Source organism: Nelumbo lutea, chromosome 6 (genome assembly GCF_056320005.1).
Source record: "Nelumbo lutea isolate HS-2025 chromosome 6, American lotus-T2T, whole genome shotgun sequence".
Lineage (NCBI taxonomy): Eukaryota > Viridiplantae > Streptophyta > Magnoliopsida > Proteales > Nelumbonaceae > Nelumbo > Nelumbo lutea.
In genome coordinates this window covers 21,579,540-21,827,580 of record NC_142689.1, presented here as the reverse complement: position 1 = coordinate 21,827,580, position 248,041 = coordinate 21,579,540, and the positions used below count along the sequence as shown (strand labels likewise).

The 248,041-nt window shown below is 36.5% G+C and overlaps 11 protein-coding genes, 2 long non-coding RNA genes and 5 pseudogenes across 43 annotated transcripts; 6 read left to right on the top strand and 12 right to left on the bottom strand.

Moving 5' to 3' along the window:
* Positions 1 to 7,833: 7,833 nt before the first annotated feature.
* LOC148847874 (protein MEI2-like 2) lies at positions 7,834 to 25,228 on the top strand. 5 transcript variants are annotated; one of them, XM_088950543.1, is made up of 14 exons: positions 7,834 to 7,965; positions 8,357 to 8,749; positions 10,725 to 10,767; positions 10,937 to 11,080; positions 11,167 to 11,636; positions 17,101 to 17,259; positions 17,355 to 17,471; positions 17,592 to 17,743; positions 21,987 to 22,078; positions 22,241 to 23,192; positions 23,284 to 23,368; positions 23,482 to 23,550; positions 23,829 to 24,005; positions 24,449 to 25,228. In XM_088950543.1, the coding sequence occupies exons 3-14, from the start codon at positions 10,737 to 10,739 to the stop codon at positions 24,575 to 24,577; spliced, it is 2,577 nt and encodes an 858-aa protein (XP_088806669.1). In that variant the 5' UTR covers positions 7,834 to 7,965; positions 8,357 to 8,749; positions 10,725 to 10,736; the 3' UTR covers positions 24,578 to 25,228. The 5 variants fall into 5 exon arrangements, with proteins under 5 accessions (XP_088806669.1, XP_088806672.1, XP_088806670.1 ...); XM_088950544.1 differs by lacking the exons at positions 7,834 to 7,965; positions 8,357 to 8,749 and adding exons at positions 9,152 to 9,489; positions 10,086 to 10,156; XM_088950545.1 differs by lacking the exons at positions 7,834 to 7,965; positions 8,357 to 8,749 and adding exons at positions 9,206 to 9,489; positions 9,640 to 9,707.
* A 12,260-nt stretch (positions 25,229 to 37,488) lies between these two features.
* LOC148847873 (membrane protein PM19L-like) lies at positions 37,489 to 38,820 on the top strand. The gene is made up of 4 exons (XM_088948002.1): positions 37,489 to 37,675; positions 37,874 to 38,093; positions 38,206 to 38,251; positions 38,374 to 38,820. Exons 1-4 carry the CDS (start codon positions 37,549 to 37,551, stop codon positions 38,470 to 38,472), a joined length of 492 nt encoding a protein of 163 aa, XP_088804128.1. The 5' UTR covers positions 37,489 to 37,548; the 3' UTR covers positions 38,473 to 38,820.
* An 11,529-nt stretch (positions 38,821 to 50,349) lies between these two features.
* LOC148847872 (uncharacterized) lies at positions 50,350 to 58,766 on the bottom strand. Of its 4 annotated transcripts, none has more exons than XM_088949904.1 (4): positions 58,403 to 58,766; positions 57,447 to 58,231; positions 57,223 to 57,320; positions 50,350 to 50,786 (listed from the first exon to the last, which is right to left on the bottom strand). In XM_088949904.1, the coding sequence occupies exons 1-3, from the start codon at positions 58,488 to 58,490 to the stop codon at positions 57,225 to 57,227; spliced, it is 969 nt and encodes a 322-aa protein (XP_088806030.1). In that variant the 5' UTR covers positions 58,491 to 58,766; the 3' UTR covers positions 50,350 to 50,786; positions 57,223 to 57,224. The 4 variants fall into 4 exon arrangements, with proteins under 4 accessions (XP_088806030.1, XP_088806026.1, XP_088806027.1 ...); XM_088949900.1 differs by having other exon boundaries at positions 57,219 to 57,323; positions 58,403 to 58,758; XM_088949901.1 differs by having other exon boundaries at positions 57,223 to 57,323; positions 58,403 to 58,758.
* Positions 58,767 to 73,074: 14,308 nt separating this feature from the next.
* LOC148847871 (uncharacterized) lies at positions 73,075 to 75,601 on the bottom strand. Its single transcript, XM_088947953.1, has 3 exons — positions 75,015 to 75,601; positions 73,981 to 74,496; positions 73,075 to 73,634 (listed from the first exon to the last, which is right to left on the bottom strand). The coding sequence occupies exons 1-3, from the start codon at positions 75,534 to 75,536 to the stop codon at positions 73,500 to 73,502; spliced, it is 1,173 nt and encodes a 390-aa protein (XP_088804079.1). The 5' UTR covers positions 75,537 to 75,601; the 3' UTR covers positions 73,075 to 73,499.
* A 5,894-nt stretch (positions 75,602 to 81,495) lies between these two features.
* On the bottom strand, positions 81,496 to 88,347 carry LOC148847870 (ABC transporter B family member 9-like). The gene is made up of 12 exons (XM_088948645.1): positions 87,776 to 88,347; positions 86,612 to 86,666; positions 86,003 to 86,178; positions 85,641 to 85,862; positions 85,296 to 85,534; positions 84,698 to 85,223; positions 84,341 to 84,614; positions 83,591 to 84,239; positions 83,263 to 83,491; positions 82,807 to 83,073; positions 82,468 to 82,731; positions 81,496 to 82,333 (listed from the first exon to the last, which is right to left on the bottom strand). Exons 1-12 carry the CDS (start codon positions 88,028 to 88,030, stop codon positions 81,689 to 81,691), a joined length of 3,801 nt encoding a protein of 1,266 aa, XP_088804771.1. The 5' UTR covers positions 88,031 to 88,347; the 3' UTR covers positions 81,496 to 81,688.
* Positions 88,348 to 92,131: 3,784 nt separating this feature from the next.
* Positions 92,132 to 92,944, top strand: LOC148847869 (uncharacterized). Its single transcript, XR_016100417.1, has 2 exons — positions 92,132 to 92,258; positions 92,473 to 92,944. It is a non-coding gene; the product is annotated as an uncharacterized LOC148847869 (long non-coding RNA).
* A 4,914-nt stretch (positions 92,945 to 97,858) lies between these two features.
* Positions 97,859 to 103,812, bottom strand: LOC148847868 (ABC transporter B family member 9-like). Its single transcript, XM_088948640.1, has 11 exons — positions 103,700 to 103,812; positions 103,087 to 103,262; positions 102,730 to 102,951; positions 102,385 to 102,623; positions 101,787 to 102,312; positions 101,430 to 101,703; positions 100,680 to 101,328; positions 100,352 to 100,580; positions 99,896 to 100,162; positions 99,556 to 99,819; positions 97,859 to 99,419 (listed from the first exon to the last, which is right to left on the bottom strand). The coding sequence occupies exons 1-11, from the start codon at positions 103,794 to 103,796 to the stop codon at positions 98,775 to 98,777; spliced, it is 3,588 nt and encodes a 1,195-aa protein (XP_088804766.1). The 5' UTR covers positions 103,797 to 103,812; the 3' UTR covers positions 97,859 to 98,774.
* Positions 103,813 to 116,657: 12,845 nt separating this feature from the next.
* Positions 116,658 to 120,688, bottom strand: LOC148847867 (KIN17-like protein pseudogene; annotated as a pseudogene). 2 transcript variants are annotated; one of them, XR_016101403.1, is made up of 2 exons: positions 119,593 to 120,688; positions 116,658 to 118,207 (listed from the first exon to the last, which is right to left on the bottom strand). The product of XR_016101403.1 is annotated as a KIN17-like protein pseudogene, transcript variant X1 (transcript). The 2 variants fall into 2 exon arrangements; XR_016101404.1 differs by lacking the exon at positions 119,593 to 120,688 and adding an exon at positions 118,292 to 118,340.
* Positions 120,689 to 139,772: 19,084 nt separating this feature from the next.
* On the top strand, positions 139,773 to 145,107 carry LOC148847866 (uncharacterized). Its single transcript, XR_016100728.1, has 2 exons — positions 139,773 to 140,219; positions 144,784 to 145,107. It is a non-coding gene; the product is annotated as an uncharacterized LOC148847866 (long non-coding RNA).
* An 818-nt stretch (positions 145,108 to 145,925) lies between these two features.
* On the bottom strand, positions 145,926 to 150,009 carry CNX7 (co-factor for nitrate, reductase and xanthine dehydrogenase 7). Of its 3 annotated transcripts, XM_088949582.1 has the most exons (3): positions 149,838 to 150,009; positions 147,254 to 147,647; positions 145,926 to 146,431 (listed from the first exon to the last, which is right to left on the bottom strand). In XM_088949582.1, exon 3 carries the CDS (start codon positions 146,429 to 146,431, stop codon positions 146,090 to 146,092), a length of 342 nt encoding a protein of 113 aa, XP_088805708.1. In that variant the 5' UTR covers positions 147,254 to 147,647; positions 149,838 to 150,009; the 3' UTR covers positions 145,926 to 146,089. The 3 variants fall into 3 exon arrangements, with proteins under 3 accessions (XP_088805708.1, XP_088805707.1, XP_088805709.1); XM_088949581.1 differs by lacking the exon at positions 147,254 to 147,647 and having other exon boundaries at positions 149,838 to 150,007; XM_088949583.1 differs by lacking the exons at positions 147,254 to 147,647; positions 149,838 to 150,009 and adding an exon at positions 149,092 to 149,114.
* Positions 150,010 to 152,175: 2,166 nt separating this feature from the next.
* Positions 152,176 to 158,144, bottom strand: LOC148847864 (protein SRG1-like; annotated as a pseudogene). The gene is made up of 4 exons (XR_016101154.1): positions 157,802 to 158,144; positions 155,172 to 155,419; positions 154,779 to 155,103; positions 152,176 to 152,504 (listed from the first exon to the last, which is right to left on the bottom strand). The product of XR_016101154.1 is annotated as a protein SRG1-like (transcript).
* Positions 158,145 to 162,160: 4,016 nt separating this feature from the next.
* Positions 162,161 to 169,587, bottom strand: LOC148847863 (protein SRG1-like; annotated as a pseudogene).
* Positions 169,588 to 185,128: 15,541 nt separating this feature from the next.
* LOC148847862 (uncharacterized) lies at positions 185,129 to 186,606 on the bottom strand (annotated as a pseudogene).
* A 3,395-nt stretch (positions 186,607 to 190,001) lies between these two features.
* Positions 190,002 to 192,408, bottom strand: LOC148847861 (protein SRG1-like; annotated as a pseudogene). Its single transcript, XR_016101179.1, has 4 exons — positions 192,070 to 192,408; positions 191,476 to 191,723; positions 191,062 to 191,385; positions 190,002 to 190,519 (listed from the first exon to the last, which is right to left on the bottom strand). The product of XR_016101179.1 is annotated as a protein SRG1-like (transcript).
* A 5,826-nt stretch (positions 192,409 to 198,234) lies between these two features.
* LOC148847860 (eukaryotic translation initiation factor 4E-2-like) lies at positions 198,235 to 205,269 on the top strand. Its single transcript, XM_088948391.1, has 6 exons — positions 198,235 to 199,088; positions 200,198 to 200,363; positions 200,448 to 200,573; positions 204,707 to 204,772; positions 204,872 to 204,967; positions 205,085 to 205,269. The coding sequence occupies exons 1-5, from the start codon at positions 198,799 to 198,801 to the stop codon at positions 204,920 to 204,922; spliced, it is 699 nt and encodes a 232-aa protein (XP_088804517.1). The 5' UTR covers positions 198,235 to 198,798; the 3' UTR covers positions 204,923 to 204,967; positions 205,085 to 205,269.
* A 1,110-nt stretch (positions 205,270 to 206,379) lies between these two features.
* LOC148847859 (RING/FYVE/PHD zinc finger superfamily protein) lies at positions 206,380 to 208,087 on the bottom strand. The gene is made up of 2 exons (XM_088948388.1): positions 206,772 to 208,087; positions 206,380 to 206,651 (listed from the first exon to the last, which is right to left on the bottom strand). The coding sequence occupies exons 1-2, from the start codon at positions 207,780 to 207,782 to the stop codon at positions 206,598 to 206,600; spliced, it is 1,065 nt and encodes a 354-aa protein (XP_088804514.1). The 5' UTR covers positions 207,783 to 208,087; the 3' UTR covers positions 206,380 to 206,597.
* A 163-nt stretch (positions 208,088 to 208,250) lies between these two features.
* On the top strand, positions 208,251 to 225,313 carry LOC148847858 (haloacid dehalogenase (HAD) superfamily protein). The gene is made up of 5 exons (XM_088948390.1): positions 208,251 to 209,149; positions 209,254 to 209,331; positions 213,634 to 213,707; positions 213,787 to 213,894; positions 225,016 to 225,313. The coding sequence occupies exons 1-5, from the start codon at positions 208,465 to 208,467 to the stop codon at positions 225,130 to 225,132; spliced, it is 1,062 nt and encodes a 353-aa protein (XP_088804516.1). The 5' UTR covers positions 208,251 to 208,464; the 3' UTR covers positions 225,133 to 225,313.
* A 1,327-nt stretch (positions 225,314 to 226,640) lies between these two features.
* LOC148847857 (protein FLX-like 1) lies at positions 226,641 to 237,571 on the bottom strand. Of its 18 annotated transcripts, none has more exons than XR_016100720.1 (9): positions 237,283 to 237,555; positions 236,378 to 237,024; positions 236,122 to 236,285; positions 234,525 to 234,607; positions 234,225 to 234,379; positions 227,780 to 227,850; positions 227,621 to 227,683; positions 227,202 to 227,526; positions 226,641 to 226,880 (listed from the first exon to the last, which is right to left on the bottom strand). XR_016100720.1 is itself a non-coding variant. In XM_088949576.1 (5 exons), exons 2-5 carry the CDS (start codon positions 236,974 to 236,976, stop codon positions 234,281 to 234,283), a joined length of 945 nt encoding a protein of 314 aa, XP_088805702.1. In that variant the 5' UTR covers positions 236,977 to 237,021; positions 237,283 to 237,571; the 3' UTR covers positions 234,048 to 234,280. The 18 variants fall into 18 exon arrangements, 5 of the variants coding, with proteins under 5 accessions (XP_088805702.1, XP_088805701.1, XP_088805703.1 ...); XR_016100721.1 differs by having other exon boundaries at positions 236,378 to 237,021; positions 237,283 to 237,420; XR_016100716.1 differs by lacking the exon at positions 227,780 to 227,850.
* Between the last annotated feature and the right edge of the window lie 10,470 nt (positions 237,572 to 248,041).

The window sequence follows — 248,041 nt, the reverse complement described above, 5'->3', positions numbered from 1 at the left end:
CACAGTCAAACTTACTGTATTAGGCCCGAGGTCAGGCCCGTAGGCCTAATTACATAACCAAGCCTAACCGGGGTGCAGACCGGGCTAGGCCATTGGGCTACCCGGCCCATGACAATGGAGGATTCCCCTTTTCTTCCAACTATTTATTACATGGGGATGATGAATAAGAAAAAGGCACATACCCGGTAAAGCAATAAACCAGAGTGGCGTGCCATCTCTGCTTTCGTGAATGTTTGCTGCAGGTTTTACCTCTCCTACCAGTTATTTATTAAATGATTAATTAGAAGGTTAAATGAGTTGTAAAGTTTCTGTATGGCTTCAAATTGGGTACCTTGTCTATAAAAGCTAAAAGAAGCACAAAACATTAACAAAAAGAGAACAACTTGCCCAAGCATGTTCATACATACCCAATCCCATTTTAGTTTTGTGTTGCGTTTAACTTATTTAGGGTTTAGGTTAGCAAACATGGGAGCCCTTCGACTTGACACAACCAATCCAATTTAAAATCCCTACTTTATCAAAAGGTGGGTTTTATTAGAGGGAGTTAAATGAGTCAAGAGTTCAAGACTTAGACGGTTTATTGCCATTTTTTATATTTCTATTTTGAAAACAAATAGACCATATGTGTGATATGTGTGAGTAACGAAAGGCGGCCTTTGTGAGCATTGTTTTGAGAATCTCTCTATAAAATTATATATATAAAGGCCCGTAGAATGATGGTGCACTCACTGAAGCCGATCTCCTCTATTTACTTTATATAATGTAAATATAGATGGAAAAATGACTTTTTCTCGAGCAACTAAAATAATATGATCCATTTGTCCAATTCCTACGCACTCTCAACAACCACATATTAGACAGGTGCATCTTTTCGTGGTTTGAATGCATCGTACTGAGGTGATTGATTTTGATGGTCTTAATCAATCAAATCATGGTTTTTATCACCAAAAAAGATAAAAATGATTGCTTCTATTAACCACCATTATGATGCATAATGTCAAATATGGGTTCCGGAAGGACCACAGCGAGTCCTATAACTAGCAAAATATTTTATTCCTAAGGCAATATTGATTCCCCTTGTTTAGGAAAGAGCACATTGACAAAGTATCAGCATAATCAGCTACTCTGAATTTATTTTCACCAAAGTGATTCACACATTGTGTTAAAAGTTTTCAAGTAGCTGTAATAGTCTTCTCCAAATAGAAAAATGATAGTAAAGATTATGCCACTCTTTGCTTTCTCTCTTCCTAGAAACATGGTAGGACCTAGGGGTGTCAATTGGATTGGATTTGGTCAAATCCCGTCCAGTCCAATGTGAATTCATTATAAATAGACCTGGTCCAATTCAGTCCAATGAATATTTTGGATCATTTTGGATTGATCTAGAGACTGTTCAATCTGTTTAAATTCTTGTTAATTTAGACCGGTTTCAACTCAAACCTGGTCCATTAACACTTATGTTCTAACCTTCTATCAATGGACCAAATATTGGCTCAATCCAATATAAATTTATTATAGACGGATCAGGTCCAATCCAATATGTCATATTGGCCCGTCCAATCCGTCCAACTTCAATATGTCTTATTGGTCCGCCCATTCCATTCAAATGAATTTTGATTTTGACGGAGTCCAACCCAAAATCGGTCCATTAACACCCCTAGTAGGACCCATGATGGAATGACATACTATAAGACAATTTGGACATGTTTTTTATAGGTCCACCTTCATTACATCTATAGGCCCACACCCATAAAAAATAAAATAAATAAATAAAAACGAAAACCCCAAGTATTGCATAAGCTTGTTCTTTCCTAGCATTCTTCTAAAAATATGCCAACTTCCCCATTTCTTTTCGACTTGATTTCTTGACGGATTAATCATCAGGGTGGGGCCTATTTTGTTGACTACCGTATATCGTCTATACATGAAGGCATTTGTCATATTATGGCCCCAAACAATGTTCTACAAGTCATGCACCCCTTCATCCATTTTTGCTTGCTTGTCTTTTCATTGTCTTATAAGGTGAATCGCCCAGACAAGATATACAACTCTTGAACGGTACAGGTTTAGTGGGGCCCAGGCATGGATCTCAACCTTGTTTTAGTATGAGACATCCAAGAGTCTCATAAACTCATAATTTACTAGCATTCTTTTGGATTAATTGAGGTTTAGTTACTTGTTTGTACCAAACATTTTTTTTTTCTTTCTCAGTATAGATATGGGCAGTTTACCTCTCAAGGTTAAACTAAAAAGCATTTGCCACGTGGAAAACAAGGAACCCCTTTCTAGTCTATTTCCATTACTTTCCTTTTCTTTGAATATTTAGAACACCCAGTAGCTATTTATGTGTCATGGCTGGCTTGACATAGTCAAGAAATTTGACATTACTTCATGTACACCCAGAAGAACACTAAATTAAACAATGAAATGGCTGCTATGTCTATGGATAAAAATATTTTATGCCTATAACAATATTTTCTTTTTGTTGTTTTGTGCTGTCTTTGGACAATCATGGAATACAGCTTAGGAGGAACAAAAGCTTCAATTCAGAGACATGGTAAGGGATAAACTATACTTCCACTTTTAGAAAGTATATATTTAAAGGTTTTTAACCCGTGGTTCTCGGACGGTCGAACCGTCACTTGGTTGACTTTCCGGGTCCCGTTCTCATAAGTCAGTATTTTCGTAAAAATCGTTGATAAGTTAGTGAACCAGACGACTCAAATGGTTGAACCGGCAACCCAATAAGTGGGGCTGGTTCGACTGTTGACCCCCTTTTCTTTTTACATTTTTTAGGTTTAAAAAATTATAAAATCCCCCAAAACTCCCAATTCGAGCCCCCCTTCTCTTTTACATTTTCTATTACTTTCTCTGTTTTAGATCTAGGGTTTACGCAAGATTTAGAATAGGAGAGGATGAACACATGAAGAGGACGGACGATCAAAGAAGATCGACATAATATGATCTCCAGTCATCGATGACACCTAGCTAAATGCCATTCTCATTCCTCACGTTTGACTGATGCTATTGTCTATTCTTCCCTGTTTGGGCAACACCAGACTGCTGAGTTTGGGGCTTTAGGTGACACTGGTTTGGGCGGCACAACATCATAAGCTTCACATCTTTGTTTCTTGTCAGCAAGAGGTGACTGTATCAACTATCAAACCTCCATAATCAAAGTTCAGAGTGACAACTGTATATCAACTATCACAGGCTAGCCAGCGAACAGTGAGCGACACAACATCACAGGTATATAATATATAATTTTTTAATATTTTAATTATGACATCATCAGACTGAACCGTTCAACCCATCTGATCGAACCAATGACCCACAACCCAGTGGGAAAAACCGGGTTGACCTCCAGGTCAGTTTTAAAAACATTGATATATTTTGCCTTTGGAGAAAGTTTTGATGTGTGCTGTGAAAAGGGGTGAACCAATAGTTCTAGAATGAAGAAATGGTTGGTTGGTTTTCATGTAAGTTGTTGGTTTGTTTCTTATATTTTAAGCATGGGAGATTTACGGTGAAAAGGAAGGAACCTCCACTCCATTTTCTTTTCATCGATCTTAATTTAATTTTTTGGGCATTAACTAGATTTACACCCAAATTCACTTTTGGGTCAATAGTCTTATATACATACCGCCTATTTTGTGGTTTGTGTGAACAAGTTGTTTGAAAAAGTTTGGAATCTTTCATAGGGTGGGTTATAGGGTTCCACGGAACACCATGTCATCCTTTACATGGTCAAAATTATTTTCTTCAGGCCAATAACTCTATGCCACATGGCCAAAATGTATAGCCTTTTCCATTTATAACTTCAATGGCTATTATTCAGAGGAACATGGCATATACCACACACCGACAGAGTAATCTGCTAAAGTGGAGGATGGCAGCTAAGCTGAATCAATTCAAAGGGTCTCTTTATTCCTTAGGCTTCATTTGCTTCATGATACAGAAAAGTTGGTTCCAAATATTTCAGTCATATTTCAGTCATTCTCATGACTAAAACTTAAAGTATTACTTTGGTAAAGGCTCCTTTCCATTTTTTTCTTTTCCTTTCTTTTTCTTTGATAAGAAAGTTAAGGTGTCAATTGCAAATTAGTAGTCTAAAGAGTCAAGACCAGATCCAATTTCAAGTCTCACATCTGAGAACTTTATCAATTGACTGGTAAAATTTTGGGATCCTCATGATTTGGTTTGATCCAATTTTTGGATCCCCTTTGAAAATGCCACGTTACCACGTGAATAGGTGAACGTATCTACTTCAAAAACGCTCCCAACAGCATAGACCGTTGGCCTCCAACGACCAAAATTATCCCTTACATCGGGGTAGGGATCAATTACCAATCAAAACGCTTCCAATATTGTCTCAACAAGCCATTGATGCCGACCAAGGTTTTAAAAACTGGAAATGAAACCACCTACCGGTCTCTGGGTCAGTAGTTCAATCGTTCCGGTCGAACGGTTTGCATATTAGGGCAAATGTTTATATGAGGTTTGCCCTAATATGCAAACCTCAGAAAGAAGATGTCGGCTGAGAAAAGCCAGGTTTGGCTGAGAAAAAAAAAAAGAAAGAAGAAGGAAAGAGAGGAGGGAAGAAGGAAGAGGATGAAGAGGATTCGATGCTCATCGGCGATGGCAATACATGCAGACCTAAGTTCTCAGTGTTAGACGGTGTATACACTTAGCTTCAATCAGTTTGATGTACATTATGACATTTATTGTAAATGAATAAAGTACATATTTGATTCATGTTATATTGGTGTGTTTATGTGTAATACCATTAAATTGGACACTTATAAGACTCGTGTTAGTTTAGAATCTTCACAGCCATTGGATAGATCTGCGGAGATTTATCCTGTCAATGTTGACACTGATGTGCTGCCAAATTGGTTGGGGTGGCTTGTCTGAGCTGCTAGGGTGAGACCTGAGGTACATGCAGTGTGGGTTTGCTTGAAACCCTGAACCAGACCAAATTCCAGTATTGCCCTGGACCTTGGAGATATATGGGCAAAAGTGGAATGTTACACCTGACCCCTAGACTCGATTATTGTACTACACTAGGTGTCGGATTGGGTTGTCTTTGATATACCAATCAATGAAATCCTCAGAGGGAGGTCAAAACCTGGGTATGTTGTGACAGTCCGAGAATTCACCTGAGTGGGTGATCATAGTGACAGGAACATCCCCTTTGTAGAACAAAGTGAATGATCGGGGAATGCACTCTCTCTGATGGAAACCTAAACTACCAATAGTTGATTTCAAAATGTTGAAATTTTTTTTGCAATAGGTTTTAATTCCCGGGATCCATGTGAGTAAAGAGTGTAGCACTGTACCTTGCAGCCAAGGGAGAGATCCTCTCTTGTCGGGCAATGTTTGATCATTAAGGGCTGTGAGGTTAAGTGTAAGACCATTTAGGGATAATAAACATGATGTGTTAATCTCACATTTGCCCACAGTCTTTGGACCTTCATAAGATGGTTGGACCCAATGACCATTTAGTGTAAATGTTGGGCCCGTTAAGAGCCCATACTGATTAACTCAGAGGTTCACTATATTCAGCAATGAATTTGGTTAGGCTGATGTAGAGATCAATGATAGGGTACCACACCATACAAAGAGAGCCAAGCTAGCCAGCATTAAAATGAAGTGAGCCCGAAAGCTTAATGGGCCTAAAGCCCATTTCAATTTGGGTTAATTGGATTAATTAAATAGGGGGAGAATCTGGGTATGGATCAGCAAATAAGGATAAGAGGATAACTCTTATCCACTTAAAGAGTCCAGATCCAAATAGAGATTTGGATCGGGAAACTTTTAATTTGATTAAGAGTAGTTGATCTTGATCTGTAGATAAGATAATGAATTATCCTTATTACTGAAAGAGTTTAAATCCAAATAAAGATTTAGATCAATAAACTCCTAATTAGATTAGGAGATTGACTCTTTAAGGGTTATATATAAAGAGGAGGGCAAACTGAAAAAGAGATACACAATTTGACTGCTTTCTGCTTCCAGTTCTCTCTCTCTCTCTGCTCTTGCCGCCCTACCATGTTCGATCTCCACCTCTTGCAGTGATCAAGATTCGATCTTGATATTGCATATTGGTGGAAGAAACAATTATGAAGCTGTGCTCACTACTCCATTCGATTCTTGCTGAAGAATCTGAGGTTCTTGGTAAAGAACCACTTGTTGATCATGCCTCACCATAAGCTGTGTCATCTTCAGTGGATGGAGGATTTGATATTCTCTTTGGGTGTGAACACCTACGTCGGGAGGAGATTTTTGCATGGATTTCGTATTAGGTATTCCTCTCCCTAATTTTGGTTTCAGATTTGGTCCGATTCGTTTCAATAACGAACATTGAAAAATGCAATTTTTCTAAATTAGGGTATATGATTCCTATATGGGAGAAAGGAATCTTTAGGTGTGAATACCTACGTCGTGCGGATCTCAGGTATGAGTTCTACAACATTATATAATGAACTGCTAGCTGGGTCAAACGAGTCGACGATTTGACCACCTAAGTCAACAGTTTTCTAAAGAAGTCAATGATTTTTGACCCAAGAATGAGTTAGGGGTGAAACGGAACGGGTTGCTTGGACGGTTTTGGGGCCGAATGGTCTGACTGTCCGTATCAACGACAGTTAGAAAACATTGCTGTTGACTATTTGGCAAATTTTGGGAGCATCTAGTTGGTACTTGGCAACAAATATGAACTCACTATATAGAACCCAATACCTACTAGCATAAAACGAGATCGAATTTGCTCCTCACAATTGGTGCCTCACATGCACACCCTACCGTGCATTGGGAACATCTCCCATACTTATAAGTTGTCACTCACGTGAGATGCTCCCAATGCACGATGGATGTACCTAAGGCTGCAACTTGGGCCGAATTGGCCTAAACCCATTTGGGTTGGGTCGAGTTGATGTTTGGGTTAGGGTTAGGGTTAAAATTCATTAACCCGACTTTACTTCGGGTTGGGTTAGGGTTGACCCCTTAGCCAACCCGACCTAACCTGAACCCAACTCTATAGTACATGTCATATATAAATATATGTTATATGTAATATATAACATACATTGATTTGTTTAGATGCATGATATTTGTATACCCCCCACCATATAGTAATCACTTTACTTAATTATAATAAGAAAGACTAAAACCTCAATAACATTATTTTATGTTTTTGAAAATTTTATTCTTTATCTCCTCAATGTTGTTTGCCCCTAAGAAAGATTTACCATAAGTCATAACTCATAATAAACTATAGTCATTTATGCCACTTGTTTTTCTGAATTTTGTACCAAAATAACAAAAAAAAAAAGTCAACAAACAAATATCAATGAAACATAGGACTAATATATATAGCCAGACTTGAGTTAAGATCTAAAATCAAGAAATTATATGAGGTTTTAAGGATTGGATCCCAAATTTACTTCGGGTTGGGTTGGGTTTTAAAACTTAGGATTGAACTAGGGTTGGCCTCAACCCGACTTACAGCCGTAGATGTACATGTGAGGCGCTCATGTGAGGAGTAGATTCCGTTCCACATAAAACGTGGCTTTATTAAAAAGTGTTTGATAAAAGATTGATTCAAGTAGGCCCATCTTGGGTAGCCATTACAAAACCATAAGTTGCCACGTGTGGGGAACCTGCAGTGGTAGCATGATAGTAGCTTGGAATTCGCATCTCCACAGTGCCTCTTCCCACAATCACCCCACACAATGTGCGACTGGCACCTGTTCAGTCGCACGGGGTGGGTATGCCCTCGTGCGGGGCTAACGTGACAGACATTAGCCCCTACCGTTAGCCCTAAAACGATCTCAAAAGGCAAACTGCAGGCTTCTCCCATATTCCCGCCCCCCTTAATCGCAAATCGGAGGCTCTGACCGCCGTTCTAGCCCGAGCTCAGATTTCCGCCCCTTCTCCGGCACTGGCAATTGCTCCGGTCACCAGGTAAGCTATAACTCTCGTTTCATTAAACCCTCCTTGCATCTCTTCCTGAATATTGGAAGCTAGGGGGTCGTCGAAAAGCAAAAAGGAGCCATCCAAGATTGCAAGGAATTGCACCAAATTACAATGAGTTCTCTACAGAAATCCTTGTCCCGGATTCGTTCTGGTGACACCCGGAAACTATCCGACGCTAGAGCATTCCTCAGTGCGTCTCTCACCAACAAAAACACTTGTTTGGAAGGTCTTGATTCTGCGACGGGTCCTCTCAAGTCGGTTATAATCCAGTCCATAGCCAGTGTCTATAGACACATTAGTAATTCATTTTTAATGTTGCCGAAGCAGGAGCTCGGAAAAGTGACGGAAGGTTCTAACCGTCGTCTCATGGGTTTTACAGAGATTCGACGGTGACTATAATCCAAATGACGTGCTTACGGTGGCCAAAGACGGGAGCGGAAACTTCACCACCATCACGGACGCTTCAAAGGAGGATTTAATAAAAACCAAAGCCCCACATAAAAGACGAGAGTTAGAGCTTATCTGGTCACCGGAGCGATCGCCGGTGCCGGAGATGGGTGCAGAGACCTGAGCTCGGGCTAAAACGGGGTCAGAGCTTCCGATTTGAGGTTCGCAGTTTTGAGATCGTTTCGGGACTAACGTCCGTCCCGTTAACCCCGCACGCGGGCAGGCTTCACCGCGTGCGACTGGACAGGTGTCAGTCGCACATTGTGTGGAGCGATTGTAGGGCGAGGCGCGGTGGAGCGGAGATGCGAACGAGCAAAAAAACAGGGTACTAAATTAACTAGACATGAAAATAATCCACTTATCTAATCATCATTTGTTGGCGACTTGGCGTTTATATCCCGTTTCATAATCATCTTTGAGAGCAGTCCGATCTGCTCTACAAGGAGCTCCTCACATCAACCTCACAACGCTTAACAACCGCACATCTAGAACATCTCCCATACTTTATATTATCATCGACAGGGAGATGCTCCAATATACAGAGGGATAGGGTTGTTAGGTGTGTATTGGAAGTAGTGAATGCCGGGGATGTGTCAACGGACGCCAAACTGGATTCAAATCCAGTCGAATCCACACGCACACGCATAGGCCCAGCACACACGGAGAGAGGAGAGAGAAAGGGTAGAGAGAGGAGAGAAAAAAGGTGGAGAGAGAGAGAGCTTGTCTCAATCATTTTCTGCTCTTTCACTCTTTTATTTCCTCCAATCATATTTTTTTCACTCCTTTCGCTCTCTCTCTCTCTTGCCACACTATTTCCGGCGACAGAGAAGGAAGTAGAGAAGTATAAGAAACAAATTCTCTCTCCTTACGTAACTTTCTATTTTTCTCCTCTCTCCTCGATCACGACAAGATTTTCTTCGAGTCTCCCGAAGATCCCACCTGTAATGGCGATCGTCCAACTGTTCCTCCTCCCAATATAGGGTTTCTTAACTGAAAATTTTGGTTATCTGTACTGATTCGTGGGCTTGGATTGAAAATTTGAGTTCTAGGGCAAGTGATCATCGGGTAAGCGATCTTTGCTTTCTTTGTTCTTCGTTCGAGTTTTTACTGGGTTTTGTTTTGTTAATCGAGTTATGTTTCAGAACTCTGTTGTTTTGAATAGTTTCCCGGGGAGGGGAGGGGGATTAAATTTAGTTTGGTTTGTGATTGGTTCAGCTACTTTGCAAAGTAATGTTATCATTTCGAAAGATTTTGGCGTGACGGCGAATGGGTCGACATAAAAGGTCGTCTTTTTAATTATTTCGCGGGAAAAAAAAGGTTTTTTCTTTTGGTTTCTAAATTGAAAGAAGTTCCTTCGAGAGTTCTGTTTATTTGGAGTTTGATGATTATTCCGAAGTTGAGGATTGTTGGGTTTGTTTGATAGATTGCCATAACTATGCCAGGGAGAGACAAGATGGCTTTAGATGAGCCTATTGCTCTTTCTATTTTTTGGTCTTTCATTGTGATTTTGGTTTATGTTTTCTACAATTTGGTCTTCTTGTACTTTCCCTGTTTCTAAGCGGACAACTTATTGGGGATATTCATTTATTTTTATTACTTTATTTAGTTTTCTAGGTTTTATATCTTAAGTATGTCGTCATCAGACCTAATAAATCTTTCAGGGATACGGTCCAAGTTCGAATACCTGAGAAATCATCAATTGCCTGGTCCTATGCCATAATTTTGATTTATTGTGAGTTGTTAAACTTATTTGCAATTTTTAGAAGTAACCATTGTCATAGTTTTTTCTTCACTTCGTCTCTTTAATTGGGGTTAGATATAGGCTGTATCTCATATATATGATTTACTTTGCACAACCTTGTACTGGATTGTGACTTTGAGGAGGATCTTGGATTTCTTAGATTTCGATCATTTGAGAAGTTAGACAACTATCAAATGCTCTTAAAGCTTGTTATATACCTCGAGAGTAGATATTTTTGCAATCTGGTGTCTTAGTGATGTCTTTGTGGAGGCTTCATAATATCTTCACCTACTCTTTGGGTATAAAGTTTCTTTTTATAAACTTAATCAATAAAAAAATTCTCTTCAGAAAATTTCCCAGCTAATGCATATTGTATGGGTTCACAAATAGCGGCAAGTCTAGATGAATTGCAAGTTTGCAACCTTTATATTTTATTTATACTGTTGTAAATATGCTACTTAGGAGCCGTCCTTATCCATGTTATCATTATCTTCTTCTTTGTCATAGAGACTAATAATTGCACGTTTTTCTATTTGTATCTTTCCATTACTATTTGCAGAAAGGCAGTGGGATGGAGCACTCTTCAGATCATCCATTCTCAGGTAGTTCTTAATGTGTTCCATCTACCTACCTACCTTTCCACCAAAAGGTCTTCTGTATTTCTTCAATAGATGCAACATAAATATAGATGTGGATACATGCATTCATGAGGATAACATTCATATCTACATGCTTCTTTGGGGCGTTACTCATTCTTGTTGGCTGTTGCAGGTCCTTCCAAGATATCATCAGTAAATATTCCACAAAAAGTGAGAAATGGTGCATGGGGGATTCCATTTGGATCTGATGCATATCATACCTCAAGTGATGCTAGCCTCTTTTCAAGCTCATTACCTGTTCTTCCGCATGAAAAGTGTATGTTCAACCTCTCCCTTGAAGATGCTATTAGCAAACTATGTGTCATGGAAAAGGTTTTCCAACCTCTTTTTGTCAATGTGCAGTGAATTTTACAGATTCAGAACATGGTGGCCAATCTGTTGAGGATGCGTCATCTATTTTGAATAAACTACACAAAGATGTTGAGGGTAAGGATCCTCTTGAAGATGTTGAGCTGCATGCAATAGGAAGCCTACTTCCTGATGATGAAGATGAGCTCTTAGCTGGTATAATGGATGATTTTGACCTTAGTGGGTTGCCTAGTCAATTGGAGGACCTAGAAGAATGTGATCTTTTTGGAAGTGGAGGTGGTATGGAGATGGATTTTGATCCTCAGGAGAGTCTCAATATGGGTATGTCAAAGGTAACCTTGTCAGATGGCATTGCTAGTAACGGGACCACTCCATATGCTCTTCCAAATGGTGTTGGAACAGTTAATGGGGAGCATCCATATGGGGAACATCCTTCTAGAACACTTTTCGTGCGAAATATCAATAGTAATGTTGAGGACTCAGAACTGAGAGCTCTCTTTGAGGTTAGTAAGATATCACTTCAGCTTGGTTCTAGCTATTTCTTCTTTTCCTCTTTATGTTCTTTATTTTTAATGGTTAATGAGCAGAACTTTTATTTCCATACACTACTTTTATTGATCACACCTTTTTAGTGTTTTTTTTTTTTTTGTAATTTTTCTATTTGTTAGGTGAAAATATTTTCTTCTTCGTGGTTGTGTCTGGATAAGTCAAGGTTGAACTTGCATTACTATGGTTCAGTGGAGACCTTTGATTTTATTCAATGATTTACTTTTGTACCTAAGCAAATAGAACCGTTTCTAATGTGTTATGGTTGCAAATGGCTGAGCCGTATGTTAGGTTCTAATTCTATTTTATTTGCTTCTACTCAATGCTTCTGGAAAACTTACTTCTAGAGTACAGATCATGCAATATGGTCTTTTACAGAGAAATTTGTTTTGACTTTATTAAAGATTTTTTTAGCAGTTCAAAAATATTATTAACAATGAGCAAATGAAAGGGAGAGAGTGATGCAGCATATTTGACCTGGCCCAACATTTACCCTTTCATTATAAAGATCAGAAATTGATGTTAGAAGTTCCTATTTGATAGATGTGTTGGGAAATGATCGTAGAGTGGCGGTGGACCAATTTCTATGCGGTGTTTCATGCAAGGATTAAAATATCGAAATGCTTGATACCCAAACATGGGTATTAGTGCATATCAATATAGCTGATACAGTGGTACCCTTTTTTTTTAATTTTTTGTTTTTTATTTTATAATAATTAGAGGGCTGGGGAAGAGGCTTGAGACATTTTAAATATTTTATAAAGTTTGTGTATTGGTGTATCCAAGTGCATTTGGGTACACCGATACTGGTATGATACACCCAACTTAGGGTGTATTGTATTGATATTCTAATCCTTGGTTTCATGGACATGGACATGGGAGTTGGAATACATCACATGTCGAAGAGTCTGTTGTGGCAAGATAGGAAAACATGAACATGCATACACATCTATAGAGAAGTATATAGTATTAAAATAGTTTGTATTTTTTGAATTCTAACAATATATACCTAAAAAGTTGCCTTCGTTACTAAATAATGTTTTATTGGAAAAATGGCACTCATTTTGTACATTAGCTGTTCATTTATTCAAGTAAAGCCAAGAAAAGAAAAAGAAATATTTTATTTGATCAGTAAAAGAAATGTTATATAGAATTATCTCTCAAGAACCTATGGAATGTTAGAATATGATGCATGTTTGACATGGGCATGGCCATTTAGGATAACCCATGTAACATGAAGGATTAAAGTATCGCTATCAGGTATCGTATCGGACAACTCGGATACAGATATAGATATGAATATGCTTTGGAAATGCATGGATACAGATGGAAAACATGGAAACACTTGGATATACTACGAAAATGAATATTAATTCCATAAATATATTACTACAATGGGTTTAATGTCAAAATAGCCAAAATAGTGTATAAATAGGTAATGATTATATATTCCAATGCTATATATGAAGAAATATATTACAATTAATATAACGGATTGCATAAATATCATACAATTTTATTGATATGCATCAACAAAGATTCCAAGAATCTATCAAAAAAATCAAGATTCTAAGACATATTATATAGATTTTTACAAATTAATACATACACAAAGCCATTATTATCTTATTTTATATTAAAGTTCAAGGCACAAAACATATGCACATATTATACAGTGTTTTAAAACGTGGAGGCATGACGTGAGGCGTTCCACTACCCAGAGGCATGCCCGACCACAGGGAGGCATAAGCCTCAAGTATATATATATATATTTTAATAATTATAGTGTATATTAATAAAAAATAGATATTTTAAGCATAAAAACATATGTAACACTAAAATAGGAAGAACAGAATCAATAGATCACATAACATGGCTGTGTGGCATAATTTATTCATGCAGCTCTGTTAAATAAGGCTGAAATAAAACTACTAAAATCAAGAAAAAAAAAGAAACAAAGAAACAAAATAAATGAATAACATAACTACTAAGTACTAACCATTGAAGCTTATTGATAAAAAAAAAAACGTTGCAGGCTTGCAGCTTTGTCACAGGTTCACATCTGCCCAGGTTGGTCGGTTGGTCCAACAGCAACCTCTCTTTGATTGCAATTGAAAATAGAATAAAAAAAATAAGATCACCACATCTGAGAAATTTCAGGTTGCTCGAAGAAGAAAAAAAACACATACCAGACCAGATTGCTCGAACTCGAAGTTGCAGGTTGAAAGTTGAAGATGAGTAGAGACTTGTTCTTCGCACAGGTTTCACAGAGACACAGAGTTCAGACTTCAGATTCAGTTCTCTTTCGAGCCCTAAAGTTTGGGTTCGAAAGAGGGATATTTCCCCCTCTTTTACACTTAAAAAATAATTGTATACAATGGGGGCCATGATATAATCGTGGCCCCACCAATTAGAACATAAAAAACTTAAAACAAGTAATCTGTTAAATGTATAAAAATGACACATGTTGGAGGCGTAAGCCTCTTTCCAAAGGCGTGCCAGAGGCGTACGTCTCCCTAGAAGCGTGCACCGTTGTCCATGCCTCTGTACATGAGGCGTACGCCTCAATGGTCTGGACGCTTCTGTCATGCGCCTCCGGGCGTTTTGGGGGCGCCTTGCCTGGAGGCGCACCTCCAGGTGTACGCCTCCCACACCTTTTAAAACATTGATATTATATGTTTTGTGCCATTTTTTAAAGTTCAAGGCACAAAATATAATAGTTGCCATTATTATCTTATATTGTATTAAAGTTCAAGGCACAAAACATTAACATTAACAAAAATGTCAACTAAAAATTAATTCTCAAAATTTTGGTAAACAATATTTTCATTTCTGTAAACAATAAATATGTTATTATAAAATGCAAATCAAAATATTAATTGATAATTTATAAATATATAATCCCAACTTAAAATATATCAATTCTATTTAAATTTCGAAGGTACATATTATATCAAAATTCATAAATTTTAATTACTAAAATAATCATTTCATTATTAATGTTTTTATTTTTATAAATTTCTAAAATAAAGAATAATCTTTTAATATAAATATAGATTATTGGATTTGATAGGTTCAATTTATATTATATTTTTAAACATTTTATAAATAATACATGGTTATTTAATGCAAATTAAAATATTAATCAATAGTTTATAAAAAATTTGAGATACATATCATGTACAGATTTATAAATTTTAAGTATTAAAATAATTATTCTAGTGAATTTGTGCTTGTTGTCAAACTGAGGTTCGATACGCTTTCGTATCGGTGCGTATCAGACTATTGGCCAATACTGCATGATATGCACTGATATGATGGCGTATTGGACCGATACGCTTGACTGGAAGGATACAGTATCCTTCCAGTCGTAGTGTATCCCGTACTGTATGACCTGACACTGATATGATACGCCCCGTATTGGGTGTACCGTATCAATATTTTAATCCTTGTGTAACATTGGAAATTTGTGAAGAAAACCTAATGGTGAAATATGAATATGACTGTCTAGACTGCAGGAGTTTGTTGCTGAATAGAGATCTCAGCAATAAGAAGTTATAAGAAAGCCCAAGATAAAGAAAAAAACAAGAAGAAATAGTTCCTACATTAAGGATAGATAGCAAACAATAAAGAAAGAACGGAAGAAAATATGGATAATTGTTATAGACTATAGAAAACAGAGAAGCAATTCCTAGCTACAAAATTAAATCAAACTGCCCCTTGCTTTGCTAGAGAGTCAGCTAAAGCATTTGCTGATCTCCTCACCCATTTAATATTAACAGCCAGGCTCCTTATCAGCCACTTAAGTTTTTTAATTTCATTCTTAAAACTCCACACGATAGACTCAGGGTTCTGTAACCAGCTTACTACCAACTTGGAATCCACCAATTGTATTGGGCCCATTTGTAGGCTGAATTTGTTTTTCTGTTTCCTGTTTCGTGTTCTTTGTAGAAGACGCAGCTTGCGCTGGGAAGCTTGTATCTCCAGCTCTTTTCTTAATGAAATCTTAAATTATTTATCAAAAAATATAAAAAAATCGAACCGTTTTTGTGAAATCAACAAATCTATTTTTCAATTACAGCAGCTATGTATTGACTCAGCACACGGATTAAATATCCTTTTATATACTCCAATTCCAACTTCAGAACAGACCAGAATTAACCCCTAATTGCATTAGCACTTATGTAAACTAATAAATGATACATAGGAACATTCAAATAGAAAGGGGGGGGGGGGGCGGAGTGATTCTAGAGGTTTGGTCCTATCAGCCAATGACAATTTTCCTAGGCACTTTCTCAGTATGTCAAGAGTAGAAATGGAAATAGAAGTTGTATCGACTGTCGAGTAAGTTATTTTTGCATAGTATAGAGCAACATGGAACATGATGAAGGGTGACTCTAGAGTGGTGGTGGATTGATTGAAGAACAACCTTGGCAGTACCAAAACAATACGAAGGAACTAAAGGCATTAGCAAGGGAAATGGAAGCAAGCTTACATTTTGATACATAGATACAGCAAATGCTTTGGCTGATGCTATGGCTAAACACGGGGTTAACAGGGCACGATTCTTTTTTAGAGACTTTGGTCAGTGTACTCTAACTTCTGAAGAAAGGGATAGGTAGCTTGTGCCATCTTATGGAGTAGGGATGCTTGGAATGTTTCATAATTAATTCTTTCTGTTTATTATCTAATAAAATTTTACTATTACCAATCAACCAAAAAAAGGAGCACAATGAGGTTTATTACTTTCTTTTTTTAAGTTACCATTTGGAGGAAAATGAAATAATTATGACCATTCCATGAAATGGTGTATCATGTTTGCTACAGGGTTGGAAGTGATGAAAGATTGATATTTTGGAGGGACTCTAGTTCATAGTTAGTCCAAAATCTCTGGATTCTTAGAGGCTGACAATATGAAGAGTATACTCAATAAAAGCTATTTTGAGGAAAAGGGGTTGGGGTCTATGGATTTCAAGCTTTGCAGGAATATTGAAACACTTAATGATTAGGGACTGTGGCACTGTACTTATTTGGTAGATCTGTGGACTAAGCTGCATGACCTGATTATCCTTCTGCAGGGAGGAGATAGGAGAGTTGCAAATAGGTTGATGTGTGCTGGGACATGCTTTGCACTTTTAAGGTTCTGGAGTTTCACATCCATGATTTTGTATTTGGGCTTTAACATATTCCATTTATCTGGTTACTTGTTGGAAAAAAATGTTTTCCAGATTCCAAGTTCCTGTTTGTTATATTCCGTGGAATGTGCCATTTTAGTGAGAAGTCTAATTTGTGTTAATGTTTTTCAGAATGATAGCTGAATAGCCAAATACTTCTCTGAACTCATAAATATATATTTTGGTTACAACTTGTTCATTTTAGATGTTACTATCTTAATATGTTTGACATTGTGTTGTTTTGTAGCAATATGGTGATATCAGGACTCTTTATACTGCATGCAAACACAGGGGCTTTGTGATGATTTCTTACTATGACATTCGGGCTGCTCGAACAGCTATGCGTGCATTACAAAATAAGCCCTTGCGACGGAGAAAACTTGACATTCACTTTTCAATTCCAAAGGTTCAAAAATAAAATTTAATCTTCTTAATTCCAATTGCTGAGCCACTGATTTACCATTTTTTACCTGCTTCATGCATTTTCTTCCTATCTGCCAGGATAACCCATCAGATAAGGATATTAACCAAGGAACTCTTGTAGTTTTTAATTTGGATCCATCGGTTTCAAACGATGATCTCCGCCAAATTTTTGGGGCGTATGGGGAAGTTAAAGAGGTCTGAAGTTGTTTTCGTACGTGTAATTAATATTTTCTATGGTTTTTGCATTAGTTTCTTCTGTATGGTTATACTCAACCTGTGGGTATTGGATGTTTCCTCATTGCATAAAAAGCATAGATCAGGGAGACACCACACAAGCGGCACCATAAGTTTATTGAATTTTATGACGTCAGAGCTGCAGAAGCAGCACTTAGGTCATTAAATAGGAGTGACATTGCTGGGAAACGCATAAAGCTTGAACCTAGCCGTCCAGGTGGAGCACGCCGAAAGTGCGTAATGCTGTTCTCTCTCTCTCTCTCTTTCTCTCTCTCTCTCTCTATCTATCTATCTATATACTTAAATGCACAAATACGCTGGAGATCATGCAGCTTACTATTTTCTCTTTTATATAGTTCCTAATTTTCCCTGCTGCTTTCACTCTTGCTTTTTTTTGTCCTAGTAATTCAAGTTTTTGTTTTATTAAAATTATGTTCCGGAGTTGGTTAATTTGAATCACTGAAATGGGGGGTTGAAAACATAGAGAAAGTCTAGGGGTTGGAAGTTGTCAAGCTTGACATTGTTAGGTTAGGGAATCCAAGACTCCAAGTCCTTCAGGAATCAGTGTCAGTGTGTCACTTGAGTTTACAAGAAGATTTTCATGGTATATTACAAGTTAGTTGGCTTTGATGGTTCTATTAAAGTAGAGATCATGGCTTTTGTAGAATATATTAGGCTAATGTATTCACCAAAATTTGAATTGGTAGAGGTGGACTCCCAGATGTTATCAGCTGTTGCAAGAGTCTGCTGATGGCCTGTAGAGTTTAATTACTTCTTTTGAAAGGCAAGTGCCTTGGTTTCTAGAGAGACCATCTTTTTCAGATGGAATTTATGGTCTGTCTGCTGGATTTCGACAAACTTATGAGGTGTTTTGAGGTTTGAGTTCTGAAAAGCTGATATTCTAATATTTTTTCTGTTGCCTATTTACCCCCTTCATTGTATGGTCTTGAAGGCCTTTTGTATGCTGCTCTACTTTCCTACCCTGGGGTGTTGAGCACTTCCAATCCTTTTTTTCTTTGCTTCTTAGTACAAATTTCTTCGTGGATAAAAAAATTAGAGTTTTATTGGAGCCAAAGGTTAAAATTAAATGATAGTTTTTGAACTGAAAAGTTAGGGTGCAAGAAAGGAGATTTTTTTTAATTAGTAAGCAGTAAGCAATTCATTAATTACTGAGAAAAAACATTAGAAGATAAGACAAAAAGAAAAAGAAATGTTTACAGTCAAGTTTCAACAGCCCCTATTACAAACCTGCCCAGAATAAAACATCCTTACACACCCCTTGTTTTGCCAAGCTATCTGCCATTCCGTTTGCTGTTCTCTTTATCCATTTGAAACTTACTTCAAAATCTAGAAAGGAGATTTACTAAATCTGAAATTGGTGAAGGATTTTAATGATAAGAACAGGTTCGGGTAATGCAGACTATGGAAAGGAATGAGTGGAACTTAACCACTAATCTTTGCCTTGGGACATGGTATCCTCTTCAGTTAGAGCAATAAAAACACTAAAAGAAGTTCTTGTCATATATTTTTCTAAATCTTAAAATAATGATTGGGAGAAAAATCTTTTCTAATATTTCCTTATTATATCTTTAGATACGATCTCCTACTAATTAATTACCATGCAATTTCTTTCTATAATGTTATTAATTAATTTCAGAAATTTATATTTTCACTTTCTTAAATTAAAGCCAAACTACTAGCCCGATAACATTATTTTGATGAATAACTGAAGCATTTCATTAAAACTGAAAACCTAACTGCTCACCAATGGGCAGCAGGCCAAGCCAAATTGTACAAAGCTTATCATTATTATCATCTAAGTCTTGAATCTTGTTTTGCCATTCTATTCTGTTCAGTGTCATATCCATCGTTAAGTTATTGGCACTTATAACTTCTTTACCCACCCCTGCCCAAAAGGATGCAGGAACCCTTACCTGTTTAACACCACAACTGGCTGTTGTTGTGGGTCACTTCTGGTGTAGTGGGTTTCTTCCAAGGGATGCTGTAGCATGAGCATGGAAATGCATTAGGATCCATGACTGTGAGTGTTTGGCAAAAGTTTTAGTGCTGGCTGCCAACTTGACACAATTCTCCTTTATCTGAGCTTGAGACCAGCGGTGTAGGCAAGGTTCAAAATTTTGACACGATTGGGCATATTGTATTGTATTGGTGGGGCATTAGTATTCAAAATACAAGCTTATTGGCCTTTTAACCTATTTCAGGTGGTGGGTAGACCTAAGACCTACCCCTGACCTAATTTTTGAAAAACAAAACCAAAAAATAGACATGAGTTAGGTGCAAAGCACCGATACGCCCCTTTCGGTGTATTGGAGTGTATCAATACTTTGGACCTTGGGTGTAAGGCAATCTCACATTGGTAGAGTTCCAAAATGTACAAGGCTAGCCCTTAAAATTACTAACCATGATAACATTAATATGAGCTATAGCTCTAAAATTACTGAACTGCTTGGTGAGCCAAGAACCAAGGCAACCAACAGCATGTGTCTTTTAAATAGCTCTTAGTGTACTGTATTGAACCCCACCAAATTTTCTAGTCAAAGTATTATGAAGACAGTGTCAGTCATATGATATGTTTTGATGGGTTGCTCTCATTCTTGGGATGAAATACTAGGAAACACACTTAATATGGTGGGCTGTGTAGCCTTACATTCTGGGTCTAATACCAATTGTTGTAGGAACAATTGCTCTTAATTCCAAATGATGTTGGATGGCTGTGTTGCAAGGGTGTTCCTAGTAAGGTATTGATTATCTAGACTGCTAGAGTAGGGTTTAGGGATGGTTTTAGAACTAAAAGAGGAGATTTGTTAGTGTCTTGGGGCTTAACTACAAGAATTGCAAGTTTGTTGTAAAAATGTAAAAAAGCTTTGAATTAATGAATATAGTTCTAGGATTGAAAGTTTTCAATGAAATTGTATAGTTGTGGGTTTGAAATTTGGTTGATATTGGTAAGGTTTTTGAGTACGTTTGCACAAAAAGGCAAAAATTATTTTGTGAAGAAAGTTATTGACCAAATATCAAGGCATTAATTTTTTTTTTTTTTTTGAGAAGAGGTAAATCATTGATTCATTAAGAAAAAAAATGTAAAAAAGACCCATGTACAACCAGAGGGCTATACATTGGGGAATACAAACAAACACTAGACCATTATCCCATTTGTCATTACAAAAAGTACTTGGATCAATTTCAATCCTTTAAGGGCATTGAATGAACTCCTCTAATGATGAAACTGTGGGTTGTTAATGGCTGTAAACTTCTACTTGTAGGATTTGATAGAAGATAGAGAGGAAGAAAAGAGTGAAAGCGCAGAATAGCTCATCTAAGAGCCTAGAATCATTTTAGGATATATTATATATATCACTCATTAAAAGCAAAGTATGTAAAAAATCCACTCCAATTCACCATGCTTTTGACTGAGTTGCAACTATCATAATTTGTCACAAAGGAAGCACAGTAACTCCTAAACCAATTTCTCTGAAATTTTAAACATGACTAAACAGTCACTAGATAAATTATTGAATACCTAGGGTGGACCTCACCTACATGTAGAATGACCAAAATACCCCTAATGTTTAAAAAATACAAAAAACATAAAAGTTCAGAAAAGCCAAAATTTGGCTCTTTGGTTCTTGCATCAAACTGGATATGGGATGCTATTAAAATATGGAATTGAGTAGAAAAAGGCAAGGAAATAAGCAAAGAATAGAGAAATACCAACAATTGGAGCATACACAAGGATATTTGAAGAGAGATTTAAAGAGTCTATTCTTGAAGTGGTTTAAACTAATTATGATTTCATCACCTTGGAAATCTTGGAGAACCTATTAATTTGTGTTCGTTCACTGCCTTTTTAGTTTTTAACTCAACTTAATACCATTCCCACCAAAGCCTTATAAAACCAAGCAAGCTTGTAACCTAGAGTGTTCATGGACCATGGACTTGGATTCTGGTAAATAGATATTCAATTGATGTGAGCAAGTAAAGCAGATAGCTTACTGACTTGTGTACTTTCAATGCCTTGTATGAAATGCAGAGATATTTCTTACCTACAGAGTTTTCATGAATAAATAGATTCACCTCAGCTTCTTATCATAACATTTTCTCAACCATTGGTTTTGATGTGATGCTTAATTAACTTTATTTTATGGAGCACTTGTCATCATAAACAGCCTGCTTGTGTAATTCTGTATCTCTTTGTTGTTAAAAAATGATTGTAGTTACACATTGTGAACTCTCATCACAGTAGTTTTGTCTTGTTGGTTGTTCTTTTATCAGGGCTTCTATGGTTTCTTTTTTTTTCTTTTTCTTTTTTCTTTTTATATTTTGTGTGGAGTAGGCTCGAGTCACACTCATGTCAATTTGTTGAGTTGTGGTCTACTTAATAGTTATTTATTCTCGAGTCTTTCAATTTCTAGTTTATCATTTTAAAATTTATTAAATTTATACCTCTATATTCAGCTTGATGCAACAGTTGAGCCAAGAGTTGGAACAAGATGAAACTAGGAATTTCCGACATCAAGTAGGTTCACCAATAGCTAATTCCCCTCCAGGTAGGTTCTATTTGAATCTTTTTTTCATATTTAATAGTTTGTACTTTCTAGGCTCTTCTTAATCCTTGTGCTTGTTTTAGTTTGTATTACTTGCCCTTATTGTTGTAAATACAAGTTCTATTAGAAACTAAATCTGTTAGGTGCATTCTGCATTTCTGACAGGTAACTGGGCCCAGCTCAGCAGTCCTGTTGAGCACAGCCCTTTGCATGGTATGAGTCATTCTTCTTCAGGTATAGGAGCAATTAGTCCTATGAACAGCAACCATTTGCCTGGCTTAGCCTCAATTCTGCCTCCTCTTGGGTCAAATTCTTTGAAGATTGCACCTATTGGCAAGGACCAGGGACAGGTGAGCCATGTGGACTCAGTATTCAACAATAGCAGTTCAACACATGGAACTGCATATATGCAATCACATTCATTCCAAGAGATGAACTTGAGCCGAAGTCCTGGAATTGTATCTTCCTTAAATTTATCAACCTCAAATGCATCCGTTATTGGAACATTGTCCGGTCCCCAATTTCTCTGGGGCAATCCCTCACCTTACTCAGAGCAAACCAGTTCTGCTGCATGGCCAACACAATCTATGGGGCATCCATATACATCAAATGGGCAGGGGCAGGGCTATCCATATTCCAGTCGACATGGCTCTCTCCTTGGCTCCTCACACCACCATTTCCATCATGTTGGATCTGCTCCATCTGGTGCACCTTTTGAAAGACATCTTGGATATTTCCCTGAGTCACCAGACACATCCTTCATGAGCCCAGTTTCTTTTGGACGCATGGGCTTAAGCAGCAATGAGGGTTACATGATGAATGTTGGTGCTCATGCTGCCATGAATACTGGAGCTCCTATCTCTGGAAATATATCTGAAAATGGTTCACCGAGTTTTAGGGCGATGCCTTCTCCAAGGTTGGGTCCCATGTTCCTTGGTGGTGGACTGTATCCAGGCCCAGGAGGCAGCATCGAGGGCCTGGCTGAACGTGGACGTCGCCGAGTGGAAAGCAATGGAAACCAGCTGGATAGCAAGAAGCAATATCAGTTAGATTTGGATAAGATCATTAGTGGGGAAGATACTCGAACTACTCTAATGATAAAAAACATCCCAAACAAGTAAGAATGGTCGTCAATGACTAACTGATTGGATGAACCTGTATAGTCATTTGTAGGTTCAGATGTTTACCCATGTTTGTTTTTCTACTAGATATACCTCAAAGATGTTGCTGGCTGCCATTGATGAAAATCACAGGGGTACCTACGATTTTCTCTACTTGCCAATTGATTTTAAGGTAATTTATTCTGGGGCATTTTGGAGGATGTTATGTTTTTGTTTTTATTTTTTTGTTTTCATTTTTTCCTCAGTTGAACTGAAACCAATGTTTATTGCCTTCTGTGGGTGCAGAATAAATGCAATGTGGGTTATGCATTTATAAATATGGTGTCTCCTTCACACATTATCCCCTTTTATGAGGTTGAATATCTGTCCTTTAGTAGGCTTGGTATTGCATTCTATGAGTTCCTATGATTTACTTATGTGATAAGTTTTATAGAATGGAAGTGGAACAACTTAATTTGACAAATTTTATCAATGTAATACCCTACTTGTGGAGGATAATTTATAACATTTCAGTTTCAGCTTAACTTGCCTGGCATCTCATCTACCAGATGAGTTCCATTCTTTGGGAACATGTGCATTATAGAATCTTCAATTTTGTATTCTCCTAAATGACACTTCGAATATTTGTGCAGGCATTCAATGGGAAGAAATGGGAGAAATTTAATAGTGAGAAAGTTGCTTCTCTGGCATACGCTAGAATACAGGGCATGGCAGCCCTTGTTGCTCACTTCCAGAATTCAAGCTTGATGAATGAAGATAAAAGGTGCCGTCCAATTCTGTTCCACTCAGAGGGCTCAGATGGTGATCAGGTAATATAGTCAGGCATTATTACTGGTAAATACTCTTCCCGGTGAAATATTTATAAAAAAAATTGATGCTTTATCAACTTTTCCATGAAAAGCTGAAATTGCGCTTCTAAATAATTACTAAATTCTGGGTGCTTATGCAATTTAGTATCATTTTTGAGGAATTTTAGCATGGTGAACTGCAATATCTTGTCAGTCCTTGAATCAGAAAGAGACAGAACTTGAAATGGGATATGTTTTTGTAAATATATGATTGGTTAGGAGTCTTTTGCCCTTCTATGAAGAAAGGACTCTCCACTGTTTTGTTGCATCTTGTTTTGAGTTCCATATTTCTATTTTTTGTTACCTTGTTCTTGTCCTTGTAAGTGCAGTGTCATCTTATGATATGTTCTGTTTTTCAAGCCAGAAAATTTACTGACTGAATCATGCTTGATTTTTGCTTGTAGATTGTCCAGGAACCGTTCCCATCCAACAGTTTGAATATCCGTATCCGTCAGCCAGATGGATCTTACTCGGGTGATTCACCAGAAAGTCCTCCAAAGAGTAATTTTAGTGATAAATTAGAGACGAGTTAACACTGTCTTTAGAAGGCAGCTTGCTCTCAGCTCAAACGAGAGGATGACAGTGAGTTCTAACTGTTGCATAGATTATTAAGTGTATAAAGTTGTCATGAGAAGCCGAAAAAGAAAAGGAAAAGAAGGGAAAAAAGTTGTGAAGGTCTGTATTATAGGAAGTGTCTACTTTGAGTGAAGGATGCACCCGGAGCATATCACAAGAAAAGCTTTGAAGGAAGAAGCAGAGGCTGAGGGTGTGTTGTTTGTGTAGAGTGAAGCAATCATATTTAAAGAGGGGAAAGAGAGTAAGGTGAAGCATACAGGTGAAGGTGCAATCTCTCTGCTGCAAAATGCGTTATTCGCCGGTTTGTGCTTGATTCTATCCTTTTTGTTTCATTTTTGCCTTTTTGGTTAGTATAGTTGATGTCAGGGATGAACGTTGGATTATATTCTGCAAATATCAATACGTTGTCTATATGGGGGTAAATTTTGTAAGGGAATTGAAATTTTGGAGTGATTAAAGGGTGGGGGGCTGTTCTCAGAACTGTATAGAGGTGGGGAGGGGGAACACCAGACCCTTGCTCCATGTTGTTCTCAATGTTTGTTTAACCTTGAAACGGTGGAAAATTTGTATTTAATGAGATATTGAACTCTGTACAGATCGTGCATTTATATCTTTCTGTTCTGTAGATTAAATTGAAAGGAAGGAAAAAAATGAAAGAACAAAGAAAATTTCACACCCGCTTTGAGAGGGGTTCTATTTTTCTATCTTTAGTTATTTTTTTGTTCTTTTCACCAGATTATAGCTCAATGTTTTTAACTGTCTTTGACCCGGAGGGTCGGACCGTTCAGCCCAGAAACTGTCCAAACAACCGGTTCTGTTTTACCCCTAACCCGTTTTTGGGTCAAAAACCATTGATTTCATCAGAAAATGCTGATTTGGGCGGTCAAACCGTCGGTAAAGTTGCAGAGAGGAGCACTCAGATCTGATATCCAGTCTGAGACACGAACCTCAGATCTGGATTCTAGCACAGAGAAGAAGGAAAAGACCGCAGGTGTTTCAGAAAAATTGATCCCTTGCTGTCGCCGTTTTCTAAAGCAACTGCAACGATGTCAAACAGATGCTAGATTAACCTGCGTGTTTTTTTTTTTCGGGTAATTGCTTACTCCGTTTTCATAGGGAGTTGAGTATTTTCTTTCCTTCTATGTCGTTGTGTTTGGTTTGGAATTGGATACAAGGACGAAATATCTGGTACGAGGCTTTGAGACTTTGCATAGGTCAAACAAAGGACTACTTGTACTTTGGAATTGGTGAGTTTTAATGTTTAGATTGATCATACATCTGTTATTGGTGGATGCATGGTAAAGTATTAGTGAATGCATGGTGGTTGGACTCTGATTTAATTCCTTGTATTTGATATGTTAACAACCTCAAAAGCCATTGTGTTAATGCAATATTGTTTGGAAGTTAATTATTTTCTTTAATGGAAATTAATTATTTATTGCTAATATTAATACATTACTGCTTATTTTAAATAATATACAAGAATGGTGACTCTTTACCATTCATAAAGGTCTCAAACCAAGATTTCTCATAATTCCCTCCCCAAACCCATTTGCTTGCTTTCTTCTTAATTCTCTCTCTTTCTCTCTCTTTCCTCCATTCCCCTTTTCCAGCCCTTCCATGTAGCCACGTGGTACCCTCTCTTCTTCACTAACTCCTCTCATGTTCTCAATTACTTAGCCAATCCCTTCCTAAAATTTCTCTGTACCTCATCCACCTAAAATTCCTCCTAAAACACATGGTAATCTATATTAAATGCTCAAAAAACCATCTAAAAACCAAAAATGTGTTAAGTTAATTAGTTAAATTAATTTGTGAAATATTTTTGATATTTTCAATTATTACTGATATTATTCAGTAAATATTAACGCCAAAACTATAAATTTCCATAATTTTTATGAATTGGAAAATTTAATTACTGAAAATTACTGATTTTGATAATTTATTTTGAGAAATTTTTGAAATTAATTATTGAAATCAATAATTACTGAAAATGAATAACTAATTAAAATATTAATAAATACAAATTTAATAATTAAAAATTATCAGTAATTTTTAATTGTACAATTTATTTTATTAAATATAAATTTAACTTTTTACATCTTTAGTAATTTTGGTCAATTTATTAATATTTATTGACATTATCATATATTAATTAACAATTTATAGTGGAAATTAATTTTGATAAATATATTCTTTTACATTTTTAGTAGGTTTGATATTTACTATAGTTTTGAGCAAAAATTAGTGATTTTGGTAATTTAATTACTAAAAAGTACTGATTTTTGCAATTTAATTTAGTGAAAGTTAAATTATAAAATTTTTAATTATTCAAATAAATAATTGGGAAATTTTAATAATTTCCATAATTATTAGATACTACATTTATAATTGCCATAATTATTGGAACTATATTTATGGGTTGGGAGATGATCCCTGAGTAGGAATGGCAATGGGCAAGTTTGGGGCAAGAATCATACTCCCTGTTTGTAACCCCAATCATTGTCAAGAAAAAAAATTAGCCTACATATCTGGTCCCTGACGGAGACAGGTTCCCCATCGATGACCTGAATCTTTGAATTTTTTAATTAAAAGTTTGTTTTCAAAAGGTATTAATTTAAAATAAAGGAAAAATTAAAATGTAAATAATATTTTAATATATTTTGGTACATTTAATATAATATATATACACATATATTTAATATATATAATCAGAGCCAGGTGGGGCGTGGACTTCAATCCCTGTCCCCAATTGGGTTTTCCTATTAATCCCATCCCCACCCTATCTTCGCTAAGGCAATATCCTTCCCATCCCGCTTGGTCGAGGAGGCCAAGTACTCAACAAGGATGGGGAAAATTGCCACCTACCCTTGGATTGTGTAGCTTTGTAGAGCAATAAGCTTTAAACCCTACAAGCCCTAACATCTTTTTCCCATGCATCGCATGTGGGCCCACTAGTATTATATATATATAAAGCAAGTTGGTCCACAAGCGCCTCTCTTTGCTCCAAACTCCCCATGCTGCTCTCTCCCCATTCTCCCTTCCGCCACTCTTATTTAGGGCTGTCAACAGTTTGGGTCTGATTCGGGTCAAGGTAGAACCATTCTGAACCAATTGTTAAATCAATAGCCCTAGAATCGAACCAGACGCTAACGGTTCTAATAAATTAGAACCAGTAATGGTTCCATCGGTTATCAGGACAATCTGGTCTGGCCTGATAAAAACTGATTAAATTTAAAAGCTGTTAAAATCTGTAGTTTTTTTTTTTTTGTAAAGAAAGAACATTTTATTCAACATGTAAATAAAGAACATTTAAAAATTGTTAAAATCTGTAGTTTTTTTTCTTTTTTTTTGTAAAAGGATGTTACAATTATAGACATTATTATAATACAAATTTCAAGAATGCCATGAAAGGTATGAAGACAATAGCATGTACTTGTGTTATTATTGAATATTTAATCGGTTCTGGTATGAGTCGGTTCCAAAACTGGTCCTAAGGAACCAGAACTGATCCAACGGGATAGAATTCTAAACCAGAACCGACAGAATTGGTTCGGTCGGTTTGGTTCAATCGAGTAGACCCGACCCGATCCGACCCGCATTGACGGCCCTACTTATTAAACCAATCAAGTCAGCAAACCCCCCTCTCTGTTCATTTACATTTCACAAACGTAATGGAGTGGGAAATAACCTCTTCCCTTTTTTAAAAGAAATCTAATCCCTTGATTGATTATACGCACCAATCTCTCTCTCTCTCTCTCTACTAGATTATACCAACCACAACATAATCCCCCTCTTATTTGTTCATTCACATTTCACAAATGTGATGGATTGAGAAACGACTTCTAGGCTCCAGCTGATAAAGGCAATTTTTTGCTTTGAATAAAAAAAAATAATATTTTTATAAAATAAGATAATTTTTTCGAAAAAATATTAAGAAAGGGCAAAATGACACTGTTCCTCGTCTTGTTCCTTGCCTCTGTAGATTCGAAGACAACGGCGAGACTTTGAAGAAGACAAAGGCGGATAAGAGAAGGAAGAGGAAGAGGAGAGTTTTGCGCACTGACATGGGCGGATAAGAAAAGAAAGAGGAATGAAAAGGAACAATGGATTCGCCTATATCAGTGGAGGCGCCGTCGTCTTCATGGTTTACTGTAAATTCATGCTGATTGAGGGGATACACTGGATCCGCCCATGCGATTACACTGGATTTGAAGACGACACCCATGAAAAGGAACAATGGATTCGTCTCCATTCCTGTAATCCTGTTGCTTCCTTGGTAACAGTGACCAGTAGTTGCAGTTGCAGGCGCCGTTTCCCTTTTTACACTCCTCTCCTCTTTTTCTCTTTTCCTCTTTTGTTTCTCCCTGCAGGAAATCTCTGATGCTGAGTCTCGTTATCTTTTATAAACAGTGATCATTCCACCTTCTCTTTTTCTACATAGAAGCAGAGTAGAAAAGAAAAGAAAAATGGTAGTTTTTGCTTACTTTCATGGTTGTAGTTCAGTCTCCAGTGCTTTCGTTTTCCTCCAAGTATCGCTCTCGTCTTCGAGTCCAGTGTATTGGCATGAATATGAATACAGAGGGCAAGGAAGAAGACGAGGAACAGTGTTATTTTGCCCTTTCTTGATATTTTTTTTTTCTGAAAAAGTTGTCTTATTTTAGTTATTTTATAACAATATTATATTTTTTGATATTCAAGAAAAAAAGTCAACGTTCAAAGTATCCATACGATACGCATATAGACAGTATCGTATCGGTACTTAAAAATGGCCGAAATTCTATTTTTTTTAGTTTTTTTTTTTAAATTTTAGTTTTTTGGGAAACTGAAAACATGTTTTTTATTATTAAAAAATGTTGGGATTCAAAAACACCCAGAAACAGATATTTTGAAGCATATCTTTTTCAAAAGATATGGTATGATATACCCGTTATGGGACGTATCGTATCAATGCTTTAAACCATGCAAAAATTTTCCCATATCAGCTAAAACCCCTTTTTTTTTTTTGCCTTGAACAGATTAAAAATTTAAAACACCATATTATTGCACAATGAAAAACTTAGTGCAACATCTCTTGAAACTAATGCAATAGAAAGTTTAAAAGAAACCATCCATCACATAAGGTCGTAGGAATGTTGCAAGTAAACCATTCATTAAGGTTAGTTTTAAGTTTTTGCTTAAATAAAGATTGCTTTGAAACTTTTACTTCAAGTTTTAAGTTTTCATAATTTTTTTTTTATTTTTTTTTTCTGTTTTTCATTTGTTGCAGAAAAGTTGTCACTTTGATTACAGTCCCATAGTTTCTCTTAGAAGGAAGTTTTTTGCATTGCAGATATACTACTGATTTTATAAATTTTTTCAGACTTTATAGTGGTTTTCTTTAGGTAAAAACTAAATTTTGATTCAACAAATTAAATGGCCAATGTTTGATAGAAAACTACCGCCATCCAGCCGGTGATACAATAACTAAATACCCATATGTGATGTCGGGTCAAGAAGAAAGGACATTCGGGTTTATATTGACCCACCATCAATTGGCCATAAATTATTAGAGTTAATGCACAAACACATGTTTATGAATGAGATAAGGCATCAAATATTTTAACGGGAACTTTTGAGGTATGAGTAAATATGTATTGGTACTAGTTGTTGTATATTTTTGCTCTTTAGGCTGTGTTTGGTTGCAATGTAAATAAATTTGCACTGATGCAAAAATCATGACTGTAAATGTTGACCTATTTTTGTTTCAAATTTTAACTTATTTTGTTTGATTACAGTAGTACAAATGAAGTGAATTAAAACATGAAGCAGAATAAAGTAAAATCCAAAACAAAATTAAACCATAATTTGCATTTTTTACATTTACACTCTCATGCATTTATATTAGTGTAAATAAAATGATACTACTACAAATACATGAGAATGCAAATACCATTTATGAGCAGCAAATAGGCTTCAGACCTTTGGTCAGCGCAAGCCCGTATTCACACCATCCCAACGGCCTCTTGCAACCTTGCATGGAGAATATCTCTCCATGAAATAAAGAACATGAATACTTGAGTATGGAGATATTTCCAATGCAATGCTGTAAATTAGCTAGAAATGTAAATTATGATAATTACTGATAAATTCTGGATTTAGTACAATTTCCATTTATTTAAATTCAAGTACAATTTAACTCCGCATTCACTTATTTACATTCAAGTACAATATAGTCCCTATTAAATCTCCAGCAACGAAGGCATTTGTATCCTTTATCGTCTCATACATGTTTCTTAATTCTTGCATCTTCTTTGATATCTCCTTCCCCTTTGATTCCATTGAAATATATATATATTTTTTTCCAATGAAAATGGATGCTTTTCCTTAAAACTTGCATTTTCTCATCTTCCAAATATTCGACCTCCCCCATTAAAGACCTACAGACAGAGCACACATGCATAGTCAGAATCAGTATCAAAGAAAGAGAGAAGGTGAAAATTCAAGAACTAAGAGGGAGAGTTACAGTTCAGAGATAATAGAATGCAGGAAAGATAGAGAGGAAGAACAGAGGGTCGAAGGTCGCTACTTGTCTACTCCTTTTTATAGCGAGTTAGAGGATTCTTTGTCTTTCCTTTTCCAAGAAAATAATTTATATTTGTTTCATTCATGCTTCCATCATTGTTTGATTCTTTCGATCAAATGCGACTCAGATCAGCTGATGATCGAGTCTTTAGCTGAATTTAGATTAATCCGGGTCCCTTTTTCGTGGTCGTCTACTCCGTTTTCATAGGGAGTTCAGTTCAGTATTTTCTTTCCTTTTATCTCGTTGTGTTTGATCAGATATCTGTAACCTAATGTGATTTTTAAGGTAGGTGCACCCTCTCTGCACCTACGAATCGAAGTATGTCTCTTCAACTTATTTCTTCAAATCCACCTAGGGAGTCATCCTGCAGGCTTCTTGATGAATTATTTTACCCGCCCCCCAACAGCGATTGTCATTCTCTCCCCTATCTTTGCCCATTCGAACTCCTCTCTCTCTATCCAGCTTCCTTCATCCCCCAGTACTGCAACCCAGTTGTTTCTCAAGCTTTAAGTCCATATTCCATGAAGTTAGGGTTTGAAGAGTTAAGTTGATGTGGGATATTTTTATCCGTGGATGTAGAGATTTTTCTATAGGATGGCAAACAGGTTGGGTTTAAGCAGAGTTTTGTAAATTCTAGACATTATCCATCTCCTTAGACCTCTCAACCCGTACCCTCTTCAAAATTCATAGCCAGTTGGATTACGAGAATCAAAACTCTTTCACAAGTAAAAATGCAAAAACCCTCCCCAACCCTATTGACCCCACATTTGAGGGTGGGGCAGATTGGATCCTGAACCTATATCTAATTTCCTATTATTTAATGTTATATACAAGGAAAAAAAAAAGTAAAATAACATGAATAAACATCAAAATTTATAAAGAAAAATACATAAGTCATACATAACCTTTATATAAAATTCAAAATATTATTAAATTCAACATTTAATATATAAGTTCATATGACTATCAACATATATATATATATATATATATATATATATATATATATATATATATATATTAAATATGTATATATATACTTATTTATTATAATCGAATCCATTTCAGTTCCCAGTCCTCATTATTTCAAAACAGATCAGTTCTGGTTCTAGCTAATCCCAGCCTAGGCCCGACGAGTTGACAGCCCAACCCCAACCCGACCAGCAAACTTTCAATTATATTTTTTATAAAACATGCATTTCTGATTCATGTGTGAAGACCAATGGAAACTGATTTTCCTTGCAATCACAAATCACAAAAACCATGGTTTAAACTATAAAGTATTGACTTGCACTTAGACCTGGGAATTGGGTTGGGTGGGTCAAGATACTTTGGGTTGATTTTGGATTGGGTTATCAAATGCTAGACCCTAACTCTAAATGTTCGGGTTAGGGTTGACCAATGGGTCAATTAGGGTCATCCCAAAAAATGAGTGAAATTTAAAAAATAAAGAAAAGCTACATGAAAAATGCCAAAATAAAAAAAAACCCTTAAAATTTCAAATATAAATAAAAAAACTGAACATTTAACAATTTAATGAGTAAAGACTAAATAAAAAAATTTAAAGAGTGGAAATTTCTAACAATGCATAAATAGTCCCGATTAGGCTTGACAATCGGGTCTGCGGGTTGACCCATAACCCAACCTAACCCAACGCAGTTTTTTCTAGATTGGGTCAGGTCAGTCTCACATTAAGAAGCTAAATATGAGACCCTAACCCTGTTTTTTCAGGTTGGATTGGATCGGATTTCAGGTTGGGGTTGTGCAAAAGTATTGATACCCTTGATTTATGTCTTTTCGGTGTTAACTCATTTGGAAGTACATTAAGACATCATATAAACTTTGGAAATCTTATTATTCTTTAAGGGCAAAATCTATGCTGCATCATAGACATGTCATAACTCATAACTGACGCTAAGGCTTTTCTTTGCCTTTCATTTCCTTTCCTTCAAACCAAATAGCCTAAAGTCTTAATAGTAGGTATAAACTAATAAAAAGTATACTATATGTCTATATCAAGGTTCAAAACATAGATACAGGCCAATATGCTATATGGGGCGTATCAGCCTTTATCTAAGGCTGCCATAATTGGGTTTTTATTTATTTATTTATTTTTTTTCAAACTGGTTCAGGGGATGGATCTAAGGCTCATCTACCTCCTGAAATAAGTGGGACCTCAAATCATTAAGGCTGCATTTAGCATTCTTTATTTTAAGGCTTTTCTTCTTTTGGGGTTAAAATGCCTCTATGAATATTGAGCTTTCAACCCCAAAAAAGAGACAAGTGATTAAAATAATATCGACTTATACATCCCAATATGTTTGATACTTCAATCCTTGGACTATGTAATGTTCTAAACATGATTGGCTGAAATCTTATTTTAATGTGCACGAAATATTAGTAAATGAATGGTAGTTGGACTCTTCTTTAATTCCTTGTATTTAATGTATCAACAACCTCAAAAATGTGTTAATGAAGTATAGTTTGGAATATGTATCTATTCCCCATAAATTTGGACTGTTCAATTTGTTCAAATTCATTTTAATTTATATTGGTTCCAACTAATCCATTGATATTTATAATTACCATGGTTACATATCTGGACTCCATTATCCCTATTCTGTAATACATGCACCATGGATTATGTATTGCCTAAGGGTGTTCATTTGCTTGGTTCAGTTAGAATTTAACTAGAACCTAAATGACATTTCGATTTGACCATTTTCATTAACCAAACCAAACCTAATTTAAATTGGGTTCAGTTACTTTGGGCCATTTTTATGGGCTTTTAGTACCCAACATAAGCCCACATTAACCAGCGAAGACATGCTGAAGTTGAAGTTGACTCGGTTATTGCACCCTTTTTGGGTCCAGATGTAGTAGGCACGTTAGATAAGCACTCTGAGTGAACATGTAATAGCCGTGTGACACATGCCCCAGTTAATGTGCCTTTTAAATAAACGTTTTTGTTCCGTTAGACAGAAATTATCCATTATTTTATTATCATTGTCAAAATAATTTAACATAAAAAACAACGAAAAATGAAAACGTAAATGAGTCCCAACTCCCAACACATTTAAGTTTTCATTTTTTATTGTTTTTATTTTTAATTATTTTGACAAAGATAATAAAATAATGGATAACTTCTATCTAATGGAATAAAAATGTTTGATTGAAAGACACATTAACTGGGGCATGTGTCACACAGCTATTATGTGTTCACTCATTATGCTTACCTAACGTGCCTAGTACATTGGGACCCCCCTACCAAGCCTCATACCCGCCTTCTCTCCTTGATTTTCTCCCTCTTTGGAGTTGCACACCAAAAACAAACAAAACAACCAAAGCAGATTAATCCACTACGAAAAGGAAATCAAACCGTGTACTTTGAAATAAATATAAAGGGTAAATTACAAATTATACCATATATTTTGGGATAGCGGCAATTGCCCCCCTGAATTTTCATTTGCCATCGATAAAAAACCCTTTGAACTTTTTTAGCATTACTTTGAAAAAAGATTCTCATATGACTATTTAAATATTTCTAAATTTTCATACTACCCTTTCTCGAACGATTTTTCAAAATAAGTGTTGAGATTCATTTTGATGTTTTTTTTCTTTCAATTTTCACTTATTATTGGCTTAGTAGTTGATATTAATTGCATGTTATATTTATTGCAATTCCGGGTTTCTATATGGAAGTGTCTAATTATATATATTTTTTATTTTGCAATTTCTATTTTATAAAAATTTCTCAAGTGGGTGGTTTAGTAAATTAAGATCTTCACTCACTCAACTTAATGGAGAGGGATCTTTGTTAGAATCTCAAAGTGTAGGAGTCTTTGTCACAAATGAAATGTCAGAGCTAATCTATATTCTGTAATTTACCGCAATATAGATAATTTTCTACAAAAAGTAAAAGCAGAGAATTTTCTAAGGCTCTAACTCGCAATAAAAAAGGAGTAGCCGAGTAACTACCATCAACTCATCGACCCTCTGTTCTGTTCTGACTGAGCCACCATCAGTTGTTGAATAGTGTTTCTGATTTTGTGTGTCTGTTTGTAGGTCTTTCAATGGCGGACGCCACAGATGATAAAATAAAAGCTTTAAGGAAAGAGGTCGATTTATTAGAAAATATCATTTCATTGAATTCAAAGGGGAAAGAGGTGTCAAAGATCCAAGAATTACAAGATACGTAGGCCAACCCTTGCTTCTGACTTCTTCAAAACTGTTTTCTGACTTTGTGTGCTCAGTTGGCAGGTCTTTAATGGCGGACGTCATAGAAGATGGGATAAAAGCTTTAAGGAAAGAGATCGATTTATTGGAAAATATTATTTCATTGAATTCAAAGGGGAAAGAGATGTCAAAGAACATGGAAGAATTAGGTCAAATATTGTTTCCGATTATCATTGTTCAGTAGTACTGTTTCTGACTTTGTGTGTGTGTGCTCTGATTGTAGGTCGTTAATGGCGTACATCAAAGATGAGATAAAAGCTTTAAGGAAAGAGATGTTAAAGGGGGAAGTGACGTCAAAGAAGATGCAATGCAAGAGCTAAATAAAAATGGGTTTGAGATGTTATTGCTTGGAAATGCCTTCATTGCTTGAGTTGTAGCAGGAATTGTAATAGGGATTTTCTTCAAGTGAATGGGAGATTGTTGAGTGATAAACCCTATCTGTCTTGTTGATAGTCTTTTGTTATTGGCAGTATTTTTTTTTTCTTTTCTTTTTGATAATGAATATTATATCTTCCTTATCGAAAAAAATAAATAAATAGAATTCTTGGCACTGTAAGGGTAGAAATCAAGAATTCACATTTGCACATCTCAACCATATATTGGAAACATCATTCAATGACAAATACGAAAACGTTTTAGATGCATGCTGAGATGTGTATGGGGGGTGGCAATGTGAACTCAGAAATCAATTGGCTGCGGTAGATGAAGGTTGTTTTTTTAAGGACAAAACGCCAAAATCCATTCAATTTTGAATTTCAGTTACAGAATGATTGTTAGGATGATATGGGCTATTTGATATAGGGGGGATCTACCAAGAACAGAGATGGACTGCAGCTGGAGAAAAAAAATATAAAATAGGAAAAATAATACAAAAAATATAAAAAGGAAAAAGAATATATACTAGTAGGCCCGTGTGATGTATGGACTTTTGTTAACCCAAATTGGAGTAAAAAGAGCTGTTTGATACTCCCAATTGACCTTAGCCCGGCTCAAGTCTAATTCAAGAATTAATCTTCAGTTATGTTTGTTTAAATCTTATTTTTTTGATAAATCTGAAATGTGCTACATAAGACGGACGGGGAGTAACACATTCCCAAGCATCAAAGAAACAAATTACAAATGAATCTGTAGGCAGCTCCAAAAGAAAAGGAACAGTTCCAGTAAAAGGAGCGTGAGATAATCAATCAACAGCTTGATTTGCTTTCCGATAAATATGTCTGTAGCAGATTTCACATTATCACCAATGAATACACACTCATCAACCACGTCTTCAATCTCTACGGTGTTGGCCGTTCGGATTTGGTTCCTAAGACAGTCTATAATTGAGAGCCAGAATATAGGCCTTCCAAGCGACCGTAGCTTAAGCAACGCTGATAGTAGTGATTCCCAAAATATAAATCTCCGGCCCACATCTTTCTACCTACGTCCCTACCCACATCATAAATTTTGTACATATGTCCATTAACATGTTTCTTTTTCACATGTGCGAATTTAATATTTTTCATATTCGCACATTTAAATATATACTGGCCAGGCCAGGCTTAAAGTACTAGGCCTAGGCCTGGCCCTGAAATTTGCGGACCTAATGCAGGCACGGGCCCAATTTCAACACAAAATCTTGGCCCAAGCCTGGAACAACCGTGCCGGAATTGTCCAGGCTGGGCTGAAAGCCTGAAACTATCACCCCTGCCGTAAACCAAGGGAAGACTGGATATAATATAACCCAAGCCCAACATCATCAGGTACGAACACGATGATTTTCAGCAAGTCCAGCACATTAGTTGAAGGCCTATTGATTTTACAATTGGATCTGTTTTTTATACCCATAAAGTTCAATTTATGAAATACTGCGCTTTTTTCCTGGTTAGGAGAAGGAATATGAAACAAGTATCTCTGTTTCTGCTCCTTGCCTTCAATTTTAAGGTTTCCCAGCTTTACAGCCTCATCCGCAACCCTTTTGAATTCATTGTCAGCTTTGCAAAGAAGCAACCAAAACATTGTTCCTACAATTTATAAAACTCCATACCTCAAGCTTCTCTCTGTGCCTCATTCTAGCTCTGTTAAATTTCTTACACTCCATAGTTTCTTCCTCTTTGAACATCTTCTGAGTTCTGTTGGAGTGCTGCAATGGCTGGTGGGCAGTTGAAACCCCTTGCAACTGGACTCTTGTTGCTCAACTTCTGCATGTACGTAATCGTGGCAGCAATAGGAGGATGGGCCATCAACCATGCAATTGATCACGGCTTCATCATAGGTAAAACATCCTGCCATTAATACTGGTTAATAGTAGCTAGCAGCATCAATCCAGTCAACTGGGTGGGACCTGGTTTTCAATCTGTGATGTCTCTGCTCGAGCTCGGAAAATGGCCAGCGATTCGTAGTCCATTTAATCCGAAACAGCAATCCAATTGCTTTAGTTGTAGCATACTGATCATCTGTAAAACTCTTTCAGGCCCTGAACTTCGGCTTCCAGCTCACTTTTCTCCTATTTACTTCTCAATGGGAAATGCTGCCACTGGATTCTTTGTGTTGTTTGCTGTGATTGCTGGTGTTGTTGGTGCTGCATCGGCAATGGCTGGATACCGCCATATTCAACTATGGGATGCTGACAGCTTACCGTCTGCGTCATCAGTAGCCATTGTTGCTTGGACTCTTACTCTCCTGGTCATGGGGTAAGCTTCTTTTAGTCATCATTTATGTGTTTTTTCTTTTTTCTTTGGTTTCACCATTTCTAAGAGATTTACTTCTGTTGATAGAATTTAATTTACTTTTTTCTATGCATAGTCTGGCCTTCAAAGAGATGGAGAGAGGCTTAAGGAATTCGAGACTGGTAAGTGAAGAGCTTTCTTGATTGCTCAACCATATAAGTCATGATTTCTTAGCTTTTTCTTCTTTTTTTTTCCCTCCTCTCTGGATGGAAGTATAACATATGGGCACTGATGGGTGTTGCAGAAAACAATGGAAGCATTCTTAATTATTCTTTCAGCTACACAATTTATATACATCCTCGCCATTAACAGAGCCTCAACTATCTCAAGAAGGACATGGTGAACTTGAGGGTTGATCTGCACTGGATGGAGCCTGTGGCGTGTGTATTTGTTGGATTTTCTTTTTCTTAATTTCCTCACTTGATACATGATTACAGGATTGCAATCGCCAAGTTCTTGGAAGATGGTGTGGTGTGACTGGGTTTGTTGTGAGTGGATTATTTGTACATTAAGGATTTCACTATCAGATTGAATTTCTTGTAAATGTCCATAGCATTTATTTTCAAAATTTCCAATGAAAAAATATTTATTCTTTACTTGTTCTATAGCGTTTTCTGTTTTGGCTCAGTTTGTTTGCAGTGAACTTTTCATTTGCGTTGGTGTAAATGCATGTGCATGAAAAATTCATTTTCATTGGTGTACATTTGTCGAATTTTCTTTTTATGTTTCCTCATCTGATACATGTTTACAGAATTGTAATGGCCAATTTCTTTCGAGGTAGTGTGGTGTAACTGGGTTTGTTGTCAGTGGATTAATGTAATAAAGATTTCATTTCTGATATTGAATTTCTTGTAAATGTCCTTACAAGGTTTTGCATTCTACATATTTATATTTGTACTCCTTCCAAACTAAGCCTTAGGCTCAATTTGTTTTAGTTTCATTTGCATTGGTATAAATGCATGAGCATGCAAACGAGCTGAGTGTAAATTCTGGTTTACTTTTGCTTAAAATTTGATTGTCTTATTTGTTGTGAGAAATAAAATGATATAATCCCCACCTTATATGAAAGAGAAGAACAAGGAGGGTTATTTGTTTGAGAGTAAGATAGAAAGCAAGATGATGAAGTCTCGACTTTATATGTACGAGAGAGATTTGGGGTAGGGGAAAGGTGGCGCAAATTTTGCTTCAGTATTTATAATACAAAATTTGCACTGCCTATAAACGCAAATGAGACAAAAGGTACACATTTTTTATCATACAAGAGTGCAAGTCATAATTGCATGCAAATAGATGTAAAACTGATGGAGTCCATAATTTGTACCCAGTTCAAATTTGCAGTGCAGACAAACGCAACCTTAAGCTCTTACAAGAGTTAGAGGCATAAAATTAAAAAAAAAAAAGAATAAAATTCTTTAACTATAAACTAAATTCAGAAAGAAACAAATATTGAACTGATAAGGTGAGGATAAAAACTGGTTTAAGTAGAAACGTAGAAAAAACAAAAATAGAGTAAATTGGAGCCTCATTAGATTTGAGAATAGAGTGTGACAGGTTTAATTAATAATGGGCATTTCCAGTAATTAATTATGAGCCTCATTAAATTGGAGCCTCAAGTTTGGATGTTGAAGCATGACAGCTCCCAAAGGTTTAAGGTATGTTTGCTTTGAAGGAAGAGATAGGGAAAGGAAGGGAAACATAGGAAAATCTATACAAGGTTTGTAATGGTTTCTTTATATTTTCCTTTCTTTCCCTATTTTTTCGTTCAAACCAAACATAGCCTTTAAGATAAAAAAGTATGGGGAAGATGGGATACTTGGCCCTGTTCTTTTAGTGTGGTTGTAATGTCTAAACAAATTCTTGCTCTACTAGTTAGGCGGGATCGTGGCTTAGGCTAGGTTGCCGAGTCGAGCCAAATAGTATGAGGCTTGAGCTCAGTTCGTCAAGGTAGTACAAGGTTCAAGTTCGAGCTCGGTTCGCCAAGGTAGTACAAGGCTCAAGTTTGAGCTCGACTCGAGTCAAAAACTCGTAAGCTCAAGCTCGGTTCGGCTCAAGCTCGATTTGAGAAAAATGTTTTATAAAAATAAAAAATTATATATAAAAAATATTTTTATTTGATATTTAAAAAATTAATAATAATAATAATAATAATAATTATTATTATTATATATCTATTCGAACTCGGCTTACGAGCCTCACGAACCGATCTCTATTAGGCTCGAGCTCGAGTAGCCCGTAAAGAGCTCGGCTCATGGCCACCCCTACTCCAGGCATAATCCACGCAAAAACCTTGAACTGAGGTCCAGAAATTTCAGGTTGGGCTTGGCCCGGATTCCAGCCGGGCTAAGAATGAACACCCCTAATCTATACTTGACTTGGTGGCGTCAGGAGTGGTGAAATTTGTTAGTTTGGAGAACCTCTAAGGCAGCATGATTCTTGAGTTTGTTCTCTTATGAAAAAAAAGAAATGAGGGGTTAAGCAAACTTTAGTTGCACCAAGAATTCTAAATGAGCTGCATCACTCTCCTGCCAATGAGACATTTAGGAAAACAGCAACCTATGTCTTTCTTTTCCTTATTCTTTTTTATTTAAATAAATTCTTTTCACTTTATTATACTTTCGTGGCAACCAAACAGAACCTAACCAAGGAATTAGGAAAACCAACTAAACCTCCAATGTCCATTACAAAATTCCAACCCCATTCAATGTTAAGCTTCTTACTTTTCTTTTGTTGTCCTTTCGTTTTTTTGGGTAACAACCTCTCTCCGCCTTGTTCCAGTTTACCATCACTCCATCAGCCAGTGGAAAACATTGCCACGTACATGTCACGTGAGGATTAAGATTCGTTCAAAAGTGGCAAAACATTGCCACGTAACTCATGTCACGTGAAGCTTAAGATTCATTTAAAAGTGGCTTTATTATATCTAGATTAATTGAGCCACCAACCCAAGAAGGTTAATCTATGGATAACTTGGAGAAGACACTGCCACTGCCACATAACCATGTCACATGAAGCTTAGCTTAAGACTGTCTCTCTCTCTCTGCTTTCAGGATTATCTCATGTACTCATAACTTCTCCAATACTAATACTGAATTTGAAGGAAAAGGTAGGAAAAGAGAGGAAAAGGTAGAGAACATGTACTGGAAAACCTTGCATAGATCTGGTTGGCCCGACTAAAATACATAGATCTGGTTGGCCCGACTAAACCCAGGTCAAATCAATCCATTTTGTTATTAATCAAAATCTTGAGTGCTAAATATTTCAATACAACAGCAACAAATTAACATGTGAGTTAAAAGGACTTTTGGGACCTCATTCTCCACTCCGGAACCGCCATTATCCTCCTCTCTCTTCTGTTGGATTTTAATCTTATGAGAGATTAAATCCAATGGGTTTAATTGATCAATTACATGAGAAATTGCACCTGCACACTTGATTGAAAAAATAAGTTTTTCTCTTACAAAACCCAGTTTTGAACTTGTCCCACATTGAAAATTATAAGTTTTGTTTTCAGTATTTCAATAAGAGCTAATTTACACTCCTTAGAATTAATAGAGGAGAGTATGGGGATTCGATACTGAGCAACGCGCGTGCACGCGTGGGTGCGACGCAATGAGGTGCTTTAGAGGTGCACTTTGCTCGCACTTTGCTCGCGTGCACCCACGTGGCTCAAGATGGGCGGCTTTGGTTTTGGTGCGTTGCTGACCGTTGATCACTGATGAGATCAACGGTCATGATTCAATCGCGTGTGATCAAGAGACACAATTCAAAATCAACAATCACTAACTGTTAACTATTTTTTAAATAGTCACAATGTTTGAAATTGTGACTGTTCAAGGTGCCTTCTCTAAACCAGCACCTACCTTTTCCTCATACCTCTTCACAAATTATTTAAGGAGTATGAATCAGACTCCAAAGCACACAATTTCGAAATTCACTCTCTCTCTCTCTCAGTCCGATCTGCTACAGTTTCACAGAAGGTTTCTTTGGAGACTCTTCAACTTTGCTGGTTGCAGATTCTCTCCCAAGGCTCTGTTGTATCCTAGGAACGAATTTGCCTGTAACCCAACAGCAAACTCAGTAAAACTGAGTGGGGGCAAATAACGTTATAAAGACAGTGTCTTCAGACGCGCCTCAGAGCTTCTCCTCCAAAGTTACAGTGACACCATTCTTCCCCAACATCTTCTTCAATTTCCCTCACTTCAAAAGAACTTACATCTCTACAAGGAACTTACATCTTCAAAAGAAATATGGAAGGCGCTAAATTCAAATACAAGTGCAAGAAGCAGGTACGAATAAGTATCTTATTGCAGAATACTTTGACTTCACCATGAACGACCATAAACCCATACTAGAGCAAGTTCATGAACTACAGGTGATAGTCAATAAAATTCGATCCCTTAACATCATCATTCCTGAATCTTTCCAAGTGGGAGCAATCATTACCAAACTTCCACCATTTTGGACGGATTACAGGAAGAAGCTTCTGCACAAGGCTGAAGAGCTTACCTTGGAGCAAATTCAGCAACACCTTGGTATTGAAGAAGAGTCTCGGTTTAGAGACAGTAGGGATAAGTCCTTGACCGGTATGCTGAACTCTAAGGTCAATTTTGTGGAAAACGGATCAAAGAAGACTATCCCTGCATTACAAGTAAAGAAGAAGGATGGAAACTTCAAGAAGAGTACCAATAAAAAAGGATCCTACTATATTTGTAGAAAGAAAGGGGCACTATGCTCAAGTCTGCCGACATCGAAAAGGCGAAACCAAGTATGTGAACATGGTAGAAGACAATATCGTGGCCATGATTACTGAAGTCAACATGGCAGAATCGTCTTCTGGATGGTGGTTTGATTTAGGCGTCACAATCCATGTTTGTAAGGATAAGTGCTTGTTCAAGACATATGAAGAAGTGACTGATGGAAAAGTTGAACTTCACCTTCAGAAAGAAACTGACTCTCATGAATGTTCTTCATGTTGTTGGAAGAGGTAGCGTAGAGTTGAACTTCACCTTCAGAAAGACACTGACTCTCATGAATGTTCTCCATGTTCTTGACATTAGAAAGAACTTGGTCTCAGTAAATCTTGTTTGTAAGAGGGGATTCAAAGTTGTCTTTGAATCCAACAAACAAATTCAATCCAAGAATAGGATGTTTGTTGGAAAGGGATATGGTGGTAATGGTATGTTCAAATTAAGTATTAATGAAGGAAAAGTTTTTGCTTGTATTGTTGATTCTTTCTCTTTATGGCATGATAGATTAACACACTTGAATTTTAAATCCATAAAGAATATGAGCAAACTAGGTATAATTGCTTATAATAATGAATCAACTGAAAAATGTGAAATATGTGTAAAATCTAAAATGGCTAAGAAACCTTTCCCTAGTGTTGAGAGTAATTATCAACTTTTAAAACTAATCCATTCTAACATCTGTGAACTCAATGGTGTATTAACTAAAGGAGGTAAGAGATACTTCATAACATTTATAGATGACTTTTCTAAGTACACACCTATGTCTACCTCATGAGAACTAAGGATGAAGCCTTTGACATGTTTAAACTATATAAGACTGAAGTTGAAAATCAACTAAAAAAGAAAATTAAAATCCTTAGAAGTGAGATGGGTGTTGAATACTTTAAAAATGAGTTTAATTCTTTCTGTGAAGAATTTGGAATAATACATCAGTGTTCTACTCCCTATACTCCTCAACAGAATGGCCTGGCTGAAAGGAAAAACAGAATACTTACAGAAATGATAAACTGCATGTTGTTAAAAGCTAATGCACCCTTAAACCTGTGGGGGGAAGCACTCCTAACAGCCTGCCATTTATATAACAGAATTGTTTCTAGAAATAATAACAAATGCCCATATGAATTATGGACAGGAAGAAAGTTTAATTTAGCATATCTAAAAGTGTGGGGGTGCTTAACATATTATAGAGTTCCAGATTCTAAAAGAACCAAATTAGGACTTAGAGCTAAGAAAAGTATGTTTGTTGGATATGCATAACATAGCAAGGCCTATAGGCTTCTAGACTTAGAGTCCAACATAATAATTGAAACTAGAGATGTTGAATTCTTTGAAAATAAACTGTGTTCTGAACCTATAGAAAATGAATCCACAGAAAATGACAGAGAAACTCAAAGACAAAGACAAAGAACAGAGAAACACTTAGGTTTTGATTTTATTTCTACTCAGTCAATTGTATTTTTGGCTGAGGCTAATAGAGAGAAGATTTTAAATAAGATACCTATTGTCCTAAACATTGAAAGTGATCAAAAAACCTACAGTGAGGCCATGACCTCTAGATATGCTGCCTTTTGGAAGGAAGCTATAAATGATGAAATTGATTCAATAATGTCAAATAACACATGGGTACTAGTAGATCTGCCTCCAAGATCAAAACCAATAAAATGTAAATGGGTGTTTAGAAGAAAATACAACATTGATAGAACTGTACAAACTTTTAAGGCTAGACTGGTAGCAAAATGATTTAGTCAAAAGGAAGGAATTGATTACTTTGACACTTATGCACCAGTGGCTAGAACAACTTCCATTAAAACACTCATAGCATTAGCATCCATTTATCACTTATCTGTTCACCAAATGGATGTTAAAACCGCTTTCTTAAATGGTGATTTAAATGAAAAGGTTTATATGGAACAACTAGAAGGATTTGTTCTTCCTGAAAATGAGAAGAAAGCCTGTAAACTGGTTAAATCACTATATGGATTAAAACGAGCACCTAAACAGTGGTATGAGAAATTTGAGTCTTGCATCATAGCTTTTGGTTTTAAGCATAATAGTGCTGATAGATGCATCTACTCTAAATTCACTGAAAATTATGGAGTAATTGTGTATCTTTATGTTGATGATATGCTTATTGTGGGTACAAATATGATTGGCATAAATTAAACTAAAAACTATTTATCCTCTGTCTTCAAGATGAAAGATTTAGGAGAAATAGATACCATCTTGGGAATAAAAGTTAAAAAGCATAGTAGGGGCTATGCATTAAGCCAATCACATTATATTGAGAAACTACTTCAAGAGAATCTTGGAACTTGGCTTGTTTTATTATGATTATCCAGCTATACTAGAAGGGTACATTGATGCAAGTTGGATTACTAGTAATGGAGATAACAAGTCCCATCTGGATGGATTTTTATCTTTGGTGGGGGTACGATCTCTTGGGCATCCAAGAGACGAACTTGTATGTATCACTCGACCATGGAATCCGAATTCATAGCCTTAGCGGCTACTGGACAAGAGGCTGAATGGATTAGGAATTTATTATTGGATATAAAACTTTGTCCTAGTCCTATGCCTCCAATTTTCATTTACTGTGATAGTGAGACAACTCTGTCAAGGGCCTACAGTGGTACCTACAATGGTAAGTCTAGACATATAAGTCTGAGACATGAATTTGTTAGGCAACTGATTCAAGATGGAGTCATTACTATAACCTATGTAAAGTCAAGTAAAAACTTGGTTGATCCTCTTACCAAGGGTTTAGCTAGAGATTTGGTAAGAATGACAACCAAATAGATGAGATTAAAACCCTTTACTTAGTCACTTGTAATGGTAACCCAACCTAAACTGAAAAACCATAAGTATTGGGTTTAATGGGTAACAAGTTACAGCAATGCGACTGTTAGCACTGACATTGAAAAATTTTCCATCACAACATAAACAGTGATGTCCGTTATAATGAGAGGTTGGGATAAACTCTTAATGAAGTTCTGAAATGTGTTAAATATTGGAGCACATAGTGGAACTTCACCTATGTGAACATAGAAGTGGTGCCGCTTCTCATGAGGGTTTGGGTTTGCTCTTGGGATTGTTCATGAAACCAAGAAAGAAGCACATGGCCATAACATTGCTAAGCAAAACTTGAAACTCTTGCAGAGATAGGACATTTTTGTGTGTATAGGTGTCTCCAGTCTATTTTGAGAGTAATTGGTTTAAGGTCTTAACACCACTAACTTTGACAAGGCTTGAGATAACTATACTAACAAGAGGTTTAAGTTGATAAACACATTTTGTATGCATAATTGTGTCATAGTAGTTTAGATTGAGATAGAATTATGTAATTGATCAATCAATGTGGGGGATTGTTGGATTTTAATCTCATGAGAGATTAAATTCAATGGGTTTGATTGATTAATTACATGAGAAATTGCACCTGCACACTTGATTGAAAAAATCGGTTTTTATCTTACAAAACCTAGTTTTGAACTTGTCCCACATTGGAAAATTAAAAGTTTTGTTTTCAGTATTTCAATAAGAGCTAATTTACACTCCTTAGAATTAGTAGAGGAGAGTATAGGGATTCGATACCGAGCAACGCGCGTGCATGCGTGTGTGCGACGCAGTGAGGCGCTTTAGAGGCACACTTTGCTCGCACGCACCCGCGTGGCTCGTGATGGGCAGCTTTGGTTTTGGTGTGTTGCTAACCGTTGATCATCGTTGATGAGATCAATGATCATGATTCAATTGGGTGTGATCAAGAGGCACAATTCAAAATCAACAATCACTAACTGTTAACTACTTTTTAAACAGTCACAATGTTTGAAATTGTGACTGTTCAAGGTGCCTTCTCTAAACCAGCACCTACCTTTTCCTCATACCTCTTCACAAATTATTTAAGGAGTATGAATCAGACTCCAAAATACACAATTTCTAAATTCACTCTCTCTCTCTCTCAGTCCGGTCTGCTACAGTTTCACAGAAGGTTTCTTTGGAGACTCTTCAACTTTGCTGGTTGCAGATTCTCTCCCAAGGCTCTGTTGTATCCTGGGAACGAATTTTCCTGTAACCCAACAGCAAACTCAATAAAACTGAGTGGGGGCAAATAACGTTATAAAGACAGTGTCTTCAGACGCGCCTCATAGCTTCTCCTCCAAAGTTACAGTGGCCCCATTCTTCCCAAACATCTTCTTCCATTTCCCTTACTCCAAAAGAACTTACATCTCTACAAGGAACTTACATCTACAAAAGAAATATGAAAGGCCCTGGAATTCAAATACAAGGTGCAAGAAGCAGGTACGAATAAGTATCTTATTGCTGAATACTTTGACTTCACCATGAATCAAAGCTAGTTGACCATTTGGGAGGTAGCGGCCTAGTTGTGCTAGTCAAGATTGTGCCTTTATGTTGGAAATTTATGACTGATTGTATGTAGATGGATGAGACTTAACCGGTGGGTGAAAGTGACTTTCCATCCTTTCTATTAGAATTTAACGACAATAACAATTGTTAGGAACAATAGGGGTGGTGCAAGACAATAGTTAAACAATAAGGGTACACTTTATCAATTAGCTAAGCAATAAAGGGCAGTTTATAAAATTTGCCCCAAAAAAATAATAATTAAGGTAAGCTTTGATACAGGTTGATACGCATTTTGAACCTTATAGATATGTGATGATTATGGGTGTCAATTGGACTAGATTTAGTCCAATCCAATCCATGTCCATTTATAAATGGACTGGACCCAATCCGGTCCAAATCCAAACCAATTCAACTGAAATGCAAGTGGATCGGATGGGGTCCAATCTAATCCAAATTGAATGAAATATGAAACATAAAAAAAAAAAACTATAAAAAAATCCAGAAAGTGTAAAAAAACTACAGAAATAAACCACATAAAGTCCACTTAGTTTTTATTGGAACCATGGGCTAAAATAAAAACCCCCGCTAAAATAAAAGAAACTATGTTTCCAAGATTTAATCCATAAAATGGAATGAGGTGTGGTTCAATTTGATTTCTTGGAACTATGGGTGTCAATGGACCAATTTTGGGTTGGACCTGTCCAAATAAAAATTAATTTGCATGGACCAATAAGACACTAAATTGGATCAGTCTAGACTTAATGTTCCAAAGTATTTATTGGATTGGAATGGACTTGGTTCATCCATAATGGATTTATATTGGATTGGATTGAACCAATCAATATTCAATCCATTAATAGAATATAAGAATACAGGTGTTAATGGATCGGGTTTGGGTTGGAAAACTTGGAACCAATCTAAATTAAAACCAATTTGAACACATTGGACTGTCTAGAAATTAAATTTGATTTGGTCCAAAATGGTCAAAAGTATTCATTGAATTAGAATGGATCTGGTCCATCTATAGTAGACTCGTGTTTAGGAGTACAATTGGATCGGATCATGATCCGAACTGATCTGAATCTGGTCATATTTTATCCCATTTTGTCAGATTCAGATAACCATCTGTCAAATTTTCATATTGGATTGGGATCATCCCTATCCAATCAAATCCAACCTATATATGTATATGTTTATAAACATATTTACATATAAAAAGACATGCATATATTAATATATTTATTAATAAATATATTAATATTACATTTTTATAAATTTTTATAAAAAGACATATATATATATTAATATATATGATGAAAATAGTTGAAAAAAGTACTTATATTTTTTGTTTTTCTTTGTATAAATTTTTATGCTTTTTTCTTTTATTAATTTATTATTTTTTTCATAATTTGAATAGGATCACATCATATTCGGATTCAAATCACCATTTGTGATATTAGATCAGATCTTTGGATAGGATCAAATCTTGGATATATGCTATCAGATTGGATTCGGATATACCCTAATTCGAATATAATTTGATCTATTTGCATCCCTACTCATATTGGATCAAACTGGACCGAATTCAGCCCAATTGACACACTTATTTGGAATCACTAGATCAATCCATAAAAAACGTTCTCTATTAAATATGAAAAACAGTAACATAACAAAGACACAAATTAGATGAGAAGATGACTTCTTTCAAAAAAATAGAAAATATGATATAGCCAAACTAAGCTATTTTCACATAAGTTGTGGTTGGTTTGAAGGAAAAAGTAGGGAAAAGAAGGGAAAGATAGGGAAACCTTTACAAACCTTGTATAGGTTTCCCTACCTTTTCCTTAAAACCAAACATAAGGCTTGAAGGAAAACAGAGAAAAAAAATATAGAAAAAATTGTCATCCGATCTGATCCAATAGACTTTGGTTTTGTCGTTGGAAATTCCAAAATGTAGATGTGTTTTACCAAAATCCTGGATTGGCTTTGGTTGAACAATCTGTCCATCCGAGATATTGTTGGACAATTGGTTTATGTCCACTCTGATACAAGTTTAAACGAGTCAAGCTTGAGCCTACTAGTGCTTGGCTCGTAAGGCTCACGAGTCGGCTCGAATATATATATATATATATATATATATATATATAGATAGATAGATAGATAGATAAAAACATTATAATTATTAATTATTATAATTTTTAATTTTAAAATATCAAATAAAAAATATCTTTATATATTATATTTATTTTTATAAGATATTTTTTCTCAAAATCGAAGGTTCTAGCTCGAACCTTGTAGAACAGTCTTGAGCTGAGCTCGAGCGTGGTAGTATTTGGCTCGACTCGACTCGAATCCACCCCTAGATACAGGCATGGATCTCTTTAAGTCTGGACCAAGCCACTCCATTATGTCTCATTGGACCTTCCAGTCCGTTTGAGTTGAGTATAGATCAAATGCAGTCCAATCCAAATCTGGTCCATTGATAACCCTAATGGTGAATGATTCACAAACAGAAGTATGTCCATCTCTCTTTGGCATTCATCCTGTATTCCATCAATAGCAAAGCTCCAAAGGATAAAGAAAATCGAGATCGGCTTCAATTTGAACACCGTTCGAACAGCTTTTACATCCTTGCATCAGGAATGGAGATATTCCCAATACAAGGCTATGATGATTGTTTGAACGGGCTTTGCACTGACTGAATCCCATTTCAAGGAAATCCCAGTTATTTGACGTGGGGTGCCAAAACCACTACTCTCAGATTTCGGATTAGCTGAAAGCTTGGGCTGTTCAGCAAGCTGTGGGACCAATGATGAGGTTCCACACGCCACACGCCAGTAATAAATTCATAGGCCTCACTGAAAGGTAGGGCCCATGTATTTTATCATTGTCATGGAACTTATCATTGATTCCACAGACCGCTAAACAGCCAAGGCGTTCGGCTTAACATTGCTCCTTTTCTCATTGTCATCAGTCACTGTTTAAGCAAAAATATTCCCTTCCAATTCTAAATACTAAAATGGAAACAAAAGCAACTACAAGAAAGGCACCAAGAATAAAAGGCTAACATTCTCCTTTCCTGATGCAGGAAAAATGATTCTAAAGCAGATGTCTTTCACCATTCAGAACTGTAAATCCATGAAGATTTATCCGATCAAATAATGTGCAAATGCAACCATATGTCATGATAGGGAAGTGGGGAACTTCAAATTACAGGACCACCGTAATTAACAAATAACAAGGGATCATCTTCCTCAATTAAAAACAAAAAAAATAAATAAATACCCACAAGGAACATTATCCATCACTAAACCCAATAGAATGTCACTCTGCAAACTCTAGCAAGTTCGAGCTGCTTATCAACCGCAAAACTATTCCTATCACAATACTTGTAGTCAGCTCCCTTGTCCATTATTCCTCATAAGACAATCTTGAACATGATATAATCACAACCTAATAACTCACTTAAAACTTCTCAAACTTATAAACCCCAATTTCAGTAGTCGACTGCACTTTTCTGCCCACCTCAACTCCTCACCATGCCCTGTATCTGCACCCAAGAAAACAAATGTCTTTTATCGAAAAAACAGTGGAAAGTTGCCATCATCAAGTATCATCAAGCGTAGAGCTGCAACAAATTTCATTATCCAAAATATTTGAGAAAGCAACTAGTAATGAATAAATTTATCATGGCATCCCATTGCATAACCATAGTTGCAATTAGTTCATATCTTACATTTAATTGGAGAAGCAAAAGAACCCCACCTAGCAATCTTCCTATGCTGATAATATCTTGGTCAATGAAAGGTTTCAGTATTAGGGCTGAACCAATTGTGGGTTGCACTTTGTTGGTCTGTGCAGAAAGAGTTCACAAGGAATCTGCTTGGGTGGAATCCATTACTGGGAAAAATGAGACTACCTTCAAAATTTGGGCATTGGGTTTGCAGGCCATTGCTATTTTTTCAGTTTGTAGGCCTTTGCTGGTTGTAATCCAGACCACTTGTCCCATGGTAGGTACAATTTTTTTTTTCATCCTCTTTTCAGTTTAGGAAGGATATTCTGCTTTGTTTCTTTTTAATCCCCCTAGCAATCTTTTATTTGGCTGGAATTTCTCCCCTCTAGTATGTATATGCTACATCATCATGGTTTGATGGCAAGTTCCTTAATTTTTAAAGCAAATGTGTGCTTAATAAAGTAATATGTACAATAAAGAGTCATTAAGTTCCAAGGTGGACTAATGGTAATTAATTAATATATGAAAATAAGATGCCAAGGGTTCAAATCTTGCTAAGCACATGTTTAAATTTCTATTAGCTAAGGACCCAGGCAGTTTCATGAAACCAGGACTGGGTCACCAGTTTTCCACGCCTAAGTTGGGTCAGCTCGAGCTCCAATTGGGCCTAATTTACAACCCTAAACTCCACGCTTTTCCACCTTCACCAACAATGTTCTTGAGTATCTGTTCTCTCTTGCTTCTCTCAAATGCTTCAAAAGCCCTTCTAGAAAACTCCTCTCCACCTAAGAAAAATAGGCCTAAACTCTTTCCAACTCTAACATCCCCATCTACCAAACTCTCAATTCTCGCCCTTCCTCCTTTCTCCTCCACCCTGACAAACAAAGAACCATTTAGAATTGTCTTGCTTTGTCGAACCCCCCCCCCCCCCCAGTGACTGACTCCTTTTTTTCCGCCTCCAACCTAGTCACCACGTCATCCACAAAAACAGAACGCCATTTGCTCTCTTTGAGAACCACATAGCAATGTTTGCTCTCTTTCAAGATGTAATGTTTGCTCTCTTTAAGTAGTAATGTTTGCCATGGCAGTGCAATTTCTTTCCTTGGATTGATTGGTGACTTTGAACATAAACAGCCCTTTCTTCTAGTTTCTCTAATCTATTTTTGAGTAACCACCATTCAACCATATCTCCTCTCCTTCCTCTGGTTTCACAAAAGCCTTATCCCAACTATATGCAGTCAACAATTCATCAACATATCTAATTGTATAACTTTTGAAGAGTGTGCCTGTTAATGTTCTTCATCTATTATGTTTTTGTTTACTGGTGAATCATGCAGTCAGCAATTCATCAACTATATGTCTGTTATTGGCAATGGCATCCTAGTTTTCTTCACAATTCTGCAATGCAAGCAATAACCTTCAAAGGAAGAGGCTTAGACAATTATATATCTTCTCCAATTCATGGCATAACATGTCTTCATGACATTGTCAGTGGCACATCTTTTTTCTATATTTCACAAATAATAGGAAGTTGTGTTTCTTTCTGGGCTTGGTTCGCTCAGTATGGGTGGCTTCTGGCAACGCTACATCCTCCAATAATGGAAAGACATAGCCTAGGCATCAAAAGTAACGATTATCAATACCCATCATTCATGCAGGCTTCACATGAGGGCTTAGAGTCTTGAACAACCACATACCATCCCATGGATCTTAGTTTTCAAGATTTTTTTGGTTTGTCCTCGTGATCTAAGAAGAAAATCTGCAAAAACTCCTACAATCCTCCACAGAACCCCTCCCAAATCCCAGTCGAATTCCTTCCTCCCACTCTGGAGAAGGGTAAATCATCAGTTGAATAGGAGCTCCCTTGTAAAGGGCACCAATAAGGCATTCCTAAAGCCCATAGTAGTATGCATCAGACACTCACTGGACCTATTGGTGATGGGACACCACTAAAGCCAAGGATCTGGCCTAGAGGTGATCATAATTCTGGACTTGGGCCTAGGTTTTGTGTTCAGGCCCGGCCCGACCTGTTTATATTTAAACACACACGTTTTATGTATAATGTATATATATGTACACATGTTATTTTATAATATATTATATATTTTATTATAAAACTATAATTATTATAATGACATATATAATTTATATTATATAATGTAATAAAATAAGTTTATGTGGATGTTATATGTCATTTAATATAAAGTATTATATATAATTATTATACTATCATCCCTAATCTGGCCCTCTAAACGAACCCAAGGATAGCCAAAAGATCAAGACTAGCTTCTTTAGTAATTGGACAGAATTAATCCAGTCAAGACATAAAAATGGGGCTATATTACCTAACTCATTATCTTAATGAAACCAGAGAAATCCTGGCATCCATGTCTACACATATAAGTCAGTCCCTGTGGAAATAAATGTCATATGGCTTGCTAGATCTGGGTGAAAAGGACCTCTTTGCATACTGACAACTTTTCACCGATTACCTATTTTCTTGTGTGTGTGCTTGTGTTTGTCTTGGGGTTTGGGAATGGGCATTACACATATTGTGCATCAAAGAACATACCCCCATGTACACATTTTTCTTCTTACACATTAATGTAAGCTCTAGTTATCTTTTCCCAGAACAAATTTAAAAGAAAAAAAAAAAAACTAACAGCTTTCCTTCTGCAAACATGTTCTTTTACTGATCAAAACAAAAATAAAATAATCCATGTCCAACAGACTTTCCTTCTAAACCAAGGCCAAATGGATACTCAATAGAGTTTTTTGATTTGTCGGTGATACAACCATTTCATCTCAATATTTTCAAACATTTCTGAAAGTGGTATTTTTCAAAGTGTACTGCCATTGTTGGATTGTATTTACTTTTGTTTGGAACTGGTTAAGACCCAAATACTCGTGAAAAAAAGGTTAACACCCAAACCAAGATATTTAACACCCCTTAATGGACCATCTTTTCCAAGAGGTTTTACACTCTTTAAGAATCACATTTTTTTTATCTGCAAAGGTAGAATTTACTAAGAAAATATTAAAACTGAATGTTACATTGCAGTGGGTATATTACCCACTTCCAAGTGATTATCAAAATAAAGCTAGCACACAAACCCCAAAACAAACATTACACTTTAGCCCAAAATATCTGCTGCCTATTTGCCCCTTGTTTTGCAGTTCTTCTCACCCATTTAAAGGTAATATTTAATTCCCTTGCGAAGCATTAATTTCCTGGATTTTGTGTCTGTAAACCCAAAGAGTTTGGCTATGAAAATTTGTCCAGAAAATAACCAACTGGGTGTCCCCTTCCACTTCCAGTAGCTGAAACCCAAACTACTTTGCAAATTTCAGCCCTTGAAGCAAAGCCAGCAACTCCTCCTTGTTCTACAGGGCCCAAATATAGTGCTAGTACCTTACCTTCTGAATCTTGAAAGACACCCCCTAAACCATCCCACCCTTCACCTCCCAAGAAGCTTCTTTAAGAATTGCACATTATCCACAGGAATTTGAAACCCTTTCCAGGATCACCAAATGAGACTATTAGGAAAGAATTGCATTGATTTTTCAGTGTAAGAAAACAAAATTCTTCCCATTGTATTACATCTAGAATATAACACCAAATGTCTTATTTCAAAGTTATAGATTTTATGGAAGGACAGGGCTGCAACCTGACCAAAAAAGTCGGGTTGGGTGTGGCCAGTTTGAAGTTTGGGTTAGGGTTAGGGTTGGGAAATATGAACCCAACTTAACTTTGGGTTGGGTTAGGGTTGAGGCCTTGACCAACCTGAACCCAACCTAACTTCATGTTTGTACATATAAATGTTACATAAACACTTATACATGTAAGTAATTATGTATATATGTATGCGTGCATGCATGTAAATATGCAAGTCTGCAACTATATGTATGCATGCATGTAAATGTATGTAATGTATGTAGACATATATCTATTTATCTATCTATCTATACATGTGTACGGATATGTATATTTTAAGTTCAAAGGCAAAATTTTGTTAAGCCATGATAATTATGTCTTTTTATATACAATAACTTGACCTCAACCCTTGAGGCTAGGAAAAGTGAACATGTGGCAAGAGAAAGGAGAGAAGTAGGGCCAACACAAAAGCTTTGGGTTGGGTTAGGATTAGGATTGGGGGCTCACCAGCTCGGGTTAGATTAGGGTTGACTGACCAAACCCAGACTAACCTGGACCAACTTGCACACTGTAGGATTATGATCACTCACTTTTGGAGGGTCCTACATGTTGCCATTGGAAATTTATTTATTCTCCTTCTCATTGGTTTTTCATGACAAGTTCAAAATTCACTCTGCAAGTAGAAGGGACCAGCAAATACCAAATCAAAGGCAATAAAAAATTCGTGTACATAACCTTATCATGTTGACATCAAGGACTAAAATATCAATATGATATGTTCATATTAGGGTGTATTGTATCTGTGTTGGTGTACCTATATATGCTTGGACACATTGATACAAAAGCCATTTATAAATTTTAAGTTTAGATATGTGGGCCATAACTCTTTAATGCTTATAAGATTTAAAAAAAAAAGTAAAAAAAAAAAAGAGTATTGGTGATATCAATATGCCCAATACCCATTATTGGTATTTTAATCCTTGGTTGTGAGACAACACTTCCATCTTGTTCAAAATAGAGGTCATAAATCCCAGGTGGTCATTTTGACTACCTCCCATGGACATATCACTTTATTGGTTACATGAATTATAGCCTATATGGTGCTTTTGCTATGCAACCAAACAAGCACATGATGCAAAGAATGTAACAATAATAATAGTAAGTATATATGCAACTTATTTACTTTTACAAACTGTCCACAAAAAATACCTCATAAGCAATTATCCCCCAAATACCAATATTTATAATCCCTTCTTATCCCAAAAGTATGAATAGATCAAAGCATATCATCAGAAACACTTGAACTTTTTAATAACCCTGAATATCAACTCCATAAGCATGAATATTGATCCAAGGGAAAAGAGATTTTAACATAGGTTACTTCACTTTATACTAACTACAATCACTTTGGAATATTTTTTCAAGATAGATTAGAAACTTCAATTTCCTTATCAATTCTCGTCTGGTGTATGGTATGACCAAAAGAATTATTTAAAAATAAAATATAATGAAATACATGAATCGCTAAATTTCCTACCTTTGTGTTTTAGATATAGGCTCAATAAAACTATGATAATTGTTCCTAATAACAAAAAATCAAGGAGTAAGAGAAAAAGAGGATAGATCAATGAAGAGAAAGTAGAAGGGGCTTTACAAAGTTGCTCCCCTGGTGACTTTTAAATTTATACTGATAAACTGGCAATCCATACAACAACAAAATATTCTTGATCTAATAAGGACAGTCCAACACGTGAAAGACAAACACATGCACTGCCATAATCATTCTCACAAGAACTAGTTCCTATTGGTGCATTTGACCTTTGGGGATGTCTAATACTTGCCAAAGGAAGTAATACAAGCAAGATTGGAGGTCCAATAAGAGAGGGCCAAGCCAAAACTCAAAGAAGCAAACCCAAACAACAAACAATTAGTATAAAAGCAATAATAGAACAAAAAAACTTTCACTAGTGAAGCAGCACATTAGCCCAACCAGTGTTGTCAAAGCATTCACCAACCAAGTGACCATGTCATTTGAGGGCCATACCAAGTGCATCACTAACTAGCCAGCCAATGCTTATGATGCACCTAGGATGACTGACAAAGTCAACTAGTCAATAAGGATACAAACTCATGTAAGTCTTGTAAGACCCTTCAGCTAAAGAATCCAAGAGATGAAGCTAGAATCTTACAAGAAATTACATGTAATTGAAATAAAAACACAATATTTGATATCGTTTGATACTAGAGCCTCGAGAAGCATGTAAAATATGCTAATTAAGCTAATTAGACAACTTATCTGAGTCATGAATATGTATTTTCCACATCATATTTCTATTCTTTTAAGTGGAATCAATGTTTCGTAATAATAGTGAACTCCCTCCACTTACATACCGTGTAATTCATACAGATTGGATATTAAAGGCTTCAGTCAAACATAGACAACCAAGGAAAATTGAAACAACAATACCATAACCACATTATAGTTCCACCCTAAACAAAAATCTTCACCCCAAAAAAAATATCTGACAAAACAAATTGGAGAGATCTTAGTTCCAACAAGAAGAAGGAAAGCATTTCCAGTATAGTTTCTTCACCTACAATCATCTGCTGGAGCCCATCAGAACCTCAAATAGGCCACAGCAACACTTCCATGAAGTTGGCCGTACTGTTGGCGGAGCTGGGTGTACCTCTTGCTGCTGCTGGAAAAGATATGAACAAGAACAATCAATTGTTCAGTATGTGATTAATATACAAAAAAAGCGATAAACACATATAATAACCAAAACCAGCAGATTCTCATTCCACAGTCATAATTTACAGACCTGATTTTCTAAGCTTTCAGGAACCTCAGGTTCATTATGATGTTCGCCAGAAAAAACAACATTACTAGATTCCACAGGTGGAGAATCTGGTGACCGCAAAACATTACTCTCATTTTCCTTCAATCCCAAATCAATCACACCCGAAACCCCACTAGTCCTGTCCGAAGAAGGCAACGGCGGCTCCTCCTCTTTTACCTTCAATTCCGAAACAATTACCTGTGTAGCCTCAGTCTCCTCAACCTCGGTGGCTTCAACCACTTGACTCACCTCTTCAGACAAAGCATCTGCCGTCTGAACCGATTCAATAATAAGCACAGTCTCCCTAATCGAACCCTTCTCCTCTTCCAATTTTCCCGACTCTGCTACCGAAGCACCCTCCCCGACCACATGAGCGTTCCCAGACTCATCATCAGAACTACTACTGGAACTCTCAGCATCCCCAGACGATCCATCATCACGGGAATTCATCGCATACTCAACATGTTCGATAAAAACACTGCTTCCCTCAGAACCCTCATCAGGTTTGAATTCCCTAACCACCTCAACAACCTCCTCTACTTCTACCTTCTGTTTACTCTCCCCTTCACTACTCCCACCATTTAGGGGCCCCTCTATCGATTTGGTATCGGCCATAACAGACCCACCAACAGCAGCAACAGCAGCAGAATCCTTCTTCTCCTCCTCTTCTTCTTCCTCCAACGGATGATGGTGGTCTTGTGATGTAGGAGAACTCACATCACCACTATCACTTTCCTTCTCATAATGGGTTTTCAGATCACCATTTCCTAGCAGAAAATGTACAACTCATTGAGATGAAAGGAGTAATAAATATTATCAAACATTTCAGCAGACACCCAATAGAGAAATAGAAGGAACAAATCAAAGAAATAAAGAAAGCCAGCAAGAGAGTGGTGGGTGATGAAGAAGGGTGAGGGGTGGTAGTGATAAGTAAGTACCTTGAGAGTTACTTGTAGACTGGGTGTTGGCTGCCCGTTCCTTCTTCTTTTTCTTGGCTGCTTTCCTCTTTTTTGGACCCGAGGGCATGATGATTAGGCTGGTTGGCTCTTATGGGGGTGTTGGTGACTGCAAGCGAGATGCTGACGGTGGTTGGAGGAGGTGGTGGTGGGATTGATTCTCCCTTGCCAATCTGTAATCGGGTCCCTGAAAGCTCCTCCTGTCTCTGGCTCGTCTATTTCTTTATTCTGCTTGCTTTTGTGAGCAAAGACTGATGCGTGGGTTGTGATGGGGTTTATATAAGAGAGAGGACAGAGAAGAGTGGCTGGTGGGTCTCTCGGGTTTTGAAAAATTTATTAAAGAGGCAAGGGGGCGGTTTGGGAGTTTGAACTTTAAAATTGAGGAATTCAGATCTGATATCCAACCTAAGGCTCCCAACGTATCCCCACCAACAAATGCAGTCGCATATTGGAAACATCCTGTCATCTTTCCATTCAGATAGTGTTGGGAGCGTTTTCTTCTGAGTATGGATCTGTAAATTTGTCAGTCTGTGATGTGTCTTGTTTTCGGGATTGAAAGGGCGGGATCTTGACAAAACTGTTGAAATATGAGAAATAAAAGCCGCATGGAAAGTTACTAGCGGGGATTTGAAAGAGACCTTATATTTGATTCTATGTTTTCTTTGAATTTATATACAGTATTGCGTCAACCTGCCTGCTAAGCTTCTTGATCAAGGTGGGTTGATCAAGTTTAGGAGAATTTAATACAATAAAAGCAGAACCGGTTTTGGCATCTTAGGGGGTTGCTAGTGTGGGTAATGAGACAAGTTTTCTCTTTTTTTTTTTTTTTTTGGGTAATAGTAATGAGACAAGTTAGAAACTTATCTAATTGGGTATTTTCTTTGGTGTTGAATGAAAACGAAACAGAGAGAAATGGTTTTTTTTGAACCTTTATATTAGCAAGAATGGAGTAGGGCTGCAAACGGTATCCCATTGTCCAAATTCGAATCTGAATTCTGTTCCATTAAGGGTGATCTAAATTCCATCGTTTATAATTGGATCAAATATGGATCATTTTTAGTTTGATTTATTTATACTATTTAATATCTTATTTCAAGTCAAATTCAATATAAATCTGATCTATACAAATTTAAACATAAATGGATCAGATTTGGATATATCTATATAATTTGATCCAATCCATTTGAAGCGCCATGATGGAGGATGGAGTTGAGGGCTTTTATCATTCATCTTTTATAGAGTATGAAGTAGAAACTCCCAATATTTAAAATTTAATTTAGGAACATTTTTATGTATTGGCTAAATATTAAAATATATGTTTATTTCTAAATAACTGAAGGTGTATAAATGTCATTTTTGAAATTGTCTTACAACCATCTTATTGGTATCACAAATTTTATACTTAAAAAGAATCTACTAGATTACAAGAGTTCTCTTCCTTTTTGGTAAACATATTCTCTTCTTAAAATATAGAGTTACATGCACATGGTTAGCCAAGTGTATATGCCACCTGAGATGTTTAATATAAGCTCTGCTTGGTTGCAGTGCAAATCTGAACCGGATATAAAGTGTACACCTGGTCCATTTTTGCATCCATTTGTTTGTAACAATGACTTGTACTCCTAATTGATCAAACTTTGCACTTTTGATCCATTTTCTTCCATTTAAGGTGGGGAGCATTTAAATCTACTTCCTATTTTACTTCTAGGCTTAGTTTGGAATGAGTATAAATACAAATTTGTACAGTGCAAAACCTTGCATTTTGCATTATTTTTTATGTATTTGTACTGTATATATTTGTACTCTTTCCAAATTAAGCCTTACGAATGATTACCATTTACCAAAACAAAAAGAGTCAAATATGAAGCAAAAGTAAACCAGAGTTTACACTCAGCGCATTGTACTCTCATGCATTTACATATAGCAAATGAAATTTCCATTACAAACAAACTGAGCCATATGAACATATGATTGGTTTCCTTTGCTTAGCTGGAAAGTTAGCTATTCAAAAAAAAAAAAAAAATGAAGATGAGTTCAACTCATTTATCCAATGTTCAGCAGATATATATCATTTCATTCCTCCACCACCTACACATTCCTCCATCATTTCTGTTACTCCATTCGTAATGGTTAGTGGGCTGAACAATCAATGGCAGTTCATATTCAATGCATGAAATGTATGCACAAACGATTATAAATGGAAGAAAATTTCATTTATGATAACTAATAAATTTGGCTTGAAATTTTGACTATATATGATTTTATTTGTTATAATCAAGCCCCAAATTGGGTATGTTCATTTCTCCTTGATACCATTTCTCCATATGGACCATTTCAATCTAGTAACTCTTCATTGCACTTGGACTGTTGGACATTTGTTCATTAAAAATAAAAGGGAAAAATTCCTGATCAGTACCATGTACTTTAGGTCAATTGACAATTTGGTTCTTGAACTTTAATATGCGACAATTCAGTACTTAACTTTCAAAATGTGACCCTCCGGTACCTATTGTTAATCAGTTCGTTAATCAGCCGTTAAGGGACATTTGAAAAGTAAAAAATGTCATCTAATTCTCTTTATCAACCATACAAACTTTGACAAAAAACTAAAGTCCCAAATCCTATCCTTTTTTATTCAAAAAAGTTGGTGATTGTTAGGAAGAATTTAGAGTTTGGGGCTGTTCATTTTATTGTCAACGTTTGGATGGTTGATAAAGAGAATTAAATGGCATTTTTAGGGCATTTTTGACTTTTCAAATGTCACTTAACGGGTGATTAACGAACTGGTTAACGACAGGTACTGGATTGTCATATTTTGAAAGTTCGGGTACTGAATTGTTGTATTTTAAAGTTTGGGATCAAATTGTCACTCAAACCAAAGTACAGAGTACTGATCAAGAATTTTCCCAAAATAAAAACATACAAAAGATCTAAATTTAATAATTTTAAATTTCATGGCCATTTTTCTTGTTCCGATTTGAGAATGGGATTTTCAAAATCTAGTCTATTGAATTTCAGAAAATATATGCTTTCTATTTCAATCCAAGTGGGGCATGTTGAAGGTGAACTCTTGTGGGGTCTATCCAACATTGAGGCAAGTAAGAGATTACATTCCAAACTCCAAAATAAGGTGACAAATAATAGAAAGATTGACTATTTTGGATGGAAATGGAAATAACAAACCTGCTAAGGCTATATTTGGTTTGAAAGAAAAAGTAAGGAAAGGAACAGCAAGGAAGAGAAACCTAAGGCTGTGTTTGTATAGGTTTCTCTACTTTTTCCTTCTTTTTCCCTACCTTTTTTTTTATTTCACATTTTTCTTGAAGATATACATGCTTCTTTACATTTTCTTGTTTTCAAAATTTGTATAGTAGAAAAGAAAAGAGATTTTTTTTTTGTACAAACAGAACTCTGCAATAAATATGTATATTTGTATTATAAAACAAATTAGTAGCAGGAAAAATGAGGTAATAAATAAGTCTAACTTTTTATGGTGAAGGTGATCTTTTGTGAAATGTCCTTGTTTTGTTGAAACCCACAACTTTTTAGGCAGGTCTCAAACTGTTCTGATTGGTAGCCAATTTTTTCTGAGAGGTGCTTCATTTATGAAGTTGTACCAATTCTATGAATTACTTGTAGTGAATGGCAGTGTGTATTTAATGTTGGCAATGCTAAGGATGCATGTCTCTTACTTTCTTCTATGGCTTACAAGTTCATCATTCGAACACAACCTGGATCACTGTCTCAGTTTGGTGGGTCATCAGGCAAAAAAAAAAAAATGTTCTAGATGTGTGGTGTAAGCTGCATTCACGAAGGGTGAAGAAAAGAAGTTTATATCACTAGTTCGTTTTTCTTTTTCTAATGGTTTTCACAATTTAATGAGATGTTGGGAAATAATTTAAAGGTTTGCCAGAAGGAAGTATCTGGTTCGGTAGTTTAAAGTATGGTCAGAAACTGAACTAAGGTACAGGGAAAAGGAATATTGCAGTGGCCTAGGGCTGGCATAACTTAGGGTGTCAAGTCAATGGATCGATTTTGGATTGGGACACCATCCATTCCAAAATCGATTTGGATGGATTGGACGGACCAACAAGATGTATTGGATTGAATCAATACAATCCAAAATATTTATTAGATTGGATCGGACCTAGTCCGTATATAATAAATTCATATTGGACTGAGTTGGATTAAGTCAATATCTGATCCATTGATATAAGATAAAAATATAGGTATCAATGGACTGGATTTGGATTAAAACCAATAAATTAAAACAAAATTGAACAAATTGAATGCTTCAAACATTGAATTGGATCGTTCCAAAATATTCATTGAATTGAATTCAACACCCTTAAGCATAACTATAAGTCTATAACCTGAATGCAAGTCCTAAATCATTCCATGCCCTATCAGCCCACAACTGAGGGCCCATTTAGCCCAGCTCAATAGGCCAAACATACACAACAGATATCTCGGTTCCGAAATCAGTGAATGGGATTGGTTACCCAAAAAGTGGGTCTCGGCCCATTTTCACATAACATGCCCGGATGGGTTTGGAGTACTATAACTAATGTCTTGGATCAGGTGGACTATGAGTGAAGTAATTTGCCACGTGGGCACTGTTATGTAATATTTAAAGAATAACTGAAAAACCAAATTTAAAATTTGAAACATTGGTGGAGTAAAGAAGAAACAACAGACAATCTATAAAATTTGAAATAAAGAACAATAAAATGTCGAACAGACTTATGCATTTCGTGAATATTGTGGGCAATGAGTAGGGGTGATCACGTGCCAGGCCAGGCCGGGCTTTGCATTTATGATAAGGATTATAGTTTAGGCTCGGGCCCGGCCCGGGTTCCAGGCCTATAACATAAGCCCTAGCCCAGGTCTATACGGGCTTGGACTTGATTCCGGGCTAATGTGTTTCATATATAAAATATTATATATCTATATATTTTATATTAAATAACATAATATGCATATAAATTTTTATTTTATATATTATATAATATAAAATATTGCATATAATATAAATTATACATATCACATTATAACATGTATACATATGTCTACATTATACATGGGCTAGGCCTGAACACAAAACCCAGGCCCAAACCTGGAATTTCCGGACCAGGCTTGTGCAAGCCGGACCAGACCAAAATGATCACCCCTAGCAATGACCACCTCACATAAAAAAAATAAGAAACTATTTCAAGCACAAATGAAGAAATCACAAGTTTGATATATATTTAATAGGGTAAATTATAGACTAGCAGAGGGTGGTGACTTAATTCTCCTGAAGTTTGCTTTGTGACCAGACCACCCCCCCTTCCTAAAACTTTTAGATCCTATCACTTTCTCAGCTTTTGTTAATAGGGTTGATGATGAAGGTAAAATTACAATGCACATTTAAAATTTGATGGGACGATAGAAAAAAGGTATGAAAATGAGCATGCTACGGCACAATATATCCTTTGGGTTGGGTTACCATTCTTCCAAACCCTCAACAATAAATCAGTGGTGAACTTGGCTGGTATGTCTCTGATCGAGTTTGTTTTCTGCATCCATGCATCATGATCATTGGGGTTCTTGGTACATGAGTCATTGACCACATGGTCCACATGGCATCCTTAGTCCCAATGGAAGCCTTGTATCTGCCTTTGCCATTGGGAAGGCCAAATTAAATCATCACATTATTTTGGACATGGCTTTTAAAACCGACCCAGAGGTCAAATCGGTCAGGGGTCTAGTTACCGGGTCAAACGGTCAGTCTGTTTTGACAAAAAAAAAGTCAAAATTATTCAAATGATTAATCATCCAGTTCAACGATTTGTTAACCAAAATCAATAGTTTTTTGAGAAAATCCGATTTTGGGAGGAAATGGAACCGGTTCCCGATTTTTCCGGTCCAGTTTTGAAAATCATGGTTTTGGATGATGCCATACATATTCCTTCTTTTAAGTATAATATACTTTTTGTAAAGCAAATTAACTACCTCCTTGAATTGCTCTATTAACTGAAGACAACGGACTTGACCTACACAATCTCCTTTTTTTTTTTTTTTTCCAAGTCAATGGGATCAATTTTCAGCATTCGAGTGGTAGAACACAAGCATTGTCATTTGATGAATGTTGCACGTGCGCTCTGGTTCCAAGCAAACTTACCCCTACATTTTTCGGGCGAGTGTGTCTAAACGGCCACCTCCCCATATCTCATTGTCATTTGACGAATGGAGTGTGTCTTTAATTTATCCTATTTAATGTCTCATCTACTTTAACGGATAAGAATATTGAGATGAATCAATAATAATATCATTGAATTGGATGAACAAGATTGTCCTTGTGAAATTAGGGCATAGTTGGCCATGCTATTGTATAGGTTGTACAATATGTTTTAGATATAAAGGGGGCGTTCTTCTTTTTTTTTTTTTTTGAATTTTGAGAGAGTCGGTTCCTATTGACCAAGAATCCCATGTTTTTTTTTTTTCAAATTTATTTGGGGATTAGGAAAACTTTATACCCATTTATTAGGTGGGTAAATAACTTTCAAAAATACCCCATTTTAATAATTGATTTTTATGACTAAAATCATCATTGCCTTATTTATATAGGAAATTAAAGAATATGAGTAAATGCACTTACCCAGGTAATAGTAAACACTTATTCAGATAAATACATTTACCGAGATAAACAACTTACCAAAAAATGAACGGGCCTAAGAAGCTCTTTATAAAAAAAATACTAAGAAGCTATATATAAATAAGTGCATGATGAATATTGAAATCATTATTCATTGCTATACTAAATAAGGTGGACAATATCACCAAAAAGAAGAAAAAGAAACAAGGTACGTGGGCAAGAATGAATATTATTCGGCTTGCACCACAATGGTGTGTTGGGATTGATGATCATCTCGCTGTATCAGCTGGTTATTACATCACTATGCCGTTGCAAGACTGGCCATTTTTCCTTCCAAAAAAGGTCCATTGACTTCATATGTTCGCAGCGAAATTTTTTAGCACTATTACAAATGCAATATGAGAATGCAAATCTGGTTCACTTTTGCTTCAGGTTATTGCATCTGAATCATATGCCAATAAAATATACTCCAACACCCTATTAGTATCATCTAATACCATACATCTCACGCATGTATGGTGTGTCCCAATTTATAGATAAAGTTGGTAGAGTGTTGGAATGTGTTTTTATTGGCAGGAGATCCCAACTCCAACTCCAGGTTATTAAATTTTGTTTTGATTCAGATTTGTGTGTGTGGCTGTGGTGTGCATGATTGTAGACTTTGCTTAATAACTTCATGCGCAGTGTAGACAAACAAAAATAAGACAAGATGAAAGAAGATAAATTAATAATTTGCACTCTTATACTTTTGAATCAATGCAAATGAAATTGCATTAATTGCAAGCAAGTCAGGACTTAATGATCAGTTTGGGAAAAATGACAATATAAATATGAATAGTACAAAACCTTATCTAACCTTATATTTGCACTATACATATATATTTGTATTTGCATTCTTCCCAAACTGAACTTAGGAAGGAGTACAAATACAAATATGCACAGTTCAAATACATAAAAAATAATACAAAATACAAGGTTTTGCACTTACACATATATTTGCATTTATACTCCTTCCAAACTGAGCTTAAGGTACAATAGGTTATTTGGGCTCCCTTATTTCTTGGAGATTGGCTTCAGTTAGTGCAAGACCCGTTCGAACAACCATTACAGCCTTGTATCAGGAATATCTCTGCACTTATGCGCTTTATTTCATGGGGAGATATTTCCAATGCAAAACTTTTTTTTTTTTTGAAAATAAACCGAAATGTACTACATACAATAGGGGGTAGTACGTCCCCAAAAGTCAATAAAACAAATAAGAAGAAAAGAAGAGGGAAGTGATAAGTTGCTAAAATCTAGAGAAGAAAAAGAAGAAGAAAGTGCCTCCCGAGCCAGCCAACCAGTCGCCCGATTTGCTTCTTTGTAGACATGTTGTTAGTGAAGATCTCATTCGAATAGATCTCTCTTCCGTAAGCAGCTTGAGATAGTACCTCCTAGATTCCAAGGAACATCCACCTTTCTTTGAGGTAGGAGATGACAAGAGACGAATCCCCTTCTATGATGGTAGGAAACTTCCTATAGTTTGTAGCTTGGAAATGGGCTTCCCATGCAACTCAAGCTTCAATCTAGTTAATGAAACAAATACCAAGTTTATATGCTTTGACCACTAGCACCTTACCAATATGGTCCTAGACTATATAGGCCATTGAACATTTTCCATCACTATTGCGAGAGGCATCAAAGTTTATTTTGATAAAGCCATATTTTGGAGCATTTCAACTAATTTGCTTCCATCACTTGTGAGATGTGGTAGAGGTATTGAATTTATTCACATCAAGAATTTCTGTGAATATATTTAGAGCTCTATCTAATAATATTGGAATGGGAGTAGTACCGTCATTAAAAGTTTTAGAGTTCCTATTTTTCTAGACCACCCATAAAACAAAGGCTAGCTTTTCTTTAACGTAAAGAGTTTTGCTTTCTTCTTTAGTGCACATTCTTATCCACCAATCACTTAGATTTTCATTTTCCTTTGGCCCTTCCAAGGGAGCGCTTAAAGTTAGCCAAACTTGCTTTGTAAGGTCACAAACTTTAAAAATGTGTGTAGTATCTTCCTCAAGCCCATAGAAACTACAAGAGCCATCAATATTAAGTCATCTTTTCCTCAAATGGCTTCTAGTAGGCAGTCTATTATTAAACAGAAAAAATAGAAATACTTTGATTTTTGGAGGGCATTTCACATTCCAGATGTTATTCAACCAATTAAAGTTGCTAGGAGAATTTGATTCAAAAAAACACTGGACTAAATAAGCTGATTTGATAGAGAATGTCCCCTTAGGATTGCACCCCAAACTCTTTTATCCTCCATGTTATTAGGGGCAATATGAATAGTCTTAATGGTTTGCCAAACATTTTTAGAGACCTCATTTTAAATTTTGTCTTCTTTCCAACAATCCCTCTCAAAATCAATCATTTCTGCTACTTTGATATTAATATTTGCAATATTTTTGTAGTTGGAAGTTTCAATTAGAGGTTTGTCATATACCCAATTATCCAACAAGAAATTTATAGAGATTCCATCACCCACTTGTCAACAAGATCCCAATCTAATTAGGTCTCTAGCAAGGAGGATGCCTCTCCAAGCCCAAGAGGTCCCTTTTTTAATTTTGATGTCCAAAAAGTTTTTCCTTTACAAATATTCGTTCTTAACAACTTTTACCCACAAGTTACATTCTTTGTTCAAAATCCTCTACCCTAACTTAGCCAAGCTGGCCTCACTGACCCAGTAGAGTTTTCTTATTCCCATACCACCCCACCTTTTGGGAGTGGAGATTTTTTCCCAATTCATTAAGTGGGGGGATTTCTTATTAGTAGTAATGTTCCAAAGAAAATCTCTTTGGATTTTATCCAACTCATCAATGGCATTTTTAGGGATTTTGAGTGAATTCATTATAAATTGAGGCATCATGTTTGTTGTTGAATTGATGAGAGTTAATCTACCCACATTTGATAGGGAATGCTTTTTCCAATTTGCCAATTTATTCATCATTTTCTCTTTAATCTAAGTAAATGTATTCTTTGTAACTCTTCCAGTGATGATGGGGACCCCTAAATAAGAATTAGATTTAGTCTCCAAAGGGATTTTGAGCATTTTAGAGAGCATTTTCTAGAATCTGTGGTGTATTTTTTGAGAAAAACTCAACAAATTTGTTAAAATTTGGACATCGGCCTGAGGCCTTTGCATAATTTATAATGATTTCCTTAACTTTTAAGAACACAAAAATGGTAGTATTTGCAAAGATAAAACAGTCATTTGCAAATTGCAGATGGGAATATTTGGACCCCCTCTCGAAACTCTGCAACCAACCTACTTTTCATTTTCCCTCACTTCTTTGCAAAAGCTTCAGAACATAGAACGAAAATGTAAGGAGAAAGAGGGTCTCCTTGCCTAATACCTCTACTGGGTTTAAATTCGTCTATTGGACTCCCATTGATTAAAATCTTATAAGAGGTTGTTTTAACACACACCATCACCCATGCAATCCATTTCTCATGAAAGCCAAATTTCTTCAAAACTTTTTCAATAAATTCACATTCTAATTTATCATAGGCATTTTTCATATAAATTTTATAGGCCATAATCCCTGAGCTTCCTTTCTTCTTTTTCATCGAATGAATAATCTCATGTGTAATTAGGATATTATCATTAATTTGTCTGTTGTCAACACAAAGGCACTCTGATACGTGGATATTATTTTGTCTAATAAATGTTTAATCCAAGGCTATTCGAATGGACTTTGCACTGATTGAATTCGGTTTCTATTTCTTGATGTCCAGACTGAACCTCACCTTAAATTGGGTGACTTTGGAATATACGAGGAATATTTGTGCATTCTTAGAGAAATGTAGTTTAATTTGAACTACTTGAACAAGTAGTGTTGGAAGTATATGATGTTGCAATTGGCACATATACAGTAGAGAGACCCACTTAGACATGGTGCAAGGTGCTATATGCCACTTTGGATCTCCTACCCACATTCATACCCACAAGACACTACCTTGGTGTGTTTGGAGCATCTCCCCATGAATGACAATGCGCACCTGTGTCCTGTGGGTATGCATGTAGTAGCAGTCTGTGGTAGGAGATCCAACCTAGTCATGTGCTAGGCCCAATTAGTGGGGTTAGTAATGGTTGGAGGGTTGTATGCACATGCCCATTGGATTGACTACATAGAGAGTTTTTCCTTCAAATAAAGGATGTTGACTGGCCAACTGAATGGGTTACCAGCTAAAATAGGCACCACTTGATGAGGTGTAAAAATTTATTCCAATTGTATTTGAAGCTGACTTTTGTCCAGTTCATCTTCACGTAGGACATGATAGATGGTGTAATTGTGTAAATGCATGGAAGTGCAAATAGGCTAAGTGTAACTTCGCATTTACCTTTCATTCATATTTGACTTTATCTTATTAGTTTGTGAGAAATAAAATAATGTGTGTCCCCAGTCCCTGCTATATTTGAAAGAGAACAAGATGGTGGGAGAGCTATTTGTTTGATAGTGAGTAAGAACTAAGGAGCAAGATGATTTAGTCCCCATTTTATATGTAGGGAGGAGTTGGTGCAAAATTTTCATCAGTTTTTGGGAAACAAAAATTTCACCGTTGGTGAATTGGAAATGAGACAAAAAGTACAAATACTGTATCAGATAAAAATGCAGATCATGTCACAAACAAACGAACAGATGCAAAACTTGAAACCCATTTAATTAAATTTGCACCGCAAACAAAACAGCCTAAATGGCAACTCATCGTTATGTTGGTACCGTATTTAATTAACATCCATTCTCAAATTATTATAAGCTACAAAGCAAGATAACATTGACCCACATGGACATAAAAGTTAAAAACAAAAAAAAAAAAAAAAACTTGGCAGCTCAAGTCATGTCTGTTTTTATAAAGAAAGTAATCCATTTTGGACTCATTCCCACCAGTATCAAATATTGGGTTTTGGGAAGGAGCATCTAAGGTTTGTGGTGTCACAAACATTGATTTGAAGAGGGTCATGAACCTCTTTTTCAAACTCTCATGATCAGAGATCTTATCTTTTTGTGTTCATAAAACAAATTGATGAAGATGAAACATGATTTGGCCAACCCATATCGTAGATGATAATGTACAGGGAATGCTAAACCCTAGAAACAGGTAGTGGTAGTAGAATTGGTAACACCCTAACATCAGACACATGGAGGTCAAGATCCAGGTTACTGGTTGAGCTGGTTGAACATTGGAACTCACACCACTGTGTATGCCATTTTATTTCAACTTGTCTAACATGTAACCTAGCTAGGCCTTTCCCTTCGTGTGTCTTGCATTGGGAAGTTCACAACTACTCGATCACTTCCTTGCAAACCTTCCCATTAACAAAGGATTAATTGGGGTGTTCATGTAATCGTGTTTAATTGGAGATTGGAAGCAAGGGCTGTGACCATCACCATAGAAATATCTATGTTGGGGTAGTAGCAAATTCTGCATGAGAGATTTTGTGGATTAACACATGTGAAGCATTGATCATAGAAAAGGTAAGGTTGGTAAATTGTTTTTGTGAGTTAACTAAGGCTGTACTTGAATAAGCTTTTGATTTGTAGGCTGTGAGAAAAAGAAATGAGCCAAAAATTATTTTTATTGCTTTTGAAAAACATAACAATTTAAAACCAAAATTCTTTTTAAGCCCCAAAGCATAAAGCCTAAAATGAGACTTTTTTATGTTTTTGGGCTTTGAAAGCACAAGTCCTAAAAATTATCCAAACACAACCCAAGTCATTGTAATTTATGCTTGAAATTAATCAAGTTAGTTTATTTTCATGTTTTCAATCTCTCTCTAATTTCTCCAATTATCCAAGTACTTGCATCCCATTCACCCTAAAGAAAAGAACCCCAACTCCACAAGACCATTTGGCCCGACTTACCAAATGGTGGTTGAGTAGGTGATAGGAAACTTTCCCAAAGACTCACAAGTTCTAGGGCACTCACAATCTACTGCTCGTTACACATTAAAGGCCCCGTTCATTTTTCGGTAAGTTATTCAGGTAAATACAATTACCTGGATAAGTTTTTTCTATAAAACATTTACCTGGGTAAATACATTTATCTAAGTTCTTTTATTTCTCAAATAAATAAAGTAATAACCATTTTAGTCATAAAAATCCATCATTAAAAGGGGCATTTTTGTCCCATTCAAGTTTTAGCAACTTTCCTCCTACGTGCAAAAGTTATTTATCCACTCAAGAGATGGATATGTGATATAAAAAAAAAATAAATTTTCTTTGGTCTCCGCATTAATCTAAAAAATGAGCATGATATTCTTTGTCAATAGGAACCAAAATCCCATTGTCCAATTTTCCTCCCTCTCAAAATCCAAAAATAAAATGCCCCCAAATATAAGTGAATATGTGATGTTCCAAACAGATGCAACCCACATTTATGCGTAGAGAGCTACTGGGGTATTCAATCACGATTGATTACATAATAAGCATTAGACCCGATCTCATTCCTGGGCTTCTAGATCAAGGATTAACTGCACCAATGCAAATAGCAAATTATAAAGCCCAAGAGACTAGATGCATTCTTTTCATATTGAAACATTGTTTATGCAAATGGGAATTAATCTTTTCTTGCTTGCCTTCATCACTTGCGGGAAAAGGAGAACGGATGCATTTAGCTTATGTTTTCCCTCAAGGCTGTGTTTGGGTTGAAGGAAAGGTAGGGAAATTCATGGTTTTCAAACCGTCATTGACCTGGACGGTCAGACTGTGTTTGGCTTGGGAATTGTCCAGACAACCAGCTATGTTTTACCCCAAATCCGGTATTTAGTCAAAAACCATTGAAAATATCAACAACCAATTGACCCGGGTGGTCAAACCGTTGACCCATTCAATAGTTTTTGACCCTCTTTATTTTTAATCTTTTTTTATTTATTTGGTAGAATGGGCATCCATTCAAAGGAAACTTTTACAAACTTTCCCTTCCTTTTCCTACCTTTTCCTTCAAATCAAACATAACCTAAATCTTTCAATCGGGCCAAAAATAAAAACGATCAACAATGAAACAATCCCTTCCACCATTTGTAGTAGGGATTAGGGAATCTCGTCTACTTTTCCTTTTTAATTAGTCTATTAACGTTGAGTAATACTGTAATAAGAAGATTTGCTGAAAAAGAAGATCTAGCATTTCTTATTCTAGGAAAAATTATGAATTTCAAGTCCCGCTCTATGATTGATTGGGAATTCCAAATTTCCAACAAACTCTTAGGTATTTTGTTAGGTTTCCTGTTAGACCACTGTTGGAAAGAAAGGTATTTGAAATGAAACCTTTATTTAGTATTACAAAAATGAATAATGTTTGAACTTTGAAATGAACTCAGCGGTAGGGTTTTCCTTGAGGACGATGACACTGTTCTGAATATTGGCCTAAGAAATGAACATTCTGAATACAAGTTACATAGAACCGGCAAAACTCACTTCTGTTTCTGAGTTTTGGGTTTTTGTTTTTTGCCATAGAATCTAGAGTAATATTGGTATTATGAATGCATTTGGAATAAAGTATTAACAGTTTGTGGGAACAGCCAAGAAGGGCATATATATATAAGTTGTGTTCGAAAGTTCAGGTATATATAAGTAGTTTCCAAAATGTACAGAGTGTATATAAGTAATTAATCCTTAGGGGGCGTTCTTTTTTCAGATTTTGAGAGGGGGAACCAAGAATTTCATGTTGTTTTTTTAGACTTATGCGGGGATCGAGGAAAATTTATAAGTAATACCCATGTTTTACCCATCTAAGGAAAAAGTTGCCAACACTTGAATAGGATAAAAATGCCACTTTTAATAATGAATTTTTATAAATAAAATGGTCATTTCCTTATTTACATGAGAAATAAAAGAAATGGGAAATGCACTTACCCGAATAAGTGTTTCCCAGGTAACTGCATTTACCTGGGTAAATAATTTACTGAAAAAGGAAAAGGACCTTAGTATTATTGTTAGAATCCTTGGACCCCCAGTTAGAAAGAGACCATACAAAGTCAATCAATAGGTTCATCAAGCAGGTTAGATTAATTAAATTAATTCATTCTAATTACACTTTAAACACATGAAATTAACCAATTTAGGTCAATCTGCAGCCAACATACAATTCAAAAAAAAAAAAAAAAATACAGTAAACTACTTAACTAAAATATAAACAAGATCTAGGACCTTGTATACTGTGGTAGAATTGTTTTGTCAATCATGATGATATCCAATCCTTCGCCTTCTTCTTCTCACCAAGATTTTGGAATTTCAAAATGCACATAAATTGCGATCCTCTACATCTCCATGAAGATTAGATTTCTCTTGGAAAACATCTTAATTAAATAGGATTGTTAGCAACTGATAAACTCCATGTCCTTCTGTATAAAACCTGTGTACAGTGTACACCAGGAGAAACGACTACTCTTGGATCACATCTTCAATAGTCATCTTTTGGAACAACAATCTCGAAGCCGCTGACAGTCCACTCTGCAACTTCATTCTCACTTATATAGATCTCAGTTCCCACGTTAATAGAAGGCCAGTATCTATCTACAGGCTTAGTACCTGGATCCTGCATACTCAGTAAGTTTCACTGTTAATACTTCATAAAAATGCTGAATTAATACAAACTGAATAAAAGCTCAACAGATCATAGTATTAAGGGATTTTAGTTTTCATTGATCAAAAAATCTATGTTCATTTTTCAGATTTATGTGGGGATTAGGGAAGATTTATTTTCCTAAGTATCATTTACCTGGGACAAAAATGTCTCATTTAATGATGGGACAAAAATGTCTTATTTAATGATGAATTTTTTTATAAATAAAATGATCCTTCCTAGAAAATAAAAAAACATGAATAAATGCACTTGCCCTGAATAACTTACAAAAGCGATCGGACCTGAAAGTAGCACAAACCTGGTAAAAATAAAGTGACTGAGACAACCTTCCCACATCAAGATCCCAGGTTCGGGCATCTCCAATCCACCCCTCACCCTTCTTTGTGGGATACCCATATTCTCCCCAAACTGGGTGTGGCAGTGTCTGCACTACCTCCTGGGCTTGTGGATTGCCGTATGGATCGCATAAATTGTATGGCTCCTCTACATGCTGTGCATGTCCAGGGGCACAATACATGTGATAAGCCTCATATGGATACTTGGCCTTGTCTGTGCGATGGATTCTTTTTCCATTGGGCAGGGTGTGGTAAGGTGGGCAGAACTTAACATTATCAGGGCGGCACCATGACTCAGTTCTGGGGTTGATGATCATCTCACTGTATCTGGTGACATCGGTCGTCACATCGCCATCGCAAGGTTGCCCATTGTTCTTCCAACAGCTTCCTATGTCCGTAAGGTAGAACTGGCTCTTAGAACTCCCACCTTTCTTTATATCCAGTGTGAACCTTACTTTGAAATTTGGTGACTTTGGAATCTGTAAACAAGAGCAGTTCAATTGTTGTTCTTCATTCTTAGTCAGACTTGATCGACAGATTATGACAAAGGAAAATACAAAAGTGATGGAATTGATAAGCTGGATAATTGTGAACAAATAGTCAGTTCCAGTTTGGGACTTCAGACCCCTCCCTTTACATCTAGTGTGAACCTTACTTTGAAATTAGGTGAGTTTAGAATCTATTAATAACAACAGTTTATTTGATCTTCATTCTTACTAAGAATTGATCAACAGATGATGACAAAGGGAATATATCAAAAGTCAGAATGAATACAGTGGAAATTTGTGACCTGACCTACTTGTCACACTTCCACATAGCATATATAATGATAATAGTAGATGGGTTCTCTTGATCATCCAGAATTCAAAGAGAAATTTAGAATCTTATCAGGCATGCATCCTCCTTATTGGGTAATCGTCATCATCAAACATAGATAATTAAAGATAATAGTAGATATGGTTTCAATTGATCATCAAGAATTAAAAGAGAAACTTACAATCTTGGACATCCCCCTTGTTGGGTAATGGTATCCACCAGAAAATCCAGTTGTGGCATCTGATCTCAAGTAGAGCATTAGCCATGGATACTTGTGTGAAGTCTTCAGCACATGATGGAAGACCCAGCTTCCCTTGCCAATCTCCTTTTCCCAATCCACAGAGTAGTAAGAAATGGTGTTTGAAACCAGCCCTCTTGTAACATCAGCATCCAGGTCCCATGTCCCATAGAAAGCTCCCCTTAACACACTAGCCCCTTTCTCTCCTTTCTTCAAACTGGTGAAGTTGTGATGGATCAAGGGCATGTTCATGCACCCTTTACCGAAGCATGGGAACCTTGACTGTGGCGGAAAGGCCTTTGAAGGCTTCCCATTCTCTGGGCATAGAGCCGCTAATGAGTCCATGTTGCCACTCTTGAGCATGATCATCCAGAACTGCCATGGCCTCGGCTGATCCTCTACCTGGCATTTGTTGCCCAAGTATATCTCCTTCTCAGCTGCGTAATCGTCTACATCGTCGGACATCAACCCTCCACGAGAGGGACTAGCTAAGCCCAGCTTGTTGTCTCTCTCAGTTATCTTGTGTACCAACTTGACTTCAGAGTAGGATTCCAAAGCCAACGATAAGTTTCAGTCTGTCATGAACTGAATTAAGAAGAAGAAGAAGAAGAAGAAGAAGAAGAAGAAGAAGAAGAAGATGATGATGATGATGATGAAGAATAGAAGAAGAAGCTCACCAGGTGACGCAGAAGTGTCGACGTCGAAGCAATCGGCGGCCCTTGGGCTTCCCATATTGGGAGCTTCTTCTCCGACCTCGTTGCACTGATTCCATGCCTCAATTGCCACTCTCAGACCATCTCGTTTCATTCCAGGATCACCCACTGCAGATATATATTCAACTCCGGCCGACAAGGGCAGCCCAAGAAGAGAGCACAAAGCAAAGAGAAAGAGACTCAACTTCCTTCCCTCCATCACAATCAATGGAGAGCTTTCCATGGTGACATGCAGCTGATTTGTAGCTAGATTGAGTAGTAAAGCGAAGAACAGATGGTTTGTTTTATTTATATACTAAAATCAAGCTGAGACTGAGACAGAGTCCTTGAATCGATAGTTTTTCACATTCGTAGCTCCGTAGTCCACTTGTAGCATTACGGGAAGCAAATCCACTGATGAAATGGGATTTCCAACAGTTGGCTTTTGACGGGGTTTTGGGCTTTTAGCTTCTGACGAGTCCAACAAGATCAGTCCACTGACTCGTTTTGAGGAAATGCAATTCGCAAGAGATGAACGAGGAGGAATGGCAATGGGGCGCGTTCCGGGTGGGGATCATATTCCCCGTCCCCGATCCCGATTCTTAAATAAATCCCCGTCCCCAACTCCATGGGGATAAAATGGTTCTCCATCTCCGATTTTCGACACTGATGGGTTATCCGTGATGATCCGAATTTTTGAAAATTTTTAATTTATAGTATTATTTAAAAAATAAAATTTTTAAAAATAAATAAAACTTTTAATTTATAAATAATATAATCATAGTTGTCAAGGGGACGCCAGTTTTGTACTATGTATTATAAAATACTTTTTTATTCTTTATTTTTTAATATTATAATTATAAAATATGGTTTATTAAACTAAAATATTCATTTTGTGTGTTTATATACTAATTTCTTTTTATTAATTATTTTCTTATTTGTTAGGATTTTATCAATACAAACATTGCTAAATGCTCTATTGAACCCTCAAATACTTTAAAACCTGAATCAATAAGGAATAAATTAAAATTTTTATCTAATCAACACATTTTCTACTAGTATATAGTTTTTTCTTTTCTTCTTTTCCTATCACAAATTGAATTTCCTTTTCTTTCTTCTTTTTCTTCTCATGAATATGTTGATTTTCTATACTTTAACATGAACTTTATACTTTTCCTATAAAAATTATAAATAATTATTAACAAAATATGGTTATAATACCTAGGAAACTACCATAGGATCTATGTTACGGGTGCAAATGGATTGGATCATGATCTGATTCAAGATCCAATCCTATTTGATTGAATTCAGATAACCCTTCTACAGATCTTCGGATTGGATAATAGGATTCCATCAGATTCGGATCACTCCGATTTGTTAAAGCCCAAGGGCAGATCAGAGTAATGACCAATTGTGGATAAAGTTGCAACTTGGGTATATTCAGGTTGAGCATTTTTTAAAATTTTAATGCACCCAGCTTTAGGGACCAGGCCTAAGTTGTGTAAATTCAAATTAGACCCAACTAGTAACCCTTAGTTGTAAGGTACATCTTAGTTTGTTTGTGGTGCGAATTTCATTTGTACTAATATAAATGCATAATAGTGCAAATAGGAAGTTTGTCTTGTTTTAGACGTAACTTTGTTTGGTGTGTGTGAAGTGTGATAGGCATATGGTTTTAGATTTAACTGTCTTGTTTATGCAAGGTGTACATGAATTTCATTTGCACTAATGTAAATGCATCAGGTTAAATTTAGAATGAGTATAAATACAAATATGTGTAATACAAATACATACAAAATATAAGGTTTTGCATTTTATATATTTGTATTTATACTCCTTCCAAACTGAGCTTCAGATCCTATTGTAGTAATATCAAATAGCTATAGACCATGTACACCCATTGGTGTACAGGACCTACAGCTTTTGTTAGCAAATATTACCAAGAAAATAAAAGGTCCTTATAAAATATTTATGATATTCTAGCCCTCTAAACTCCTTATAATCTGACAGTCAAGACAAAAACATTTCTTTAATTTTACCCAATATGATATGATCATCTGATCTCAAGCTCTTAAAGGTCTAGGAATTTCTCTCTCCACAAATACCAGAAACAACCATGGGAATCAGTCCCCAAAGAACTTCCCTCTCTTGCTCATCAGACCTTTCAAATGCTAACTCACGAGAAAAGAAAAATTTATCACAGCTTCCCCGAGGCAGATGTTTTAGTAAAATTGCAATTTACTATTTTTAATAATTTCTAGTTTGTTCACAGTAATTGAATGACTTGCTGCTTTATATTTTAGTGGATAAAATAATTAAATAAATAGAATATTCAAGAATATAGTAAACCACCTAGTTTCAGCTTCAATTGTTAAGGAGCCCTTGATTTCTTTCAAATCTTATTCACTATGAAGATAAATGTTGTATTTAGTACCATTGTCACTTCTACTTGTAATGTTTTAGATCGGTCAATACAAATTTTTGAGAAAGTGTTTTATCATATCTTGCCAAATAATTACTTTTATTAAAAATATATAGACATTAGATTGGGTGTTGACATCTATAATAGAAACACCAAATTTGATGCATGTTTCTTGAAGAATCATCAATGATAGCAAATGTTGTATTGATAACTCAAATCATTTGTGGTTGAAAAAATATATTTTAATAAAATTTATATCAACCAACCTAAAACATTGCAAGTAGAATGGGCAATGATACTAAATAAAACCTGCTCTAATAAGATTTTCAGTTCAGTCACAATGTTTATTTGGTTACCTTTAATTGGATTTCTGGTGATCAGGTTTGGGTTGAGGTAACTCTAAGTTAAACATGACCCATTGACCTTTCATTATATATAGGCTTGGTTGAGTATGGGTGCACTATATATGGGATGGGTTGAGTTGGGTTCAATATCCCCTTTCCATTTAATCATGTTTGGAATCGGATTTAGTTTTCAATGTGCCAAGACAAGGTTGGGCAACCATGGGGCTCCCAATGCCTAAGTGCTTAGGTGGTGAAATAAAAAAAATCATAAGCCTATATTTTTCTATCCCTCTTGAACTAATTGTTTTAGGGCCCGTTTTGGTGCATCTTTTCGTGCGGTTTTTTGGTTGTTTACAAGTTAGGTAGATCGATTTTTGGACTATTTCCGTTTGGTTCGTGGAAGATCTAGTCGCCAAAAGCCGAAGGGTCAAAAAAACGCAAAGCCCATTTTAGACTGATTTCGAGAAACTTCAAATGAAGCATTTTGCGTCTTTCGCATTTTATTCTCGTACAAAAAGACACATGGAAAGATATATTTGCCAAACTAGCTTCGCGCTGCTCGGATTTTTATGTAAAAGCTCAATGCATATTTTGACTGTCAAAACTATTAGAAGATCTTTCCAAAAAGACTTGCGAAACAGGTAATTAGTTTTATATATCAACCTACAAACTTATAAATTAAATTTTATTATATTGAATCTCTAGGTCTTGCTTAAAGTCTATAAAATGAAATATTAGAAATAGAAATTGAGACTTAAAAAAAGAATGATAAATTTCTTAAACTACCCTTATCATTTAGTTAATTAACTGAGTATACCTTATTGTTTGAAACTTGACTGCCGCTACCTTATTGTTTCGCACAATTGTGTAGCTCTACCCTTACCATTGACATCCATTAATATTCCATCAAATTCTTTTAAAATCCAATATTACCCTTTTCTCTGTCGGACCAACAACCCCTTCCTCCTCAGCGGTCTCTTTTCTCTTACCTCTGCAAGTGCTGCAGGGGGAGCGTCTCCGGCTCCGTCACTTGCATGTGCTCCAATTTTTACTACCCACTCGAAGCCGAAGTTGTGTCGAGTTGCTTCCGTCCTTTTTTTTCTCCCACTGCTGGTCGCCATGGAAGCAGAAGAAGTCGATGATGACAATGAGGAAAAAGATGGAGAAATTTTTCGCTCCGATTACAAATTTTCGCAACGTTCGTGATCAGTTGAGGGAGAGAAAAGAAAAGGCTAATTTTTCGGCTTTGACGATTCAATTCCTATTCTTCAGTGCTTCTAGGGCCTTCTTCCAAGCGACATGACCAGGCTAAATCATTGAAAGAGATTGGAAGCTCCGCCGGTTTTGCAATGGCGTCCAGACCCTACAACACGACTGTCTTCGGTCTAGTTTTCGCCGGAGATTCTGAAACTCTGTAAATCAACCAACGGGAGTCATTAGCTGATAGCTTCCCACCTGTTTTGCCAGGCCGTTGATGCTTATCTACCAAACGAAGATGCAGATTATCTACAGGTTTCAAGTTCTCTGATTGATCAGAGGCATTCTCCCCACTAAGGGAGGTCCTTTTCCTCTCAGGTTCGGCTGTATCTGAGCAACATTTGAGCATCGCAGCAACAAAGCTGGAGCAATGAGCGTGGTTAACGAGCTTCTACTAACTCCTAAACAGAGTACGAGCTGGAGTAGTGAGCGTTGTTAACAAGCGAGTGAGGAAACACTTCCATCTGAATACGATTCTTCTTCAACTCACGACAGGCGTCCCGGCGGCGGCGATCTCTTTGCCTTCATCTTTGATATTCTGAAAAAAGAGGCTATCGCCGATGAGGACGACGACGGCGAAGGTGAATCAAAGAACGATAACTCTTAGCAATGACGACGCTTTCTCTCTCTCCTTTTTCAACCTCACCTCTCATGTTTTTCCTCCCCTATCATCGCCGCTGCAACTCCTAGCAGCGGCGATTTGGAGCGAACCTCCCTCACTGGAGATTGTTTCTAATCTGGGTTTCAGATCAAAAACAAGTAGCTTTTATCTCAGATCTCTGCTGCTGTTGTTCTCTCCGATGGTTCCATCCGGTTGAATTTAAGGATAAAAGGTCATTTTCATATTTTTTATCACGTTTAATGACCCTGATTATTTTTAAACAATTGTCAGAAATAGTAAAAGTAGTATTAGTCAATTTCAAAATGATAATGTTTAGACAGACAATAGCGTTAGTCAATTTTAAAACAGTAAGGGTATTAATCAATTAATTAAACTATATGAATAGTTTAAGAAATTTATAAAAAAAGAATCCCCCTGCTTAAAGTATATAACCTGTTTCCGTTCGTTCGGTTAGAAGATCTCCTCCGTTCCAAGGAACGTGTTTTGCTAACTGAATTCCTCTTTGAAAGGAAGTCTTCTCAAAGAGATTGACAGAGCGGTCTGAGTTGGAATCTGTGACGGTCTCATCTTGCTACCATTTCGAGGATTTGTAACATTTTACGATGGAATCCTCATCTTTCTTAATTCCTAATAAGCAAGCTCGAACATTCAACCGTTTCTTTCCATTTTGGGAAAATGGATCGTTCAATTACTGTATCTGAACTCATCGGTTTGTGGATAAAACGTGTGTTTATCTTTTTCTATTCTTTTTTGGTGAAAAAAAACCAGCCGCCATTAAGTTTTTAAACAGCTTTACCTGGGGATTACAATTGTCCTATTAGTCCAAGGCTTTGTGGAAGTGGTTCAAGAAAAAGGAAGAATATGATATATTTTGAAAATTTAATGAACAGTTAAGAGCATTTTCTCTTTTACAACCACTCTTCTTTCTCATGTTCTGTTTCTAAACTCTTTCCACCCTCCCTCTGTATATATACGTATAATTCTCCGAAGACATTACTATCAAGATTCTCTAGAGAGCATTGCTCTTCTCTATGAATCATTTTACCTTATTTAGGATCTTAAAAGAGATACAAGGAAGACAACAATATATCATAATCAAATAATCAATATTGATTTCCTCTACTTTCCTTTCAAGTTTTAACATCAACAGTTGGCAAGCCTTTTTGCTCACTGTCCATTGATCAAAAAGGAAGAAACAGAAAAGAAAAGAAAGGGAGCCCTATTGATCACGGTAAGATGTTTAATGTGTGAAAATACTACTCGGTTGTTTCCTATTTTGCTTATGTAGAGTTCATGTGGAGTGCTACTAGAGAAGCGTAGGCACCATCAGATATCTTCATCAGTTCATCATGTGTTCCCTTCTCAGCAATGGCACCATTCTTCACCACTGCAATTATATCAGCCCCTTTGATTGTAGAGAGGCGATGAACAACAACAACAGTTGTTCTATTCACCATTACTCTATCTAATGCATCTTGTACTACACTCTCTGATTCTGCATCCAATGCACTTGTGGCCTCATCAAGCAGAAGAATCTTTGGGTCCTTCAGTATTGCTCTTGCTATGGCTATCCGTTGTTTCTGGCCACCAGACAATTGTACCCCCCTTTCCCCAACTGAGGTATCATATCCTTCTGGTAATCCTGCTATGAAGCAGTGAGCATTAGCTGCGTTTGCAGCTGCAATAATCTCATCTTCAGATGCACCACCCTGCTTTCCATAAGCAATATTGTCACGAATAGTCTGATTGAACAATATGGGCTCTTGGCTTACCAACCCCATCTGTTGCCTCAACCAACTTAACCTAAACTTCTGAATTTCAACTCCATCTAACAATACATGGCCAGAATCAGGATCATAAAACCTTTCTAACAAGCTGATAATAGTTGATTTTCCACTACCACTCTCTCCAACCAGGGCAGCAGTCTAGAAACAATAAAGAATGTTGGTGTCACTAGGAAAAGCAACTAAAAAGACTAGAAATGTCGCCTATGAGTTTTATTTTCCAAAAACACTGTTTAAGTATTGTTCAAGAAACAGGCCAGGGAGGTGTTAAATACCTTCCCAGAAGGGATGCTCAAGCACAAGTCTCTGAAGATCTGCACATCTGGGCGTGTTGCATATCTGAAGCTGACATGTTTGAAATCAATATCACCTTTGACACTGGCTAGGGTAACACCTTCTTCGCTGCTTGAATCAATCTTTGATTTGCTATCAAGAATCTCAAAAATAGAAGCAGTTGAATCCTTAGCCTTGTTGGAATCTGGAGCCATTGCACTAGTTTGTGAAATTCCCACTGCTGATATTGTCAAGGCAAAGAAAACCTATATGTATCGGACCATCAGAGACCAAAGAATTACCTTGAAAGGGATCAAGAAAACAAATAGTTACCACCATACCTTAAAAACTTGCCCAAATGTTGCTAGGCCATGTTGTACCAGAAGCGACCCAAAGTAGAAACAGGCAGCATTTGTGCAATAAAGTGCAATGAAAGAGAAGCCAAAGCCTCCACCACTTACTAGTCCTAAGCGGATTCCTTGTTTTATAGGCGCCTCACATTTTTTCTGGTACAAATCCATCACCTTTTGTTCTGCACAAAATGAGGCGACTGTTCGAATACTACCCACTGCATCATTTGCAACTTGACTAGCTTCTTCATACATTAACTGCAAGAGTTTTTAAAATTTTCTTAGTGTCATACACACTGTATATATACTGTCTGCAAGAAGTGCACCACTAAACCCCTAATTAGTGTTTGAAGTTGATTATAATATGTCTATGTATTCACACATCGAATTCCAATGATTTAAATTCCATAATGATACCAAGTTAAATGGTAGAATAGAAGAAATAACCTTGGCATCTGCACTGAATCCCTTCACAAATTTCATCTGAGCATATCCTTGTAAACCCACCAATGGTAGCAGAACTAAGACTATAAGTGCCAATCGCCAATTAGCTGAAAATGCTATTATAAGCCCTGCTGTGAGTGTTGCTATGTTCTGAACCATTAAGGCCAAGGCATCACCTACAAGACTCCGCACATTTGAGGCATCAATAGATAACCTTGCACCAACTGCCCCACTGAAACAGAACCAGAAATCTTAATTAATCCATATATTAGAGAGCATTTATTTGTGTGTGTAGGGGAGATAAACGGGTGTTACAAACTGGTTTAAATACCTTGAATTTGCAGCTTCATCAAACCAACTTATTTCCTTGTGTACCACCTTCTCAAATGTATTGGATCGGATACGTTGGATTAACTTACAGCCAGCAACTCCAAAGAAATACTGTTGAACAGGTACAGAAACCAAAGAAATGACACCTAGAACTACAAACATCAAGGCCCAAAACCTGGAATCTTTTCGAAGCTCGTGAGGAGGTTCATAGAATATTTTGATGGCTGTTGAGAGCAGGAGTCCAAAGACAGGAAAGATTACACCATGTATAGCTGCAGCAATGGCCCCTAGAAGCAAAACTGGCACCTCTGGCATATTTAGGTAGGCTAGGCGCTTGATGGAGACCTTGCGACGTGCATCTTCTTTCTCCTTTTGGTCAATAGTATCCTCCTCCTCTTCTATTTCAGTCTCATGAAGATCTATGGGACCTGGAATACCAAATGTAAGTGAGAAGGAGTGCCTACCACTAGAAGAAGCTCTGCTTATGGATTGCCTCATGGATAATCTCTGGCTGTGAGATCTGCTCATTATAGAATCAAGGCTCTGGTCTGGTTTATCTGGTGAAACTTCAGTTTGTTGAGTACCCTCTTGTAGACGAATGAGCTGTGAGTAAGCCCCATCAGGATCCTTAGTCAGCTCTGAGTGGGTACCTAGTAAACAAAATGCAACTTTCAGGATATTTTTGATGGTTTCCAGTATTTGTTAACTTTGATAGAATCAACATTAAAATGAAACGGTAGGTTTTGATTACCTTGCTCTAGAATTTTCCCTTGATGTACCACGGCTATGGTATCTGCATTCCTAATGGTGGTCAAACGATGAGCAACAACCACAGTCGTCCGGTTTGACATGATTCTTACTAGGGCCTCTTGAACTATGCGCTCAGACTCTGCATCTAATGCACTTGTTGCTTCATCAAGAAGTAGAATCTTAGGACTCTTGAGAATGGCCCTTGCAATTGCAATCCTCTGCTTCTGTCCACCAGACAATTGTGTCCCATGCTCTCCTACCATTGTATCAAGCCCCTAAACAAATTGTATATTGTGATCTTGTCATGTTTACATAATTAAAGAAGAAACTATTCTCTAAAAGTTTGCCTCAGATGTACCTGAGGAAGCTTGTGAATGAACTTTGCAGCATTGGCAAGCTCAATTGCCGATCTGATCTCCTCATTTGTTGCATTTTCCTTTCCATATGCGATATTCTCTCTGATTGTAGTTGCAAACAAGATGGGTTCTTGGCTGACAAGTCCAATCTTCCCCCTTATCCATCTTAGCTGCAGCTCCTTCAAGTTGACACCATCAATAAGCACTTCACCAGCATGGGGATCATAGAATCTCTCCACCAGGCTGATCACTGTTGATTTCCCACTTCCGCTTTGTCCAACTAGAGCCACAGTGGTGCCACGCGGAATTTGCAATGAGAAGCCAGAAAATATCTGAACATTGGGTCTTGCTGGGTAGCTGAAGTAAATATCTTTTAGTTCTATATTGCCCTTGATGTCCCCTAACACAATGCCACTCATGTCATATGGATCAATCAATGGTTTTCTTTTGATTGTTTCAAACATCTTATATGCAGCAGCTTGTCCTGCTGCAAAAGCATTCAAGCATGGGGATGTCTGGCCCAGCGACCTGATTCAAGAGACCAATAAGAGAAGGGATATCTATAGGTATTCTCTGTTAAAAAAATGATCCAATACTTACATTCCACCCGTCATTAGAGACATTATAATGTTGATGACTACTCCACCATTGTAGCCTTTCTCAATGATCAGCTTGGATCCATACCATATGGCTAGTCCATAGCTGCTGAATATGATTAGTAAAACTGTTCCAAGTCCCATGCCTGATGCAAAGCCCTGCTGGATGGAGGATGCATATGCCTTGTGTATTGCTGCATTATATTTGTTTATGGCTTGTTTCTCCCGAGTGAAGGATGCAACCTATGGAATTTAGGTTTAAAAAAATAATGAGTCAGTTATGGATAACTGTACTCAAAAGGAATGTATGCATCTGAGTTGCAGAATTTCCATCGTGAATATGCCTTACCGTTCTAATGGCTCCTACTGTCTGCTCTACAATATTTCCAGCTTCAGCATAGGCGATCTGTCCGCGGCTCGACATTTTTGAAATGAATACTGACATTACACCACCGGAGACCACAAGGAGAGGAAGGCATGCCAACATGACCAATGAAAGAAGCCAGCCTCTTGAAAATGCAATTGCAAAGCCCCCGAAAAAGGTAGAAAGAAGTTGGATGAACTTTCCAACCTAACAAAAGAATTTGAAGTATGTCATGGGATCTATTAATTTCTTGTCTAGCTAGTCTGCACTGTTTCTCAGCATTCTAGGAAGTAGGTAAATGCAGATACAAGTTTGAAACAAGAACAAAACAGAACATGAGAAGCTACCTTTTCACCCATAGCATCTTGAATGAGAATGGTGTCCCCAGACATCCTTCCAATGACTTCTCCAGTTGTTGTTTCCGTGTCAAAAAATGTAATATCTTGTCTCAAAATAGTTCTTAGGTATAGACCTCGAATGCGAGCTGCCTGTCTCTCTCCGGTCACCATCCAGCTGGACACCTCTGGAGTGAATAACAAGTAGTAGCAACTCAGAATTTACATGGATATGTATTGTCCAATTCCTGAGTGCTTAATTTGGAGACAATTAATGTTTACTCAACCCATTTATTCAGTACTTCTGTAATAAGCTAACCTCATTGACATGGGATGAAACCATTATTTGTAAATAGTTTTCTGAATGGAAAATTTTCAGTTTAAGGGAAGCTCCATATAAAATGGATATGAATGGGTTGGTGTGGGTTAGGCTGGATACTGCATAAGAAATTAAAATGAAGATCAAAAACTGAGATTGGATATCACTGCCTTGGTCCAGGCTACATGTGAATCATGGACATCATCCATATAAACTCAGTGCATGTATGATCCAGAGAAAGAGTATTCAATCAGCCATCTATGTGCAAAAGAAAGAAGGGAAAAGGGATCAAGTACACTTACGTAAGAAGGAGGCGAGACCTGTACCAAAAGCCAAGTATATGAATTTCAGAGATACCTGAAGCCAAAAAGATAAATAAATTCTCAGGAAATCATGCATAGATACATTGATGAGAATGTTTGGGCTGCAGTTCATTACGATTTGGGCCAACCTGACATTTCAACCAAGCATTACTTTTAGCCATTTTAAAGTGAGTGTCTCTGATTTTTGTTCATTCTCTTTGTTAGCTTCATTGAAAGATCAAAGCCGAAAGAACCAACACAACCAACCAGGATCCAACAATAATCCATTTAAAGGGTGGGGTATTTTATTTTGGGGGCTTTTATTGTTTGCTTCACCTCAGAAATCGAAATGCCAGATGGCCTTGTAGGGCGTGCCAATTGATTGCTGACTCCAGCTATTAAATCTTTAATTGTATTCGGTTCTAGTGCTCCACCTTTAATTAGATATTTAATAACTGGAATCAGCGATCAATTGGCACGCCGTACATGGCCATCGGGCATTTCGATTTCTGAGGTGGTGCAAACAATACAAACCTGTATTTGTATTTGTATTTGTAAGACGCTATTTTAATCATCAAACAAGGACATTGTTCATTTAATTCACCCAAAAGGTCCAACATTGTCCTGAATAATGACGAGAAATTTTGGAACACAAATGTCTAACTAAGATCCAATTCTTAGCGTGGCTAATTGAGCCATACAAATTGTGCTGTCCTGTGAGTCTGGAGCTGCTAAAGTAATCACTAAATCTGATCTCAGAAATTGGATTTTTCTAAGTATGATCGATCCAGAAGGCATTCTGAGTGACATAATCGATCAAATTTGTCATTAAATGTGTCACTCAGATTTCCGGCCGGCTGGACACCTAATGATCTTAACCCAATTCTCAATGGCATGAGTTTTGTACTTGTGTTACCTAGACTTGTTCTTCCAAGCAATAGGGCTGAGAGTTGAGATCCTTGTTAAACAAACCATGCAGTCATCAAGGATCCAAACCAGAGATTGCTGGCTCACTATTTGCAGTAAAGAGACCAAGGTTCTTATCACTGGCCAAGTACTTTGTTGTTTGGCTAAGACACATTTATTCTAACAACGACAATGGCTTATCTTGTAAGCTCTGGTGTATCTAATTAGGCTTACTGTGAACTGCCTTGACGTGCATACCTTAGACACTGCGGCCACAACGTGTGAACGATCTGAAGATCCAAAAGAGTTGATGAGCTGACCAAAGATGAGAGTCATGAGCGGCATGGACAGCCCATTTACAATGGCGCATGTCGTGCCAACAGTCATCAGCGCCACATCTTGTTTATCTGCAAAAGAGAAGAGCTTGTAGAAGGGAACCTTCTGCTGCTCCGCTCCTTTTGCTTTCTCTCCATTCCCGCTCGTCGAAGCTTCTCTGTCAGTCTGGTCTTTCATCGCTTTTTTGATCTCTTAATTATCTATCTCCTTTTCTTCCCAAGAGCGAAACAAATCTTCCAAAGAAAATATACAGCTTATCAGCCTAGAAAGAAATAACACCCAGAACTTGGATATGATGCAAAAGCATGAACAACGACTGAAAGTAGGAGAAAGCAATGAAACAAAGAGATTTCTGGAGTCTAGCTACCATGAAAGAAATCTGAATCGTTACGTAAAGCAAAAGGGGATAGCGAGGCTTCAAGAGAGAGAGAGAGAGGAAAACTGGCTCTCTCTCTTCTGTTTCTTAAATCTTCGTGGTTAGTGGTTGCACGGTTAGTAGAGAAGACTGTTCTTGTACGCATACTTTACTATATATAGTGATATACCACCGAAAAGTACGGACACGCCCTTTGCAAAATTCTGATATAATGTTAAATACCTCATTCTATAGAGATCGGATCTGTTGGCATCAATTCCGAGATAACACCTATCTAACTATACTTTAATTTTGTTGGGCTGAACCGTCATTCTCCTTTCTTGAAAGGAAAGAGATGAACGCTTCCGAGGATCTTTCTCGTATTTCGTATTTCATATTTTTGTTAGGATAGGGGCAATTACTCTTAACCCCAAAGTTTCAATTACAATTTGCAACAAATCCACCCTGAAATTTCTAATTCCAACACTTTTCCCCTTTGTCATAAAACCTCCTGTGATGACAATCATCTTCTGAGGTTTCATTTAATCAAAAACCTCCCCCGTAAAAAAATTACACTTACCTTCCTTCCGTCATTGTACCAAATGGAAAACATTGGCATAATGCATTAATTTTTGAAAATATCCATTTTGCCCTTGTGTCTATCAATACAACACAATTAGAAATTTACTTAAATACTGTTGAAAAAACTTTCAACTTTTTAACTAAAAAATTCCCTGGGTCAGATTGAAAAGAGTGATGTAATTTTACTTTGTAAGCTTATAAAGGTTAAGTAAAGTCTAGATGGGCAAATCTGACATTTTGAATTATGTTGGAAGATGCCCGATGGATAAAAAGGACAAATTTGTAACTTCCAAGTCAATGATAATAGGGAGGGAAGTGCAAATTTTTTTTAAAAGTATGAGGGATGTTTTTATTAAAGTGAAACCTCAGAGGAGGTTTTTATGATTGTCAGAAATCTCCAGGGAGGTTTTCATATTTTACTCTTAAAATTCTCTGAAACTTCAAATTGCCCTTGTATCAATTTAATTATGAGGCTGTTTTACAGAAAATTGATAAAATGCAATAAAGATGAAAAAACAAAAGAAAAATAAAAAAACGCATCAAAAAATAAAAGAAAAGGTAAATACAACAACCTAATTAATGGATTCCAGTTAACATAAATACAACAAAAAATGATGTGAAATAAAGGGAAAATGCCCTTCAATCTAGTTAGTGGGGAGGGGAAAAGTGCTGGAATCAAAAGGGCATTCTAGTAAATTTATTTTCTCCCACCGATCTGTTGAAATCTGAAAGTTTAGGGGTGTCTTTTGTTGCAAATGAAAGTTCAGAGGAGACTTACAAGTTGTCACTACCCCCCACCCCAAAGTCTGCTGGATTGGATTGCTCGTTAAGAAAGAAAACAAGAAAAAGGGATTATGATTATCATGGTTGAGATTATAGGCTTTAAAAACTTAAATGCATCTCACAATCAGTATATATCTAATTATATTTATACTACTATGAAAAGTGTGAATGAGAGTATTGAGTTTTTCTTTGACTAAAATATCCCAATTTTGAATTTGGTTCTCCCCTAATTGTAGGGACAGAAATATAATTTTAACAATCACTTTTCTCTTCATTTAAATTCCTATCATTAAGTATTCTTTTAAGGTATTAACTTCCATTAACATTCATTGAATCCTAATTTTGACTAGAACGCCATTATTTTTGAATTTAATCTCTCACAAATATAATGTGAACTACTACATTTTTCCTCATTCAATTCCCTCTCATTAAGTTTATATTTAGGGTGTTAGTTTCATTCATTCATTGAATTCTATATTAATTAATCATGTTGAATAAAAATAGATGTGATAAAAGTAATTATTTTTATTGGTGATAGAAATAAAATACAAAATTAAAACCAACAAAAAAATATAATTGTTTTCCTGTTTGGTAGAAAGTCAACAATTCAACCTTTTGCGTCAAATGTGTTAAACTCTTGATGCCACAATTAAATAATAATAATAATAATAATAATAATAATAATAATAATAATAATAATAATAATAATAATAATAATAATTAAAAAGATGAAAATACACAAAAGTACAAAAAATATAAAAAATTTTGTGAAAAACATTTAGGCACATCTCTAATATCATATATACATCATATTAAACAAAAATAAGATTTATTTTTATAAACTTAGAAATATAAAAATTTGTAGAAAATTTTGGAAAACAAGCAATAGTAGATTGGGGGAAGCAGCCTAACCATGCAAAGGATTTAGGAACATATTCTACATCTTACTCACAAACAAGCAAAAGGATGATTTGATGTTTCCACCCTAGCACAAAAGAAAACACATCCTACCTAGTCAAGCTTCATTCTCATATTTAGTAGTTTACCACGACTTTCTTGAGACATATATTTTAGTAAAATTGCTATATACTATTTTTAATAATTTCTAGTTTGTTCATAGCAATTTACTTGTGAGTAATTGAATGACTTGTTGCTTTATATTTTAGTGGATAAAATAATTAAATAAATAAAATATTCAAGAATATAGTAAACTGCCTAGTTTCAACTTCACTTGTTAAGGAGTCTATGACTTCGTTCAAATCTTATTCATAAAAAAGACAAATATTGTATTTGGTACCATTGCCACTTCTACTTGCAATGTTTTAAGTTGGTCACTACAATTTTTTTGGAAAGTATCTTGTCACATCTTACCAAATAATTACTTTCATTAAAAATATATAGGCATTAGATTGGGTGTTGACATTTATAGTAGAAACACTAAATTTGATGTTTCTTGAAGAAGCACCAATGGTACCAAATGTTGTATTGATAATTCAGACCTTTTGTGGTTAAAAAATATATTTTCATAAAATTTGTATTAACCAACCTAAAACATTGCAAGTAGAAGTGACAACGGTACTAAACACAACCTTTAATAAGATTTTCAGTTCAGTTACAATTTTATTTGGTCTGCCTTAATTGGATTTCTGGTGATTAGATTTGGGTTGAGGTAACTCTGAGTTAAACATGACCCATTGCCCTTACATTATGTATAGGTTTGGTTGAGTATGGGTGCACTATATATGGGATGGGTTGAGTTGGGTTCAATATCCCCTTTCCATTTACTCATTTTTGGACTCGGGTTTAATTTTCAATGTGCCAAGGCAAGGTTAGGCAACCATGGGGCGCCCAATGCCTGCCTAAGTGCTTAGGCGATGAAATAAAAAAAAATCATAAGCCTATATGTTTCTACCCGTCATGAGCTAATTACAAACCTATAAACTAACTTTTGTGCTTTTGATTCTTCTAGTCTTGCTTAATGTATATAAAATAAAATATTAGAAATAGAAATTGGGACTTAAAAAAGAACCCCCTGTTTTAGACCAAAAAATGAAAAAGAACAAGGGGCTCCCCCACTATTTTAGACCAAGAAATGTTGAGGAAAATACTAAAATAAAAGAAGAAAAATGAAAAGAAAAGGTAGATCTCCTGTTTTAGACAACCTTTGTGGAGGAAGGGGCCAAAACCCTTGTTATTGTTCAAAAACATAGGGAAAAGATAGAAAAAAAGCATAAGAAAAACCAACAAAAAGGAAAAAAGAAAACACTGAAAGCAAAGGGGAGAGTGGCATTTGATAGCACTTTTTAGACCTCTCAAGTCTGAAAATGTTTTTTTTTCAGACGCCACATTTGTTTGGGTTGCCCTCTCGATAGTAGATCTTAAATCCAAATTTAGATCTTAATTGAAAAGAGGCAGGCTAGGTCCTTAAATGTGCTCAAACGCATTTTAGACCCATGTGAAAGACACAAATGTCCTTGCAAAATTTTAAATGACTTGTTTTTTCATTCGACACCTCCACTAGGAACGAGAATGAAAGCTCCACCACCATCGATTTCTTTATGTGTTCTTCCATGAGTTTAGGGTTTCGATTTGCTACTAAGTTATTTTCTTTTTCTCCAGTTTCTCGGTATCCAGCATTCTAGCTTCGCTTGCAGCTTTTATTTGATTTTCTCCATTCTCTCGCAGGTATGTTTCATCCAACTTCCTTATGATTTTCTTCTATATTTTTTTTTTCTCTTCTCTCAATGTTTATTCACAAGAAACTAGGATTACAACTAAAAGGTTCTAAGGGTGAGCATAATGATATATTGGGATCTATTTTTCTATTTTGTTATCGTTCTTGCTTATTTTTCTTGTCATCCTTCATTAACTTTTGGGCATTTTGGATTCCTGCCTGCAGTCAGCTTGTGGTGTGTCATCTTTCCTTGTCTTTTTGTAAAGCTAGTCTTTCATTTGTTGAAGGCATTGTGGATCTCTGTTTCTGTTGCATTGTTGCATCTAAGAGGAGATAATGAGTTCTGTTTCTATTGTTCATTAATTGACTGTCTGAAGTAGGAATTTTCCCCTTTTGGGGGTGTCTTTGTTTTTAGGGGGATCGTGACTAGACCAGAGCCACTAGACTAGTGGAATGTCAGATCCTACCAAAGGGATTATTATTGACCATTCAGCAGCATGTGCTTGTTGAAATGTGTAGCTGACTCTAGCAATACATTTATGTACAACAACTTTCGGGTGAAATGTTTCAGGTTATGGGAATGCCTGTAGCACTTCCTTGTTGGTATATTATTGGTAATGTATGTTGCACTTGTAACCCTTTGAATTATTGGTGATGTATGTTGCAATGCATGATTACAAATTTGGGTAGGTGAAAATGGGTTGTCTGTTTGCTTTAGGTTAACTTTGTTTTGTTTCTTCTCTTCATATGACAACATCAATGTAAGAGCAAGGTGGAACAAGTATAGGGGTGCAAGTTGGTTATTCAAATGTTATCGAACTCCCAAATCAAGGTTGTCCAAGTTGCACCCCTATACAGAAATGTTGCTTTTTTGAGTTAGACCAAATCCAGCCTCTCCCTCCCAAAACCTCAAATAGCCGGGATCAACATCGTGTAGCCTTCTTCCCTCTATTACACAATTAGGTCAGCTGGTGTCAAACATGACATTTTGGTTTCAATGAATAATTTAGGGTGCATTTGGTTTTCAGACAGTATCAGAATCGGAATCGAAATCCCCAGGAATTAGAATCGGAATCATCTATTCCTGGCATCTGTTTGGTTCACTCTTCCTGCTGTTTGGGTCAATTAGAAGCTGGAACCAGAATCATCCAAAGTTTCCAATTCTGCCCCTGTTAAAAGAATCTAAAAAACACCCACTAATTATATATTTTCAACATATACACACATTGGCAACCTGCTACCAAGTGCATATATGGTGAAATTATGAAATAAAGAAAAGAAAAACACATAAACAAACAAAAATCACAAAAAAATATCCTTCTCCATAAAAAATGAAAAGAAAAATACATAAATAAACAAAAATCTCTCATAATGGTGGAAATATTACTGGGTACAATGAAATGGGGTAGATCCTTGATATCTTCTTATGTCACAAACAACCACCTAGACATTTTGAAGATATATGCCAACGAGTACATAGGTCCCTCAGCCATTTGATTGTTCTCATCCTAATTTAGGTCCCTCAACCTTTCCTGCATTTCTTTGCAACAAATTGAAGTATCAGCACAACCCAATGATTAAAAGGGAGATATCGATCTATCATAACAACTAACTAAAAATACAACTGATGAGGGCAGATTTGGCCCTCCAATGACATTATGACACATGGCATATCAAAACACTAGGTGACACCCGGAACCACTTAGGCAACAACTTAGCCAAGATGATGGTGTCCCGAACTAGCGACTAGGCACATGCGCCGGCCTAGCGACCTGGCACTGATGCTGACCTAGCGACCAACCTTTGTGCTGAACTAGCGACCTGCTAGTAGGACAACAACTTGGCCTGACACGCCAAGTCTGCAACGGATCGAGCTCGGATAACCAAACCACCTCGGGACAAGTCTACCTCAGTGCAAGGTCACATTAGGACCACCTCGGTCTCAAGGCACTTTGGCATTCATATTAGGTCGGATCTAAAGAGCACGAGCTCAGGCAATGCTGACCGACCACCGCATGGCAACCCCATGGATCTCGTCACTGTACTCCTCGTCTTACGGGATCGTACTTGTAACGACTAAATATCATCTCCCCACTCCTCGATTTAGGCGAAAATGGTCAACCTTACCGGTTAGTAGCGTTATCCCCAACTAATACGGAAATGGATCCTATTGTAGCGAGAATTCCGGACTACTCCACCGAACCCGCAAGGACTCCAGTATATAAATGCTTCACTCCCCAAGGGTGAAAGGAGAGGCATAATCTCTGCTCTCTAACTCTCTCACAATCTAATATCATTTTCCGCTTGCAACCAAGTGCTAACTTAAGCATCGGAGTGACCCCATCGGGTAAACCCCCCTGGGTTCTCTGGTTCATCTCTTGTAGGTTCATCAAACCCGTCGTTGCTGGTAGCCAGATCATCACCTGCAGGGAGCAGCCGAATTGCACTACATCAACAACCTTATGCGATCATCTAGTCTCTGCTCCTCCATGGAAAGTTTTTCAACTTCTACTTGTAGAATAAAATCAGAACAAAAAGTCTCTTCTTGAAAAAGAAAAAAAAAAAGACCAATTTCTTTTAGAATCAAATCATGGTTATTGTAGCATTTGTGGAGGATGCAACATTTCTTGAATCCAATGCAAACTGATATATCCAACAAACAGAAAAATATGAAGGCATGGTAGCACAAGCCATCCAAGTGTGCATGTCTATATCACTACATCTATAGCTACTGTAGTGTAACTACAGACATAAAAATCCGTGGCTAAAGCATGGAATATTGCAACGGACGATCAATGCCCGTAGCTAATCATTGACCTTTAGCTACGGCCATTTCATCTGTAGCTAAATCTCACTTTATCTGTGAATAATAGATATTTATAACCACGGTTAATTAAATCCGTGGCTAGAAGTCATAGAAGCTGAAAGTTGCTCTTTAGCTACGGGTAGTTTGTCCATGGCTAAAAAATACTTTGGTCATGGTTAAAAGTTATTCATGATTATAGCCACGGACTTAAATTATCTGTGGCTATATAAATTATAATTAACCTTTAACTACAATTATTTATCTGTGGCTAAAAGCTATTTATAATTGTAGCAATATGAATTTTAATTATCCATAGACCATAGCTATAAGGACAATTAATAATTAATGGATACAAATTTAAAAATAATTAATAATTAATAAATATTATTAGTTACATATTAATGAATATAGTAATAATAATAATTTGTGATTACTAATTAATAATAATTAAAAGAACAAATATACAAAAGAAACACATGACTAGGGCTCCAGCTATATGATGGCCTATTTATAATCGTTGATTAAATTTCTTAAATAGCAAATAATTATTATTAATTGTTAATTAATAATAACAATTAACACACACTTTAGAATGAAAATATTAAAATAATAATTAAAATGTAAAATACTAGTTAAAATAACTTAATAAATAAGTTCTTACTAAATTAATGGTATTTAAAATATAAATAAATAAATAAATAAATTTGGTTATGCGGTGGATGCCATATCAAGGGTGACTATGGAATTATAAATCCCATGAAATCCATTACAAAAAGAAATATGCGACTAGGGCTCCAATTTTGGCCAAGTAAGCTTGAACCTAACTAGAAAATGTTGGGTTGAGTTGGGTAAGATTGAAGTTCAAGTTAGCATTGGGTGGTTAATCCACCAACTTGTACCCCTACGCACAGCATTAACCAAATTGGCCCCGAGTCATGGATGGCATGATTTTAAACCCCACAACTAGTCAAAAAAATGTTGACCACTTGTTTTATCCAAGGCTTAGAACCTGCATATATTTAAATATATGTATATATTTTGTACATAATGTATACACGTTATATATGTTATTTTCTATTATACTATATATCATATACAAATATTATAATATGTATTATATATGTGACATTTATATATTATATAATGTATAAAATAAATTTAATTATATGCATATTATATACCATATTTAATATAAACTATTATGTTTATGTAACATTTTATACATAAAAGACTTAATTAATTAGGCACGAGCATGTGTAGGGCTTGGCCCCCAACTTATGTTTTAGGCTTAGAACCTAGGCCGAGTTGGGCCCTGACATAGACTTTTTAATACTCATTAATTAATTAATTAATTAATTCATTATTTTATTAATAAGGGCTTCTTTATACACAACTAAGCATGAATGCCTGACCAACACCCTTGTTGGGCTTGCGCAGCCATTAACATCATTGATACCTTGTAAAAACTTGGCTCATGATGATCATCTCTAATAGGGTTGCCTGATCTGAAAACCCTTAGTAGGGGTAAATTAACCCCAAAAGTAATTACTAATTAATTAAATGTTACATATTATTTTAATTAAATTTTAATAAGAATTAATTAAATAATAATATTTTTATATTATTTTCTATTTTCTATTAGTTATAAGTATTTTGCTAATTAATTAAGGCTTTCTAATACCATGGTTTCTAATAAGGCTTATCGAGTCCGTTTAATTCGGGCGGGATGAGGATAAGGTTCGTTGACGTACAGCATGATCCCGAAGACATTAGAAATAGTTGGTTCCCTTCTAGAAGAACGTTACATGGCACCTCGGCAGATCGGGGCATGACAAGCTGCTCAAACCTTAGTCTTGGCTAAGATGTTCAGAAATATTGAGATGTCATCCAATTATCATGTCATTCCACGTGTCCGCATGCTAACTGGTCAGCCCAAATTACCCCTCATCACTACCATTTCGAGGATTTGTAACATTTTACGATGGAAACCTCATCTTTCTTAATTCCTAATAACCAAGCTCAAACATTCAACCCTTTTTTTTTCATTTTTTGGGAAATGGGTCATTCAATTACAGTATTTGCACTCATCAGTTTGTGGATAAAATGTGTGCTCATCTTTTTCTTTTCTTTTTGGGCAAAAAACTTAGTTGCCATTAAGTTTTTTAACAGCTTTACCAAGGGTTTACAATGGTTCTATTATTCAAGGCTTTGTGGAAGTAGTTCAAGAGAAAGGAAAGAATATGGTATATTTTGAAAATTTAATGAACAATTAAGGGTATTTTTGTCTTTTACAATCACTCTTCTTTCTCATGTTTTGTTTCTAAACTCTTTCCACCCTCCTTACGGGTGGCCATGAGCCGAGCTCTTCACAAGCTACTCGAGCTCATTTTGTGAAAAGCTCAGCTCGGCTCGGTTTCAACTGAGTTTCGAGCCGAGCTCGAGCCCAAAGTATAGGCTCAAGTAATAAACGAATCGGTCTCAAGCCTAATAGAGCTTGGTTCGTGAGACTCGCGAGGTGAGCTCAAATATATATATATATATATATATAATAAAATTATAGAAAATCATATATATAATAAAAAATTATAATTCTTAATTTTTTAAATATCAAATAAAAAATATTTTATATATATATTTTTTATTTTTATAAAACATTTTTACCAAGTTGAGCTCGAACTCAAGGTTCTAGCTCGAACTGAGCTCAAGCCTCGTACTGTTCGGCCCGAATCCACCTCTACTCCCTCTGTATATATACGTATAATTCTCCTAAGACATTACTATGGAACATTTCAAGCTTACCGAACTCCTGTTCACATTCTAGTTCTTTCTCCATGCTTAGGTTACTTGGGTCCAATGCTATAACTATTGAAATTAAATAACTCAGATTTTGATTCCACTACTGATTGGGAGGGGCTTTCTTGGTCAGATCTGTTTAAGTGAGCAAGTGTTTTAAAATGTGATGGTAAAGGAGTCTCATCCAAATGGTGATTGCAGTTGTAATTTGGTACGGCTTCAAATGGTCAACGTCATAGAATTGTTTTGTAAAACAAGCCATCTTATTGCAGACACTCACCAAACATGGCCATGAGAAACTGTCTGCAGGTTTGCTGAGTACCATCATGGGGAAAACTACAAATTGAAAACACTAACAATGGTGCCAACGGTCAGTATACCAACCACTGAAGGAAATAACAGCTAATGCTGCACACAATGATGAGAAAATATAGATGGTAATAATTCTGATGCTAAGGGTGTAACAGCAGAAAAGTCACAGAAATGTGCATGTGTTTAAAGGGTTAAAAGTTTCTATAACAAGAAAAATCCTCTAATAAGCATTCCAGTTGAAGGGAATGAACGAAAAGTGCAGGTATTCCCTCTGAACCCTTGGAGTTTGATTGCTATTCCATTTTATTTTTCTGTTGTGATTGAGACTGCCATGAGGAAGATTCTCTAGGGAGCATTGCTGTTCTCTATCAATCATTTTACCTTGTTTAGGATCTTAAAAGAGATACAAGGATGACAACAGTATATCATAATCAAATAATCAATATTGATTTCCTCTACTTTCTTTTTAAGTTTTAGCATCAACAGTTGGCAAGCCTTTTTGCTCACTGTCCATTGATCAAAAAGGAAGAAACAGAAAAGAAAAGAAAAGGAGCCCTATTGATCACGGTAAGATTTTTAATGTGTGAAAATACTACACAGTTGTTTCCTATTTTGCTTATGTAGAGTTCATGTGGAGTGCTACTAGAGAAGCGTAGGCACCATCAGATATCTTCATCAGTTCATCATGTGTTCCCTTCTCAGCAATGGCACCATTCTTCACTACTGCAATTATATCAGCCCCTCTGATCGTAGAGAGGCGATGAGCAACAACAACAGTTGTTCTATTCACCATTACTCTATCTAATGCATCTTGTACTACACGCTCTGATTCTGCATCCAACGCACTTGTGGCCTCATCAAGCAGAAGGATCTTTGGGTCCCTCAGTATTGCTCTTGCTATGGCTATCCGTTGTTTCTGGCCACCAGACAATTGTACCCCCCTTTCCCCAACTGAGGTATCATATCCTTCTGGTAATCCTGCTATGAAGCTGTGAGCATTAGCTGCGTTTGCAGCTGCAATAATCTCATCTTCTGATGCACCACCCTGCTTTCCATAAGCAATATTGTCACGAATAGTCTGATTGAACAATATGGGCTCTTGGCTTACCAATCCCATTTGTTGCCTCAACCAACTTAACCTAAACTTCTGAATTTCAACTCCATCTAACAATACATGGCCTGAATCAGGATCATAAAACCTTTCTAGCAAGCTGATAATAGTTGATTTTCCACTACCACTCTCTCCAACCAGGGCAGCAGTCTAGAAACAATAAAGAATGTTAGTGTCAATTCAAAAAGCAACTAAGGAGACTAGAAATGTCGCCTATGAGTTTTATTTTCCAAAAACTGTGTTTAAGTATTGTTCAAGAAACAGGTCAGGGAGGTGTTCTAAATACCTTCCCAGAAGGGATGCTCAAGCACAAGTCTCTGAATATCTGCACGTCTAGGCGTGTTGCATATCTGAAGCTGACGTGTTTGAAATCAATATCACCTTTGACACTGGCTAGGGTAACACCTTCTTCGCTGCTTGAATCAATCTTTGATTTGCTGTCAAGAATCTCAAAAATAGAAGCAGCTGAATCCTTAGCCTTGTTGGAGTCTGGAGCCATTGCACTAGTTTGTGAAATTCCCACTGCTGATATTGTCAAGGCAAAGAAAACCTATATGTATCGGACCATCAGAGACCAAAGAATTACCTTGGAAAGGGATCAAGAAAACAAATAGTTACAACCATACCTTAAAAACTTGTCCAAATGTTGCTAGGCCATGTTGTACCAGAAGTGATCCAAAATAGAAACAGGCAGCATTGGTGCAATAAAGTGCAATGAAAGAGAAGCCAAAGCCTCCACCACTTACTAGTCCTAAGCGGACTCCTTTTTTTATGGGCGCCTCACATTTTTTCTGGTACAAATCCATCACCTTTTGTTCTGCACAAAATGAGGCAACTGTTCGAATACTACTCACTGCATCATTTGCAACTTGACTAGCTTCTTCATACATTACCTGCAAGAGTTTTTAAAATTTTCTTAGTGCCATATACACTGTATATACTATCTGCAAAAGAATTGCACCACTAAATCTATAATTAGTGTTTGAAGTTGATTATAATATGTCTTTGTATCCACACATCGAATTCCAATCATTTAAATTCCATAATGATACCAAGTTAAATGGTAGAATAGAAGAAATAACCTTGGCATCTGCACTGAATCCCTTCACAAATTTCATCTGAGCATATCCTTGTAAACCCACCAATGGTAGCAGAACTAAGACTATAAGTGCCAATCGCCAATTAGCTGAAAATGCTATTATAATCCCTGCTGTTAGTGTTGCTATGTTCTGAACCATTAAGGCCAAGGCATCACCTACAAGACTCCGCACATTTGAGGCATCGATAGATAACCTTGCACCAACTGCCCCACTGAAACAGAATCAGAAATCTTAATTAATCCATATATTAGAAAGCATTTATTTGTGTGTGTAGGGGAGATAAACGGGTGTTACAAACTGGTTTAAATACCTCGAATTTGCAGCTTCATCAAACCAACTTATTTCTTTGTGTACCACCTTCTCAAATGTCATGGATCGGACACGTTGGATCAACTTACTGCCAGCAACTCTAAAGAAATACTGTTGAACTGGTACAGAAACCAAAGAAATGACACCTAGAACTACAAACATCAAGTCCCAAAACCTGGAATCTTTTCGAAGCTCGTGAGGAGGTTCATAGAATATTTTGATGGCTGTTGAGAGCAGGAGCCCAAAGATAGGAAAGATTACACCATGTATAGCTGCAGCAATGGACCCTAGAAGCAAAACTGGCACCTCTGGCTTATTTAGGTAGGCTAGGCGCTTGATGGAGACCTTGCGATGTGCATCTTCTTTCTCCTTTTGGTCAATAGTATCCTCCTCCTCTTCTATTTCAGTCTCATGAAGATCTATGGGACCTGGAATACCAAATGTAAGTGAGAAGGAGTGCCTACCACTAGAAGAAGCTCTGCTTATGGATTGCCTCATGGATAATCTCTGGCTGTGAGATCTGCTCATTATAGAATCAAGGCTCTGGTCTGGTTTATCTGGTGAAACTTCAGTTTGTTGAGTACCCTCTTGTAGACGAATGAGCTGTGAGTAAGCCCCATCAGGATCCTTAGTCAGCTCTGAGTGGGTACCTAGTAAACAAAATGCAACTTTCAGGATATTTTTGATGGTTTCCAGTATTTGTTAACTTTGATAGAATCAACATTAAAATGAAACGGTAGGTTTTGATTACCTTGCTCTAGAATTTTCCCTTGATGTACCACAGCTATGATATCTGCATTCCTAATGGTGGTCAAACGATGAGCAACAACCACAGTCGTCCGGTTTGACATGATTCTTACTAGGGCCTCTTGAACTATGCGCTCAGACTCTGCATCTAATGCACTTGTTGCTTCATCAAGAAGTAGAATCTTAGGACTCTTGAGAATGGCCCTTGCAATTGCAATCCTCTGCTTCTGTCCACCAGACAATTGTGTTCCATGCTCTCCTACCATTGTATCAAGCCCCTAAATAAATTGTATATTGTGATCATGTCATGTTTACATAATTAAAGCAGAAACTATTCTTTAAAAGTATGTTGTAGATGTACCTGAGGAAGCTTGTGAATGAACTTTGCAGCATTGGCAAGCTCAATTGCCAATCTAATCTCCTCATTTGTTGCATTTTCCTTTCCATATGCAATATTCTCTCTGATTGTAGTTGCAAACAAGATGGGTTCTTGGCTGACAAGTCCAATCTTCCCCCTTATCCATCTTAGCTGCAGCTCCTTCAAGTTGACACCATCAATAAGTACTTCACCAGCATGGGGATCATAGAATCTCTCCACCAGGCTGATCACTGTTGATTTCCCACTTCCGCTTTGTCCAACTAGAGCCACAGTGGTGCCACGCGGAATTTGCAATGAGAAGCCAGAAAATATCTGAACATTGGGTCTTGCTGGGTAGCTGAAGTAAATATCTTTTAGTTCTATATTGCCCTTGATGTCCCCTAACACAATGCCACTCATGTCATATGGATCAATCAATGGTTTTCTTTTGATTGTTTCAAACATCTTATATGCAGCAGCTTGTCCTGCTGCAAAAGCATTCAAGCATGGGGATGTCTGGCCCAGCGACCTGATTCAAGAGACCAATAAGAGAAGGGATATCTATAGGTATTCTCTGTTAAAAAAATGATCCAATACTTACATTCCACCCGTCATTAGAGACATTATAATGTTGATGACTACTCCACCATTGTAGCCTTTCTCAATGATCAGCTTGGATCCATACCATATGGCTAATCCATAGCTGCTGAATATGATTAGTAAAACTGTTCCAAGTCCCATGCCTGATGCAAAGCCCTGCTGGATGGAGGATGCATATGCCTTGTGTATTGCTGCATTATATTTGTTTATGGCTTGTTTCTCGCCAGTGAAGGATGCAACCTATGGAATTTAGGTATAAAAAAATAATGCGTCAGTTATGGATAACTGTACTCAAAAGGAATGTATGCATCTGAGTTGCAGAATTTCCATCGCGAATATGCCTTACCGTTCTAATGGCTCCTACTGTCTGCTCTACAATATTTCCTGCTTCAGCATAGGCGATCTGTCCGCGGCTCGACATTTTTGAAATGACTACTGACATTACACCACCGGAGACCACAAGGAGAGGTAGCCATGTCAACATGACCAATGAAAGAAGCCAACCTCTTGAAAATGCAAGTGCAAAGCCCCCAAAAAAGGTAGAAAGAAGTTGGATGAACTTTCCAACCTAACAAAAGAATTTGAAGTATGTCATGGGATCTATTAATTGCTTGTCTAGCTTCACTGTTTCTTGGCATTCTAGGAAGTAGGTAAATGCAGATACAAGTTTGAAACATGAACAAAACAGAACATGAGAAGCTACCTTTTCACCCATAGCATCTTGAATGAGAATGGTGTCCCCGGACATCCTTCCAATGACTTCTCCAGTTGTTGTTTCCGTGTCAAAAAATGTAATATCTTGTCTCAAAATAGTTTTTAGGTATAGACCTCGAATGCGAGCTGCCTGTCTCTCTCCGGTCACCATCCAGCTAGACACCTCTGAAGTGGACAACAAGTAGTAGCAACTCAGCATTTACATTGATATGTATTGTCCAATGCCTGAGTGCTTAATTTGGAGACAACTAATGTTTACTCAACCCATTTATTCAGTACTTCTGTAATAAACTAACCACATTGACATGGGATGGAACCATTATTTGTAAATAGTCTTCTGAATGGAAAATTTTCACTTTAAGGAAAGCTCCATATAAAATGGATATGGATGGGTTGGTCTGGGCTAGGCAGGATACTGGCATTGTGCATAGGAAATTAAATTAATGAAGATCTGAACTGAGATTGGATATCACTGCCCTGCCCAGGCTACATGTGAATCATGGACACCATCCATATAAACTCAGCCCATGTATGACCCAGATAAAGAGTATTCGATCAGTCATTTATGTGCGAAAGAAAGAAAAGGGATCAAGTACACTTACGTAAGAACGCGGCGAGACCTGTACCAAAAGCTAAGTATATGATTTTCAGAGATACCTGAAGCCAAAAAGATAAATGAATTCTCAGGTAATCATGCATGGATACATTGATGACAATATTTTGTTCACTCTCTTTGTTAGCTTCATTGAAAGATCAAAGCCGAAATAACCAAAACAAACAAGGGAGAATGACTGGCCCCACAAGGTACATTTGGGGTGGGTATGGGTGCATATAATATGGTTTTTGGACCTCATGAATATTTATAACTTTAGAGTGGGAATTGTTTTTGGACCTCTGTATTTGGCCTGTCCATACTTTTCGGAACAAAGAAGCAGAATCCGACAATAATCCATTTAAAGGGTGGGGCATTTTATTTTGGGGGGGTTTTATTGTTTGCACCTCCATAGAAATCTAAATGCCCGATGGTCTTGCACAGAGTGCCAATTGATTGCTGACTCCAGCTATTAAATCTCTATTTGTATTCAGCTCCAGTTCTCCACTTACAATTAGATATTTAATAGCTGGAGTCAGCGATCCATTGGCACGCCGTACAAGGCCTTCGGGCATTTCGATTTCTGAGGTGGAACAAACAATAAAAAACTGTATTTGTATTTGTAAGACGCTATTTTAATCATCAAACAAGGACAGTGTTTAGTTAATTCACCCAAAAGGTCCAATGACGAAAAATGTTGGAACACATGTAAGACCCAATTCTTAGCATGGCTAATTGAGCCATACGAATTGTGCTGTCCTGGGAGTCTGGAGTTGCTAAAGTAATCACTAAATCTGATCTCAGAAATTGGATTTTTTTCAGTATGATCAATCCAGGCTCAGTTTGGAAGGAATACAAATATAAATATGTAGAGTATAAAACATTGTATTTTGTATTATTTTATATACATTCCTACTGTATGTATTTACATTTGTATTCTGGGCCTAAATGTGTCACTCACATCGGCGTAGATTTCCGGCCGGCTGGACACCTAATGATCTTAACCCATTTCTCAATGGAATGAGTTTTGTACCTTTGTTACCTAGACTTGTTCTTCCAAGCAATAGGACTGAGAGTTGAGATCCTTATTAACCAAACCAGGCAGTCATCAAGGATCCAAACCAGAGATTGCTGGCTCACTATTTGCAGTAAAGAGACCAAGGTTCTGATCACTGGCCAAGTACTTTGTTGTTTGGCTAAGACACATTTATTCTAACAACGACAATGGCTTATCTGGTAAGCTCTGGTGTTTTTAATTAGGCTTATTGTGAACTGCCTTGACGTGCATACCTTAGACACTGTGGCCACAACGTGTGAACGATCTGAAGAGCCAAAGGAGTTGATGAGCTGACCAAAGACGAGAGTCATGAGCGGCATGGACAGCCCATTTACAATGGCGCATGTTGTGCCAACAGTTATCAGCGCCACATCTTGTTTATCTGCAAAAGAGAAGAGCTTGTAGAAGGGAACCTTCTGCTGCTCCTCTCCTTTTGCTTTCTCTCCATCCCCGCTCGTCGAAGCTTCTCTGTCAGTCTGGTCTTTCATCGCTTTCTTGATCTCTTAATTATCTATCTCCTTTTCTTCCCAAGAGCGAAACAAATCTTCCACAGAAAATATACAGCTTATCAGCCTAGAAAGAAATAACACCCAGAACTTGGATATGATGCAAAAGCATGAACAACGACTGAAAGTAGGAGAAAGAAATGAAACAAAGAGATTTCTGGAGTCTAGGTACCATGAAAAAATTTGAATCGTTACGTAAAGTAAAAGGGGATAGCGAAGTTTCAAGAGATAGATAGAGGAAAAGAAAAATTCTCTCTCTCTCTCTCCCTTCTGTTTCTTAAATCTTCGTGGTTAGTGGTTACACGGTTAGTAGCGAAGACTGTTCTTGAAAGCATACTATTACTATATATACCCATAAATTTATTACTTTCGCTTGGGAGAACAGAGATGTAAACGCTCCCGGATCTCTCTTGTATTTCATATTTCTGTAAATCTGTTAGGACAGGGGCAATGACACTTGACCCCAAACTTTCAATTGCAATTTGGAACAAACCCACCCTGAAATTTCTAATTCCAACACTTTGCCCCTTTGTCATAAAAAACTCCTGTAATAGCAATCATAAAATCCTCTTCTGAGGTTTCACTTAGGCTCAGTTATAGAGTGTAAAATCTTGTATTTTGTATTGTTTTGCATGTATTTACACTTTATATATTTGTATTCTTCTGATGACAATCATAAAATTCTCTTCGGATGTTTCACTTAGACTCAGTTTGAATGGAGTACAAATACAAATATGTAGAGTGCAAAATCTTGTATTTTATATTTTTTTGCATGTATTTATACTTTATATATTTGCATTTATATTCTTTTCAAATTAAGCTTTAATAAAAAACTTCTCCCGTAATTTTGAAAAAAATTACACTTACCTTCCTTCCGTCATTGTGCTAAATGGAAAAAATTGGCCTAATACATTAATTTTTAAAAATACCCCTTGTGTCTATCGATACAACACATAATAATTTACTAAAATACTGTTGAAAAAACTTTTAACTTTTAACTAAAAAAATTCATTGTAAAGAGTGATGTAATTTTACTTTGTAAGCTCATAAGGATTAAGTAAAGTCTAAAAGGGCATATCTGACATTTTGAATTATGTTGGAAGATGCCCTTAGAATAGAAAGGACAAATTTGTAACTTCCAAGTCAATGATAATAGGGAGGGAAGTGCAAATTTTTTTTTTCAAAAGTATAACGGATGTTTTTATTAAAGTGAAACCTCAGGAGAGGTTTTTATTATTGTCAGAAACCTCCAGGGAGGTTTTATATTTTACTCTTAGAAAATTCTAAAACTCCAAAGTACCCTTGTATCAATTTAATTATGAGGCTGTTTTACAGAAAATTGATAAAATGCAACAAAGATGAAAAAATAAAAATGTTTCAAAAAATGAAGAAAAAGAGGGAAATACAACAACTCAAATACCCAATTAATGGATTCCAGTTAAGATAAATACAACAACAAATGATGTGAAATAAAGGGAAAATGCCCTTCAATTTAGTTAATGGGGAGGGGAAAAGTGCTGGAATCAAAAGGGCGTTCTAGTAAATTTATTTTCTCCCATTGATCTAGTTAACCGATGGGGCAGTTAAAATGTTGAAATCTGAAAGTTTAGGGGTCGTCTTTTGTTGCAAATGAAAGTTCAGAGGAGACTAATAAGTTGTTACTACCCCCAAAGTATGCTGGTTATCTAACCTTATGTTCTTTTTCATCTGATTGCATTGTTAGTTAAGAAAGAAAACAAGAAAAAGGATTATGATTATCATGGTTGAGACTATAGGCTTTAAGAACTTAAGTGCATCTCACAATCAGTATCTAATTTATATTTATACTACCATTAAAATTGTGAATGAGAGTATGGAGTTTTTCTTTGACTAAAATACCTCAATTTTTGAATTTGGTTCGTTCCTAATTGTAGGGACAGAAATATAATTTTAACAATCACTTTTTTCTTCATTTAAATTCCTCTCATTAAGTATTATTTTAAGGTATTAACTTCCATTAAACATTCATTGAATCCTATTTTTGACTAAAACATCACTATTTTTGAATTTAATCGCTCACAAATATAATTTGAACTATTACATTTCTCCTCATCATTCAATTCCCTCTCATTAAGTCTATATTTAAGGTATTAACTTTATTCTTTCATTGAATTCTATATTAATTAATCATATTAAATAAAAATAGATGTGATAAAAGTAATTATTTTTATTGATGATAGAAATAAAATACAAAATTAAAACCTACAAAAAAAATAGAATTGTTTTCCTGTTTGGTAGCAAGTCAATAATTCAACCTTTTGGGTCAAATGTATTAAACTCTTGATGTCATAATTAAATAATAATAATAATTAAAAAGATGAAAACACACAAGCATACAAAAAATACAAAGAAATAAATTGTGAAAAACATTTAGGCACATCTTTAATATCATATATATACACACACATCATATTAAACAAAAAAAGTATGACAAATAAGAATTATTTTTATAAACTTAGAAATATAAAAAAAAATTGTAGAAAATTTTGGAAAATGATGATGATGATCATCATCATCAAAATTTTCCACATGCAAAGATTAATTAGAACACTTTATCTTAGATACAAACATATTCTTGAAGGAATCTATAAAAGCAAAAGAAAAAGGAAAAAAAAAAGAATATATTGAATTCACTTAAAAGCAAATTTATGACCCACAATCTTAAAACCTCATGAGTACTTTGCCAATTTTTCATGTTTCTAGTATGCAATTCTCTGTCACATAGGACATATTTCGAAAATTACTTGAGAGCCAAAAATCAGTTTGTATGAAGGTTACCCACTAAAATTCCTCAAAATTACATTGCATTTGGGATTTTGATAGATTTGCTTTTTTTTTCCATTTGTGGTATATATTTTTAGGCTTATATTAATTTTATGGATTTAGTATAATCTTATAGTATACTTAATAATATTTTACTCAAATTAGACTCAAATAGGAGATCCAGATATATAAAAGAATCGAATTCAAAACTCTTTCTTTACATATCCATTGGATATCGGGTCAATTTGGGAATTCTTGGATTCAGATATACCATTATACCCCTACCCGAATTCAATCCGGACCATTTGCCGCCATAAAAGTGTTTTTTTTTTTTTTTTGTGAGGAAAAGCATTGCATCTTTTATTTCCCACATATAGAACCTTTTTCTATTTTTCTTTTTCTTCTTTAATTACAAGAAAAGGATAAAATTTTGAATGGGTTTGGAGAGACATAGAGCCCTGCAACACAAAAAAAAAATGTGGGAGGAGAGAGATTCCACTTTGTGAAATCACTGTCCTTTTGTAAGTGAGAAGCCATGAGAGTTATGTAGGTAGGAGTGAGAATCCCCTATTTATCATCTATTTTTATTTGCTTCATTGCAAGAAAAAGGAGAACTTTTTTAAAGGGTTGAGACTTGAGATAGTCATAGAAACTCTTTAAAACAAAAGTTAGTCCTAGCATATCTAATAAAAACCCTCTAGGTCATTGTTGTCTCTAATAAGATCTGTTTTTACTCTATCCAATAATATCATTCTTATCTTTAATCTCTCTCTCTCTCTCTCTCTCTAACATCTCCCTTCCCTATTAAATCACTTATTTCATCTTAAATCCTTCGATCCATTTTTTATCTTTTTTATAAACTATAAAGAACGAACTCAAGACCAAACCTAGGTATGGATCCTAGACTGAAATTCAAACTGATGTTAGAGCCCAAATTTGCCAATTCAACCCTAACCAAATTTATATTTAAAAGAAAAATCCTGATTAGTATCATGTACTTTGGACTTAGTGCCACTTTGATCCCCAAACTTTAAAACACGACAATTCAATATCTGAAGTTTCAAAACGTGTCAATCCAATACCTGCTGTTAACCAATTATTAAGTGGCATTTGAAAAGACACAAATGTCCTTTGAGTGTAATTTAATTTTCTTTATTAGCCATCCAAATGTTGACAAAAAATGAATAATCTCAAATCATTTTTTCTTCTATTCAAGAAAGTTGGGGTCATGTCTTAATCGACATTCAGATGACCCCAACTTTCTTGAATAGAAGAAAAAATGATTTGAGAATATTCATTCTTTTATCAATGTTTGGATGATTAATAAAAAAAATTAAATGACACTGGAAAGAAATTTATGTCTTGTCAAATATCACTTAATGGTTGGTTAATGATAGATACTAAATTGACACGCTCTAAAAGTTTGAATATTGAATTATTACATTTTAAAATTTGGGGACCAAAATGATGCTAAACCCAAAATACAAGATACTAATCAGGAATTTTTCCTCTATTTAATCACATACAATTCATAAATTTACTAGTTATTATAAATGGCATTCACACGGGAAAGAAGTTTCTCTTAAAATCAATAAAATAGTTCCAAAGATAATGCAAGCGTTAAAAGTCATGTTAGAAATGCTTTTTGGTACAACCATATTCATTAGGACGCATTCAATTAAGGCTGTCAATGCCTCGGGAATGAATTTCTATTAGCCAAATATAATTAAGTTGGAATCAGATTTCAAAAATTTGAAAGTTATTTAATTAGTAAATTAGCATACTCCATCAATAAATCAATAAAGTTAATCGGGAGGGGCCAAAGTGTTGGAATTTGAAAGTTAAGGGGTCTTTGCCACAATTTGAACGGATGTCTTGTTCTAACTTAAAAAAAAAATAAAGAAAAAAAAGAAAAACTGTCAAAATTTATTATTCATTGTCCAAGTTGACAATTTGACTACCTGGGTCAGTCGGCTATTGGCCAAAGAGCGATGGTTTTAAAGTAAAACAGAACCAGTTACCTGATCCGTTCTCCGATTTTCCGGTCCAGTCCGATTCTCAAAACCATGCCCTATTCTCAGGCTCTCAGACTACAGGATAGTATGTAAATGTAATTCACGCTTTCCGTTAATTTAGTAGCTCCACACGTCCTTGCTATTCTAATCCGATTGCGCCGTTAGTTAAAGATTTAAGAAAGAAAATGTGTTTGTTTTGAAAGAAACAAGAAAAGGTTATCATGGTTGAGATTTCACGGTTTTAATAACATAAATGCATCTTACAAAGAAGGATTCAACACTTGTTTTAGGAAGAATATTTTGTCACATTTTTCAGGTTTATGGTATCTCACTTCATTTATCCAGAGAGCCAAATATCAGTTTGTACAGAAAGTTACCTCTAAAAAATTCTTCAAATAACCTGGCAAGCTTCACATATTTTCTGACTTCTCATTCAAACTCCAAGTGGCACCATTGAAAAGAGTTTTGACCAATCCAAATCCATCCATGAATTTTGATAAATAACACCTTATACACTATCACGTTTATGGTTCCAATTTATTGATTTGTTAGTTTTAGGATATCACATCTTTTCAGTTTTTCTCCAGTAAAGGACTACTGTGCCTAAAGGCTCAATTGTGGATCAATCTATAGCTAAGGTTTTTTCAAATCGGAGGGTCAAAGCACAAACCCTAACTAAAGGTATGATATAACCACAGCTTGTGCATTGTCTTTGGCTAAAGACTCAATTGTAGATCCATCTATACAAGGTTTAAAATTTCATAACATATAGGCTGATATGTATCATTTCTGTAGGAGTCCAACACTTGGAACACAACGAAACCCTTTGGTTTCGTTTCTTTTTGTCTGTATAGGTTTGATACAAGCCTGTATTGGGTTGTTTTGGATCTGTATCAAGATACAAATCCGATATAGGTTGATACTACGTATGTATCAGCCGATACATTCTGACTTTTTATTATGGAAAGACTATTTCCTTTCTCTATAATAATTAATAACTCCCCTATAATTAACTCCCCCTCTATCTAATAACTCATTTATTTAATGATACATTAAACATGCCTTGAACTAACTCCCTTGTTTAAGGCTACATTTAATCAGTTTTCAAATTCAAATTCGAATTTATGATATCCATTACATATATGCCTTAAACTAACTACTTTATTTAATATTACATTTAATCAATATTCAAATTCAATTTCAATTTCATCATATGCACTAAACATACTTTAAACTAGCTATAAAAACTATAAGTAAAAGGATTTGAACCTTAGTCAATAGTTTATAATGATCGTAAGTCTACTATTGAATCATATTAGACTTGTTTGTCAATTGCCATAAACATATACATTTTAATTCTTAAGTAAATTTTCTCTTTCTCAAGCAATGTTGGTAATAAATGCTAAAATTGATTATTAAAACTTATATACAAATGGAAAATAATGCAAATTATATTGATTTTGTGAAAATTAATACATTAAAATTTTAATTCTTCCACCATTTTTCAGTGGTTATCAAATGTATTCCGATGTGTTACAATTTATATAAACCATTAAAGTATGATTTTTTATGCTTAAACAACTCAATTATAATCATATAAAGCTTATATTTATTGTTCTTAATACATTTTTATGGTTTATTTGAATTTCTTAATATATCCATGTGTATTTTGATTTTTTGTCCATATCCATGTGTGTCCAAAGAGCATTCCATACATATCTTAAAATTGCCTTACCAATACATCTTGTGTTTTGGGTACTTTGAACCTTAAGGCAATGTTCAAAACCGCTTAAATCTCGTGGACGGGTCCCGTCCATAGAATTTGGTCGCGTTCGGCTGGGACACCCCAATATAGCGTGGACAGGTTCCATCCGCACCCCAATTTCTCATCCATGGTAAAATCTCGTGGTTGGGGACCGTCTACAATTGATTTTTGATCCCCTACTTCACACTTTTCCTGAAAGGCTACCCTATTGTCTGTTTCACATTTTAATATTTTTGTCAATAAAATATTAATGATTTTACTTAATTTTTTATTTTTTAAATCTTAAATTTTTATTAATAAAATTATATTTAAAATATATTTTTTTTTAATTTCAATTATTTTACTATTGTTTTTATAAAAAAATAATATTTATTGGTTAATATTAATTCATTGATGCATTTTTCAAAATATTTATCATATAAAATCCAAAAATTAGATATTTATGATTAACTATGTAGATCAAGGTTTTTGAACCGTCATTGATTCGGACGATCGTACCATTCAACCTAGGGACTGTCTAGGCAAGCGGTTCTATTTTACCCCAAACTCGGTTTTTTGCTAAAAACCATTGCAAAAGTCAACAACCCGTTGATCCAAGCGGTCAAACCATCAACTTGTTCGATGGTTTTTTACCGTTTTTATTTTTAATTATTTTTTATATTTTTTTAATTTGTTTGTCAAAATGGGCCATCCGTTCGAATCGGACGGTTGGACCATCAACCTAGAAACCGGTGGCCAAAATGTTGGTGTAGATAATTCATAAAATGTACATAAGATACATGAAATAAAAAAAGTGTGGTGTGGACCAATACGCCATTATGGGTGTGGATTGGTCCAATCTACATAGTTTGTCTACAATTTAGAACAGCTATGGACTATAGTGTGGTATAGACTAGTCCCTGCCACAAGGTGTGGTGTGGACCTGTCCACACCCACCAATTTCTCATCCACACTTCAGAAACCCCCTAAATCTATAACTATGCTTTTCTCAAAAAGCTATAGCTAAAGTAAGTATATGGCCATGACAAAATCATAACTAAAGGAGCATATAGCCACATTATGTACAATGTCTATGGTTAAAGGCTTGATTGTTGATTACGCTATATCTAATTATCTATAGTTTGATGAGAAAAGCATAGATAAGGTAGCATATAACCACTATTGGTATAATGCTAATGGCTAAATATATACATTCTTTCCTATATTTAATACCTGTCTCATTCATACCAAGGTTCAAAGTGTCGGAAATGCAATGTGTACCAAAAAGACATTTTTAAGAGACATACTAAGATACGCTTTGGATACTTATGGATATGGATGAAAAATCGAGATACGCATAAATATAGTAAAAAATTCAAATAAATCATAAAAAATATATATTACTAATAATATTTACAAATTTTATATGACTGTAAATAAGTCATTTAAATGTAAAAAAAAACATAATTTAATGGTTTATATAAAGTGTGACATATCGAGACACAATTAGTACCCATTGAAAAACGATGGAATAACTAAAATGTGAATGTCAATTTAAAAAAAAATAATATAATTGATCTTAATATTTATTAGTATATAAATTTTAATAATTAATTCTATCATTTATTAATAAACATTTGTCACTCATTAAGAAAAGTGACAATTTACTTAAAATTAAAAATACATATGATCATAGCAAACAAATATGTGTAGCTCATTGGTGAATTTGTTGTTGTTAAAATCAAGTGACCAAGGTTCAAATCTTGTTATGGTTAAAATTTAAATGTTTTACACAAACAAAACGATATTAATGAGAGAATTTGAATTAGACTCTAAAATTTAAATTTAAATTTGCTTTGGAGTAATTGACTAATTAATGAAAGAGAAATTAGACTACGACATTAATGAGAGATTCGATATTAAATATTGATTAACTATCGAACTCTATAAGACTCAACCTACACAGTAATTAATTATTCACATTTGTGTATATAATGTTACATTTTAAAATCTAAGTAGGGGAGGGCCCTTGCGTTGTAGGGGCAAATGGAAGGTGAAGTGTTTTTCAAAGGGTAAAAAATTGTGAAGGGGAGGGAGAAAAATGAAAAATGCTTACTTATAAAAATTGGTAAAAATACTAAGTTACAAACTGCAATCATACGTTAAACAACGTCTTTCCATCATGTGCCCATAACAGAGATAGATACCAGAGGTGAATCTTATTTCACAAATTTGTGCTATTGTTTTTGACCCACTATTGACTCTACTGATTTAACCATTCAAGTCGTCACCCAGTCAAGATTCTGGATTTGATTTGCATAAAATCTATCATTTTGTCAAAAACTATTGACCAAATAAAAAATTGTTGGACTTGGCAGTTGACTGTTGACCCAATCAACTCAATGACAGGGCCATTATTTGCACACTCAAATGTACATACAAAATAGGCCATAACCCATTCGACCCAATGATTGGATGAATTTTTTTTTTCTCACAACTTTTCAAGATCTATGAGTCTTAATGCACCTTGCCCCATTATTTTCGCCGAAACACACTCTTTTAGTCTCAAATTGCAATAAGAAATTAAAAAGTGACTTTAAAATAATATTTATATACACATATTACATCTACATAATTATACATTTTTTATTGATAAAATACATGTTTGTACAGACCCACCCACGCACACGCTAATGTGGCGTGGTCTAACCCATTCGTCAAACCGATGACCCACGACTGGATCCTCCAGAGGCAAAAATGTTCAGCTTCTGGGAATGATTTCAAAACATTGCTTCATACCTAAAGATTTTAACAAGTTATTCAGACAAAACCCCCAACCTTCAATCTGGTGGTTGTCATTTGATCAAAATGGTTGTGAAATCCATAAGAGGTAAGCCATGAAAACATGGATAAAGAGCATGTGCAAAAGAATAACTATAGAACCATTTTTGTTAACTTAATTGATTTTGTTCCCTTGAACTATCTTATTAATTTAAGATTACAGGAATGCCAAAATGCTTCAAAAATAAAATAAATAAATGATGCCACAGATTAATAATAAAATCTCAGGTGAAAGTCATCAACAATTCAGATATAGTCCAAAGAAAAGGAAACCTATAATGTTGACCCAAGTCTATGGAACCTAAACTAAGAAAAGAATAATAGAAACACACCAAGCAAAAAGAAAAATGTTGAGCAAGCCCCCAACTTGTTAGTTGTAAGCTTAAGTCTGCAATTCAGTAGGCAATAGAAAGCCAGAAACAAATTCCTGCTCCTCTCACCAGCCTGCGCATCAACTCCTGTCCCTGAGGCAGGGCAGCTTTCAAGGGCACTGCAAGTCAAAATGTCTCCAAACCAAAATAACCAATATCTGTCCAGTCCAGCTTTGAAGTGATATTGAACTCTACTTTTTTTTTTTTTTTTTTATCAATAATATTGAACTCTACTTATGAAGTAGAAGAAATCATTATCGTCATACTCAGTAATGGGTTCTGAAGTTGTGGCAGCAGCTACACTTCAGAAACCATAGGACAGAATCCTTTCTTGTACCTGAATTCTTGAAATCTGAAACCATAGGAGAAAAAGTAAACCAATGGGCACATCAATATGTTGACTAATGGGCCAAATCCTAAAAGGCTCAGTAACTGGGTGGTTTAAATTGAAACATTGAATAGCTCGATCCTGATGGGAAGACATCTGGGAAGTACCAGTGAAACCAACAAAAAACTGAGAGGAAACAGAAAATTGCTAGGAAAGCTAAGGAATCTGAGTTAAAATGAGAAAAATAAGATCTGAGAGATCTCGCCTGAACACACCAGCCTCAATCACCAGACCTGCACATGCTGAGGGAATTGTTTCATGAAAATAGAAGAGAATAGTTTTTAAATGGGGTTGGGTAACAAGTCAGTTATCCGATTTGGCTCAATCCAACTACTGCTTACACTCAATGCTTTAGACAGAGAAGATAGAGAGAATGGGAGGGTGGTGCAGGGTGGTCGATGAAAATTAGGCCTTGATGCACCCTGGGCCTGGAGCTTCCCACAGTAATCAAGCTCTCCATCTTACTCTTGCAAGTATATCAACATTAAGAAAGAGCATTACGCGGACAAGTATTCCACATGAACAAGCCATTAAACTATATTTTAGTGCTTTGGCCTGTCTAATAAGAAATCTTAAAGGCAAAGTCTTCAATTGTACCAAAATCCACTAGATAACAACATGGCAATCACCTTCTATAATGAACCTGCTCCAGCACAAAGCATAATCAAATTCAAGCCAACCCATGACTAGACTAACATCAACCAATTGTAGTACAATAATTCATTCTAGTTATGTATTTATGTGCCCTATTTATTACAACCTTTGTCGTGCACTCGTGCTTGCAATATACTTATTCATGTTCTAAAAATTTAATGATATCTTATTAAAATTTTAAGGTATTTGGCTGCTTCCTTGGTCCCAACTCTCAACTGTCCAGCCATGCCTTTAGACTTTAACAATATAAAGATTAACCCCATTAAGATTAATACAACTTTCTCTGTATGACAAAAGTATTCAGTGTTGGTCCCTGGCTGCCATCCAGGGTCTTGGAAGGAGTCAACTGAATACATAACTAACCTTCGGCATTTTTTGCACCAAATAAGTGCAAGTGCCCACTGACAGGCTTAAACAGACAACCACATGCTCTCAGACTCTCTGTTTGATATAAGGGAATCGGTTTAACCTATATTCCATAAATGCAAGAAACCAACATAAGCCTTCAACTTTCATTCACAACCAATGTAATCATGTTTCTACCCGTCTTCTTGTCAAGTTTATGCAGAGTAAAAAAGAAAAAGTGAAAATTGAAGCAAGACAAATACATATCTTTGTTTAGAGAATCAAGATGCCATTGTCTTCTGAATTAAAATACGGAATAACTGAGTAGCTTGATTGAACATTCTGCGAACATTGTAGAAATAGAAAAACTGAAGAGTTCAGATGTCAAAAATGGTTACCCTGAAAGCTCAGAAGAAAGTTATAACACAATCTACACTTTGAGCAATTCACTGGGAAACTTTGCAAATATCTTCATAGTCAACTGCTTGAAGCACCCTGCCATCATATATACCCTTCTCTATTTGTACCTTAGCACAATAATTATCAGTATCCACTGAAAGCAGCCTTGCATTTGATCCACGATAAGCTCCATTAACTATTCTTAAAAGACCACCAATTTGTGGGATCACTGTTTCCAGTTCTTCCTGATCAACTCTTAGTACATGCTTGCTATCAAGCATCTCAATTTCTCCAACATACTTGTCTATTACCTTAATGACCTTTCCCTTCAGCTTATAATAGCCCTTCTGAGCCAAGGCTTTGCTCATTACCTTGACAATAATTCCTTCACATAACCAGTAATCCTTCCTATTACTCCTCTCCTTCGCCTTCTCCTGTTCTTTCATCAGCTCATCCAAAGTCGACCCACCACCACTCTTCCCCGACTTGACATCAGTTTTGCTTCTCTTCTCATTCTTCTCCGTTTCAACATCTCCAAAAACCACTTTTGAGTTCTCAACACCCTCTTTAGTAGCAGGTTTGGAAGATGAACCAAGAGAAAAAGCAACCTTCCCACCAGGCTCTAATTTTGGCTGCGGCGATGCCTCCGGATCAGAATGCCCTGCCTCACTCGCCGGCATCAACTGCTCCGCCCGCTCAATCTGTTTCTTGATTGCCCGTTCCTGTTTCTCCTCCTCTACGATATCTGCCTTGAGCCGCTTGTTTTTGAGACGTTCCTTGAAGAGGGTCTCAGAGTCTCGATCAATATAAGTCATGAACCACCCTTTTGGCGTCTCTTCAACCTTGCACTTCCCCGTCCGACCAAGGTACTTGACGAACTCCGTCAGGGTAGCCCACTGGGTGGAGTTCATATGGATATGGTGACGGTCGGAAATGTACTCATTATACACTACGGTCGCGGCGACACGACTGAATCTGTGGCTGCGCTTAACGTGTTCGAGGAAAGCCCGCTCAAACTCTTCAGAATAACCATCGACGATTCGATTAGGGTTTTGGCCGAATACCTCCATCTGCCGCTGATGGCTCTCGCTCATGCAGTGGCACTTGAAGCCGTTTTCGTCTCGGCATTGTTTCTGGCACATCTGGCAGTACCATCGGAGCTTCTGGAGCCCTTTCGCCTTGATTCGATTGGCTATTGCCTTTGGTGTGAGAAATTCGTTCTTCCCCATTTCGATTCAATAACAGATGAGGAAGATAGGGTTCTGCTTGATCCTTCCTCAATCCAAAGCTTCAAACCCTTCAATGGAGCACGCAGATATTTGCTACCGTGACGACTGAAAAGCTCATCGGAGAACGGAAGAGAAATCGGTGAAGCACCCGGATTGATTGATCATTCCTGCATTTGAGGGGAAAAAATTTAGAAATGACCCAATAGGCAATAACAGGGATTTTCTTTTTAGAAAAAAAAGTGGAAAACAACGTCTACAAACGGATCGGAGAATACGATTCGAATTGATCCGATTATCAGATTTTCGATTCGAATTCCGAAAAAGCAATAATATGTTGGGGGCATGATTTTCAAAATCGGACCCGACCGGACCGGACGGTCCCATTTTACTCAGAATCGTTGATTTTGTCAGAATGGACTGTTCATTCAGTTCAACATTCGGACCGTTCAACCTAGAAACCAGACCCTTGACCGATTTGTTGTTCGAATCGGTTTTAAAAACCTTGGTTAAGGGTTTTGGTGGAACTGGGATCTTCTGTCAACAAAACACGTTCCAACTTAGATCTATTAGTTTCTTTTAAATTAATGAAAAAATTTCACAATCAAACCATTTTTTCTAAGGATGTAGAGGCAATCATCAATAATGCTCTCAATGCTCCATGGAGGATAGTCTTCTTGAACAAATAGTTCACGGCAAGCTTAGTTCAAAGCCTTCCACACTACAGTTAGGGCTAGCAATTTTGAATCAATCCATTTGACACCCATACCCATCCAATTGAATATGGGTAAATATGGTCAAGTGACCCAATAGGTAGGGTGAGCAATTGGTTTATTTGGATATTTATTTGGTTAAAAACCAAATTGAATAAACCAAAATTTTTAAAAACCAATGTTTGAAATGGAAAACTAAACTGAACCTAAAATAACAAAAAACCGAAAATAATCAAAATCAAAATTTTTAGTTACTCCGGTTAAAGTCAAATTTCTTTAATGGTAATTTTCTTAAATTACCCTTATGGTTTAACTAATTGACTCAGTGTACCCTTATTATTTAAAAATTGACTAACACTACTCTACTGTTACATGTGAAAATTGACTAACTCTACCCTTGTTGTTATCATCCATTAATATTCTGTTACATGTGATATCATATGAGTAATATATTTATAAAAAATTCCAAAAATACCCTTACCACCTCTGCTCCTAAAAATACCACCTGTTCCTAAAATACTATCCCTAAAACCTCTCCGTCATAGATCGTAGAGACAGTGGTCTGAGTGTGAGTTTCGCCCGAAACCAAGACACCAATGGAGATTGATCAGCTTGTTAATCTCCATCAACAGGTAATATTTTCTTTTTCACGAAAAAGAAATTTTACCCAAAAAACTCATTAGTTGTTCTGGACAGAGAACTGAATAGTTGATTCGAGATAGAAGATGATGAATAGCTGATCCGCCGACCTCCGAGCCCTCCACATATCAACAGTTTTCGAGACGCAAGACGATGACTAAAAATGATAGCATCAACTCAGGCATCAAAGAGAACACCCTTACCTCCAAGCCCTCCATAGATCCCTGCCAAATCTAGCACCATGCGCCGACACTCGTCTTCAGTGCCAATGATCTCTTCCACAACTTCAACGACGGGTTGGTGTTTCCGCTCGTCATCAGTGACGTGTTACCGATAGCTATCAGAAGCAACCGCTCTTCTTCCGCGCTCTGCTCTTATCAGAGCTTGTCTTCCGCGCTCTACACCAGTAACAAAACCAGAAATATGCTCACCAATCACCAAAGTTGCTATAGTTGCCAAATAGAGCCCCGGTACCCCACCAAGGACTCTGGGGTCTCCCTATCCTCTGTCAGAACGGATCCCTTAGTTTTACTAGAGTGGCGAATTAATTGGGTTACTAATTAGTCCAAGGGGTTAGAGTGGAGACTGTTAAGGCCAGCGTTGAGTAAGTTCTCGACTGCAATTTTTGAATTCTCTTTGTTGCCTTTGCTTCTCTACTAGTTGAGACAGTGGCAAGGCTTGGTCCTATCATTGAAGAAGTTGAACAACTTGGGAGACAAGCAAGACTCAGACAGGTAAAGCCTCGTGAAGATCAACAGGAGCATATTGAAATTGCAGAGAAGCAATGCCTCACCACTGTCTTATCGTCGACTTCAGAGACGATATCCTTCACACGATTGCTGCTCTTGCTGCTCTTATCGTCGACTTTAGAGATGATATTGTCGACTTCAGCGGCGACACTGGTCTATTCCCTTGGCATCCCTTGGCCTCCATAGAATGAATGGAGGTGGTTTTGGAAACTGATTGCTGCTCTTATCGTCGACTTCAATGACGATATCCTTCGCAATGTTGCAGATTGAAAACATGGATGACTGTCACCAACAACAGCGGCAACCACTGGCAAATCTCGCCTTCTCCCTTTTTTTCCTCTGTGTTTTGGCCGGACCAAGCAATGGAGAGTAGTGGCGAATCTCCCCTGTTTGTGTTGCTGAAGCTCTCCGAAAGCCGATGACCACTACTAACATTCGACGGTTGCTGAAGCTCATATGTTCTATTACTTTGTCCGTGAACCCAACAACAATGGGGAAAAAGAAGGAGAGATACAAAGAGGGGAAGGCCAATGGGGAAAAAGAAAGAGAGAGAGAGAGAAGTAAGGGTTTTGCCACCACGAGAAATAGGGGTTTAGCATGACCACTGGCTTTACAGGGCTACACATCTACATGTTGCAACGCAGACTGCACTTCTATGCCATTGTAACATGTAGATGGTTTAAGCGAGGTACAAAAAAGTATAGGATGAGAGTGTTAACTCCCGTTACTAATTTGTTCTCTACATTTTTTCAACCCAAAAAAAAAAAAAACTTTAAGCTTACCCACCAAGCTTTGTCGTTGACGAGCTGCTCTAAAAACGCAAAGAAGGAAAAACTTTTGCATTTTCAGAAGGAACGAAAAATAAGGTAAGAGATTGAACAGCCAAAAATCTATTCTGTCAAAAAAACTTTACTTATTGCATTTAATGTCGTTAATCTAATGTTTTTTGTTTCTTTTGATATTTTACAGTACTCTATATCTACAACCCTTTCTCGTTTTCATCTGAGGGAATGGCAATTTCCCTCCTCCCTTGGGAATGAAATCCATTTTAGTTGATTCTAATTTGTAAATTGGGTTATATTGTTTGCGATCCGGCAAAATAATACGTGGGCTGTGTCGGGCCTGGGTTTTAAATTCACGGGCTGACACGACACAATATGATTGAGCGGGCCGTATTGGCACGCGAGATTCTAATTCCTATCTAAACTAAACGAACCTAGAGTTATAAATCGGGTCATGCCACTTGCAACCCAGCATGACAATATGTAGGTCGTACTAGGCACGGCATGCACGACATGATGGAATGGGTCATGCTGACATGTGGGATTCCGATTCCTATCTAAACCAAACAGACGTAGAGTTGTAAATCTGTCTATGCCGCCAATGACCTAGCATGACAATGCACGGGTTGTGCCGGTCACGGCATGATGGAATGGGCCATGTTGGGCCTGGGGTTTTAGGTCCATGGACTGGCACAAATGAGTGGGCCGTGCCACCTAAGGCCCGTGTGCCGACATGGCCCAACACGGCCCATATATATAAATATATATTTATATATATTATATAATATGTATGACAATTATATGAAAATATATAATATATGATATTATATATATATATAATTTTGTTTTCAATTTTATTATACTATTTTATTTTATTATTGTATATATAAACAATTGTATACGTCAAAAATCATATAAAATAAAAATTTAAACATTTTTTTAATTTTTTTTTAGATGTATCTCTCATAGCTTGGCTTGGTCTGCTGCTCGGCCTAGCACAAGGCTTGGCCCATGGCACGACATGGTCCCGTGCAAGCTTGGGCCGCGGGCCATGCCCGGCTGACCCCCCAAATTATCCCAAGGAGGGAGGGAGGCATGGCCCGGGATGGCCTGTGGACTTGCACACCATGGCCCACACTTTGTGCAGGCCATGTCGTGCTGGCCCAGCATGACCCATTTGATGGGTTTAAACGGACCATAAGAATAAACTATTCCAAATCCAATTCCAAAACCAATTCCATATATAAACCAAATGGACCCTAAACAATTAGGTAACGAGCCTAAGATTTAAGTTATAAGTGGATTACAAAATTATATGGAGTTGGTGTAATAACTTTTTAACTTGGTGTTACATTGAGTAATACAGTCTAATTAATACTATATGAATTTATTACCGTATACGCTAATTCATTTGTATTTCTACGAGTTGAAAGTTTAGATAACGAAGATACGATTTAAGTTATAAGTGGATTACAAAATTATATCGAATTGGTGTAATAACCTATCACCTTTTGTCAAGTTGGTTTTATTAGTTAATACGGTTTGATTAATACCACGTAAATTTCTTTATTAGGATACATAATAAAGATCAGCAAGTAAGTTCAAAAAATTTTTTTAAATTTTTTTAGTTGAAAAAATAGCTAACGGGAATATAACTCCTGCCCGTTATATCACTTAAACCAGATGGAAATGCGGCCCGCGTTGTAACATGTAAATGTGTAGACCATCCAGTCTCAGAATGAATTGCCCTCTCCCTACCCAACCCCTTCCATTGAAAAGTTGTTGATAGTTTTGCCCCTGGTACTTTGGAGGAATTCACATATGCGCCCCCGCCTTCCCACCCAAAGAAAGGGTGATCCTGTTGTACTCCCATAAATCTTTCACTTCTCTCATGCTACTATAATTCATTTTATTATAAATAATAAGGAAAATTCACGATTAATACCCTATATTTTGGGCCCAATGCCACTTTCATCCCCAAACTTCAAAATTTAACAATTCAAAATATGAACTTTCAAAACCTGCCAATTAGTACCTGTTGTTGACCAGTAATTTGAAAAGATACAAATGTCATATGAGTGTCATCTCATTTTTTTTATCAACCATCCAAATGTTGACAAAAAGAATGAACATTTCAAATTCTTACCTCTTCTATTCAAAAAAGTTGGGATCACTATAATGCCCATTGAGACCCCACCAAATTTTATTGAACATAAGAGAAGAATTTGGGACTATTCATTTTTTGTCAATGTTTAGATGATTGATAAAGAAAATTAGATGACACTTGAACAAATGGCACTTAATAGTTGGTCAAGGGCAAGTACTGGATTGGCACCTATTGAAAGTTTGAGTACTAAATTATTACATTTTAGTGTTTGGGGACCAAAGTGGCATTAGACCCAAAATACATGAGACTAATTAGGAATTTTTCCTAAATAATATTATAAATATCATTTCATAATATTAATAAAATATTACTTAATAATACTAATAAATCAATATTATTATAAATATATTATTATTAATTAATAATTTTTTTTATTTTTTATTTAAAGAAATAATAATATTTAAGAAAAATTATAAATTAATACCTTATACTTTGGCCTAGTCTTACTTTGGTTTGGTGTTTAAACTTGAAAGCATGCTAAACCAGTATCTAAACCTTCAAAGCATGTCAATTTATTAACTACCATTAAACAACCGTCATTTATGACATCATGTTTCTCTTAAAACTTTTGGAAATGTAAAATTACCTTTCAAAATAAAACACCTTGATTATCTACTCGTGGAGAAGATGAAACAGAGGATGACATGCCGGCGGAGATTGTTCTACATGTTCCCATACGGGATTCTTTGGACAGTCTGTCAGTCTCCTCGATCGTCTTCTACTCCTTCGTGCTCAAACAATCTTCACCGTTTCTTTCTCTCTCTCTTGGGAAAATTCTTTCGAATGGCTGAAGAGTTCTCCAAGTCCGTCGAAGACTGTTTTAAGATCACAAAACGGCTCTACTACGGGAAACAACATCCGGTATCGCATTCGCTTCCGGCAGCGATGGAGATGTCCCGGCAGACAAATCTTCCCACGGCACCGATGGTGTAGGCGGTGATTTCTGATCCCGCAGTCATCGATAACTTGGACATTCCAAGCTACTAGCCGTACACCGTACGTGCACGTACGGGCTATGCGATCCATCCGCCGGCATCGGTTCCGCTTCAGATGAACGATATTGCGGTTCAGGTGGACCGTTACTTGGATACTGTGTTTGTTAGTGTAAATATGTAAAGGGAAGTCGGAGCTGTAGCTAGCGTTGCAGTCCCCATGGGCGATCGAGGAGGTATAAAGAAACTGCTTGATGATATTTGATGTGGAGTTTGTTCTTGAATGGGCTGTCCCCATTCGACGTAGAATTATTGGTTTTACAGTTGTTTCAATTGCCTTCTGCGTCGCACTTTCCATTTTATTTGAGTGCAAACCTGAAACCTCATGGGTCAAGTGATCCGGTGGTTCAACCATGTCCATTTCTGATTGGTTTTAGTCCATTTGAATTCATAGGTCAAATCTGTGTACTGTTTTGATGGTTTGAGTGGACCAATTAGGACCTGGTTCATAGTCCCGTCTACTTGGGCTTTAGAGCATTGTTTAGATGGAAAAAGAAGACATATATGTCCATCTCTGGATAGAAAACCATTTCATATATATTTTCATTTTGCATATAATTCATGCCTCTTTTTTTCATTGAGCATAAAAGAACTGCATCGATTTCTTAATTGAGCATAAAATAGAAGAAGATGAATACATGCTGAAGATTAATTGTTTGGGCACAGTGAATACGCCAGCATGCTCAAACAATCCTTTTCCAGCATCATCTTCCACACATTAGAAATTAGCATGAAAAGCTAGTTAATAAAGAAAATTAGATGACACATGAAGGACATTTCTGTCCTTTTACATGCAACTTAACAACTAATTAATGATAGGTACTAAATTTGCACACTTTAATTCGAAATTTTAGGTACTAGATTGGCACATTTTAAAGTTCGGGGACCAATGTTAGACTAGGCCCAAAAGTACATGATACTAATCTGCAATTTTCCCTAATATTTATTTAACAATAATAGTAGTAATAATAATAATATTTAATAAAAATAAATAAATATTCTATTAAATTATTACTATTATTATTATTATTATAAAGTAATAAATATTATCATTTTTATTTAAATAAATAATAATGTTTAGTAATAATAATTCAAACATTTTCATTGATTATTAGTAGTAATAAAAAATCATAACTTTTTATTAATATAATAATATTTTTATTATTTATAATGTTATACAACAATATTTTTAAGGGTAAAATAGTAAACTTCATAATTTCAGATGTCGGAGAATTGCTCCAACTCAAAAGATCTTATCTTTTCAAAGCCTCTTAAAAGCATACAAATCATTTCTACTTCTTTTTACATTTTAGACCGGGATAATAACCTTTAGACTTTTTAAACATTAGACTTTAGATTTATCAAATGCCACCCAAGACTTAAGACTTGAGAGGAGTGGAGGGTATACATAGGGAGTCCAATCAAACAATATTAGAGGTTCATGCATCGGGCACTAGATTTCACATACGACTTTATTTGGGGAATTTGGATTTTCTCCTCATAGTGACAGAGCATACCTAACACCAACCTCATAGTGCATCGTAGCTATGCGTTGGGAAGATCTTCCCATGAATGATAACATCAAGAGATGTTCTCAATGCACGACTGTGATGCACTGTGAGATTGGTGTTAGGTGTGCTCTGTAAGGAGCAAATCCAATCCCTAATTTAGTATAATTTTGGAATAAGAAACACAACCAAACGGATGTACAAATGGCAAGTGGAGTAAATCAATCCATTGCAGTGTATAGGGCTATCTTAGAAAAACACAAATTAGAGGGTAAGTTTTAGTAAATGCGCAAAACTATAGGAGTGTCTTAGTAAATGACTCTTAATTATATATTTTAAAAAATATAAAAAAAAAAAGACAAAATTTTAAAAGGGCTGGAAAGCAATACGAGGAATTTGATGGACAACTACATTTTAGAATATAGTACAGATTCTTAGTTCATTGAATTCAAGTCATAATTCCCAAATGCCAATTTTAAGACCACTAATCTAAATATTTCCTTAGACTTTACGTTGCTGAAAAAATGTTGGTCTGAGCTATCTAGGTCTCTGGGATCTTGGGAGGGGTGAATGAATACAAACCTGACATATGAGTTATGACCTTTTTTTCCTCAATAAAATGATTGTGTTCAAACTTGAACCTACATTTTCATGCTTATCAACATGAGGTTTTACCATTCATAATTAAAACAAGAAATGGCCTATACTTTGTATTATTATTATTATTAATTCCACCGAATTCAAGTCCCAAATGTCAAATTTAAGACCAATAGTTTGAACATTTCCTTAGACTTTGTGTTGCTGAAGAGAAGGCCATTACTCAGTGTTGGTATGAGCTATTTGGGGGTCTAAGGAGGGGAGAACTGGATATAGGCCTGACTTGTGACCTTTTCTTTTTTCTCCACAAAATGGTCATGAACATTCATTTTCATGCTTATCAGCATGAGGTTTTCACTATTCATGGTTCAACCAAGCAATGGCCTCTACTTTGTACTTTGTATCATTATTACATTTTTAATTCTATTGAATCCAAGTCATATAAAACCCAAATGTCAATTTTAATTAAGACTTTAGATTTAGTGTTGTTTAAAAAAAAAAAAGGGCCATTACTCAATGTTGGTCCGAGGTGTTGAAAGGGGTGAACTGGATACAGGCCTGATTTATGACCTTTTTGTTTTTCTCTACAAAATGACCACGTTCACGTTCAGACTTGATCGAGCCTACAATTTCATGCCTATCAGTCCAAGGTTTCACCATTCATGATTCAACCAAGCAGTGGCCCCAATTTCCAAAGTAAATAAAAAAAAAGTTTATATCTATCCAAGAAAAGAATGATTAGCATTGGAATATTGAGACTATTGAATAATGAACATGGACTTATGATCTTATGGAGACACTTAGGATTCAACTGTAGGAGCTCAATCAGAATTCAGAATCACAAGAAGGCCCACCAAAAGATGTAAATGAAGCAAGGCTAATGTCCTTTATTGATTGAAAGTCAAAACCTCTCTGGAAAGAAGGAGAGAATCTCTGTAAAATAATTCAACAATAAAGACATGTATGCACACATTTTGAAAAACTAAGGACTGATAACATAAAACACTCAATGAGGACAATGGGGATGACCCTTGGCTTAGTGGTTTCACATGGACATGACAGCATTTTGCTGGTTCAGTATGCGTGGGATACAGACTGAAAATTGAGGGCCATGCCTGCCACTGAGTTGTCAAATGAATAACAGTTTCCCTCATTTTGTTCTCATTGTCATCGTTTCTGTTCTTCCTTCAGTTGGAAGAATGGGTATTTGCATTCTTCCTTCTTTCTAACTGTTGCATGTTTCAGTCCTTACAGTCCTCTTTCATGGGTGCTTAACCTTTTCAAATTAAAATATCATAATTTCAGAAACTAAGGTACAGAATGGATTCGTGCGACATGATTCATGTAGCTAGTTGACCCCATATATTTGAGACAAGACCTTAGATAATGATAATGATGATGATGATAATAATCAATTTGGAGGGAAAATTTTCTCTTCCTCTCTTTCCTAGAAGGAGCAAAGCACTCCTTACTAGGAATATATAACAAAATCATGCTGCTCATGTTTGTTGTTTGAGAGGCGTTTCAATGCTCATGATATAATATGGGTGACATGGCCGTATTTTCCACCAATCGATGATCCTAAAGGAGAACAAGGCTGATGCGAACATCTGACCAATCCAAAACATCCTAGTGATAGTTTGGATCAATCAAGGGATTCCTCCATGTGGTAAATTACAAGGTGGGATCTACTAAAATTCTACTACAAACAAGTTGTGTACAATGGGTTATATAAACTCATCATTGAAGAGCGAACATGCCAATTGTTATACAACTACTAGTTTTTGCTGATGTGGCAGTTGTTTTTATTTTCAAAACCAAGTCATACACATTGGCATTGAGAATCCTTTTACTTTATTTGTTACAGTCAATAACTAAAAGATTATTACCTAATTGTTTTTTACTTAAGCATGATTGAAGAGTTCAATCCCATATGGGATGCCTATTAACTTCTATGTAAAATTTATCCTCCAGTCCAAATTTGGTCCTAGCTCTGTCTGTTTGTTATTTTGCACTAGCACAAATGTATGGGCAGATGAAATGGGTGCAAATTCTAACTTACTTTTGCTTCAGGTTTTATTTTATTCCATCTACACTGCAAAACAAACCAAACACAGCCTAAATGACCAAGGAAGCTAATATGTGGAAAATTAGTTCCAAGTAGGCACAGTTTGGAAGGTGTATTAAAGAAACATGTAGAGTGCAAAACCTTATATTTCGTATATATTTGCACTGCACATATTTGTATTTGTACTCTTTCGAAACTGAACCTTTTCATGTAAAAGGTTGTCCATTCAAAACATATTGTCATATATTCAAAATTACCCATTTCATAAATAAGTTTTATATTGAAAAAAAAAACCTTTAATTAAGTATTAGTTGTGAAAAGAACCAATACAAGGTGAGTCATATGGTTGATATTGACTGCAAGATTGAGAATATGGGTAATCCATTTGATCCCTATTTAGGAGGATACAGGATCTCATACAAGCAAAAATTCTATAACATACTCTAGAAGCATGGATATCTAATCGCACATTGGGAACATTTCCCCCATGAATTTAACATACTTGCCGTGTGCACAGATTTGCTTGTAAGGGATCCAGTTCATTCAGGAGAAGTTATGTCACGTAGAGTTTTTGTTGATCAATTGGTTATAGAAAATATCACCCGTTTCTTTTCATGGTAAAACATTGTGGTATTATTCACACAAATGTAAAGTGGGTGAATATTGTAAATAATAAAAAAATTAAAATGAGAATTTGCTCACAACACACAACACTATATCACAAAAAATATTAGAAGGTTTAGTTCAAACCACGTGTTTTCAACCACACCAAAGTGAGACTTTGAAAATTCACCCACACCACAGTGCTGGACATCCTCTTAATAGATGATTTGAGTAAGTGAAAAGATCTATCCATGTGACAACAATAGGTGAGCTTATTTAGGACAGCTACCAACTTCACCCCATTACAGAATTCAATTCACCATTGAGATGATGCCTAGCTTAGCCAAATAAATCAGGGATTTTTTGTTCATTTTTATTTGTTTTTATGATTTTTCTTCCGGCCTTTTCTCCTACTTGAAAGCTTCATTTCATTGCACCAATTATAAAATAACATAACAAAAGACTCCAATCAAGTGGCTGTCCTATGGTCAACACCTTTCTTTGTGAAGGATTGTCATGTACTGTTGAAAAGCAAATCTCTCTATATAAGGAGGTCTAGAAATTTTCTCCTTTTTTTATTTTTTAATCCATGTCATTTTTGAAACTATGAATCAGAAACTCTACTTTTTCCAAAAAAAAATCTTCCTAAAATCTCTCTCTCTCTCTCTCTCTCTCTCTCTCTCTCTCCCACACATTCCAATAAACTAAATAATCTAATATCCTTAGGGTTGTTCATGGGTCGGATTGGGTCGGTTTAATATATTTTTTTCAATCAACCTAACCTGGTCGGGTTACTTAAAGAGCAAACTGAAACTGACATTCTATTAAGCAAAACCGACCCAAACATAAGGGATCGGTTTAGTCAGTTTGGCATTGTTTGTGAACAACCCTATTTTGGTGTAAAATTTCATACTCAAAAAAAAAGGAAAACGATTCTAAAGTCAGAAGTAATTCCCATTTAACTAAGGTTTTATTGTCCTTTAATGTTAAAAATACGAAATTAACTAGAAAGAAGAAACTAGGATAGGGATTACCTAATTAGGGAAAGATTAGGAAATAAAAATCTAACTAACTCGATTTGGTTTGGTTTTTACAAATGAAAATCAAAACCAATCAGTGGTGAAGAAAAACCGACCAAATTGGGTTGGGTCGGGTCAGTTTGGTCAGTTTGGCATTGTTTGTAAACAACCCTAAATATCCTAAAATTTCTCCTAAACAACCTCTCCCACTTTCCCCCACTTTCTCCTAAATTATCTCTAATTTAGTAGAGAGTTTCTCTTCTAAATTATCTCTAATTGTTATTTATCTTCTCCCCCACTTTTTATCTACATCTATCTAAAGAAAATTTGAATTAAAAAGTTTAAGAATTATTTGAATATTCTAACAAAATGATATAATAACTTTAAAATTTTATTAAAAAGACAAAGAAGTAATTATAATTGATTTAATAATATTCATATTATTAATAATTATATAATTTTACAAAACTCATCATGAAATTATGTACAAACAATATAAATTATTCTTTTTTAGATTATTCATTCTAAATGTTATTCAAGTAATAAAAATCTAACATTCAAAATGAAATATTATTTAAATATTTCAATAACTAAATATCTTAAATAACAAATATTAAAATGAATGTTTTAAATCAATTGATAATATATTTCAAATATTTACTGAATAACTTTCAATTATAATACATAGATTAAGATTTTAAATATTTAGTTAAATAACTAAATATTTAAAAAAAGGAAATATTTAGCATAACTAGAATTTAAATAGTTAAAATAATAAAATTATGTATTAATAGTACTATAATTTTATGGATTATTAAATTCAACAAGTAATTAATATTTTAAAATTTCAATAATGATATTATTTTAATAAATATGTAATACTGTGAACAACTAATTTCATTTATACCAATTAATAATTCTAGAAAATAACTTTCAAAAAAATTAATGTATTAATAATAATTTTAAAACTTAATTGTTTTGTTATTTAACAGAAAATTTTCAATAATTATTGGAATTTAAATTATTTTTATTATCTTTTTAAATTTAATTTAATACATATTTTTTCTATAATTTTTTAATAATTATTGGAGATTAAACTATTGTTCATGGGTTGGTTCAGTTTAGTTGTAAGTTGTTTGGCCAACCAAGTTGACTTGATTAGGTTGGGGAATTGGTCACTCAGGTTATATCGGTTTTGGTCAAATGTCGGTTTGGTCAGTCGGTTCAAAAGATTTAAAATTAGAAAATGAAATTTAAAAATTAAGTTTAAATTTTTTTAAAAATTATAATGTCATTATTAAAAAAATTAAAAAAATAAATTTATGATATAAAATATTTTAACCTAGAAAATATTGGAAATTTCCAACTTTCCTATATTAAAAAATATATCTAAAATATAAAATATTAATATATATTTATAGTCAGGTCATTCGATTTTAGTTAGTTTACAAATTGCCAAAGAGAAACTATTCCAACCCATTCGGGTTAGGAAATTGTTGAACCATAGACGAGTGGAAATACTAGAAACCGGGTTGTTAGTTTCATTAGTTTGATTAGGAATGACAATGGGGTGGGGTGGGGACTATCAAAAGCTAGTCTATGTTTTGTGAAATAAAGGAGAAAAAGACAACAACAAGTTTGTGGGTGTATCCAATGTGGAGCACCCTAGAAGAGAACTTTATATTAAAAAAGTTAAAAGGACCAAATTGTCCTTAGAGTACAAGAGAGGATAGTTTACAAGAAGAAAATAAAATGCAATAAGATGTAAATTATAGAAACAGCCCTCTCGACTAACTCTCTTTATCTCTACCCTCCCCCTCAAACTAATAATTAGGAGTCAACATTAGTTTGTCTATAAGGAATAAGTGTTGTACCCGTGTCATAGCTTTTGGCAAGAGATCCACAAGTTGGAGCCCAAAGGATACATGGGGAAGAGAAATAGTACCATATTGAAGAAGATTGTGACTAAAGTAGCGATCAAATTCAATGTGCTTTGTCCATTGAAAATAGGATTGGAGGCAATTTTGATAGCACTGACAGTATCTGCAAAGGGAGGAACTGATGGCAGTGGCTCCTAGAGTATATGATATAGCAAAGTCTCGAGTAATATAATTTCACTACATATGGAGGACATGGTTCTAGGGTGATCATTATTTGGTTAAAATCGAATTGAAAATTTTGGTTTCAGTTTTGCAAAATTTCGGTTTTAGTTTTAATTTTCAGGTTTAGAAATTCAGTTAATCGAAAAAACTGAATTAGCCAAACTTTATTAACTATTATATATATATATATATATATATAAACATATAATACGTATATGATATGTATAAAATAGATTATATTGTATTATATTATTTAAAATATATAATTTATTATATACATTGTATAATATATATTTTTAATATATAATATATATTATATATTAAAATATACACTACAATATATATTAAAATATATATAGTGTTGAAATTTGGTTTTAACCAAAATAACCAAAAACTGAACAAAAAATTTTGGTTTATTCAGTTTGGTTTTAAACCGAATAAACCATTTTCTCACCCCTAAATGGCTCTATATTCAGCTTTAATAGAAGATTTCGAAACTGTAGATTGTTTCTTACACTTCCAGGCAATGAGAAAGTTACCAAGGAAAATACACCACCCCATAGCGCAATCAAAATCGGCATAGGCAGTAATGCTGGTAGAGGAGGAGGAGGAGAAGTATAAGCCATGAGATAGGGTTCCCCTTAGATTCCTAATAATTTGATGAACTGCAAACATGTGGGGTTGTCGTGGAGATGAGACAAACTGGCTCGCTATCTAGACTACATATGAGATGTCTGTGAATCATCATGAGATATATTAAGTTGTCCACCAATTGTCGGTACAGAGTAGGACCCTTAAGAGGAGGGTCTTCATCATTGCTTAATTTCAAGTTAACCTCCAAGGGAGTATAAACAGTCTTGGAGTCATTGAGATTTGCCAATTTGACAAGATTTATTGCTGGTTAACAAAATAGCCATGGGAATTACGATTGACCCCAAGCCCCAAGAAGTAGGTTAAGCGGCCTAAATCTTTCATCTTAAAGGAGTCACTAAGGAGTATTTTAAGATAAGCGATTCCCTCCACATCATTCCCTATAATAATTATGTCATCAACATGTAGGAGGAGAAGAGTCATGCCCTGATTCCGATGCAAAGTGAAAAGAGAGTGATCGGAAGAGCTTTAAATAAATCCTGCATCATTGATCACAGATCTGAATCTCTCAAAATAGGTTCTGGGTGCTTGCTTCAGGCCATACAGAGACTTCTTGAGGCAATAGACAAGTTGAGGATCAATGCCATATCCAAGGGAGATTTCATATAGACAATTTCCTTTAATTCTCCATGAAGGAAAGCATTTTTCACATCCATCAGATGAATTGTCCAGTCTCTAATTGCAGAGATGGCTAATAGGATTCTGACTATAGTCACTTTTGCGACAAGAGCAAATGTCTCCTCATAGTGTATCCCATATTCCTATTTATAGCATTGTGTAACAAGTCTAGCCTTGTACCTATTTAGACTTCCATCTGACTTCAAATTTACTGAGTAAACCCAACAACTTCCAATGAGAAAGGCTTTAGGAGGAGACTTGACCAATTCCTAGGTGCCATTCTCAAGAAGAGCTCGGATCTCAGAGTCCATGGCATCTTAGTCTTGGGAATGTCTATCGTGGATAAATAGCCGAAAAGGAACTATGGTCTAAGGAGTAACCATAGCAGTTAGGAGGGCAAATAATTCTAGAAGAGCAGTGCAATGTGGATGCATTGGGTTCAAGTGGTGGGTTATAAGAATGTACAGAGATGAATGGTGTAACTGAATCAGCAACTGATGTTGGAGAACGCGAAGGGGGCATAGGAACTGATGTAAACTTTTGCCTTCTGAAATAGGTATGAAGTTGTTGCACAAGTGATGTCGGAGCATTTGGAGGATTTGTGAAATCAAAATTGTGCAACAAAGAGATAGAAAGAGTAGAAATTCAACAATATGCTCAAAGAAAGATATGTGCTCAAGAAAAATGGCATTATAGGAGATCCTAATACGATGAGCTTTGGGATCATAACACAAGATCCATTGTGGTTAGGGTTATATCCCATAAAAGCACATAATGCTGCCTATGCAATCAACTTGGTGCGTTCATGAGGTGGAAGATGAAGAAAACAAACACAACCAAAAACTTTGAGTGTGCATAAGTTAGGAGGCTTGTGAAACAGGGACTGAAATGGAGAGGTATTATTCAAAACAGAAGAGGGAAGAAGATTTATTAGATACACGGTAGTACTGGCCGCATCCACCCAAAACCAAGAGGGAACATGAGACTCTTGTAGAAGGGTTCGAACTACACTTACGATGTGTCTATTCTTTCTTTCTGCTACTCCATTTTGTTGTGGAGTACTAGGATAGGATTTTTGAGATTGGATTCCTTGTTCTTTCAAATAAGCCTGAAAATCCCCATCAAAGTACTTTCCCCCTGAATCAGAGCATAAGATACATATTTTTTTCCTTCGAATTGGGTGGCAACATAGGCTTGGAAAAATTTAAATTTATGATAGACTTTAGATTTCTTACGAAGGAAATAAATCCAAGTAAAATGAGTATAGTCATCAATGAAAGTAACAAAATACTTGAACCCCAATCTAGAAGTAACTGAAACTACCAAACATCACTATGCATCAAATAAAAAGGTATTATTGCATGCTAAGAAGAATAAGGAAAGGCTAAAATATGACTTTTTCTCAAACAACAAGTACTCAAGATTTATTAACATTCTTAAAAGAAGCAGTAACATTAGGTAAACTATTAGAAGCAAACAAATAATCAAGTTTCTTAGTAAAAGGATGACCAAGGCATCTATGCCACAAGTTCTAGTCATTATTACAATTAAAAAGGTTCAAAACTAGATGTAGTAAAAAGTAAACAAGAAGGAGAAACTAAATCAACTTTCTTCTCAAACTCTAGAGCAAACAATTGATCAACAAAATTACCATCTTTTGTTGTTAATTTGGGAACAATAGAATTACCATCTTCTATATCAAATAACAATTAGAGGAAAACAAAACAGTATTACTGATGTAACCGTTTTCGGCCACGTACCAATGTTTTGTGATGTAAAATTTTTTGGCTAAGTACCTCGTTATTTGACCCGGTGGTGGCGTGCCTTAGTGATGAGCTACTTGGTGGTGAACTTCCTATTGGCAAACTGGTCGGTGGAGAACTGCCTGGGGGTGAACTGCCTGGTGGCGAACTGCCTAGTGGCGAACTGTCTGGTGGCAAACTGCCTGGTGGCGAGCTCCCTGGTGGCGAGCTGCCTGGTGGTGAACTGCTTGGTGGCGAACTGCCTGGTGGCGAACTGCCTAGTGGCGAACTGCCCGGTGGTGAGCTGCTCGGTGGTGAACTGCCTGGTGGCAAATTGCCTGGTGGCGAACTGCTTGGTGGCGAATTGCCTGGTGGCGAACTGCCTGGTGGCGAACTGCCTAGTGGCGAACTGCTCGGTGGCAAACTGCATACTAGGCGGCCGGTGACTTAGAGAATGTTGGAGCTCCCTGGTGCGGCGCAATCCGACTGCCCTCAGCATGAGGTGGTCTTCTTTCCTTTGTAGGCAACGAGAGCTGAGGGACCTGTGAGAACTTCATCTTTTCCTCCTCTTTGTAGGTGGCGGGAGCTGAGGTACCTCCGAGAACTCCATCTTATCTCCTCTTTGTAGGCGGCGGGAGCTGAAGGACCTGCGAGAACTGAATCAGAGGTCCCAGGGGTATTTTCCCGGTGGGGGCTCTCCGACGCTTAAGTTAGCACTCTTATTATAGAGAGCTTTGAAGATAATATGAGAGAGCTAGAGAGCATGGTTACTTCCCTTTTTTCATCCCCCTCCCCTTTGGGGGGTGAGGTCTTGATATACCGGAGTCCTCGCGGGTTAGGCGGGTGAAAAGCCTCCAAACGGTAAGACTCGTCGCATCCTGTCAGAACCGTGGTACGGTGGTGAACTCCTTGAGGTCGTTAGGCTGGCGCTTGTGTCAAGCGGCCAGGTCGGTGCCTGGGCCGGGTTGTTAGGGGGGCGCCTGCGTCAGTCGGCGGGTCAGTGTCTAGGCCAGGTCATCAGGTCGGCGCCTGTGTTAGTCGGTGGGTCAATGTCTAGACCAGGTCGTCAAGCTGGCACCTGTGTCAGTTGGCGGGTCAGTGTCTAGGCCGGGTTTGTCGGTGGGCGCCTTATGGGCGGCTTGGCCGGATCATGCACTAAGCTGGTCCAGGTCAGCCAGGTCGCGCAGGTCGTGTGTGCCGCGTAGGTCGCGCCAAGCCGGCTAGACTGGTGCCGGGTGGGTCACCAACTTCGTAAGTTTGTTGGCTGGGTGTTTTCCTAGTTGTCACGAGGTGCCACGTGTCACAATTTCATTGGAGGGCCAAATCTGCCCTCATCAATTACCATCTTCCAAAAGTTGGCCAACATAAATCAAATTAGTTTTAATTTGGGAGCAAATAAGGTCTTGGGTAAGTGAAAAGTAAGATGATTTCCCCATTTGTAGTGATAATGTGTTGATTGGAAAGATGGGGTTTAGGAGACTGACCAACAGATGCTCTCGTAATGTGATTAGAGGCTCCAGAGTCTATAATCTAAAGGTGGTTTACTTGAGAAAGGACAGGAGGTAGAAGACTTACCGAACATGCCAATAGCTGAGAAAGTGGAAGAGAAAGCCGAGGACATGAGCTACCAAATCTTATCTTCAGAAATACCACCAGAAGAGTTATTATGTGAAGTCATTGATGTAATGGTAGATGAGGCATTTGAATTCTCCATGGTTGTTTGATAGGCTTTGTAAGACCCTTTCTTCTAATTAGATCAATTTTTCTTTGGTGGCCGAGTTGGAGATTCTATAATAATATGTCATTGCTATTTGCAATACGTGCATGTGCTCTTTTTCTTACATTGTAAGACAACATGCCTGAACTCCTTGCATTCATACTGAATTCGGGAGAAATCCTTCTTTCCTTTTGTTTTGGTTGCTAGGAAAACAACATCAATATTGAGTCTTCCCATCAAGAGTGGTCTGTGTAGCAAGTCTGGTTTCAACTCTCAGAATTTCCCCAAGAATGGTATCTAAATTAATCAAGAAGAGTCCCTCGACTTAGGATATTAGACATGACAACTTCAAACTTAGGTTTGACATGCATTAAGAAATGCATAAGATTCCTTCTATCAAAGTGTTTCTTCATATACCTCACATAACAATTTGATGGATTATTTCCCATGTGTACTAATTTATATTCTATCCAGAGGTTAATAAACCTTGCATAGTACTCCTGGACCTTTCTCTTTCCCTGATAATATGAGAAGATATCAACCTATATTTGGTATTGCCTAGAGATGTTTAAATGCTGATATACCTTCTCAAGATATTCATACATCTTATAAGCTGTTCTATAATCTCGCATAGGAATGGCAATTTCAGCCTCAAAAGATTTGAGGATTCAAGATGCAATTTTGCATTATCAAATTTCCATTGATTTAAGGCCTTAACATTTGAGTCATCAGGTTTAATTACAGTCCCGTTTTAAGTAGACCCAAAGGCCCTTTTCACAAGGCATAGTTCGATCCATTGAACTTAACAGGGAGGACATCTACTCTTTTCGAAGCCATTATTAAACAAAAAAAAAATACTGATTTCCAAGATTTATATCAGAAACTGAAGAAGAGATGATAATAGAGATGTACCTTTCGATCAGATGTCCAGAAAAGGAAACTATCACAATATGTTGAACCAAGAGAATGATAAAACCCTTCTTAAACCAAACCAATTTCAACCTAGCTGAAGAGGATCACAAGAACTCCTTTGGGTGACACTAGATCTAGGGTTTCAAGTAAATCTGATGTCTCCAAGTGCAGATCAAAGAGAAAAGATGAAGATAATGGCACAAACTTCCAAATTTCAGATCTGTCAAGGTCTGATCGAAACAACCTTGAGAGAGAAAAATCTAGGGCACAAAACAGTTCCCAAGTATTGTTAGGAAGACCCCATAATGCAAAAAAAGAAAAAAAAAGAAAGAAGAGACAAAGAGGTAAGCTTAGTAGTTCAGATTGTGACCTGCTCTAATACCATGTCAGAGGCTAGTCTTGGTTTTGTAAAACAGAGGAGAAAAAGACAACAACAAGTTTGTGGGTGTGTCCAATGTGGAGCATGACACCCTAGAAGAGAACTTTATATTAAAAAAGGTAAAAGGACCAAATTGTCCTTAGAGTACAAGAGAGGATAGTTTACAAGAAGAAAATAAAATACAACAAGATGTAAATTATAGAAATAACCCTCTCAACTAACTCTCTTTATCTCTAAAGGGACAAGGAGCCTCTCCCCCCAATCCTCGTGATTCTTTATAATGTCAACCATTATGTTTTTGTTTTTATTTTATTTAAAAATTAAAAATAAAATAATTAAAATTTACAATCATATTAGAAAAGATTCAAACATATTCAATCATATATTTAAAAATATTAACATATAGATGTATGTATACATATTAAAAATATTCCCCCTTGCGGGGCAATGAGTGCTCTCCCCATCCCCGAGTCGTCTCCACCTATGGGGATGAAAAATTTCCCCATCTCTGTCCCCGTAGGGGAAAATTCATCCCTATCCCTGCTCCATTTGGGGCAGATCCCCACGGGGATTGGGGAAATGGGAAAAATTGCCATCCCTAAGTTTGATAAACAACTCTATCTAAAATTAATTATTGTTATTTTTGTATTATAAAAAGTAGTATATAAAATATAAATGATTATTAATTATTATATAAAACAATTGTATACACTTACATGCTTCTATTATTTATCTTTAACTTAACAAATCCTATGCATCGCATGGGTATGTTATGGGCCCGGGTCTGCAAAAGGGTACCCGCTAGTTAAAATTGAAAATTAAGAAAGTTGGTGGATAAATTATAAATTACCACCCTCTACTTTGGGGTAGTGACACTTAGCTCTCAAACTTGCATTTGCAACAAAAACCATCCAAAACTTTCAAATTCTAGCTTTGTCCCTGGCATTTGCATTCCATCAATTAACTTAAAAAAAAGATTCTAATGTGACTTTAAACATTTCTAAAACCTCACATTGCAAATTGAAAATCCATTAAACAAAAAATTTGAATAAATTTAATCAAAAGGAAAAACTGAAAATACCAATTTTACCCCTAACAAGCACAAGCATCCACTCTATTTGGTTCGATTTGGTTAATTTTGTTTTTTTTTACAATGAATGTATTAAGGGCAATTTGGAATAAACAATCATAGACTATGCCCTTAACATTTTCCACTCAGTTTCGGTGATCGTATTATTATTTTCAGATGTCAAAACAAATATTTTTTAGTGAAATGAAAACTATAAAATAGGTTTGAATAAATCCAGGAAACTATAGGGATACTTTAGTAAATGACCATATTTTCTTTTTTATTGCACCAAATTTGAATGGACATTTTAATAATTTTACCTAAATTGAAGAGGGTCTTTATCGCAAATGGAAGTTTGGGCCCTTTGGGGTTAAGTATCCCTACACAAAGTACACGTGATTAAGTGATCAAGGCACTATGTGATTTATCTAAAAATGATGAAGTGAAGGAGGGGAGGGAGGGAAGAAGAGAAAGGGGTAAGGGGGATAGCTGAAAGATGACTCCGGATCTGCTGCTCACCAACTCTACCCACATCTACTTACATGAAAATATCTCTCCTGTATAATACTAGGAAGGAGATGAGATATTCTCTATGTGTGACTGCCATGTTATATAAGCAAACGTGGTAGGAGATCCGTACTCTGTTTGAAATCAAAATATATATTTTTTTCGTCCTTCTTTTGTAATTTATTTTTTACGTTGATGAGGAAAAAACTTTCCCTCTGGATTCGTGCAGTGCTCGCTCCTTTCCGGAAAATGGAAGCCGGCCTGCGTTGCTAAACCCTCTTCTCCTCCTCACAAATGACAAAACCACAGAAGACACAATGGAATAGAGCCGGTCTCAGACACACCCAACACACCAAAACAGTAGAGCTATGACTTATGAATGTGGGTTTGTTTCTTCCGTCTTCTTGGCGCGTGAATCTCTTAGAGAAGCCAAATCTTGACTGAAGAAGGCCTGAGAAGTCCTTTTTTTTTTCTCCGTCTCTGTCTGTCTGTCTTTCTTTAAAGAAGAAAGCTGGGTTCGAGAATGTTTCCTGGAACTCGAACTCGGGCTTTTGTTGAACATGCCTTCGTCATCTCCTTCACCAGGTCCTCTCTTGCTGCTCTTCACAATGAAGGGCAGCTCCCAGAAAGTTGGTTTGTGTCACCAAGGTATCATAAGATCATTACGTTTTCTTTTTTTTTTTTTTTTTTTTTTCTCTCTTGGGGTTCATTCATTTAGCTAAAGGAATAAGAGTCCTTGCTTTGGTTGTTTACTAGGGAGGGATTCTGCATATAACCAATAGAGAAATGCTTGTTTTCTTATATTCTTGTGTTTTTTCTTTTCCTTTTCTCAATGATGCTGCGTATGTAAATCCTGGTTAAGATGCTGGGTTCAATGTTTAAGCTCTGGAAATGATTAATAACAAACTACATTGTCTGAGACTTTTCATTTTGAGAGTTGTTCATTTGTTTATCCTGTTTGTCTGATTCTTATACGGTGAGTTTAGGTCAGACTTCGTTTTTTCGTTATGCTCATCTACTCTCCCACATGGGTCTTGACTGTTCTGCTTAATTAGACTACCTTTGATATGTCAATGTTGTAAGTGTTTTCTTGTAACTGTGGTGATGGTTAAATGTGAATTTGCTGAGAGCTTTTTGGGCCTTCTTACGAGGGGTTTTGGACCTATCATCATGTGATGGATGGGAGATGAACAATTTTTTGGCATCCTTAAGACTTGATTGGGATTGTATTTGGGGTCTAGATGATGGCTGTTGAGTAGTCTTGGATGCTGATACTTGGGCATATTAACCTTTATAAAAGAAGGTTTAATGATATTATATGGAAATGCCTCTCTTTGCAGGTAATTACTTATAGTTGCAGTTAGCTTGTGAGTTAAATCTATCATGCTATGACCAATCCAAACTGTACTGGGCAGAGGATCCTCTGGGTCAGCCATGTGCACTCCCCTAGTAACCCAGTCCATGTTAGCTCCATACCCCAATAAAGCTCCAATACCAAGATGAAAGATGAGTCATTCATCAAAAAAAGATGAAAGATGAGTCTACAAGGAAAAAAGAACAATTAGTAGATTCTTAGGATTTTGGGTGTGCAAAAGGACCAACTGAAACAAGGTCTGAAGTCTGTTAGAATTCCTAACAGAAATAAAAAGATCAACTAACCTTAATAGACCCCCAACCCTTGTGCACGTCTGGCATGATTGGGGATTGGGGCATGAGTTAGGTTGGATCTGGGCCAGATCTTACTGAATTTAGGTTCATACTTGAATAGCCAAATCTCTTACTCCATCTGACTTGGATCTAATAGATGTGGAATATATTCAATCTTTTCTTGATTTGGGCGGAGTCCAGATGGATTTTTAAGGGAAAATGCATGTTGTCTAGATCTGGCCTGAATTTTGTTTTATTTCCGGTCCATTTTCAGAAGATATGCTTCCTTTTGAATATGAACAACAATCACTTTGATGATACAAAACAAACCTACTAAATAAGGGTCTGGAATGGGTGGATCTTTGTTTGACCTGCCTGCTTCATTATATGCAGTATGCACTATTACCCAGACGCTTTCCAAAACAGAAATCCTAGGCACCTCATTCACCAGATTTCCTGCAACCGGAAGATTGGCGCTGAAAATGCTGACTGAATCTCCACGACTTCAGAACTCAGGCTGGGATGTGGACCCCACAGAACAAGCAGATCATGAGAAGAACTGAATCTTCATTCATGTCTTCTGCTCTTCTTGGCTCATACCCAATTATACACTTTTCTGTTCCAGCCTGCTGCATGAAACAACACAAAAGGAAATACCAAGGCAATTACCATTACCAGTCTCTGCAGTACAGCATTCTCAATAGCCCACGTTCTCAAATTTGGTGTTCTTCATCAACCATTAAATTATTGCAAAGGGGGTAGGGTAGTGTCAATTGTTTCCAGCTACAAAGTTTCCTGGTTGAGGTTATAAATCTGATAATTAGCAAGGAAAACCTGAGAAGCTTTATAAGTGTGTATTCTCTTAAGCAATCCAATGTGATCCTTTGTCCTCCCAAGAGCACCCCTACACTAAGTTAGATTGATGAACCCTATGTTCTCAATGTCCCTAACTTTTCTGCAAACCTCAATTAGAATTTAGAAGTAAGTTTTCCTGGTTGGAAGCTTTATTGCTCATTCTACTTTCTGCTTTCTCTTTGAGCAGATTCTCCTCTTTAAATTAAACCAGGTTTAACCCATATGTAGAGGATGACTGTTTAGAAGTGCCTCAGAAGTGCATTTGACAACTTTTCTAAGCACATCTAGTGTTTTAAAAGGCGTGCCTAGGTTCACAGCCACAGGTGAGGCTTATTTAGTGTTCCTCTATGTTTGGTTGCAATGCAATTTTATTTGTACTAGTACAGATGTATGGGAGTGCAAGTGAAAAAGAATGCAAATTTTAGTTTAATTTTGTTTTGAATTTTACTTTATTCTGCTTTAGGTCTTATTTTACTTCACTTTTAATGCAACAAAACAAATTAAGGTAAAATTTGAAACAAAAATAAATCAAAAGTTGCACCCAAATCATTTGCACTACCATTGTTTTGCATCACTGCAAATGAATTTGCACTGCAACCAAACAACAGCGTCACGGTCCTCACCTGGCTTTTTGCCACAAGTGAGGCTCATTTTGATTGCTGCTGATCATAAAATTGAAAATCTACCTCGAACTTGATGTTTAATAGGTAATTGGGTAATTGAACGGTTTAGCTTATGTAGAACATCAACATGCAAGGCTACAGGCATATTGTCTCAATAACACAATGATCTAACCAATTCAACTAATAAACTTTTTGAAATATTTTATTTTTTTCAGCTTTTAGATTTCTATATTCTTATATGTTAAGTTTTTCTTTTGATTTTTCATTTTTTTTTTAATTTTATAAATGGCACCTTAGTTTGTTCGCGCCTCACCTTGTACAGTCTCTAGGAACCCCTTGTGTCTTAGTTGTGCTTCTTGCTTCTAAAACGCAGAGTGCATCCAGTTTCATGTCTAAAGAGCATTTCACAATTCTCTAAAACTATATACAATTTCATTTTGGAAGACTATGAAATTGGATGTGCAAATATGGTTCTCCTTTCTTTGTGGCATTTGAAACCTATGAACTGCTTCCTAAAAGAGCATGTTGTTTGCAAGGTGCCTTAAGAATGTGGGAGAATGGAGTCACATGGATCTTATGTTTTAGAAAATGTCATCACCTAATTCTGGTCCTGTTTATATGGGTTCTTGGGAGGTGTCACTGGATACAGACCTAACCTCTTAATGTTTTGTATGAAATGACTTATCTGTGAGGACCTCAGTTACCTGAGTCCTAGACCTCAAGATACAGAATTGAGGCTTAGATCTTGACTTATTTTCCTATGTGATGACTTGAGGCAATTTCCTTCTATATACAAACAATAAGACATGGGAGGGCAGTCAGACCAGTAGGATTATTTCTTATTCAGACGTAATTATTTTGAGCTATAGGAAATTGGCAATTCTTTAGACTGAGATAGGATTCGCTGGGTTGAAAATTGCCTAACCCTAATTTTTGTATATGAATTGTTTTGTCCCCTCTCTGTTTATTTCCTGACTGCTTGTTATCAGTCAGGGAACAACTTTGGTCGGGTTCATGTTAATGCCTCAATACTTAGCGGATTAGAATGGATTCAGAATGTTTGTAACCTGACTTGTCTTGGAAAACGAGTCTAACATGAGAAGTGGAACCATCAATCAGTGAAATTCTTAGCGGATTGGTATTTAATAAACCCTGCTTTGCGTCTTTGCCAAAAGATTAGCTGCCATATTTTCTGAGAAAATGATATTGACAGCCTCAAGGCATTTCTTTTTACTGCTTGGCAAATAGTAAAAGATTAAGCCTGACATTATTTTGTCAAGTAAAAGTTTGAACTGCAACTGAAATATCTATAGTGGATGAATCATCATTATTAAGGGTGTCAATGGACCAGTTTTGGATTGGACCCGTCAAAACCAAAATCAATTTGGACGGATCAACCAGACTTATTGAATTGGACTAATTTAGACTTAACGGCCCAAAATATTTATTGAATTGGATTGGACCTGGTCGAAAATGGTCTGAAATATTTATTGGATCAGATTGGACCAAATCCAGTCCAATTGACACCTCTATTCGTCGTCATCATCATCTAAGCCTTATCCCAGCTAAAATATTGATGAAAAATTCATTGAATTACTTTAGGCACTTGCAAATGCAAGAATACACCAGTTACCATGGCAGATATCATCATGAACCAATAACACTTGGCACTTGTATAGTCATGTAGAAAAAGTCCCTCTAGGCAAATTATGGGTTTCATCTTTCACTACAAATTTTGTCATGATTTTACTGGTGCAAAAGAAATAATGCATATTCTGCTGTATGTACTTTATGTTAATGTATGCCTTTTCATCTTCCATTTGGGTTCTGCCTAATAGCGTTACTAGAGATCCATGAAACATATCATGAAATTCAGTGACTACTATTAGCTATTGTGCAAAATAGGTCTTTTATAATATGCATGGTGCTATTTTTTTGTCCTTAAGTTTGCAGTAATGCCTTATGGTCATTCGTGCTTCGAGATTATGTTTTTTTGTCCTTAGATTCAGTGAAACATATCATGGTGCTATTTTTTTGTCCTTAAAACTTACCTGAACTCACTACTTGCACCCATTTCTTGTTGCTAGGTTCAGAGATTATGGTCATTCGTGCTTCGAGGGTTTTTTGTTCCATCAACATTATGCATGAAGTAGTATCATACCCATTTTAGTACTATGGGATTATATGAACTGGTAACTACATCATGTTTGAGGGAATGAAGCCACCGGTCCGCTTAGATGTTTGTATCATCCATAACAATTCCAGTAATGAATTTGGTTATTTTGAAATTCTTTAGATCGTCGACTTTTTTTCTTGTTTGTCCGTTTCCTTATACCTGTATCTGCTAACATACTCGAAATGTTCTGTATATTAACGTGATCCCAGTGAGCATTACTCTTTTCCCCTATCAACCATCCATGGGAAATTTATAATTGCTGAAAAAAATTATATTGCAGATTGCAGATTGCATTGAACAATGGAAAGGGTTCATTATTATGACAGACCCGCATTTCCCATTATTGTTATACTACAATAACAATCCTAATTGACAGATTAGTATGACTGTTTCTAATCTCCTACCAATACCATTCCATCAGATTTCCAATACACAACGCGAATTTCTGTTGTTTTTACGATTTTTTTTCTATTTTTGATCTCCATTTTGATATTACTCTTTTATCAATATCTCATTTTATATGCCAACTTTTGGTTTGTCATAATTTTCTCACTCCTAGTGCCAGTCTCAGTATTCCACCAAGTTTGTTTACCAATTATCTGGTGTCAATTCAGCGCTCAACAAAGGTTTTCTTAATCTTGAGTCTTGACTTCATGTCCCATTGCCAGCCTTGGTATTTTACGTCTGCTGATCGCAATGAAACTGTCATTTACCACTTAATGGTAAAGGTCTTGTGGTTTCTGTGGTGGCAATGGCTCCAGCGATGATGTTTCCCTCTGTAGTCTTCGCGCTATTGTACTTCTCACCATAGTTCTGTACTTTTGCAGAGTTACAGTCAAGAGTATTATCCAACTAACAGGAAATATGAATGCAACTATGCAAGGCATCATCCTGCTAGACTAAATATAATGTGAATCCTCAATTTCACCAAGGCAACTGCAAAAATAAAATCTAAACCAATCTGACGAATAGACCTCAACCCCCCAAAACCTCATCACGAAGTATGGATGTGCATGGAGTTGAAAGCTCAGAACTACAATCGGGAGAGAATGGTTTTCTGTGATGCCAAACTAGCACCACGTCTAATTTTCCAAATGCAGCTAATTATTGGTACAAGTTCAACAAATTCTAGTACACCCAATTGAATTAAAGCCCAATTGTTATTTTCTTTTCTTCTTTATTATATATTTATGTTTGTTCTTCTAGACATACATTCTTTAGCCTCCGCTAATTGGAGGAATGATGGCCAATTCATCTTTGTCACGAACCAATGAAGACTCGGATGTGTATTCCTCATTTAGAGCTAGAACCATGCATCCACGGATCTCTTCCAAGCGTGGAAACTTGGCAATGAGCAGATTCAAACAGTCATGGGCTGTACTACCAGTGGAGACTTCCAGAGAGATGCCTGTTAGGCCAGTAAGGTCTCGAGCTCTTGCAAAGAACAAAACCTTAATGCTAAGCAGTGAGTCGTCACTTGCCTTGGGTAAGATGTTTGCTTGTTGGGTCTCAACCTCTCCTCCCTGTTCTCCCATAGTGGAAAGTCCTCCCACGGACATCTAATGAAATGAGAGAGTGAAATTGGATTCAGTTATGGTAAACAAAGATGGCATTTTCATTTTGGTTTCAGAACACCCTCAATCAGTATGCAACGTAAGGGGAGCCTATCTAACAGCAAAACATAAATGTTGCAAGTTGCAACTGAAATGGGGCTACATCTCGTTGGCCAAGGGAGGTCATAGAGCCATGACACCTTGATACCTGTACATGTTACACGATGTCTACCCAGTATGACATGGGGTACTGCATGTGGCACTTCAGGAGTATTCTTTATAGCATGGATATTTCTAAAAATATAAAATGACATTTATTAACAAATCATGCTATACAAAATTTCCAACATAGAGTACTAAGTTTTGAAATATATAAATATTGAGCAATGACATTAGTTCCAACAACTTGGTAAAAGCATGATATAAGCATATATGTATATACATATATATTGGTAAAAGCATGCATATTAGGAGGCAGCTCTATACCTACATCCATATCTGGTATATATTTGGGCATCATAACCATCGAGACAAGGTTGAAGGCAATATACAAAGAATGACTCCTCTCCCTTAAATGGCTACATATGCCTATGTAGAAAAGGTTATGGACCACATGAAGTAACTTCTCCTTGACACTAAAATGGCCTTCTTATCATTCTAGTGTTTTATTCCCAAGCCCCAGCATCTATCCATATCAACCCAACCAACAATCCCTGTTAAAGTACACATTCTAACTTAGTATTCCAGTCTGGAGTAGATCCCTCTAATTTCATACTAATAATGAGTTCCCTTCTGTCTATCAAATCACTCAACTCAACAAAGCCTTACCTTATTCCAGCTATATAGGATCTGCTACACGAATCTTTTCCACCGTGGAAATGCCTTGTAAAAGTCAGCCTTCAATGTCATTGTTTCTAGAAATTTTCTATGCACAACAGCACCATAAAATCCCTCCCACAATAAGGAATCAGGAACTGTACACCCTTCATCTATGATCCTTAAATAATCAAGTTTAGCTCTGGTATCACTTTAACAAATCCAGGGTATTTATTGTCCATAATGAGTACGCTAGCTCTATCTTTCAATTTTCTATCCTCTGTTCAAGAAGGCCCCCAGTTCCTCAGCTGCACCTCGAGGTGGATTTAGTTGTCTTACATGAGACTGAAGATATTCCTCACTCCTTGGAATGGCACAGCAAAATTTACTCATTCATTCTGCCTCCCTGTCCAGATGAAGTGCTCTTTATCAATATCATCTATTGCCCTTCATCCCAGTTATTCATGTATTAAAGATCATTGTATGTAAGCATAACTTCGGTAAAGAGAGAATACAAGTTAAAATTCTTAGTCATAAAAATTCAATAATGTTATAGTATCAAATTAATGACCACATACAATAATTTACATGATAAATCCTTCAGAAGATCTATCACAAATTATTAACAACTCATAACTACTAAAAGAGATAAAACACTCGTATCAATTATGTTTACTAAATAGGTGCCTATACTGTTAGTTAGGAAGGGAAATCCAAGAAGTCATCTACAATTCCATAAAAGATGGACGAGTAACTACAGTAATAGGTTCAACTGCATTAAGAAAACAAGGGTAGTCGTTCTTTAACTTATAATAAATTTATTCTTTTAGGTAGTTTTTCCTAGAAACATAGCTATATCCATGAAAGCCTGACATCTACGTCCAGCCCAGTCATGTATGGTCAAATTCCAATATATTACCATGTTCCCTGCCTGGATGGTTGAAATTTGGTTTAATTAAAATGAGATTGATGCTGATATGACTAAAACAGGCTAACTTGTTCTAATGATTGGGCCATCAGGTCCGCTAGCTATCATGTTATCCAAGTTTAATCCATCTTGTAAGCACCTACTAATTAAGAAGAATCACTAACTTCTTCACAAGTTGTAAGCCTGAAAACCTGACCTTATTATTCAGTTGCTATACTCATTAGTCAGCTAACTCTGTCTACCACAGCAAAAACAAAATAGTGTTAACTTATTATCAGGGAAGGATACCCAATATTTAGATACTATATTTTGATTGGATACCCAATATTTAGATGCAACCACTGAATTTAAATCAAGTTAAAATCGAGATTAGATATATAGTGCAGGGATGAAAATGAAAATAAAAGCACATGCAAAGGATTAATGAAAATCCTAGAACTAGGATTTGGTAACAGTAGTGAGGTCAACACCACTCCTTATTTGCTATTACTGCAACTCAACCTCTATGACTTATATATTGTTACCGATGTGCATATAACACACCCTTTGGACTAAATGGAATAATTAGCAAGTATGGAGACATTAGAGGTAGAAGTTTATGTTAGGCATACACGCATTTACAATCTTAAAAGAAAATACTCCATTCAGCTGTGTTTTCCTCTATAGAGGTGCACACGTATATTTGTTTATACTTAAATAGTCCCGATATGCTTTTGGTTGTTCACCATAACAAGGACAACAATGGAGTTATACTCTTGGGCCTTATTTGAGTTTGGGATCCATGCCAAGTAGAGAACTAGAGACTTGTAGATTTATACCTAGGGCTCAAAATTTTTACAACAATTTTGGCCTATAGTTTAGTATTTGAAGGGGATATTAAAAGAAAAAAGCATGAACTTGAGAATTAACAGAAAAAACAAACCTCGAGAATCCAAGCTTACTTGTAGAAATATAAGTAGAGGTTTCGGAGTTTGTACATCCTATTGTCTTTGTTTCTCAGAGGCAAGATTCCTTCCTTTTTTTTTTCACTTGCACTCTTCCCTTTCAACTCAAGGTTACTAGAAAATTGTTCCCCACATGAAACATTTCTTGGAAATCAGTTTGGGGCATTTCCAATCTTCATTGAGTTGTTTTTTCTAACTTTCATTTTAGTTAATTTTATCCATCTAATTTAGGAGGCTTTTCTGATTGCTGGTTCATTTGTCGTTTCCCACACTCTTTCCCCTATTAACTGCTAAGGGTTAGACCTCAGACACCCGGTACTGTATCAATTGTTCTCTCCACCCTCAGAAGTAAAAAAAAAGAGAAGAAAATTAAAGAGCAGTGAGAGGAAAGAGTACATGAAAAAAGTATATATTACTGTTGTTTTCACACGATGGAGCAGATAATTGTGGCTTTAAGATAAACATCAAAAACAGACAAATCTCAGGTCTGAAACATCAATTCCACAAAGAAATGTAACAAAACCACCAAGAACTCTGAAATAACAAGGAAAAAAAGGATCAAACATATACTAAATCACTATAACTGGGGCTTTAGCTTTCACCGAATAGATGAATGGAAGACGATAGAACCAATCAAAACCAGAGTGTTGAGCAACAAACATTAAAAGCGAGTTCAACCAGAAATAGCATCACATAAAAAAGGAATCAGATTAAAATCCCATACCTTAAAAGTTAAAACCAGTTGGAGCTGATCGAACCAACTAATTCTGCAATTCGAGTCCGAGATCGCCAGAAATAGTCAATGATTGTAGCATTCTCAGTGTTCACTAATTTTTTATCTCGTTCCCAGTTTTCCCAAGCCTAGATAAACGAGAGAGTCAAAGAGAAGTTGAGAATAACAAGTAAAAACTTAAAAGCGCTGGAGTGTTGGACATGGCTGGGCCCATGGGTCAACTACCAAAGAGGGTCCAGGCTGACCCATGTTAAAAACTCGAAAGAAAAGATGGGACGATCCATTTGTCCAAGAACTAACAAGCCCAACAAGCTCCAGTTTGGTTGATTTAGGCGAAGATTTAATCCATTTGGCTAGGCACAAATTGAGATGTCAATCCAAACTCTGAAGTTCTCCAGGCTCCATAGTTTGTACTTTGTAACGCAATTTCTTTTTGCGCTAATAGAAATGCATGGGAGACTGGGAGTGTAGACGGGAAGTGCAAATTCTGATTCAATTTTGCTTCAGGTTTTATTTCATCCGCAGGCTGCAGCACAAAAAAATTAAAGGGGAATAGGGGATCCACTCTATTTCCTCCCCCACCTAATTTCTCCCATTGTTGCACCAAATTATCGGCTTTGTTTACACTTTGCAATGCAATTTCCTATGCATTAGTACACATGTGTCAGAGTGTAAATGTGAAGAATGCAAATTCTGCTCCACTCTTGCTCCTGCTTTTACTTTGCTCCAGGTTTTATTTCATTCATTTGCACGGCCAACAAAATAAGGTAAAAATTAAAAATAAATAAATAAAATATTACACTTAAAAATCATTTACAGTGTTGAAACAAACCAGGCCTAAATGAAAAATCATTGGGTCAATTAACCATATAATTTGCCTCAACTTACCAAATTTATTAATATTGACTTATTTTTCATTATATTTTTAACACAAATCATAAAAAAATTGAAGAATCTTACGTCTCCCATAGAACATCTACAAATAATGCTACAAAAAACTGTCTCCAGTCCAAAAGAAAGGCTAATAACACAAATCATAAGAAGCCAAGGGTCTTCATTTTCCTTAGGATTAGGGGTGGCAATGAACCGAACTTTTCATGAGCTGTTCGAGTTCGACTTATGAAAAGCTCAGCTCAGCTCGGTTTCGGCCGAGTTCGAGCTCGATCTTGAGCCCAATTAAGTGGCTCGATTATTAAACGAACCGAACTCGAGCCTATTAGAGCTCGGCTTGTGAGGCTCGCGAGCCGACTCGAATATATATATATATATATATATATATATATATATATATATATATATATATATATATATATATTTGATATTTAATATATATAATAAAAATATTATAATTATTAATTATTATAGTTATTAATTTTTTAAATATAAAATAAAAAAATTATATATAATTTTTATTTTTATAAAATATTTTTCTAAATATTTTAAAATATAAAACCAGCCGAGCCGAGTCGAGCTCAAACTTATGAACTCTTGACTCAAACCGAGCTCGAGCTCGAACCTTGTAGAATAGTCTCAAGCCGAGCTCGAGCCTAGTACTATTCAGCTCGGCTCGGATCGAATCCACCCCTACTTAGGATTGACAATAGGGCGGGACACCCCCTCTCCGTCCCTAGTTCGTAGCCAAAATTCCATACCCCGTCCTCAGTGGTGGGATGGGTTTGGAGCGGGGCACCTCCTCCTTGTGAGGGATGGGAATCCCTAAAAAATTTTTGCCCCAAGTCAATCACCTAAAAATACATCATAGTATTTTAGAAATTAAATTATGGAAATTTAGGAATATTTTAAACATTGGATTATGGTATCCTAAAGGTTTTAGGAATTTGAAAAAAAATTAAGGATATTTTAGAAATTAATATAAAACCTAGGCATATTTTAGTAACTTATCACTAGGTTTGAAGAATTATATGCAAACCCCGTTCTCACTCCATCTTTAGTTTGGAGAAAAAATATTTTTCCTAACCTGCCCTCTCCCCATTTAAGATCAGGGAAAGCCCACCCAATTCGAGGTGGGGTGAGACTGGCCCCGGCTTCAAGGGAAAAGTTGCCATCCCTAATTTTTCAATTCATTCTTCCACAACAAACATGTTCCTTAAAGCCAGAAATTCAAGGAGACCATTAATTTTCGTTTCAAATTTGAATATGGAAAGCACATTGAAGAACACCTCTATGTATTATGCTACCATTACAGTATAAGCTTAAACCATGCATACAGATGGATGAGCTATTGCAGATTTCAGAACACCATCAGTTGTGCCCTAGCAGCACTCTCTGAGACTTCACATGGAAATTAAAACAACAACAATGGCATAGGTTTTTGTTCAAATCATTATTTCTTTTGGTTTAGCTAGATCTTCACATATGACAGATCAGAACTCAAATATAGTTGCCTTAGTCATTTTGAACTCTCATGAGATCAAGGTTTGTTTTTCCATGGAGTTCCCGAGAAAAGAACTGTTTGAAGTATTCCTTGACCCCAATTCTACTGAACAATGATGGTGCATGTGGATTGACCGGGCTTGGTGCAGGGCCTATTTCTCCTTCAAGTTTTGGCCTATGAAATGCGGCGATTGAGATCCTTTCTTTCTCTGAGTTCACTGTTACTCGATGCTCAATGCTACGGTATGCTCCATTTGTTACAATCTATCATAACCAACCAATCAAATAAGAAGATTAGTGCAACTAGAATTGATTAAAGTATACACTCAAACTAGAAGACAATGATCAGTGCCCACAATTAGGGGTGTAACTTGGGCCGTGTTAGCCCAAACCCAACCCAAAAAAAGATTGGTTGGATTTGGTTTGATTGAAATTCACTTTAGCAAAGTCTTAAAAGGCTAAAGGTGTAGTTGAGTGTACATGAAAAAATCCGTTTTTCTCTTAGAAAAGATCTAGTTTTGAACTTGTCCCACATTGGAAAATTATAAGTTTTGTTTTCAGTATTTCAATAGGAGCTGATTTACACTCCTTAGAATTAGTAGATGAGAGTATGGGGATTCGATATCGCGCAATGTGCATGCACGTGTGTGTGTGGCGCAATGAGGCGCTTTAGAGGCGCACTTTGCTCGCCATTGATGAGATCAACAGTCACGATTCGATCGGGTGTGATCAAGAGGCACAATTCAAAGTTAACAGTCACCAACTGTTAACAACTTTTTAAACAGTCACAATGGTTGAAATTGTGACTGTTCAAGGTGTCTTCTCTAAACCAGCACCTACCTTTTCCTCATACCTCTTTACAAGTTATTTAAGGAGCATGAATCAGACTCCAAAAAACACAATTTCGAAATTCACTATCTCTCTCTCTCTCAGTCCGGTCTGCTACAGTCTCATAGAAGGTTTCTTTGGAGACTCTTCAACTTTGTTGGTTGCAGATTCTCGCCCAAGGCTCTGTTGTATCCTGGAAACGAATTTGCCTGTAACCTAACAGCAAACTCAGTAAAACTGAGTGGGGGCAAATAATGTTCTAAATACAGTGTCTTCAGATGCGCCTCAGAGCTTCTCCTCCTAAGTTACAGTGACCCCATCTTCACGAACAGTAATGGCCCAAAATGGTGAGGTATAAGTCTCAAGGGGTTGCTAGGCTTAAGCCTCAAAGTTTATAAATTGATAAAAATACCATATAATATACTAAGTTAGAATGATAGAAGAAGGTATAAATGTTTATAAAATAAAAGTTTATAGGCAATAACTTTCAATGGTTAAGCATTAAATAAAATAATAACAAAACAGCTAACAATTATAAACATTTTACATTTCATGTTTAAAAATGTAAAGTTCTCAAATAATTCAAATGACCAATTGGAAGAAAGGAAATATAGGAAGAATCATCCATATAATTGGATTTAAGATTTATGGTGGTCTATGCAAAAAAAAAAAAATCAATAAAAAGCAAATAAATCCATTAGGAAAAGAAATGAGAAAAATAATAAAACTAGGATGTTAGAATTAGAATAATAAGAAAAGTCACTTAATATATCCAAGAGAAACTAAGAACTTGATTGGCACATTTTGCATTGAATTCTCCAAAAGACCAAGAGAAACTAATAGAACTTGATTTCCTTAATTGGTTTTCATGTTTACTTTTTATTTATTTGGCACATAATTATTGAAGTGCTTCTTTCATATATTTTGAACTAAAAAAATGCATCAAATTGCTAAATAATCACCAATACTTGAGGCTTACACCTTTTTATCCCTTAAGATATGCCTAACGCCTCTGATAAAAGCTTAAGATATGCATTAAAGGCTTAAGCCGTGAGACAAAATCAGTATGCCTTACCTCAAGGTGTAAGCCTCACACCTTAAGGGTTAAGCCTTTTAAAACAATGAGTTTTAGGTTTTGGGTTGAAAAAATAAGTGATCCCAACTAGAACTCGAAAAGAACTAGATTTGAGGCCTTAGGCAACCCGATTCAAGACATTTGTATCCATAAAGACGTATTAAGGCAAATTTTTTCTAGAGTGAAATAAGTGTAACACTCCCAAAGCACATTAACTTTGATTTTGCACTAGGGGAGCAACTTGGGCTGGCCAAACCCAAGACTGAACTGATCCAAACCCAAGGCAAATTTGAGCTTTTTTACCATAGATCCAATTCTTAAGGTTGAGTACGACGGGTATAGTCCATACCCCAATCTAGTTGCAGAAAGGATTCGATCCCAAGTCATAGCTATGACCAGCAAGAGATCTTACCAACCAGCTGGTTGGCACCTTGCGTCTACCTTTTAAAATTAAGTCCTAACAGTCTTTCATCAACATAAGTGTTCCATTGTTCCCGTTAAGGAATGAATTTGATTAGATGATTATAGACATCTAAATGGCGTTGGTTTTCAGTGCGAGAAGGATGCATCAGACAAATGTGTTTGAGACTATATTGATAATCTTTTTATTTGATTAGCTTGTTCCTAGTTGTTACCTCCAAACAGTCCCCAATGTTGATTATGAAAGCATTTGGAAGAGGTTTCACTGGAATCCATGTCCCTTGCTTCTTAATCTGGAGGCCTTCCGTTTCATTTACTTGAAGGAGAATGGTCAGACCCCCAGCATCTGAGTGGGGTGTAACACCAATTACTAGATCTGGTTGAGGACATGGAGGATAGTAATTCATCCTCATTCCTTACATCCCATCTTCAAAAAACTCGGCCATCTCCTCGTCCTTCATTTTCAGAGCTTTTGCCATCTGCATTAACATACTCATAGCGAGCTTATTTATCTCCATAGAGTAAGCATCCAATGTCTCTCTGCTTGTTGAAAGAAAACATAAACAACTAAGTCAGTTTCAATTAGAGGAGAGAGAGAGAGAGAGGACCTGAAAGGAAGAGGGAGCTTAGGAAAGAGGTGAGGCTTCCTTAGGTGGGCGGGAAGGGTTGCAATGTAAAACGCATCTGCCCAATCGAGTTTCTGGTTCTCTGAGAACACAAAACCCTGCCCAAATCCCTCAATGTCCCCTGGTTTCTGCCAAAGCTGCTTCTTCTTTTCCATGGGAAGATTGAAGAATTCTTGGATCTCTAACTTTAACTTCTCCACCAGTGAAGAGCTTACTCCATGATTTACCAACTGCAAGCAGACATTTCATTGTTGGTGTATTACACTCAAAACAAACGTAAAATTTTCTTCAAACATTTGAGTGGGATAGAAAGAGTTATATATTATTCAAAATAAGTGGTCATGGCGAGTAAATTCGTTCCTCACTTTTGATAGATCATTAGTTATATATAGGGATGGCAATTGCACTAGATTTGGTCCAATCCGATCCTGTCCAATGTAAGTCCATTATAAATCGACCAGGTCCAATCCAGTTCAATGAATATTTTGAACCATTTTTTACAAGTCCAATCAAATCTAATAAATATTTTGGATCGGATTGGTCCAATTCTATATGTCTTGTTGGTCTATCCAATCCGTCCAAATTGATTTTGGACTAGATGGGGTCCAATCCAAAGCTGGTCCATTGACACACTTAATTATTTATTCATCCAATATAACTATAGTACACCAGTTAGAAATGTTGAGTTAAGGGTAGGAATGGCAACGGGGAGGGGCGGGGATGGGGAGCCTCTCCCCATCCCTGTTCCCGTCCCTATCCCCGTTAATGGGGATAAGGTTATCCCCATCCTCGCAGGGATCCCCATTCCTTGTGATTTTTTATAATGTTAACCATTTTGTTTTTATTTTTATTTTATTTAAAAAATAAAACAAAATAATTAAAATTCGCAGGGATACAATCCTATTATTTTATTTAAAAAATAAAACAAAATAATTAAAATTTACAATCCTATTAGAAAAGATTCAAACATATTCAACTATATTTTAAAAATATTAATATATAGATGTATATGTACATATATGCATATACAACGTATACATACATATATACATATATTAGTGGGGATCCCATAGGGTGGGGACATGCCCCATCCCCACTAACGGGGATAAAAATTTCCCCATCCCTGCCCCATTCGGGGTGGATCTCCACAGGGATCGGGAAATGGAAAAAACTGCCATCCCTAATTAAGGGTTTTATCCTATAAATGTCAAACTTGATGGACTTGAGGCATGATATGAACATTGGCCATGCCAGACAAGGTTTGATAGGGGGTGCAAGTTGGGTGGGTGGGGCAATGTATAAGATCAACCCAGGTCAGAATTGAGATTAAGGCTTGAACAAGGTTAAAGTCTGATCTGTGCAACATTGGTCCAACTTGCATTGAAATTTGATGCATTCCTGTTGCACTTGGTCCCGGTCTGGGCTTGAATTGGCTAATCAGTCCATTTTATATATGCATGCATACAAATGTATATGTATATATGTATATATGTGTACAGTCGGAAATAAACTTGTACTACCTAATGACTAGACTTAGGCTAAAAAATGTTAGGTCTGGGATCCAAATGTTGTGGTCAAGCCTGGCCTGAGCCCAAACTTGTGGACCAAGTCAGTCCGGGATCAGATTGGCAAGTCCACCTAAATTGCACCCCCTGGGTTTTGAGGACGCATGAGTTTTCCCTCCTTCCATTTTTTCAAATAATTTGAGGACGCGTGAGTTTGAGGACGCATGTGCTTTATTAATAAATTGATCAACAAAAATAAGACAAATGGTATTAGTTAATAACGATACAGATAGAGGGCATGCAATATTATTAGTTGTACAACATTAAAGCAAAAGAAGCAAGATTCCTTTTTTCCTCCTCTTTTCTTGAAATTCAAGAGAATTCAGAATTTTCTTGCACATTTCTCTTTCTCTCTGGCACTGGCATAAGGAATTAATAAATATCCAATAAATATTTTTCTATCCTGCCTGCACTGCCATGCCATGTGGAAGCCAACTAACAGTGCAAAGATGACTAAAACCATAGTTAGAAAATGGGGGAGGGATATTTACTAGTTACCACTTGTCCACTTGTGGATTGAAGGATTCTATCTTCTATGAGAAAACACTTTCATTCATATTCATATCGGATTCATGTTTTACACACCAGTGATGGAACAAGTGCTACTGACACCATTAGCCCGGATAAAATGCATGCAAGGAGAAACAAAAATTCCCAACCTGATCAGGATGACCCAGTATTTGATTTGACAGTTAGAATCAGTCCCAAACCAAACCGGAGAGACATTAGCTAGATCAACCTTGTAGAACTAAATGTAGGCTCTTTGGAGTTTGGATCAGCTGACCACAAGGCGCTATGGCTGCACAATGGAAGCATCTCTTGTATTTCATCTTGTCATTGGTGGGACTTGGCAATTTTGTGCACAGCAGTATGTGGCTAACATGCATGCATTTTGTGGTTAGAACTTAGAAGATCCAAACTCCATCATATATAGCATGGCCAATAGGTCTCTCACAACTCACAAGAGGAGACTCTCATGCACATTTTGCAGATGTCTACTCATCAAGCAACAAAGAAGAAGAAATGTAGGTAATGGAGGCGAAGTACCTGGAAAAATCCCCAATCTCTGCAAGCAGTGTCCAACTTCTTCAGCTGAGAGTCCATGGATTCATTATCAGAAAGTAAGCTTTGCATGTCAATAACTGGAATATTGGTGGGAAAAGATGAAGTGGTAATAGGGATGAATGGAGGGTCTTGGCCTGGCCGGACATATCGGGGTGGGACTGTGATCATGGGCTGTTTGGCCAACTCCTGGACACTAGGGACCAGGAGGGAACTTCCCAGCACCGCTGGTTGTTCTTCCAATTCCATGGTTTTTTGCAGAAGAAATTAAGGGGGAAATGGAGGAATCTCTTATATATCCTATACTTCAATTTGGGTTCATTGAATTGAAGAAATGACAAGAGAAGCTACCTTTGTTTATATCTTATTTCACCCTAGCAAAGTGTTGCTGTGTTACGTGTTACGGTAACACGTGGGCTTTTCCTTTTCATTCTTTTTTTATACTTTATCTAAATCAATCAAAAGAGGTTTTCACTTTTCACTACACAAAACAAGATACGTTTTGTTTTTTTGTAAATTCACCATTTTTTATGATTTAAAAATAATAATAATAATAATAATGAAGTCATTGAACAATGCCTTAAAGTTTATAATATATATATATATATATATATATATATATATATATATATGATTTGAACGTTTAATAAGCTTCCGCAATCCACCAATAAAAAGCTGTACCAATTTAATCGTTCAATAAAACTCTAAAAGTTTACGTATATAGTAAGGGTCCGTTTGGTTATTACTTGGAATCGGAATTGAAATGGTCTATTTTTATATTTTGTTTGATTCAGACAGGAATGAGAATGTGAATTAAAATCAATCGGAATGAGATTTTATTATCGAGGGAGGGGTAGGAAATGCCATTCTAGCAGGAATGAGGATGGGATTCTGGTTCCGCCCAATCAAATAGTTAGAATCGGAATAACCCATTCCCATTCTGATTCGAGACCCCTATTCCTGCAAACCAAATAGGGCCCTAGATATCCCATATCCCCAATGGCAGGAGAATGCGAAAAGTCTTAAAAAGAACCGTTTAATTAAGCTATTAGGTAAGGTTTCTAAATACCTTTTTATTTTTTAAGATGCCCCCACACGAAAGCCCATTGAGTTTGAAGAATGGACAAGCACAAACCCATCCATACCTCTATTGGATCATTAAGTAGAATTAAATTGATGAATGGATTATCCAATTAGCGTTTTTGTAAAGAAATCTTAACTTTTGTTTTTTGATACATCCGAAGTCAAATTTCCCAAAATGGGGAATGCGTTTAATTCTTGGCAGATGAATTGAACTTTGATTTGTGAGATGAGTTAAAATGAAATAGGGTTGGGAGAAGCAAAATCAAGTTGCATTTGTTTAAAAAAAAATCATTTCTTGTTTTTTTTTTTGTTTTTGAAACAAATCAAAATTATTGTTAAATAATTTCAAATCAGATGATTTTGATTTATTTTTAGAATTTGCAACAGAAGAAACAATTCACACATTCTAGAACACCCCGTAATTAATCAAATTCAAATAAAACATCTAGAAATGTTGTTCTCCAAACTGAATTTTTGTTTGGTTAGTTTAGATTTGGACAATTAGAACTTAAAATAGATGCCATTAACTATTATAGTTTTATAGTTATGAACTGTTGCAGATTTCCGAACGCCATTACATACACATATCAAAGTACACTCTAGCTTGCAATGGAAAACCACAATTGTCATGGCACAGTTTTAGTTTCGTGGTGGCCTTCGCCATTTTGAATTCTCATGAGCTCAAGGTTTGATTTTCCATAGAGTTGTCTGGCAAATATCCGTTTGAAGTATTCGTTGACACCAAATCTGCTGAACAAAGGAGGTACATTTGGGCTGATGAGGCTTGGTGCAGGACCTATTTCTCCCTCAAGTTTCGGAAGGATAACCCTCTCTCTCTCTCTCTCTCCTTCTTCCCCTTCATTTCTTTACTTTCCCTGTTTCATCACCGCCTTAAACTTGGCATCAACTCCTCCTCGTTTTTGTTTTTTTTCTCTTCTTCCTCTCCCTCTCTTTTCCTTGATCTAGAATATGATGGGGGTTGTAATGTTGGAATTTGATTGACAAACTCTAATGTGAAACAAACTTTGAAAAGTTCTGGTAATACTACACGTCTAGGGGTAGGAGAACACCACCGTCTCCACCTCCGGCCTCTCTCTCTCTCTCTCCCCCCTTCATCCCTTTTGTTCTTTCTCCCTTGTTTTGTCACCGACCAATGGAACCCTCCACCGGCCTCTCTCACTCCAACGCACCCAAGGCCAAGCTCTGAATTCCTCCACCGTATGCCGCCTCCCCAAACTCTTCCAGCAATCCAGACTGGAGTCGCCAAGCTGGGGGTTTTAAAAGGGCTATTTTAGTTTCCGTCTTCACCCATCCAATATTCTCAAACAAGAAATCATACGTTTTGGGGCTTTAAACCCAATTTTCGCACCACACACAGTCAGGGCCCTAGCTGTAGGAAAGGTAAAAACTTAAATTCAATTTTTCCGTCCAGATTTAACATGATGGCAAAGCAATTGTCTAAATAGTAAGGGTACAAAGCTAATTTGGCAAATAGTAGGGATGGTTTAAGGAATTTGTCCATTAAATAATTCTCCTCCTACCTCTATTCTCTTTCTTATACCCATCATTCTACTTTCAATTTTACCTCACACCAACAAAATGAGAGCATGACACAATTAAAACTAAACAAAAGTAAATTAGACTTCACACCCATCCTAAGAAATTCATATCACAAACAAACTAAGGCTTAGTTTGAAAGAGTACAAATACAAATATATAGAGTGCAAAACCTTACATTGTGTATTATTAGTAATTATGCGTATGCGTTGCATGTGAGAACTTTTTTTTATATTAATTACTTGAATTTTAGATATATTATAGTTAAGATAGATATTAAAAATTAACAAAAGTAATAATATGATTAAAAATAAACTTAAATGCTCGTAGCAAATAACAACTATTATTATTATTATTACTATTATTATTATTATTGTTGTTGTTGTTGTTGTTGTTATTATTAAATTTTGTATTGCATTTTTATCATAAATAAAAATAACTTTTATTTTAAAAAATATTTTTATTTTATATGATGGATATATAACATCAAAAATGTTCTCAAATGTTTTTGACAAAATTCTATACATTTTCATTTTTGGTGTTATATCTTTTCTTAAATATTTATTATTCAATTATGATATCATGAGTTTCTTCGAAAAGTTGGATATTAGTTTTAAATTAGGCAAAATTATAATCGGAGTTGACTGTACATTTAAAATTAGACTACAAGTTGGCCCATAAACCAACAAAACTCTGATAACTAACTCTACATTTCAAATTATAAAAACCCTCACCATGCTATCAGAGGCTTATGTGATTGTTGCCAACATTGGACTCTTAATCCATATTGGACACAACAAAAAGTTTATACCAAAGTTGCCATTTAATGTCGGGCGATTGGAAAATAAAAAAAAGGGTTTTTAGTTTCTCACTCTCTCACTCACTCTCTCTCTCTCTCTCATACTCATTTTTTTTTGTTCAACGATTGTGTGATTTGAAAATAAACCAAAATGGTTTTTGGTTTCTATACTTTGTGAGATGAGTGAACATGAAGAAATAGGGAATGAAGTTGGGGGTAGGGGTGTAAATGGGATAGGATTTGGTCCAATCCGATCCAGTCCAATGTGAGGTGCAATCGAATCCAATGAATATTTTAGATCATTTTGGACCGGTTCAATTCAATGTTTGGACTGTCCAATTTGCTCAAATTTCTTTTAATTTAGATGAGTTCTAAACCAAACCTGGTCCATTGATACCTATATTCTTATTTCCTATCAATGGACCAGATATTGGCTCAATGCAACCCAATCCATATATAAATTCATTGCTGATAGACCAGTTCCAATCCAATCCGAAAAACATTTTAGACCATTAAATTAGGACTAGTCCAATTCAATTTGTCTTATTAGTCCATCCAATCCATCCAAATTGATTTTAGTTTGGATGGGGTCCAATCCAAAACTGATTCATTAACACCCTAGTTGGGAGAAGCAAAATCAAGTTGTTTTTGTTTCAAAAAACAATTCTTGTTTTTTTCAAAACAAATCAGAATAATTGTTAAACAATTTGAAGTAAGATGATTTTGATTTATTTTTAGAATTTGCAACATAAGAAACAATTGATATTGTAGAACAACCCCTAATACAAAGTCTTTTATTAATCGAATAAAACATCTGAAAATGTTGCTTTCCAAACTGAATTTTAATTCCAGTTATCATTTCCTTTATTTCAGCTTTCTAGTGATCTTTACGTTTGGCAGAAGACTCAAATGTCCTGGTCTTTTCCATTTGAAATTCTCATGAGCTCAAGGTTTGATTTTCCATAGAGTTGTCGAGCAAAGAAGCGTTGGTAGAATTCCTCGACCCCAATAGTTTTGAACAAGGGAGGTGCATTTGGGCTGATGAGGCTTGGTGCAGGACCGATTTCTCCATCAAGCCTTGGATTATGGAACGTGGCAATTGAGAGCCTCTCTTTCACTGAGTTTACTGTTGCCCGGTGCTCAATGCTGCGATATGCCCCATTTGTTGCAATCTGCCAGAACAAACACACATCCAAATAACGAGTTTAGTAGAACTAAATTGGGTGATAATACATGCCTGGCCACTCGCCCGTGACCACCAGCATTAAGCACTGTCTCATGAACTGCACCTGCTTTATGCTTCCTGCACCTTCATTGATTTTGTGACAGGTATGCATATAATGGGACACCTATGGAAATGCACAATACTGTAACAATGCTGAATTCAATCAAATGTTCTAAGGCTCAATTTGAAAGGGGGTATAAATACAAATATGTAGAGTGCAAAACATTGCATTCTGTCTTATTTTGAATACATTTATACTGTATATATTTGTATTTATATTCTTTCCAAATTGAACCTAAGGAGTGAATTTGATTAAATGATTATGATCATCCAAATGGGTAGGAGTCACTTTTCTAAACCCAATATCCTACACTTGTGCCTTACACCAAGCCATACACGCAAAGCAATGATAACCAGATTTTGATGAATTTTTTGTTGCCAGTGTATACCACAATGTAAGGTCTAAGTATAGGAGATCCAGATTGGATAAAAGAATATGAGGAATAGGCCAGCCTCATGGTTTATCCATTGATAGTCTTCAGGTTTTTGGCTCTTGATTATGTTTAGCTTGTTTCTAGTTGCATTGTTACCTCCAAAGAGTCCCCAATGTTGATTATGAAAGCATTTGGAAGTGGTTTAATTGGAATCCATGTCCCCTGTTTCTTGATCTGGAGGCCTTCCGTTTCATTTACTTGAAGGAGAATGGTCAGGCCCCCAGGATCTGAGTGGGGTGTAAGACCGATCACTAGCTCTGGTTGAGGACATGGAGGATAGTAGTTGATCCTCATACTTTGCAATCCATCATCAAAGAAATCGGTCATCTCCGTATCCTTTATCTTCAAAGCTTTTGCCATTTGCAATAAGATACTCATTGCGAGTTTGTTCATCTCTATAGAGTAAGCTGAAAGAAGGGTAGGATCCATCTAATGGACGCCATAAAGGTTGCGGAATGGGTGGGCGAATTTCAAATATTTCCTACCTTCTCTCAACTGGGAATCATATTCCCTAAATTTAGAATACAATATTCAAGGATCCTACTTAAACCATAATCAAACCAGATCTGTACCAAAAGATAAATGGGAGGAATATACCTGATCCGGAGAAGCAGTATCTCCCAAAGTTGGTGTTCACGCCCAAAAAATGCTCCAAGATCCGTTCCTGCTGAAGATGACACAGCTGTGAATGGAACAGAACCAACAGGGTGCGTCCTACACACTGGATCCTTCACAAGAATCCTCTGGAAGTATTAAACACTGAATCCTTCTCAGTCTTTCTTGCAAGACTGATGTCAAGAACAGATTTCTTGACTTTCTTCTCTGCAAAGATCTAATCTTGCAATGGCAGATGGCGGCGGCAGGAGGAGATTTCCAAAAAAAAAGGCTGAACTGTTTTCTGTTTTTCTGGAGAGTATGAATCAGATCAGATCTAAATTCGCAGGAGGTATCCTATACCTCTTCAAGGTGGTTCGAAATCTCCTCCTTTCTTCTTGATTAAGAAACCTCCTTTTTAGGAGTTATCCCAATCCAAATCAGTATTTGTATAGGGGATAATCTTAATCCCTTTTGCAGATAGAGTTAGCTTACTCCTGATCTTATCAGGAGGTTACCAGATTCAAATCTAATTTGAATTTGGTCTCTAAGAGTGGATAAGGCTAAAGGCCCAATCCTTTTACTAACTTTAATCTCAAATTCGCCCCAAGGATGGGTGATCATATCAGCCCACCTCGAAATGGGCTTTTGGCCCATTAAGTGTTCAGTGTCTAATTACTTTCCAATCTACTGCCCAGTTGGGCTTCTTTGTATGGCGTGGGACCCAAGCATTGATCTACACACCAGCCACATGGGTTCGGCCCAGCCTTTAATACAAGGCCCAGCCGAATTCACTGAAAAACTCAATGAACCCCTTGAGTCCATCATATGGACCCTATGGGCCCAACACTTACATTAAGTGGTCCCTGGGCCAAGCCATCTTATAAAAACCCAGGGACTGTGGGCAGGTGCAAGATTAGCCCATCAGGTATTTTCCTCAATGGTCTTACACTTAACCTCTCAGCCCTTAATGATCATGCACTGCCCGACAAGAGAGGACCTCTCCCTCGGCTGCAAGGAACAGTGCCGCACTCTCCTCTCACATGGATCCCGGGAATTAAAACCATTTGCAAACAATTCGAAACCGAACATATATATATATATATATAAATATATTAATTTTGCAAAACAAAATTTCAACGATTGAAATCAACTACCGGCAGTTTGGTTTCCATCAGAGAGAGTGCATTCCCGATCATTACCCTTTGTCCGACAAAGTGGCTGATTCTGTCACTATGATCACCCACTCAGATGAATTCTCAAACTGCCCCAACATACCCAGGTTTTGATCCCCGCTAAGGATCTCACTGATTGGCATATCAAAGGCAGCCTGATCCAACACCTAGTGAAATGTCATAATCGAGTCTAGGGGTCAGGTGTAACTTTCCAGTTTTGCCCATCTATCTCCAAGGTCCAGGGCAATACTGGAAATCTGGTCCGGTTCAAGGATTCAAGTAATCCCATACTACATGTGCCTCGGGTCTTACCCTGATGGCTGAGACAGGCCATCCCAACACTTGGTGGCACACCAGTATCAGCCTTGGCAGGATAAATCTCCCCAGACTTATCCAACGGCTGTGAACATTTAAAACTAACATGAGTCTCTATAAATGTCCAGTTTTAGGGTTTTACACAGAATTAAACCAAACAACATGAATCAAACATGCATTTTATTTATTTCCACTAAATAACAAAAGTACATCAAATCAGATTGAAGCTAAGGGCATACAAAACTGTCTAACATAAGCATCCAAGGTGTCCCTTCATGTTGGAAGCAAACAAAATCAATTGAACAAATTAGAAATTATTGGAAATTGAGAGAGAGAGAGATTACATGAAAGGAAGAGGGAGATTAGGAAATAGGTGAGCCTTCCTCAGATGGGTAGGAAGGGTCACAATGTAAAACAAGTCTGCCCAATCGAGTTTCTGGTTCTCTGATAACACAAAGATGTGCCCAAATCCCTCAACTTCTCCTGGTTTCTGCCAAAGTTTCTTCTTCTCTTCCATGGGAAGATTAAAGAATTCTTGGATTTGTAACTTTAAGTTCTCCACCACTTAAGAGCTTACTCCATGGTTTACCAACTGCATGTAGACATTTCATGGTTAGTGCATTGTAGTTGAACTAAAAATAGTTTTGGGTGGGTTAGAGAGAGTGATCATATGAAGCTGGGCCGTTGGGCCTCAAGAGTTGCTCACCCTCCTCTCTCTCTCTCTCTCTCTCGTTGATCTTTTTAGTGGTTCTTTGGAATTGGGATTTGCTCTTCACACCAATCTAACAGACACATTCCACCATGTATTAGGAACATCTCCCCTAAATAACGATATACAAGTATGGGTGATGTTCTTGATGTGCTTTTATTGTGATAGAAACTAGGGGTGAGCAAATGGGTACGTTCTATCCAGAATTGAATGGAACTGACCTCAAATCGGCCTTGAATCGACCTTACCCAATCTATTATAGGGTAGTGCCTGGCTTTAAATTCTTGGAACTGACCTCAAACCGGCCCTGAACCGAACTTACCCAACCTGTTATAGGGTAGGGTCTGGCTCCAAATTCTTGAAACTGACCTCTACTCAGCCTGGTTCCAAGGTCTAGGGGTTTATCCTACCTGAACCAACCCAATAAACTGGCCTTTGGAACTTGCCTTGAAATAAACCCTAAAATACTTCTGGGATGTGAATATTTGAACCCAAGCGTTCATGGTTACAAAGGCCATGGTGTTTCACTTGACCAATGAGTTACATAAGTGATTTGATTGGTTGTTTCCATTTTAATATTTGAATGTGTAAAATAAGTATTGTAAAAGGTAATATTTGCAAAATTTAAATTTAATTTATGAGTTTTTAACCATATAATGATAATCTACATATTAAGTTATCCAATTTAATCAATAAAGATAACATAAGTTTTAAATTATACATTATGTTTATTAAAGATCAAGTTTTTAAGGATGTGTTTGGAAATGATGCGGATAAATGAATATTTAGAATGTAAAACGGTTCATATAAATTGCAAAGTTGGGTAGTTTTGCACTAACAAATTTACATTTGTAGTAAACAGACTTGTAGCTATAATGGATGCAAACATGAATTTCAATAAAACATGTTTTTTATCAAAAGCCCACTTGCATGCAAGTTTACTTCTTTTTTATTGATGTGCTTTTATATCTTATTATCAATGTAAATATGCATTGGTATGTCATTTGTCAATGCATAAATGTAATGTTGCCAAAACAGGCAAAAGAAAATAAAATTCCCATTTATCAAATATAAGATGGTGTTCGAAAGCGTAGGCATTTATTAGGACCGATTTTCAAGGAAAAATGCCCATGCTTCCAAGACCTGTTTTCACAAAAAAAAAAAAAATGCTTTAATTTTGTTTGGGAGTGTTTCTGCCACGTATGTAGTGAGCAACACTATGCTGTTTGGTAAGGTGATTTTCATCATCGTTTTTCATGTATATGCTCACAAGTAAACACCAATCGCCAATCAGTCAACCATTGGGGGAAACGGTTCATCGATGCATGAAACGCCAAATTTAACGTTTCATGCATCGATGGGGTCCCAACTTACAAGGCATGCCCATTTTTTCAATAAACGCCTGAACCAAACAATGAAATATATGAACATTTATTGAAACACCTATATGAATCCAATGTGACACCGTTTTTTGAAAACGGCCACGGTACTAAACATATCAAGTCCATATGACCGGAGCCTTTATGCATCATTTTGGCAGGGTATATAGAGGTTTGTTTTTTTATGCTTCTTTTAAATTACATCCCTTTCAAGGTATTGTATAAATTACATCCTTTTCACCCTAGCGGAATGCATCGATATTTTGAACCTTTATTTTTTTGTAATTGAGAGGGGAAATTCTTAGGGCCCATGATGATGAATTTGTGCTCAGTTAATATAATAGAGGCATGGGCTGTTTAGCTCACAACACTTGATAGATCCTCAGCTATCCCTCCATTATAACTACAACACACCATTTAGGAAGTCAGATTAAGGGAACAATATTGGCTGTCTAATTTCAATAGACCGGGCTGTGTAGATGGCTCTTCCACATGACCCAGTTAGTTAATACACTCCTTGTAATTAGGGGTAGATTCGAGTTGTAATTAGGGGTAGATTCGAGCTGGGCTGAGCTGAATAGTACAAGGTTTGAGATTGGCTTGAAACTGTTTTATAAGGATCAAGCTCGAGTTTAATTTTGAGAAAAATGTTTTATAAAAATAAAAAATTATATGTAAAATATATTTTTTTATATTTAAAAATTTAAGAATGATAATATTTTTATTATATATATTATTTTCTATAATCTTATTTTATACACACACACACACACATATATATATATATATATATTCAAGCCGGCTCACGAACCTCACAAGCCAAATTTTATTAGGCTCGAACTCGGCTCATTTCCTAATCGAGCCTATGAATTGGGCTTGAACTTGGTTCGAAGCTCGGTTGAAACTAACCCAAGCCGAACTTGAATAGCTCTGAAAAGCCCGGTTCGTTGCCACCCCTGCTTGTAACAGTATAGTTGAACTAATGCGCCATACGATAAAAGCCCTGTTCAGCCCAGGCTGTCAAATGTGCACAGCAAAAGTTCTCTCCAAATTTAAAAATGCTGTGTGATCATGAGCCATTTTTTGTCAGACTTGATATGGGTTTTGCTCAACCTGAACCCAACCAAAGGTGTTCAACTATAGGTGATCACAAGTGACCCACAAAAGAGAGACCCATTGAAGCAATAAACTGTATGATCATGAATGCAAATCTATATGTGTTAGGTGTCAACAAATTAGTTAGATGGACCATCATGGTCGTCCAACTTAATATCTGGATTTTGGACTACTTATGAACAGCTTAAATCAATGTGCTTTATTGAATCCTTTTAACGAATGAGTAACTAAACTAAATTGATCATCAAAGATACATCAAATGGTAGCAGTTCATAACCATAGAAATAAAGGGTTTACAATGGCTATGCTCGAATAAGCTCAGGATGGGGAAAGAATTCAAAGCAATTTTAAACCCTAAAGTGCATTGTGCTTTAGGGTTTTGAAAACACAAATCCTCAAGTTTATCCAAACACAACTTTGATTGTCAAACATTAAAGCAAAAAGCAAAAAGGATCAAGCAAAATTCATTTTTATCTTCTTTTTTCTTTTAGAGAAGAAAAACTCTGAATTTGCTTAATTCTCTCTCTCTCTCTCTCTCTCTCTCTCTCTCTCTCTCTCTCTCTCATCTGAATCTTCTTCCCACAATTATCAACACCTATCCACAAGACACTACAACCACAATTAGGAATACCTCTCATATTTGTATGTTATCATTCATGGGGAGATATATCTGGGTAGAAAATCCAAACTTGGCCAGTAGGTCTCACCATTCCCTGCCAGCAAAAACTTGCACAGGCTCTGCTGCACGTTGGGAATACTAACTGCCCTTATAAATTTAACATACATGTACAAAAAATATTCCCAATATACGATAGGATGCTATGTTGGCAAAGTTTTTGCTTGAATATGACTTCTACTTGAGGAACAAAGAAAAGGAAACGGCTGATTCCAAACAAGCTTCTAAGTATGATATATATGCATCTATAATGAAATTAATTTATGGAAAGGTAATATATAGTGGCAGATAACCTGGAAGAAACCCCAATCTCTGCAAGCAGTATCTAATTTGGCCAATTCCGAGTCCATGGATTCACCAAAAATTAAGTTGTGCATGTTGATTACCGGGACAGTGGGAACTGATGAAGAATTGGAAATAGGGATGATTGGAGGGTATTGGCCTGAACGGATGTATCGGGATGGGACTGTGATCATAGGCTCTTTGGCCAATTCCTGGACACTAGGGACCCGGAGGGAGCTTCCAAGCACCGGTGGTTGTGCTTCCATGGATTTGCAGAAATCAGGTAGAATGGGTGAAGCTCTTCCCACAGTTCTAATCTTTTGAATTGATAAAACGAGAGGTTAAGAGAAGCTAGATTAAATCTCCTTTTTCCTGTTGGGTGTGTTACGATCGACTAATACATCTGATTAGTCATCACTTATAATGATTTTTTCTTTTTCCTTTTTAGTTTTTGTTTATTCTGAACCCTGTTGGAAAATAAAAACATTGTATCTGGACTGCTCCCTCAATAATTTTGAGGCCTAGCATGTAAACAAAAATGTGTCTCCATCATCTACATTTTCTGGAATTATTGAAGAAGATAAACCCTCTTTAATTTCTTTTCTTTCATTATGAAGGATACAAAAATGTGTCTCCATCATCTACATTTTCTGGAATTATTGAAGAAGAAAAACCCTCTTTAATTTCTTTTCTTTCATTATGAAGGATACAAAAATGTGTCTCCATCATCTACATTTTCTGGAATTATATAAACCCTCTTTAATTTCTTTGCTTTCATTATGAAGGATACAAAAATGTGTCTCCATCATCTACATTTTCTGGAATTATTGAAGAAGACAAACCCTCTTTAATTTCTTTTCTTCCATTATGAAGGATGAAACGCTTGGAAATCCATAAACCAAATTTCAACTTAAATTGATGGCTCTTGGGTTTCTGATTTTAAAATGTCTCAAAGCTTAACGACCCTCCTAGAGAAGACAGTACTCCTCAAAGTTAAAAGACATATTAACATCAAGAAGTTTGCTATTGAGCACAGTACATATATCATGTATCCAAATATGCAGAAAACTCAAATATCGTTGCCTTTGCCATTTTGAATTCTCATGAGCTCAATGTTTGATTTTCCATGGAGTGCTCGAACTAAGAACCGTTTGTAGAATTCCTTGACCCCAATTCTGCCAAACAATGCTGCCACACTTGGGCTGATCAGGCTTGATGCAGGACCTATTTCTCCTTCAAGTTTTGGGCCGTGGAATGTTGCAATCGAGAGCCTCTCTTTCACTCAGTTTACTGTTGCCCGATGCTCAATGCTGTGATATGCTCCATTGTTGCAATCTGTTGTATAATAAAGCAAACACAACCAGATTGTAAAAAGTAGAAAAAAAAAATGAATTTGATTACCAAGAAATTTTATGGAGGGTGATTTTGAGCCCCAGACCCCAGTGAGTTTTGTGTATAAAAGCCCTAAAAAAGGGGATGTTGTGTTAGGGGACATACCGGTGGTCGTAATAGGGAAGAGGATTGGCTCAAGGTAGTTGATATCAATTTTGGAAGATCCAATCAAGTTGACGAGGAGAATACAATCTAGTTTATTCAAATGTTGAAATGGATGAACTTCATTCAAAGGAAAAAAGATTAGATGTTAATGAATTGAGATGATTTAGTGTTATGATTCAAAGTCACTTCATTAGAAGGCCACTAATAATCATCAAGTGAAAATGTCTAACATGTTTCTGCAAGGACTAAAATCAAAGATAATAAAATGGACACTCAAGACATGGATTCAAAAATTAGTGAAAGACTAGACGATTGTGAAGGGGAGGACACTAGTTTAGGTCAAGGCTTTATAACTATATGAAGGAAAAAAAAAATTGGGTCGCAAATACAAAGATAACTTGCAATCAAATATGCCTTTGGATCCGTGCATAGATCATCAAGACCCAATAAAGTAATTCACATCAGCGCCCCACAAGGGATGCCCCACAATGCACATCATCCGGAGATGTTTACAATACAAGGTCGAGATGTGCTGTGGGGCATTATGGGGCGCTGATGTGAACTCCCAATAAAGGTTTATCACCCACTTTATTCCCATTAATAGCTTATGTACTTTTTATTTTCGATATAAAGGTAGAAGATAATGACTTCATTAGTCTAAAATCTCAAATACCTCAATTGGAAGCTAGACGGGGCAATTAGACCTGTTCATGGGCCCGATGGCCTGGCTCGCACCCCAATCGGGCTTGGTCATGTAATTAGGCCCGCATGCCTGACCTCGGGCCTAACACAATAAGCCCAACTGTGTTACAGGCCGGGCTCGAGATTTGTCAAAAAAGCTCGGCTCGAGCCCGGCCCGGCCCGACTCAACATTATATATTTTATAAAATACATAATATGTATTTTATATATTATATAAAATATATAAATAATATAGTATTTATTGAAATATATATTTATAATTTAATATATACATTTTTTATTTTTTCTTTATAATTTCTTTCTCTCTATTCAGCCACTTCAGTAGTAGTAACAACATGGGCTAAATTTCGGGCTAGGGCCCAGGCCTGGGCTTTGGGCTTTTTATGAGGGTTGGGCTCGGGCCCAAGTTGTAGGCCCGATGGTCGGGCCGGGCTTGAGCTCGGGCCTTAGAAAAATCTGTTAATACAGAGTGAAAGCCCGGCCGGGCCCGGCCCATAAACAAGTCTAGTGGCAATTTCTAAAAAATTCCTAGTAAAGCCCACAACCCACTACCAAGCTATAGCTTCCCATCATTCAAACACATGGCCCTCTCATTTTTCTAGAAAACTAGAAACATGGCATTTTCTGAAAAAATCCTAGTAAACTCCACAACCCACTACCAGGCTACAGCTCCCCACATTCAGACACATGGGCTTCTCATTTTTTTGGAAAGCTAGACACATGGTATTTAGAAGTTGCTCCTAAAGCCTACAACCTACTACCACCATTTTCAATCCATTCCTAAAAAAATGCAAAAGTGGTTATCCACAACCATTTTCAGTCCATATTCTAATAATTATTGAAAAGCTATTTTTTAAAATAAATGTTTTTTGAAATTTTAATAATTATTTAAAATATTAATAAATATAAATTTAACATTATTGATTCCATAATATAAATTTATCATTAATGAATTTAGTATAGTGCCATTCACTAGTTAATATTTAAATTAATAAAAATAAAATAATTCAAAAGTGAAAAATATTTTTTATTAATTTTCCATTTATTGATTTGTAAGCTTTGGATGAAAAGCCTATAGTTGCATTGACATCATAAAGAAAAATCATGTGGAATGGTCCCCATGGAACATGGATGGGGATAACATTGTCCCCATCGGCAATGGCAGTGATAGGGATTTTGTAGGGTGCTCACCCTACTTAAAGCTGGCAATTTTTTACCCAATCCATCTGATCTGGCCCACCCACCCACTTCCAAACCCAACCATACCCACTCATCTCTCATGTGGGTTAATGTGGGTCAAGCAACCCATTAGGGTCAAGGAAAGAGGGTCAGGGTGGGTTGGGTCAAGGATATCATATGGTCATGTCAAGGTTTAGGGGAAATTGGGAAAAGACTTCGAATCTATTGCTCGAAATTTGAATCTCCCAAGAGCTTCGTTCTGCAATACTTCAGCATCTGTTTGTCATCTATGTCATTGCTCCAGAAAACGACGACACATCAGCACCATGTCGAAAAAATGATGTTCTAAGAAACGTTTGTTTATTTGAAACCGTTTTCCCATAAAAAACGGTGCTCCAAGCCATGCCTTAGAAATCGAGAAGGCGTGGTTTGAAGCAATGCCGAATTTGACGTTTTTTCATATTGAAGCTCGTTTTATTGCCGAGGAAAACCTAATGTGGCAGCGACGCGAACTTCCTAAATGAGTACCAGTGCTGAAAACAGACACACTAGTACCAAACAGAAAGTATCGTTGTTTCTCTCGGAAACGTCTTACCTAACATCAACGTTTCAAAAAACAAAAGACACTCTTTTTTCTGCCAACCCACACATCAACAGCAGCGTGCTGTATCTCAGCATCGATGCCAAACATATACCTAGTCGAACGATGCCACCTCGCGCAGTGAGAGCAAGATGACCGTCCACCACCCAGAAACCACCAAATCTCAGTACTTTATTTAAATCAGGCCCATCGTTGATTGCTGAGAATCATTCATTGTCCCAACATTCGGCGATTCTCCATCAAGAAAACCACTGGTTTGCTGATCGTCGGAAGTGGAGAAATGTTGTCGGTAATTGATTTCTCTCTAGTATATACACGTAGATAACGCCGATGGCATCTGATTTGCTCCATCTCTCCTCACTCGAAGTTGATGAAATGATGTTGTACAACTGTTGTGAGTGATCTTTCTAGGAATTTGTTCATTGTTCATACAATTGGAGAGAGCGAAGGAGCCGAAGCCCTTCAAGCACTGAGGATCGTCCTAGAGAATCCAAACCTTAGATTAGGTTTTTCTTTGGGTATTTCATGTCACACTACAGGGAAAATTCAAACTAGGTTTTTCTTTGGGTATTTCATGTCACATTACAGGGAAAATTCAAACTAGGTTTTTCTTTGGGTATTTCATGTCACATTACAGGGAAAATTCAAACTAGATTTTTCTGGGTATTAAATGTTGGTACACATTTTCAGAAGTCGTTAAATGAACTCTCTTGAAGATCAATAAAGATAATCTATTTTCAATGTTTTTGTTTCATTCCAATGTAACTCATTGCATCTTCCAAATCTAGTTAATTCTCAAGGTCTGTCGATTCTTCTCCCAAGGTAATTAATGTCAGCCCAAGTCCAATGTAAGTCGGTTCACCTTCAACCGACTTCATCTAGTATAAATAGACCTTTGTACTGGTTCGATACAGAAGAGAGAAAAATCAGAATACTAAAAAACCTTTCTCTCGTTCAACCAAGTTCTACTCTATTTTTTTTTTCTATCTTATTTTTTTACAGTATTTGTTGTTACTATCATTATCAACCATCAGTGGTATTAGAGCACGTTCGATCAAATCTCTTGGGCGTGAGTTCTTCTAAACAATGTGTGTAGAAGCCAATCGTTCCACCCTTTCTTTTCCAATCTTCAATGGAGAAAACTATGACTTCTGGTCTATCAAAATGAAGACCTATTTTCAGTCACAAAGTTTATGGAGAATCGTTGAGGAAGGATTCTGCATTGCTGAAGACACCTCTACTCTTTCAGCAAGTCAAAAGAAGATCTATGAAGAAAATCCACAAAAGGATTGTCAAGCACTATTCTGCTTACAGCAAGCAATGGCTGATGAGATATTTCCTCGAATCATGGGCGCATCAACTGCAAAAGAAGCATGGGATACACTACAAGAGGAGTTCCAAGGATCTGTCAAGGTACGCACTGTTAAATTGCAGAAGTTTAGAAGGGATTTTGAAAATCTTAAAATGAAGGATAATGAGACTGCAAAAGATTACTATTCTAGAATAAAAGGAATAATAAATCAAATGAGAGCCTATGGGGAGACTATTTCTGACAAGAAAATAGTAAAAAAAAATTCTAATCTCTTGCACAGAGAGATATGATCAAATAATTTCGGTGATAGAAGAAACAAAGGATCTAGAAACACTATCACCAATAGAATTGATGGGCTCTCTCGAGACATATGAAAATAGGCATGACAGGCAGAATGAAAATTCGGTTGAATCTGCCTTTCAGTCTAAAGTTAATTTGCGGTCCCATAAACCAAAAGTTGATGGAAGAAAGTCACAAGGAAAATCAAAAGAAAATAATGACAAGTTTTCTTCATGTGGTATTTGCAAGAAGAGAAATCACTTGGAGAAAGATTGTTGGTTTAAAGGAAAACCACAGTGCCAAAACTGTAAAAAATTTGGCCATGTTGAAAAAGTTTGTAGATTCAATAAAACCCATCAAGCTAATTTTTCAGAAAAGAAAGATGAGGAAAATAATTTCTTTTATGCTTGTCATTCTGCAATAGAAGAAAAAAAGGATATTTGGTATCTTGACAGTGGGTGTAGTAATCACATGACTAAAAATGAAAGCATCTTCCATAGCCTTGATAAAATCAAGACAAAAGTCAAAATTGGTAATGGCGACTTCATGGAAGCAACAGGCAAAGGCACCATTGTTGTTGACACCAAACAAGGCAAGAAATACATAAATGATGTACTTTTGGTCCCTAACATTGATCAAAATCTACTTAGTGTGGGCCAAATGATAAAAAGAGGCTACTCTCTACGTTTTGAGGGAAACTCTTGCACAATCTATGATAAGCAAGACAAATCCATTGAAATTGCAAAAACAAAAATGACAGAAAACAGGTGCTTTCCCATTCAATGGAAAGATGCAAGTTATATCGCAATGCAAGCACAAGTGGACGAGTCGTGGCTATGGCATAGAAGATTCGGACACTATAATTTTCATGGATTAAGGATTCTTCAGCAGAAAAACATGATGCGTGACCTACCAGCCATCAAGGAGTTCAACAATGTCTGTGAAGGGTGTATGCTCGGAAAACAACATCGACAACCCTTCCCATCCGGCAAAGCTTAGAGAGCCAAAGCACCATTGGAGTTAATTCATACAGATGTTTGTGGTCCAATGCGTACTCCATCAAATAATCAAAACAGGTATTTCATTCTCTTCATTGACGATTATACTAGAATGACATGGGTTTATTTCTTGCGAGAAAAATCGTAGGTTTTCGATATTTTAAAAAAATTCAAAGCCCGTGTTGAGAAACAAAGTGGTCACAACATCAAGACCATAAGAAGTGATAGAGGCAAAGAATATACCTCTAATGAATTCAACAAGTTCTGTGAAGATGAAGGCATGGAGCATCAACTTACAATCGGGTACATTCTAGAACAGAATGGAGTGACCGAAAGAAAAAACAAAACTGTTATGGAGACTGCAAGAGCCATGCTCATGGAAAAAGGTCTTCCCAAAATTTTCTGGGCAGAGGCAGTAAGCACTGCTGTCTATCTGCTCAACAGATGTCCTACTAAAGTTGTGCAAGATAGGACACCAATTGAAGCTTGGAGTAGGCAAAAACCATCAGCAAAGCATCTCAGAGTTTTCGGATGCATATGCTACACACATGTCCCACAAGAGAAAAGAGGCAAACTGGATGAGAAGACTGAGAAAGGAATTTTCTTAGGCTATAGCACTCAATCAAAAGGCTATCGAGTCTATAGCTTAAGGAAAGAAAAACTCATAATTAGTCGAGACATAAGCTTTGACAAAGATGCTGCATACAATTGGGAGACAAAAAAGTTGAAAGAAAGACTATCAACTTGCCTCTATTACCAAGTCAAAGAATTGAAGAAGATCGTGATCAAATCAGTTCGCCAACACAATCAGAACCGGAACAAGCTTCACAGTCTACTCTGGACTCACCACCAAGGCGCACTAAATCCTTAACAGAAATATATGAGACATGCAACTTGATGATCATAGAACCAGAAAGCTTTGGAGAAGCTTTTAAGGAAGAAAAATGGAGAAAAGTTATGAATGAAGAGATAAAAATGATTATAAAAAATGAGAACTTGGGAACTTGTGGATCGTCCACAAGACAAAGACACTATTGGAGTTAAGTGGGTCTACAAGACAAAGCTTAACTCAGATGGCTCAATCTAGAAGCTTAAAGCAAGGCTAGTTGTCAAAGGATACTCACAACAAGACGGTATCGACTACAATGAGACATTTGCTCCAATTGCTCACCTTGACACAATCAGGGCATTGATAGCACTTGCTACACAGAAGAAATGGAAAACTTTTCAACTTGATGTGAAATCTGCATTCCTCAATGGCTATCTTAAGGAGGAAATCTATGTGGAACAACCTCAAGGGTTCGTGGTGCAAGGACAAGAAGACAAAGTTCTCAGATTAAAGAAGGCATTATATGGCTTAAAACAAGCTCCACGAGCTTGGTACAGCAGAATCGACAATTACTTCTTGGAGCAAGGATTCAGGAGGAGCTATAGTGAGCTAACACTCTACATCAAGACTCAAGGTACAAATGACACTCTCATTGTTTCTTTATATGTTGATGATATCATTTATACTGGAAATAATGAGAAGATGGTCAAGAAGTTTAAAGAAGACATGATGAAGACTTTTGAGATGACTGATTTAGGCCTAATGCACTACTTTCTTGGAATTGAAATATCTCAAGAAGAAGAAGGGACATTCATCTCACAAAAGAAGTATACAGAAACTCTTTTGAAGAAATTCAAAATGGAGGGGTGCAAAACAGTCTCCACTCCATTAGACAACACTAAAGCATACAAAAAGGAAGATGGCTCACCTAAGGCAAATGAATCACAATTTCGAAGTATGATTGGAAGTCTTCTCTATTTAACTGCTACAAGACCAGACATCATGTATGTAGTTAGTCTACTATCAAGATTCACGCAGAATCCAAGTCAAGTCCACCATGGAGCAGCTAAAAGAATACTAAGGTATTTGCAAGGTACAAAGAGCTATGGAATTTGGTACAGAGTCACACATGACTATAAGCTCATTGGCTACACCGACAGTGACTGGGCAGGTTCGATTGATGACATGAAAAGCACATCTAGTTATGCTTTCACACTTGGATCAGGGATATTTTCTTGGACTTCAAAGAAGCAAGCAACTGTTGCCCAATCATCAGTTGAAGCAGAATATATTGCAGCAGCAATAACAATAAGCCAAGCTATATGGCTCAAAAGAATATTTGATGACATGGGAGAACCACAAGATGGTGCTATTGAAATCTACTGCGATAGAAAATCTGCTATTGCAATGGCAAAGAATCCCATATTTCACAGTAGAACTAAACATATTGGCATCAAGTATCACTTTATCAGAGAAGCAGAAGGAAACAAAGAAATAGAGCTCAAACATTGCAAAACTGAAGAACAGTTAGCTGACATATTCACAAAGGCTCTACCAAAAGGCAAGTTCGAATTGTTACGAGACATGATTGGAGTTGCTGAAATGTGCACCAAGGAGGAGTATTAAATATTGGTACACATTTTCAGAAGTCGTTAAATGAACTCTCTCGAAGATCAGTAAAGATAATCTATTTTCAATGTTTTTGTTTCATTCCAATGTAACTCGTTGCATCTTCCAAATCTAGTTAATTCCCAAGGTCTTCGATTCTTCTCCCAAGGTAATTATTGTCAGCCCAAGTCCAATGTAAGTCGGTTCACCTTCAACCGACTTCATCTAGTATAAATAGACCTCTGTACTGGTTCGATACAGAAGAGAGAAAAATCAGAATACTAAAAAACCTTTCTCTCGTTCAACCAAGTTCTACTCTGTTTTTTTTTTTCTATCTTATTTTTTTACAGTATTTGATGTTACTATCATTATCAACCATCACTGGGAAACTTAGTTTGGATTGTCCTAAAGAATCCGAACCTCAGATTAGTTTTTTCTTCTTTTAAAAAAAAAAAAAAAAGGAAATCTGCTCCGATCCTTTGGCTGTAATTTCTTATTTTTGGTTGAAAAATATTCTTTTCTGAAAATTTTGATATTTTTATGTGTTTTATGCAATTTCTAGTTTTTTGTCAATTCTTTTTTTTTGTTTTTCTACGATTTCTTGATTAAAATATGTAATTATTTTGAATTTTTAGCAAGTTATGTATTTTATTCAATGGATCAATATGGGTGGGTTGATAATCAACCCTCACCCAACCCAGTTCATCCATTTACCCACCCTGACCCTTCCCCGGCCGCTGCCATTCCCATTCCTCACTAGGACTTAAAAATCAGCTACCCCATTGGATTAGCCCTAAACTAGAACTGTGAATCACGGCCCTCAATGTAGTTGCATTCAGTCTTTGACCTGTTCTGGATTTGAATTCAGCTCTTAACAGGTATCCCATTACGCATGTGATGAGTAAGAACATTAAAGCTTAGAAAATAGAAAATGAAGAACATTAACCATAAAAATGAAAAGGAAATTAATGGCTATCTTTTCTTGCAGAGGTCTAATTGAAGCTTTAAAGAAAAAGAAATGGCTGATTCTAATTAAGAAGCTTTCTAACCCATCAAAATGGAGGTAACAGGTTAAAGGAGACGGGATCCCCTGAAAACAAAAAATCATGCACATTGAAAATACGGTGGTTGTGCTTCCATGGATTTACAGAAGATGAGATATGGAGAAGCTCTTATCCCACACTTCAATTTGTGTTCTTTGAATCGAAGAAATGACCAGAGAAGTTAGCTTTTATATCTCATTTCTCCCAAAGGAAGTGTCGGTGTGCTAATGATAATTAACAGGCAAGAATATTTGCTACTTTATATGATAGGCTTTAGAACTGGGCTATTTCATTTCAGAAATGAAATGACATACGCCATATACTTAAACCATAAACATATATACATATATATAGAGAGAGATGTGTATAATGAAAAGCTAAGATTGCTAATAATTTATGTATGTGAACATCTATGGACTCGTTCAAGTTTGAACATGGAAAGTGACGCCCAACAGTTTATTTATGAGGGCGGTGCTTTCATGGAATCCATGGGCTGGGTTTGGTTTATACTCCATTCATTTGTCTTTTTTTTGGAAGCTACTTATCTGGGTAATTGCTTGCATGGAATTTGTGGGCTGGGTTAGGGTTAGGTTTAGGCCTCATTCATTTTTCGAGAAGTTATTTATCAGGGTAAATACTTTCTGAAAAATATTTATCCGAGTAAGTGTTTTCTAAGAAATAAATTATCCGAGAAAGTATATTTATTAATTTTTTTTCTAAGGTAAATAAGATAATGGCCATTTTAACTATCAAATGTCATTATTACAAAGGGCAATTTTGTCCCATCAAAGTGTTGGCAACTTTCTCATAAAGTAAAGAAGTTATTTACTCACTTGGGAGAATGATATCTAGGGAAAATGAATTTTCTATAGATCCCACATAAATATGAAAAAATAACATGGGTATCTTGGTCAATAAGAACCAAAATCTCATTGACTGACTTTCCCTCCACTCAAAATCCAAAAAACGAATAGGTCCTTAGGATTGCAAAGTGGGTCATGTTAGGTACTTAAGAGTCATTTAAACCCACTAATGAAAGTACAAGATAGTTCTTATTCACATAATTCAAATATCTAATAGGTCGAATTTGGATATCTTATTCATATTGAATAGTTAATCGGATTCGAATTTAGATATGACCTGATTCGATTTGATAATATCCAAATTCAATAGATTATTTAATTCTTATATATAATATATAAAATTTTTAAATGTTTTATATAATTTATATATAATAATTAAATTATATAAATAATTTATATACTTTATATAAATAAAATGTTTATTTTATGTTTTATTAATTACCTAAAATAATTAATTAGATGAAATCGAATCAAATAGAATATTCAAATATCTAATTGGATTCGAATTCAAATATTAATTTTCAATATCTGCTTGATATTGAATCGAAATCGGATATCGAATTTTTTAATCGGATTCAAATTCGGATATTACCTAATCAAATAGAATATTCAAATATTTAATCGGATTCGAATTCGAATATTAATTTTCAATATCTGCCTGATATTGAATCGAAATCAGATATCGAATTTTTTAATCGGATTCAAATCCGGATATTGCCTGATCCAATTCGAATTCGATCCATTTACACCCTTAACCCAAGTAAGCCCTCTATCAATAAACCGTTTAAGCTTAGTTTGGAAGGAGTACATATGCAAATATGTAAAGTGCAAAACCTTGTTCTTTGTATGTATTTGTACTATACAGATTTGTCTTTATACTCCTCCCAAACCGAGCCTTGGGTATTGTTTCATATTCCCATTAATCTTCTTCTTCTCTCTTCCTCTCATTCTCTTTTTTTTAATGTTCCTACCATTTCCTTTCACATAAGTTCTCCCTCTCCCTCTCTCTCCTTTTCCTTCTTTTTTTTCTTTCCCGTTGCATCATACCATTTTACCAATGGATTCTTCCTCCTCCATAACCAAATTTAATTCCCAAAATGCGAGATGAATTGAAATGTTGGCGTATGAATTGAACCGTTGGTGATTTGTGAGATGAGTGAACATGAAGAAATAAGGAATGAAGCTGGGAGTAGGGGTGTAAATGGGACTGGATATGGTCCAATCCGATCCAGCCCAATGTGAGGTGCAATCGAATCCAATGAATATTTTAGACCATTTTGGATCGGTTCAATTCAATGTTTGGACTGTCCAATTTGCTCAAATTTCTTTTAATTTAGATCAGTTCTAATCCAAACTCGGTCCATTGATACCTATATTCTTATTTCCTATCAATGGACCAGATATTGGCTCAATCCAATCCAATCCATATACATTTTGCAAGGTGGACATGTATGTAGGGTCCATGTGTGGACATGTATGTGGGGACCATATATATTTTGCAAGGTGGGCCCCACATACTGTTAGTGGACATAAATGTAGGGTCCATTGTGGACATGTATGTGGGGCTCACATACATTTTACAAGGTGGGCCCCACATGTCATTGGTTGATATGCATATGGGTCCATGTCTAGGCATGTATATGGGGCCCACATACATTTTACAAGGTGGATCCCACATAATACCTAATGTGGGCCCACATACATTTTTCAAGGTAGGCCCCACATACCATTGGTAGGTCCCACTTACACATTCAAATAGTTTTTGTGGAAAGATAACCCATTTTCTCTAAGCGTGTTTATCGTACCACACGTTCGAAGAAGACGATGCACTAAAAGACTGTAAAAACTTCATTTGAAGCTTTTTGAAAAAGCCCAAATTCGGGCTACTAGCGTCTTTTATGGGTTGGAGCTTTTCCCAAATAGATCTTTTTACTGCCAAACTGGAAAAGCCCGCTAATGATGTCCTTATCTTTGGGAAATACTCAATGACAAAAGTGGAATCTCTTCAACAACAACTTAGGGAAATTGATGGCATTGGGAGTCAGCTATTGGGAGTCAGCTATTCACTTCACCTCCCGTAGTAAAGTTGCTGATTGGAATTTCTTAATTGACAAGATCAAAGGGAAATTGCAAGGATGGCAATCAAACCTACTCTCTCTCTCAAGCGGGCCAAACAGTGTTGGTTAAAACCACGCTAGAGGCAATGCCCATGTATCTATCACTTGCAAACAAAACTCCATTTGTGATATCCCCCCTTCCCTATGAAACCCAAATTCCTTTTGTTATATCCCCTTTCTTTCTAGAATCCTTCCAGTGCATATTGTTGATTAATATTATTGTATTTCAGGAATCCTTTCTTTCTTCCCTAACTCTTGCGGGATCCAATGGATGAGTAAGATTAGGGATAGCAATTTCTCTTATTTCCTCGATTCTCGTGGGATCTGTATCTAATGGGGCGGAGATGGGGATGATTTTTCCCCACGATGACAGGGATGGAGAAATTTCCATTCCTATTGGCAAGGATGGGGCGGGGACGAGGAAAGCACTTCTCACCCTGTGGGATCTCCGCTAATATATGTATATATGTATGAATACATTTATACATGTATATATCTATACATTCGTCTATATATTAATGTTTTTTAAAATATGTTTGAATATGTTTGAATCTTTTCTAATATGATTATAATTTTTAATTATTTTATTTTTATTTTTTAAATAAAATAAAAAATAAAAACAAAATGGTTGACATTATAAAAAATCACAGGAAGTGGGGATCCCCATGGGGGCATGGATGGGGATAAGATTGTCCTGTTAGCAGGGACGGGGACGGGGATGGTGAAAGGCTCCCCGTCCCCGCCAGGCCCCGTTGCCATTCCTAAGTGAGATCCTAACTCTTACGAGATCCACCCAACTAGGGGAGGATTCGAACTGAGCCAAGCCGAATAGTACCAGGCTCGAGCTCGACTCGAGACTATTCTACAATGCTCGAGCTCAAGCTCAGTTCGAGCCAAAACCTTGAGCTCGAGCTCAACCCGAGTCAAAAGTTCATAATCTCGAGCCCGACTCGGCTCAAGTACGATTTTGAGAAAAAAAAATTTATAAAAATAAAAATTATATATAAAAAATTTTTAATTTTAAATTTAAAAATTTAAGAATTATAATAATTAATAATTATAATATTTTTATTATATATATATTATTTTCTATAATTTTATTATATATGTAATATATTATATTATATATCAAATACACATATATGTATATATATTTGAGTCGGCTTGCGTGCCTCATGAGCCGAGCTCTAATAGGCTCGAGCTCGATTGAAACCGAGCCGAGCCAAGCCGAGCTTTTCACGAATCGAGCTCGAACAGCTCATGAAAAGCTCAGCTCGTTGCCACCCCTACAGCCAACCTACTTGCAAGACTCCTCTCTCCTAAATTCACCCACGAGATCGACCACCACTCACCTACGAGATCCATCCACAATCCCCTTTGTGATACTCTCTTTGTGTGATTGTAGAATGATGGGCCGATTTATCCTGGCTCATTATTTTTTTGGGATTGAACAAAACTTCAAGCCTATGGGTTTGGGCTTAGGCTTTCTCAAATAAGCCCGAGATGAGCCCAAGCTCGACCAAATATCATTACATATAATAAAAACATACCATTAATTATATATAATAAATATACATAATGTATTAAATTATTAAATTATTATCAAATTAATATAATTTCAGTTTATTAAATTATACTATAAATAAGACATTTTATATGCAGACAGCCAACCGAGATTGGCTTCTATCAGGGCAAAACCTATGCCCACACCGTTCTAACAGTCTTTCCCAACCTTGCATTGGGAATATTTCCCCATGAAATAAAGCATATAAGTACAGAGATATTCTCAATACAAGGCAGTAAAGGCTGCTCGAACAGACTTTGCCCTGACTGAAGCCGAAATCTAACCTATAAGCTATATTTGATGAAAAATCCAGAGAACCAAATCCATTGTTAGTCAGTATTTGAGGGAATTTCGATTAAATGAATATGATGGCTGTATAAGCTGAATTAGTTTAGTTGAATCTTCACCTAACCATCCCAAACAAACCCTGAACGATGGTGTATTTGGGATTCCCAGGTTTTCCACCAAACATAGTTTCTAAAGGTTTGGGCTATCTATGTGGGGCTCATCTAATAAAATTAGAAGGCACTCTGTGAAAACCCTCCAAAACAGGCAGGTTAGCTAATGCCCAAGTTTCCAGGCCCAGGTCCAGAGAACACCTAAAAAAATTAAAAATCGAAGTCCAATCCATACAAATGCTTCCATTGGACATGAACTGGTCCAGGTTCAAAGCAGCAGAACCAGTTTAGCAGAACCTTCACCTTAACCCTCCCAAACAGGCCCTTAACAATAGTGCATTTGGGCCTCCCAATTTTTTCACCAATGTAGCTTTAATAGCTTCTAGGCTATCTGTGTGGGGCCCGACTCGCAAAGTCAGAGATCGCCTTGTGAAAGCCCTCCCAATGGGTAGTTAGCTTACGCCCAAGTTTCCAAGCCCCTGTCCAGAAGGGGCCTAAAAATCGAAGCCCAACCCAGCCCATGTAAATGCTTCCATTGAACATGACTGATCCAGGTTTAGGTTGGGCTTGCCCAAGTCAGCCCTAATTTTAATTTTGAAATCTTTCTCTCCTGTAAAAAAATTCAACCTCACATGACGTCCCCCTTATTCAATCACAATTCACAACCCTCCTTCCAGTTCCAGCTCCAGAGAGAGAGAGAGAGAGAGAGAGAGAGAGAGAGAGAGAGAGTACTGAGTGACAGAGTGAGAAAGTCAAGCTGAGTAATCCAGGAGATGGATGAGGCTAACGCATTCATCACTTGGTCAGTAGCTAGAAAATTTTTTAATAAAGTAAGAAATTCCTTGAAGAGAATTCGTTATCGTCATTAGTGCTGCTAGCTATTACAAGTGGAACAGTAGACGATTAGAACTTGTGAGTTAGTACTGATTATTGAACTTTGCATGCAGGAAGTGGAGGATCACACAGACAGTCGTTCCCTAAAAACGCCTTGGCAGAGAACCTCGTCGCCGGAATCTTACCGCATAGATGGTTGTAAGCGACGTTCAGCTTCTTCAACCCTGAAATGCTACTGGGTAGCTTACCATATATCAGATTTCGAGATAAATCCAAGTATTTAAGAGTTTTCATTTTGGGGAGTTTCAGATTCTCCATATTGAACCTCAACTGATTCCTTGCAGCCCAAAAGCCGACCAAGTAATCCGTGCTGTTCAGCAACCGAACTGGGCTGCCAGAGATTTCGTTGTCAGAAAGATCAATGTAGTCGTAGAAATAAGTCCCATATGGCTTCCAATCGTCTAGCTTGAACTTGAGCCCACACCTTGCGAGCTTGAGCGAGTAAATGATCGGAGACGAAGTGACCCACTTCGGTATTTGGCCCAGATGAAAATGATTGTAGGAGAGATCGAGTGACTCTATTCCTCTTACGTCCATTGCCGGAAAAGGGTCAACGAGATCATTGTGGGAGAGGTCGAGGTTGAAGATCTTGGTCAGATTGCGGAAGCTCTTCGGTACTATGCCAGAGAAACCATTCCAAGAAAGGTTGAGCGTGTCCAGTGCTTTGAAATTTCCCAGAAAATCTGGGATATTTCCACTGAGATTGTTGCGATCCAGCAGTAGAAACGCAAGTCGGGGTGCAAGAGCAGATATCGACGGCGGGATCTCACCGGAAAGTCCGTTGTTGGACAGGCTCAGGAAATAAAGATCGAAGAAAGACGAGAAGGCATCTGGGATTTTCCCATGAAAGAGATTCTGTTCAAGGTTAAGCACAGACAAGTTCTTGAGATGCCTGATTCCGTCTGGGATCTCGCCGGTGAAATAGTTACTGCCGAGGCTGAGATAAGTCAACTGGGCGAGTTTGGATATAGAACTTGGTATCGGACCAGAGAATGCATTCTTCGCGAAACTCAGACCTTGGAGTCTAGAAAGTCGGCCGATTTTCGACGGTAGTCGACCATGAAGATCACAGTTCTCGATATAGAAGAACTGGAGTCTGGGGAGCTTGAAAACCAGTTCCGGAAACGTGCCGATGATGTTTTGGAGGTCCTTAAAGTAAATCGTCTGTAAGTATCTGACCTTCGACAGCGCCGGCGAGATCGTGCCAGTCAAATAAATCTTCGGGTCACCGCCACCGAAAAGTATTATATCGGTAACCCGATTTCCGCCCTGGCATTCTATGCCACCCCATGTACAGCAATCGGTACCAGCTTCCTACGAATTGAGCATCCCCGACGGGTCATCTGTTATGCCCGACTTGAAGCTCAGTAACCCGGCTTCATCGTCGGCGTGGCATTTTGCAGCGTTGCCACGTAAGCATTGGAGCAAGAACAGGGAGAAGACAATCAGAACCACGGAAGAGCAGGAGAATGCCATTCTCTCTTACGAACTGAGAAATGAGAACTGAGAACGCGTATCTATACATTGAGGAAAAAGTCAAGAGTTGCTGACGTGGCGTTATTAAATGTCTATATTTTCCTTGGGAATTTGATATATTTACGATAGTGGCTTTGATCCTGTGGGTGGAAATTGAGATGGGAACGCCGTTGACCATTTGACTCTTTTTAAACAAATTTTTTGACCGAGATACCCTACTAAGGCGCCACGTGTCAAATTAAGGAAGATCAAGACCCACCCGTAGATGGCCCCTTTTTCGAAAATTAATCATCCCAATTATATATTTGTTTTATATAACCTTAGAATCCTATCCTACTGTGGCGAAGCCCCACTATCACCCTATTTCCACTTCAAATGGAAATGGACCAAAGTATTTAGGTTTCTAGGGTTTCTAACCCACGTGTATGCAATTTACGTTAGTGATGGAGCCTCTCCACATGACATAAACATCAAATCAGTACCTTACAAGATTGCCCCTACATCGTGCCACGGCACTTTCCCGCCACGGTGTATTGCGAATATCTCCCGATGATATCATTATTTCTGATATTGTTATCAGAATATATTTTCAATACACGGCAAGGATTTTCTGTGGAGTCAATCTTGTGGGAGGCTGATTTGAATTCCATGACATATAAGCTAATTTAGGTCTTCATTTTTCTTTTTGTTGTGTTGTAAATAGTATTTTACTCACACTCGTGATTAGATATCATTTACATAGAGTGACGGGATCTATTCCTCACAAATGGGCGCCTCACAGCCACATCCACCATGCATTGGGAATATCTCCCGTGAATAATAACTAATAAGGATGAGAGATGTTTCCAATACATGATAGGATGTGCGTGTGAGGCGCCTCGTGCTAGTTTTTCAAAACAGAAAAAATTTTTCCCATTTTTTGCATACCGCGAGGCAGTGCTGTATTGAGTAACATCACTATTGTGTTTGAGACGAATTAGTGGCAGAAAGATTAAAGGGACCAGCCTTCAAGGACAATGAAACCTAAACTCAACACTTCATGTTTGAATAGATAACACCATTAGAGAGGGAAATGACTCTTTTGAAAAATGTTGATAATTAATATTTGATTTGATTCCCTTGGAGCTTGGCCTACTTAGAAATGGGGGGTTGCACAATGTCTCCCTATTTGTTCATTTGGGGCAATTTATAGACGAAAGATCAAAGAGTTTTTTTAGACGGAGTAGTTTCGGAGGTTCACTTTAAAATTTTGAAACACATTGAAGGACAAAAGTGTCTTTTTAGTGATTCTATCGAATATAACAATAGGGGAGGTATAAGTATTTGTGGGAAAAATTAGGGAAAATCAATTTTCACTTTGTTTCTTGGTTCCGTTTGGAAAGAGTGTAAATGCAAATATGCAAAGTGCATTCCGATCCATACAAATGCAAAGTTGGTTTAGTTTTGCATTGATAAATTTGTTTTCTTGCCAAACGATTTTTGGTTGTAATGGTTGCAAATACGAATCCCGAGATTAAAATATAACTTTTTTAACATTAATCAACTTTGAGTGCAAATGTTTACATCTTTTTTTATGTAAATGCATTAATGCCAAATACTAGCAAAACTGTACCAGAGTGCATAAATACACTTAACCAACATTTGCATTCTTCCCAAACGGAGCCTTAATGTTTTAGGAGAGTTCAATGCAAAACAGCCAATCAAGTTCTTACTTTCTCTTGGATATCTCAAGTGAGATTTTTTTTTCTAATTATTCTAAATATAGCATCCCAAGTTTGTTGTTTTTCTCATTTCTTTTCCTAATGGATTTATTTTCTTTTCATTGATTTTTTGCATAGATCAAATTAATTAAGTTGTTTTCTTTGTTCTAAATTATTGAATGACCATAAATTTAATAACTAATTATATGGATGATTCTTCATATGTTGCTTTTCTTCTAAATTGGTTATATGAATTATTTTAGAAATTTTCACTTTGAAACATTAAATATAAAATATTTATAATTGTTAGTTGATTAATTATTATTTTATTTAATGGTTAAATGCTGAAACTTATTGATTATAAACTTCTTTTTTATGGATATTTATATCTTCTATCATTCTAACTTGGTATATTATATGGTGCTTTTATCAATTTATAAATTTTAAGCTTTGAGGCTTACACCTTGCAATGCCTCGAGGCTTATGCCTCACTTTTTTGGGCCATTACGTATTGACTATGCCTTTAGCCTTTTAAAACCTTGTTGATAAACAAGAGTTTAGGTTTGTTGATCACAATAGATTGCTAGTCACATTAGCCACACATCAGGAATATTAGTGGTAATTTACATCACCCATTTTCCCAATGTGTGGCTTGGTGAACATGGCCAGCAATGTGTTGTGACTAACAGATCCCAACTCAGCAAGTAGGGATGGCAATTTCCACCCTAATGAACGGATACCCAGCCTTGTCAATGTGTTTTTTATTTTTATTTTTCTTTTGCAAATTGGATTTTAGGTCATGGACAAGCTTTGTGATTTCACAATCTGTACATGCATGGGTAGGGTAGGATAGGGTAGGATAGGGTATTAGGCAAAACTTGAACTACGACCTGCATTTATATTTACTAAAATGCCCCTAATGCTTATAATTAAATTGTTGTTCTAAGACATATGAGCTTTATGTATTACGTGTTGAATTCAATAATGTTTTGAATCTCATGTGAAGGTTGGGTGATTGATAGTTTATGTGTTTTCTACATGTTTCAATTAAACAACTGGAAATTTGATGTTTGCTCTTATTGCTTTGCTTGTTTATTGCTTATATATAAAAAGAAGTAATAAGAAATTAGATGTGAGGAGAATTTGGTTTTAAGGAGAGTACAGGTTCAGAGGTTTAGGGAAGTGGAAAGGATCTAAAATTTACAAATCTTTCCCTGAACCCCTTATACCTATTCGCAAAGTAAGTAACAATATTTGGGAGACTGCTGACTTTAACTCGGGTTGCTCAGCTGAAGCGCAATGGACCTAATTGAGCTGGAACTTCAGTGCTTGGGTTGGGCTTAAAGGTTCACAATGGATGGCTAAAATTCTGTTTAAAGCCATCTGCCCAACGGACCTAATGAGTAATATTGAGCCCCTCTGGGGCCTTACAGAGAGATTTTCAATAGAAAGTAAGCATTCATTCTAACATTGTATCTCTTTGGTTTATGGTCCTCTAAGTTAGAGAATAAAAACCTATTCACAGACTATTAAAGAATAAATGCCTATATATTCATGTATCCTTAAGATGGTATTAGAGCTTATTTGATTAATTAAGTGGTCTAGCGTTTGATCATTGCCACCCAATCAATTCCTCTGATTGAATTCAACTATTTTGAAAATCTTCAGATTTTAACCAAAGTAAAGAATCTCTAAGCTTTCACCTTAGCTAGATTTGGAGACAGACAATAACCATTTAAAGAGATTTTATTCTACGACTAGAGTTCAAGCTTAAAGCTTACAAAGATTGGTTGCTGCAGATTCCAGAAAACCATAACAAACATCCAACTACAAATGCCATAAGCCACTCCAGCTTGCCATGGAAATTAAACCACAAAAGAGATTATGAGTTTCCTACCACAGTCATGATTCCCATTTATTACTTCTTTTATTTTATCTTTCTAGTGATCGATCTTCATATTTGACAGGCATTTCAAGCATCGTTGTCTTTGCCATTGTGAGTTCTCATAAGCTCAAGGTTTGATTTTCCATCGAGTTGTCGAGAAAAGAAGCGTTTGAAATATTCCTTGAATGCAATTCTGCTGAATAATGCTGGTGCATTTGGGCCGATTAGGCTTGCTGCAGGACCTATCTCTCCATCAAGTTTTGGGCCGTGGAATGTGGCGATTGTGAGCCTCTCTTTCACTGAGTTCACTGTTGCCCGATGCAAAATGCTGCGATATGCCCCATTTGTTGCAATCTGTCACAAGCTAACAGAATTAGTAGAACCAAATCTGGTGATGGCACATACTACTAAACCTGAAGGCAATTGCCAGTGCCCACTATAGAGTTTGTATAGCAGAAGGTTTGTCCCATTTTGAGAAGTATGCCAGGGGTCAAAACTCAAAACTCAAAACAATGTTGATAGACTCAAAATCATTCCAGATGGAGTGCAAATTCAGGCGTACTTTTGTTCTGGGTTTTACATTTTTTTTTTCCTGTTTGCAGTGCAGATGGCGAAGAGGCGAAGTAGTTAAAATAAAACCTGAAGCATTGTAAAACCTGAAACAAAAGTGAACCAGAATTTGCACTATTTTCATTGCACTCCCATGCACCTGTACTAGTGCAAGCCAAAAAAATCTGCGCGCCATGCTCATTTCAATGGTGTTGGTTTTTTTTTTTTTTTTCTTTTTTCAGGAAGGAAGCATCAGAAAAATGGATTTGAGCCACCTTAATTTACCAGATAATAAATTTCAAATTCTCTTGTTTTAACCCTTGATTAAGCTTGTTTCCGGTTGTTACCTCCAAACAGTCTGCAATATTGACTATGAAAGCATTCGGAAGGGGTTTAACTGGAATCCATGTCCCTTGTTTGTTGATCTCGAGGCCATCCGTTTCATTTACTTGAAGGAGAAGAGTTAGGCCCCGGCATCTGAATGGGGTGTAAGACCAATGGCTAGCTCTGGTTGAGGGCATTGAGGATAGAAATTAATTCTATTTCCTTGCATCCCATCCTCAAAGAACTCATTCATCTTCTCGTCCTTCATCTTCAGAGATTTAGCCATTTGCAGTAAGATATTCATGGCAGGCTTATTCATCTCCAACGTGTAAGCATTCAAGGTCTCTCTGCACAGATATGTACTTTGATTATTCATTAATATTATACGCAAACACAATCAACAGAGAGAGAGAGAGAGAGAGAGAGAGAGAGATGACCTGAAAGGTAGAGGGAGCTTAGGAAACAGGTGGGGCTTCCTTAGATGGGTAGGGAGGCTTATTATGAAAAATTGGTCTGCCCAATCAAATTTCTGATCCTCTGATACCATGAAGCCCTGCCCAAATCCCTCCATATCGCCTGGTTTCTGCCAAAGTTTCTTCTTCTCTTCCATGGGGAGATTGAAGAATTCATGGATCTCTGACTTCAACTTTTCCAATAATGAGGAGCTTACTCCATGGTTTACCAACTGAAAAAATTGCATCCTTGATTCATTATGCTCAAAACAAACTAAATTCTTGAGAATTATAAAATACATCTTTATATTTTATATAATATAATATACTATATATATTCATAAAATATAAAAAATATTTATTTCGAGCTTTCAAGATGAATTCAAGTTCATCAAATGTTTAATCAAATCGAACTTGAACCTAATAGTATTTTAGTCAAATTGAACCAAAACAACGTAATGAACCTTTGCAATTGGTTTTTCACAAAAAAAAAAAAATCGCAGTTACTTCTCTGCAAGCTTGCAAAAGTTTCTAACCACCAAAAAGGAAAGTTAATAAAAATTATATGAATCTATTTACCTGAAAGAAACCCCAATCTCTGCAAGCAGTATCTAAACTGACCAATTCGGAGTCCATGGATTCAGCAGAAAATAAGGTTTGCATGTCGATAACAGGGAGGTCCTGGACGATGGGAGCTGAAGTGGAAGTAGGGTTGCTTGGAGGCTCTTGGCCTGGATGGACGTACCTGGGTGGAAGTGTGTTCATGGGATCTTTGGCTAACTCCTGGACGCTAGGTACCAGGAGGGAGCTTCCCAGTACTGGTGGTTGTTCTTCCATGGATTAATTATTTGCAGATAGATGGGTGAAATAGAGTTGGCTATTCCTACTGCTACTTTGATTCCTGTTATTTGAACTCATGAAGAAATGAGAAGAGAACCTAGCTTATTTATACTCATTTCTACCAAATAAAATATTATTATCACGGATTATTAGATGTAGATTAGTCTTCACAAGTGTAGGAAAAAAAAAGTGTAATAGATGATGCTCAGAATGTGATGATAACATAAATAGTAGAATTTATATGGGTTTTGGTTCAACCGAGATGGATCCGTTAAACCTGACAATATCACGCCACAGGACTACAGGAGTGTGTAGAGATTTGTACTCTGAAGCACGAATTAATCTGTTAGCATTATTAGCATTGGCTTGAGATGGGGTGGTTCGGTTGGGTGAACCTGAAACTGGCCTAGATCTTGGGCAAATGGGTGCCGATCCAACCGGCCTCCCAATTGCCACCCAACTGATGAGCTAGTTATCCATTCAATAACCTGAGCCCAGATATTAGCTCAATGGTTTGTGGGTCGTGGAAAAAGAATCGTGGTTCGGTCAAAGGGTATTCTGAATTTGGCTAGGGATCGATCTCCATGTTTGTCTGTTTTTATTGGGTGATTGGTGTAAGGGTGCCAGTTGGATCGGATTTAATTTGGTCCAATCTGATATGTTAAATTCATTACTGATGGCTCATGTCTAATTCAATCCGATAAATACTTTAGACCATTTTGGACTAGTCCAAAATAATGTTTAGACGGTACAATATGTTTAAATTGGTTTTGATTTAGATTGATTCCAACACAAACCTGTTCCATTGATACATATTCTTATCTCCTATCAATCAATCAGATATTAGTTCAATTCAACTAAATCCAATGTAAATTGATTACAGATAGATAGGTCCAATCCAATCTAATAAATATTTTGGACTATTAAGTCTGAACTGATCCAATTTAATATGTTTTATTGGTCCTTCTAATTTAATTGGATGGGATCCAACCCAATATCAGCCCATTAATACCCTTAGAATTGGGTATGGAAAGAAAGCAAAAAGAGTCTGGATTTACCCATCACAAATCGCACCTCATACCTAACTCACAGCACTTGCAACCACATATTTGAAATATCTCCCATACTTATTTAATGTCAATCATCAATCATAGAGATAGTGGCAATGGAGAGCTGCAATGTGCTGTGAAATTGGTGTAACGCACGCTCTATGAGAAAGAAATCTGAATTCAAAACAAAGCCTCTCATCTCATACTGTTGTGTCATTGTGAAGCTGTGTAATCAATAATAACATCCCGACATGAGGTATTATGATTGGTTACACAGTTAATCCAAATTCGTTCAACTTCAACCTTCCTGGCCGTGTCCCATGTTGGCTGAGGGTAATCGGGTACGGGTGGCAATTTACATCTCATTAATCTACCCAATCCATTCACTTGTAACTCATTGCATTGGGTTATTAATGGGTTGAGTGAGGTTACTTAAAAGGTGCCCTTCAAATTAAATATCCAAGTATAAGCACAAAATCTTGTATTTGTATTGTATATATTTGTATTTGTACTCCTTTCGAGCTGAGCCATAGGTGCATATTAATTCATATGTATTGATTTTCAGGTCAACTATAATAATAAAAGGAATTAGCTTATTTAAATTATTTGAGTCTGGTGATGTGATTTGTCAAATTATCAAACAAAAAAATATATATATACACAAAGTTATATGCAATTTTGTGTATAGAGAGTTCTAAAGGAATTGTACAAGCCCTTTTAGATGGGCTTTAAGTATGGAGGATAACATATTCACTCATATCTTCAGCTGAAATTTTATTAACTATAATGGGGATAATAAGGATCAAACACTAAATCACTTGATCAAACAAATTCTGATATCATCTAAAGGAACAGTTCGACTTAACAACTTAAATTGTTAGATAATATCCCTGAATAAATTTTTATTCTTTAACAAAAGTATCTATCGATATCTTTATATACACACAAATATATATAATTGGGGATCCAAATTAATGATGATGATGATAATAATGATGATAGAAGCTACACAAACGCAATAAGGGATAGCCCATTCAGTAAATCCATAAGCCCATAACCCTCCCACCCGTGAACCCTGACTCCCTAAGCCAATAGATCTTAACAAAGAACACGGGTGCTAGCTTGCATTGGGTTTAACATCACACACTTCATCCAAGGTTCAAAATAATGCATTTGGCATAGCAGTGCTGATTTGCGTTGGGGTTCTTACCAAGAACAGCTTGCATTGGGTTTCACACATGAATTGGAAAAAACATCAAAATGACGTTTGTTTTTTCTTTCTTTTTTGTTTATTTATTTATTTATTTTGAATCAGAAAGGTTTTTAAAAAGAACATACTATTTGCTTTGGGTTTAGCACATAAGGCTGTGTTTGGTTGCAATGCTAATAAATCTGTATTGATCGAAAACTTTGAGAGTTGCAAATGATTTGGGTGCAAATTTTAATTTATTTTTGTTTCAAATGTTACCTTATTTTATTTAGTTACAGTACAAATGAAGTAAAATAAGACCTGAAACAAATTGAAGTAAAACCAAACCAAAAATTACACTAAAATTTGCATTCTTTTAATTTGCACTTCAATGTATTTGTACTAGTGCAAATACAATTGCACTGCAACAACCAAATACAGCTTAAAGAGCATTGGAAATTTGAAATAAACATCAAAATGACGTGTTGAATCATGATGGCTTTAACAAGAACACGTTTGCATTGGGTTTCTTATGGATTCATGCATGAAAAATTAGTAGAAGTAATGCCAAGATATTCAATTAAGCTTATGTGAGGGGCATCCACGATCCAGCCAAATGAAGTTTATGTTAAAATAATGTATGAGAGGAGTTAAAATCAGCCCCCCAGAATGTCCTACAGTACATCATTGCCATGTATTGAGAATATTTTCCGATAATGATATTAAAAATGATGATATCATCATAGGGAGATGTGATATGGAACATTGCAAGAGCCTGATTTGGTCTGAGGGGATATTCATTTCTAAAGAAAACATAATAAAAAGTTGGACTATTAGATAAGAACAGTGGTGAGCCGGAACTTGAACAAGTAATTGATACTTTCAGCTAAAAGTAGGTGAGTTGTGAACCCTACACCCTACTGACTACGTGATCAATGACCCATTGATTAATGTATTAATGGTTCAGACTTTCAGAGTCGGGAGTGGAAGAAGAACGAGAAACTAAGACATCCTCTATCGCGATAGCAATCACCACAAAGAATTATTTTGTCTGTTAAGTCTCATCAACTCTCATAGAAACTTGTACGTTTTCATTTGTTGCTATAGTGTTAATTATGAACTAGAGGGGATCCGTGCGATGCATGGAAAAACGAAATGCAATTTTTGACAAAATATTGTAATTTATTTAGGCTCATATTATTTGATAATCTGAAGTAATTATCATCCTAAGTTCTAATAATTTCTGATATTTTCTATTATATAATAATTTATGACAGTTCTTGGTAAATATAAAATTTTATGGAAATTAGTGGTTATTTTTGGCTAATTTCTGGTAATCTCTACTATACTAATTTATGAGAATTCTTGGTCAATATATACTTATTTTTTATACTTATTATATGATAGTTTATTGGTCAATTAGTGGAAATTAGTTCTATTATATAATTTCTACTAATTTCTGGTAATTTCTATTATATAATAATTTCTTGGTAAATATATACTAATGTATTATATTTGTTATATGATAGTTTATTGGTAAATTCTAGTAATTTATCGATTTTATGGAATTTAGTGGCTATTTTTTGACATTTCTACCAATTTATGATGATTTTTGGCAAATTATATTAATGTATTTAGGATTATATTATTTGATAATTTCAAGTAATTATCATCCTAAATTCTACTAATTTGTGATAATTTCTTTTGATTTATTTTTCATAATTTTTAAAAATATTGGTAATTTATGTTTAATAATGCTAATTTTTTTATAATTTTTATAATTATTTGGCAATTGTTATTGTTACATTATTTGACAATTTTAAGTATAGCAATTATCAAATTTCAAAAAAAAAATCAAATAACAATATTTTTAACTTACAATTTGTAACAATCTTTAGATCACAATATTTTTAACTTATGTATCGTGCTAATGTCTTCCTTATATGCACCTATAGGGGTTATATTAGGTCAGCCACTGGTTTAGAACATTGAAGGAATTCATTAAGCTAAATGCAAATAGCATTTTTAACTAACATTATGTAACAATCTTCAAAGCACAAAACTCAAAAATTTAAACCAAAGAGATTCATCAATAAGAAAAAAGACAAACATTATTTATGCTGATTTTTGTTAACATTATTTATTAAATATTTAATTATTAATAGCATTTATCAATAATAGTAAGTAATTATAATATTTTATTAAATAATCAGTAATGATAGTTTTAATAATATTATTTAGTTATTTTTAATATAACAGTAATTATTAAATTTATAAATAGGATTTACTAACAATGTTCATTAAATTAATAATTACCAAAATTAAATTTAATTAACAGTATTTATCAGTAATAGTCAATAATTAAAATATTTTATTAAACAATCAATAACAATACTTTTAATAGCATTTTTAATTATTTTTAATATAACAATAATTACTAAATTTATTAATAATATTTATTAATAACAATATTTATGATCTTAATTTAAAGTAAAATTAAAATAAATATCTATTTATTAGCAATATTTATAATAACAGTAATTATTAATTATAATCACTAATCTTATAATTAATTATTTATAATAACAATATTTATAATACTGATGGGGCGGTTGGTAATATATAAATTCCATTTGGCGGTTGGTAATATATATATAACTATATATAAGATCACAAGAGTTATTGTTTTTTATTTTTTTCTTCTTTTTAAGAAAAAACTCATTAGGCTATGTTTGTTTGCAGTGTAAATATCGATTAGTATAAATAAATATTCAGGTTCGACCCTCTAAATCAGTGGTTCATTAACCAAATCAATGATTTTTGGCCAAAAACAGTTTTAGATGAAACGGAACCGATAAAATCACCGATTTCTGGTTTTTCAGTTTCGGTTTTTGGTTGAAGAGAATGAAGATTGACAGATTCGGTGGAGATGCTTGGGGAGGTTCAATCATCTATTCCTCCAATTTCCTAGTCGAATAGATCCCAACGTGATTTGGTTTCTAATTTTTGGTTGTAAGAATCCAATCCAGCCATGAGTTCATCAAAGTCGCATAGCTCTTTCCTAAGAAATTACATATTGCATTAGAGGGAAAAAAAAAAAAAAAAGATAAACAGAAACAAAAGCTAGTGCAGGGTACAGATAGATAAGAATGGCAATGGGACGGGGTCAGGTTTTGCCGGCTCCGTCCCCAACCCCGAACTCAAATGCCCCGGCCCAAAGCTCAATGAGGTTAGAAATCTTAACCCCATTCCTATTTCCGCAGGAAACAAGGATTCTCAAATTTGCCCATCCCAGTTTGATCATCCTTACTTGTATACTTACAATTTATTATTATTATTTTAAAACCTTCAATGAATTATTTTATATTATGTAGTATAACATAGTATAATATAATACATATTAATCGTTTTATATATATATATATATATATATAATATAATAAGGGTGGATTTGAGGCCAAGGCCGGAGCAGGATAGACAAATACCATTCCCGTCCCATTTCCCATTCCAAGAGTTTTAGGTTTTCCCAAACCCTAATCAATAGTCAAAAAAACCACCCCGATTGAGGCAGGGCCCATGGAGACGGGTCAAATTGCCATCTCTACAAAATAGACTTAAAGATCGCCCAACATGGATGGTGAAAAATCTGGAGAGCCCAAAATAGACTGTGGATCAGTCATTTTTCAAGGGCTGTCTGCTTCAAACTCTTTGACTAGCTTATCTGGATTCCGGAGCACTTCAAAAGCTGCTGAATCTTCAGCTCAGTCCTCCAAAACGGGCTCTAACATCACCAATACATTTTTGAAGGGCTGTCCGCCAAGGTAGCAATGCAGTACTTGGTTTGAGTAGCGAACCGGTTTGTGCAGCCTGAGGAATGATGACCTGGGCTAAGATCCCCAGAATGTTCCAACTTTTACTCAGACCGGCTCAAAGGAGTCCAGACCAATAGTGAAGGCTTTCTTTCTAGTTTCTACTCTCCTGTGGTAGCCAAACAGGATCCTAAAGGCTTTGTAGAAATTACAGAAGGTCAGCTCCGACCCGGACGAGATTTATCCTGAATCCAGACATCCCATTGTTAGTCCAACCCAAATAACAGAAGAGAGGGTTTCGGGCCTCTTCATTTTGTCTCACTTTTGATTGAAAAGAGGACTTGCAGGGGACTAACAGAGACTTCGAGGAACCAACACCAACGAATAGCTGAAAAGATCAGGACAGAAGAAGAAGAAGAAGATGGCAGAGGAAGGAGAAAGCGTCAAAGCGGGAGTTGGGGCGAAAGCAACAGAGGAGGACATCGATGGGGTCATTGGTGGTGGCAGTGGTGAAGAACCCGAGGAAGGAGAAATTGTAGGGGACGATTCAGCTTCTATGAAGTCGTCGACTACTTCCTTGCAGCAACCTCACCCGTTGGAGTACTCATGGACTTTCTGGTTTGACAATCCTTCGTTCAAATCCAAGCAAGAACCTTGGGGTGCCTCCATTCGCCCCATCCACACCTTCACCACTGTCGAGGAGTTCTGGGGGTACTCCTCAACCTTTGCATCTTTCTTGTTTTGTTTCTTTGGTTGCTTCGTTTTTCTTCATTTTCTTTTCTGGAATTCTGGTTTTTTTCGTCACAAGAAAATGTCAAAACCCCTTCATGATCCGAAAGAAAAAAAAAAAAAAAAGAAAAGAACTTTGCCTATGGATTTGGATGTAGCAATTGTAAGATTTGATCCTACTCGCAGATTTAAGATTTCTTATTATCCAGTTTTGGTTAAAAATGGTTCATTTCCTTTCTTCTCCTTAGTCTAGCTGAAGCTGTTGTTGAAACCCATATTTCGTTTCCTATTCATATCCGACGTATATGGATTAGTTCTTCCTTGTTTTCCTCTTCTTTCAAGATTTGTCGCATCCTTACCAGCTCTTTTAAGATGCATCTAGTTTTATGTGATGATTTTGCAACTGGGGTTTGAAAAAAAGTGGCATTTTTCAGTATGGAATTATTTATGAATCCATGTGCTGAGGTTTTACCCAATTTGGCATATTCATCTTCCCTGAATTTCTATCTTATTTTATTGAATGGGGGAAAGCTATGATGATAACGTTCTGAGATCTTGTTTAACTCATTGATTTGCAAAATGAGATCTGTTGTAAGTATTGTAGTTTCCAAGTAATATACAAGGCAGCGGGTTACAACTTCTCTGACCGATAATTCATGATTTGGTTTCATTTAGATTTTTCTAATTTACTGTAGGTCTGAATAAAGCATAGCTCTGGAACTAGCCTATATCTTTCTTCATTATTTTTGAAAGTACCAAGCTCTTCTTTAGTTGATTATATCATATGAATGTCGTCTTAGTGATGATATCTATTCTATATTCGAAAGTTTTCTATTATTTTAGATTACATTTTTTCCATAAATTGCACTTGTTTTTACTGTTTATGTGCACTGTCATTTTAACTGTTAATCATATTTGGTTTTTATGGCATAATGCGACAAAATTACTATAGGCCATTAGAACCATCTTTCATAATGGTGCTGTTTCTTGATTTTAATGATCTTTCTTTTACTTCTGTTATGCCACTATTTTTTTTCCACTTTTGTTTGTAACTAAGGAAAATTTGTGATAAACATCTATTCTGCATTCAGTCTATACAATAATATACTTCATCCAAGCAAATTAGTTGTGGGAGCAGACTTCTATTGTTTCAAGTACAAAATTGAGCCAAAGTGGGAGGACCCTGTTTGTGCTAATGGAGGGAAATGGACCATAAGCTCTCCTAGAGGAAGGGCTGATACTTGGTGGTTATATACAGTATGTGTCTGGTCCCAATAGAATTACAATTACTACCAAACAATATATATGATGGCTAATAATTTTTGGAACCAATTTCTCTAGTTGCTGGCAATGATTGGAGAACAATTTGAGCATGGTGAGGAAATTTGTGGAGCAGTTATTAATGTTCGAGGAAAGCAAGAGAAGATATCCCTATGGACCAAGAATGCTTCAAATGAAACCGCTCAGGTAACCACCCTTATCCAACCAAAAGCAAATGAATTGTTGTTTTCTTCTTCAGCTTCCTCTTATACATATTTGGTCCATATTGTGGGTTTTTTTTCAATTTATAATCTTATCTTTTTTTTTTGTTCTGGTTGACAAAACCTTGTTTTCCAAGATTATTTGGACTCCATCCTGGTAGGTTGACAACTCATATCAACCTTGTCGTGTGTTGATTTATGTGAATATGGTAGAAAATTTCTCTTTTTATGTACAATTTTGATGACAATATAATGGTAAGTACAGTCTTGGGCCAACAAATGTAAGGTCTTTATCCAGTCCACCTCTCCCAACCATGGTTTTAAAACACTTAAGAGTTAAGTCTTGAGGTGTACACCTTGAGGCAAGCCACACAGATTTTGCTTCAAGACTTAAGCCTCATAACTTTAATTTTAGGCTTAGGCCCTTGTCAAGAAGAGGCATATGCCTCAAGGCATAAGTTGTAAGCTTTAAAAACCAATTAAGTGACATTTATCAAAAAAAAAAAAAAACAATTAAGTGATTTAATACAAAGATATATTTTATGAATTTTATAGTTTAAATATATGGGAGGGTCACTTTGGTAATTATGGCCCAAATAAAGAAGAGTAAAAATGAAAAGCTTATAGGGAAAATTGAGTTTTTAGATCTCTTAGGGTTTGAGGAGTTCAATCAAGTACACAACAAGGACCAGGAAGAACCTTCATAAGTCTCACTTGATCCTTGGTCAAATCAAGTGACACCTTTTTTCCTTTTTTTTCCTATACTTTTGGGCAAACGAAAATCTAGCACCCCGGGTTTGTTATTTTGCTCATTTCTATTCCTAATGGATTTCTTTTCGTTTTATTTATTATTCTATTTTTGCAAATATCAAATCAACTAAGTTCCATCCTTTCTTTAAAACTGTTGGGTGATCAGAATTCTAGTATCAATTATATGGATGATTCATTAGATGGTTCCATTGGTGAAAACAATTTTGGTGATATGATAGAGAATTTTTTATAAACTAAAACATTATGATTGGTCATTTGAACAGTTTGAGAATTTTGGATTTTAGAACTTAAAATCTGAAAGATTTCTGGTCGTTAGTTAATTAGTCATTATTTTGTTGAACACTAGAAGCCTAGAACTTATTGCTTATAGACTTCTATTTTATGAATGCACCTTTATTTAACTTAGAGGCCTACACCTTGCTATGCCCTGAGGCCTGTGCCTCACCTTTTTGGGTGACTATGCCTCAACTGCACCTTTAGCCTTTTAAAACGTTGCCCCCAACACCCTAAATATTTGGGGCCATCAGTGGGTAATGGTGTTCTTTGATGTAAAGCATAGTTTTCAAGGTGCCGAGGTGAGGCCTAGTTGCTTAGCCTAGGCGACTAGGCCTGGGCTCCTAGGCATAGCCTAGGCAAGGGATTTTCTTAAATAAAAATCATTGATCCTAGGGTGGTTTTCGAGGTTCCAAAGCAATTAGTAAGTAGTGATCATCTTTCATTAATAATTATCTATAACTTTCTCAAAAAAAAGTACAAAATTCATATTAAAGTATTCACGAGAAGCAAGAGAAGACAGAAAAGAAAATTGAGACCAAAGGATGAAAGAGTAGACCTAGGGAAGACCAGAGGAAGAGACTGTTGGCAAAGAAAAAGTATGATTCTTTAGTATACCAAGAAGAGGCTATGTGGCAGCAAAAATCAAGAAATACTTGGTTGAAGCTTGGTGATAATAATATTGCTTTTTTTTTCATAAAATAGCCAATGCAAGAAGAAGGTCAACTCCATAAAGAAACTGCGGGTCATAGTTTTCAAGGCGCCAAGGTGAGGCTAGGTGACAGGGGGGCGCCTTGTCGCCTAGGCGATGGATTTTTTTAAGTGAAAAATACATATTCTAGGTAGTTCCCTAGGTTCCATAACCATCTTTCCTTAATAACTATCTATAATTTTCACAAGAAAATTATAAACTTCATGTTTATGTCTAGAAAATCAATACAGCAGTTAGAAATGTGTTGATTAGACAAAACTTTAAGTTTTTCCCATACTTATTGGTTCAAATTCTGAAGTCTTTGAGGGTTCAATACAGCAGTTAGAAATGTTTGTGTTGATTAAACCCTAACAAATAAGAAAATAATAAAAAGAAATTAGTTTATATACACAAAAAATGAATATTTTTGTTTAATAATGTCTATTTTATAATTATAATCTCAAAAAAGTAACAATATAAAAGTATTTTATAAGACAGTATACAAAACTGCTAGGCGACTGGGCGAGGCAAGCCTCCAAGGGTGCCTTGTCGCCTTGGTGTCGCCTTGACAACTATGCTGCGGCCTGCGGGTTGATGGGATGCTGGTGGAAGATGGGAAAGAGATTGTGAATTCCATTGTGAACATCTACAGGCAGTTGTACAAGGACCCTTGCAGGTTTAGCCTAAGCTAGATGGCCTTAACTTTGATATGCTGACAGAGCAACAGGCAGCTGAGTTAGAAAAACCCTTTACAGAGGAGGTCAAGAAAGCTTTAGATGAGGTCATGAGATGGAGGGGGAGAAGGCCCCTGGCCTGGATGGTTCACCATTTTGTTTTACAAGAAGTTTTGGGGATTAATTAAGCTGGACCTGCTTACTGTCTTGGAGAAGTTCCACAAGTCAGCAACTCTAGGGAGAAGTCTGAATGCATCTTTCATTTCCTTACTTCCCAAAAAAAAAGTGGTGCAGCTGAATCGAAGGATTTTTGACCTGTCAGCTTAATTGGTAGCACAGTTGTCAAGGTGTCTAGGCGATTCTAGGCAACATTGGGGCACCTAGTCATGGGCGCCTAGTTGTTATAAGTCAAGCCATTTGGGCGAGGCACCTTGTCACCTAGGTGGCACCTTTACAACTATGATTGGTAGTGTCTAAAAGATCTCGTCCAAGGTTTTATAGCTACAAGGCTATGGGTGGTGATGGATTATCTCATTTCTGTTTATCAAGTGGCTTTTGTCCATGATAAACATATTCACGATTGAGTCCTAATTTCCAATGAAATCATTGATTCAAGGAGTAGGAAGTGTGGTTTGGTTTGTAAAATAAATTTAGAGAAGGCACATCTGGTCATGTGAATTGGGCCTTTCTAGACTATATGTTGGTAAGGGTGCACTTCAGGTCTAAATGGAGGAATTGGATGAAAGTGTGCACTACCACACCAAGCCTTTCAATTATGATTAATGGATCAGCAGACGGGCAATTCAAAATCTCAAGAGTATTAAGACAAAGAGACCCTTTGTCTCCGTTACTTTTCTTATTGTTATTGGAAGGCCTTAGCAGGATGGCAGACAAAGCCTCGGAATCAGGGTGTCTAGAAGGCTTTGAGGCCAGCAACAAAGGTTTGACAGTGTCTCTGACTCTCTGTTGCAATTCACAGATGACATTCTCTTCTTCTGCGATGCCAATGCTGAGTAGGTCCGAATTTAAAATTTTTACTATTTTGGTTTGAGGCAGTTTTGGGGCTGAAGGTCAACCTCTCTAAGATTGAAATGATGGCAACAGGGGAAGTATCAAATGTGCAGGAATTGGCTGATGTGTTGGGTTGTAAGGTGGGAAGTCTCCCTTAATATCTTTGTCTACCACTTGGAGCAAAATGCAGTTCAAAATCTATTTGGGACCCAGTCCTTGAAAAGAGAGACTTGAAGCTGGCTTCTTGGAAGGCTCGTTATCTCTCCAAATGAAGCAAGCTGGCCTCTTGGAAGGCTCTAAATATTGCTTATTAAAGAAATATGATAGTTGCACTTTGTCTGTTAGCATATTGTTAATTTTCTGTTGAATCAATTCATTGAGGGGCACCATTGGAAGGGTTGGGAATGGCATTCCTCGAGGAACTGAAGATGTGTCATAAGCCAACTTTCTAGCAATTTATTGGATCAACTCTTGAGTGTGATTTTCTAAATGGCAATTTAAACTGTAGCAAGCTTCAAAAAAACATCAATTATTCATGTACTCCGACTTTTTAGAAGTGTTCCATTCAAGAGGTGGGTCCACAAGTGAATAGGTTCCCACTGTGAAAGGTGAAGATACATGTTTGTCCATATTTGGTAGGGGGGACATTTTGAATGCTTCCCCTAATTTTAAATAGAAAACCTACTTTCTTGTTTGCAGGTGAGCATTGGGAAGCAGTGGAAGGAATTTCTTGATTACAATGACTCCATTGGCTTCATATTTCATGTAATGTTGAATTCTCAACTTTTATGAGTTCATTATCAGCATTTATGTGATTCTATTCATCATTAGGCTGTGGTTGCTTGTTCTGCTCCATAATTTCAGGATGATGCAAAGAAGTTTGACAGATTTGCGAAAAATCGCTATTCTGTGTGAAGGTCAGATCCTTTTACACTGACAAACACCAAATTGAAACAGAAGGTGAGTTTATTTAGTAATTAAATGGGTTGATATTTTGTAGCTGCAATAGGTCTCCTGGGATTTTGTTAGACGAAACCGTTAGATTTGCTTGCTAAATTAACTGCTTTTCTATTGCAGGTATTTCCATTATCACAGACAAAAAAATGGCAGGCCTTTACCTTGTTTTTCAATTGGACAATGGTTGCAAGATAATGACCTTGTATAATTGTTAGAACTTTGAAGTCATTTCTTTTGTAGTGAAAAAGATTATCAGTAAGCCATGAGTATAATATGGGAATGCATCTTTGAAGTTTTGCCTTAAATGATGAAAGTTTGCTGCATTTTATTTATGCAAATTACTTGTTATGGTTAGCTTTCTCAAGGGGAAACTAGCTTGCAAAAGCATGTATCCCATGGCATTACCAAAGCCATGCTTACAGTCTCTTCTGATTTGAAGTTGGAAATTCATGCTAAGCCAGGATCCCCCCCTATAAACTAATGTTTTTTGTTTGAAGCCTTTGCATCCAAGATATAGGTTGTCCATCTTTCTAGCAACTCTACTTGCAGCTTCTTATTGCCAGTTCGCATTTACCACAATGAGCAATGGCCTAATGATAAACGGAGCTGTTACCATTTTAGAATCATCAGGTGTTTTGAATTGAAAACAAATGGAGGGTACTGGGCATCACATGTTTCTCAATGTTTTTACCAAGAAACTTGAAGCCTGGGAACACCCTGCCCTCAATTCTTTTTCTAATTTTCGGACTTCCAGTTGGTGCTTGATTGAAACATCATACTCGTCTTGAGGGTAATCTTTTATTCATTTTGTAGGCATACTTCGCAGTAATGTAACTGTTGAATCCTTAGTCCATGGATGCTCTTCCATTATAATTAACAACGATGGCCTCATGCTAAGCTACGATTCATATCTAATCAGAATACACACTTGGTGCTGTTTTTGGTTTGATGGAAACCAAGGGAGAAACAGAGAGTTCTAGGAATGCCAACAACTTTCTATCTCTCATTTTACTACCAGCCTTGATTCATATCATGGAGAAAACATACTGCGACTGCGAGCTGTTTAAAGTTCAAACCAGGCACTCGTTAACCAATTGTAGTTTGCATTTGGTTTATTTGGAGGGAAAATTACTATGGTTCTTAACAAGTTAACAGAGCTAGAGAGGCAGAGGATCCAAGAGTGGAAACATCACATTTCCTGCTTTGAATGAATTCTTGTTTGCTTGCAAAATATAAAAAGAATTAATCGAGAAGCAGACTTCGACGAGCTATTAGGCCAGATGAATGGAAAATTGGGGAGTAAAAGCCAGTGGATCTTATTGAAATTTAAGTCGCTTAAATGCTTTGAACCCATTGTAACAAATGTTAATTCTTGAATGTAAACAAGGATCAAATCTGGAAAAAAAAAACAATACTTGAACATCATAACAATTCACAACCTTAAATACCCACTATTATTAGTAGTGAGAGTTTTGTTACAATCATCCAGAACAAGATCAAAACAAATTGTTAAACCAAATGGCCGCAGTTAGTAACTCTACGGAAGCTATGTTGCAGAGATGCAGAATTGCCTAAACCAACAACATTGGCAGCTACAACCTATGAAACAAATTGCATGCCCACATCAAAAATTCTACTTTTTATGCTCCTGCCTGGCTACAATTTTGAACTTCCCAGTCTGTTGTTGCTGCAGAACAGAGAGGAGATAAATGAAATGGTATTAGTTCACTTTCTCTATCGTTTGTTCAATGTCAAATAGGAAGAAAGAAAATCTTGATATGAGATACCAACAAGAAGAGGTTGTTACCTTCTTCCAAAGAGCAGTGTGGGCCTTGCAGAATCCAGCGACAATGGCCCCAGTAGTTCTGGCCTCTTTGTATTCAATGCAGAGGTCCTCCTTTAAGCCACAGCTTACATGGAAGGCCAACGAGCACTTGGGCTCAGAGCACTCAATCGCACATCCGGTTGCTGAGTTGCAGATGTAACAGACCTCTTCCCATCTTCTGCGAGGAACCCGGGAACAATCGATGCCCTCTCTTCCTTTTGGATCCCTGAAGAAGACCTCCGGCACGAGCAGTGCACACAAGATATGACCCCATTGCCCATCTCTGGTGGGCTTGACAGCCCCTCCCTTGACTGGACAGAGGCAGCAACAAAAGTCATCATTGGCTTTAACCTTACGAGAACGCGAAGAAGCTTGGCATCTGGCACAGAACCAGTCGCCTTCTGGGATACCCCGGATGAGGGGATCGCCGTAGCAGGTAGCATGGACCATGACGTCGCAGCCATCGCATAGGACGATAGGATCTGATGGATCTCCGTCGGTGCTCTGGCAGACGTCACAGACGATCCCATCATCATCATCATCAACTTCTTTGCTTTCATCTTTCCCTGCTTCAGGCTCCGATGCTTCCCCTTCACTACACTGGGATAACGGGATGCTCTCATCTGTACCATATTGAGTTCCCTCATTTGGCTCTTGGTTTTCCTCATTGGCTTGTTTTTCTTCAGACTCGATACCAGTTTTGCTGGGGGAGTTCATCTGTTTCTTCAACTTGGGAGATTTTTCAGGAGATGGTTCGTACTCAACGTTGAGATCGAAAGACGAAATGGGCTTCTGTGGGGTGAGGAGAATGGGTTGCAGAGCGCAGACCCTCTTCTTGGCGGGCAAGCAATAGGTGGTGGGATTCGGAGGAGGGTCCCATGACTCCTTCCTTTTCTTGGCTGGAAGGTGGGAGGAACTCGGGCTTTCGTCTTCCTGTTGTTGCAGAAGCTTGAATCTCTTCAGTGGAGGCAGGTCATGGAAGCAGTTCCCCATTTCCGTAGCTTGAGCGAGAGAGAGAGAGAGAGAGAGAGAGAGAGAGAGATGTGAGACTGGAAAAGAAGTTGGGAAAGATTTGGGAGAAGTTTGAAAGAAACAGTGGGAAGTTTTGAAGAAAACCCGGGGATAATCGAAAAAAAGAACCGCAGAGTTTTCGTTTGAATTTGGCGGCAACGTTCAAAAGATGAAACCGGGCGAAATGGAAACCATAATGTAGAAAGTAAAACCGGGCGGGAAGAGTGGTCGAAGCGTAAAACCCTGTTCTCAATTTGAAGGGAGAGAGGCAGAAACTAGTATTGCACAAGAGCCACCAATATGGAATGAATCTTTATCGGGGTTAATCTTATGAATACGTAAAGATAAAAAAAATTCCAATCCGACAGTTTACAGGGAGAGTACGAGTGTACGACTTTGTGCCATACACGATCTCTTTTCAAATACATCAATTCAACCCCAAATCCAATAAGCCTAATTCAAAGTCCAAACTCAAACTAGGCTCGAATTGGGCAGTCCAACTTTCCCTTGCGTTTGATCCGGGCTTGGGCCTTAGGGATTAGGCCTGGGTTGATCTTAAACTAGCCCATTCTTCCAACGCCAAAGTCATAAAACCGAGCTGTTGCTACTTGCTAGTCACGGACCAACAATAAAGCTGGATTGAGAAGGAGAAAGAAGTTCAGAAATGCAGATAAGTTCAGTCGCTCCATTCTCCCATCATAATTGTATTCGCTGCACTACTCGGCACAGCAACCAATTCGCAGTAACTCCATCTCTAAGTCCAACCACCACCACCAGGGCCGGTTCAGGACTCCTCGTTTTCTCCTCCAAGTCCAACCATGGCATTGGCATTGGCAGCGAGAAGTGTCTCACCACGTCGAGCACCAGTTCTACTAAAAACCGGTTTTTAGAGGAAGTGTACTCGGCCTCCTACTCGACCAACGTCACCACCAGCACCAACGCCGACGGCAAAAGAAGCCGAAGAAGCCAGACCCAGAAAGGAGAACAAGAAGAGAGCGATCATAAGCCTGGGACCAGCAGCAGAAGCAATAGCGGCGTTTCAACGAACATGTGGTGGCAAAATTTCAAGGCCAATTTGGGGCAGCGTTTCAACTTAGAGGGTATCGTTTCGTCATCGGCGGTGGTGGCGAGGGACCAGCATTTGGCCATTCCGCATCTTACTGTACCAGACATAAGTTGGATCGATTGGGCTGAGTTGCAGAGGAGGGGTTTCAAGGGTGTCGTCTTCGATAAAGACAATACGCTTACTGCTCCTTATGCTTCTGCTATCTGGCCTCCTCTAGTCCCTTCGTTGCGTCTCTGCAAATCGGTTTTTGGTGATAATGTTGCCATATTCAGCAATTCTGCCGGTAATTCTACTTTTTTTTTTCTTTTTTATTATGATCTTCGTCATTAGTAATTTTTGTTTCCCCCTCATTCTATTAGATTTTTTCCCGTTTCGTTCTTTCTTTAGGGCTCTACCAGTATGATCGTGATGGTTCTAAAGCAAGAACTCTTCAAGAGTCAATCGGCATTCACGTCATCAGGCATGGTAAGTCTCATTTCTTTCTTTGTTTCTTGCCCGCTATATTTGCCTAATGAATTTGCTAAGACATTTGCAAAGTACAGATATATACGGATAGATTATGGTATACTTGTATATCCCTCAGTACACAATCTTTTTGTACATGGGCTTTTGGTTTTCAATTAACGAAAATGCTTTACCTTTAAAAGAAAAGGGATATTTGCAAAGTACTGATATAGTTTAGCAGCACTCTGTTATGTGGTTAAGCTTAATTCCATGGTTCTAAATTTCTTATAATCTAGATATCATAGTTTTGATCTTAGCTTATCTTTGGCCAAAATGAAGAGAAAACCATGCTATGTTATGAGGAATATATTTGTTATGAACTTCACTCCCCAGTAGGAAAAAAACTGTATTCCTTTGATTGATTCCAGTATAAGCAATAATCCCTAATTATTTTTGGTATCAACCAAAATAAATAAAAGTAATCCTTGAATGCTTTGTTGTTGCTTCAGGTTCAACAAGCATCCCATAGTTATTATGTCAGTATGTTTTATTCAATCATTCAGTATGAATCTTAAAGCAACTTTTGTTATAAATAACAAATTTCTGTTTCTTTGCTTGATTCTAATAGAAATAGCAGTTCTTGATTATTCATTAATATGATTTTGTTGGTTTCTGCTTTTCATTACCGGGATTAAGATGGACTTTTCTGTTCAACAGTTCGGGTAGGTATAATATGTAGATATTGAACCTTGATGGAATTTCTGGTATGTCTGTTTACTTATTAAAAATGATGTATTCACATGGTATTATTAAGTATAGTTCCTAAAGGTGTTCATGAGAATGGTCCCATGTGTACACCAGGGCTGGGTTTTAGGAGAATTAGATGGCTGAATAAAGCACTACTTGGTAAATTACCGTGGAGATTTTGGTGTAGAGAAGTTCTTTTGGGAAGAGCAATTTCATTTAAGGGTGGTCATATTTAATTGAGTTCTAAACTGGCATCGACCACATATGGTGTATGTGTTTGGAAAGGTAGTATGCAGCTTCAACAAGCTTTTTTTTTTTTTTATAAGTAAATTTTCATTAAAGGAAGCCCAAGACACCTAATCTTGGCCACTGCCTAATCTCACATCCCAACACTGTTGCACACTCCACCAGTTCCCTAGCTTCCATTTGTAAACCCACACATTTTGCCAAGTCGATCCTTAACCCTGTCACTATTTCTACTATTTCCATAATTCTCCTAAGATCTTTCACATCCTGTATCTCCCTAATCAGAGAAACAGCTTTATTCAATCTACCCACCCTGAAGCCTCTAAAAATTCCTCTCTCATCTGCCCTCCTTAATAACTTGCTAAAAATTTCCATCACCAAAATAAACAACATTTGGGACAATGGATCTCCTTGTCTGCCTCTGGATGCCCTAAAGAAATCCTTTGGAGATCCATTAATAGATGTTTAAGAATAACTCATTCCCATTATTTCTCTTACTAACTTTCTTTACCTTCTTCACCTTCTTGTTAGGGACATTCATTATAGGGATCTTTTAGATGAATTCTCTTTTTTGTTTCAATTATGTAGCAGTTCTTTATAAGGCTGTTTGTACAGGCCATTACAGCTAGGAGCTGTGATGGGGTTTTCTCTTTTTGTTTTTCATCATAATACTTTATCTTTTTCAAAAGAAAAACTCCAAATTATTCCATGAACAAGTTTGGCAACAAATCGACAAAAGTAATTCCAAATTCCCAAGGACAAACCGACAAAGCAAAAGCTGCTATGTGTCATGGAAATTGGTAGCTGATGTTGTGTTCTTTGTGTTGACTAACCTCACTAAGGATTGACTTCCACCAGTGTCAACAATAAGCCAAGTGTTCAGAAGATTGGACCATCTCAGATCACAAAGAACTAAATAGTAATGTCCATCAGCTGAAAATTCCTGGTCATATCAACACTTTATACCAATGTTTTAAAAATCGGAGGCATGATGTGAGGTTACCTGGAGGCTGGAGGTGTGAGGCATAGTTTAGAATGCAAGAGGTGTAAGCTCTTGAGCACAAGGAAGTGTAAGCCTCCTCAAGAGGAAGTGGAGGAGGTACCTTCCTGAAAATTCCTGGTCATATCAACACTTTATACCAATGTTTTAAAAATCGGAGGCATGATGTGAGGTTACCTGGAGGCTGGAGGTGTGAGGCATAGTTTAGAATGCAAGAGGTGTAAGCTCTTGAGCACAAGGAAGTGTAAGCCTCCTCAAGAGGAAGTGGAGGAGGTGCCTTCTTGTTCATCTTTTATTTAATTCTTTCTTTTCTTTTCTTTTCTTTTCTCTTCTCTTCTATTGTTTTCTTTCTTTCTTTCTTGAGGCATGCATGAGGCACATGAGTCATACACATAACATGCCTCAGAGGCATTTGTACCTCCAACTTATGCTGCAGGACATCTTGAGTGTACCTTGCCTGGAGGCATGCCTCAAATGCCTTTTAAAACATTGCTTTGGACATGTTTTTGTCAGACATCTTATTCATACAAGAGTAATTATTGTAGGGAGAAAGAGGACAAGAACAAAAAGGTGAATTTCCTACAAGCAAGTGGACTGATGCAAAATATACAATCTTGGACTTCCTTAAGAAGATTAATCAAATTCAGTTATTGAAAGACTAGTAAGTTTCTTTGTCTATTGGGTCATTTTGAGCATTTGTGGTAATGTTGGCCTTCTTTAGTAATTTGTCCAGCAAACTAATTAAATGCCACATAACCATCACATACTACTGTCTTTTAAAATTCATCATAAAACTAAGATTATATATCTGCTCTTTTATAAGCCCAAGCTTGGCACCATAAAGTGGTCTTTGGTTTCTGTTTTCTCTAATGCAAGCAAAGTTCCCTTCAAAAACTATCAGAGTTTTTGCTTTAGATGTTTTCCACTTGTTTTCTTCTTTCAGGTATGTCCTTGAGCTTGAGTCTTCTTGGGCAGCTCTCTCATTGAGGCTGCTTTAGAAGTCTATCATCCTGATCATCAATATCTCATCTTCAACAACTCTCTGGCTTGGGTAAGAGGTGACTTTTGGCCCAAGTCAGGTTCCTTGCAGCTTCAAATGCCACTTCTTATTGAGAGAACTCACACAGACACATACACAGAACTAAGGTGGATATTCATCTTTATTTTCTAGTTTATCACTTCCCAGCAAAATGTGCTGACCTCAGGTGGAGTAGGAATGAAGGAGCCATGAGATTCAAAACGACCAACTTAGTTGTTAGTTCTCATGTTGCAAAGGGCAATAAAAATCTCTAAATAAAAAGTCCAGGACAGATAATACCAAAATTTTATTCACTCATACTGCTTTTGAAGCCACAGTTGGGTTGCTCCATTGCGACCAGGGTGACCAGGGTTCAAATCTTGGAAACAGCCTCTCTGTATGTGCAGGGGTAAGGCTGTGTACATCTGTCCCTCCCCAGACCCCGCGTTGGCAGGAGCCTTGTGCACTGGGCTGCCCTGATTACTGCTTTTGAAGCCAAAGTTCCTAAAGAGACCATAAGGGACTCTAGTTGGTGAAAGAAGAGAAGTAGTGACTTCGGAAGAGATGTAGAAGAGTCTATGATATCTACAATAGAACAGAATACAGCTACATTGAAGGTCATCCTAGCATCTCACCTCACTCCTACAGATGAGCTGTGGGAGATTTTGGCAGGGGAGATGGCACAGATTCTAGGATATCTATGATAGAGTGGAGTATTGCACCATCAGAGGTCATTCTAGTATTTCACCTTTCACCATTCTCCCATTAAGATGATTATATTTGATGAACCAAGAAAGATGAAGACAGATTGGTGACAGTGGATTTCAAGGGACAAACTAGGTATTTGGTTTATCATGTCTGTAGTCCTATGCCAATGGCTCTCACTTGTAAGAAAATAAAATTGCATATTGTAATTTAGAGTTTTCATTTTTACCATTATTACATGTACACATGTATGTGTGTCCTAAATGTAATATTCCTATTTTCACATTCTTTTAAGTTCCTTTGATTATTTTCAAGTGATAATAGCTTATATATTCCTGAAATGTCTTAGCTAGGGGAGTATTTCCTGTATTGAAAATTTAGACCTTGGATATAGTTATTTTATTTCATATTTTATTGACCACATATGCAGTGCAGGCTTCAGAGTAAGATATTTTTAGCATTCTTTTAATTTTTTTTTCAGATTCTCCACATTTTAATTCCAGAACCATATGAAAAAAAAAGGAAGGTCTTTTAGGGACCACCCTGGACTTTTTGAATTTCATTAATACCTCCAGCATTTAACATTGTTATGTATGTTGGACTTTAGGGAAAAAGAAGCCTGCTGGAACAGCTGAAGATATTCAAAAATACTTGGGCTGTGCAACCTCACTAATTGTCATGGTAGAATCTTTACATCTGCAAAAAAAAATGTCTTTCCATTGTGGCCACTTGACTTACCTAGCTTGATTTTGGATGACAGGTGGGTGATCGCCACTTTACAGATATTGTCTATGGAAACCGGAATGGCTTCCTGACAATTCTAACAGAACCATTAACTCTTGCTGAGGAGCCTTTCATTGTTAAGCAGGTTCATATTCTTCAATTCTTTCTTTTTCAGAACCAAATAATTGAAATTTGTTCTGATGGTAGACTTGTTGTCTTTCAACCAAAAGATCCAAGCTAAAATCCTTTTATTTACGGTTTATCCATCCAAAAAAATACATTTTGTTTTGCAAAATTTCATTAAAAATAACACCTGAACGCCTTGATGTTTGCAAAATCAGTCATGGTTCTACTTTTAGATAAGATATAATAATAAATAATATAATGAGGCTTGCAAAAAAAAAAAACCAACCAAAAGATTCAAGTTAAAATGTTATTTAGCAATAAAAGTGATACAGAGGTGAGGATGAGTAAAATCTTGGAACCTTTTTCCCTAGGGAGAGAAGAATTTGCAAGGAGAGCATTCAGAGAGGTGGAAAAAGAGGGAAATAAGGGGGAGGAAAGGAAAACCAAAGAGCAGGAAGCAACTCAAGGAAGCTATTGGAGGTTTGAATGAATAGGACAAAGGATGAGCATTTGTTCCTGGAATATAAGAGGCTTAAGAGTAGAAATCTGCCGAATTAAAAAAATATAAAAGAAAAGTAGTTTCTTGAAGAGAGAAGGAAGAGAGAAGGAGAAGAAGAGAAGAAGAGAAGTTGAAAAGAAAAGAGAGCAATAATCTAGTCGCCCCCTTCACTTATTATTTATACTAAAATAATAGAATAGTACAAAGACAACTATGCCCTTATAGGGCCGCAAAACATAAAACAGCATATATAACACTTAAAAACATAATAAAATTTGGACTCACATAACTATTATGGTCTCCACCTATCTAACAACTAACATAAAACATCTACTCAAAATAACATCATAAAACTAATTAATCTTCAACACTCCCCCTTAAGTTGGGAGTAAATGTCACACATTCCCAACTTGCGTAGATCATGTTCAAGCTTGTTCTTTGCCACCCCTTTAGTAAGAACACATTCCCAACTTGCGTAGACATAAGGCAAACAAACTTCTCCAGTTGTTACCCTTTCTCTTATAAAGTGTCTATCAACTTCAATGTGTTTTGTTCCATCATGCTGAATTGGATTGTGGGTAATATTGATTGCAGCCTGATTGTCACAGTATAACATCATAGGTTCCTCTGCCTTCACCCCAATCTCACTCACAAGAGATCTAACCCAAAGAAGTTCTAAGACACCATGAGCCATGGATCTATACTCAGCATCTGCACTTGACCTTGCTACAATTGCTTGCTTCTTACTCTTCCAGGAGGTTAAGTTTCCACCTATAAAAGTACACACTTCTGATGTAGACCTCCTGTCATCTAAGCATCCTGCCCAGTCTGCATCTGTATAGGATTCTAGCTTCAGATTCTCATGATTTGAGAAAAGAATGCCTCTAATATGGTGCTTTCTTAGATATGCAAGTATTCTCTCAATAGCTTCCCAGTGCTGAACCTGAGGTGCATGCATGTACTGACTCACAGCACTGACAGCATAAGAAATATCTGGTCGTGTCATACACAAATACAGTAGTCGGACCACCATTCTTTGATATCTCCCCACATCCTTTACCAACTCACCATCCACACCATTAATTCTGTGATTTGAGTCAATAGGAGTGTCTGCTGGTTTGGTCCCTAGCTTCCCAGTCTCCCGCATTAGGTCAAGTACATACTTTCTCTGTGAAATGAAGATCCCATGCTTGGATCTTGCAACTTCAATCCCTAAGAAGTATTTGAGCTCACCAAGATCTTTGATCACAAATTCTTGCTGCAATGATTTTTTTAGATCATCAATCTTCTCCAGATCATTTTCTGTCACCACTATATCATCCACATACACAATCAAAATTGACACCAGAGCATCTCTCCTCTTCACAAAGAGGGTGTGCTCAAACTGTCTGTGTGTGTCCAAAAACGGATGAGTGCCCCTCTGAACCTGTCAAACCAAGCCCTAGATGAATGTTTCAGTCCATATAGAGATTTTCTGAGTCTACACACCTTTCCATTACCAACATTTTCATAAAAGCCTGCTGGAATGTCCATATATACCTCCTCCTGTAAATCACCATTGAGAAAAGCATTTTTTACATCAATCTAGAACAAGGGCCATGAATAGGTGGCTGCTAGAGATAAAAGGATACGAACTGAACTCATCTTAGCTACTGGTGCAAAGGTTTCCAGATAATCAACACCATAGGTCTAAGTATACCCTTTTGCTACCAACCTTGCCTTGTACCTCTCTATCTTGCCATCGGTCTTATACTTCACTGTGAATACCCATCTACATTTAACTGTCTCCTTGTCTGGGGGAAGATCAACTATTTCCCAAATTTGGTTTTTGACTAAAGCATCCATCTCATCTTGGATGGTTGTTTTCCACTCAAGTTTGGAGAGAGCCTCAGTAACATTCTATGGGTATAGACACGGAATCTAGGGAAGAAAGAAAAGCACGGTGGGAGGGTGATAACGCACTGTAGGAAATATGGTTTGAAATGCAGTGGACTGTACACTTTCTCTTCCCCTTACGAAGTGCAATGGGAAGATCAAGGTCAGTGGGATCAGTTGCAACAATGGTGTTAGGGACAAAAGCATTATCATCAGAAAACATAGCAGGCTCAGGCTCAAGAGGAATAACTGGAGTTGTATCTGCCGAATCTGGAGTTTCAGAAGGACTGACAGAGAGTGGTGTGGGTTGAGAATGTGTGGAGTCAACCATCATCTACCGGCACTGATATTTTTGTGAGGCTGCCTGAAGTGGCTCAAGCAATGAAACTGGAGGTGCAGGTGTTGGCTGAACTGATGTAGATGTTGGCTGAACTTATGGAGGCACCACAGAAACAGGAAGAGTAATAGATAGTGAGTTCTCCTCCCCAAAACTCTCCCCCTAAGGAGAACCACTCGAGAAGAAGAATGTGTATTCAAAGAAGGTAACATCCATAGTGACAAATCTGCTCCTCGACATTGGGTCATAACAGCAATATCCCTTTTGGTTCTGAGCATACCCAAGAAAAACACATTTCTTGACCTTGGGATCCAATTTCTTGCGATGAGGGTCAAGAATGTGAATAAAAGAAACACAATAAAAAACCCTTAGAGGTATATGAAATATCTCTCCATCTGGAAAAAGAAGGCTAAATGCCACCTTAAACCCCAAAGTCCGTGAAGGAACACAGATAGTCCAACCTACTACTCCCCTTGGGTTGTCATTCCCAGTTAAATAGATTTGTAGCAAACCCATTCCTCCTCGGGTTGGTAGTTTTTGTTGGGAAATTCTCGTGGAAAGAGTTAACACAAATGACTTGTTTCAAAGAAAGAGGCCCAACTGTTGTTTACTTCCCAGTAGGTGTATTCTTTGCAAAGCTGATGGGGAAACGGGTTATCATATTATGGTTACTTGTCCAGTTACTAAAACCGTTTGGGAGCGGGTGTTTTCCCTTTTTGGGTATACTTGAAATCCCCCCGTGAGTATGCAATGCTTGTTCTCTCCTTCTTTCTTTAGTTGGCCTAAGAGAAAGGGGAAGATTATGTGGAGAAGCATTAGGGCTGCAGTGTGTTAGTCAATATGGGAAGAAAGAAATTCACGAATTTTTTCAGATAAGGAAAGAACCACAAAAAACCTATCAGATTTGATACTTTCAAGGGTTGCTCATTGGCTGAAATCAATGGAGATATTCTCTGAATTCTCTATGGCAGACATGCTGAGAAAGTGGAAAGAGGTTGCTATTGCTGCTATGTATAAAAGGAATTGTAGTCCCACTTAGACCCCCCCTCCCGCCAGATTCATAAAACTGAACTTTGATGGATGTAGCTTAAGGAATCCAGGGCCTTCTGGGATAGGGGGTGTTCTCAGGAATGAGGAGTATATTACTGCCATGTTCTTTGGGCCATTTGGAGAGGGTAACTCTCTTAGGGCTGAAATTCTAGCAGTTCTTGAAGGAATCCAAAGAGAAAGAGAGTTAAGCATTAGATGCTTAGTGATTGAGGGGGACTCGAAGGTGATGGTTAGGTGGCTGAAAGGAGATATCAATGGCTTGTGGAACTACATCAATGAGAAGAAAAAATTTAATTGGTTGTGTAAGGACTTAGAGGTGCAATACAGTCAGGTGAAGAGAACTGCTAACGCAATGACTAATGGGTTAGCTAAGCAAGGGGTGGCTAAGGATTCTTTGCTTTGGGCACATTTTTAGTATTTTGTTGCCATTTTGATGTTGGGGAGTTAAGATAGTTTACCTCCCCATTTTCCGTAATTAATTTTCACAAGTATAATTCATTAATAAAGATTTCTGTTATCGATTAAAAAAAAATGCACGGCTGTAAGAACTGCATCTCCCCTGAACTACACAGGAACTGAAGCACACACCATAAGACTCCTTGCCACCTCCACAATGTGTCTGTTTTTTCTCTTACCAACTCCATTCTATTGCGGTGTATATGCACAACTGCTCTGATGAACTATACCATGTTCTAAGAGATATGTGATCAAGTCCTTCTCAAAGTACTCTTTGGCATTATCTAATCTAAAAGCTTTAGTTCTCACTCCAAATTGTGTGAGAACCATCTGGTGGAACTGTCATACCAAGTTAGGAACCTCATCACGTGATCTCATCAAATATATCCAAGAATATCATGTGTAATCATCCACAAACAAGTGAAAGTAACAGAGTCCTCTCATGGAAGGGATATGATATGGCCCCCATACATCAATGTGAACAATATTAAAAGATTGTCTACAATGCTTTCCTAACTACAACTCGCACACTCCAAAGTAGATAACTGAACAGACTCAAACAACTTTGGTGAAAGACATTTCAAATAACTAAAAGAAGTTCCAAGCAATTGTGGCAAAACATAATCTGGTTCATTGACTCTGACCCACTACTACTGTTGTTGTTAACATGATGGCCCTGATGTCTCAGAATCTCATCTAGAAGGTAGACTTCATTCACCTTACGACCACTCCCAATCATCTTTTGACTCCAGATCCTACAAAACACAATTACTAAGAAGAAAGGTTGCGGAACAATTCAATTTTTTTTGTCAAAGAACTAACAGAGAGTAGACTGGTATGAAGTCTAGGGACATGTAAAACAGAAGACAGAGTTGTACCATTGGTCACTCTAACTATCCCCTTCCCAACATTGGGCATATGTGAACCATCTGCTACAGAGACTCTGTCTCTACCAAAGCACAACTGATAGGAACTGAAAATGGTAGGGGCATTAGTCATATGCTCAGGTGCTCCTGAGTCTATAACCTAGGTAGGTCCCTCCTTACCTAAAGTGGGTGCAAGATTTGCCTATATGTGCAAAGGAAGTGGTGTAGTTGGCTCTAGCATTTTGCTGTCCATCTGGAAGGCTAGAGCTAGGTGAACTTTTCTTACTCATAAGCTGTTCAAACCTCTCCAACTCTGTTCTCACTGCTGCTACTACAATGGATTCCCAATCAGTTTGGGAGAGAGGGGCTGAAGAGTCTCCTGTAGTGGCCACATTTGCATTTCCCTTGTTTCTTATTCGAGCAGGCATAAGATTTGGATGAAGCTTCCAACAAGTGTCCCTGGTATGCTTAGGCTTCTTGCAATAATCACACACCAAGTCCTTCTTATCTTCCCTTTTAGTCTCACTACTCCCCCTATCTCCATTCGGCTTAGGTTTTGTTGTACCAACCATAGCCCGATCAATCCTAGGTTGTCTCAGCATTACATTCCTACTCTCCTCTCCAGAGACAAAGGCATAGGCCTGAGAGAGTGTCACACCCTCCCTAGAAAGAATATGCTGCCTAGCAATGTCAAATTCAGGGTTCAGCCCTGCCAAGAACTCAAAAACCCTATTCCTCTCTACCAGTCTGTGATAAGTTGCTGCATCATTTACACTTTCCCATACCACAGTTTCTAAGTGATCTATTTCCTACCATAGGGTTTTCAACATGGAGAAATACACAACAAGAAGTTTTTCTCCCTATTTCATACTTATCACCTGATTTCTTAACTGATAGGCTTTGGCTTCATTTTGCTTCTGAGAGTAGGTTTTAGTCACTCCATCCCAAATCTCCTTAGCAGTATTAGCCCATAGGAAATTTTTTGCAATATGAGGTAACATAGAATTACATAGCCAGGACATTACCATGTAATTCTCCTACACCCTTCGGGAAGAGTCTGTATCAGGTTTCTTCTCCCCAGTGAGATACCCTAATTTTCCACGGGCACCAATAGCCATCTTAGCTGATTGTGCCCACTCCAAACAATTTGTACCATCAAGTTTTATTGTAATAATGACCCCAGATCCAAAAATATCACTACTACCTCCAACACCCAGTGCCACCAGATTTCATCTCGGTATTCCAACCCTCCATCTTATTTCAAACAGTTCAACAATAAAAAAAAAATAGATTGGAGACCTTCAAAAAATAATTTAATATCACACACACAGAGACCAACCCTTTCGAAAGAAGAAAACCCTAGCTGGAGGGAAATCTCTCTCCTCCCCACACCTCCCAATAGAGAGAAAAGTGAATCAACTACTCCAGGAGGCCCAGAAAATTCCAGAAACCAAACCGCCCCTTTCAAAAAATCAAAAGAAAACTAACAATACTTGGGCACCCAAGATCAGATAAAAAACAAAGAGTCCAACTTTTCTGGGACTCTTCCCCGTACTCCAGTTCTTCCCGATTTAGATGTCGAACAGTAGATCACCTTCCTGATGACTAGATCCCACCAAAAACTCCAAGAACTGGGCAAGTTATAGCAGATCGATCAGCCCTTTACTACTTCATGCAGTCGGCTGATCTAGGGCTGCATGAGAATGCTTCAAGAAACCCTAGCCGATGCTTTGATACCAAGTAGAAATCTGCTGAATTAAAAAAAATATATAAAAGAAAAGTAGTTTCTTGAAGAGAGAAGAGAGAAGGAGAAGAAGAGAAGTTGAAAAGAAAAGAGAGCAATAATCTGCCCCCCCCCTTCACTTATTATTTATACTAAAATAATATAACAGTACAAAGACAACTATGCCCTCATAGGGTGGCAAAACATAAAACAACATATATAACACTCAAAATGAACCCATTTCTTCCTTCTTAGTCCCTTCAGCTTCCACTTCGGGCTTTGGTTGGAACCTTGGCCTGCCTAGGGCAATTAGGGATACGGACTTGGATAGCCTGGTAGCTCTACTAGCCTCCCTTGAGGGTGGTGTCTTCCTAAACCCTGCAAAGGAAGACACCAGATTTTGGACCCTTTCTAGCTCTGGTACATTTTCTTGTGCTTCTTTCTTTGAAACCTTAACTCAGCCCCCTCCCCCCTAGGGTCGTCCTTTCCAGTTAAGGAAATTTGGAATAGACCTATTCCTCCTCGGGTGGGGTTTTTTTGTTGGGAAATTTTCCTAGAAAGAATCAACACTTTAGACTTACTCCAAAGAAAGAGACCCAACTATTGTCTACTTCCTAATAGATGTGCTCTTTGTAAAACTGATGGGGAATCTGGCTACCACCTCATGGTCTCTTGTAAGGTTGCTAAATCTGTTTGGGAGTGGGTTTTCTCCCGTTTTGGGCGTTCTTGGTATCCTCCAGAGACTGTCCAAGGTTTGTTTTCTCCTCCTTTTTTCAGTTGGCCTAAGAAGCGAGAGAAGACTATGTGGAGGTGTATTAGGGCAGCGGTTTGCTGGTCTTTGTAGGAAGAAAGAAATTCATGCATATTTTATGACGAGGAAAAAACTTTGGAAGATTTGTTAGATCGAATCCTCATAAGAGCGGTCCATTGGCTAAAATCTTTGGAGTTGTTTTCAGATTGTCCTATGGATGACTTACTAAGAAATTGGAAAGAGATTGCTTTCACTGCTAGATGCAAGAGAACTCTTTGTCCGTCCTGGTCCCCTCCCCCCTCGGGCTTTATAAAGCTGAATTTTGATGGCAGCAATGTAAGGAATCCAAGGCCCTCTGGGATTGGAGGAGTCTTTAGGAATGAGGAAGGGATTGCTACTGCTTTATTCTCTGACCCTATTGGAGAAGGTGACGCTCTTAGGGCTGAGATCCTTGCAGTGCTTGAAGGAATTCAAAGAGCAAAAGATCTAAATATTAGCCGTTTGATTCTGGAAGGTGACTCGACGGTGGTGGTTAATTGGTTGAAGACAGAGGACAGTGGTTTGTGGAACTTTAACAATGAGAAAAAACAGTTCTTATGGCTGGGTAGGGACATTGAGATTCAGTACAGCTGGGTGAAGAGGAGTGCCAACTCATTTGCGGATGGGTTGGCCAAGCAATGAGTGAATAGGGAGGCTGTTTTTTGGGCTAGTTTTTAATTTTCTTTGCATTCCCTGTGTTTTCTGTTTTTGGGGAGCTAAGTTATTTTATCTCCCTTTGTATTATTTTCCCTCTATTCTCTTAATTTAATGAAGTTAATGTTATTGATCAAAAAAAAAAAAACAACACTCAAAAACATAATAAAATTTGGACTCACATAACTACTGTAGTCCCCACCTCCTATCTAACAACTAACATAAAACATCTACTCAGAAAAACATCATAAAACTAATTAATCTTCAACATTAAGAAACCCAAAAAGAAGAGAGGTGATCAGTAATTTGTCAAAAATTACAGAATTAAAACTCTGATACTTCAAGAAATGAAACTAGAGGAAGTGGAATGGAGAATTATAAGTGAGACATGGCATTCAAGAAATAGGGTTTGGGTGATGTAGGGTTCAGAATGTTTGTCAGGAGAATTGATCTCTATTTAGGAAGCAGGATTGCTGAACAAGGTTGATTTTTTGCCAGAATATTTCTCTATTCTTCAATTGTTGGTTCAATGTAACTTGTGAAAGCCATTTAGGCTTACTTCCTCGAGTTTTTCAATGTGGTTGGATGATCACCAATTGATTCTGCTGAGATCTTTGATTGCTGAACAAGAGTCCTAGGAAATCATAAGTCTAAAATCATTTGGAGTTGCATCCCCTTTGCCATTTATTGGGAGGTGTGGAAGGAAAGAAAAGAATTTATGAGGGGAAGTTGAAAAGCGTTGAAGAAGTTGGGGCAGCAATCAACTCAAAGTTGATTGGGTGTTAATTCTTCCAGAATTTGAAGGCCTCAGGAAAGAAGATTTTGGAGCCAGATATTTGGTGTACTTTAAATGTTTAATTCGTTTTCTTGTATCTTGAATTAGTGAATATTTTTTTATTTTCTCGACTTTTCAGTTGTTGGGGGTGTCTCCTTTTCACCAAGATATATATATATATATATATATATATATTTTTATCAGCAGGAAAAATTTTATCAAATGAAACTTAGAAATTACAAGGAGTCACCAAGCTGGTGAGTCCTTGTCGCCGAGTTGATGTATTTTTTCTTATCTTTAACAATAAAATTTTCTTCTTTATTTATCTTCAAAAAAAATCCTATTTATAGTTTATCCATAAAAAAATACTTTTGTTTTGGAAAAACCTCATTAAAAAACACTCAAACACCTTGAAGTTTGTAATATCAGTCATGGTCCTACTTTTAGGTGAGATATAATAATAAATAATATAATGAGATTTCTTCTTAAATAAGACTATAGCAGAAGGATGAGCAGAAACTGTTGCTGGTTGCGTAGTTTTAACATCATTTGCTTGAACAACTTTTGGCAAATTCTGTTCTGTATCGAGTGAGAACATTGAAGGCAAGAGCAGGATAGCAGGATCTAGGAGTAGGTGTTGCCAATACACTGCATAATAGACTGTTTGAGTTTCCAAAAGGATGAAATAGAGATGTAATGATGGGCCGAAACCATTTCTAGATAAAGGGTATGGAAATAAATAAATAAACTCTGAATCATGTGAAGCTTAGTATTAAGTGTTATAGGAGAGATTAATCTCTTCGTGTCTGAAATTTCTGAAACATAAAAATGTTAGTGTATTTATTTCATGAAAGATATCCTCAAGTAGAACAATCAAGTTATACATTGGTACTGATGGCGGGATGATACTGGGATCCTACAAATTGCACTTTTAGTAGTGGCCTTTTCTAGTGCGAAGGTAATTTGGGTGATTAACAATAAAGACTAGAGATGGAAAAGCAAGTATGCAGCTTGCTGTCCACTAAAACATGAGCATGAAATTAGATTCCAGTAATGAAGCATTTTAGAACTACGAGGAGGAAAATCTTACTATTAGAACATACAACAGAAAAATAGATCGCTTGGAAAAAATAACAAGAATTTTCTAAACCAAACTCCTATTCTACTTATCTGAAATAAATAAATGAAATAAATCTTTGTTCATAAGATCAACTCTTCAAATTTTTAGTACATTGTGTATAGACTTTACACAAAGATCTCCCTATACAAACTCCATTTCCAACTCAGAAAGTAACTGCAACAACTACTAAATTCTAATTGTTTTACTACTAAGACTAGCCCATATATATCATATCCATAAAAGCACTTAAATATGGACTCTTAACTCCTAAACCAACTGTAAATAGCCATTAGTAATCCTACTAAAACTAAGTAGACCAAAAAAAATAAATTCTTTAGAGTTAAGATACATCTAAAAATAGAAATTATCTAATTCTGTCATAAACATATGCCATATCCTCAGAATGGCCATTACTTTCCCAAATAAATCAGATTGACAAGATTTTGATCTTGTTTGGTTGGTAACAAAATGCCTATCGTATGGCACCAAGATCAATTTAAACAGACAAGTTTTCAACCCCTTAAGCTTGGACTGCAATAAAATTGGCGTGACTTGTACCCCAAGGGCCGAGACCATTATTATCTTGACCTCTTTTTAGATCTAGGATAGTGGAAAGTGGAATCCATAGGAGCCTCAACGCATGGAAACCCAATTTTCTTAGGGAAGTTCCAAATCATAAACCTAATACTTTTTTTTATCTCCTTTTGATTTATTGGTCTATTTCATTCTCCCCTACTTGACAAAAAAGTGTCATTGAAATACCAAACTAAAAATGCTTTTTTTTTTTTCTTAATAGAAAGGAGTATTGACTAACCAAAACTCACAATACACTTTTTTTTGTGTCAACCTTGCATAATACCAATGGTTTCTAGAGAAAGGCAAGCGCTAGGTGGAACAAATTGGCAAATATAAGTTGAGAAGTTGGATATTTGATATTTTTTCTTCTGAAAAATGCTAGAAACTTGATTTATAGATACTGAATTATATGCGTTCAGGTGCGGAAACTGGAGGCTTTTCTGGTGAAAAATTGGTGTCAGAGGGGATTCAAGCCCATTAATCACAGTTTACTACCAGAAGCCACGCAGTGTATTAAAGATCCACCCTCATTGTAAAAGAACATTGTGTATATGCATGTGCAAAATCAGTTTTTGCTCGCGTTCTACACTCTCCTGAGCTGAACAAATTATATTTGAATCAAGTTTCGGGAATAAAACCTAAATTTCTCAAAATGGTTTAAGTAGAAACTGTTTTGTAAAGGGTGAATGAAGAAAATGAAAGCTACAGATTTGATAATTAAATGTTTGATATGAAATTACGAATCTTCATCCATGTTTAGGATTGGCAGTGTAAGACGGTATTCGGTGTCAGTGTCGTTTATTTAGGCAAAGTTTCAATCTTGGAATTAGTAAAGCAATTGGGTACATGGTGCTGTCAAGGTATGGTTTCAGGAAAAACCACAATACCAAAGACAAAGACCTACAAAAGAAGAAATTCTGGTGATTTAAGAATCAGTGATATCGTGTATTGTGTTTGTTAATGCAAAAAGATGGTAATAATAGACTAATAGTGATATGGTTTGAAATGATTACTACTTGTTTGATAATTGAGAGAAAGAGAGGAAAGCGGTGGAAAGAAAAGTTGCTGAAGGGTTCACTTTCTTAACAGAGAGCTCCAGTATGTTAGTTGATGATCCCACTAGAGTGTGGGACGTTAGAGTTGCAGGTTTCATTCTGAATCAATATGCATGCGATTGCTCACGTGTGATGGATCCCTTGTGGTTCTCCAACTGGTACTAAAAAAATGTTTCCCATGTGATTGGGTTGCTGAGGGTTTTTCCATTTTAACGATCTAGTAAACCCATGCAATGCCTGGAGTTGAAAAGAAAGTTGCTAAGAGGCTTTGGAAAAAAAATTTACGTACATACCCATTTAATTAAGAAGTGTTTGAGAATTCTATTTAACCTAGGCCTCAAGGTCCATGTCCAGGGATAATCTTGGTTTGGTCCCAGGGTGCACATAAAGGCCCACTGACCAACCTATCTAATTCATACCCCTGCCATATTAAAAAGTGAAGGGATTTAAAGAGTTTTTTTTTGGCAAAGGATTTAAAATTATTTAAGATGAGAGAGATTTAACGGGAGGGAGAGGTTAGAAACATTAACCATCAAGGCGGGGGGAAAGTAAAAGGTTTTACTAGAGATAACAAAAATGCTAGATGGCTCATGATTTTTATAATTTTAATTTAAAAATAATAAAGCACATGAATAAGAAAGGAATATCAATACGCTGTGTATTGTATGATACGAATTAGTTAAACCTTGGGGGCATGCTTTGAACCTTGGGTTGCAGGGGGTTTCTCATCCATAAAAGAAAATTTATTGAACACTCAAAATCCTTGGAGAGGGTCACGCCTCTGTGATAGTAAGCACTTGCAACAGTTCCTGGTAACCTCTGGGCCGTGGCTAACGGAAATTGGTGGGGTATCATCATACAAGGGTAGATGACTTGATGGTGATTTTGTGTGGGGAATTTAGCGAGCTCATGGAAATGGCAGATTACTAGAAATTCTGGTCCTTCCTCTTGGGTGTTGGGAATCCCCAAAATTGGCGCATCAAAGGAGATTGGACTAATACAATCCTTAGAGAATGGAGAAAAGTACATTAGTTCAATGATATTGTACAAATTATATTTCATATGTTAGCAAGATTACATAGATGATGGGCTCTCCAGATCAGAAGTCTGACGTGGAAAAAGCCTCCTGTATGGCAATTACCCTAGCTCCTTTTTTATGGTATTCCAGGATACAGGACGGATGTCTGACACTCCCTCGAGCACATTTTATAGACTAGTAGTCTAGTACACTACAATGAAATAAGCATTGATTTTCAGAATAGATAATAAATAATTAAAAAAAAAACTTTCTATGCCTACACATAAAAACGAACTTCTAAAGCTATGGCCCTCGTCCGCCCATGGAAATGTGAAATCTCAAGGGGACAAAGCATAAACAGGGGTTTCAAGTCAGACCCAAAAAATTAACACAGGAGTTTAAGGCTTTAAACAAATGGCGGGCCATGAAGGGTCCCATGTTTTATCATTTAGTGATGTAACTATGTAAGAGGTTTGAGAAAGCATGGGCTACAATTCGGCCATTAAAAAAAATACATGCATACAGTATTTACCAAGGTAGCGATGGGAGATGGTGAGTTGGTGACAAGTTGATGAACAAATGGATCTTGAATTTCACGAAACTTGATTCGCTGTCGCAGGGCAGGAAATGGGAACCACCATGTTCCAGAAAGAGAATAGAAGCAACCATTTTATCCAGACACAAACCCGGAAGAGAGGACCATGTTAATTGAGTAAATAATGGTTTTCTGCACTGCCAAATTAAACTTTTCTTGCTCTGTTATAACTGGCAGCTGGACTCCTCACATAAGCACGTTAAAACTTCCCATGAAAGTAGTTCACTCCAAGTTCCAACCAGTCGGTTCCTCTTCACTGCCTCTATCCTCGTTTGCAGAAAGATGCGAGTCAGAATACCTTGGTCATATAACAATGGAATCGATTATAACAATCAAAATCGATGTACAACACATACCTGATTGAATTGAGGGAGGCAATGGCAAAACCGGCACATTTGATCATTGCACAAAGATCAAACCTGTAAGCGATAAAATTTCAATGTCAAAAAATATGAAAATATTCCTCAGGTTGCAGAAAAAGTAACGTTTAAAGTGTGAGATAACACAAAAATTACCCCATGGGAAGAGAAATTCATAATAATTCAATAAAGGAACAGAGACGCTTGGTCAATGACTTGATTTTAATCTAGTAAGACAAGAATTAGGAACTAAGCACATTAAATAAAAAATGATAATTCCGACTAAAAACAAGATGACTATATAACCAAAAAATATATAAAAAAAATGCTCTCAGCTTTAAAAAAACAAGTGCCACATGCTCCTAATGCATAACAAAACTGATGCATGTGTAATAAAAGTTAAGGTGCAGGATATACAAATACAAATGAAAAGTCCAACGGAGATATCCCAAGTATCCTAATAAAGCACACCTGAAATAAAACTAAAGAAAGAAATATCTAAACCACCCTAGACATTATGATATTCAGGAATAACACATCATGTGAATACAAAGGCCATACCTAGAGTCCCAAAAACACATGAACAGCTACAGATGTAGCAAGCAAAATGTGACACATGAGAGCAAAAATACAAATACATTTTAAGCTATAGGCAGAACTCTCTATAGACATCACATGTGATGCACAAGAGGAAGTAGTATTTGAAAAAACAAACAAAAGAAAAGCTAACTATATGGATCTAGTTTTACCATTCTGTTCTATTCAGAGCAAATATCCATTGCTAAATTACGGGTACTTGAATCATTTCTCACAATTGCCACTCATGTCCTTTTTAGCCTGCTCCTGGCTCTTTTAGCCCTAAACCTGTAATAAACCACTTCTTACTGGTTATACAGATGGTCTTCTCTGCATGACCAATCTATTTTGGTCTATTTTCCCTCATTTTATCACCTACAGAAGTTACTCTTAGGTTACTTCAAATAGGTTCATTTCTAATCCTATCCTTTCTAGTTTTCCCACTCATCCATCTCAACATTCACATTCTGCGACACTCATTTTTCGGACATGCTTGACTACCCAACATTCTGATCCACACAACATTATTGGCCTCGTAACCATTTCATGAAATTTACCTTTAAGCCAAAGTGGTATTCTCTTATCACATAAGACTCCAGACGCACCCTTGGATTTTGCCCATCCTGCTCTATTTCTAGAGTGACATCCTCCTCAATCTCTCCCATTTTTCTTTATCTATTCCTCAATCTCTCCCTTGTTATGGGCTATCAAACTAAGGTAATGAAAGAGATAAGATTAAGATATCTCTTAGCATCCAATGCAAGTATACCCTGATTTCCACTCCCATTGTATTAATCTTATAGTGCACATATATTGTTTTATCCTACTTGATGTAGAGAAGAGTGAACTTTTTTTGAAAACTGTGTAAAACATTTCATTAATATCAAAAGGCCAAAATAAAATAGGGCCCCGGTACAATGAGAAACTGTACAGCAGAAATGACAATAAAACTCATCAAAGACAACCCCCAATCAACCCAAAAAATCTAGTTTTGAAGGTATTTGCCCAAAAATCTAGTTTTACATTTAACCTGTTTTTATCCTCATTGCATTTAATCCTTATTTAGTTTTATCAATTAATACTGTCATCAGCCAACAATTACAAAGGCTCCTCCTAGATATTTCTAGTGAATCCATCCAAGAGTAGTGCAAACATCTAGGGCTTAAGTGTTGAACTTAGTGAAATTCCATCACAACTAGAAAATCCAACGCTTCTCCCATAAAGTGTTATAACATTGGTTGTTGGACACTCATACATGTCCTTAATTAAGACCATGTCCCTATTTGGTGCCCCTTTTTTTCCAAAGCCCACTATATTATTTCTAAAAACTTTATAATATGCTTTCTTTAGATCAATGAATACCATAAAAAGATCTTTTTTCTTTTTTCTGCTTTTCTTTCATTCATCTTAACAAAAAGATAATTCCCATGGTTGATCTCCCTTGTTTAAAAAATATATATATATTTTTTTTAAATGTTTGTTTCGTGCCATAACCTCTAGTCAATTAATCTCTCCCAAAGTTTAGTAGTATAGCTCATGAGCTTAATCCCACAACAGTTATTGCAGTTTTTTACATTGCTTTATTTTAAATATAGGCACCATAGTGCACTTTCTCCATTCATCTGGCATCTTATTTGTTTTCATTATCTTATTAAATAGTTCAGCAGAGCGGATAGCAGGTGAGGCATTCTTGGCCAATTCTCCCAAGTCTAAGCTGTCAGGTCTTGCAGTTTCTGGTTCATCAAGTCTTCTATGACATTCTTCTGTAAGACTACACAGTCTACACTATTGATGATTTTTTTGCCAATCTCATGACCAAAAAAAAAAAAAAAAAAACGCACACTTACTATGACATTATTAGCCAATTCTATTGAGCTGCTATTGGTTGAGGGAAAGGTAAAAGAAATCTTGGCCAATTCTCCCAAGTCCATGCAGTTAACTGTTGGGCTTTAAGTTTCTTTCCCCATGGTTCTACTATGACATATTTTAATAAGACTGTCAATAAATCATTACTAATCAAAAAAATGATGTCAATACATCATTTATTCCAACTGGCTCAGTTATGTGCTAATAGCGATTCCACATGCATCTCACAGTAAAGGTCAATTACTTGCATCTATAAGCCAAAAAAATCCAGATTACGGTGTTCTTAAAGCATACAGGAAAGCTTCCCAAATCTAGCTTATTTAAGAACATTCAGTGGTAAAAATTTTCATAACAAACATTGCTTAGACACCAACTACATAAAAAACAATAGATACTAAATACATGTGTATTTAATATCATTGGCACTATTCACGCATATCCATGTGCAAAAGGAGAAAATTTCAGAGACTTGAAACACTAGTTACAGAAAATGTAGGGAAATGGGTTACCAGAAGAAAGGATCAACTCTAAAAGGCAAAATATAAGTGAGCAAGGCAGAAAGGTTATTTTTTACTACAATCTCATCTGATCGCTACCAAAACACCTGATGTAGTAACAGTGAAGTAGAACAATCTAATCTCAGCCAACTTCCATCCAAAAGGCTGATGTAGTCCATGAAGTACAATCTTGGATTTGATTAAAGTAATTACCAGCAACAAATCTCACTTGCAATATCTTTTTTAAAAATAACCCAGGACTACTAAGAATACAGATTACCTGTGCTATCATCAGAAACCAAGACCTTAATTTAGGAAAAACACAGACTCAGCATAGAGAATCAGCAGATGATTGATCGTCTAACAAGCACAAGCAGGCAGATGAACTACAACCAGGATGCAATTTAAGGAATGTAATAAAAGGTATTTGGATAGTTATACACTTACTTGACAATGAAACTTATCCCGCGGCTTCACTGGAGAAAAGGTCTTGCCAACGACCAAAGTCCTTCTCAATGCAATCAATAAGATGCACACAATAATTGTTGCTGTTCTTCTACAAGGGATGGGACTTGGATAGAATTCTAGTTGTCCTAATAAGTTTCCTCCACATCCCCCAGGACCACAGACTAATCCCACAAAAAACACAACCAAAATTTAAGGTGGAACAGTGTCTGCTTTATCCACAAAACTAAAGGTGGTAGTATACCGATTACTTGTCATTCATATTTGTATGTGGATGCATCTAATGAACCTAATCAGTAGCATGCTGACTTTGCAACAGCTTCTCATGTCTAAACCACGAACTTTTAAAATAACACCCAGACTAACAGTCAAAACCTAATACCAGTTTCTTGCAGGAGCAAAAAGGTATACTTAGGAAGGCACTTGAAGACAACATATTTACCTCTACAATGGGAGAAGGCATGTAAAACAAAAAAGAAGAAAAAAGATGGACTAAGGCTACCGATACTAGCATAATGACGCAAGTCATGTACAACTGTTCTAATATTCTTGATCTACAAACACATGACCATTTAGTTCAAACTGGCTGACACAGAAAACAACAGAGATACTAGACAAAACCAACTCTTTTCAACTGACTGGAAATAGAATGCTAGACAAAACCAGCTCTTTTCAACTAACCAACACAGAACGTAACAGGAGCATAAAGTATACTAAATCTACGAATAAAAATTGAATGCAGTTTGACTGATAGACATCAACTTCAAGACTGGGCCAAAACCAGATAAGCTACAAAATATCAAGATTACCAAGTCCACTTAACCCAATGGAAGTATTCTGGACTTGTGCTGCATTGCTTGAAAAGAGAACTGAAAGAACAGAAAGAAAGCTACATACAAAAACAGGACAGAAACACACAATAAATTGAATAAAGCTTTAGATATTAAATAATATATATTTAAGATTTTCTTTACTGGAATAAAAGTATATAGGTTAAGGTTTGCCTGATTAATATAAACAATTTTTCTTTGATAATTGAAAAATAAATTTATTAATCAAAGGACAAACAATTTTCATAAGATGAACATTTTCTATTATTATTGCATATTAATATTATTAACATACACATAGTAGTATTATATAATTAATTTTTATACTAAGTCTCCACATTATACTTATAGACAAATGTAACTAGCAGTATATATTAGCAGAATTTTTTGTTCAGACTCAAAATAATGATGTATTTTATTGTGGGTTCTTGTGTTCTTAAATCTTTTCAAGGCATCACACACACACACACACACACACACACACACACACACACACACACACATATATATATATGAACTTTAACTCATATAAGAATCAATGGATATAGAATTATTTTACTTTTTGTTAATTTGGAAATATCAACGACTTGTATTTACTACTCAATATTATATTTCTTTATAAAATTGAGTTTCTTATTTGCCTAGTGAGAGAATCAAAAGAGATCATTTTGAGGTTAATAGTCAAAAGAGAGCTTATCCTTAGTTCTTGCCAACTATATTCACATTCTACACACATGCTCTGTTCTTTATTTACATACAGGCATGCAAATGTAGTTTGTATTATAAGCAAGCATATACCAATATGATTTTTTTAATCAGCAGAATATACCAATATGATTGCAATAGCATTTAATGTTTTTGCATGCTCATTACCTTAACCCTTACATATCATAGCGAGATATTGTGTTTGCAACTTTGCATACTTACGAAAAACTGAAAAATTAAGATCAAACCAATACATTTTAGAAGTAAACACCTAAAAAACTTCTTAATCTGATTATTTCAATCAATCTCTCCATTAACATCAATTCATGAAAGTATAACTCGTATATATGACTACAGTATTTTTATTGGTATATATGGGACTAAGTTTTAATTTGCTGATTAGAAGCTAAAATTTCACAGTGAGCAAAGTCTCAACATATTGCAGCAAGAGAAAATTTGGGCAAACCATAGCTCCTAGAACATAGTTTTATCTCATATTCAGGAAAGGAGGTGTGAGTCCTAGGTGGACAAAGCTGGTTTCCAATAAAAAAATGGAGAAGTTAAACTAGTATAGTTAAATAGAATATCATTTTACACAACAAAGGTATGGATACCATAATTAAGGTAATAGTCAAATGAGGGTCACTGCTCAGTGTAATGATAAAATCTCCAGCTAACAAGTGCAAGAATGCAGATTGAAGTCTAAGAGCTACCACTTTGTGGCTAAAGAAATGACAAAGGTTAAGTCCATATCCAGTCCACCCCACCCAAGACCCCAGATAGCTGAGACCAAAATTGGATAATGGCCTTTCTTCCACAATTCGAAATGTCTAAATTAAGGCATCCATCTATGCTAGAAACTCCTCAATCCTAATATGCACAAACACCAACTTCTATGAAAGTAATGCTCCAAATCGTGGGGGATTCCTGATCGGGGCTGCCTTGGGGACCAATGGGAAGCAGGACGCAAAAAGAAGTCCCTGGACAAGTATAAGAGACAAGAATTTGAAAATTGCAAAAGTGAATGTGGAAGTTATGAAACATTCTAGCAATGGCACATCTGCTTTTTATCCTAGGGTTTTTCTAAGTAGGTGCTACAGCTTCCAACAGACATACTTGCATCGTTCACTGTCTGAAAATAATGAAGGCTTCCCAGGTAATGTTCTTGATTTAAATGCAACACAGAGGAGCTTCAACTAGCTAAAGCACTAACTTCAATTTCCAAGTTTCCTACACTATGAACTCCAAGTGGAAATTTTTAGGCTTTAACTTGCTTCAACCACAATAGGTACATGATAACTACATGTTGACAGCTTTTAAAGCTGAATAGTTTGCTTCTGGAAACTGAATGAGATAAGAAAGTTCTGTTCTTTAGATAACAAAAGAAATTGTTAAGCATAATTGATAAAAGAATATAATTACAACAGTCAAGAATTTTAGTTGAATCCCTTTGCACAGTAAAGCAACAAGGTGCATAAATCTGCATTAGAAAGCAGTAAACCAAGACAAGTAATGATTGCATTTGCACCATATTGGTAATATAGAAAGTCAAATAGGATTTAAATATCCAAAATAACAGCACTGATATCTGTTAAAATGTCATTCATGAGACAAACTTCCAACCCCAAGCCTAGGTATCTACTAAGTTGCAGCCTAAGGTACCAGTATTGGGTGAGCAAAATGAAGGGGCCACAACTTAGCATGACATGCACACTAAATTATCGGCGACCATGAGCACGCTGCATCTGCATGTCGTATGCATTCCAAGAACCCGGTCCAGGTCCATACTGTGGAGCAGCTTCCACACTACCCTGTACCTGAGATACAGATGGTAGAATTACATATTACAATAAATACTAAGGAAAGCTTACCATGGTATAAGGTATCGACTTAAAAAAATTATAAAAAAAATCCACCATGTGAAGTAATGTAGCAACTAGCAAGTAGCAACCAGGAACTTACAGGATTCATGCCATAGCCAGTAGGATAAGGATTTCCCCCATATCCAGGGTCAGGATTGCCATAGTTTCCACTATAACCTGCACCTGCAGAGCCAACACCATCCTCAGATCCATAGAATGACAACAAAAAGAAAATACCAGAGATGAACAAAGAAAACAACAAAATGGAGGTTGTAAAATGTACCGTATAACATAGTACTTGACAAAGCACCAGAGAACTTAAAAATTTGACTGGAACAAAACTCAAGAATACAAGTAACAAAGCTAGGGATACATAAGACCTACAAGCCTGTGATAAGCTTAAGTTAGTCTCTAAATCATTCCTCAATTTTCAATTGATCATAACCTTCATTTTCCTCTCTTCAACCAAGCAAAGTTCAACTTCAAACAAAAGTTACATAATACGTAAGTCTCCCAAGGGTAAAAGGGTAAGTTTCTGATTAATACACTGGACTACTTGAAATTTTATTTCTATTTACATCTTTAAACCTAGATCTAGGAGATTTTGCACAAATATTGCTTTCAACACAATATCATGGATTCTAGAACATCCACACTTTCCCATTATTCCTTATCATTCAAAACTTTTGAGGGGTATTACAAGGGCATTTGAATAAATCTTTTGTTAAAAATTTCCAGGATGTGTAAATCACCTTGACATAAAGTGCACTTTATGCATGTCCACGTGCATTGATACGAGACACCCTTTCTTACATGAAAAATTACATCACATCATGGCCGTCCTCCTATATCAGAGGCATGTCATAGCTTTTCTATTTTCCTCACAAATTCAATTATGAATTATCATTGCTCACAAAACAAGTAATGCTGCACTCAATATAGTTTCCACTTTGTTACACTCTTTTATGATGTAATTCATGATATGGCATTCTTTTCTTTCTTTATCTTTCTCAGGAAGGGAGACAAAACACTGAAATTTTTCATTTCTCTAATTATGAATTTATGATGCATGCAAAAAACTTTTGGTGTTCCTACGTCCAACCATACAAGTAATTCTCTTTGATAGGTTAGTAACTCATCCAAGTAGCATCCATATGTAACGGGCCACTACTTTTGCATCTTGTTATCAGGTGTTGATTAATTATAATTTGAAAGCTAATAAAAGTTCTCCTCTTCACTCTGTTACTCTTTTACGATGTAATTCATAATATGGCATTCATTTCTTCCTTTATCTTTCTCAGGAAGGGCGAAAACACTGACAATTTTCATTTCTCTAATTATGAATTTATGATGCATGCAAAAAACTTTTGGTGTTCCTACGTCCTACCATGCAAGTAATTCTCTTTGATAGGTTAGTAACTCATCCAAGTATCATCCATATGTAACGGGCCACTACTTTTGCACCATGTTATCAGGTATTGGTTAATTATAATTTGAAAGCTAATAAAAGTTCTCCTCTTCACTGTTTTACTATTGCACATGTGTTATGTGTATAGCCTTTTAACTAAACAGAAAAATGAAAACTAAACAAAAACTACAAAAAAACAAAATGATCAACTCAAAAATCACAAGTCATAGTTACTAGGATACCACCCCTCACCAAGTCCAATATGCTTTCAAGCTTAGACAACACATACCAGGGTTCCCAACAGCAGCAGCAGCGCGTGCTCTTTTTTCTGCATTTGCAATCTCTGCACGTAGCTTTTCTACCTCACGAGCCATTGAAATCAAATTCTTCTCCATTGCCTGACCTTGTTCATAATTCTCAGCGTACCCTTTCTTCTCATATTCTATGGCAGCCCTAATAGTAAACAAACACATCTACACATGTAAAGCATCAAATGCAATCCAGTTTATTGTCTGTAAAGATATAAACTAGGGCCTGGATAATACCTAGCTCGCTGTACTTCCTGTTTCATGCTCTCGATTTCAGCCTTCAAGGCAGGTACTTGTTGTATGTCAGAAGTAGCTCTAGCCAGATCTTGAGTAAGCGCTTGGACCTGACCGGTAAGCTCTTGCCTAGCACTAGTGAGCTTCTGAATATCAGCACGAACTTGCAGGAGCTCGGCCCTCATTGCCTCCGCAGCACGGAGATCAGCTTCCATTTTCATAGACTTGTCATAGGCTTCTCTGAGATGGATCTCCTTCTCAGCATTCATGGTGCCAGCAGCATGAGCCATACGTTGCAGCTCATGCTGGGCAGCTGCCAGTTCCTGCTTTAACGCAACATGGGTGGCAGCCAATCTCTGGTTATCGACCAGAAGCCCTTGAATTTCCTGATGTTGAGCTGCGAGTCTCTCTTCGATTATGGCGGGGTGAGGCGGCAAAGGCCTCGGACCCCGACCGAACTGAGCTTCCATCATTTCCTCCAGAAGGGCTGGATGAGGAATCGGACCGAGACCTCTAGCGAATGGAGGTTCGTGAACCGGGGGAAGACCACCATGTGGTGCACCCTTGATTGGAAGCGGAGGTCCACGATTTCTTCCCGACATAATAATCTCTTTTACTCCGTTCAGAAGGTTGAGATTATGAAGAACCTGCTGTAATCCAACAAAATTCATGAAAATTAAAATATAATCAACACATAAACAAAAATAAAAATAAAAGAAAAATCTATTCTCGATGAAGATTAAACCCTAGACAATGAAGAATCTTAAGACGACAGAAGCAGTTGATCTAACGTAATGGTCTCGTAATGAATCCTAGCCCCTAGGCAGGGTAAAACATGGCGATCAATCGCTACAATCATTAATAGATGGAACCTAGCGAGAGAAAGAGATTTGTTGATAGATACGAACCTGTTAATCCTGCGAATTTGGTAACGGGACACCTCTGCAACCGGCGGGAAGAGTAGAAAAATCGACGAAAATCGACAAAACCCTAGAACGGAGTCGTCGAACCCGGGTGGTGGGAAATATCTTGGGTCTGCAGAAGCAGTATTCTGGATTCGTACTTTCGTAAATGGGAGCTGCTCAAGGTTCGGTGCGGTTTGGGCCAACGCGAATCCGGTTCAACCAAGCTTTAACAGTTAAACCTCGCACTGTCTGGAAAGGACCGGCAGCAATGTTGGGCGGTGAGGTGACGACAGACGGGATATTTTTTGGGTTATGTCTATTTATCCAATTGTAATGTGTAATTCAAGTTGCATTTCAATTTAGGCTGCGTTTAGTTGCAGTATAATCTTATTTGCATTAATACAAATACATGAGAGTATTTTTTGGAACCGATTTTTAAGAAAAAATGATCATGCTTTCAAGACCCATTTTTCACAAAAAAACGCTTCTGCCACATAGGTAGTGAGCAATACTATACTATTTGGTAAGGTGAATTTCATCGTCGTTTTTCATGTATGTGCTGACAGTAAGCACCACAAATGATACACATCAGTCAACCGTTGGGGGGAAATGGTTCAATGCATGAAACGCCAAATTTTTTAGACATACCCGATTTTTAATAATCGACTGAACCAAACAATGAGATACATGGGTGTTTGTTGAAACGCCTATATGGATCCAATGTGGCACCGTTTTTTTGAAAAACAACCATGGTTCCAAACATCCCCAAAAAGAATGTAAATTCTGATTTAATTTTCTTTTGGGTTTTACTGCATTCTGTTCTAGGTCTTATTTTACTTCATTTGCACTACAATCTAACAAAATAAGGTAAATTTGAAACAAAAATAAATCAGAATTTGCACTCAAATCATTTGCACTATTGGCTCAGCTTAGAAGGAATACAAATACAAATCTGTAGAGTGCAAAATCTTGCATTTTGTATTATTTTGTATATATTTATACTGTATATATTTGTATTTATACTCTTTCTAAACTGAGCCACCATAATTTTACATTAATGCAAATTTATTTGCATTGCAACCAAATGCAGCCTTAAGGTTCAGTTTGGAAAAAGTACAATCACAAATATGTATGGTATAGAGATATATACAAAATAATACAAAATACAAGATTTTACACTATAGTTGTATTTGTACTCCTTCCAAACTGAGTCTTAGTGAGAGCTGTCAATTTCCTCTACTCTAGATAAATTTGTATTAAACTTTTGCTAAAGGAACAACTTTATCCCAACTTTGCCAAAGGAGCTAGCATTTTCCATTTTAAACTATGAATTACTCAAAATATGTGGAATATAATTTCTTACTTTTTCCTAGAGCTGACCATGTTGCACACCATCATTTAGCTATTGCAATTCTTTTCTTGATAGTTGGTCACATGTACAGGACAAAGTGGGCAAGGATGCAACTAAACACGAGTTCACATCTCCGCCCCACAGCACATCCCACCCTGTACTGAGAATATCTCTCGATGATAGTATAAGAACTAATGATGTATCATCAGGAGATGCTCTCAATTCACTGCGGAAATGTGTTGTGGGGCGGAGATGTGAACTCTGCAAACACACACAAACTCCAAGCACAAGAATAATGGAGAAATTTTTTGTAGAAAAGAAAAAGGATTCTCTGTTAAATTTAATCTCTTTAATACAATTTGTCAAAATTCCTATTCTTTTTATAACAATAAGACATCATAAATTAAAGACATATTCTAACAAGATAACTTAGCATAGACTAGTAACCAACCAAGGCTAACTTATGAAACAAACTACGACTCTATCTCAATTTACTATTTCTCAACAACCTCCCATAAATCGGAATCTTCAAACGTAACCATTCTAACATCTTTCTTTAGCTCGTCAGACCCACCAACTTTTGATGGCTTTGTAAAAATATATTCTGTTTTTTTTTTTTTATGGTTAAGAAAAAATACCTGATCCAATGACTGGATGTGCTTTTCCTCTTCTCAATGACTCCTGCGCAATCACTATTGATGAGATGTGGCACCTTGTGACAACTAGGTAAACACCTAGCCAACAAACTTACGAAGTTGTTGACCCACTCAGACACCAGTCTGGCCGGCCTGGCGCGACCTGCGCGCGGCCTGACGCGCGGCCTGCGCGACCTGGTCGACCTGGACCAGCCTAGCACATGATCCGGCCAAGCCGCCTATAAGACGCCCACCGACAAATCTGGCCTAGACACTGACCCACCGACTAACACAGGCGCCAACCTGACGACCTGGCCTAGACACTGACCCGCCGACTGACACAGGCGCCAACCTAACGACTTGGCCCAGACACCGACCCGCCAACTGACGCAGGCACCCCCCTGACAACCCAGCCCAGGCACCGACCTGGCCGCCTGACACAAGCGTCAACCTGACGACCTCGAGGAGTTCACCATCGTACCCCGGTTCTGACAGGATGTGACGAGTCTTACCATTTGGAGGCTTTTCACCCACCTAACTCGCGAGGACTCCAGTATATAAAGACCTCACCCCCCCAAAGGGGAGGGAGAGGAAAAAAATGGAAGTAACCCCTGCTCTCTAGCTCTCTCATATTATCTTCAAAGCTCTCTACAATAAGAGTTCTAACTTAAGCGTCAGAGAGCCCCCGTCGGGAAAATACCCTCGGGACCTCTGATTCAGTTCTCGTAGGTCCCTCAGCTCCCGCTGCCTACAAAGAGGAGGAAAAGATGGAGTTCTCACAGGTCCCTTAGCTCCCACTACCTACAAAGGAAAGAAGACCACCTCATGCTGAGGGCAGTCGGATTGCACCGCACCAGGGAGCTCCATCATTCTCTAAGTCATCGGTTGCCTAGTAGGGAGTTCGCCACCAGGTAGCTCTCCGCTAGGCAGTTCACCACCGAGCAGCTCGCCACCAGGCAGTTCACCACCGGGCAGTCCGCCACCAGGCAGTCCGCCACCAGGCAGTCCGCCACCAGGTAGTTCGCCACCAGGCAGTTTGCCACCAGGCAGCTTGCCACCAGGCGGTTCTCCACCAGGCAGTTCGCCCCCAGACAATTCTCCACCAAACAGTTCGCCAGTAGACAGTTCACCACCAAGTAGCTCATCACTAAGGCACGCCACCACCGGGTCAAATGACAAAGTACTTAGCCAAAAAATTTTACATCACAAAACATTGGTACGTGGCCGAAAACAGTTACATCAACTATGTATCATACTTCATACCAATTCAAATTTCTTAGTAGTAGAGTGGAAAATACCACTATCTTGTATACCTTTTATATATTATAAAATTCATTTCCCAGCTTTTCAAGTGTCATTGGTTTGGAGATTCCATAAATATGTTTATAATCCCAATTCCATATACAATATATGGTCTAGTAGAAATAAGGTATCTCAGACTACCTGCTACAAACCTTTTAAAGTATACAAGATTTAACTAACTTCATTCTTTCTTCAATCGGTGTCCGAATTGGATTACAAGTTTCCATATTCAATTGCTTTAAAATGTCATTAACATATTTTTTTTTATGAGATAGATATGCCTTTAATTAACTTTTCTCTTATAAAATCCAGTTTTGAATTTGTCCCACATTGGAAAATTATAAGTTTTATTTTCAGTATTTTAATAGGAGCTGATTTACACTCCTTAGAAATAATAGAAGAGAGTATGGTGGTTTGATATCGCGCATGTGTGTGCGCGCGTGTATGTAGTGCAATGAAATGCTTTAGAGGCACACTTTGCTCACACCTGCATGGCTCGCGAAGGGTGGCTTTGGTTTTGATGCGATATTGACCGTTGATCACCGTTGATAAGATCAACGATCATGATTCGATCAAGTGTGATCAAGAGATACAATTCAAAGTTAACAGTCATTAACTTTTAAACAGTCGCAATGTTTGAAATTGTGACTGTTCAAGGTGCCTTCTTTGAACCAACACCTACCTTTTCTTCATACATTTTCATAAACTATTTAAGGAGCGTGAATCAGACTTCAAAAACATACATTTTTGAAATCCACTCTCCCTCTCTCTCAGTCCAGTCTTCTATAGTCTCATAGAAGGTTTATTCGGAGATTCTTCAACTTTGCTGGTTGTAGATTCTCGCCCAAAACTCTGTTGTATCCTAGGAATGGATTTGTCTGTAACCCAACAGCAAACTCAGTGAAACTAAGTGGGGACAAATAATGTTCTAAAAAAAGTATCTTCAGACGCATCTCAAAGCTTCTCCTCCAAAGTTACAGTGACCCCATTTTCAACACCTATAGTAAAGATCAAGTCATTTACATATAGGCATATAATGAGCACAACACCTTGTTCATTTGTCTTGACATACAGAGTATATTCATATGGACATATTTGAAATCCATGCTTCTGAAAATAACTATCAATACGAGTATACCAAGCCCTTAGGTGCTTATTTCAACCCATACCATATAATGCTCTTTTCAGCCTATAGACTTGATTTTTCTTTCATTTCCGTTACATAACCTACAGGTTGCTCAATGTACACGTCTTCAAGTTCACCATTCAAAAAGTAGATTTTACATCCATTTGATATATATCCAAATTATTTTGTGCAATAATCATACAAATAGGATAAGTCTAGCAACAGATCGATGTAGGCACTTCAAAATAATCAATATTTTGCTTTTGTTTATGATTTTTGGCAACTAACCTGATAACCTACCTCTCCGCTTGGCTTGTATTTGGTTTTGTACACCCACTCAATACTAATTGTTTACCTATCTCTTAGAAGAGTAGTAAATTCCTACGTGTCATTCTTTTCAATTGCATGGATTTCATCATCCATGGCTTTAATCCACTTGTCATCACAGATAGGACCACAGCTTGTAAATAAGGCAGACTTTATCATGTCTTCATTTGGAATATCATCATATGTAACAGCATATAATCTGAGTGAGTGAGCAAACATTGACACATTGATGTTAAGGACATTTCGATGGTTCTTCTTGTGTTAGCAATGTATTTATTTTGATGGTGGAAAGGTATTAGTAGTTGGCAGCATACTCGGTTAGTTGTAACCTTTTGATGGTGGAAATGTATTTTGATGTGGTATGTGGATTATACAGCTTGTAACCTTTTGTCAAATTGCTATACCCAATAAAGACATATTTATTACCTTTAGGCTGAGTTTGGAAAGAGTAGAAATGCAAATACATAGAATGCAAAACCTTATATTTTGTATGTATTTACGCTGTATATATTTGCATTTGTATCTTTCCAAACTGAACCTTACTATAAAGCTTCTTAATTTCTAAGTTCATGTCGCACATGTGCATATGAAATGCACCCAAACATCCTAAACTGTCCTACTTTAGGATTATGGCCACCCCATTCTTCTTGCAGAGTCATGTTGTGAACAATATTTTGTGGGGCACCTTTCAACAAGTAAATAGCTATAGAGTTTGTTTTGTAGCTGGTTTCTCTTCCTTTTTTTGGTACTATGAGTAGTCTCAACGCAAAAGCCTCGGCTCTCTCAAAGAAGGTTTGGCCTTAGCAACTTCTTTGGGGTCGTCAAAACTCTAAATTTATTCGGGTTCTTAGCTGCTTATTCGGATTCTGAAAGGGGACTCTCACCCTCCCCATTACCTTTGGTATTGGTAGTGTGCTATAGAGGATCGATCACTTGTGATTTTTTTATGTTGAACCTTCAGAGAAGGAAAACGGATTACTAATGCATTGGCTAATGTTGCTTGCAACTCCTTGTCATCAACCATTTACAGTTCTGTGTAGATATGTTTCCTATGCATATCAGATCCATTGTGCATGCATGCAGACAGACTTGGCTTACCTTATATTCAAGTTTCTTAGTCTCTTGTTTCTTGTTTCCTATGGTCCTAAACATTTTTTAGGTCCCCATCGTAGGTGATTTATTTTTTGCATTAATAAAATTATGGTGTCCACCCTTTCCCTGGAAGTAAATTTTAGGGCTTAAAAAAATTCTTGCTTTCTCATCATAATGCAAGCTTCACATATTTATTAGAAAATTTAATCATAAGTAATCCAAATACCATCTACTTTTTTACCAATAATTGCAAACTTATTAAAATTTTAGTGCCCATAATGCATGTGCTATAGCCAACCAACACAACCCATCATAAAATTAAAGCAAAAGGAGTTGTCACATTGAACATGTAAAGGAAATAAATGGTTTGGAGACATCTTTACATTTGCAATTAGTTCCTTCTGATCATCATTGATGCTGCAAGATCCATTGCTTATTTATATGTCATATCCTCTCTCTCTTCAAAAGTTGCCCTAAAGTCAGAGATTTTGGTGAAGATTAGGTATATAATAACACTAGTAAGGACTCGTGTGACGCACAGGCTTTGTTAAATAAAAGTTAAACAACAGAAACACGAAACACATAAGAGTATATACAATTGTTTTATATTTTATTTTTCTAAAATAATTAATAATTATGTATATTTTATATACTACTTTTAATAATACTTTTACAATAGAAGAATGACAATAACTAATTTCAACTAGGGTTGTTAATCAATCTGATTAAACTAACCAACACGACCCAAATAGATGAAACTAATTTTATATTTTATATTTTAAATACTTTTTTAATATGGGAAAGTCAAAAAAATCCCATATTCTTTAGTCTAAAATATTTTATATCATAAATTTATTTTTTTAATAATACCACTACAATTCGAGTTTCAATATTTTGAACCAATCAACCAAATTGAAAATTGACCCAAATCGATGCAACCCGATTGGTGGGTTTCACATTTACTAATGGTTAGTTAGTTTTGGGTGACCAACTACCTAACATGACCAAGTCAATTTACTTGGCTAAATAGCCTACAATTGAACTGAACCAACTTGTGAACACTTCTAATTTTAACTAAATTAATAGTCTAATCTCTAACAAATAACAATAGTTTAATCTTTAATAATTATTAAAAATGTATAGCCGAAATATACAATTATTGAAAATAAATCTATAATGAAAATACAATAAAAACAAATAAAAATACAATAAATACTTAAAATATATTAAATTAGTTAATAAATAGTATAATATCAAATAATAGTTTAATATCTAATAAATATTAATCAATAAATTATAATAAAAATACATAATTACTAAAATTAAATCTATAAAAAATAGAATAAGTACAACAAATTAAAATTAAAAAGTTAAATAGTAGTAGTTTAATCTCCAATAATTATTGAAAATTTTTAGTTAAAAACAAAATCAAAATAAATTTATACATCGTTATTGAAAATATATTTATCACAAAAGACAATAAATAATTACTGAAAATACAATAAATATTAATTTTAGTACATATATAATAACTATAGACTAAGATTTTGAAATTACTATTAATAAAAATTAATTTTTTGAAAGTTATTTTCTAGAATTGTTAATTAATATAATGGAAATTGGTTTACAATATTATTTAATTATTTAAATAATATCATTATTAAAAAAATTTAAAATATTAATTATTTATTAAAGTTAATAATCCATAAAACTATAATTTATACTATTATTACATAATTTCCTTATTTATTTTGTAAAATATTTAATTATTGTTAAATTGAATGTTAGGTATCCTATTATTTTTTAAATTTATTGTATAATTTCATTATTTTAACTATTTAAAATTTAGTTATGTCAAATATTTAAATAAATGTAAAATATTTAAAAAATTTTGTTATTTGAATTTTATTTATTTTAGAATTATTACATAATGTTAAATATTTTGTTATATAATTATTTAGATTTTTTTAATATTTTTTTATTTAAGATATTTAGTTATTGAAAATTTTAAATAATATTTTATTTTTTAATGTTAAATTTATTTCATTTGAATAACATTTAAAAATATAAAATTATATTTTATATTGTTAGTACACGATTTTGTGATGAGTTTTGTAAAAATATAAAATTATTAATAATATGAATATTATTAAATCCATTATAATTATTTTTTATGTTTTGATAAATTTTTTAAAGTTACTATATAATTTCATTATAATATTTAAATAATTCTTTTTTGTTAATTCAAACTTTCTTTAGATAGACATAGATAAAAAGTATGGGAGGGAATAAATATGATTTAAAGATAATTTAGGAGAAAGTGGAAGATGGTGATGTCACTTGGCTAGATATTAGAAAAGTAAATCCCTTTTTTTTTATCTATTGTTGGTAGAGGTAATTTATCCTATATTATTTCCTTATTGGTTTAATGGACAATTATGTGGAATTAAAAAAATAAAAAATTCAAAAAAAATAGAAAAATTAGGAAGGGGGTTTGGAGCAAGGAGAGGCATGGCGACGTGGACAACCTTGCTTTATATATAGATAGTTATGATGTATATTTATCTGAGCCATCCTTAAACCTAATTGGAAATTTTCCCTTCATAAGAGTTGTTGTATTGTTCCCAAACTTCATTTTCAAAATGGATACTACAAATCGTATCCAATAACCACTACTTATTTTTGTTATCTTTCTCTTCCACATTACTAGCAAGTAAGAGGGTCTCAGAATCACCATTATTTTGAGCAAATTTTGCATGTAAACCCTTTTCATTTGATTTTCTATATCTATAATTCTATATTTAGACTTGTAATGACCATATTTTTGCAATTATAGCATTGAATCATTTGTTTGTCTAGCTCAGATTTCTACTTTCCTTTTCCCTTGTTTTTGTAATGCTAGGTTCTCTGACTCCCACCAACTTCTTCTTGAGATATTTCCTTTTCCTTTTTCTGGATCAACTGAGCTTGGAGAGCTATCTTCTATTACCTTTTCTAGCTTCTCATTTGAGTTTTTGTTCATGGGCTTGAAAGGAAGTAATCCAATAACTCAACAACTCTCATCGTTTTGAGGCCCTTTGACTCATCAATGGCTATCACCACATGCTCAAACCGCATCATCACCAGGGTCGGGAGAATTTTCTCCATAATTTGAAGATTTGTAATTTTTTTCTCCATTAATTAGTTTTCATTAACAAGAGTCAATATACGATTAAAATAATTACCAATTGTCTTCGATTTCTCCATTTGGAGAAGCTCAAATTGCCGTCGTAAGGTCTACAACCTTACTTTTTGCATCTTCTCTACTCCTTTTTAAGACTTCATCATAATATCTCAAGCCTCTTTTCTTGTCGGATGGGAAACTTTTTTCAAAACAAATTAGAAGATATAAAATAAAGCCTTGTTATTCTTTTTATGATTTTCCCGTAATGTCTCTTTTTGTGTCTAGCTAGGTTAGATTTGATTGATTTGTTAGTTCTACATACTCTTAGGTTATGTTTGGTTTGAAGGAAAATGTAAGAAAAAGCAAGGGAACCTATACAAAATATGTAAAGGTTTTTTTTTTTTTTTTTCCTTCCTTTCTCTATTTTCTCCGTAACTCATGAAGTCATGATACTTGAACACGACTTACATATTGACCCCCCAATAATCAAAATTCTTCCCATCGAACTTTGGCAACTGGGGAAGGAACATACCATTGTCCATTGACTGATGCCATCAATCTTCCACAGGGTTTTGGCTTTGATACCCAATGTTCGCACCAAGAAAACCCAGCAATCAAATCTCTAACGTGTTTAAAACACACAAATTTCAAGCACAAGAATAATAGAGGAAATGATAGTGATACCCACCACCTGACTGTTGTAATTTGAGAAAATGATAGAATATCTTTTTCGCCTGAAATTCCATTTGCAACAGTTGAAATTGATTGAGAACCAAGTCACCGACCATTGTACTAGTAGTGAGAAAAGGTAGTGAAACGAAGATAGCATCATCAGATGAGGTTCCATTTCTCTATAGGCTATAGCCGAAGCATATACAAAGGAGCGATAGCTGATAGGCCCCCTCCAAAGGAGGAAGTTGAATGGGTGCTGCTTCAGAACCACCCCATCTTCACCACAGGCAGCTCTAGCGTCGCGTGTTCCTTCGCATCTCGAACGCCTCCTGCGAATCTCATATCTTGGGATAGAGTTTCCCCAGAGGTGTAAATTGGATCTTGTCGTCCACGGCCCGGCATGATTTTGAACTGGCCCGGCATGATGGACTACAGGACGTGTCAGGCATGGCATGACCAAATGGGCTGTGCTGGGCTTGGGGTTTCAAGTCCATGGGCCAGCACGTTCGACCATGTTGCCTGAGGCCTGTGAGCCGAGGTGGCCATATATAATTTTAAGATCATTTTTAATTTTTGTCTTTTTTTTTTTAATTTATGTTAAAATTTTCATTACTTTTTTTTTTAATTTTTAAAAAAACATGGTTTAACCTGGCCTAGCCCAAGACTTGGCTTGCGGCATGGCACGAGCCCACGCAGATTCGGGCCATGGGTTGGGCCAGGCTGACCCCCAAAGTATCCCAGGGGAGGGCATGACCCGACTCGGCCGGTGGACCATGCCGTACTGGCCCAGAACGACCTGATTGTCTCTCCGTTGGGCAATGCATCCATTGTCTCTTCGTTTGTTCGTTTGGGCAAGAATGTAATTCAATTACAAAGGAAGAGAGAAAACAGGCTTCCTAGACAAGAGAGAGAAAGATAGAAAGGAGAGACACGTCTCAATCCATGAAAGAGTTTTTAAGAAGGTAAAAAATGAGTTCAGTCAAAGTATAGTACCGTAGGAAAGAGTTTTTAAATGAAATAAAAAATCAAAAACAAAATGATTAATGAAAAAAAAGGCATGGAGAGTGGGATCCCCATTCCTAACAATTATCCAC

Bases quoted from the DNA above. Each gene is read 5' to 3' on its own strand.
- LOC148847874 (XM_088950543.1), top strand. From the start codon at position 10,737: ATGGAGCACTCTTCAGATCATCCATTCTCAG. The intron at 17,744-21,986 runs GTGCGTAATGCT...CTCTATATTCAG, and splicing joins CCAGGTGGAGCACGCCGAAA to CTTGATGCAACAGTTGAGCC. The intron at 23,193-23,283 runs GTAAGAATGGTC...TTTTTCTACTAG, and splicing joins ATAAAAAACATCCCAAACAA to ATATACCTCAAAGATGTTGC.
- LOC148847873 (XM_088948002.1), top strand. From the start codon at position 37,549: ATGGCTGGTGGGCAGTTGAAACCCCTTGCAACTGGACTCTTGTTGCTC. The intron at 37,676-37,873 runs GTAAAACATCCT...AAACTCTTTCAG, and splicing joins TGATCACGGCTTCATCATAG to GCCCTGAACTTCGGCTTCCA. The intron at 38,252-38,373 runs GTAAGTGAAGAG...TGGGTGTTGCAG, and splicing joins GCTTAAGGAATTCGAGACTG to AAAACAATGGAAGCATTCTT.
- LOC148847872 (XM_088949900.1), bottom strand. From the start codon at position 58,490: ATGCCCTCGGGTCCAAAAAAGAGGAAAGCAGCCAAGAAAAAGAAGAAG. The intron at 58,232-58,402 runs GTACTTACTTAT...ATTTTCTGCTAG, and splicing joins GTCTACAAGTAACTCTCAAG to GAAATGGTGATCTGAAAACC. The intron at 57,324-57,446 runs GTCTGTAAATTA...TATCTTTTCCAG, and splicing joins CTGAAAGCTTAGAAAATCAG to CAGCAGCAAGAGGTACACCC.
- LOC148847871 (XM_088947953.1), bottom strand. From the start codon at position 75,536: ATGTCCGACGATGTAGACGATTACGCAGCTGAGAAGGAGATATACTTG. The intron at 74,497-75,014 runs GTAAGTTTCTCT...TCTTGTTTACAG, and splicing joins CAAGGGGGATGTCCAAGATT to ATTCCAAAGTCACCAAATTT. The intron at 73,635-73,980 runs GTTTGTGCTACT...CTGAGTATGCAG, and splicing joins AGTCACTTTATTTTTACCAG to GATCCAGGTACTAAGCCTGT.
- LOC148847870 (XM_088948645.1), bottom strand. From the start codon at position 88,030: ATGAAAGACCAGACTGACAGAGAAGCTTCGACGAGCGGGAATGGAGAG. The intron at 85,863-86,002 runs GTAGCTTCTCAT...TTCTTTTGTTAG, and splicing joins AAGATGCTATGGGTGAAAAG to GTTGGAAAGTTCATCCAACT. The intron at 83,074-83,262 runs GTTATTTCTTCT...AAACTCTTGCAG, and splicing joins GATTCAGTGCAGATGCCAAG to TTAATGTATGAAGAAGCTAG.
- LOC148847868 (XM_088948640.1), bottom strand. From the start codon at position 103,796: ATGCATGATTACCTGAGAATTCATTTATCTTTTTGGCTTCAGGTATCT. The intron at 101,329-101,429 runs GTAATCAAAACC...TTTGTTTACTAG, and splicing joins AGGGAAAATTCTAGAGCAAG to GTACCCACTCAGAGCTGACT. The intron at 100,581-100,679 runs GTATTTAAACCA...ATTCTGTTTCAG, and splicing joins GATGAAGCTGCAAATTCGAG to TGGGGCAGTTGGTGCAAGGT.
- CNX7 (XM_088949582.1), bottom strand. From the start codon at position 146,431: ATGTCCGTGGGAGGACTTTCCACTATGGGAGAACAGGGAGGAGAGGTT.
- LOC148847860 (XM_088948391.1), top strand. From the start codon at position 198,799: ATGGCAGAGGAAGGAGAAAGCGTCAAAGCGGGAGTTGGGGCGAAAGCA. The intron at 200,364-200,447 runs GTATGTGTCTGG...CAATTTCTCTAG, and splicing joins ATACTTGGTGGTTATATACA to TTGCTGGCAATGATTGGAGA. The intron at 204,773-204,871 runs GTAATGTTGAAT...CCATAATTTCAG, and splicing joins CCATTGGCTTCATATTTCAT to GATGATGCAAAGAAGTTTGA.
- LOC148847859 (XM_088948388.1), bottom strand. From the start codon at position 207,782: ATGGGGAACTGCTTCCATGACCTGCCTCCACTGAAGAGATTCAAGCTT. The intron at 206,652-206,771 runs GTAACAACCTCT...TCTGTTCTGCAG, and splicing joins ACACTGCTCTTTGGAAGAAG to CAACAACAGACTGGGAAGTT.
- LOC148847858 (XM_088948390.1), top strand. From the start codon at position 208,465: ATGCAGATAAGTTCAGTCGCTCCATTCTCCCATCATAATTGTATTCGC. The intron at 209,150-209,253 runs GTAATTCTACTT...TTCTTTCTTTAG, and splicing joins CATATTCAGCAATTCTGCCG to GGCTCTACCAGTATGATCGT. The intron at 209,332-213,633 runs GTAAGTCTCATT...GTTGGACTTTAG, and splicing joins CATTCACGTCATCAGGCATG to GGAAAAAGAAGCCTGCTGGA.
- LOC148847857 (XM_088949576.1), bottom strand. From the start codon at position 236,976: ATGTCGGGAAGAAATCGTGGACCTCCGCTTCCAATCAAGGGTGCACCA. The intron at 236,286-236,377 runs GTATTATCCAGG...GTTTACTATTAG, and splicing joins CAGGAAGTACAGCGAGCTAG to GGCTGCCATAGAATATGAGA. The intron at 234,380-234,524 runs GTAAGTTCCTGG...TCTGTATCTCAG, and splicing joins CTGGCTATGGCATGAATCCT to GTACAGGGTAGTGTGGAAGC.